Source organism: Stegodyphus dumicola, chromosome 2 (genome assembly GCF_044657685.1).
Source record: "Stegodyphus dumicola isolate Sdum_Otavi_A_Nest chromosome 2, ASM4465768v1".
In the NCBI taxonomy this organism is placed as follows: Eukaryota; Metazoa; Arthropoda; class Arachnida; order Araneae; family Eresidae; genus Stegodyphus; species Stegodyphus dumicola.
The window spans coordinates 229,793,622-230,068,973 of record NC_140769.1 but is presented as its reverse complement, the minus strand read 5'-3'; the positions used below and the strand labels follow the sequence as shown (position 1 = coordinate 230,068,973).

The 275,352-nt window shown below is 31.8% G+C and overlaps 2 protein-coding genes and 1 non-coding gene across 4 annotated transcripts; 2 read left to right on the top strand and 1 right to left on the bottom strand.

Moving 5' to 3' along the window:
- Positions 1-706: 706 nt before the first annotated feature.
- Positions 707-104,029, top strand: LOC118192788 (patatin-like phospholipase domain-containing protein 4). Of its 2 annotated transcripts, none has more exons than XM_085811873.1 (9): positions 707-911; positions 85,207-85,439; positions 88,384-88,449; positions 89,493-89,642; positions 92,693-92,810; positions 94,458-94,556; positions 96,331-96,466; positions 97,047-97,151; positions 99,391-104,029. In XM_085811873.1, the coding sequence occupies exons 2-9, from the start codon at positions 85,239-85,241 to the stop codon at positions 99,710-99,712; spliced, it is 1,197 nt and encodes a 398-aa protein (XP_085667999.1). In that variant the 5' UTR covers positions 707-911; positions 85,207-85,238; the 3' UTR covers positions 99,713-104,029. The 2 variants fall into 2 exon arrangements, with proteins under 2 accessions (XP_085667999.1, XP_085667998.1); XM_085811872.1 differs by lacking the exon at positions 707-911 and adding an exon at positions 3,304-3,631.
- A 14,573-nt stretch (positions 104,030-118,602) lies between these two features.
- On the top strand, positions 118,603-273,027 carry LOC118192785 (C2 domain-containing protein 5). Its single transcript, XM_035363801.2, has 31 exons — positions 118,603-119,779; positions 127,498-127,598; positions 127,683-127,769; positions 135,511-135,551; positions 148,555-148,685; positions 152,215-152,310; positions 155,937-156,092; positions 160,566-160,626; positions 163,155-163,280; positions 177,644-177,789; positions 185,250-185,332; positions 187,902-188,010; positions 195,887-196,001; positions 197,323-197,568; positions 207,256-207,360; positions 219,013-219,102; positions 219,226-219,283; positions 223,659-223,712; positions 225,774-225,848; positions 226,291-226,356; positions 227,025-227,120; positions 229,082-229,195; positions 239,452-239,574; positions 242,656-242,739; positions 245,384-245,473; positions 248,434-248,518; positions 252,227-252,292; positions 253,372-253,424; positions 253,634-253,759; positions 254,900-255,046; positions 256,418-273,027. Exons 2-31 carry the CDS (start codon positions 127,509-127,511, stop codon positions 256,538-256,540), a joined length of 3,042 nt encoding a protein of 1,013 aa, XP_035219692.1. The 5' UTR covers positions 118,603-119,779; positions 127,498-127,508; the 3' UTR covers positions 256,541-273,027.
- TRNAL-UAA (transfer RNA leucine (anticodon UAA)) lies at positions 119,234-119,317 on the bottom strand. Its single transcript has one exon. It is a non-coding gene; the product is annotated as a tRNA-Leu (tRNA).
- Positions 273,028-275,352: the final 2,325 nt, after the last annotated feature.

The following is a 275,352-nucleotide window of genomic DNA, read 5'->3' as shown; positions in this document are numbered from 1 at the left end:
TTCAAAGAAGCTTACGTTATGTGTTTATCACGCAAGGGAAATTTCTTCCTTAAGGTCAAATCATGATAAGTACACTCCCCAAGTAGCACGGCAACGTCGTGACAACGTTGCAAACTCGTCACACCCGCGCGCCTTCTCGCGTCTCTCAGATTTTCATACTCACTTTCTTAGTTAGTCAGCATGACGCGGCATCTAAGTTATGATAAAGAAATGGAAAGGTAGAAAAATATGCTAGAAACCATTTCAGCAGATGATGAATCGTTTAGCGAAGTGGAGGAAGAATTAATAGATGAAGATCATAATTCATCAACAGACATCATAATTCATCAACAGACAGTGTTACAGACACTGAATTAGATAGTGAATTAGAAAATCAATCAATATCAATTATGCACAACGATAATAAAATTGATGAAACCACTGGAGTACTAAAAAAGCCGGAGATTATTTCATTTTATAATCTAACCAAAGGAGCAGTAGATGTTGTAGATGAAATGGAATCAGTATATTCTACAGCTAGATTATCGAAACCGTGAACTATGGTAATTTTTTTCTCTATTTTAAATGTTGTAATAATTACTGCACGAATAATCTTACTTTCTACAAAAGAACCACCAACTCAGTTTAGAAACAGGCGTTCTTTTCTCAAATCATTAGGACTGAAGTTAGTAGAAGATTACTCAAATCAACGGCAGCAATAAATCATGCTCTCTTTGAAACTAAAAGGAAAAATAATTTCACCAGATTGCAGCATGAAACCACCATCTAAAAAGATGAAAAAATTTTTAAAGAAGATGCACTGAGTGCCCTAAAATCAAGGACAGAAAGACACGGTTTCTGTGCGAGAAATGTAATATCAGTATTTGTATGGAGCATATGTGTTAAAGCTGTCAGAGGTGTACAAAATAATTGTAAGTTAATACTTCATTTATTATATTCTTTAAAAATATCCTAAAGTTTGTTGTTTTTTTATGTAAATCCACATTTATACTTATATTAATATTATTAAAGCAATTTAAAACGTGTTAATTGCTTTCGGGTATGACATACCCAGCGACGTCTTTATTACGTCTTTGCAGATGAGGTTTATGTTGAATAGACATTGTTATTGCGTCTTTCTCAGGTTATATTTTGGTTGTGAAAGCATCGTATCACGACGTCTTAACGACGCCTAAATGTTCGCAGAATTCTACCTTTTTGCAACAGTTGTGAAAACGTCGTTATTATGTCCTCTGTTACATAATGAATTATGCAGAAAAATAAGCTTCATAATTAATTTATTTTTCTTCTTTTTTTAAAATTTTGTATTCCTTGTATTTTTCTAAAGTTTAAATATTTTATCATTTCCTGAAAACCAGAAGATAATACAATTTTTCTCTTTAGACTAAATAATTAATAATAGCCTTAATTTTTCAGTACTTTAAGCTATTTTATTTAATTTCTCTTTAAACTAAATATGCATAATTAATAATAGTCTTTTTATTTTCAGTATTTTAAACTATACTTTTTAAATAACTTAAATTCTAAGTGACGATTATTTAAGATTTCATCATTTTTTCCCTTAATCCTTTAAGCAAGGGCAGACAAGGCAGTACCAGTACAGTCCCTGTTGAGCCAAATCTTAGAGACAATGAAAATTGCCCCTGTCATAATAAATTAGGAAGCGTAAGGTAACATAATCAGTATTTTACCTGAACTCAAGTATAAATTTATTCCCGTTTCATAGTAAAAATTATAAACATTAACTTCTATACCTCCAAGCTATGCAAATGAAATACTGTATAAAGTAGTTAATAAATGTGACAAAAATATTTCATACAAAAATGTATCTAAATCTAATAACCAAAAAAAAATTCCCATATTTATATCTAAAATGAAATAATAACCTAACAAACAACATAAATGATAGCACTATTTAAGAAAAAACATGAACTAGTAGTGTTTGAAAGTATAAATAGCAGAAGGAATGTAATAGAACTAAAATTTCCAATTAATAAAAAATTATTTGTGTTTTTTAAATAGTAAGCAATTAAAAGTGCAGTAATTATGGATTGCAGTATTTACTAGTAATGCTGATGTTTCTTAACACCATTTCTTTCCATCACATATAAATGTATTTACTTATTTTTAGTTTCTACATTTTAGAATAGTGGTAGATTGCAATGATCATTTCATGCACTTTTTATAATCAATAACTTTCCTTTTGATACTGCACAGAAATAATTTAAATAATATTGTATACGATGGTAAGCTAAGTACGTTAAAGTAAGCTCTTCGTTAAATAGCACACGATGAAACTTTTTGTCCCTATTTGTTATGAATTTCTTTGTTTTCACAAGCACATAAAATATAAGCGAAGAAAATAGAATATACTTAAATTTAATAAAAACTAAAACCTAATTTCCAACATTCATTTATTGAAATAATCTAATAGACATACGTAACGGCAATATTTTAAAAAAGGCGAATTAACACAGTGTTTGGAAAAATAGATACCAAACGACAAGTAATAAAACTGCAATTTGCAATCAATAAAAAAACTGCGCCACTGCAGAGACATGAGGAATTTTTTTGGAAGCAGGAGACTTGAAAAATGAGCAATGCCATCGCTGGGACTACGGATCTTTCGGATACGCATCGAGCGTGCTGACCACTATACTACGAAGACATGCTAAGAAGGCGAGAGAAATACCTTACACTGTAATTTTATATCTAAAAATTTATTTATAGGTGTAAAATTTAAAATAATAATGCACAGAGCATAGCATAAACCTAATAAACCTTTTTTTTTTTTTTTCCCTTGCAAAATTTTTTTTCGCATTCTTACAGTACATTATAGGCAAAAATGTGAGGGGGGAAGCTCATGGAGAAAATAATTCTCTTAAAAGGGGTCGATGAAAGAAAAAGAATCCCTGGTCTAGAAGATCAATTACAGGGAGTTGCTGCCTAATTAGTTATTATTAGTTAAAAAGTTAGAGTAAAATACATTAAAAAATGATTTTCAAAAAGCAATAGCTATGTAGACGAACCTGTGCATAAGGAACAGGTAAGTTCTAACGAATTTTTATTTAGGCTCCAACTACGTGCTATAGAATTGGTGAATTTAAAGCATTTGTAACGGTAAATGACTGTTTAAGCGTCCATTTGACTACAAATGCTGATTTCTGTTACAAGCAGAAGTCAGGTTCACTATCAATAGAATTAAGTTCAGTTTATTACTACCCATGCGCAGAATTTCGTCATTCATGACGTCAAGTCTTTCATTTTTGGCGAAACTCCAGCTGATCGCGCGGTTTACTGCCTCGATGCGAAAGAACGGTAACCTCATTCTGAGCGCAACAAAGCATAGGTGTTCTGTCAGCTCAGAGCTTGTATCGCGTTTGTTGAGCTTAGTTCGGTGTACTTTTTTGTGTTATATCGGGAATCCGCTGTGAACGGTTTCCAACGATGTCCAAAGTGGATGTAGACCAAATGAATTTGTCTCTAAATGGCTGCGGCTATCTAGGAATTTACCACATTGGAGTATGCGGCTGCATCAAGAAATATTACCCTCAAGCTCTAAGAAAAAAAATATCTGGAGGTTCTGTTGGTGCCTTGGTTGCATGTGCTTTCATGTGTGATGTTCCTCTTGGTACGTAAATCAAAATTTTATATTTTATTCATATATATTTAAAATTTAATCTATGTAAACATATCTCATAACATAAATGAAGATTTTCTTTATAGTGGAATAATTTGAGTTATATGTTAATAATATTTGTACTATTATTTAAGCTAAAAATTGATCCAGTTTAGGGTGTTAGTAAATATCTAGTTATTGTACGAATTATTGAAAATTACTTTAAAGTAATTTGTAACCACTGAAGTATTATTTAACTAATCAAAACATATGCGTGATCGCAGTGCTGTCCTACGTCTGAAGTTCTTCAGATTTCAAAAATAAATTTTTATTTAATTTTTCTGTTTTTAATCGTGTTTGCAAAATTTACGAAATATTTACGGATTTTTGGACATATATTTTAAGATTACTGTAGCTTTGAAGTAAATACTGATTTGTATTTCCCGGTTAAAGGCGCATAGAGACGGTTATGAGAAGCAGTAATTTCTCAAATTGAATATTTTGCGCCCAGTTCTTAAAATGTTTCCGAAATAAGATCAAAAACTGAGAATTTGTGAGATTGGTTTAGCTTTTATCGAGATTGGAAAATATGTTACCGATATTTTTAAAAATGTAAGAACTATAATTTTGTACTTCGAAGTGAGTTTGTAAACATTGTAAAATGAATATCAATATGTTCTTAATTTCCATCCCCGTTCTAAGTGAAGCCATATGAAAAATTTGCTGTGTTTTGTAAACAGTTAAACATTTCATTTCCTTTCTTTTCAATCAATTTTCATAAATTAAAATTAATTTTCACTTGCAGTATTTATTTACATAAATTTATGTACGTACATAATTAAATATGGATATCTGTAATATCGCAAAAACATGTAATAAATTTTAAAAGAATGTAAGGAAGGAGAGAATAAGGAGTCGTGTTGCATTGTAGACCATATAATACTTGTATTAATTTATAGAGGTTGTCTCATCACGAGTCTACTATAATTACTGGACCTAGTAATGGCAATAATCTTTTAATTATAGTTGAGTATGGAATGCAATCTATATAAGAAACTAACTATCTCTGAGTATGCTAATATCTTGGAACGAAAAATATGCGATATTGTAGAATATTCAAAGTGAACAACTAGGTTCGTTGAAATATTCCACATAAAAGTCTAAACTTGGTAACAATGTCCAGTAAAGTTTTGGAAAGTAAAATCAGTTTCAGACGACAAGTCGACCCGTAAAAGTTTGAAACTGCAAAATGGAATAAAACAACTGTAATTACATTGAACTTCAGGTATTTGTAGACATTATGAAATGACCTTGAAATTATTATTATTATTATTATTTTTTTTTCGATTTTCTTTCATAAGAGTTTTCACACTGCTTATGGTTGACAATTTGTACGAAAATTATAATAATTATATATATAATAATCTTTTTTGTAGCCTGGAGAAGAACAAATAGATATTCCATTTCTAGCCACGTGCTTTTCAGGGGCGTAGCTAGAGGGGGGCAAGGGGGGCATCTGTTCTCGGGCGCAGAATCCAAGGGGCGCCGAACTGATGTTACGACATTTTAGAATTAAATTTTTTGCATCCTTGGCAAGCAGTAGGGGGCGCGAAATCTTCAGTTGTCTCTGGGCGCTGAAAACCCTAGCTACGACTCTGCTCTTCAATATTTGTTTCGTAGCACTTGATACAGTCAGCATGGAATATTCTGGCCGTCAAAGAACCAATATCACGAACTGATGTGACTGATTCGGTTCTTGATATATCGATTTCCTGTTTGATTCACGACAAACATCTGTTTCCTCTTTGATTTAGTCCTCCACGAAGGCATCCCTCCCTTTAAGCAGATAGCCCTCGTGTAATTAAATAAAAAAAATCCTCTTTGATTCACGACAAATACGTTTGCCCAGAGTAGTCATATCACTTGGAAGATCACCAATGATGTCAGTTTCTTTCGTTACTAACTATTCCTTTGTGGCTACTAGTTTTTTTTTTTACTGTATGGTTTATAAGATATTTCTCCCGCTTTCTTATCGTGCCTTCTTATCGTGCCTTCGTGGCGTAGTGGTCAGCACAATGAGCCGGTATTTCAGAGTTCCGTGGTTCGATTCCTGGCGAAGGTGTTGCTAATTTCTCATCTCTTCTGCTTCCGATTAACCTAATGTCTCCAAGTTAAAAAAAACTACAACAGTAGGACTGCATAATAATAAATGCTTCACATATTTGTCTTCCATTGCTATTCCGCGTAAAATTTTTGTAACAACGAAAATATTTTTAGCTCACCATCCATTCGTAATTTAAAAGCTGCTCAAAGGAGCTAACCACACTTGTGTTCCATTATAGTTTAATTTGTAATAGGATGTTAACAATGTTTCTTGATTTATTGAGATAAAAGAATTTAAAAAAAAGTGCGTAATCTCATACGACAAATGATATAATTTTGATATTAAAGTATATTAAATTTATCAAAAGAATTTTAATGTGGGATATTTAAAATGTTATAAGTTTTCATTTGTAAAAGATATTGAAATTCGTTGAGTCGATACTGAAATTTTGAAAGTTCGGCCTATGATTGGCACAATGAAAACGGTAGTTCGTGCCCTGCTACCTGCATGCGATATTTATAATTTCATCATGTATAACAGAATTTGAATTAGTTTTCTGTAGAAAATCTTTCACGGAAGCATTTCTTTTAAGGTAGATAGCCTTTGCTTGTTTTGCCAAAATCCATTTACCTACCAACTTTGCTGATTCAGTTAACTTTCTAATCTGATATTTAAAGTTTAGGCCATTATATTTGACTTCAGGATTAAAATTTAGTTTGTTTAGAAACAGAATTTGTGCGAGCAAATTTGCATCAGACTTCTGATTCTTCGTATCGCTATCTTGAGGTGCTCTGATCAAAATTAAATTTGTTTAACACTTTTTCATAAGGCATACGAAAGCTCTCTGGCTAAAGTAGAGGTCTCCATGAATACTTTTAAGCGAAATTGGCTCATATTCACATTACATGTGGAAAAAAACCAGAAAAATACTCAAGAAATTAAATCGCACAGTTTGATTAATGCAATATATTTTAAAATCATAGTTCCTTGTTAATTACTTACGAAATTGTAAGTGTCTTCAGAAATATTTGATATTTACATTATAATAAGTTTAAAAGAGGTAATCCCAATGTACTAAGTGTTTTCGTGATAAATAACCTTACTCTACCAAACCATTATGATAGATTTCAAGGCTTTCAAATATTCAGTGCTTACGTCGTTTTCACCGCACTATTTGGTAAATGGGTGTTCGCGCAATCCCTAATAAAGCGAGCTGTTTCGTGGTAGATAAAAGAAATCATAGGAAAATCTTTTTTTTTTTTTTTTCTCATTTTCGAAGATCAATAAATTCGAATTAGATTTTTGAAGATTCAGTCACTAATTACAAATTTTAAAATAATCATTTTAATAGAAGAAACTACAACAAATAGAAGATAGTCTTTCAACATGCATTTAATTAGTTTGCGTTTATTAAAGCGGCATGTACTTCTGTTTCGTTCCATTTTGTATCAGGATATTACCAATCTTTTTCTTGCTGTACTGCGATCTTGGGATGAGAGTCATGTTTTCTTGAAAGAATACTTTGTTATGTCATATCTCACTTGTCTGACAGTAACATCAGAACAAGCCCATGAAATACATCTGTACAGACATTACGTTATTTCGAAGCAAGAGAAAAGAAAAATGAGCAATGCCTTCGCCGGGACTCGAACCATGTACCTCTCGAATAAGCGCCTAGTGTACTGACCGCTACACCGCGAAGGCATGCTAAGAAGGCGGGAGGAATATCTTATACATCGTGACAAAGAGTGCAAGATTGCGCTTTCTTGAAGGAATTCTTCCTGAAAATGAGAATTTTGTGGATTTCTACTCCAACGTTGGAATTTCAAAATTGCCTTCCAGTGTTTCAGATATGTCAGGCATCCAAAGTATGAGGCCGTGGATAATGCTAAGCAGCTGACGCAAATCGTTTTTGTTCTGTGGTTTTCTGTGCTGTTTGCTGAAACGGATATAGTTGGAATTTCCATTGCTTGTCGTTAAGAAATTTGTTTTAACAGTGATAGTAAATGGTACTCAAACGTCATTATATTTCTTATTGTTAGACTCATGCTACTTTCATTTCAACACACCTAAATGATCACCATTCAGTTCTCTGTAAGTGAAACCAGAACCGTTTAGCAGAACTGAGTGACCATTTGAAGGGAAAGCGCTGTTTCGCATGAGATGATATTTAGAGCACTTATTTGCTTGCTCATCAAACTCGACTGTTTTGACCGAATTCAGCATCCTCGAGAAATGTGGCAGAAGGTTATAAATGCGGGGGGAAAGGGAGAGATTATATTAAAATGACGATATTCTTTTAATTTTTTGCGAATAAATGGTTTGTCATATGTTAAAATGCTTTTGTTCTCTGTTTTCTCAGGCATCGTATTTTGAAATCTTATTTGTATGCTGTGTTTGTGATACAAGGGGAGACCGAAAAGTAAGGTGATTGATGTCATAATAATAACTGTATTATATATTTACATATAAATGCACCACTGTCCTTCAAATTAGTTCCCGCCGTCTACAATACACTTCTGACAACGTTCATACAGGTTCTGGAAACTTTTGAAAAAGTCCTCATTTGAGACTGTGTTAAGTTCCTTGGTCCCTTTAGTGCCAATTTCAGTCGTGGAAAAAGGAAAATGTCTACTGACACAAGATCAAGAGAATAAGTAGTGTGAAATAACTCCGTAACCTTTCGCTGCGCGAGATCACCAATTTTCAAGCATTTCAGACATCCAAGTTGCTTTTACCACGGAACTTTTAACACAATCCCAAAGGAGGACTTTTTCAAACGTTTCCAGAACTCGTATGAACGTTGTCAGAAGTGTATTTATTGTAGACGGCGGGAACTACTTTGAAGGACAGTGATGCATTTATACGTAAATATATAATACAGTTATTATTATGATATCAGTCCTTTACTTTTTGGTCTCACCTTGTATATTATGCTGTTGATTGGAAATCTAGACTAAACCATGTAGCATCAGTATCTAAAACCTCCGGCTGTTCACCAGATAGATGTTATGATTCTTTTCTCATAATTGTTGATATCTTCAGTGCTTGTTGGTAACCGAAAATCCGGAATGCAGTTTGTGCGTAAAATTGTGTCCTGCTGAGAAATCTCAGCAATCTGCGCAGGTTTCTGGACTTAACTTCGCCGAGTGTCTTGACGTGAATTCATAAAGTACGAGGTATGTCCATAAGTAGTAGCCATTTGATAATAATAATTGAAAAAAAATTAATTCAATTTTTACCTTCGGCTATTACTTTACGTTAAGTGCCCGTGACTTTCAAGCACTCATCGGACGGCGAGATAGGTTATATACTCTAATACTATATGCAGGTTATATACTCTAATACTATATGGCAACTCGTTGTGAAATGCTACGGTTTGCTAGAATTCTTCTCAATAGAGCGTTTTCGGTTAGAAAACTGATCACTATGGCCCAGACTTCACTTTTAGTAATAACCATCTTTTTTAAAAATTGTAGTAGTTATGAAGTGGATCGCAGTCAGTTTGAATGAACTGGCAGTTGATGTGTATGACCAAGTTCCGGAAAACTTGTCTTCTGACGTTAAATAAACAATGCCATGAGTGCCTATGTGGAATATTAAACGAAGATATGCATTTAAAAAAAAAGTTTTTATAGAACTGGCTTTTTGTTTCTTTATATATTTGGAACGGTTTCATTTATCAAGGTAAAAAAATCATTTTCTTGTTGATATTTCGCTAATGAATCAGTATGTACATTGTTACACACAATATGCAAGCTTAAAAGTTTTTACCACAAGTATGCAAAATTTATCGAAAGTTTTGGGTGTTTTTGCTTCTCGAAAATAATTTATCAGTAAAACAACCTTAACTCTCCCACCATTCGTTTCAATTATATACGTATATTTCGAAAGGGAACTCGGAGTCTATTAATACCACATTATTCATTCCTTCCTTGAACATCACCAACATTTATTAAAAATTCGTTCATCCTTGGCATTTTAAGCTCTGCCGTCTTCCGATTACACTTACGCTCAATGAAGATATTATTAATTTTTTTCCCGTTATTATTTTCTACTAAATAATGATTCTCATCTCGTTAGCATGCAGTCCGAAATCCATCTTGTGGCTTTTGTGGTTTATATTTATGATAGCCTATTCTTTTGAAGAAGATTTGTTTCTTTTTCTTTTTGTTTGTTTGTTTAAAGAGCCGGTTCTCCAAAAAGCCTTCGGCCTTTGCTTTTTTTTTTTTTTTTACATGCAAAGGAGACATGTGCGGTTCGAACTTTGACCTGACCGTACTTGAACGTTTAAGGGTGGGTATGGGAGTTAGTTGAACTCTTATCCTCATCGTTATTTAGAGTTAGAACACATCGTGTAGTTGAAAAAGAAAACTCTTGTTGGTAGCTGCAAACTTTACATAACGATAGGTTTGTAGGTGTACTTTAAAACGTGCATTGCCATGATTGCTTTTAGTCAAATGTAATTTACTGATGCAAGTTTCTTAGAAATGCACTCAAACACGTTTATAAGGAAATTAGAGAAGCAGTGCCAAAACATTCGTTATACAAATCTCTAAAAAAATATAGCTTGATGCAGTAAAAAACTGCTGTTTGGACATCTCATATTACAATGTAATACCTCAAAGAAAAGTTTAGCTTTAAAACATTTAAAAAAAAAAAAAAAAAGCATTAAAATATCCTTGCTTGAAGATGCACGCTATCTTAATGTTAATGAGACGCTTTGAAATCGCTGAGTTTGTTAATTAAAAATCCGTTACAAAATATGAAATAGATAATAAAACAGATACCAAATTTTGGCTTCCAGAAGCCCATACTCGAGTGGAGGACTGCGTTATTCAAAATTGGATGTCTCTAGGTACTGCAGTTTTTTCACATTGCGAGAAATATACATGCACTCATGCAGATTCTTCATTATTTAACATCTTTAAATATAATGCAGTGCTCTAATATTTGGTAGCAAGAATTTGAAAAGTGATTCAGACTTTTAAACGCAAAATGCCGAAACGAAATTAATAGCCCTTCTGAGCTAACGCGCCTTTGGGCTAATAAATAAACAAAAAGAAAAACCAAAGTACAATATTTTCCTATTCTTCAATAAAAATGGTGTATATTATTGCCAGTTCGTAAAATTAAATTTTTACAATTACATAACATTAAAACTGAAAAATAATTTAAATTTTAAAATTTCTAGTGTTTGTTGTCGTATTTCTTTTATATCGACCATTTTCCATTAGGAAGCCCTGCCTCCGGGTATTTTGTCTTACGTCATAAAAAACAAGCAAGCAGTTAACAGAGGAGGAGTATTCTGTTGCAAATTTTGGTTAATTAAACGTATATATTGTAAAGTTATTCGGTTTTTTGAAGGAGGTGACGCGAAAAATGTGCAATGCCTTCGCCGGGACTCGAACTCTGAACCTCTCGAAATATGCCTCAAATTGTAATGGTGGCGGGTTATCGTCTACCGCGTTTTAGTTCGGGTACCACTGTGGAGTCATTAGTTTTTTTTTTTTTTTTTTTGAAGCAGGAGACGGGGAAAATGTTAAGTGCCCTCGCCGGGACTCGAACCCTGGACCTTTCGAGTACGCGTCGCATATGCTTTTAATTATACCACGAAGGTATGCGGAAAGAAGGGGGAGAAAACCTTATAATATAAATATAATACACACATGGCGAAAATAAAAGCAGAGATTCTGTACCGAATTACGCAATTTATGGCATCCGAAGCATCTTTCATTAATCAGCTATTACCGCATTACTTATATTACATATGTTAGGAATTAAAACATATCAAATTTTCTTAATGGGCATTATCAAAAATGAAATAATAAGTTTAATTATAAATTTTATTTTCGATTTTAAATCTTTCATATTTTTAAATAATGCAATTATAATTTGAAATATAACCAAACATCTTAAGTTACGCGGAATGGCAGCACCTATGCGCCAGTCCACTTGGAACAATTCATTTTTTATTACGGACGTCATTTTCCGGGAGGAACAATAAAAGTCACAGTAACGGTAACTTACAGCCATAAATTTGAAAAGATTTTGTAAATGACATTTCTGATATCAATAAAAGTTGCGGCACCAACCGACTTTTTGGAAGGTGAGGAGATATTAGTACATATTTCGCGAATATATTTATCTCATATTTTACCTAACATATAAAGCGGACTCTAGTATTTATTGATTTAATGATATAAAGTATTTTAGTTGCTCATTCAACATAAAGATTGTTTCAGAGTTGGCAGTAGTCTTATAACAGATGGCGAACGCAGAGAAGTTTTCGTCCTTGTTTGTAACTGTAATCCCCCATGTGTGACTGATCTGCCATGCCAGCTTCCCGTTACCATTTCTGAAACATAATACTTTTATGAACGATATTACTAAAAATAAAATAAATTCTCTAGATAAAGCTTTTTCCGGAGGTTTGACTGTTTACATATACTATGTCTCCCGGTGCACGTAACCTAAAGCGTGGATATATAAGGTATGGAAATTGTAAATATATCAAAATTCCTCATTGGTATTTTAGTTTGCTGAATCATGTTTATGATAATCCAGCATAAAACGTAGGAAACTATTTTTTCTACCATTGAATGCCGCCAGCTGTAGAATGTAAACTTTACCATCCTACCTAAAAATTGGGTATAGGTTAAAAAGAAAAACCCATTTTGTACTTTTTTCTGGAAAAATCCAGAAGTTGAACAAAAGTTGATTTCTGTTGGTTTTTAATCGTAATGGTGAGCATTAATAGATCTTTGTATATCCGCAATATTTGGTTCATTAACAAGCATTTACCCCCACAATAACCGCAGTTCCGGACATGGCCGGCGCTAGGCATTTTGCCGCCCGGTGCAATCTCTACAATTTCTAATTTCTGCTGTCCGGTGACTCCCTAAATTCTGAAAATATTTTCTGGCTCTGAATTATGTTGCTCACTGTCTCCCTTAAATTTAAACCAATCTTTCCATTCCTGATTTCTAAAAATTTTTCCGCCCTGTGGAGTCTCACAAGTTGCATCGTTTCTAACGCCGGCCTTGGTTCCGGAAGGCCCCGAAATTACCAAGGCCCCTGAAGATTAAATCATTTTCATACATTTACTGAAATATGCACAATACGTAACAAAAATTACATTGCGATTTTTTGGCAGAAAGGAAAAGTGACTGGCAACGGCCGAAGCCTACTATATATAATAAATATAAGTAAAAATTAATGAAAATAAATGAAATTTCTCACTGAAATAGTACTTTAAATTCTTGAAAGCAAAACTGTCGATCACCAGGTCATAACAAATGAGCTGATGGCAGTTCCCTGTTGGGTATATGTCCAGTGGCAACTGTCATTTTTTCTGTTATATGTTTTGTTCGGGAATGTGTTAATGCTTAATTGCTTTTCTTTTGAAGAGCAGGAGAGGTTTTGGGTTACTGTCAGTAGCCTTAAATCTCTTTCATATCAGAGGCCCACCAGCGGCCGAGCGGTAAAGTTGCCGAACACTGGTAGTTCGGTCCGAGGTTCGAATACTACGAACGGGCTGGCTGCATGAGCGTTTTCGTGGGTTTTCCCATGTGCAACGTGTACACAAGCCAGTTGCCTTAGACAGTCCTCCACAAAGGCATTACTCCCCTTAAGCAGATAGCCCTTGAGGCTTTGCCATAATCACATAAACTAAACCAAACTTTTCACATCGAAGTCGCCCAAAACGCTCGACCATTCAGACAGCGGCAGGTTGCCCAAACGCCTGAATCATTTTCTACCTGGTGCTTTCCTCCATTACGTTATAGTGCATGGCTCATTGCTTTCGAGAGTTGTTAAGTGACTTGCCAATCATTCTTTTGGAGACTAAAAGTATTTCTGTTATTTGAATGCACCTTTCTTTCCTTTGTGTTTAGCCTCAGTGTTTAGCTGTTGGTTGCAATCCTGTTCTAAGGGGAAACTGCACACAGCGCTGAAAGCGTATGAAAATCCCAAGAGGAAAGTAGTCGCTTCACTTAAGTAGATTATTGTTAGAGCATTCTACTTGGCATGGGGGCATGAATTCCTTTCGAACCAAAAAAAAAGTGTATATATGAGCAATTTCAGATTTTTGAGTGAAACACATTTTGGCCTCTACCCACGCGAAAGAGGTATGTGTGTGATTATGGCAAAGCCTCGAGGGCTATCTGCCTAAGGGGAGGGATGCCTTCGTAGAGGACTTTGTAAGGGAAACTGGCTCGTTTACACGTTATACATGAGAAAAACCACGAAAACGCCCATGCAGCTAGCCCGTTCGCGGGATTCGAACCTCGGATCGAACGACCAGCCTTCAGCGACTTTACCGCTCGGCCGCTGGCGGGCCCGCGAAAGAGTTAAATAAGAGAAAGCGTAGGGGAAAGCTATGGAGGATTGCTAATATACAAATATATTACTTAAGTGCTTACAATTTTAGTTTTCAAAAAGGTGGTAATAAATTATGTAATAATCTGAATATGCTATAGAAAATGTAATTTTAAAGGGGACTTCGATTGGGGGCACATATTACAACATGCCGGTGCCAAAAAATTACACAAACCATAAATAGCTAGCTTCAAGTGTTGCTATTCGGCTGTGTTCCAAATTTAATCAGTCTAAAGCTGCTTAACGAACCGAGTACGTTATAGGCAATAAATACACTTTCTAATAATCCTGTATTTAATTTTGTAATACCATATCTAACTGGCTTAACGTAAAACACATGTAATTTAGAATATAATCAATTGACATAATTTATCACTTGCAGCACTATTTTAATAAGAAAAATATTTCTGACGTCTTTTACACACACACACACACACACACACACACATATATATATATATAACTTAAGAAAGGGGAACAAACTAAAAAGGACCTGTGTGGTCAAAAATTTTGCGCATTGAGCTGCAAAATTAGAAAACAAGGTAAAAAGAAAACTCTTCATGCTATTGGTTTAAAGCAAATGTGATACTGTGGTTCCCGTGAATAATTTTAACACAAAGTTGTAAGTAAGTGTTGCCATACGAAAATTTCGAAATTTCACAATAATCATTTTCTCGAACGTATACCATCAAATAACAATATCTGAAATTGCATTTCGACTGGTTGAGCGAATAGGCTGCTAGGAGTTCATATATTGGTGCAGTTTTTTTTACGACTATCCTGTATGTATGGTACTTCTCAAGTGATAAAGCACTTTTATTTTTCAAGAAATATTGTCAAAAATTTAAGTGCAGTAAACTAAAATCATAAAACATGGCTTTTTTCTATTTTTTTTTTCAAAGTAAAATATTCATCTCAAAAAAATTATATTTTCTACTGAGCAATAAAATACGTTTCAAAAGTGATCGGATAGTTTATGCTCTAGCGGATAAAAATTTAAAAAGAAATATTAGAATCAGTGTTTTTGTAGAATTTAAAGTCATTACGAAGATTAAGTTTTGTGCTTATGAGTTCCTAACTTTTTTATTTTATGATATCGTCAAGTCTGTATATTATTACGCCACCAATTAACATAAAATTTCGATTTCAACAGGCGATGTTAAATTATCTTCTATCGGCAAATCGTATCTTATGCTAATATTTAGAATTTACATTTCTCATAGAATTTGAAAGGGAAAACTGAACTTTTTTGTTTTATCACTGAAGTAATGTTTTTTTCCCTTTGAATGATCAGATAACTACGTCCCACAAATACTGTAATATCTTAGACTTAGCAAACAGTCTTAGGCTACATAACTAATAAAATTTTACTGCAGGTTTGGGAACACCGAGTTTTCGATTATTTTAATGTTTTTGAAAATATTGTGTTGAATTCCAAAGGAATGCTTGGATGATCTCCAAATCCTCTTCCATTTTAAATTTTGTCGTGCTCTGAATAAAGGTTTCAAAATACAAATACCATTTCAGTAAATTTTCGAATTTCAAATTAAAAGCTGATTTTTTTAACGAATTAACTAATATTAATTTCTTAACGCAGCTAATGATAACAACTAAAGATACTTTGTTTAAGAATTCAGGCAGTAGATTTTTTTATTCATTGCCTTTTGCTTCGATGTAATATAATGTCATAAATTTACATGATGCATTTATTGCAAATGGTTTTGTATGCTATCTCAGCACCTTCCAGACTTTCGTCACTCGATTTTTTTTTATGCCGCGAAATAGAAGATATTAATTTTAGCTCAAAATTTTAATTTTTGAAAACATATTTAGCGTAAAAAAGAAGAGCAATAAAGCACATAACTTTCAAGGCTGTAATTTCAATTTTATTTTTTTAACACTTTTTATTTTATTGCTAAAAACTGAAACCGTCCAGTTACTTTTATGAGGCACTATAGAATCCCTCTACACAGAAAATTTTGTTTTCTATTTAATGATTTATTTTTTTTTAATTCCGCAATTAAAAAATGTTTAGGATCATTTAAATGTCAGAAATACCTTTGTCAAAGTTTTTCCAAAATTTTTGGACCGTTACTTTTACTAAAAATGCATATCGTGACATAGATAGTAAATGGTACGATTATGCTATCCGAACATTTATCGTTCATGCGACATGACAAGTATTGCCATTGAACGAGACATAAATATTTTACCTTCTATACTGCGTATTTATTACCAGTCGAGCGAAAAACGGCTTAACACTAGCATCTTTACTTGCAGTTATGTCGTAAATTACGGTGGTGGGGAACGGGGACGCTTGGTAGAAGGAGAGGTTTGGAATTTGTTTTATTATCTGTTTCATATTATGTAAAGCATTTATGAGTTTTTGATTAAAAAACTCAACGATTACAAAGCGAACAATGGCAACACTGTACGGGGGGGGGGAAATTATCTCCAGCGCGCGAGGCTGTGTATCGGAAATTCTAAAGATGTCCTCTTTTTAAATTATTTTGCGATATTGCTGTTAAATTAAATTTTATGGTTTAAGTGCAAAGAACATGATATTTAATAAATAAAGGGTGTAGAGACATTAGGTTATTTCGAAGCAGGAGTTATTTCGAAGCCCTCGCTGGCACTCGAACCTCTCGAATACGCGCTGAGTATGCTGACTATCATTGCCGTATTTAGACTTGATAAGGCCCTAAGCTATTTGAGATATGGGGCCTATTATAAGTCCATATATTATGTGTCAAAGCCAAATATGACTTTCGGATACCCAGAGGGTTTTCTTGGGGGCCCTAAGCTATAGCTTGTGTAGCTTATACATAAATACTGCACTGCTGACCATTACACCACGAAGGCATGCTAAGAAAGCGGGAGAAATACCTTATAAGATAACACGCAAAAAGTTAAAAAAACGCCCCTTTGGGTGTAATATAAAATCTGAATGCTGTCACATTTTTTTATTTATTTATTTATCTGTATTTATTCGCTGTTCAAGTAGAAAGTAAAAGAATTTAATTAGTAATGAAATTCACTTATAGAATTCATGTTACGTATTCATGTATGAAATTCACGTATAATACAGAATCAGCTCCTTATTCGGGACATTTTTAGGCTCGTATTGCACGTTCGTTATGTTGCATATTCTTTACACGAGGTGTTCGTTATGAGGTATACAACTTTATCAAACTTCATCTCTAACGGTTTGAGAGATGATAAAAACTGTCAAAATTGGCATTATTTAAATATGGCAAAGTCTACTAGGGCTCTATAACTGTGTGAAGGTACGTCTTCATAAAGCAGTTTTTGAAGGAAATAACTCCCATTACGTTACGCGTAAAAGAAGTTCGGTCAGCCCACGTTATCCGTTGAAAAAAAGTTCGTTCAACTGCTGACAACAGACAGTTATTTAAATAAGTAGTATTTAAAACTGCACTAACCACTTGAATCGTGGCATTTGGGAACCACATATCGAAGGCAACACTTGAATACGGGTGATCTCGGTAAGCAGCAGATGAAGTATTTGTAATGGCGGTTTGACCTCTCCAATAAAGGTAAAAAATATGAAAGGAATACATTTATCTCAAGAATAACAAACACATTTTATATTGTCAAGGTATTTGTAAAAAAGAAATTGCCATCCTTTACACGACTTTTATTGTTAACAACCTTCGTAAGTTCGAAACTAAGTTTATAAAAATTAAAATATATATATATACAATATAAAACAAAACCATTTATCTGGGACAAAATTTACAATCGGTCACCAGAATTTCTTATTGTGCTGTTCATTTGCAGTTACAGATAAAAGAATGGCCATGTTGACTAAAAGGGAAAAATTCACTTTTCTTTTAAATAAATAAAAGGCCTTGAACCGGCGAACTCAAAACACAAGTTATTCTTGACATTCGAATGAAGGATTATTAGTTCAAATCAAGGGTGCTCATCAGGTGACTTCGACGCCCCTGGTTGTCGGTCAAGCAAGCTATCTATAATTATGCATGCAGTGCTATAGGCTGGATTTTCTTCGGTGAAATTTTTCATTTCTCTAAAGGAAAATAAACGAACGGAATTTGTTCAAGGTAGTATTTCTTAATTTTTTTTTGTTTGCGTTTGTGAAGGGAGGCCTTGAAATTTGTTCCAGGAAACCCTCTCTTACTCATCATATACAATTAACCATGTATGTACGCTGAGGGAAAAAAAAAAAAAAAAGACAGTTCTACAACTCCCTTTCTACTGGGATGATCGACTGAATTCAACATGCGTTTTCCATGTTTCGAAAGCGTGACTTAGGATATATATTGGATTTATATATAGCATTTTTTAATATAGGTATTTTGACACAAATTGTTTCTGAAATGACATGCCAATTTTGTTCCATATTTCGATTCTACGACTCAAATTATGCTAAACTGCCAAGTTTTGTAAAAATCGCTCGAGTATTTTTTTAAAAATTAGCTCTCAAAATTTTAGCTCTTCAATGTTAATTGAATTGGATATATATTTATCAATATCTCTTTTTTTATGAAACTTACTTGATTCTTTCTTCCAGAATTCAAAATTTAGGCTTAATCCAAATATAATTCGCAAATTTTTTATTATTTATTTTAAAATATTTTTTATAAATTTTTCGAAAGAAAATTGTGTTATAACCTATAAAATTTTTAATATCAGCTTAAAGTAGATGTATTTCTACGCATATCTGCAAAACATTAGAATTTTCTTTTATTCAAGATATACGTGAATTTACATTTTGGCGTATTTTGAAAGTTTTAACGTATTTAATATTAAGCGTATTTAATACTAAGCGATAATAACGAAAATGTGGTTTACGCACTTTGTTAAAGTTATTTGAAATAATTAATGATGGATCTATTTTCCTCTCGTGCATCAATGAAAAAAAGGAAAGTAAGTAGGTTACTATAAATTAAGAATTCCGCCGAGTGGAATTCTTGGAGTATTTCTTGGAGTAAACTGAAAAAAAAATTCTACAAGATAAATTTTTAAATTTCTCCGTAAATTTCTCACCAAAAATTACGAAATTTAATATCCATGCATAATTTGAGCCTGCTTAGAATCGAAATATGGAAAAAAAATTGCATGTTTCTTAAGAAAAAGTCCGATTTTGTGTGAAAATACTTATGTTAGAATAATGCTATAAATAAATCTAATATATAACCTAAGTCGCGCTTTCGAGACATACAAAACGCAATTTGAATATCGTCAATCGGCCCAGTGGAACGAGAGATACAGAACTGTCTTTTTTTTTTTTTTTTTTCGCAGTGTATATATGATTAGTCCAGGGTTTCTTAAAGTTTTTAGTGTGGGGACCCCATAATATTTACGAAAATTTTGTGGGAGCCCATAAGCATTGCGCAACTGTTTGAAACTGTCAGTTTCTTCTCTTCTAATGTAATATCCGGTCGCGATCCCCTCTTAAAACTTTGGATTAGTCTATTCATCGCAACTTTTTAGGAAACTCTGAGAGGATTACCGTTGAATACTAGTGTTCTGAAGAACCCAAAATGTAGTAAATGAATGTTTTCTGAAAATTGTTGAAAATGGATCAGTAGTGCCACTAATTGGGTATTATTGCTACTTGAACAAAAGACAGATCTATGTCAGAATCGCTTAAAATGTATCAAGTATTTCGCTAAAATTAACTCTTTATTTGACATTGATCGCACCTAATTTTTATTACACTAGATTAGATTAATTAATTAGACATAAATTTTCAATTCCGGAAAAAAAACTTCACATTTAAATGTATTCTCAAATAATGCGATCATTCTTATTGCAAAAATTTCCTAACTCCAGGATATTTATCTTTTGACAAGTACGAAGAAAAGTTAACCAAATCTGTATCTTCAAACATTTGAATAGGATTTGCATCGCAGTGTAAATTACTTAGCTACAATTGTAGATTTTCCGGGCTTTTTTTACTCACGTTCGTTTTTAATGGTAAGGAAAATAATTCAGAATTGGACTATAAGTAATTAAAATCTTTCTTCAAATTCTTATCATAATAAAGCTAGTTGATTTATGGAAAATGTATTCAAGAGCCGCCAGTTTGATACCATTATAGTATATGACGTCATAAACATTCTTCTATTAACTATGTTAATGTATAATAATTAACGAATTGTTTTTGACTCTTCTTTTTAGAAAAGTGATTGATTTTCAGAAATAAATAGTATAAATGATCATATTATGTAGTTATTCATTATAATAAGGAATTCTTTTAATTAAACACTTTGTTAAATCCCGTGCTATTCTTAGCTTTTAAGCTTTATTTTGAAATTCTATAGGAGAAATAATTATTATGAATGACCTTGCCCTATTAACATTTCTTTTGCAGAACGAACATATTTTCTAGATTTAATGATTTTTTTAAATAGGTATTTTTTGAGTAATTTAGATGCATGTCTTCTACATATCTGTTTGTAACTAGTTTTCCGCCAAAAACGTTCTTAATAAAGTTAGATAAAACATGAAATTAGAATCTTTACTGTGAGTAGTTATCACCACCCGAAGCTATGATTTTTCTGCCAACGTTCTGATAGTTTTTCAAAGCATTTGGCTCAGAAACTTGGTGGCCGCGAATCCAAAAACAGATCAACTTCATTTCGAACATCCGCGCAGAATGCAAAATAGCACCAGCAAAATGTAGTTGCAGGTGTGAAAAAAGGTAGACGTCCGAAGGAGCGATGTCAGGGCTATATGGTGTGTGTGGCAAAAGATCCCATTCGAATCCATACAGAGTCCAGGCGATGAATGCAGACACATGTGGTCTTGCATTATCTTGATGGAACATTACATTATGCGCCGGAACTCATTTCGACGTTTTCCCTTGATAGCAGCGTGAACACGGACTAGCATCTCATTTACACCTTAGGCTGCGTTCAGACGACGGCGTAAAGGGCACAGAAGCGTAGTCATAAGGGCATAAAATACAGGAATTCCATTCACACTTGCGAGAACAGTGTGTAAGCCGTGGCCAATGAGAGAAGCTAAATTTGTGCATGCGTGGATGTGTCTGCAACTTTCCCGCGCTGTTCTGCTCGATTGATTTCCCGCGTTCGCTCTGCTTGTTTTGTGACAGCAAAATCTTCTGTAGAACGCCGCTTCGTTTAGCTTCGCTCTGATTGGTCGACGCTTATCCCAAACTCGGCGTAAATTTGAAAACTTTGAACCCTATGCCACGAGCCCTAAACCAGATTTTGTGACGTAGCACAGACTGGTTGGTTGCCTTGGCAACGAAGCTCGGCTTTAACCGCTTATGCCCTTTACACCCCCGTCTGAACAAAGCTTTACTGTCGAGGGTTTTACCTTTTCCCATATACTCTTTGCAGATAAATACCACGACAATCCCACCAGATACAAAGCATGATCTTTTTGTTATTCAAATTGAACTTTGCGATGCTGCCGACGTGTTCACTGGGCGCAGACCAACCTCCTTTTCGGCCTGTGTTGTTGAAGTAAATCCCTTTTCATCGCGAGTGACGATGCGGTCTAGAATTTTGTCTTTGCGCTGATATTCGAGCTGATTCGTGCAGGCCCGAACCCTTTGTTCTTATCTGCTTGAATCAGCTCATGCGGTACCCAGGGATTGAACTTGTACGTCAAGCTTATGCCATGCATAGCGCGACTAATGGACACGGCACTAACGTCTAACTTCTTAGCAAATTCTCGAGTGGTTGCATACTGATCTTCTTCCTTAACTTCTCGCAGGCGGGCCTCATCAACATCAGTTGGCCGGCCAGAGCGCTCTGCTTCTTGAATATCATAATCCTTGTTTTTGAACTTTCGGTACTAAATCTTCACAGTGTCATATGATAAATCTTTCGTATTGAAAGCTATACACATAATTTGGTGACATTCTGCAGCTGACTTTTTGCAAGAGAACTGAAAGTAAATGATGGTTCTAAACTGGTAGTGGGATAGTTCCATTTTGTACACTTTGTACTTAATGATAACGATGCTTTTTAACAAATTTCACAACACGGTGTTCTAAAGCAAATCTCTTTCTTTCAAAAGCCAAAAATCGGTTGAAAAAATATTAAATATTGTTGCGAAATGTAAAGGCGCTGTGAGATGGCTTCCCCGCAAAGCATTTTCAGGGTTGCCATGAAATGGCAAGATAAGGCAGGATTGCCACATTTGGCGAGAAATCTCCCATTTGGCGACAAAATTGGCGATATGCCAAGGACTGATGGAGAACCTTCTGGAACGAATTCTTATCGGTTTAACCCAGAATGTTCTCGAACACAAGCCGAAAGCTATATAAACCCTGCTGGTTCGAAGTCAGTCAGTGAGTGTGTATCTCGTCTAGCGACTCAATCCCTGCGGAGTCGATCGAGTTGACAGCCGGGCAGTGAGTGCCGAGTGCGTCATCGAGTGCACCGAAGGAGTCTGTTAGTGTATCGCGGTTAGTGCATCGTCGAGACAGCGTGTTGAGCTCCGGGAACGATTCAACCGAAGAGTCGGGAGCTGTGCTCGTGTGTCGTCGAGTGCATAGAGAGTTGTAGCGTGGAGAGTTTCGAGAGTACGTGGAGTTCCCAGAACGATCAAGCAGAGTCGGGAGTGTACTCCGGAAAGCAGAGTCGGGAGCTTTGCAGGAAGCTGTCTCCACCGTGATAGCCTGATAACCTGAAGGCTCTGTCGCTGATCCAGTCAGCATGTTTATAGTAGTTCATCGACGACTGTAAAACGTGTTTTGGAGCTGTCCTGACAATACTGGCTAATAAAGTGTGTTTCGATGCTTCATCAAGTCTCGTCGTTATTCACTCCAAATCTACAAACCCCGTACGAACGTGAAGGAAGAAAATAACGTAACAACTGGTGTCAGAAGAGAAAACCGTAACAATATTAAACGCACCAACGTGGACTGTTTGCGGAGACGATATTTGCAGTGGCGGGAAACTTTCGTTAAAATCCGATATTTCTTTCTTTTGTTTCACAATACAATAATGAGTATGATTAATTACATTTTGGTCTACGATTTTTAGATATTTCACTGTGTTGAGTAATAAGCACATAAAAATCAGTTCTTATATTTAATTTACTGGAAAAGTCATCCTATTCGGTTAGAGAAATTAACGAATTTTCGGTGGAAACAATGGTAAAACGTTTTTAAAAAATATATATTATGCAATTTATATTTCAAGTATTTATGATTTGAAATGATAGATCGTTGTAAAAATCCTTAATTTTCGTAAAACAAAAAACTGTAATCTGTGTGTCTCGATGTGCTTCCTTATTTGCGACTCCCATTAGTAAATAAAAACAGGTAAGTCTCATGAAACTTCCTCTTACATTTCAAACTCGCCAATTTTCTTAAGAGTATTTCCTTGATATTGGCCTTGAAATCATCAAGTATACGTTATTTTGATGATTATTATTTATGAATTTGATGCTTAAGATTTAATCTGATTTTCCTTGTATATGTCTTATCAAAATGACAGATAATGAAGCTGCTAAAAATAAAAAAGTTGTCAGATCTTCAGCGTTTTGTTTTTTCCCTGTTTTAGAATGGGGAATTCTTGCGTATTCTTGAGTTTAACGTAAGGAAAGTAAGAAATTTAATCTGTAATATGAGCGCATGATAAAATTCCAGCTAGTTAAACAATACATATTCACGTATTACGAATTATTTCATGCTTTCGTGGTGCAGTTCGTTAGCAACATTTAATCCGTGGTTCGAATCCGGCAAGCTGATTTTTTCTGGAGCCTAACAGTGTCTACAGCGTAACATGTTAGAAAAGCGTCCTTTAATTCCAACGAAGCTTCAGATATTTTCACAAATAATCGTTTGGATGTATCATAAATTTCAAGCATTTAATTCCTATTAATTTTATATTTAACACGTTATTTTAATGGTAAAAATTTTTTAATTGCTAAAAATGTTATTATTGCTTTTAAATCTCTGAGTTAGTTAACTAATAATAGATTTATTACGCTTTAAATATAAATTAAAGATTTTTTTATTTTTGTCGTTCGCTTTTTGATCAGCTCAAATCTGTCCATTCGGGCTGTCTTGTTAGTTGACAGAAACTTGTTTTCAGAGTAATGGATAATCGAATTTCCACAATAATTTCTTAGTGAATGTCATAGAATTACCTGAAAAGTAAAAAGCCGGAAGTGGAAAAACTGAAACAACAAGTTTTCTTTTGCTATTACGCGAAAGAGAAACGAATCCGAAATAAAAAAGAAACCCACAAATGAAACGGGGTCGTCAAGCAATGGGGTCAATCTTTCGCCTCATTTCGTCACGTGATCTTTGGCTTGTGGTGTGTGTCTCATGTAATCTTGCAAGTGAACAAGCAGATACTGAATTCAGTTGCATTGACGTCATCCAATAAAATCACGATCGACTATAATCTGTGGAAAACTTTCATAGGATGAAAATTATCTTTACCCCTCTCCTTTTTAATTATATATTATCGTAATACGCGTCTTGTCGTATTAAGCGTTTTCTTTAATGCCTTAGGTTAATTCCTTTTTTTTCCCCACAGAACTTTATATCCATCTATAACTGTAATTTAAACTCATTTGAAGTTTGAATACAACATTGAGAGCTGAGGTGGTTAAACATTGGAATGTGTGTGATTAATTGGAAGTCTATTATTTTGTTTTGAAAAATCTTGTTTCCTATTTGAATACTGTGAAGAGGTATCGTTCTTCTTTAGTAATTAGTTTAGTTTTCATAGTTCTGTCTAAAAAATATTAAACAATTTTTTTCTTAATTTTTGTGAATAGATTTATCACATTGTTAAACTTGGGTGACTAGGCTTTAAGTTCCTTTTGTTCTTCTAGGTGTGAGGGGCATTTAATTTCGTTTTAACGTTATTGAAAATTCTTTTCTAAATTTTGTTTTTTGTTATAACACATTTGTTTATATATATTTAATGTGTTACATTGTTGTTTCTAACACATGTCAAGATCGAAGGTAAAAATGAAGCTGTTGCCACTCTATACAATGTAACATCTTACACTTATTTTCCAAGATATAAAAGTATTGCTTATTATTTTAAAAAAGCAATGCTGTAATTCTTATTAATATTCTGCAGCAGACTTTATTATTACTTTTATACCATTAATATGATGATTAAAAGACATTTTTAATCCTGCACAATATGTACTTTACTCTGTAATATTCTTATTTATACATTCTCGTCAGCATCAAATATAAAACCTAATAGTAAATGCAAAATTCCGTAAGAGATATAATCCTTTTGATACATTTCTTTCCCTTTTGCTATTCATTTCTGTGTTTGACCGCCATTTTCAAAATGATACTGATATTATTTTAGTCATCATGTGAATTGGTAGTATGTTCGATATCGCAATGGATGCATTAGACTTCTTAGTGGAAGGTGGGTGATTTTAAGTCTCAGTTGTAAGCAGTGTATGATCCGGCACTCTTTAAACATGTAGCCATTTCCTATTTGCATCACAACTATAAATCGGTTTTCTTGTAGCCGAATGGTTAAAACGGCTGAATATTAAGTAGTATTTGTTTTTTGCGCAGCTATCAGCATAATTACATGATTGCCGCGTGCTTATTTTACTCCTTCTATTATCAAACCCATTTGTCAATTTTTCTATTATTAAAAAAATCCTACATGTAGTCAGTCCATCATTTCACCTAGGGAAAGTGACATTCGTGGACACTGCGATAATCAAGTTTCTGACCTTGTGTTCGCTTGCTTATGCTTTACGTTCACTACAGGCATCAACTTCTTAGAGTGTAAACCTGATCATTCTAACTTGCCATACGGCCATTCACGGTTGTAGAAAAAATTTAGGACGCTATTACGCCACTCAACCGAAGGCGAAAATAAGAGTCTGAGAGATCAGGCAATCAGAGCTTTAAGGTGGCGTACACTAACATAATAAAATTTCAAATTTTTAAGTCATTCGGGTATGAGTATTCAGGATATGAGTATCACATGACCGGTACTAGCCAATACAGTTGGATCCACAGTAGAAGCATGGTGAGTTCAATTATTTACACTTTGTACAAATAACACTAAAAGTCTTTGTCTGTCCAGGCACTAAGTCCATATTTTTAGTAGTAAACACAACCTTTTTGTTGAGACTTCAAGTCTTCTTATAGCTATATCTTTGTTGGTGGGGAGAGGCAAATGATCATCTTTCCACGGTAAGGCAACTTCGTAACGACCATCATCCTTAATTCTTAGAGTCTCTTGAAAATATTTCTTCGTGAGAAATTCCTTTTCTTTTCGTGATTTTACTTCAACGGGATCGGATATTCCTAAGATGTCTAAGGAAAAAAGGTCAGAAATTTTGGCATCTTTCACAAACATTGTTACAATCGTCATCGCCATATCTTCCCTTTCAGAATTCACTGGTGCTTTACCGATTAGTGTCCAGCCCAGGTAAGTTTCTATGGCTACAATACCGCTAGAAAGTACTCTTTTTCTGTCGTTGAAATGTCGACCAGCCATATCTGCACCAATTAAGAGATCAATAGGCCCTGATGAATCTTCAGTGTCATAAAATGGTATATTCATGGACTGGAGATTTTTAATTCATGGCCCATTTAAGGCAGAAGGCATCACAAATTGTATCTTGCTCATAAATATCAAAAGTACAAGTAAAATTATCATCTAAACTCTTTAGCTTAATTTTGTAGACATTATGCACATTTTCAGGAGTTCGTTTTCCTCCGAAAAGGGCGTGGCTCAAAATCTGTTGTCTGGAAGGTATCAGGCCTAGAGTAGAAATTAAGTCCTTCCTTAAATACGATTTTAGCGATCCTGTGTCATATAAAGCTCGAACACAAAGTATACAATTATTTCCAATTAATTTTACTTTCATGATTTGCAAAAGTACTTGTGGTGTGTTGCTAACACTAGAAAGATTTACATAACTTTCTTCCTCGCTAGTTTCTTTTTCATTTCTGTTTAAAATATTCTTCTTAACATTTGTCTTATTTTCAAGCAGTTCTAAACACATAATTACGCTGTGATTTTTATGGCAAATTGCACATTTAATAGAACTCCTGCATTTATTTGCACAGTGACCAGCCTTTAAACAGCGAAAGCAGTGTCCTTTATCCTTTAAGAGTTTTTGCCTCTCTGAAAATGGCATTTTTTTAGCCTTAAAACAATTAAATGAATCATGTTTTCCGCTGCAAAACGCGCACTTCTTAGCGGGAGAATCAGCATTCAACAAATTTGTTGCCGTTGATGGTCGATCGTGAACATTTTTCATAGATTTAACCCCACAGGTCACTTCGTTCTTCAAACCAAACCCAGCCATAGCTAATCTTATGCGTTCTTCGGATTCTACTTCTGATTTAAAAAATTGTAATAAACTGTCCAGTCTACATTTTGGGTTTGGACCAGGGTCAGCATTTGCACTTCTTTGATAGGCTCTTAAAAATTCCTCAGGCAAGCAAGATTAAACTAAAGGATAAAGTAATGCAGCACTTTTATCTGTAGTGACGCCAAGGGTTTCTAGAGCCCGAATTTGTTGTTCCAAATTATCATATAATGCACATAAGTTATTACAGGAATTACTAGAATTTGCATTTATCAGGACCAATTTCAACAATTCTCTCATAAACTTTCACTTTTAAGTCATTTTGACCAAAACGAGCCTTCAAACATTCTAGGACCTTGGGATAATTAGCCAGATGTAGGAGAAAACTTTCTATAACCCCCCTTGCACGTGAACCCTCAACAGTCGTTTGTAATAAATATTGAAATTTATCACTATCAGAAATCGTAGTATCTGTCATTTTTTTTTTAACTGGCTTAAAAAAAAAAAAAAAAAAAAACCGTTCCTTAATTTTACCATCAAATTTTCGTAATTCAAGCTTTGGAAGTTTAAATGTACATTTACATACATTCTCATTAACAGATTCATACAAAATTAAATTTGAAGTACTTACATTTTGTAGATTCTAAAGAATATCTTTCACTTTAGTTACGATTCTAACGGCCTTGTCACAATAATCTTCAATAACATCGAATTCTGCTTCAATTTCACTTCCGGACAGTGTGCTAAGATAACGTACGTGCGTATCTTCCAAACGTTGAACTTTCGAAACAAAAACATTAAGCTCCGACTGTAATTCAGAAGAATTTATCTCGCTTTTCTTTAAAATTTCTTCTGAAACATTGAAGGATTTTGTAAAAGCAACTCTATGAATCTTACTTTCAAATTTAATAGCTTCTTTAGCTTCCATTTTTATACTTTAGAATTCCAAACTAACGTCTCTTGGGTCCCGCCGAGGGTACCAACAAAATGTTCACTTACGCATCAAAATAAACTATTACGCTACCAGCGTATCGCGGACTCTAAGAGACTACTAAAAATATTCTAAAGTATTCATTTATTTAAAACATCACTCAGGTATATAACATGTCATTCTTCTTCAATAAGCCTAACTAACTGCAGAAACATATTTTCCTGCTAATTCAATAAATTGTTTTGTTGCCACTCCTAAGAAACTAACAATAATTATTAGTGGCCAAACGACATTAAATAAAAAATTACAGGAAAGTTAACTCTCCCCTTGTATTTGCTTTGATTCCTTCCTACTACATAGTTTTTTACTTCTTTGTACGAAGTAAAAAGGAAGTATTGTAATCGCGAAAAGTTTCAGGCAGCATATTTCAACGAAAATATCCATTTTGACCGCTATCGAATGCATTTTAACGATGTTTTTGCGTGATATCTGTACGTAAGGACAGAATAAAATACTCTTTTCCTTCAAAAAAATTATAAAACTGCTTTAAAATTAATTCTGAAGAGAATTTTTCGTGGCGTCTGTACGAACGTATGTACGTACGTAGGTACGTACGTATCTCGCATAACTCAAAAACGAGTAGCCTCAGAACGTTGAAATTTTGTATATAGAACTGCTATGACATGTAGATGTGCACCTCGTATTTTGGTTGCAATCGGCCGCACCAAACGTATATAAATATGGTGCTACTTTGGTAGACGGTTGCACGGATTTTTGGCGATTTACGTTGGCGCAATTGTTGGCGCGATTTCTACAAACGTCAGCCATCTTGAAAAACGCTGTTTTTACGCATAGTAAAGCATTCGAAACTTAAAAAAAAAAAAAAAAATACCTTTAGAAGTAATGGATTAATTTTTTGTTGAAAATGTCGTTTTTTAAGATGGCAGGCAAGTGTAAATAAATACATTTACTACGAGTATAAAATACTAAAAAAAGGTTAAATTATTACTTTCATATAGCACAGAAATAGAATAAAAATACCTCTATAAAAACATTGCGCCAACGTTTAATTGGATTAAAATATTACGTAAATTGAATATCGAATTAAAAACCATCATACCAACGTTTAAAAGAATTAAAATATTACTTAAATTAAATACTTTAAAATAAGTAAATAAGAACGCTTCGTACACTAGAGCTAAAATGACAGCAATTAGTTTATTGTCGGTAAAAAAGGAGGAATGTCTAATAATTTTCTTACCGTTACAGCGGTTATTTCTTCCAACATGACCACAATATCATATACGGCCGTCTCAGAATCGGCTTTTCTAACGATCTTCATCTGTGATCTACATTTTCGCACTTCATTGAAGAAGCAATTAGCGAGGTTTCCTCCAAAAATTTAAAATAAATTTCCTCTGACCCTTGTAAGAATTTATAAATAAATCTTTGATTAGGAAAGCCAGGCTAGCGAAAATAAGGTCTCAAAAGACAATTTTTTGATTCCGAAACCAAAAATTCTTGGTACTTATCAAAAACAACATTCATCTTTGAAGGAGACATTTTTGAAGAAATTCGAAGATATGAATTAAATTTTAAAATGGCGTGGTAATGCAAAAATTTTCAGCAACCTATCAGGGAGCTGATTACAGCTCATTAATGCACAAATATTCTATAACCAATCAGAGAGCTGTTTACATCATGTCTAGAATTAAAATTATTTAAATAATCATACATAATAAAATCATTTTAAAAAAGAAACGCAAAATTAAATTGTATTTTAATATTTAACAGCCATAAATAATGTTTAAAACATTAGATTAAATTTATAGATATTAAAACCAATTACTTTTAAAGTAAGGTGACGTCACTGATTACATCATCCACAGCATAAAATTTCATAAAATATGATAAAGAATAAAATTTTTATTTCAAATAAAAATGCAAAATTAAATTGATTTTTAATATTTAGAAGCCATAAATAATATTTAAAACACGGAATTTATGCATAATAACACGCATTATTTTTTAAATAAAATGTCAACAAAGTATCGGTTACCATAAATAACTTATCCAACAATGGGTTTACCATAAGTCGAATTACTCGCCAAAAGAAAAATTGCCAAAAACTCGCCAAAATCCGTGCAACCGTCTACCAAAGTAGCACCATAAATATATTTATATATATATCCACTCTGTTACCCGATAAATATATTTATATATATATCCACTCTGTTACCCGATAAATATATTTATATATATATCCACTCTGTTACCCGGCTCAGTGATCTCAGTTTCTTTACTCTTATATGTTGGTAAATTGTACATTTTTTGCTTTAAAAATGATTGAATTATGTTGTTTTTATCTTCCGGTTAAGGATTTTATGCCTTTAGTAAATCTGTGTGCAATATTTTTAGAATTATCAGCAATTTTAAAGTTGTTTAATTGCCGCTAAGCCTTTTTTAATGGCGGCCATTGATGTTTACATTTGAAACAGGAGACTAGTGGATTTGTTGCCAATCTAGAGAAACTTAGCTTCGCAACAACAAAGATAACGCATTCATTTATTATTGCCAATTAAATCATGCTTAATTTTTTCTGGAATTTTCTCGAGGAAATAAGCGTTTGAGATTTACTTCGTAATTTTTAATATAGATATTTTGAGTTTTTATGTATTTTTGCCTTCTCGCGAAGTGAGAACTGAATTAATTCAATGAGAAATACTCAATCGTCTGTGAAAAACTGTTTCTTTTTTGTTTTGTTTGCTTAATTTCTTTTATACATCATTCTAGCTTTATTATAGTATTTGAATAGAACATGTGGCAACGATAAGATAATTCTATTCTTTAAATGATATAAATTTTGTGCATTTTGAGTTATAATATGAACGAAATATATACGTTAATTGTTCTATAATTATTGGATTATATAACAGTTAACTTAGTTTCCGTTATATTATTATTATATAAGTTAACTGTTATATAATTATTAATACTGTTAAGTGAATCTAGCGCCAGAGTGTCGCTATGGTAAACAAATACTAGAGTAAATTTTAAAAAATGCATTTATTCTATTGTGGTTTATGCGCTGTCGGCGAAGTAGATTTAATTAATCCAATAAGTTTAAATGAAATGCAAGAAAAAATGCGTATAATTTAATATTCCAATACAAGGAAGTCGTGTGGTGTACACATCAGATTGTTTTATTAATAAACATTCAATTATCAGTTTATTAATGCTTTTTCTTAATTAATGATATCTTTATGCCGATCAATTGCTGTTGCATATTCGGCTGTTGATATCTTGATCACCAATGACCTTCTTTAAAATTTCATGGATCCTCAGGGGTTCAATATTGACCCCTCTGGGAGCATCTGTTCTAAAGAATATTTCTATAGTTGCCTAGCAAACTAACTTTTCTCCTTTTGTGGCACTTTTAACTGACGTCATACACCGGAAACTGAGCTGGGATTGTGTGATTTGTTTTTTTAAACATATCCCGAAATCAAAGAATATTTGCACGTTCTTTGTCTGAAATTTGCGTAAAAATAAGCATTGTATTGTATTATAGTGTGAAATAGTCATATTGGAGCAGCGTGTTTTAGGTCCTTTACGGAATCCTTCGATATTTAATTAAGTATTACGAAACACGCGTAGCTGTTTCGCAAAAGGACTTTCTGAAGAAAACCAACTAGTGTCAGATTACCAGTAATAAAAAGTCTAATACATTCTGTCTATTGCTAAATACTTGAATTGCCACGTCTCGGGGAACTTTAGCATAACAGCACGTCTACTATGTTTTAGGACTAAGTTCGTACAAAACAATTATTTTTACTTCTTGATCTTTAATATATTATTATTATAAGTTCTTAAAACACTAGGCCCGTTCATACAGTTGGCTTGATTCGTTCTTAAAACACTAGGCCCGTTCATACAGTTGGCTTGATTCGTTCTTAGAACTTAGCTTTTGGAATACTGTTTTAAGTCTCTGCTTATACTTTTCTGAATGCTTCTTAAATATTATTAAAATAATGTCTGTTGAGGTAACACTTCAATTTATGGAAGAGAAAGCAGTCTGCGGGCTCCGAATTCGGTGAAAAAAGGGAGGAATGAGAATTAGAACTTTACTTGCGAGAAATTTCTTGACGAGAATAGAAGTGTGCAATAGAGGAAAATTATTCGATGGCACTTTTTCGGACTTAACGCACTGTATCTTCAGAAATCTAACCATTATGTGTTTGTAAAATACGGAGTTTGCGCCTGTCGTGAAACAAATATTTTGTAAACTGTCCCTTTCCAGTTCCCACCCACCCCCAAATACACACATCGACATGTTCTTTAGTTTAAATTTTTGAAACCAAAGGAGCCTATGATTAAAACTTCTCACAGCATCAGGGATAAATAGAAGGCCTAGCTCATTTCTTTGTTCGACTCCTCGCCGACGCGAGCCTAATGGGGGGACGTAACAGGCAATAATCTGACGTCACTGTGATGCCACCTGTCCTGATTTCACGCGTTTAAAACAGTAGTTTCATTGAGCTGCGAGTCGATTTTCTAGAGGTTACATGTCCCAAATTAATTTTAATAATATATAAATCTGTTTGTTCTGTTCTAATAATGTATATATTTAAAATAATTTAGATATATGTAATTTTAGTCAGTTTTTATTTTAAATTCTATATTGTAAAGTATCGTACGTGCCGTAGCACTTACAGAAGTATGAAAGGATGAGATATTTTATTTCATGGGACCAAAGGATCCAAATGAGAGTTTGCTTTTGACGAAAGAATGGATACACAAATGTCAAAGAGAAGATTCTATAAATGTGAAGAGCGGAAAAGTCTTCAGCGAACATTTTCTATGCAGTGTTTATGAAGATGATATGAAAAATCGCTTGTTTGGATAGCCACAAAAAGAAACTGTTGAAATGGAATGCTGTGCCGAAAGTAAATTATGATGACAAAAATAAATCGAAATTGATGATGACAATAGTAAATCAAATTTTAATGATTTTGAAATAAAACTCACAAATGAAAATGTAGATCATCCTGAATGTTTAAGGATAAACAAGAATGCATTGATAATTTGAAGAACAAAATAATATCCTTAGGAAATTGTATTAAATTGTATTAAAGTATTGAAAAATAGAGAAAAGAAAAATTTTAGAATGTTTGTTCAGCGACAAAGAAGGTGGACGACATCTAGACAGAAATTGGTATCAGAAATTAAAATCTCAAATAGCGAAATTTGAGGGTGGGAGCACAAATCGGAGAATTTGGAAAAATGTCTAAAGCCTATTTTTATAAAGACTCAAATGATTGCATTACTGAAAAAGAAGAAAAAAAATCAGGTGGACTAGTGAAAATATTTCACGTTGCATTGTCATAAGAGCTCTGTCATCTTAAAGCTATGATTTTTGGAAAGAAAAAAAATTGGAATATCTTTAGCTAGTATTATCAAATTAAAGAAATGGTGTTTATTTTATTTTTTAGTGTTTTCTAAATTTTAGTGTAGTCCAAGAATTCAAAGTAATGTTCTTACTCTAAAGAAGGAAATAGGCGAACATTTGTATTCTGTAGAAAAAATATGCGTTCTCAGTTTCGACGAAATGCATATAGATTGAAAACTCTGCTATGACTCTAAACTGGACTAAGTTGGTTCTTTTCAAAATGTGCAATTTGTTTTAATCTGAGGTCTCATTTCGCGCTCTGCCTCAAATTACTAAGAAACCGCGTTTTAGATAGAGAATTTGTTTTAGAAGATGTAACTGTTTTAAATTTTGATATTATTAAAGAGGTTTTAAATACAGATTGAGAAGAAATCAAATTGTGTCACAAACTGAAACCAAATTATTTAATGGTCAAGGGAAACGAGAGACAAAAAGTCGCTCCAGAGAAAACATTATTTTCAAAAAGTACCGCAAAAGGTTTACTCTACCACACAGGAAATCAGAAAGCATCTGACTTCTATGAGTTAATCGATAATATCTTCGGTATTATGAATAGTACCAAAATAGCACCAACAAGAATAACAAGTATTTAACAAACTAATTTTGTTGATAACTAATTAACAGAAATGTTGCCATATATGTCATATATGTTTAAACCTACGTCAATGTAAAGTTGTTTTTTGAGTAAATTTAAATAGCTGCTATTATAGTTATCTTAGAAGCAGTATAAAAATTCTCTCAGTTAGCATGCAAATAAAGAAATGATTAGAAATAAACGTGCATTAAATAAAAAACCTGCAAATAAAAATAAAAAAACCACGGAACTTTATGTTAAAAGAGTAGCACATTTTAGCTATTATTTTTAAATTGAGTAAGCATTATTAAATTTTTTAATGGTTCAGTCTAAAATGCATAAAGCAGTAACATTGCCTCTTCCAAATTATAGCTATCTTTCACACACAGCTCATTTTAAACGCTGGTTCAAAAACGCTAATTTCCAAGCTGTGAATCATATTGGCGCGCTAAGTGTCATCATGGCTACGTCATCACTTCTCACTTTCTGCTTCAGGGGGAAAAGCTCTATGAGCTAGTCCTTCTCTTCTAAGTCCTGTCACAGCATTGCAGATGATTGCCATTTTGTCTCAGGGTCGTAAGATAAAATTTCTTCTCCAGTTTGAAGAATGTTGCTGTTCCCCCTTCCCATTTTTCTGCAAAAATTTAACGCTATTTTTTGTTGAGCCGAAATCTGTGACAGCAGATGTTCATTGAATCAAAACAGAACTGCATAGAAAGCTGTGTTTGGTGAGTTGATGATATTATAAAAAAAAAGCAAGCTTAGAGGCCGTTGTAATAAATGTTGCCTATTACCGTTTGGAAAGTTTGCTAAAATGTGTTTTAAAAGAATCCAGAATGTTGCAGAGACACCGCGCATGATTAGCCGTACATTTGCATAATCCTTATCTAGTAGAACGTTGTCTCAGAAAATTCCGATTAAAAAACTATATTCTGAAGTTAAAATAGTATATTATCATTGCGAATAAATTCCTCACTAAAGCGCTTCTTCGCGTGAGCTCGAATAAATAATAGATATAAATATTTTAGAAAAGTTACTTTCTGGTTAGCTATTTGTTTAATCAAATAAAGTCCCGGTCATTGACATCAGCATTTGCCTGTGCTTTATCTTTTATTTACAGCCACACACACAAAAAAAGAAGTTATGCAATCTCGTTTTATTGAACTTGGCACTGTAATCCCACTAAGGTCAACACCCAATCTTTGAAATGCTGTTTATCTTCAGTCTGGAAACGAAAAGCCATATCAGCTTTACTGATTCGATGTTCTCTATAAATCGATAAACCTCTAACGTCAAGGCATGCATTTTTTACTACACATTTTAGAACGCCATGACTAGAAATGACATTTCGCCATATTTGGCCGGGAGGGAGGAAAAGAACTTCAATTTAAGAATTTTAGATCCAATTGTAAATGCAATATTTATACATCAAATTTTTAATAACTAGTTAAATTCAGTTCTCACACTGCTGCTTTGTTTTAAAAAGGCTTGCTACATATTGAGAGACATATATCCGATCTTTCTTCTTCTGATGTATATCATTTTGTCTGTATTGATTGGTTCCCTAGCGCTATATGTAAGCATAAAGCTGTGTTTTAGTCCATTGTATTTTAATTATCTTAAGATGCATCTTAAGCTGAATTTAAATTACAAACCGTAATTTTTCCTTTTCAAGTCATAATTATCGTAAAGTAAACCGATGTTGACATGACATGTAAAGGTGTATAATTAAAAAATGAATGCAATACATACAAAATCTTAGTTTTAGCAAAAAAAAAAAAAAAAAAAAAAAAAAAAAAAATGTGTACCCTATATAAACAACAATCAAACTCAGCGAGAAAAAAGAAAGAAGGAATCGGCGGTACCTTTAACCATCATATAAACAAAAACAAAGGTCAAGTAGACTAGAAAACCTGGGATACGGTCTGGGATCTTCATATTCCTAGAGAAAGAGTGTCCCAAGATACGTTGCCAATAATGTGCCACGCTGCCATTCGCGGATGGTCTGCTAAAGAACATGTAAATTCTATATTCAGAAGCCTTACAAGATGATCTATTGGGTACTGTGAAAGACGGAACTGCGTGCCTTGCAAAATGGTGTTTGCTTAAGCCCTGTAAGACTTCAGATGTAACTTCCCTGTAAGATGAGTGGATTGAACGGATTGAGAAAGAATTCATGCTCATTACATAAACTCCATTATCACTACATCTAACTCTTCATAGTTCCCTTTGGGGCTTTTTAAAGCGTCACAGGAGATCACGAAACTGTACAACATACTGTACTGGTTGAATTGTAGAACAGAGCTTGTTGTCACTGAGTAGCATGGCACCAAGTATTCTCAAATAATGGTCTAAAATAAAAATACTAGCTGAAAATTTCCAACTATATCTCACTTTGAATTTTACAGCTAATCAATAATTTTGAATCCTCGTCTTCATCTGGAAGAATATATGTAGCTAGTAAACTGTGATGGATTGAAAATATGTTAATGTTTCTATTAAAGGAGTAAGTGAACATTCGTGTTTAGTATAATGGTCGCCAATTGTTTACGTGGATAAACTTCGATTTTGATATATGAGACTGTGTTTTATGTGCCCATTACGTAGAAGTAACGATTGTTTACATCTTGTCTATTTTTCTTTTGCGCACGTGGTCATGTCCATGCCGTCGACATAGAGGAACCGGCAGTTTCTTAAGGGCACACGTGCTTTTGAAAGATAGTTTCCTCTAATCACGTCTTTTTCCCAACCCAAAGAGAGGGTTCTAGGCGTTCGAGCGCTGGAGGCTATGCATGCATTTTGACATTTGGAATATTAGGTCAAGTCTTTGCATCAGAGGTGTTGGAGGTTGAAGGATGTCACTTGTGGTATCTTAGGAAATAATCGAAAACTTTTTTTTTTTTTTTTTTGAAATAGTATGTTTTGGGGGTTTATAAAGGCAAGATAGATATTTAGTTTTGCGAAATTTGTTGTAGTGAGTTTGATATATTTTATACTGGAATTTCCTTTATACTATTTTTGGGTGTAAGAGTTAAGTGGATAATGTTGTAATAATAAAACAAGAGAAGGAAGTTTGTTAAAGTACTCAGGGCAACCATTTTTTACAGGGTTTTATTTAGGTTAGTCTGTTTGCTTAGTCAGAATCTTGAAATTAATTTTTGACACATTTCTATATCTAATTTTTACGAAATAGGGCGTAAATATGTATTTTTCGATGACATGAAATACTTCATAGGTATTTTCCGAAATTCGATATGGATATTTTTATTTAATGATAAAATGGCTTTTTAAAGATTTTTCAAATATATCCGTACACAAAATCAAACTTTCATTGCAGAATTCCGACCTTTGCGCCATCAGATATATCGGTAAGCATTCTTCCAATGTTTATTTGAAATCTTTGACATTATTTATCCAGCTGTGATGCTTTTTCCAAAATTCAGTGGGCTACTAAAATTGGTCTCCTAGCAGTGATAGATTTTTAAATCAAAATTATCTGAAATTCAACTAAATTTAATGTAACCTTATACCATCAGATAGATAGGAAGACTTTGAAAGAAACGCAACATTGCGTATACTGTGTTACCATAAAAAATAATGGAACAGTTTCTTCATTCATAGGATATTCATTTCATTGGTTTTGCTATTCCCTCTTCTCCCCTTCTGTGGACTAAAACGTATAAAATAAAGTATAGTTACATGGCTTTAATTAAATTCCCTGAAAAATAATTTTTAGCTGTCATAATAGTTTTCGTCATATGTGACTAAAAATAAAACCTTGAGTTCCAAATCAACGTTAGAACTTGCATCGGTTAGTAGAAATTTTAGAAACAGCACACGTGCTAACTTAGAATGCAAGAATTATTACATTTAATTCATTTGAATTTCTGTTTGAAAGTTTTTATATAAAATCCGTTAGTGCTAGCAGACACACGATTTTATTTTAGTTACGTATGCTCAAGAATGGATAAAAAATTATTTTAGACAACCAAATTATTTTTGCCTCTTAATGTATTTAATTAAAGCCTGTAACTTAAGACACTTTTTACATACTTTGTTACTTTTCAAACATTTGATATGCTTTATGTTAATTATAAGGAAAGTCTTGCGGCGGACCACACAAATAAGAAAACTGTGCGTGCGGCCCCGCAGGTCACTGTTTCCTAAGCTTTTACGATGTGTCACACGACATGGTTCTGACATCGCAGACGCAACAAATCGTACCAATTGACGGTACAAGAGACATAACTTCACGACCAGTGTCAAGAGATTTTAGCGTTATGCACTGTGTCTGTCGTCAAACCCTTTTGATTTCAGGAGGGCTGACAAACCAATGATCTTGTTTTTCCTTTGATATCATTCCTGATATAACGAATCAGAGGATGTAAAATACTACCGAAAAATTAAGGAGGCGTGGCTAATTCAGTCTGAAGATTTTTTCCATCGGAAAAAGACCTCATATGGCCTCATGTGGAAGGCATCAACGATCTCTCCTCTGACCATTTGCCGATTATGGCGGAATTTAATATTGGTAGTTATAGTTCACCATAAAAAAAAAGCCTTTATTACGAACTGGTCTGGATGTTCCAAAGCTCCGAACAACACCCATTACACTCTCCCTACAATACATCCAAGGAATTAGCAAGGAACTTTTACTATGCTACTACAAAAAGGTATGTTTACCATCCACATGCTCCACCCAGGATGAGGCTTACACAGCCTAGGTGTCTGTAACCATAACACCAGCTAAAGAACAAGACCTCAGAATGCTCTTGATTTCTCAACTATAGAGAGCCTCGTTATCTGGATCCTCATGTCACGAGAACTATACTTCACTTCAATAACTGTTCCGCCATCTTCGACACAGTCTTAATAATCAGAACTTGTAATTTCAATACCTTTATCCATTGTTTCGCAGCCGCTGTATTGCGAAGTCACGAGATGTATGAGGAGAAAATTTCAGATTTATTTTACTAAACTATTAAAAAAAGATTGATAGTAGGTTGTCTGTTTTAGTTTAAAGAGCCGCAGGTTTTTAATGCGCAGGGTTACTAATAAAGTGTGAAGATGTTATAGAGCAAATAAAACAAACAAAAGATTTTACTCACGCATATATATATATATATATATATATTATTTTTTACATTTATTCATTCAAAGTGAGCCTATATAAAATTTGTCGATGATATGAGAAATAAGATACATAATTTGAGATGTCTGCAGTTATATTGCTAGTAAATGTTAAATCTATAAACGAACTACTAAGTGGTACTTGGATAGATACTTGTCACCGTATTGAGATTAAAATAATGTTTTATAAATAATAATATTAAAATAATGTTTTGTAAATATTTTATAATGATCTATTTTATAAAATCAAATGCCTTTTCATTTTGCATAAAATACAGGAAACGCTATTCGAACACACTGACTATCTACAGACTACCTTGCCACTCACACGCGGTTGCACATGCGCATGGAACTTTGATGTCACCAAAATTTTTTACTTTTGACGCATTACTATGCGTATACCCTTTGCCCAATTAAAAAAAAATGTGTGTGTTAATGTGCTCTTTCATCTATCTAATGATGCTTTTAGATTCATTGTAACTTTTGTAGTTTTGAAGATACATTCGGAGGAAAAAGCGTTCGCGGACCTCAAACAGTGTCTTAATTTTTGCCTTGCCATCAGACTGGAGGCCGCCCAGACGGTTAAGGAAGCCTACTGCAGTACCAAAGGGCCCGAATTCGAATCCGGAGAAGGCATGGATGTTTGTAAATGTATAGTGTCTTTGCGGCGTAGGGGCACTCAATATATAGCGAACCTAAAGCCCTCTCGTGTGGTTTTGTGGTAGGGAAAAGGGGTGAGACCCTTGGACCATCCTCCTCGGTGCTGTCCCTCAAAACTGGGGTGGAAATAGAAGTTCAACCTTCTTGAGGCTCTGGCAACCATTCTTTCATGAAATTACATGGACAAGACAACAACAACAAAACCATTATGGAGAAACGTAATCCTGCTTTAAAAAAAAAAAAAAAAAAAAAATCCACAAAAACCTACGTATTTACTGCTCAGACATTTACGTACGCTGCTTTGAAATAAGATACTGAAATGTCAACACTTGAAATACACTTAGTTTGCTTTTTTAAGACTGCCGATAAAGGAAAATGATTTCAGACTAGCAGCATTTATGCAATACCGCTGAGTAATTCACTTTACCTTTTTTGATCGAACCTGTCTCGACGACTGATCAATCGAATTTGTCATGTAAACAAAATTTTATCTAGATATTTCAGTATTATCACCTTGGCTGTGCGCTCTTTAGTATTCCATGATTGACTGTACAGTAAGACCCCGCTTAACGCTGTTTCGTTTAGCGCTGTTTCGGTTTAGCGCTCTTTTATTTCAACCCGGGGATTCCACGAAATCGCTCGCAACATTCGGGGATTCCCTGAAATATTATGCAGCGATAGGTTTCAAATACATATCCGAAAGAGTGTACTTGTATTTCTTGTTTGGTGCGGTATTGTACAGACATATTTTGAAGGGGTAAATGTGGAAGATGTCGAAGAAATAATTCAAGAAGCAGCGGCTAGTCTTTCTAATGATGAGCTCAATTAACTGAACAAGAAGAAAACAAAAATGTTGACAGCAGTGATTCAGAAGAAGAGCAAAAAGAACTTTCGATGGCGTTTGTAAAAATACCATAACTGAAATAATGGATCAATTCATTGAAAATGATCCGAATTTTGACAGGAGCTCAAAAGTAAGGCGTGGTGTTAGAGATGCTCTATCCGTTTATGAAGAACTTTTAAGAGAACAAACGCAAAAGAAAAAGGCAAACAAAATTAGATGCTTTTGTCACAAAAAGGCAGAACACTGAAAACGCGGAAGGCTAACTAAATATGACTGAGAATTTTATTTTATTTTTTTTTTAAGAATATTCGTTTTGTTATTTATATTTTGTTTTTATTTTTGCAAGAAATAATAATGTGGTATTAATTTGGGCTTTAAGAAATAAATGTTTGGTTTTATTTTTATTAAAAAAACATACTTTTTAAATTTAATACCTAACCAATTTCCTAGCCATCTTCCCCTAACCCCAATATTTACATGTAAAGATAGCCTCGTTTAGCGCTGTTTTGCATTACGCTCTACTTTGATGGAACGTATCCCCCGCGTTAAGCGGGGTCTTACTGTACTTGTGATGGTAAAAAAAATGTGTTCTTCGTTTTCTGAAAGCTTGGTTTCTTGCGGATTCTGAAAAAAATTATAATTTCTATATTTCCATTAATCGACATTTTCTGTAATAAAAATAATCGAATCTAAAGGAAGAGTGTTGTACCTTGAAAATAGTTTATATCTTCATAAATTCTTCCAAACAAGGGCTTGGTATTAATAAATAACGCATTATTACGGTAAATATCGATAAAATATTCAGAATAATAATAAATCGTGCCACACATTCGCTGACTAGTCAAACTCAAAAAAGATTTATTGTTGTAATTAATTTTGAAAAAGTCAGATTTTTTCCTCCATTCTCGTAGAATAGGAATTTAAAATCAATTGCCCTCAAAATCGATGTAATTTTATATAAAATCTACACCTGTCTAGTCTTTTTCTCGTGTAACATGTGTGTGCGCGTGCGCGCTCTAAATTTTATGTATATAAGTACGCATAAAATTTGTCACTTCCATATTTAATTCTGTGATAGTTTATTAACCCTATATGCACTCTGTTATATTCGTTACGAACCTTTAGATATCACAACAGCATAATATTGCTATGGCGATAATACGGAGGAATAATCCTGTTCCTCTATGCGCGCTGTCATATGCGTGTAATTAGTTTTCATTTTATTCATATCCTGGTGCAAGGTAACTGAAACCGTAGTCACTATGGTTAATAAAAAATTTCGTTAATAGAAATTAAATTTTAAAACATGTAAATTTTTCTTTGAATAGCATTTTCTGAAATTGTTTTCTTGAAATTTTAAAAATAAGTTCCCTAGTACAACTATTAATAGTTTAAAAAACTCATTTATTGCTACATAAAATTTGTTTCTTTCGGTTAACAAATAATCCACAGAAGATTTTATTTCGCCGCAAAAATATTAATGATAATAATATTAATAAAAACCGAGATAAACAAATTCCTTCAAAAGTTACGTAAATTGATAAATTTATTTAAACTTTTTCATGCATTTTTGTGCGTTTATTTATTTATTTTCGAAGAAGTATGTTTATATTATAGTCTGATAGGCTCGCAGGATGAGGCTAGTTTTTGATCAACAAAATATCTATATGAAATTCATCAGAATGTTGCTTTAAATAGTAAACAGCTTTGCTGAAGGTTTCAGCGTCTACTAGTAGCTGAGCTGTAAAACTGCTGAACTCTGGTAGTGCGACCCTGATCCATCTGGCGAGTGGGTTAGCTTCAAATAAATTTTAATGATTTTCCCTATATGTAACGTTAAATATACGTAAATTTCCTTGAAGAAATCTTCTACGACGGCATCCATTCCTTTCGGCAAAGAGCCCTCATCTGCTTTGTCTCATAATCAAAATAAACCAAGACTTCACCACGGTTAATTTTCAATTAAAAACTTTGATGCAAAATATTTTTGCTGCTATGCTAAATAGATTTATTAAGATCCTATTTTTTTAACCATTATTTCCTATTTATGTAAGAACTTAGCACAACCAGTCTGCTAAGTAAGATGCCGATACAATATTTTGAGGTTTCTTGAGATCTTTCGTTCATGGTCGTTGTCTTTTATGTGCATGAGCATTGATTTCAAATTTTCATTAATTTTTTAAGTTGTAATTAAAACAGGATTACATTTTAACCCATCGTTATGTATGCAATTTTGTTAATCAAAATTTCGCAAGAAATAATTTCAATTGTACTTTAATTACAATAAACCAGTAGTTAACTTAACTACTGGTAAAAAATCACATATATGAAATAATGGTACTTACAACCTTACTTTTAATGACATTTTGTAATTCAGCGTCGAAAATGTCATCAAGAATGACTAAAATCTTCGAAAACAGTTTTCCATTGCAGTCCAGTACAAGCAATGTAACAAGTCTTGCAAATACAAGCTTAGCCCAAACATAATGCTTATTATTCCTCTCACCAGCCACCGAGCGGTGAGTTTAATTTCACTAGACTTAGATTATAAACTGACTGACTGAATCGAGTCGGCAACGCTTGTATGTTTCGTAGTTCGGTGCGGGGTTCGAATTCTGGCGAATGGGTTGGCTGCGTGGACTTCTTCGTTATTTTCCCCATGTGTAACGTGTATACGAGTCAGTCCCCTTAGAGAGTCCTCCGCGAAGGCATCCCTTTCCTTGGGCAGGTAGCTCTCGAGTACTTTAGTAAAATGAACCAACCTTATTTATTATTCCTCAAGACAAGAAAATCTGTGATACAAAATTTAAATTCCATTTGAGAAGGAAGCAATTCTGCATGCCTGCTTGGAATGTCGATCTTGTAAAGCGATGAATTGTTCATTGTCTTTTGCGGACATTGTTTCTTGCTGAAAAAGATTTTACTGGACAGCTTAGGTTCGTGATGCTTTTGTGATTATTTGAGCATGACGAATGAACTTCTATATCAGCTGATCTCTATGAACTCAAAAGGAAAATTGAGATTCTCATTACCATTTCTTATAAAATTATACCGTCAACTTTGAAAAATATAGCAAGTCTTTAGAGTATAGTCCATGTCTGCGTTTAAATGTTGTTCTTAGATTCATAAGCGAATTAATTGTACTTAAAAGCTATCTAACTCAGGAAGAAAAATAATGATTTTTTGAATTTTGCTAAAGTCATTCAGTTCTTGTGAAAGACTACTCAAAATTGCAGCTTTGGTAATCTGTAGAGGTTTGATGGTAACTTTAATTATTAAAAAAGCTATTATTGATAGGAAAATTTCATCATCTCTGCCTGGTAATACATGATATATTTTTGAAAGGGTTGAAATTTTCTTATGCGACTATCACTGGGTTAGCTGTTATATACAAAGTGATATTTCAGCGATTTTAGAGCTAATACTTACAAAATTTCTATTTTTTTCTCGACTTGTAGAGATATCAAGATTTTTTCTGAGCGAGAACTGTGAAAAATTAAAATATGTCCTTGCTGGACAATAGATCTTCCAAAACTAACAACTGGACTTAACCATGAGAGCACGCGCTGGAATGCGAGTATTCCTTAATGTGTAAATGTGTGTAAGACTTACACACTTTTATCAAATTGCTTCGTTGAGAAATTATATCCATAAAATCTATTCTGGCTTTATAAGCAGTGCTTTATCCATCTGTTTAGAACTTAGTGTTTAAAGAGGGGAAGTGGGCCAGTTGCATGATTTTTCATAATTGTACGATGCGTAAAGCAAATACAAGCGAGTTTCTTCTAAAAAAAAAGAGACCATCTTAAAACAGTATGGTTGTCAGCCTTCGTTAATCGATCTCGAATGAGGTGTAGATGTTTGTGGTTTGTAGTATTTATAAGTGGTTATGAAGGCAATAGTGCTTTAAGGCAATAATCTTCGTTTACTTTATCATAATTAATGAATCACTCAATGAGGCTAAACTCATTTCCCGCAACTTTGTCATAATAGAAAAAAAGATTAATTTCTACTTTTTAAATGCGCACAATAAAACCATTCTGGTATTGCTTTAGCAGGTTTTTTTCTTGAAGTATTTATTCTTAATGTTTACTTTTCCCGTTATTTTGATAAGGAGCAATTTCATTGTGTTTGACTATGAATATAAATCTACTACTGTCATTGCTAGTTATTCCGTAACTCTAAGATCTCATTTTAAAAGAGATAAAAGTAATAGAGATATGTGATTATCATTTTGTAGTTCTTTCATGGATTGTTAAAAATATGCGTTGGATAATTCTTAAATACGCCTTGGCCAAATATGCTTTGGATATGTTCTGTATAATTCTTATGGGGTCAGCATTTTTAGATGATTTGAAGATGGTGAAGCCACATTTTGTTATAATTTCTGTTAAACTCAAAATTAAACAACATTTTAATTTTTTAGCGTATTATTTTGTTTAACCTCGCGTTCATATCTTGAGTCTACTTGGATATATTATTATATAAAATTCCTTTTAGCTTTTCTGTAACAGTCTGCAAAGCGTAAAATTCAAGCATGCCTAATACCGTAAACTCTCATCAAGATCACCTCTCTGAGATGACCATCTCTGAAAAAGACCCGTATTTTTGACAACAAAGTACAGGACATCGCTCTCTAAGACGACTACTTCCACTGAAGTGGTTTGAATCATCGGGTATTTGTCTTAGAGGGATTCATTGTATTTAAACATTCAAAACAGCTATATAATTTTCGGCTTAAGAAATTATTTTACTATAAACGGATCGGAACATGGTATCCCATCATGCTCCAATAACCACAGTCTATGACCATTTCTCGTTAAACGTGAGTTGTAAGAAAAGTCTTGATATTTTGACAAGTACAAAAATGATGCGATGCAATTGGATGAACCCGGAAACTTTAAGCAGCGAGAGCACATATTCGTACAGCGGCAATTACGTAGCACATAATTGCCCGTAGGAGGAAATGGTTATTCCTGTTTTGTGTTACATAGTCTGCGTTGTTTAGCTATTTTACCAGGGTAACATGATTGTACGCATTATGTATGGGTGTTTTTTCAGTGATGCGTAGATTCCTGTTATCTAATGCGTGGGAAATTTCGTCGTTAATTTCTTTTATTGTTGCAACGCATACTTATTGCTCATACGTTCTTATCAGTGAGATTTGTAATAAGACTGACTGTCCAATCAAAAATAATTTGTAAATTTGTAGTTAATGCATAGGTACCGTACCCACGCACAAAAGGGGGGGGACAATGAAGGGTAATATGATGTACTGTTCTTCTAAAAAATTTTTTGTTATGTTCCCCTTTCCCTTCACCTCGAGGAATCCTTTTCGATGTATTATTGTTTTCAATTTCGTTGAAAGTTATGTCTGACATCAATAGATTCTACTCATTGACCATGTAAGGTATTTCATTTATCTTCGATAAAAATAAACAACAGCTCGAAACTAATAGAACTGAGCGCTGACGGCAGCAGCAAGCATTGGTGATAATGCAAAATAAAATAAGGTAGAAAATACGTTCGAAATTCATCCCATATTAAGTTCGCAATAACCCCTTCCGCCCCCCCCCCAAAAGAAAACAGTGGCAAACTGCCAGAAATAAGAGGCCGAAAATGAAAATGAAATTTACATTGTTCGCTGCATCGTCATTAGGGGGTTGGTATAACAAAATAAATAAATAAGTAAAACAGCCTGTTTCTGAACCGACAAAGACTCTGATTAACGTTTAAAATTAAAAAATAGTCTGATTATTTGTTTCAAGTAAATGCAGTGACAACACATATTTTAAGCTACAGCGTACCGTAGTGATTTTATGTTCCCTTTTTTTTTTCTTTTCTTTTTTTTTTTTTTTTTTTTTTAATAGGAATGAAAAGTGATTGCATGGATGAATTTATTTATTATTGTTAAGATGTGGGTTTATATTAAAACTCTAAGTTTTCTTCAAATATTGTTGGACCATAGTAGACTATTCAATTTATAGTTATACTTTAATGAATCAATATGGTACATGCTTGATTTAAAATCAAAAATTAAGACTTCATCAAGATGGTTCTCGAAAGGTTCAATAAACTGATGCTCTCATCAAGATCTACAGGCGGGGAAGACTACGTTTTCATTCTTAACTACTGTCGACTTAAAAATCGTCAGACTTTTGTTTTTGTCTAGAAACTGTATTGTTTGAGAAAAGAATATTGTTAATTTTTCGAATATGTTCTCCAAACATGCATTGAGTGTTGTGTAATTTGAAGAAAAAGGCTAGAGGGCGCTGTTGCTCGCTTAGTTGTGAGAGAATAAAGTTTGTTCATGTTGAAGGCGGCGGCCTAAGAATACGCTCTGTATATAGTAATTAAAATATTGTTTAAAATGTAAAAGTGTTAAAATTAGTAAACCCACTGAACCACCATCATCTGATTTGGAGATGCACATAATTATTAGATGGTGCATCGGCCGGGAATTAAGGCTTTGTGAAGATTTTAGGTGTTCGATCCAAGTGTTTCGATTTCAATGGATATTTCATATTCAAGTGACAATGGAATTCCAAATAAAGGTAGGGAAATCTTAAATTAAATATTTAGTGATTATTTGTAGTACATTAGTAAGTATTTATTATTGCTGTCGTGGGTGTATTTAAATTAAATAAAATGGAAGAGAAGTTAGATAGATTGAAACGTAAACGTTCCACATTGAGATCGTCTGTTACTAGGTTAATTAAAGTGATTGAAGATAAATTAAAAATTGAAGGGGAGGAAAATTTGATTAAAGAATTACGAGAATTGTTTGAATTATTAACCGAAAAGAAAAATAATTTAAGAACGCTTGAGGATGAAATACAAGAGTTAATTGATGTTAACTTAATTGAAGAAGATTGTAGTATAAGCGAAGAATACAATGACAAATGTATAATTGCTTGTAGTCAAATTAAGCAGTTTCTAGGTGCGGTTACCGCAGTACCGCCAGCGAGGAATCCCCAAAGTTCTGATTTAAACCAGTCTAGTGGTAATGGAATTTTGCATGTAAGTTCCAGTTCTAGTGGGAGTAGTACGCTGAAATTACCAAAATTAATGATTGATAAATTTTGGGGAGACCCCAAACAATGGAATGAATTTTGGAATAGTTTCGAAAATTCGATACATAAAAACGAAACGCTTTCAAAAATACAAAAATTTGTATACTTAAAAACATTCTTAACGGGACAAGCTTCGAATGTTGTGTCAGGCTTTGAGTTAACAGAAAGTAATTATGATAGTTGTGTAGCATTACTAAAGGACAGATATGGTCGAAAAGACCTGATCATTAATTCATTCATGAATAAAATTCTCAATTTAGAAGCCGTTAAAAATTCTGCTAACGTAAAGGCTTTACGTAAATTATATGACGAATTAGAAGTTTCGATTCGTAATTTGGAAAGTTTAGAAGTAACTTCTGGCTCATATGGACATTTATTAATTCCAATATTATTAAAATTAATTCCGGACGATTTAGTTTTGGAATTTAATCGGCAAAGACGATCGAAAGATAAAGTTGAAGTTTCGGAATTAACACAATTTATTAAAACGGAAATAGAATGCAGGGAAGTTTCAAATCTAGTATTAAGCGAAAGGAAAAATCCTGTGCCTCCGCGAGTCTATCAATCAAAATATGAAACTAGAAAATATGTAAAAAATACACCCACGGCTGCATTTCATACTGCAGTTAACCGAAAATGCATCTTTTGTGATAATTTGCACGAGTCATTTAAATGCGAAGTGAATGTTTCTGATAAATTAAAGAAACTAAGATCCGAAAACCGCTGCTTTTCTTGTTTTAAAAAATTCCATACATCAGAAAGGTGCAGAAATAAAACTAAATGTAATAAATGTAGCGGTATGTATCACAATGAATCGATTTGTACTAATAAATCCCTTGTAAACAAAAATTCGGAACAAGGTTATTCCGAAAATGCAACTGAATCTCTGACTTTGAATTCTGAGGAAAGAAATAAAGTTCAAAACTTAAAATTGATTGCTTCTGTTCCTCAAGGTGATAATAATAATGACTGTAATGCCAGGGAAATATTATTACAAACTTGTACAGTTTATGCTTGTTCTAAGTATAAATCAAAATTAACTAGATTAATTCTTGATCAAGGCAGTCACAGATCCTTTATAACGAAAAAATTGGCCGACCATTTAAAACTTACTCCAATCCGTTATGAAAGACTTTCTGTTTATTCATTTGGTGCGACGAAGGCAATGAATCATTCCTATCCGGTTGTTGAAATCGAAATTCAGAATTGGAAACAAAATAATAAAATAAAAATTGAATGTTTGATCTCGGATGTTATTTCCTCGGCGTCCATCAGTGTGCCTAGTAAACAAATTACAGACTTCATGGAGCATATGGGGTTGCAGATCGCCGATTGCGCAAGAAAAAATAACATAGATGTTGAGATATTAATTGGAGGGGATGAATTCTGGAATGTAGTTTATTCTGAAAGAATTAAAATATCTGAAGGGTTGTAACGTAGTCAGTTCTGTGTTTGGTTGGGTTGCCATCGAGAAAAATAAAACAAACAAAAATTGTTCTGAAAATTTAGCGGTAATGACAAACACTGTTGTGTTGAAAGATTTAAAAGGTTTTTGGGAATCAGAACATATGGGAATTAATGATTCTGATGATTATTCCGATATTGACTGCGAAATAGTAGACCAGTTTGAAAGAAATTTGCAGTTTAAAAACGGAAGATATGAGGCAAATTTAATCTGGAAATATAGTCCGAATAATTTAGGAAATAATTTTGAGGTAGCTAAGAAACGATTCGCAAACCTTCACAATAAACTCAGTAAAACTCCGGAGATTTTTCAGGAATATAAAAATATAATTGAGAACCAGATATTAGAAGGAATTGTGGAGGAATGTCCAAATAATGATACAAATTTGGGATATTTTATGCCGCACCGAGCAGTGATACTACCTAGTGAAACTACTAAGGTAAGAATTGTGTACGATGCTAGCTCAAGGACAGAGGACACGAATTCGTTAAATGACTGCCTTGAATCGGGACCTAATCTAAATCTAAATATACTAGACATTATGTTAAATTTTCGTAAGTTTAAGATAGCGTTTTGTGGAGACGTTGAAAAAGCCTTTTTGATGATAGGAATTGCTGAAGGTGATAGAAAATTTCTAAAATTTCTTTGGTTTAATGAAAATAATGACTCCTTTAAGATTATGCAAATGTGTCGCGTAGCTTTCGGTTTGACTATATCTCCTTTCATTTTGGCCGCCACTATAAAATATCACATTCGAAAACATAAAGATAAAATGCCGGACAGTTTCCAAATGTTAAATTCTTCTGTCTATGTCGATGACCTATATTTTGGAGCAGGAACGGTTGAAGATGCATATCGGTTATCTGTAGATGCGGTTAATATATTTAAGGATGCTGGGATGAATTTCAGAAAATTAAGAACTAATTCTAAAGCATTAAAGGATTTATGGGTCGTAAATGGGATTAAGGAATCAGATAACAAATTAACTAGTGAATCGAATTTCTTAGGCATGATTTGGAATTCCATTGAAGACGATATAAAGTTAAATTTAAAAAAATTAATTGACTTTTCTACTGGAAACGATTTTGCTACAAAAAGGAAACTTTTGCAAAGCATCGCCCAAATATACGATCCATTTGGATTTATTGCACCCTTTGTTATTCGGGCAAAAATTATTATGCAAGAAATCTGGTGTTCCGGTTCTGACTGGGATGAGGTCCTTCCTGCAGAGATTAAGGACAAATTCAACATTTGGCGGGAGGAACTTTTACTTTTTCCTACTGAAAATTTTCCGAAACAAAAGAAATTACAACCAAATTCAGAATCGTTGGAGTTAAGGAAAAGTATTATTCTGACTGTACCTGTAATTAACAATGAATCCCCAATTTTGCATATAGAAAAATTCAATTCTTTAGGAAAATTACTTCGAATTACTGCCTATGTATTTAGATTTATTGGGAGGCTTCGGAAAAGGTCTACAGAGAATGGACCTTTAAGTGCTTTTGAGATTAAAGCAGCTGAACATTATTGGGTAAAAATTACGCAACGAGAATCGTATCAAGCGGAAATAATTAAGTTATCAAATAAAAAATCAATTCTCGGTTCTTCCATCTACTCCCTTAATCCAAGGCTTGATGAGGAGGGAATTCTTCAGTTGAAAGGTCGCATTCAATTTGCAGACTGTCACGAGAATTTAAACATCCTATTCTATTACCCTCAAAATGCAAGTTTACCGAGTTGATCATCACGGACTCGAATGAAAGGGTATTCCATGCTGGAGTTAATTCGACACTAACTCAGATCAGAGACAAATATTGGATCATTAAGGGAAGACAGCGTGTTAAGACTATCATCAGAAAATGTGTGATATGCAAACGATATAGTGCTCGTCCTGGGGTACAGGATATCGCTTCACTTCCTCCAGACAGAATTCAAGAGTCGCCTCCATTTGCTGTGACCGGGTTGGACTTCGCCGGTCAATTTTTTACGAAAGACAGGCAAGGTAAAGTTTACATGCTGTTGTTAACGTGTGCGGTCACTCGTGCCTTCTTATATATAGAGATAGTAACTGATCTCAGCACTGAAAGTTTTTTGCTAGCTTTCCGAAGATTTTTAGCTCGCCGAGGACTGTGTACCACCGTGTACTCCGATAATGCCAAGACTTTTAAAAGAGCTGATAAAGAACTAAAACATATTTTTAAAACTTTGAGTGATTCATCTGTGAAAGAATTATTTTCTGCTAGAGGCATAAATTGGAAATTTATTATTGAGAGGGGTCCATGGTGGGGAGGGTTTTGGGAGCGTATGGTACGAACCATAAAATCCAGCTTGCGAAAAATTATTGGTCGATCATCCCTTACTGTGAAAGAGCTTGAAACAGTGCTCATTGAAATCGAGGCAATGATTAATTGTAGACCAATTACCTACGTGTTTACCGATCCCAATGAACCTTCTCCACTAACACCCTCTCATTTTCTGGTTGGTAGACGATTGCTATCTCTGCCTGCTAATAAAATAACATCAAATAATTTGATTGGGTCAAGAAATTCAATTATTAAACGATATAAATACCATCAAGATATTTTAAATCATTTTTGGAAGCGTTGGAGATCAGAGTATCTTTTTAATCTGAGATCTGCCAATATTTGTCCTCCACACTCTAACGCATCTCAGTTTAAAATCAACGATATTGTCTTGATTCATGACGACAAACATCCCAGAAATCTTTGGACAATAGGTAAAATTTTGGAATTAATGCCAGGCAGAGATGGTAAAATAAGATCTTGCATAATTAAAACACCTACTGGTACCTTAAAAAGGCCTATGCAATTGTTATATAATATGGAACTTAACTAATGTTTGTATTTTGTATTTTTAGGTTTGATTCTCCTGACCTTGCTGATAGGTATCATTTAATGTTTTGTAAAATTTTTTGTGCTTATAATTATGTATGCATGTGTTATATTTAACCATTTCTCCAGGATTTATTGTCAAAATATTAATTGAATATTCTAGAATATATTATTGAAAGATGAACTCTCCACCGAGTTCAGGTGGGGAGTGTTGTGTAATTTGAAGAAAAAGGCTACAGGGCGCTGTTGCTCGCTTAGTTGTGAGAGAATAAAGTTTGTTCATGTTGAAGGCGGCGGCCTAAGAATACGCTCTGTATATAGTAATTAAAATATTGTTTAAAATGTAAAAGTGTTAAAATTAGTAAACCCACTGAACCACCATCATCTGATTTGGAGATGCACATAATTATTAGATTGAGCAGTATCAAATTTTCAGCTATGTATAGTTTTTATCACTTTTTAACGATACGAGAACTTATTTTAAAAGACGCTTCGATCGCATTTTCCATTGTCTGCGTCAGCTAATAATATTAGGATCTTTAGACATTAGACAGTTGCTGAAAAAGTTTATTGAATTTTCTTTATAACTGAAGTATTTGATTTCTAAATGCGGCAAGAGTAACGAAGGTTTCATGTTTCTGTCTGATAAATCTTTTCTGCTTATTACACAAAGAGGGTTGGGCGTGAATGAAAATCCATACTAAGCATTATCCGAACACGTTTTCTTTGATGCTAGACCGCTGTTAGAAATTTTCTTGATACACACCTGCTTATTTCTTACCGCAGTATCCCGACACTCAGCTAGTTCTTTGGAAAAGCGTAGCCCAGACGCCAATTTAGTAATATTATCCTTGGAAATTTTAGTGTTATGTGAAAATGTACCCTTCACCACTTTATACAATTTGGTCTTCCTTGCTAGCATAAACTTCTTTGCTAGCACAAACTGCTAAAAGAGTGAATTATCGCTTCATCTGAAGAAAAGTCTTAAGAAGGATTAACAAACCTTTTTATTAAATCAAAACTGGAGCATAAATTCATGTACTCAATACTTAAAAGTCAGCCAACCACCTGTGGCGAGGGAACTTAAAAGTAATAGTAAATTCAAATTTAAAACTAAGTTTAGTTGCCAAGGGCTATACAAATGAATTTTACGTGAATATGGCTCAATTTAAACGCCGGCAATTATAATGCAAAGACGAAGAATACAATCTTAACTGAGCTAGCTAACCTAGTAACATGGCCTCGAGAGGCAGAAACACGTTCTCTCTTACTATCTAACAACCTCAGATTAAGTACTCAATCTAATTTGCATTCTGGCAACGGAACGGGAGAGAAAAGTGATAGTTAAAATCTGAATATTAATAACTGGTTATATTAACATAATGAAACGAAACATTACAACTTATCCATTTTTATTTAAACAAACCTTATATTTAGTAACACTAAAAGAACGAAACTAATGTAAAATAACACTACACTCTCAAACAAATCTGATTGTTACTCGTACATAAACGAATCTGAATGTAATTTCACTGTGTGTAACGTAAATAAAGAAGCTATAGAGCTCATTCGATGATTCACTTAATGTTGAAAATATTATTCACCGCCAATCGTTTTTACAGATCCCGCTGTTATAAAGCAGGAAAAGGGTCAATTTAAATCGTGTGAGCAAGGCCTAATTTTGGTTAATAAAGGTCACACTGCAATTACCTTCCCTGTTTTAAATGACAAATTAAAGCTTTCTGAACATTCGTATTTTTATCAGTATTCATTATAACATTTTGTTAATTTCCCCTATTACTGTTAATTTTTTTCATGTATCCATGGCTATACCGTCGCATATCTCCAGGGATGCCGTACCACAGGTTGGAAACCTCTCTTCAGGACTCCTCTTAAATATCTGCATCAAGAATCTCTGAGTCCATAAATTCAATACATTTACGGTTTTTGCCTTTCTGTATTTTATTTACTTGTGTATTTGTACCCTTAAACACCAGATAATTTTAATGAAAATTTAATTTCTAAGATAGATTGTAAGATAATTTAATTTCTTTGCTGCTGTTACCTGTTCATCGATAAAACCTTTGTACTAGCTTACGCTATCCGTGGATACAAGCCAGTTGTTCCTTTTAAAATGCCCTTTATTTAAGTTTTCTTTCTTACATTAATGAATTAAATATATAAAACAAAGAGAACTTCATTTAAGCTACAGTTACCTCGACCAGTTAACTTTAAGCTACGGTAGTTCTAAGAATAAAAATAGGCTTTTTATTACTCTAAATTTTTTTTTTTTTCAAAGATTAATCATACGTTATCCATGAATAAGTTCTTATACTATTGCTTGAAGAAAAGAAGTCCTGTGATATTATAGGAAAAAGTCTCGGTTTCGATGCATTAAGTAGCTGAGGCTTTTAATAAAATTCAAGATTAACATTAATTCATGATTTCAATAAAGTGATCTCTGATGCTGCAAAGTAGAACGGTAAAACAAATTGGGGGGGAAAGAAAAAAAAAGCTAATTTTGGACTTTTTGAAACTATTTTTGTTGTTCAAAATTTGGAAATATAAGTTTTAAAGAATTATTACCTCCCCCCCCCCCATTCTTGTTCTTGTAGCCAAATGTTTAACGCGTCTAGTTAGAAGATTGCAAGTTATGTGTTCGAATCTTGGAGACAGTTGGATTTTCACGTTTTTCGCTCCAGAAAACTTAACTACAGTGGCACACAGATTCAAACGGTACAGATGATAATTCATCGTCATTTGGATTTGGTCGACTGGGACTCGTGCCTTTTCTCAGTCACTTTGTAAAACCGTTATCAGAAATGCTAAGTTAACCTGAACTAGGCGCCCAAAGAAATATTCCTAAGTTATGATCTTTAAGTGATAAATTGGTTGGAACGCGAAATTTTCACCCACGTTAGCGAAAGCGGCCTTTGTTTTCAGATTCCGTGTTGTGTTCATTCAGCGAATCATCGGAACATATTTCTGTAATTGTTTTGACATTTTTAACTTTGTAATTGTAATTGTGGAAGACATTAGAAAAGTGAAGACCATTAAACTGATCACTGTTATCTCGACGTTGGCGATTCTGGAAAATAGACATAGCCATACTGAAAATTTCTACTGTAATCCTTCAGATGCAGAACTTTCCATGTGGTTAGTTGACCTACGCGTAGGAAAGCCGCCAGTACAATTTTTTTCAGTCAATCGTACAATATTGCAACTACGCAGGCGAAACAGATCGCTGAAGTTGTTGCGGCTAGAAACCTACCATTTAAAGGAATGCTGAGAAAAATACGTTTTTCCGAAAAATTTCTCATTGCGTTGCGAATCACTAGATCTGATATCGCTATAAAGTGGGGGAGAATGTAAGGAATTTTTACATTTCCCTGTACGTGGTGTTGTGGCATAAATAATTAGTTCTTGCAGCTTGCTGTTGAAAGATCTGTGGTTCGAATCACGGCGAAAGCAAATTTGATTTTTATATTGCGTGCTCGTTTAATTCTCTGCGAGCAGAAGGAAAAAATAGCATTGCGAATGGTCGAAGGTTACAGAATGAAAGGCATTTGTAACGCAGTGGCATGAAAAGAACCAATAGAACAGCTTGAAGAATGTAAAGAAGATGACAAATTAGCAGCTGTGGTCACGGGGGAGAAATAGTGTAATGTGTAACCAAATTGTGGATTATGTTGTTGAAACAAAATACGTGTTATCGTAACTTTGCTCATGTTTGTCAGATTATTAGAAAGAATCTCAGCATTGCTCTTAATAAAAGAAATTACTGTAATTTTGATTAAACCCTTCTTTAAACAGTACACAATATGAAACACGAGAGGATTTAATTTTTTATGGTATCTGTGCATTGATTGCGGTTTTACTGGCTTATTTATGCAGATAATGGGGGAAGGCACTGTAGTTAAATGTTAGTATAACAAGTTTGATTTGTGTTGAAGTTAGAATTTAAAATAGAAAGGGTCTTAAGTAGACTTACAAATCGTTTTGTAATATTACTTCAGCTTTTAAGAGCTTCACAAAAAAGTTTACTCGGAACATTTTGTTCTGTTTTTCTAATTCCTCGCTTTTATGCTGCAACAATCTACAGTTCATCTTCGCGTCAGAACATTAATGCATGAACATTAATTAATTGTCTCTCTATTATTCAATATGCAGAAGTGTTGTTTCAATGGCATCGGCTTAATTAATCTGTTATGAGAAGTCTTGCGTTATGAGAAGTGTACTTAAGTAGATTCTCAACTCGGCGTTTATGTTTAATAAAATAATGCATTACATTTAACGCATTAACCTTAGATAACGCTGAACGTCGTTTAGTTCACATCCGTCTCTAACATAAATCTCTAATCACACAAGATTTTCAAACAGCCAACTTTTCGTGCAGCATTAAATAATCATAATAATAAATAAATACGAGTAAATAAGATGCAGATGTTCGCTTTTCAGCAAATTAGGTAACTTTGTTTTCCAACTACTTCAGATTTGGCAGAAGAATATAGCAATTTTTTCTCCAGTTATTCTGTTACCCTCTTTGCAGTCATCTTACTGTAAACTTAAAGGCCTAAGACAAGCAGAAAAATTTGCCTCATCCATGATTTCATTATCAGTTTGCAACTTGAGTTTTCTGGAAGGTATTTATTTATCAGTCATTTTTAGCAACTTAGTAGACATATTACAAAATTTTGAATTTCGAAATGGCATATTAGGTGCCTAACATGTCTAGATGATCAGGACGAGAAGTGCAATTGCAGCTATCCATATAGTCTCACATGATTAGCATGATAAACAAATTATACTGTAACGGACCAATAAATAAATATAAAACAAGCTCTTAGTAGTGGGGGGTGGAGTAAGGAGATGTTTGCAAAACCGGCTGCATCAGCTGCTGTGTGCTATTTGTTGTTGCTTAAAATTTTGATTGATAGGAAAACTAGATGTTGCGGCGGGAAATATTTTAATATTAGTCTGAGTGCGCGATTAAATGTTTTTCGAGTAGCCTCCAATAAAATAAATTCTGAATCTGAGTAATTTAAACGCGTTGCAATGTTATGGGAATCCCTTTTCCTCATATTGCTAATTAGTTAACCGTTTTAAATTTTGTTACACAGTGAAAAAAATGGGAAAAAAAATATGAATCTCTCTTACGTTTACAGTAGAGATAAATTTCCGCTAACAACACTGGAACAGATAAATAACATGATAAATATTGCCCGTTGTAGTTCTGCATAATAATGTTCCATGTCTTCTGAATTTTCTGAAATATAATTCAATCATTTTTTTATTTTTAAATACTGTATAATGTTGCGCGCCTCCAACTTGCACGCAACCTAGAGGTGACTGTGAAAACTTGTATAAAAGATAGAGCCTTGTGAAGGGTTTAAGTCCCTTTTTATTCAACGTAATAAATTACAATTGCGTGCTCTTGACGCTCACAGACTGTGCCAACTTGGCAGTCAAATAAAAATAATAACCTGAAAAGAAAGTAAAGACAAGATTCTAACTACGAGGCTCTCTAAAATAACTAACTCACCGCGTTCGTGCAGTAAGAATATCACTCACCGAACTTGTTTCCTTCTATTTAAATCATAATACTTCCGCTGATAATTTGAATGCTTGCGCGTTCTACTCAAATTTACATATTCTGGCATTGACAGTTCCAGGGGAAAGTAAGGCTTGACAGGAAAGATAGTTTAAACTTAAAATAAATGTTAGTTAAAATAAATATAAACCCTGCATTTGCCGCTGCCAGAATTTGGAAAACTTGGAAGCAGGTCCTACAAACGACCTGTTGTAAGTTTCTCTAATTCTGAACTAACTGGCGAGAACCTCGTTTACACAAAAAAAATCTTATGTAACAATTTGTATACTACAATTCTGTTGCTCGTTTTAACTCTCTCTTCTTACAGCAACTTTTCCTGGACTTCATCGATCAATCTTGGTCTTTCCTTCCAGCATCTGGAAGGAATAAGTATCAGTATCTTTCTACATACATTATAATTTACACTTTCTTGACACAATAAATTTTTTGTTTTTAACGATTCGTTTTTCTTACTTATTGCTTACTTCACATTCATTCAATTTTTCAAGCATTAATTTAACTTTACCCTGGCTCTCCACCGTGTGTGGTGTCAAACGGGAATATTCGTGTTTTAGTCTTACAACACTTCCCCTAACCACCATGATTTGTTAGAATTCAACAACCAAATAGACACACCTTACTCGACATTCTACAACTCAATGAGCTACTTTAATATTCTTAAAAATTCAAATGTAGGTGGAGAACCCTACAAACCACATTCATTCTAACTTCCCCCTCATTCATCTTTAAACATGCAGGCTTTCGCTCTAAAGCATGACTTTACAGTTTAATACTTAAATTTTGACTTCATTGCTTTTAAGCATTCACTTTTAGCATCTACAATTTTATGCTTCTAGACTAAATTCTACTTTTACATAATCTTCAAGGATTTACGTACATTTACAAAATTTTAATACATATGCTTTTTACAATTTACCATAAAATGAATAAGAGAAAATAAATTTTTACTTTACTCATTCTTCGCCAAGCTGGCGGCACTGAAAGTAAAATTCTTATTAATACAAGAATACGAAGTTATTTTTATCTTCAGCCAAATTTTGGCTTTAACATAACACAATTAGTCTTTCGACCAACAGAAAATGCTTGTTTTTAGCTTTTACACTTAAAGAAAATAATACTTTTGCCTTAGCTAAATAAAGTAAAACAAAACTAAGTCTCAACCGAGACATATTGACTTTCGTCAAAACATAGAACTTCGTACTTATGCATAACATTTCGGAACAAAAGAGAAAAAAAAAATTTATAGAAGGTTTTAACTTATCTTTGAGTTTTCGATGCTTGAAACTCCGTCATTCGTTTTTGGCAGAATTGGTCCCAAGTTAGAGGTTTCATGGATGTTAATCTTCTCCTTACTGCCCTCCGAGTGTCGTCCACCTGACTTTTTCTTTTGCGTCCTCTACATGCTGGCCTCTTGGCAGAGTAATCGTCTGGTTGTTGACCTTTCCGTTTCTCCCTGGGACGGCTGGTCTTGACGTCCTCCGGTCTGGAGTCCTTCTTGAATTTCTTCTGTTCCTCGTATTTTTGTGCCTCCTGTTGGCGTTTCAGTTTCTGGAACGGCGGCCTTGCTGGCCCCTGACTCTGTGGCCGTGTGCGCGTTCTCCTTGATGTGTAATTTCTCCTGCTATCCTTTGTAGGTGGTGTTTTTCTCTTTACCACGGTTTCTTTACCCGGTGCATCTGTATTTTTGTTTTTCTTAAACGCTGGAGTTTGAAAATTATTTTTTCTTTTTGATACCGACGTCCGGGTTGTAGAAGTGCTAGGTCTCTCTTCAGTTCTCTGTTTCTTGGGTGGTGGAATAGTTGTTGTAGTCTCTGATTCTTCTACTTCGTTTAGACTTGAGTCCTGCAAGAAACTTTTAAGGATTTCAAAATCATTTGGATTATAGTATTTTTTCACCTGGTCGGGACTTGCTTTACAGATTTCCCCTCTCTCCTTCTTAAAATATAATACTACCCCTTTGATTTCCTGAATTACATAGGGGCCTTCAAACTTTGGAGCTAGCTTTGCCATAAAATTGTCTGGGGCACTCGATAAAGAAAATTTCCGCTTCAATACTTTATCCCCAACTTTAAAATCTGCTTCACGGCGTTTTCTATCGTAATATAGTTTCTGCCTATTTCTTGCCGTATCCGAGGTTTTAAGCGCCTGATCAATCAACTTTTGCACATCTTTTTGTTTAAACTCCTGCTCTCTTTGTTGCACAAAGAATAATTTATCTAAAGGCGTAATTGACTTTCTGCCTAAAAATAATTCTGCTGGAGTTTTTCCCGTAGTATCATGATGTGCCGTTCTTAAAGCATAAGCTAATTCATTTATGTAGCCATCCCAGCGCTTGTGATGTGTGCTCACGTAACTGCGAATTATTTTTACTATATTTTTATTAACTCTTTCTGCTATGTTAGCCTGTGGTCTATACGGAACCATTTTGATATGGCGTATGCCAAGTCCATTGCATATGTTTTCAAATATTTGACTAATGAATTGTTTTCCGTTATCGCTAATGACTTTTATCGGTGCACCGTATTTTAAAATGTATCTGTGTAAGAATGCATCTGCGACTGTTTTGGCTGACGCGCGTTTAAGTGGAACAATTTCTATCCATTTTGAAAAATGATCTACTATTACTAAAAGAAAACGATTTTTATTTAACTCGCTCTGGGGGAAGGGACCAAGATCTATGCCTAAAATTTCATTCGGAAATGTAGCGCGAATGCTATTTAAGTACCCGGCCGGGCTGTAATTAATATCATTTATTAACTGACATTGATTGCAGGACCTGACATACGCCGTTACTATTTTGTATAATTGCGGGGAATATACCGCCTCGCGTACCCTTTTTATAGTCTTTCTGACCCCGAGGTGGCCCACTGTTTTTTCTTCGTGCAACTCCTTCGAAATGCTTAATCGAAGCGAGGCTGGGATGACTGGCTTATACTCAAGATTTTCGTTTGTTGTTTTCGTATAGAATAATAAATTATCTATTATTTCATGGTTTTTTTTGCTCTATTTCTTATCGCATCGATATCTGTGTGCTCAAAGCTTTCGGGGTCTTTCAAATAAGCATAGATATTTCCAAATTCAGGATCAGCTTTCAGTTCAGTAATAACCGTATCTCTAGAATCTAAAATTTTTGAAGTCAACACAGCGCATTTAAGTTCATTTCCTTCATCGTCCAGTTTTATACGAGAAAGTGCGTCAGCTACATTGTTTTCCTTACCCGGTTTATATTTTATTGTGATATTATATTCTTGGAGTTTTAAAGCCCATCTTATTAACCTGGGCGTTAGGTTTTTTCCCGAGTAAAGTCTACCAACAGCCACATGATCCGAAAAGACTTACTGGCGATTTGCCGAAATAAACTCGAAATTTGTGTACAGCCATTAATACGGCTAATGTTTCTCTTTCTGTAGCTGTATAATTCCTTTGTGTCTGATTCAATGTTTTACCAAAAAATGCCAGCGGATGGTTATTTTGCATAGGAACCGCACCCACCGCATAGTCTGACGCATCTGCTGCAATTTCTAGGTTTTCGACCCCCTCCGGGAATTTTAAAACAGGGGCATTAATAAGCGCTTCTTTTAATCTTTCAAAAGCTGTGTTAGCTTCCGCTGTCCACGTAAATTTACCCTTTTTCTTTTGATTACTAAGAGTGGTTCAACAATATTAGCGAAATCTTTTATGAAAGATCGATAGTAAGAACATAATCCAAGGAAAGAAGAAAGTTTCTTGGCGGTGTTGGGCGGTGGGAAATTCTTAATAGCTTTTATTTTTGAATCTTGCGTTTCTATACCCTTTTGTGAAATTTTATAACCGAGATATTTAAGTTCTTTAGTTGCGAACTTGCATTTTGAGGCGTTAATTGTAAGACCGGCCTCTTTTAATAATTTAAAAACTTGTTCGAGGTCATTAATGTGTTGTTCCAACGTACTACTCGTTATAATTATATCATCTAGATAAATTAAAGTTGACTTTCCTAGGACAGGCTTTAGAACAATGTACATAGCTCTCTGGAATGTTGATGGGGCCCCACACAACCCAAAAGGCATGCGTAAAAATGCATAAGTGCCCGATTTTGTTATAAATGCGGTTTTATGTATGTCTTCGAGTCTCATAGCTATTTGATAGTAGCCAGACGTTAAGTCCAAAGTAGACATATATCTTGTCGATTTGATCTGTCTAATGATCTCGTCTATAACCGGCAAAGTGTAAACTGGAAATTTGGTAATACTATTTAGTTTTCTGTAATCAATAGCAAACCTCCAAGCCCTTTTATCCGAAGGAGGAAACTCGTTCTTTTTCCTACATAGTACGACTGGACTGGCGTACTCACTATTTATGGGCGTTATTATTTTATTCTTTAACATCTCCTGAATATGTTCTTCGATGATTAGGTCTTTTTGTTTATCATAACGATACGGTTTAGTCCTACAAGGTTTTTCGGCATTTAATTGAATCTTGTGAGTTATTATTTGGCAGTTTCCTGGTTTTTCTGAAAACAAATGAGAAAAATTACTCACCACTTGCTGTATTGCTTTACTTTCATGGTCATTCAGATGGCTAAGGTCCAATTCAGGTGTCTCCACGGGTTCCACCACCCTCTGGTCCATCTCCAACACCACGGAACTATCTTGAAAATTTAATTTGGCCCTCGCGGCCCTTAAAAAGTCCATACCTAAAATAAGAGAGTGTTGCAGGTCTTTCACCGCAAAAATTAATACTTTGAGATTTTCCTCTTTTACCTGTAAGTTTAATGATAATTTCCCGATGCAGTGACATGTTTTTCCTTGCGCCGCTATAATTTCCGTATTTCTGGTTTTAAATAATCGTATCCTATAAAAATTCTTTTTGAAGAAATTTTCACTCATAAAATTTCCTTCTGCTCCTGTATCGATGAGGGCTTCTACTGGTACATCGCCAACCAGGACTTGTATAATTGGTAGCTGTGAGTTTTTTACGATGACCGTGTTTAAATGTCTATTTGAGGGTTTTTTTTAAAACTTCCGTGGTCTGGACCCTCCCTTTCACAGGCCCCTCTACTCGTTTAAAGCTTTCTTTTCAATCTGTGTCTTCTGGGTACGCGGATGTTTATTTTCAAATTTTCTTTTTGGGCCTTGACCTTCGAGTTTCGATGCGTTAGCTTGATAGTTCTTTCCCCCATAAGAGCGATTTCCATTTCTGGTTTCCTCCTTGCTTCGGGTACTTTGAGAATATGTTTCCCCTCTCGCTTTTTCCGCTATTCTGCGATTTTGAAACTTCACCGCCAATTCGAAAAGTTCCTGCAATGTGCTTGGGTTTCTAATTTCAAAATAGTCTTGGACAGCGGGTAACAACCTTGGTAATATTATTTCAATAATCTCCGCATCGGGTTTCTTTCCATACAGCATATCCGTTAGCTTGATTTTTCGTAGAATAAAGTCCGTCAATTCTGCTGTATCCCGTTGATAGAAACTATATAGCTCGGCTTCCAGCCGTGCGCGATCTTTCACTATGGGGAAGGCCTTTACTAACGATTTTTTGAAATTTTCAAATGTATACGTCGGGCTTCCAAATTCACCTAGTAGAAATTTGCCTATATTTTTCCACCATAGCGCGGCCTGTCCTCTTAGTGCTGATGTGGCGATGGCAACTTTTTGTCTTTCAGGCACAGGGTAGAGCTGAAAGTGGTTTTCTAGACCTTCTAAAAATACCGCCACCGAATTTTTTCCGTCGAAATGGACGTTTGGCTTGATTGATGCTCTCAAAGTCTGGACCAGGTATCCAAATCCTTCTAACTGAGTTGTCATTTCTTGGTGTTGTCCAGCGGCTTCCATCCAGTTTTCGGCCATTTCAGTTCGATAAGTGTTCGAGCGCCAATATAACGTTGCGCGCCTCCAACTTGCACGCAACCAAGAGGTGACTGTGAAAACTTGTATAAAAGATAGAGCCTTGTGAAGGGTTTAAGTCCCTTTTTATTCAACGTAATAAATTACAATTGCGTGCTCTTGACGCTCACAGACTGTGCCAACTTGGCAGTCAAATAAAAATAATAACCTGAAAAGAAAGTAAAGACAAGATTCTAACTACGAGGCTCTCTAAAATAACTAACTCACCGCGTTCGTGCAGTAAGAATATCACTCACCGAACTTGTTTCCTTCTATTTAAATCATAATACTTCCGCTGATAATTTGAATGCTTGCGCGTTCTACTCAAATTTACATATTCTGGCATTGACAGTTCCAGGGGAAAGTAAGGCTTGACAGGAAAGATAGTTTAAACTTAAAATAAATGTTAGTTAAAATAAATATAAACCCTGCATTTGCCGCTGCCAGAATTTGGAAAACTTGGAAGCAGGTCCTACAAACGACCTGTTGTAAGTTTCTCTAATTCTGAACTAACTGGCGAGAACCTCGTTTACACAAAAAAAATCTTATGTAACAATTTGTATACTACAATTCTGTTGCTCGTTTTAACTCTCTCTTCTTACAGCAACTTTTCCTGAACTTCATCGATCAATCTTGGTCTTTCCTTCCAGCATCTGGAAGGAATAAGTATCAGTATCTTTCTACATACATTATAATTTACACTTTCTTGACACAATAAATTTTTTGTTTTTAACGATTCGTTTTTCTTACTTATTGCTTACTTCACATTCATTCAATTTTTCAAGCATTAATTTAACTTTACCCTGGCTCTCCACCGTGTGTGGTGTCAAACGGGAATATTCGTGTTTTAGTCTTACAACACTTCCCCTAACCACCATGATTTGTTAGAATTCAACAACCAAATAGACACACCTTACTCGACATTCTACAACTCAATGAGCTACTTTAATATTCTTAAAAATTCAAATGTAGGTGGAGAACCCTACAAACCACATTCATTCTAACTTCCCCCTCATTCATCTTTAAACATGCAGGCTTTCGCTCTAAAGCATGACTTTACAGTTTAATACTTAAATTTTGACTTCATTGCTTTTAAGCATTCACTTTTAGCATCTACAATTTTATGCTTCTAGACTAAATTCTACTTTTACATAATCTTCAAGGATTTACGTACATTTACAAAATTTTAATACATATGCTTTTTACAATTTACCATAAAATGAATAAGAGAAAATAAATTTTTACTTTACTCATTCTTCGCCAAGCTGGCGGCACTGAAAGTAAAATTCTTATTAATACAAGAATACGAAGTTATTTTTATCTTCAGCCAAATTTTGGCTTTAACATAACACAATTAGTCTTTCGACCAACAGAAAATGCTTGTTTTTAGCTTTTACACTTAAAGAAAATAATACTTTTGCCTTAGCTAAATAAAGTAAAACAAAACTAAGTCTCAACCGAGACATATTGACTTTCGTCAAAACATAGAACTTCGTACTTATGCATAACATTTCGGAACAAAAGAGAAAAAAAAAATTTATAGAAGGTTTTAACTTATCTTTGAGTTTTCGATGCTTGAAACTCCGTCATTCGTTTTTGGCAGAATTGGTCCCAAGTTAGAGGTTTCATGGATGTTAATCTTCTCCTTACTGCCCTCCGAGTGTCGTCCACCTGACTTTTTCTTTTGCGTCCTCTACATGCTGGCCTCTTGGCAGAGTAATCGTCTGGTTGTTGACCTTTCCGTTTCTCCCTGGGACGGCTGGTCTTGACGTCCTCCGGTCTGGAGTCCTTCTTGAATTTCTTCTGTTCCTCGTATTTTTGTGCCTCCTGTTGGCGTTTCAGTTTCTGGAACGGCGGCCTTGCTGGCCCCTGACTCTGTGGCCGTGTGCGCGTTCTCCTTGATGTGTAATTTCTCCTGCTATCCTTTGTAGGTGGTGTTTTTCTCTTTACCACGGTTTCTTTACCCGGTGCATCTGTATTTTTGTTTTTCTTAAACGCTGGAGTTTGAAAATTATTTTTTCTTTTTGATACCGACGTCCGGGTTGTAGAAGTGCTAGGTCTCTCTTCAGTTCTCTGTTTCTTGGGTGGTGGAATAGTTGTTGTAGTCTCTGATTCTTCTACTTCGTTTAGACTTGAGTCCTGCAAGAAACTTTTAAGGATTTCAAAATCATTTGGATTATAGTATTTTTTCACCTGGTCGGGACTTGCTTTACAGATTTCCCCTCTCTCCTTCTTAAAATATAATACTACCCCTTTGATTTCCTGAATTACATAGGGGCCTTCAAACTTTGGAGCTAGCTTTGCCATAAAATTGTCTGGGGCACTCGATAAAGAAAATTTCCGCTTCAATACTTTATCCCCAACTTTAAAATCTGCTTCACGGCGTTTTCTATCGTAATATAGTTTCTGCCTATTTCTTGCCGTATCCGAGGTTTTAAGCGCCTGATCAATCAACTTTTGCACATCTTTTTGTTTAAACTCCTGCTCTCTTTGTTGCACAAAGAATAATTTATCTAAAGGCGTAATTGACTTTCTGCCTAAAAATAATTCTGCTGGAGTTTTTCCCGTAGTATCATGATGTGCCGTTCTTAAAGCATAAGCTAATTCATTTATGTAGCCATCCCAGCGCTTGTGATGTGTGCTCACGTAACTGCGAATTATTTTTACTATATTTTTATTAACTCTTTCTGCTATGTTAGCCTGTGGTCTATACGGAACCATTTTGATATGGCGTATGCCAAGTCCATTGCATATGTTTTCAAATATTTGACTAATGAATTGTTTTCCGTTATCGCTAATGACTTTTATCGGTGCACCGTATTTTAAAATGTATCTGTGTAAGAATGCATCTGCGACTGTTTTGGCTGACGCGCGTTTAAGTGGAACAATTTCTATCCATTTTGAAAAATGATCTACTATTACTAAAAGAAAACGATTTTTATTTAACTCGCTCTGGGGGAAGGGACCAAGATCTATGCCTAAAATTTCATTCGGAAATGTAGCGCGAATGCTATTTAAGTACCCGGCCGGGCTGTAATTAATATCATTTATTAACTGACATTGATTGCAGGACCTGACATACGCCGTTACTATTTTGTATAATTGCGGGGAATATACCGCCTCGCGTACCCTTTTTATAGTCTTTCTGACCCCGAGGTGGCCCACTGTTTTTTCTTCGTGCAACTCCTTCGAAATGCTTAATCGAAGCGAGGCTGGGATGACTGGCTTATACTCAAGATTTTCGTTTGTTGTTTTCGTATAGAATAATAAATTATCTATTATTTCATGGTTTTTTTTGCTCTATTTCTTATCGCATCGATATCTGTGTGCTCAAAGCTTTCGGGGTCTTTCAAATAAGCATAGATATTTCCAAATTCAGGATCAGCTTTCAGTTCAGTAATAACCGTATCTCTAGAATCTAAAATTTTTGAAGTCAACACAGCGCATTTAAGTTCATTTCCTTCATCGTCCAGTTTTATACGAGAAAGTGCGTCAGCTACATTGTTTTCCTTACCCGGTTTATATTTTATTGTGATATTATATTCTTGGAGTTTTAAAGCCCATCTTATTAACCTGGGCGTTAGGTTTTTTCCCGAGTAAAGTCTACCAACAGCCACATGATCCGAAAAGACTTACTGGCGATTTGCCGAAATAAACTCGAAATTTGTGTACAGCCATTAATACGGCTAATGTTTCTCTTTCTGTAGCTGTATAATTCCTTTGTGTCTGATTCAATGTTTTACCAAAAAATGCCAGCGGATGGTTATTTTGCATAGGAACCGCACCCACCGCATAGTCTGACGCATCTGCTGCAATTTCTAGGTTTTCGACCCCCTCCGGGAATTTTAAAACAGGGGCATTAATAAGCGCTTCTTTTAATCTTTCAAAAGCTGTGTTAGCTTCCGCTGTCCACGTAAATTTACCCTTTTTCTTTTGATTACTAAGAGTGGTTCAACAATATTAGCGAAATCTTTTATGAAAGATCGATAGTAAGAACATAATCCAAGGAAAGAAGAAAGTTTCTTGGCGGTGTTGGGCGGTGGGAAATTCTTAATAGCTTTTATTTTTGAATCTTGCGTTTCTATACCCTTTTGTGAAATTTTATAACCGAGATATTTAAGTTCTTTAGTTGCGAACTTGCATTTTGAGGCGTTAATTGTAAGACCGGCCTCTTTTAATAATTTAAAAACTTGTTCGAGGTCATTAATGTGTTGTTCCAACGTACTACTCGTTATAATTATATCATCTAGATAAATTAAAGTTGACTTTCCTAGGACAGGCTTTAGAACAATGTCCATAGCTCTCTGGAATGTTGATGGGGCCCCACACAACCCAAAAGGCATGCGTAAAAATGCATAAGTGCCCGATTTTGTTATAAATGCGGTTTTATGTATGTCTTCGGGTCTCATAGCTATTTGATAGTAGCCAGACGTTAAGTCCAAAGTAGACATATATCTTGTCGATTTGATCTGTCTAATGATCTCGTCTATAACCGGCAAAGTGTAAACTGGAAATTTGGTAATACTATTTAGTTTTCTGTAATCAATAGCAAACCTCCAAGTCCTTTTATCCGAAGGAGGAAACTCGTTCTTTTTCCTACATAGTACGACTGGACTGGCGTACTCACTATTTATGGGCGTTATTATTTTATTCTTTAACATCTCCTGAATATGTTCTTCGATGATTAGGTCTTTTTGTTTATCATAACGATACGGTTTAGTCCTACAAGGTTTTTCGGCATTTAATTGAATCTTGTGAGTTATTATTTGGCAGTTTCCTGGTTTTTCTGAAAACAAATGAGAAAAATTACTCACCACTTGCTGTATTGCTTTACTTTCATGGTCATTCAGATGGCTAAGGTCCAATTCAGGTGTCTCCACGGGTTCCACCACCCTCTGGTCCATCTCCAACACCACGGAACTATCTTGAAAATTTAATTTGGCCCTCGCGGCCCTTAAAAAGTCCATACCTAAAATAAGAGAGTGTTGCAGGTCTTTCACCACAAAAATTAATACTTTGAGATTTTCCTCTTTTACCTGTAAGTTTAATGATAATTTCCCGATGCAGTGACATGTTTTTCCTTGCGCCGCTATAATTTCCGTATTTCTGGTTTTAAATAATCGTATCCTATAAAAATTCTTTTTGAAGAAATTTTCACTCATAAAATTTCCTTCTGCTCCTGTATCGATGAGGGCTTCTACTGGTACATCGCCAACCAGGACTTGTATAATTGGTAGCTGTGAGTTTTTTACGATGACCGTGTTTAAATGTCTATTTGAGGGTTTTTTTTAAAACTTCCGTGGTCTGGACCCTCCCTTTCACAGGCCCCTCTACTCGTTTAAAGCTTTCTTTTCAATCTGTGTCTTCTGGGTACGCGGATGTTTATTTTCAAATTTTCTTTTTGGGCCTTGACCTTCGAGTTTCGATGCGTTAGCTTGATAGTTCTTTCCCCCATAAGAGCGATTTCCATTTCTGGTTTCCTCCTTGCTTCGGGTACTTTGAGAATATGTTTCCCCTCTCGCTTTTTCCGCTATTCTGCGATTTTGAAACTTCACCGCCAATTCGAAAAGTTCCTGCAATGTGCTTGGGTTTCTAATTTCAAAATAGTCTTGGACAGCGGGTAACAACCTTGGTAATATTATTTCAATAATCTCCGCATCGGGTTTCTTTCCATACAGCATATCCGTTAGCTTGATTTTTCGTAGAATAAAGTCCGTCAATTCTGCTGTATCCCGTTGATAGAAACTATATAGCTCGGCTTCCAGCCGTGCGCGATCTTTCACTATGGGGAAGGCCTTTACTAACGATTTTTTGAAATTTTCAAATGTATACGTCGGGCTTCCAAATTCACCTAGTAGAAATTTGCCTATATTTTTCCACCATAGCGCGGCCTGTCCTCTTAGTGCTGATGTGGCGATGGCAACTTTTTGTCTTTCAGGCACAGGGTAGAGCTGAAAGTGGTTTTCTAGACCTTCTAAAAATACCGCCACCGAATTTTTTCCGTCGAAATGGACGTTTGGCTTGATTGATGCTCTCAAAGTCTGGACCAGGTATCCAAATCCTTCTAACTGAGTTGTCATTTCTTGGTGTTGTCCAGCGGCTTCCATCCAGTTTTCGGCCATTTCAGTTCGATAAGTGTTCGAGCGCCAATATAACGTTGCGCGCCTCCAACTTGCACGCAACCAAGAGGTGACTGTGAAAACTTGTATAAAAGATAGAGCCTTGTGAAGGGTTTAAGTCCCTTTTTATTCAACGTAATAAATTACAATTGCGTGCTCTTGACGCTCACAGACTGTGCCAACTTGGCAGTCAAATAAAAATAATAACCTGAAAAGAAAGTAAAGACAAGATTCTAACTACGAGGCTCTCTAAAATAACTAACTCACCGCGTTCGTGCAGTAAGAATATCACTCACCGAACTTGTTTCCTTCTATTTAAATCATAATACTTCCGCTGATAATTTGAATGCTTGCGCGTTCTACTCAAATTTACATATTCTGGCATTGGCAGTTCCAGGAGAAAGTAAGGCTTGACAGGAAAGATAGTTTAAACTTAAAATAAATGTTAGTTAAAATAAATATAAACCCTACAACTGAAACTCACAATAGGTGATATATTATAAAATGAAAGGTAAGATTAGTTTGAAAGCTTCATTATTTCTTGTAAATTAATTATTTTCAACATTTTAACCGAATTTTTTTCGAAATGTTATGAAAGAAGTAATAAAAGATATGCTTTTAATTTTATACATCTAAACAAAAATACCCTTAACAGATTTATACGTGTTTCGGTTTCATTTTAACGGCGAAATGGGGTATTGTAATTTTCAAGTAGCGAAGCGATTAAAATGTTGTTTTGGTAATTTCGAAACATGCACCATTGCTGTCTTTTTTTTTTCCCCTTTCCTTTCATACTCTACTCGTCTGTATTCAGCCGTTCAGTCACACCCTTTATTTTCAGGCGTAATAATTCGTTTCGTTTAAGCATTTTTGACATGTTACAAGTTACTCATACAGTAAATTTCTTACAGTGATTTGTTTAAATTCAAAATTCCTGTTTCAGCCAGCAGAAAGATTGTAGTTTGTAAAGTCGATCTCTCACTTCGTGGTTATAGGCATAATCAATACTTTCTTTTCTGTGTTCTGCAACCTACAACGACTACTCCCTTTTTTCCATTGGAAGACTGATAATGAACGCGATTGCAAAGAAGCATCTCAGTTTTTGCCAAAGTTTTATCAGAGAGAAAAATAATAATACTGATGCTTTATTTTTTCCTCACAAAGTTCTCAAGTAGTCTAAAAAGGTATTTGCTTATGCATTGAAGAATTTATGTTGTTGTGCAGCCAGAAGATACTCCTTGTTCCGAGAAATGCTCTAGTTAACTATGTTATGTCAAAGACCTCAGAATTTTTGGAAGAAGCTAAAGAATCGAAAACTCTTACATAGGATGGTTATAGGGAGGTACTAATGATCTTCTGAAAGATATATGATAATCGTCTGATTCTGTGGAGATAGTCTCTCATGCGCAACTCCTGTCTTTCAGAAAGACTTTAAAATTGTTTTCTTACGGCTTTTGTTGTAGAGGTGTTATCTCTCAGTGTTATGACAAGCTATGATTTTGCAGAAATCTGCGCCAAACAAGGATGCCGCATGTAAATCTTTTTCTTTCGCTTGAAAGAATATAAATGCCGTTGGTTCTTTTCACTTATCAGGGCATTTTCTATTTTCTTCCGCCTTTGAATTCTGTGCATGTATACTATAAGACTTTTTTATAGTGTTAATATGTTGGTTGCTGTGCCAGAAGATTATGTAAATTTTTATTGTAGTATAGGAAAATTCATTCTCTAGTTATCGAAAAATAACACGTGACATTAGAGATTATGTGATTTTTTGTGACGTCAGTTGTACATGCGTCACATAATCTATTAAGTCATCACGCATTTAATCTCCGCAGGTTGGTAAGATACGGTTCTTGACTCGATTCTTGGTCGTTTTATTATGCATGTCAGTTTTGCCGAAAATCTTCAAACCATAATACTAATTTTCCATTCTTTAGCTATCCATTTTTTTTAAATTATTTCTCTGTTAATTTTAGATTGTTGTTTTTCAGTTAATTTGTCCATATCAATTGTTACATGCTTCGTCATATCTGGATTATTAATGCTGTTGTTCTAATTCTTTCGACTTCGTGGTTTGTTAAGTTTTAATCACATAATGTTTCGGCTACGCGGGACTGAACGTCGAAAGGGACAATTCTCAGAACCCGCATAATTCCAGGAAACCCTACGTATCTAGGTTACCATTTTCACTTCCTACAAAGACTTGAACGCCAAATAGTAATCGATTATCGCTCAGATTGGGATCACGTGATTTTTCAGAAGCTGAATTTTCGTCTGATGGTTGATTTTACCCGGGACAGAGGTTCAGCCGAGATATTTTCGGTGTGGTTTGAAAAAATCCCGTGTAGCCGCAACATCGTTTCCGTAGCTAGGTGAGACTTCGCTTCCAGCGGGGCTCTTTTTTCTAGGAATCCTCCCGCTTAAACCAGTGCTACCAGAATCTCGTTTCTCAGAAAAGTCCCGTCTAGCAGCAACTGTTGCTAAAAGTGATAACAGCTATACTGTTCGCGGTTTTTTATTATTATTATTATTATTATTATTAACTGCTCCTTGCTTTACTTTAATTGTTAATACTATTCAGTTCTGATTGTTGAACTTATTTCACTAAATGAAGTCATATATCTGTAATACAGTCTATGCATAATTTAGAATTAGACTGTGGTAGACTTATTCTAAATGTTAAGTCTCATGTATCTTAAATTGTAACACTGTAACTGTGCTTGTTGAGTCCTAAATTTAATCTCTATCTGAACACAGGACCATCAGTGATCTCACTTTGTCAATGATTAACACAGGACTGTGTAGCCTGTGAGGACTTTGCATCGCTGTAAATAGCCTTGTGAATTTCTTTCTCATCATGTGTTTGTAGCAGTCTGTTCTGTCGGCTCTCTTGCGGAGGGGGCGCAGCAGTATTATATCGCTTCTGCAAGGAGGACAATAATGCTGTGAGGCAAATTTTATAGCCGTAGACCAGCAGTCCTCTTTTGCGGCATAAAAGTCTGTTTCATTTATCAAGCCTACATTCTTTTACGTCTGACTTCAGCTTCGCATCGATCATCAAAATGTTAAACAAAGCAATCAATCCAAGTCACGAAAACATCAGCACAAAATACTGAAAATTGAATGCATACACTACGATCGCAAGCTTGCTAAAAAATGCGTACTTAAGCCTAAAAAAATTATTGTTTGTTATTATGAATTAATTTTAATAGATACATTATTTCCGCGCATACGCATTTTACGATGTGTTAAAAAAAATTAAAGAGCAAAATGCATCATAAGGAAATGATAGAGTAGCAAACGTAACGCAAAAACGCATAGACGTAAACAAATTTTTACTGAAAATCATCGGCAATTTTCATTACAGCAAATGTATTAAGTTACAGATCTTTGAAGACATCTTTGAAGATATTTGCTCAGAAGACTGGTGAATTTAACAGTTTGGCAAGCTTCTTCTAAACACCGCCCGAAGGGTCATTTTTCTTTTTTATTTCTGCATTTTGATTTTTTTAATGTATTATTACTAACCATTTTACTGACAGATCTTAGTTATGTTACTGTACTGTAAAAACATCCCTTATTCTTTTCTCAGCAGCAGGGACATCTCTTACTCACTTCTGTTTACTTACGAACAATTAATCAAAGAAAATGGTCCATGTTTAGCATGCATAAGTATTTACCTGAATGATATCTTTCCGAGAACGACAGTCATCCACCAAACCAGTTTCTTGGGTTTTTGCGCCCTTTGCTGTTTACTACAAATCAAGATTATTGAAGGTATATCGGACACATAGTATCTGTAACAGAAACATATCGAGCAAATACAGTTCTTCACTCATTTAATAGTTCATTCATTTCGTTATGTTATTATTCATCGCATGGCTATTCATAATATCATATAATTGCTATAAGAGATGTTTGGTAAATGTATGTTAGATGTTTACTTTAATTCTGCATAATGATAAAACACTCCTTATGCAGGCCGAAGTTTACGCTGCTGAGTTGAAGGAAGCAATAAACTCTTGCATAAAGGCCATCTTGTTCCGAGTTCAGTTGATGTACAGCAACATTTAATATGATCGTGGCTACGGGCAATTTATATGATAGTCGACTATTTATGTTTCAGATTTATTTGCACTCGATTCTTTCTTTAATTTTTTTTCTCATTTACAATCCGAAAGACTGCTCCTCATTGGAGCTGGAGAGCAGTAAACATTTTTAATATGCTGGGCCTTTTAAACGCATGCAGCGATGCTGTTACAGAGAAAAATGCTCCTGGCGTAGTCCCGAATTTAAGTGTACTCAACAAATGCTTCTTAGTGTGAGGTAAGATAATGGATTAGACAACTCAAATGACTAAATACGTTAGCCGTGATAGACAAAGCCAGGCAATTTCATTTATTTCATCCTATCAGCCGCGTATGGATTCATCCAATTATAAGACTATCTGCACTATCGAATTCAATTCTCAGTCATCCTAAAACAATTAACTCATTGTCTCCCGTTACGGAATGCAAGGATAGTGCATGTACAATTTTAAAGCGTAAGACGCCTCATTAACTCTTCGTTGAAAAAATTAAAAGAAATGTTTTCCTTCTGTATCCCCTCAAATTAATTTAACTTGAAGAGTTTTACATTAATATCTTCCTATATTTTTTAAAATATAAAAATTATCCAAATTTTTCGCTTTTCTTTTTAAATAAAAAAAAAGCATCTATTATTGCCAGTTCATGGTTTGTTTCTGCATTTCTTTACTGAATGTGAAATTGTATAAATAGGAAAACAGATGTTAAAAAAGTACAAAACGTTTGTCCATTTGAGAAGGAAGGGTTAAAAGTAAAAAAAAAAAAAAAAAAATTCAGTGTCTTCTGCTTTTATTTTATTTATTTATTTATTTATTTATTTATTTATTTATTTATTTTGTAATCGTTACTCGTAGACATATACTTCTAGTTACAAATGATTTAAATGACACAAATATTCATGTTTTCACTTTAAAAAAAATATCGGTCCTCCGGTTTTTGTACTTAAATTTAGGAAAATTTAATACATTTTATAAAAAGTAATAAAGAGAAAATGTTTGACTTCCATACGGCAAAAATTGACAGATGTGGTGTAGTGGCCGAAACCGCTACGCAAACCCTGGGTTGTGACACAGGGTTGGAATGAACTTCAAACTCAAGTTTTAGCAATAACATGAATTTAATAAGATGAAAACCTTAACAGTTGCATATCTTGACAATATGGGACTTGGATATCTTTAGTTCCGTAATTTCAGAATTTTGTTACAGGAAAAATGCTCTAACGCATTATACGCAAGGAATGATCGTTCTTAGCAGGCCAACCTGCCCATAGCTCTAAACAGGAAAGTTTTTATTCTCTCTGTAGAACGGTGCTTGAGACACCAGGGTGCCTGAGCCAAGGCTCTACCCCTTGTAGAGCAGTAGTATAGAATATTTCGAAAGTTAGTATAGAATAACCGAAAGATAAATCGAATAGGTGTATTCGTTTTTTTTCTCTTAAGAACATCTTAAGGCCTCGCTTGCTGTATCGTTATAAATGACCTGTTTTGTGCTATGGGAAGTCAAAATGTTCGTATACTTTCACTAATTCTATGGAGTGAACTCTGAAATTTAGTCTTTTCACTTTTTCGGGAAGATGAGATTTCAGATTGATAGAAAATATTAAATTAGCACGAAGAATTATATATTGTTGCGTGCGTACGGTTTCGGAATAGATTGAATGTACACAGGTACGATGATAGGTTGATAAAAATTATTCGTATCAAAAGAAACCCTTCAGAGATCTGCAACTTTCCACGGAAATAGTCGTACAACTCTTCACAATATCACAGAGACGATCAATAGTTAAACTTCATACTACTATGCACGTTAAACACAACGCAATGCAGAACGCATCTACAGAGCGAAGCTAAACCGGAAGTAGTACTCGGAACTCACTCTAAGCTAACAACTGCCAAGCTAACAACTGAGAGCAGATACTTTCTCTGGCCTTATATAGTTTTCACCCATTCGCTAAGATATTTTTAGTGCTTTCTGCTTCTCGAAATTACTGGAAGGCAATATCTGGGTCGAATTGCTGTTACAGCTAACATAGTGATCAGTTACATTTATTCAATTACGATGTCTATTACGGTGATACAGCGACCGATTGAAAATGTCGCCAAGTTTAGCGACTTTTAGTGATTTCTTGCCAAATTTGGCGACCAATTATTTTTTTAAACCGTTACCAGCTTGGCGATATCTTGCTAATTACCGAGATATCCATTTGCTCAATGTTAGACTTGCCCCTGTGTTCTTACTAGCATAGCATCATCTCTATCTATCCGGCATAGCATCCTCTCTATTTTCATGTTACATTATACTGAAAAATACAACAATTTCACATATAACTGCACTAAAATCATCTATCTATGTACAGAATTCGTAACAAATAAACAAACAAAATCTTCAAGCCAAAAATTTTTAAACTCTTACCTTTCCATCTAGGTAATCAATTGCTGTTCTTCCCTCAAACACAAATTTCCTATAAATTATAAGTCAATAACAACGGTCCTGTTTTCTTTTCTAGCTAGGCATTCATTACCTTTATGTGATATATCTTTTAAATATAGTCGCATTACTGACTGAGTCGCATTACAGAGTGTATCTGCAAATCGTGAAATTCAGTTATTGTAAATGCGAGGATATGAAAGTGATCCAAAAGTCTGAAATATATTAGATGAGAAATTTTCGATTCCTTCAGTTGAAAAGTCTAATCGAATTTGTGACAGGAATGCCTGAATTGAGTACTGCTGAGTTGCAGTTCCACATTAGAGTAATTTTGTTTGGAGCAGGCACCTAGGCTTCATGCCACGATTTAAGCCTAGGTGCCTGCCTCGAAGGCCTTTCTCGAAGGCCACGCTTAAATAGCCTCATCCTGAGTGTAACAACATGAAGAAAAATAAACATAGCATGTCTGATAGCGTAATAAAAATTCATAACAGGAGAAATTCATAAAGGATGTAATTCAGGAGGATGCTGAGGTTTGTGATCCAGAATAGATAAGCAATTGCGTACAACGATCTGAAAGCGATCAGTGGCGACACTTGTAGGGAATGAAACATTTTTACCTCCAGCGCGTGAGACTATATAGCGGAAATTTTAAAGATTCGCTGTTTTTAAATATTTAATGATTTTGCTGTTGAATTGAATTTTATGTGGCGTAAGTGCGAAGAACGTGATATTTAATTTATAAATTTAACCACAAAATGTTAATAATAAATAGACAAAAAGGTTTTCCAAGCCATGTTGCTCTGAAAACTGAATATTTATAAACTGATAAACTGACAAAAGATTGAAAAAATAGATAAGTATATGCCAAGTCTTAATACTGATCGAGAATTCTAATAATATGCTGCTTTGCTTCTTTTAAATTATATTGTAATTTATAAATTTAACCACAAAATGTTAATAATAAATAGACAAAAAGGTTTTCCAAGCCATGTTGCTCTGAAAACTGAATATTTATAAACTGATAAACTGACAAAAGATTGAAAAAATAGATAAGTATATGCCAAGTCTTAATACTGATCGAGAATTCTAATAATATGCTGCTTTGCTTCTTTTAAATTATATTGTAATTTATAAATTTAACCACAAAATGTTAATAATAAATAGACAAAAAGGTTTTCCAAGCCATGTTGCTCTGAAAACTGAATATTTATAAACTGATAAACTGACAAAAGATTGAAAAAATAGATAAGTATATGCCAAGTCTTAATACTGATCGAGAATTCTAATAATATGCTGCTTTGCTTCTTTTAAATTATATTGTAATTTATAAATTTAACCACAAAATGTTAATAATAAATAGACAAAAAGGTTTTCCAAGCCATGTTGCTCTGAAAACTGAATATTTATAAACTGATAAACTGACAAAAGATTGAAAAAATAGATAAGTATATGCCAAGTCTTAATACTGATCGAGAATTCTAATAATATGCTGCTTTGCTTCTTTTAAATTATATTGTAATTTATAAATTTAACCACAAAATGTTAATAATAAATAGACAAAAAGGTTTTCCAAGCCATGTTGCTCTGAAAACTGAATATTTATAAACTGATAAACTGACAAAAGATTGAAAAAATAGATAAGTATATGCCAAGTCTTAATACTGATCGAGAATTCTAATAATATGCTGCTTTGCTTCTTTTAAATTATATTGTAATTTATAAATTTAACCACAAAATGTTAATAATAAATAGACAAAAAGGTTTTCCAAGCCATGTTGCTCTGAAAACTGAATATTTATAAACTGATAAACTGACAAAAGATTGAAAAAATAGATAAGTATATGCCAAGTCTTAATACTGATCGAGAATTCTAATAATATGCTGCTTTGCTTCTTTTAAATTATATTGTAATTTATAAATTTAACCACAAAATGTTAATAATAAATAGACAAAAAGGTTTTCCAAGCCATGTTGCTCTGAAAACTGAATATTTATAAACTGATAAACTGACAAAAGATTGAAAAAATAGATAAGTATATGCCAAGTCTTAATACTGATCGAGAATTCTAATAATATGCTGCTTTGCTTCTTTTAAATTATATTGTAATTTATAAATTTAACCACAAAATGTTAATAATAAATAGACAAAAAGGTTTTCCAAGCCATGTTGCTCTGAAAACTGAATATTTATAAACTGATAAACTGACAAAAGATTGAAAAAATAGATAAGTATATGCCAAGTCTTAATACTGATCGAGAATTCTAATAATATGCTGCTTTGCTTCTTTTAAATTATATTGTAATTTATAAATTTAACCACAAAATGTTAATAATAAATAGACAAAAAGGTTTTCCAAGCCATGTTGCTCTGAAAACTGAATATTTATAAACTGATAAACTGACAAAAGATTGAAAAAATAGATAAGTATATGCCAAGTCTTAATACTGATCGAGAATTCTAATAATATGCTGCTTTGCTTCTTTTAAATTATATTGTAATTTATAAATTTAACCACAAAATGTTAATAATAAATAGACAAAAAGGTTTTCCAAGCCATGTTGCTCTGAAAACTGAATATTTATAAACTGATAAACTGACAAAAGATTGAAAAAATAGATAAGTATATGCCAAGTCTTAATACTGATCGAGAATTCTAATAATATGCTGCTTTGCTTCTTTTAAATTATATTGTAATTTTGCTGTTGAATTGTGTATGACGTAAGAATGACAAAAATTATGCTTATTAATAAAATTGGAAAAAAAATAGGTTAGCAGGCGGGAGCACAACAGCAAATTTGAAGACTTCGAGCTCAGCGAGAACGCAAAGAAACCTTAACAAAACCTTTTGGACTACCGTTAAAATCTAATTTTTTTTTTTTTTTTTTTCTTATGGGGAGGGGATTACTTACAAGAATATATTATTTTTGCTTTGCAAATTTCGTGCTCTGTAAAAATTAATGGCACTTTATTTGTGGTGAAAATCTTGTTGCAAGCCTCGTGGGGTAGTGATTCAGTGAAAAAATGCAAAGCTGTATCTTCATTTTGTGGGGATTAGTTGATACTTTGTCTAAGAAGGAACTTTCATAATGCAACACATTAATCGACCGCTTTCATTGCCTACGACTAAATTGTTTGTTAATCTGACTCTTAAGAAAATTCTTAAGCAGGATATGATTTAACGTGCTATGGATAAAAGTTGGAAGGATTCTGGGGGAAGAAACAACTTTCATTCCCAGTTTTCCAAGAAAGACAGCGGTAGCTCTATTTAGACGTCTGACCGGACATGACTATTTGCGAGACCACTTCTACAAAATTGGAGTGGTGGATTTCCCAAACTGCATTTTGTGTGACTCCAATCAGCCTATGATTTTTGAACATTTAAATAATTGTATTGCACTTTTTCGGTATGAGGACATTGTTAAAAAGTACTGGAGAGCTCATGAACTAATCTCTTAAGCGCTATGTTTCACATTTGTAAAATAAATAAATTTTGTGAAGATTCATTTTAAATGTAGTTTAGTTTTGCCGTAACTGTTTAATTTAAAATTTTGTCTGGTGTTAAACTGGAATCTGATTATGAAGATCTTAACGGAATTAAAAAAAATTATTTGACTTAATTAAAAAAAAAAAAAAAAACATAAATTCAACCCCCCCCCCTCCCGAGATGTTATAAAAATTTCAGATTGCAACTTTTACTGGGCTATGCAAAAAAAAAAAAAAAAAAAAAAAAAGATTATTAATGGTTTTTAGATCGTTAGCAGATTTTACCAGTTTATCCGAAATGATCGTGGTAGAAGCATTTTGATTCGAAAATTTCGACATTTGAGGTAGAAATAAATAGTTGTAACATTTTGAAGCAATAGCTCATATTATATTATTTTTACAATTCTTTGTCTCCTAACATTTTTATATCTATTTAATTTTAAAAAGTGAATCATTTCCTTTTGATTTTTGCGCACAATGGATTGATTCCCTTCGAAGAGGTGTGGAATTCTTAAGAACCGCTTCGCTGCCTAAATACACTTTAACGTGACTAGAATAGACTAGAAGAGAAACACGCTAATGTGACAATCAAAATCGTAAAAACAACCTTGTATTTAGCGTAGGTATAATGAAACACTCAATCGATTTCGAGGCAGCCAAAGGTCCCTCCTCATCAGGAGAAAGAAATACCTAGAAAGAAGAAAATAAAGGAGTCACAGAAACACGTGGTCCTTATCAGTACTGCACGTGGTTATAACTAGATTTTTAATCAGAGTTGCACTGGCCGCCTACTTTTACTGAGCCAGGCTATCTGATCGAGCATGAAAAATTAGCGAAGTTAAAATAGGGAGCGAGGGGCAAATGCACTTCAAATAATGGAAAACAACCACTGAACGGATTTTTATACCCTCTGGTAGTACCAGGGAGGTAGGAAAGGGAGGAGGGGCCATTCCGCGCTAGAAGTGAAGCACTGCTTTGAAGCTTGGGTCACCAGACGGGGTGTTATTTGTTTACATTCAGAAGCTCGCTTGACAAGATTCTGATAGTATTTCGACACACGACAGTTCCATAGAAATCGAAAAAGGGACACTCTCGCTTGAAAGAAACATTCATAGTGTGATGGATAATAGCAATTTGTATAGTCTTGTGACATTTACGCAAAAATCACATCTTGGTTATTTTTCGATAACTAACAACAGCGATTTTGATTATGAATTTGTTTTATAAAATTCTAAGCTGTTGCACTACAAAAATATAGATTTTAAGAAAATTGCTAAAAGAGATGTGCCAAAATTTATTTTCTAGAAGATTTAAAAAGTTTGAAACTTGATGGCTAAATGTAAATATAAAATTATGTATGTTAAAATATTTGTAATTAGGCACATAGGTCAGATTAAGTTTTTATTAAATAGAGTTACGCATGCAAGGGCTATCTGCCTAAAGAGAGAGATGCCATCGTGGAGGAATTTTGAAGAAAAACTGACCTTTGAGTGGGTATTAAAAATAATACTTATAATTTTCATTCAAATTATATTCATATATATTTTTTATGTAAAACTTTCGGGTGTATGCTAAATTAGTGTAAATTACTTTACACGAAAAATATAGTGAATGCACAGAAATTAAAGATTTGCACATGCCGGAAATGATAAATAGGAAATATGTATGGGTATTTATGCATGTGCTTGCAAAAAGCATGTATCTGCCTTTGACAAAATACTTAAATATTCATTAAATTATTTATAAATGTATTTGAAATGAAGAATTTATTCACTTATAAACAACTGTGAAAGTACTGTGAAGAAATCTAATGATTAAATGTATCTAATTTGTAATGATTATAAATGTTATCTAAATATATAATAACCTTAATATTGAATTGTAAACATAAATTGAAATCCTGTTGACAAATACGTTATAAAACTATTTAAGCAAGAATTGAAATGCTATGAGATGCGCACTTAAGAACGTAATAAAGAGTTTTGGAATATGTATTGTTGAAATGAAGGGTAAAAAAAAAAATCTGATAAGTATAATTAAAAGAATTATTCCCTTTACATTTTATAATAACTCAGTTACAAGTTTTAAATAATACTTTAAAAAAAACTTATTTTATTCCCTTTCAGAAATGTTCAGAGAAAGTCAAATACTATTTAATACCTATTTAGTGTCGTTATTAAGTGTCGTCAACATACCGAATCCAAAGACGAAAAGATAGTTTATCAAATAATTTCATCTCAAAATAGTGCATATAAATGTCAGCAAGTACCGGACTGAGAGGATTACACATAGCCAATCCTTCAACTTGACGAAAATATGCATTTTGGAAAACAAAGTGGGTTTGACTTAGAGAGTGAGAAAGTGGGTGACTTTAACGTGTATTTGGGCAGAGTTTTTATTTATAAATGTGTATTTTTTATTACTATTGGATTTGCTAGGTTATAGCAAAGCACGATAGGGCTATCTGCCTCAGAAGAAGGATAGCTCTGCGGATGATTCTCTAAAAAAAATTTTTCCACTTTTCTCTTGGGAAAGCACCAGGAAAAATACGCGCAGTCTGGTCAGCGAACAGCTAGCCAGCCCCAACTTTCCCTGAGCCTATATCTAAGTAACAATATTCAGCGTTCTTAACCGTTGGGCCTCTGGTGGATCAGAGTTAACTATTAAGTAGCAATAAATTGCCTAAATAAGTATTACGATTATATTTTAATATCTGGTTCGCAAGCTAAAAATATTTTAAGAAGTGGTTCTGCGATCTGAAGCGAACCGGTCGCATCCCACCCCTGCTTTCATGGTGATGTTACTGTTTTCAGTTTTGATATAAATACACTTATTGCCAATCGCTGACGAAAATATTTCATTTACCTTCATTTATAAAATTTGATTTATAAAGGTATGCTCGTTGTACACAACATTAATTTAATTTTTTTTTTTTTTTTTTTTTTTTTGTGTGTGTGTGTGTGTGTGTAACCTGGTTGTTTTAATTTTGGAATTTGGTGATATTTTACGCCTCAAAAGCAGTGATCGTGTTTGTTACGCACAATTTTTGTCCATATGCAAAGCAAAATGCAGTTTAGAATGATCGAAAATCTTCCCCTTTACATTTAAGTCGGAAATTAACGTTGGTGCTTTTAGCAACAGCAGATATTAATTTAATTTAAGAAATGAAGTGAAATACTTGTGACTTTTTGTATCGTTAAATGTCTTTCTATACTTTGATTTTAAAATATTTTAATATCGCAATTCCATCCTCCTCTCGGTCGTAAATTTAAAAGAAATAGCTTAAAGTAAATAAAATTTGACATTATTTTGTTCGTTGTGTATCCATCAGTGTGTCGGTTCGTATAACAGAAACCAAATTTTGAAGATGCATTGGACGAGAAACCGACTTTCAGAGAACCAGTCTGTTTACCTCATTAAGTTCCATTTGTCTTTTGTAAAGCTGTTAAGTTCTATGTTAAGATTTAAAAAAAAAAAAAAATCATTCTAGCTGACAGCTAAATAGTCACAGTTGCGGAATATTGGGTGTTCGAAGAAAAGCATGTGATGAATGTTTTAAAGCTAGGTAGATTACGTTTGTTTCTCAAACTTGTTTTGTAAAACAACCTAACATTAAAGTCATTTAATAGGAGATAATGCAGAACTCTCCCTCCTTTCCACAGTTATCTTGCTTTCACTTAGACCAGTTTATTTTGGAGTGCACACAGTGTAAATTCACCTCCAAATTGTCGGATCGTATTTTGATTGATGAGACATATCTAACGTGAGTAACCGTGGGCATATATTTTAAATAAGAGAGATTAGTAAGGCTTCATTTCATAGTGTAAATATCGCGCGAGACACTTTACGACTTCATTGCTAGGCAAAGATGCTATGTTAAATCACGATTCAAAGTGCGATAACTGTGGCTTAGAAGTTCAAAATCTCCAAGTTTATAGTTTTTGAATATCAATAATATGAACGTGTTCTACGAGTATTTGTGCCGTGAAGGATGCAAAAATAATTAAATAATTATTCTACTGCTAATTTCAGAAGATGTATTTGTCTATAGAGTGAAACACTAAACGCGATTGAATTTCTTTTTGTATCCAAACTGTCTTTATTGAAATACAGAAAATGGTTTTATCAATTAGCACCAGAGACTTTATGAAAAATATAATGCTGCATGTTTTGTGTGAAGATATTTCTTTAATGTATTTGATCATTATCATATGAGATTTCTAAATGAGCCACTGGAATATTTTAAATTAATGAGACTGGAAGAACAGTTTTGTTAACTTTACCCCCTTTCATTAGGGATCTTTATGTGACACTGAAGATGTGTTAGCGCTGGAAAAGCTAGAGGACACGATTCATCTTTTGTGAAAATAAAATATTTTAAATAAGTGGTGAGTGATTAAAATTGCGTATAAAATTATTCATATTTTTGGGCAGGGCAAAACCACGAGTAATTGTTGAAATTTCTTTATTCCAGGAGTAACTTATGAAGAGAAATACCAAAATTTCTCTTCGGAAATTACACATGTGATTTTAGTCACTAACTATTGTTGTTATTTCTCCTTATTTAATCTCTGCTATTGCAGTTACGCATTATTTTACTGTTTCCATTTTCGATGATAGAATTGAAAATTTTTATGTGTATAGGGTGGCGCACATTGTCTCTGCCGACTTTATGTAACAACAGAGAGGTAATAACTTTAATTGTATACATAGATATTTACTGCAGTGTATAATATGGAAAATATAGACACAAGAACCTTGTAAATAATGTTCTGTTTTTCTGCTTGGATGCACCGTTCGAAGCGATGTGAGAAGGCTTCAATAATAAGTCTGAATATGTTCTTTGGAATAGCATCGGAGTACAAACATACTTTTGCTACAGCAGCACCTTTTTTGGAACCAAACTGTAACTTTTAGCTGCTTTATTCAGAATTCTGCCTACCTTCAGTATTTCCCTGCAATATCCAGCTAGCGTCTGTGGAAGAGCTTATTCTAATGAAGGTTTCTATTACTGTAATCTAAAGCTGCACTAGCCAGCAGTCTATGGTATAACAATTGATTAACTTTTTTATAGTGGTGGTTGTACGATTTTGAAGTATGGTTAATGTAGGTATGCTACAAATGCACACCAGCTTCTGACTGGGCTATCAACCCAAGTTAGTAGATACAATAAGCACCATCCAATATTTTGAAACTGCATCCATTTTTTTACTTAAAGGTATGATGGTTTTTATTTCTTTCAGATGTCTCTACGAAATACATACTTGATGTTTCCATGAAGGTTCGAAATGGCATCCTGGGTCCGATGTCTCCAGATCTCGACATCATTCGCCTCTTGTATAACAAAATGGATGAAATGTTGCCTGATGATGCACACCTGCACTGTGATGGCACACTTTATGTGTCTGTGACTCAGTTTGACAACGGCAAGAACGTTCTTCTCAACAATTTCAAATCTAAACCGGAACTACTGCAGGTATGAAGAAATTGAAGTGAATTATTTATCATGCATTACTTGTTATTTATGAAAAATCTGCCTTATTGCCCACTGCCTTAATTAATTAGTATGTATAAAAATAATTAAGAGAATATATCAGCTCGTTCTACGCAAAAAAATACAGGGTTAGCCCAAATGATTCAGACACTTTCAAAATTTTCTAGAGACCAATTTACACAATTAGAAAAGAATGCCCTGAAATTTATATGAATCAGTTGCAAATGCTCTATGAATAAACATTTTATAATACAATATGCATCAATGCAATCATCAAGTTCTTTCCAAACATTCAGCTGTCACAGCAGTTGTTGTGAAGCATTGTTTGAGATCACCCAAAGTTGTAGGAGAGTAATAAAAATTCTGTCCTTGATGTATCTCAACAAGAAACAGTCACGTGATATTGCATCAGGACTCCTTGTGCCAACATACCAGGACCATGTTCTGCTCTGTTGAATGGCCAATCTGATGCTGATGCAGATCCTTTGTCATACTGATAACTGTACAACAATTTGTTCTTGTCATGATATATACAAAAAGCTTTTTTGTTTGATTAGTGGCCTTATTGCTTGACACTCATTAAAATGCTAACATTATGCTGTCAAACAGAGAAAGGAGGAGGTCATAAATATGAAGACTTCTTCTACAAAACAATAAATAATTTGTAATAAACACAAGCATTTTTTCCATTTATAAGCATTCTGTTTATCTATTTTAGGCTAATCTGTATATCTTCTAGCTTAGAATCTTAAGTGCACTTTTGGTTCCAGCTCATGATAAACACTTCAGTTAATCCAGATAAATTTTCATCTGTCAGATGCTAGCCACCATAAATGGCTCCACATAAACTTCACTTGCCCCTTCAAGAGCTGTCTGTAGTACCCTCTGTGTTATTATTCCAAAACTCATAGAACCAAACACCATTATTCTAAACATGAAGTAACTTAATCTTTTGTAATGGTTTTGGAAAAAGAAATTATTTCAGTAGATATTTGTTTTAGAGATCGAATCCTCTGTCATCTACCCAGGTTCAAAATTTTTGTCATCTTTATAACTAACTGAGGGATTGCAGTTGTTTAAATTATTATGTAGGAAGATATTGGTAATAATAATCAGACAACTGGAATTTAAAAATTGTATTTATGTCACCAGGATTTAACCTATGGCTTGCTGTTTATGATGATTTGTAGAAACTGGATTTAATGTGCAATTAAATTCCAGATTTGAAACTATGTGGGTAAATTTTCTTTAAATATGAAATTGTTAGCACTGAGATGTAGAACAATTAAAAGCAATAAATGTAACAGCTATTCTTAATAAAGAGTTTTCTTGTATCTTTTTACACCAAAATGTTAAAGCACTTTGATAATTTTGTTTTGTATTTCTCAATTTACATTTCAAAACCTACTTTTCATTAAGCAAATACGTTTCTCATAAATCCAGTTAATGATTTTCTGCAGTCTGGCTCATAAAAGAATGCATGTGCCTTTCCCCCTGCACATTATTATATATATTACTAGTGTTTTCTTAAGCGATGCATTTTCCTTCTTGACTATTTGTGTGAGATATGGCTTGAGAATTCTTGAGTAAATAATTTTTTACTGAAATCCCCCAGTTTGAAATTTTCAGGTATATTCTTTAAAGGAACATTTTTAAGAAGATGATTTATTTTCATTCTTGAAAAACAATCTGATGTGGACAGCACACGACTTCCTTGTATGGCCTATTAAATTATACACATTTTTTTGCTGCATTTCATTTAAACTTATTGCCTAGAAGGTCAGTAGAGATATATTTTTCATTCAGTTAATTCAGCTTTCACTTCGCGGCCAAGCAAAAATACATAAAAACTCAAAACATCTTCATTAAAAATTGTAAAATACAGAAAAACATAAAACAAAACATACAGTTAAGAAAACGATTCTAACAATTAAAATTATAGTTTCTATGAAAAAACAAGAGATTCGGCTAGCGATCATAAAGACGGATTTTTCGGTGCACAAAACTGAAAGTTTACTTTTGGTCCCACTTGGCAAAAAGACACTGGTGGTGCAGAAACTGATTGATTCACTGTTCTGCTGCGTTTCAAATGGCGGTTCGTTAGGCTTAACTCGCCACTTAAAACTTTTAAATTGTTGATAATTTTAGAACCGTTGCATGCAGATTAACTAAAACATAAAAAACTTAACTGGAACATAAGCACCACATTATTCAATCACTTTTAAAGCACATAATGCACAATTTACCAACATATAAGAATAAGAAACTAAGCACACCCAGCCACATAACAGAGTGGGAATATATATATATATACGATTAAAATCGCACATTAATTGTCACATTGGCATGTTTCTCTTCTATTCTATATATACGATTGTTGACCTGAAGGGAGATTGATTGCAATGAAAAAGGGAGGTGCACAACTACATGTTATAGCAGTTCCATATATAAAAAATTTCAACGTTCCATGGGATTGCAACGAAAAAGGGAGGTGCACAACTACATATTATAGCAGTCCCATATATAAAAAATTTCAACGTTCCATGGGTACTTGTTCTTGAGTTATGCAAGATGTATATGTATGTATGTATACATATATCACAAAAAAACTCTTTTGAATCCATTTAAAATCCATTTTGTAATTCTCTATGACGAAAACGGTACTTTATTATGTCCGTACGTACAAATTTCATGCAAAAACATTGTTCAAATTGTTTTGAAAGTGGTCAAAATGAATATTTTTTAAAAAAATGATAACTGAAATTTTTCGCGATTACAATATTTCATTTACTTTGTACAAGGAAATAAAAAAGGATTCATAGGTTCAGAAGGTTTTAAAATATTATTTTCTCATAAATATACCTTTACCATTGGTCAAATATATTAACTATATTTTCTGCTTTAATAATTTAATTTATTATTTTAGGCCTTGATGTGCAGTTGCTTTATTCCTGTGTACTGTGGATACGAACTTCCTCTTTACCGTGGTGTGGTATGTTTTTTTACTGTAATTTATGGTTAACTTATTTCAGAACTATTTATTACTGTTTAATGAGCCATAGCCAAAATCAATGGTAGCTTTCTGCAGCCAAATACAATCTCTGCAGTTTTTAAATTCTCTCCCTCAATACCTCCCTAAATTCCGAAAATTTTGCTGCGCCTGAATTCTGCCACCCAGTACGGCTGCACAGGTTGCATCAGCTCAGAAACTGGCTATGTCAGTAGGTATAGGTAGAGGTGAGCTGAACACAAGAATTTCACTTCTGGTCATGCAGATATAGTTCTGCCGTCCTAACTGTGCAATTTTGAGGGAAAGGACTCTAGAAGGGTGGTCTGAGTGTCTCCCTCCAACCAACCTCTGAAGAGGGCTTTCAGCTCCCATGTTTTTTGAATTCTTCCTTGCTGCACAGACATTATGCTTACAAACATCTATGCCTTCTCTGGGATTTGAACCCTGGCCTTTCAGTATGGCAGTCAGCATCACTAACTGTTATGCCATTTGGACAGCTGGCCATACCAATAGCATAATTCTCATCTGTGCAGACACTAGACCTTTTGCTACTCATTGTAATCTTTGCAGCTTTTAAATTTTGGCATTGAGTGCAGCCGCACCAGTTGCAAGTCCAGATGTTTCGGCATTATCCAGACTTATCATCTAGAAAAATACATCTGAAGAGTAAACTAGGAAAATATATCTTCCATGGTCAGATATTTGTGAGTTCTACATTTTTCATAGCTTTTTTGGCTATTCCTCAAGTTATACAGGATGGGATATGAGGATCTGACAGTTTTCATAACAATTTTACGAGGAAGTGGTGCAAAAATATGTAAGAGCATGGCCAGAAATAAGGAAAGGGTGTATTACAATTCATTGAGACATAGTTTTAAAAATTATTTAGAAATGATGCTTATTCATTTATTTATTATGTATTTCTGTTAATTCCTTATGTAAAATGTTTTAATTCTGTAGAATGTTTAATTGTAATAGATCAATATCTCATTACCAATGAATTCTGCTTTGTATCTATATTTTAGGCTTATGTGGATGCAGCATTAAGCAACAACTCTCCAAGGCTGGATAAACACACTGTCACGGTGGCTCCCTTTGTTGGAAATTCTAGTATTTGCCCAGAAAATGATGGAGTTGTTCCAAAGTCATTTACTCTCAGTAATACAAGCATTGGTGTAAGTTCCCCTTCATATTAAGCATCTTTTAAGCACCCTATGTGTCTAAAATTTCAGTCATTAAAAATGAAGTTAATATCAGTTATAAATTATTCATAATTATTTTTTAAATTCATACAGGAACCTTCCATTAACATGAACTTAAGACAAATACTTGGTTAGCATGAATAAAATTTTGGGCCTGGTAGTGATGTACCTGATAAGGAATTTTATTGATTAACACGAATTTCAGGTAGCGCGAATTATGAACTGTTTTTTAGTCCATTGTATCATTAATTTTTTTTATTTAATGCAAACTTTCAAGATCTTTTTTGTATTTTTTCCCTGTTGTTTCATTACTGAAAACCTTACAGTATTCTTTGACATATAGCCAGCACGAGTAATACTGCTTTGCAATCATGATCATTACAATGGTGAATGGAATATTTGCCATGAATGGAATATTCAATGAGGCATTCCAAACCCTGATGTTAGTTTTGAGGAATTTGTTAGTGCTGATGATGATGCTGGCATGTGTGCTTCAATGGAATCTGATGTACAAGCAGTTGTGTCTGAAGTGTAAGAAATGCTACCAGAAGAAAATGAGAAAGACAATATCATGCCACCCACCTACTAGGAAGTGTTATACTCACTCCCTGGACACTTTAGAATGATCTATTGCAATGTTGGAATTGACTGATATTTTTACAGAAACCATGGGCACAGTTGGCCATGAAGTTACCAGGCACTTTCATTCCCATCCACAACAGTGCAGTATACAGGAATGTTTCACCAGATAATTATCTGTAAATATACTATTTTTAAGTTACAGCACAATATTTAATGTAGTACAGTAGTGTTTTCTCTGACAACATATATGATATACTATAATACGTATGTACCTGTCTATTGTAAATGGTTAATGTGTAGAAAAAAACGTTTCCAAAAATAAAATCTGTGTCCTCTTTTATCACAGATTATTTATTTATTTATTTATTTATTTTAACACAAACTCTTCATATTTTGGTTTCTTGGGGTTCATGTTAACAAGAATTTACTGTATCATTGTCCTTTTTATACTGAAAAGCTTGCAGCAAAAGTCAAAGATGTTGATTTATGCCTTCTAACATTGTAATTAATAAAAGGCTCACTCAGAGATTTTTGAGATGGTACTAAATTTTAGGTGTGTTCAAAGTAGTTTCCTTCAACATCAATGCTTTTTAGGTAAATTTTCCAAAGGTTAAATATTTCAAATTATCCATTTCTTGGACTCGATGAATAATATCCTTTTATAGCTTCATCATTCTCATCTGTGCAATGAAAAAACAGCCACACATAAACATCTTTTTCTAAGATTATGAAATAGCCAAACATCGTACTTAACAAGAGCAGGGGAATAGGATGGATGTTCTATCACTTTGATGTGTTTTTGTTAAAGAAATTCGACTGTCAGTGTTGCTGAATAAAGTGGATTATCATGGGGGAAACGTAAGTCTCCGAATATTCACTTTTTGAAGAATTTCTGGAAGACAGTGGTGTACAATTACTCATTGCTGTCATCTGTCCATCTTAACTTGACAGATTTAACAAATTCTGTACTTATGAAGAAAACGGCATACATTACTTTTATTAGTGGTTCATTTTCTTTTCATGTTTTAAAAAAAAAAAAAAATATAAAATGAATCATGGAAAAAAAAATAACAACGTATATTACTTTTTATTGGTTTGGGGTCATCTTCAAAGACCCATATTTTATCTTTTTGATGTGCTGGAACATCAAAAAATTGTACGTATATTTCATCACAAGCTACAATATTAGGAATAATGTGGTGTCTTTCATTATCAAGTAAATTTAGGGTTCCTTTACTGATTCTGACTCACTTTGGTTTTTGATGTTCTGTTAATTTATAAGAAATATAACAACATCCAACTATATTTTTTCATATTCAGCTCTTTATGAATAATTTTATATGTGTTATGTATTTTATGCGTGCCAAAAGTTCCTTCTGTATCATTTGGTAGGTATGTCAGTAATTATCGCTGATTAACACTTTTCATATGGCTGATATACTTTCTAGGATTAAAGCTGGCAAAGAACTTCCCATGTACCCTTCATCCAGAAGAGAATTTTGACCTGTACAAAATTCTGTAAACCATCTATCTGAATGCAGTGGCGTAGGATGTAGCTTCATTTCCATGTGCTAATTGTAAATGTGGAAGGCATTCTTCTCAACCCCACTTTGAAATCATACTGTAGTATGAATCAATGATGTGTCAGCTCTTGTGTCTGTCTTGTGATGAACTCTTGTCTCAGCTCCATTTTCCTTTCTTTCAAAATTTATTTGCCCATAAATAAATTGCAATTATTGCCACAAATTATCGTCTTCAGAGTTTGGATCTGCATATCTAATATTGATAATATATATAATAATATATATAATTGTTTTTTAATGCATATTGTCTGTCCCTGTTACAAAATTTCTAGAGCTGCCTACCTAAATTATGGAATAGATTTCTTCTATTTTATTTAGACATTAGAAATGTCTCCAAGTTATTAAAATTGTCTCCAAGTTCCAAATTGAAAATGTCTCCATCATATTATAATAACTTGGAGATAACAATTTATACCATAAAATTAGGTTAACTGAGCATATACAAGTTCAAAACTGGTGACAGATATGATATAAATTTGTTTTTGGAAGCCCAACATTGTATACTTTGATACTATTGTTATTATTCTGGCATGCAGCAGAGAATTCCAACATCGTGTATGAATACTGTAGTTTCTCATTAAAGGCAGAAAAATTTACCCACATTGGTGAGGATGATATTCCCCTCAACAGATGGCACCACTACTAACATCTTAGCTGTTATCTCTCAGTATAATTCTTAGGTTTGAAAAGTTTTCAAAATTTTTGGTTCAAATAGATCATTTGAAGATTTAATTGTTGCTGCAAAGTTTCTGTACCTATCAATAATTATGATTTATTATATATATATATGTATGTGTGTGTGAGCATTAAAACATTTTAAGTGTACATTAGTACATAATATTTGCATTTGTCTTTCAGCTTACAACCCAAAACATGTACAGTCTGTTTCGAGTTCTTTTCCCTGGGTCTCCAGATATCCAGAAAGAATTTTGTCAGAAAGGTTATAATGATGCTTTACGGTTCCTTCGTGACAATGGTATGCCTTTCTTAAAATGTGTATTTAAACTGTGATATATAGTATTATTACTTTTTCATCTTACTCTCTCCATGCTCTTTTTCATTAAAGAATGTTTGATTTCAATTGTTTTTTTTTGGGGGGGGGTAACTATCTCTCTCTCTCTCTCTTTTTTTTTTAAATATTCAATGTTTACAGTATAGGTTGCGTTATAGATAAATCAACAAAATTTGATGTCCATGTCTATGTCTTATCCCTAAGTAAGAGGCAATCGACCATTAATGGTATTTACCAATATATGATACTTGACTTTTAAATGCTTGAAGAACAAGTAAGTTGTATTCAATAATATGGAAGTACTTGTACACATGCTGTGCTAGAACTCAGAGATTACTAGCCACGGAGGCTCCTGTGTTGCCGTCTGTAGAATAAGTAAACTTTGAATAAATGAGGTGCCATTTATAAGTAGGGATCAAAAGCATTTTAGTTGACTGGAGCTCTGATTGCGCCATCTCTTGCAGGATGTATTGTAAGGCATTTTTTAAATTTCATAAAAATTATTCTTGTGATAAGCAATAACTGGCAAGTAAAATGATGAAAAACACAATTTGCAGTACAATGAAACGTTTCACAAGAGTAACTATTTACACACAAAGTCTACCTGCTTTGGCAGGAACAAAGTCCATAGCGCTTTGTAATTTGATAAGTAAATCTATAAGTAAAGAAAATGAAGTAAAATCTTGGCTAAATAGGAAGAAAACGAAAATATATACATTACCACCCACTATTATGAACAAAATTTGAAATCAGACACTGAGAAATCTATTAAAATTTAATTTGAATTTAAAATTTTAAAAAAATTGGGAAAATTCGTAACAAGCTGCAGTTTATGAATAATTTTTAATTCTACAATGAACTTTATAAATGTTGCACATATTGTAACAGGTATACTGGGCCAACTGTAGAGCCGGTGTAACCAATGCGGCCTTACTGAGAAAGGGGCAAACTTCTATTTGAAATTGATGGCAAGACTTCAGGAGGAGTACAGATTGCAATGAAAGGCAGAAAGCGTAATGCCAGCCCTAAACAGTTTTTATGTCTTCAGAATTTTAAAACAAAGGAAATTTTGATTTTATTTTGAAATTTCCTGTTTTTAGATTTTAATTATTTTTAAAATTTTTATTTTAATTTTAAAAACTTTTAAATGTTTATTTTATTATTATTATTATTTTGCTTGTTTTCTTAGTGGATACTAAAAATAGCTTAATTGGATTTAATGCTTAAATTCAAGTAGTTAGTCATGGTTTATCAAGCGTGGTTTAGCAGTTAGTTTGTCATGGTTTATTTCTTAGATAAAATTTTAAGAGCGATGATTGGTTTTAACTTTATGTTAATGTTGTTTAAACCTTTTTAATTAATTAAACATTATTAATATATGCAGAAAAACAGGAAACATCTTAAGTGTAATATAACATGTACTTCATACATTTTTCATATTTCAGCTTTCAAGAACTCTAAATTTAGATATTGCCTTTTAAAATGTCAAATAGAATTATCCATTATCCAACCCTCGCCACAGAATTTTGGAAAAATATCTTAAAACTCTTAATTAAATAATAATTGCTGAAAAGCTCCTTTTTAACTGTACTTTTCAAATATTTTTTACAGCCTTGATTCCATGTCCTGATTGCTTATCATGTGATGAAAATTTAAGCCATGCAAAGTGCAAGTCTCCTGAAGTTCCTTTGCCATTAGAAATGGCAAATGGTAATTATTTTTTGTAGTATGTAGTCATGTCAGTTGTTATGTCACAGTTTTCAACTAATATGTGACATTTCTTTCTTTTTTCCCTAACCTTTTTGTGTAATTTAAATTTTATAAGGCTTTCAAGCAGTTTATTTCATAATTTCAGAGGCGTAGCTATGGTTTTCATCCCCCAGGGACAACTGAAGATTTTGTGCCCTCTTTTCCATGCCAAGAATGAAAAACATTCCATTCTAAAATTTAATAACATCAATTTGGTGCCCCCTGGATGCTGTGCCTGGGGACAGATGTCCCCTCTTGCCCCACCCTATTTACGCCATTGCATAATTTTATCATATCAAGGGTATAAAATAATGTATGTACACTACATTCACAGAACCCAGCCTTTATGCAGCCAAAACGCAGCCTTTATTTTTCAAACGTTGGTCATAAACATATACTTCCAGCTAAAAAAAATGTTTAAAATGATGCAAAGATTCATGCTTTGGCATTTTATAATTTAAGAATATCAAATTTATAAAAAGTACACAATCAAACAATTTGCATATTCTTATGTTTCTTGTACCATATATTTAGAAAACTTTTATACTCATCTTAAAAAATAAAACACAAAAAGTTTGAAAAATTGCATGAAATGTTTGATATTAAAATCGAGAATCATACTCAGGGATTGTACACAAGTTGAAGACCAAAATATTTGCATTTGTACTTAATTTAAAAAAAATATCAGTTAGAAAACAGTTTCTGATATTAAGAGATTATGTATGATGAGTATTTCAATGCAGGTTATTATGAAAAATATGGACCAATATAATTTTTTATTCAAAATTTAGATCCTATTTATAGAATCTTATATATAATTTGTACTCTCGAAAATACTGGCCGGCTTCAGTAAAGGTGCATAGCCAAATTGCAATCGTATTTGCATTAATTTAAAAGGAAAAATATTTATATTGTAATAATTTTTATGACTCAGATTATGAGTCTAAAGTAATAAAACTTAATAGAATGAGAATATTGATTATGTATTTTTAAATTTTGATAAATTATAAATTGCCTGTGTGAAAATTCTTTTAATGTACAAAATGTTATAAAATTTTAAATAAAATTACTTGAAAATTGTGAAAGAATATGATTAAATGGCATTAAGGGTGAAATCAACCTTTAAATATCGAATAATTTTTTTTATTAACTGACCCCTCATTGCAAATTCAAAAGGATGTCAGTTATAGCAAATTTTGAAATTAAATATCTCTGTCAGTTTTTGTCATATAAAACTCAAATTTTTTAGTTTTATTTTTTATAATGAGTACAAAATTTCCCTAAGTATATGAATAAGAAATGGAGTTAGACTTTTGTGAACACAATGTAAGTTATTTTCTTAAAATGAAATAGTATCTTTTCCAAAAGAAAGATGGAGTAATGGAACTCTGTTAGTTAAAAAACAGGTGCATTTTTCAGTGCACCTAGTGTGCTGGTAAAAATTAATCAACTACATATTATTACAAAATACAATGAAAGGATCAAGAGACAAGAATAAATCATTTTTATTATTTCCAAATAACATTTTTTTTTCTATTTTATATTTTCATATAGGAAAACAGAAAAATGATTATAAAATTTGAGTGTTTTTTGTACTTTTCTTTTATTATCTTGTTTCCATGCATGCCTTTTTGTTTCTTTCTTTACTCTGTAATACTTACAATTACTGACTGTTCATTCTGTAATACAGTTTATTTTATGTACTTTTATTTATTTATTTATTTATTTATTTTAGAAATTGATGAAGTTTTTGAAAAATTTAAACAAAACTTAGGTTACAAGCTCTTTCAGTATCGCTCCATGAAGGTGCTATATTATATGAATATGCCCAGTATCATAACTGCCAAAGTAGCTTATGCTATAATTTCAACGTGAGTATGCTTTTTGTATTACCTTCTCTTTCCAACAGTCTTAAAATGAATATTGATGTTCAGTTGAAGTTATCTGATATTAGAGTCTTCACACTTTAAATGTAATAAAAACTTCTATCCTGCCATATTTTAATTTTTGCATTCTGTCAGAAAATAACCAGTTGGAGAAATACAATTTCTACATTGCACACTGTGTATCTAAAACTGTTTAATTTTGTTGCCATTGATTCTTTTACAGTCAAGCTCTTGCTCAATTAAAAATCACATATTTTCAGTTTTCTACTATCATATATTAATTTAATTAACAATTGCTCATTATTTATAGGGGTTCTAATTTGATTGCATTTAATTTTAAAAGGTGTATAAGAAATTATCTATTTAGAGGAAGTATATCTGTATGCCTCAGCTCTTGAGATATGGTGTAAATTCTTACTATACTTTAAATTTTCCACATGTGATATTCTTTGTCATGTTATTTAAATTTTCTATACATTATATATATATATTAATTATTGAAAAATTGTGTTATTCTATGCGTTATATTGATTCTCTCAATATTTTATTTTAAATTATTTTCCAGCATTTTACAAAAAGTGCAGAGTAAAGCTGGTTCTTGTGTAGATGATATCTGGAGTCGCTTTTTGCAGAAACTGAAGGAGGGTCTTTATCGACAAAATGATATAAAGTATGTATACTCATTCTAGATTTAAAAAAAAATATTCTTCATTAATTCTCGTAACAAATGCTTAATAAGAAAAAAAAATCATTCCTTGGTTTTTCTTGTTTGTATTTAACTGTATTTTAGTATAAAAACATGAAGATTGATTTTTCTTGTCTTTCATCTTTTTTATAATGTATGCTGCACTTAAAAATGTAAGGAACAAAAATTTTTTTCTACTAGCATTCAAAACATAAATGGTGGTGTATTGAGGATATGACAAAGCACACTAGGGCTATCTGCCTAAGTATCTATCTAAGGGGAGGGAGGACTTTCTAAGGGAAACTGGTTCGTAAACACGTTACACATGGGAAAAACCATGAAAACGCTCATGCAGCTAGCCCGATCACGGGATTCGAACCTCGGACCGCACTACCAGTGTTCAGCGATTTTACCGCTCGGCCGCTCGTGGGCCAAAACATAAATGATAAGTATAATTAAGAAAGCTAATGCCACAAATTGAGAAAGCACTTACATACTTGGACATTTCCTCCCTAAGAAAATATGGCAATTCTTTTTATACTGGTTATAACAAGAAAAAGAATATGGCAAGTTTCTGCCTTGGTAAGAAACAAATAGTTCCCAATTTGTATATGTGCACATAGTTTATATTTCTCCAGCCAGTGAAAAATATATCTTTTAAAATAGAATAGTTTTTATTGCTAAATATTTAATATGCTCACTATTTTCAATCAGAAAAAGATGCTAAAGCCAGAAAATAGAATGCTTGCAGGGATCAATGACATGGTAAAGCAAAAAACATATCCCCAAACACCTCCCCAGTGCTTAAAGTGGTATGTAGCAGATTTCATATTCAGCCATTCATGTTGGCTTTGGTGCACTAAAACTTGTTTTTGTGCGGTCTTTTTTATGCGATTGTGCGGTCCCTATTCACTGCATAAAAAAGCTCTTTTTAATTGTGTTGTGAAAACCATTTTTTATAGTTACACTCAAACCTGTTTTTACTAAATAGTAATACTTCATTAAGTGTAGCAGGTCCGAATTAAGACCCTAAGCACTTAAAAGAGTCTGATACCCTCGCATATATTTACACCAGTTTTTTTCCTATTATTACACTCTTAATCTTATTTAACGGCACCATACATTCCGTTGTTAAATCAGCAATGAAAAATTTTTGCAGTGGCCTCTTTCCTTGAGTCCCTTAAGACCTTTTTGTGGTGGCCCTTTTCCTTCATGTCCTAAGCACATGATAATGTTGCTTAATAATTTATCCATCTCTAAACTGTACTTTAATCGATATCTTCAACACCACAAAAGGCACTTAATGGACTGAAATATGGTGATTGAGTTGGAGCTCGATTGCCAGATTTCAGTCTAGTTTAACATTTATGGGGCTCCCAAAGGAAACAGATATCTGCCCTCTTCCCTCCAAGATCACTGAATGAACCGTCTTCAACTAATTGTTTTCAACTAATTGTTTACTATTTTTGTGACAGCTTCCATCATTTGTTCACTTTCTCCTATAGCTGTTGTCTTTTGATGCTATCAATTGACAAGGGTAGGAAGTGTTGGTAGAAATAAGGTCTGTCACATAGAAGTTGAACATCATACTGCCAGGTCAAACATGCACTTTGGCCTGTCTCATCGGTATTCAGATGTTTCACCTGGTGCAAGCATCTAATTGATCACTAGGGACTGCCACAACTGACTAAAAGCGTTGGAAGACGGAGAAGGTATTAAATGTTGCATTCACTCCAAGGACAGATGTATTCCATATTTTAACCAATTATTTTTACAAAACACTTTTGTTATCTTTTCATTTGTCATACAAATTTTTCAAAAATGCAAAAAGTAGTAAGTTATTATACTATATAAATTTGTGCTTAATTTTATGTTCAAGTCTGGTTTTTCATAACTGTTGTGGCATAAAACTTATCTGTCCTATTGCTTTTGTACTGCAGTGAGTTTATCAGATCAGTTAATAAAAAATAATGTTTTGATAACCTACCAATTTTATATTATTTTACATGATATATTTTCTTAATTTAATGATTTGGAATAGAAACATTTTTATGGTAAGCTGTTCTTCAATGCTTCTTTAATGCATTTAAAATGCTGATAATAAGTCTATGTAATATGTTAGCATATATAATAATAGTATGTATAATATGTTAATTTGATAACATAATCTAGTTACTATGAAATTTCTCTTGCAACAAATTACATTTTTATCTGTGTCCTGCAGTTTGCCATCTGAAATTCAAGAGCCAGAAAAGCAAAAATCTTTGAGCTGTATCATGGAAAACATGCATGAAAATCTGCCTTCCGGTGATTGTCAATGTACAACTGATTTGAGAGATGATAAAACTTCTGATAGATCAGATTCATCCAAAGAGGATTTAACTGTGGAAGTTCAGATTCAGGTTCCTCAAAATGTCAAAAATGGTTACCCACATAAAGCATACCCAGTTCAGTCTCTTAACAATATATGCCAACTTGATTATCCTCTCTGTGAGAGTAAGAAAGACATTCAGATGCCTGAAATGATAAACACTCGTGTTTGTTGAACTGCCAAATAACAATTTATGTCTCGTTGCATATCAGTGCATTTGGATTTTGCACCATGTATGTGACTAACTATAATATAGTGTGTACAAAGTTATTATATGAAAACCATTTTTGATAGGTTTATATCTTTTTTAAAAATGCCATTAGTATTTCTTAAATATGTTAAAAAATGTTCAGATTCTTTACCAGTTACCCGTGTGGATAATATAAGTAACACATTTTGTTCTTACATGTGTGTGTGTGTAAATAATAATTTATCTTGACTTATCTATGTTGTTATAAATTATTAATCATAACTTAAATAATTTTTGATTTATTTAAAATATTTGCTTACTAAAGATATTGTGTTGAAATGATTTTACAATACAAATCTTTATAAAATGTAATTTAATAATTTATATAATTTCATACTTATTTAAAATATTTCATTGTTAGTTTTTTGCTTAAAATTGTAATTTATATTTATTTAGATTGCTTAATTACATTTTTATTAGTAGTTTTAAAGTAAATTTAATATTTCAAAATAGCTTAATAACTATATATTTATTATAATATGTCCGCCTCTGAATCTTTTGTCTTCATAGAAGAATTGGAAAAATGTTGTGCCATTAATTATATAACTGTCATAATCTGGTATAAACTACTATAATTTTGAAATAATTATTCCTGTTTATGCTGCTGTAGTTAATGTAATTTACTTTTATTTGTGCTGGTAAAGGGTTGGAGCATTTTACTTAAGTGTTTGTGAGAATCTATAGTAACTAAGTGATGATTTTTTGTTTTTTAAATCTCTAGTCCATAATGACAGGACATCTTTTCCATCTATTGAATCATTTTTATGAGCAGCAATATGTATATGTATGTTTTATTTTATACTAATGTATGTCCTATAAGTTGCCAGTGAAGAATATTAATTGTTTTGTAATGTGTTAATTGTTTTGTAAAGTTGTGGACTGGAATATAAATGTATTACTGTCATTAATTTTAGTACTAAAGTTGAGTAGAATTACAGTTCTAAAAAGGAACAAGTAGCAAGGATATATATTTGGAGGGGGGGAAAGGAAATCTTAATTTTTATTGACTTTTTCCCTCCTAAAAGGATTAAAATTAAGATTTCTATGACTATGAAATAGTATTGTTTAAAAAATGTTGAAAAACTTTATTGGACAAACATCATTTTACATTTATTGTGGACTATTTATCAATGGGACAAATTTGTATTACTTTTATTACAAAGAACATTGTTATTATTTGCAAATATTATGTGCAAATTTAACGAAACATAAAAATTTAACTGAAGCTACAAAAATATATTTAGACAAGATTTTTATCATTTTAGTTTTGTAAAGATGCATTTGTTATGCGTAGCAAATACAAATATGCAAAGTAAAAGTACATTCACTATTAAAATTTTATATAATATGCCATAAAATTTTGCTGTAGTTAATTAATGTATGCAAAACATGTTAAGGCAGAATTTTGATGCTATTGTTAAATGGAGGATAATCAGTTGAAATTAATGACAGAATTTGAGACAGAAAGTTTAGTATGCTTTTTAGTTTTCTATTTTTGTACTGCATTTTTGCTGCATGTGTTGAATTTTATTTTTGTAATGGCATCTCATATTTTCAGAATGATATGCATTTTATGTAAGTGTATGTATGTAACTAAATGTTTGATTTTAATTTCAAACTTCTAGTTATTAAAAATTGCATGATTGTTCGAAATATTGAACTGTTCTCTTTCTGTTGTTACATACTCGTTTTACATTAAGATGAGTAAGTATTTTTTAATAGAATAAGTAATAAATATTTATGAACAAATGGTCTGTTGCTTAATGTAGAAAGTTTTATCATACAGTTTGATTTTTAGCCTAAACAGCCATTAACCCAGAAAGACTGCTAGTCTCAAAAGGGTATTTTGTGTCAAATCACTAAAAGCAATGAATCACTTCAAATTGTTGCCACCAAATATCATAGTCTTGTATCATATTCAAAATGAAAAATCTTTGTGAATGTATGTATTTTTCTTGCATTGTGAAAAGAACAACGGTACCTAGAGCTATCAAATTTTAAATAACTTAGTCCTCCACCCAAACATGGGTACTTGGAAGCCTGAATTTTGAATCTGTTTATTATTTTTTCATATTTTCTAAGATTTTAACCAATTTTTGATTAAAAACTCAATAATTTCAAAGTGAGAAGTGGCAATACTGTGTGGAATAAGACATTTTTATCTCCATCACATGAGACTATCTCTTGGAAATTCATAATATATGCTGTTTTTGAATATTTTTATATTAAAGAGGCTTTAGCCCAAATGCTTTCAAAACGTGTATATGTGTGTAAATGGGGGAGAAGGGATAAAAGCCCTTTTGGGCATAATATAAAATCTAAAAGCTTTCAGATTTTTTAAAAATTTATTAATATTTAATTTTTTCCCCTGCAAATATATAAAATGTAAAAATACAGTAGAATTCTAATAATCTGGAAATCCATAGTGCCTTTAATCTATATGTAATTTTACATGTAAAAAAAGGAAAACGAAAATTAAATATGATGGCAAAATTACCAGCAACTTTTGTTTGAAGTTATTTAGGTTTTTTTGGATGCATAGTACTGATTGCTATTATTATTATTATTATTACATATGAATTGGATTGTGAAGCTTTGCAAATGTTTCATTTTAGATATATCTCTACTTTTGGGTGTATAGGCTAGTGTCTTTTAAAAACAGATTTGATTACATATGGTAAATATGTTATGTATATATAAATTATTTATTTGTTCCTTCTTTTTCAGATTCTTGCTTTAAACACATTTTAAGTACTGATTGGTTTGTTTACTACCCGTAAAAAAGAATCTGAACAAATTCTTTAGAATTTGTTGAATTTTTTTTTTTTTTTTTTTTTTTTTTTTTTTAATGCAAAACGGAAAGAAAATGAGGCTAAAGGATAGAGAATTTTTTTTAATAAATCCAAAATTATTTTCCTCTTACAATCTAATTACTTTCATTTTTTCTTTGAATTGTATCGCTGCAGCTCCATACATTAAGGGAAGGGAATATATGCTTTCTTTTCACTTTGTCTCATACCTGTAAAATAAAAATTTTTTTATTCATGGCTTTCTTTAAAAAATTGACACTGACAACTCTTCAATGAAAATGAAAGTTACTTCACAGATTTTGTAGTGGAAGCATGAGAATTTCTTTTGTTTATCAAAAATATAACTTCAGAGCTTCGCCTGAAATGTTAAGAGAAGAAAGTATTTTAGATTAGATAAATATCGAAGGTAAGGCTTCTGTTACATTACAACTGACTGGTGTAGAATTTATTTCAAGTTGATGAAAATTCAGATACTGTACCTGATAACGAGGAAGCAAAAATTTCTTGTAATGAGAATTTGACATTTGGCCAAGAGTACCTAAGCTTTTCCCAAAATTTTTGTTATACACCAGGAAAAAATGACAGTATAAAAATTAGGCAATGCAACAACCTTGTGTTTGGCATATATTTTAGTTAGGACTCGAGAGTCTTGATTAAAATCTATGCCAAACACAAAGTGTAATTTTATGTTTTACTTTGGCATGTTTCTCTTCTATCTTGATTTATGACAGCATATATACTTAAAACAAGTAATAAGGAAAAAAATACAGTCAATTCCTATTTAGGTCAACAAAGAAAAATTGTATTATGATTACTTTTTATTAACATTATTAAAATTTTTTGTTTCTAATTTATAACGCTGATGGCGATCTATAATTTCTCATTCTATCCATCTCTTGTAATGCTTCATTATACTAGTAAGGAACCTTTCCAGTGAGTTTCTAGGAGTCCAGTTCTTCAAATAATATTCCATCTAATGATTTTACAGGACTCAAAGCGACATATGCTTGACCTGCTGTTGTTTTACTTTCTCTAATCTTTGCTTGCATTGTGTTGTAGTTTCTTTTCGCATTCTCCGTTTGTGAAGCAAGGGACATTTTAAAGGGTTATATTTTAAACATATATTATTATCACGTTAACATAACATAGAAATACGGGGAGAATTTACACTGCATAATGGAACATTAAATCTGACTAAGGTAAAAATGCAAAGGCTGTAAGTTGCAAATATACATATTAAGCAAATGAATGTTTTGATTTAATACGTGGCATTTTGAAATTCTCTTTCATTACTAAAAATATTGTTAACTGTTTTTGTTTTTCAAACTTTCATCGCCCAGTATAAGGCAATAAGAACTGTTTCTATGATTTTTCATAGTATAAAAATTTACCTCTCAGGAGCCAGTTAATGTAATAAATGATTTATTCTTGATTAAGACTTAAATATTTTTAATTGTAATATCTGTGTGAAATATTCGTGATTCGCTTTAATGTCTGCAGACTTAAGAATGTTGGATTACTCAAAGACAAATCTAATTAAGACAGCAGTACATTGTCCGAAATGTTATCATCACGTGCAAGTGTGCAGAGAACTCGAAAAATGAAAGAGCAATACATAAGTTAAGAACATTAATTATTCTATTCATAAATATTGCTATATTAAAATAAGTCACAAGAGGTGTTCGAAGTTTTGGCCACCATCTACACAAACCTGACTTCGGCACCGCACTGAATCAGGCAGTCAGTTGGAAATCACGGACGTTTTGAAATATACCGGACGGTGTCAACAGCTATGCAGATTCGTGCAACAAGATCCTGCTCACTGTGCACATGTGTATCGTATCCTGGACTCTTCGTGTGGCCCCACGGAAAAAAAAAAAAAAAAATTCAGAGAGGCTAAGTCCAGTGCTCGTGTTTGGCTCAAACCAGTTTTATCCATATATTGAATTTAAGTGTTCCCAAACTCACGGCTGAAATAGACTGGAGCACCATCATAATCTCCACATCATGGTGCACCAACTACTGGGTCTTTTGGTCATTCCATAATTTGGGTAAGACTTTCTCAATAAAATCTTATAACAAGTCTAAGCGAGCAAGCAACACATATTTGCCTAATTAAGATACAATAACACGCAGAACAAATATTAATTAAGAAGTCATTATATTTTCAAATTTTCACAGGACTAGTTTCGATGGTTTTGCCGAATCATCATCCTCAGCTGCAAAAGCGCAAATGAACGAGATAAGATATAATGATTAGATAAGAAAGCCTGGACAGGAGATAAGCTACTGGCGCCATCTGTTGCTGAAACCAGAACTAAAACATAATTTCTTTAAAGGCCGAAGGCAAAGAGGGATTGGAATTAGGATCGTTAACTAGAACAGAAAGATTTTTTTGAATGTGAAATGCCACTAGAAAATTCAGTTCTCCATTGGAAGATGTTTCTTGAATAATTTTGGCAGCAGAAAAATTGAAAGTGTGATTTTCGGACCAACAATTTTGAGCAACAAAAGACTTCTGTGTTTCCTTTTTTCTAACATATACCCCAGGAATTCATATCCGGAATGAGGTCCTTGAGTATGGAACTGGGAATTTTATTGATGGGAGAATAAACAACCCGAAAGTTTAATTTTTGCAAAATACGTGCAACTTTATAGCTAATTGATGAAAAGAAGGGAATGACAGCAGAATTTTTATAATCTCCTAAAACAAGAGCGTGCCTTTTGGTGTGTTGAGATGATAATTTTTTAACTGCTTGATTAATAATGTCGGGTGAAAAGCCCCTGTCAATAGCTATTGCTTTTAAATAATTTAGTTCTTCATCAAGGGATAGTTTAGAGGAGCGAACTTGAAGAGCACGGAAAACATAGGAATAAAATGAAGCTAACTTTTGTTTAGTCGGATGATATGATTTGAAGTGTGGTGGAAGGTAAACCGATGAAGGTTTACGGTAAATCGTCACATCCAACTTCAGTACTACGAATACATCCATAAGTGCGAAATATGTGTATTGTAGCTACCATCCCTGATGAAATATACCTTGTCTGTGAATAAGGTAAAAATTAAAAAAAGAGAGTCCACTACACTTTTCTGCAGATCCCGTAGAGAAAAAGCAGCATCTGATGGGTAATCATTAGGCTGCAGTAGCTATACGCATAGCTCATGATATGAGTGCAGTTGGTTCGAGTTGGGTATATTTCAGAGAGTGTTTTGAGGAAGAGCGGAGCAAGTAAGGAATGCTGATGTACTGACATACTGCGCAGTGAAGCATCATCTCACCGATTTCAGGGGCCCGTGCCTTTCGTGCACGATTCATGGCACGTCTGTCGAAGGAACCCGTTTCACATAATATATGATACTGCTATGAAAATGTCCGGGGTTCGGAATACAACTCACCAGGTATCACTCCCAGTACAATCAGCTACTTCATGTGGTTAGACTGATATCTGCTAACTTCACTTTTGTGAACACTTCCATCATACTACCTCTGGAGCCGGTTGTCGAATGACTGTTTTCCTGTGTGTACGTTAATGTCTTATAGCATAAATAGGCCATAAGATATTGTTCGATAGGTAAGACAGCTGAAGACGTGTGATTTTAGGAAACATTACTGAGATATAAATTTATATATACGGTGTACTCTCGATTATCCGGGCTAATGCCGGTAACAAAAGGGCACAGATAATTCAAACTCTCAATTATTATGCATATTGTATATGTTTATTTCTTTAAAAAAATCAATAATTTTACTTTGTTTTTGAGAACTTTAAATATTTGTCAAATTTTACTGTGCATTTTTAAAAGTGCTATTTTACCACTGTATTCTGATCCTCTTTGACAAAAGAAATCCAACAGAGTTTCAACAAAAGTCATTGCTGTCTCGAAACTAATGTTATTATCAATATATTTTTCTCTTGTATTTTCAGTATCATTTTCTGCCTCTTCTGTTCTTGCGACATTTGGAACGATATCCGCATCACTCCAGCATTAAAAACCTCGGTCAGTCTAATCATCATTGAATCATTCCACGTTGTTTTCCCGATCGATTTTCGAAGAATTTTACGTTTTAAATTTCTTGGCATACAACTTCAATTATTGCCTCGACTTCTTCGCGATTAGAAAAATTTACGATTTCTATATTAGAAAGAACCTCTTTCCATGCGCGTGTTTATTTTTTACGTACTCTTACGCATAGCACTGAGAGTGCATGCGTGGGCATCCGCATCCGGATAATCGAGAATGCACGGTAATAGGAAATGAAATACCCGTTAATGTTTTACAGACAATTTTTTAGTAATTGTAATAATTAAAAGAATGCTTTATTATTTGCATTAAATAAATAGTCAAATTGTGAAGAAATTTAATTTGTTAAGTTATTAAAATGGTCTAAAAGTTTTAAAATTATAGAAAAGAAGTTTATTGAACTCTACGAGTAAATTAAGTAAGCATATATTAACACCTTAAAGAATTGTTATTGATTTCACTTCGCAGCAAAACTTTTTCCCGGATAGACAGGCATTGTTAAATTGCATATTCCAACAGTACGGAAGATCTTTCTTCATTATTAACAGTGCATTGCTCGAGTATAATTATTTAAAAATATTAATAAGTTGCTTAAAAGAATTACTCGCACTTTTGAATAGTATTTTGCAACCGCTACTATTCGCTTTAAGATGGTTAAGCTAATCTGTCCGTTGAAATTTCATTTTTGACAAGAGCTCCAGAGGACTGATTTAGTAAGGTAAGATCGGGACTTCTTGTTAGTTAGGAAGTTGATCCATTTTTACAAACCGCCATTCTGTAAATCGGCGATTCAACTCATTTCGCACAATTCGAAAAGTCGGGCGGTACTCCCATCTTGCCAAAAAATCTACTGTTCATCATCGTCCATTCATTTACTAAAATTCTTATTTATCATTAGGCCGTAATACACCAAAATTCGACAACAATTTGTAATTTACATAATCGTTAATATAAAACGTACCCTTACTCGAGAAGACGTTAAAAAAAATTCAAACTCATTTTGAGGTGTGTACAGAATATTAACAGCATTGGTACCTTTTATTTCTCCTCTTCTGGTTCGGTTTAATGCAACAATTGAGTTTTGTGGCAAAAAATACGTGCACATAATCATTCTGAATGACTAAAGTAAGTAAAATAACTTCTAATCCATTTCACATAATACATACTTCGTAGAGACCACATAAAATTCCATCATTCGTTCTCGGAGACTCTGTATTTTAAAGTATACAATAAATCGCGGCATACAAAAATTTATAATTTAATAAAAATTATAAAATTTTTGTATTTTATAATGGAAAAATTCGCCGATGGAAAAATCCCTTCCCGCCCCCCTCAAAAAAAAAAAAAAAAAAAAAAAAAAGGGAGGAAAGGAGTTCGACTAAAGAAGTACATAAAATGCTGAAATTACCATATAGTGACGCTAAGAAAAATGGCTTACAAGTGTGCGAGCGCCTGTTTGTGCGAAAAAAAGCGCGTTAAATGAGATGCAGCATCCAGTGATATGAATTACATTTGTTGACTTTGTGCAATCTGAGTTTCTATTTACCTAACAAACCAGCCTTAAAATGATCAATAAAGTAATTTCTGTCAAATAAAAATATGTTGTGTCCTCCTTTCTGTTATTCACCAGATCTGTACCACGTGACTTATTACAACACTTCTCCAGCATTTAAATGTCACCGATAGGAATGTTGCAAATCAATTTAAGAAACTGAAATTCCCTATGCTCGCTTCTCTCGGGACAAACGACATAAACGACGGAAGTCTTGCAGAACTGCTTCAGAAAGCGGCAAAAACGATGGGATACGTGTGTTCCAAGACCTCTTGAGAGACCTTTGAAGGCATGGCAGCGGTCAAGATACCCTCCCGATAGAGCACTCCTCAATCGCCAAGTCAGGGCCCTTACACGTAAACAAACAGACCACAACTGGGCCGTTTATCTGTCTTCACTCTCACCAGAAGATAATAACATGTGGAAAGCCACTAATAAGCTTATGAGATGCTACACCAACATTCCGCCCTTAAATGGCCCTCAAGGAATTGCCTACACCGAAACTGAGAAAGCTGAGTCACTTGCTGATCACTATGCTACTCAGTTATGCACAACAACATATCCCACCTAGAAACAGAAAACCTTGTCTCACTGACATTAACAAATTTCCTCTCAAAACCACACACAAACAACATTCCTCCTATCAGACCTTCAGAGGTCTATGATTATATCTGCAGACTCAAGACAAAAAAAAAAAAAAAGCCTGGCCTGGATTCAATCAGTAATAAAATGCTCAAGAGCATGGGAGTCCTCATGATTCTGAAGCTGACAAAGATCATTAATGACATGTTGCACCTCAGCCACTTCCCAACACCATGGAAAACGGTGGTGATCTCTCCAGTCTTACAGCCCAACAAGCCAGCCTCTGATCCTACTTCTTATCGAACGATCAGCCTTTTCTCTTCCACAAGCAAAGTTGCAGAATGCTTCATCCAGCAACGTTTACTGCAACACCTTAATAACAACAATCTCCTGATCGCTGAGCAACACGGATTCAAGAAAAAACACTCAACCAACCACCAACTTTACCGAGTGACTGAACTGATTTCCCAGGGCCTGCAAGAAAAATCTATCACAGGGGCCATCTTCTTAGATGTCGCAAAGGCCTTTGATAGAGTCTGGCTGGAGGGCCTTATGCACAAAATCATAAACCTGGGTTTCTCAGACTACATCACCTATTCTTATCTCATGGATCGACACTTTGTCGTTCGTGTTAACAACAAAACCTCCTCCCCCCGGTCCTTTAGGGCTGGTGTCCCACAAGGGTCAATTTTAGACCCGCTTTACTTCAATATTTACACGAACGACATTCCACATACCCATGACAGTACACTAGCAATGTATGCTGATGATACGGCAATTCTATCACAAAATGCATCTCACGGCTCAGTCATCCATACATTACAAAATCACATCCACACACTGGAGTCCTGGCTCTTGGCTTAAAAATAAAAATTAACGTCGAAAAATCTGATGCAATTCTCTTCACGAGGAAAAAAAAAATATTGACTATAGTTTCCAAGTTACCATGTATGGAAATCCTATCCCTTGAACCAAGCAGGCCCGTTCGTTATCTTGGCGTTACCCTTGATCAATGTCTCATCTGGACCCCACATATCACACAACTTTCGAGTGCGTAAACGTATACTCTTAATTGCTCGGAACAGCGTTCTCTCTACTGACAACAAGTTACTCATTTATAAAGCTTTGTTACGTTCCATCATCACTTATGCCTGCTCTGTCTGGGGATATGCAAGTGATAAAAATGTAAAAAAAACTGCAAACTCTCCAAAATATTGTATTAAGACAGGCGGCGGGTTGTCCGTGGTTCATAAGGAACTCGGCAATCCACCTCAAATTCAATATACCATATATTCATGAATACATGGCCACCCTGGCCCACAGATTCTTCAAAACATACCAGTGGTATCTAATCCCACTATTCCTATGCTCAATTACAATTTCAAAATAAGGGAGAAGAGAAAATGACCACTTACTGTCTTGAGGCATTTAAATTAAAAAATTTAATATATATGTTCGCGCTTGCGCATCTGAAATATAATCCACGCATGCGCATCCGTAATGTGATGATCAAGAGTTTGAGAATCGCCATCGGCGGTGTAAGAGAGCTGGTCACAGCTATGAGTAAATTGTAATTAATTATGAGAATTAATAAAGAATCGAACCAGCGAATTTTTTTAGTGTGTATTATTTGGGATGAGACCCAAACATATCTGGTCGTAGTCGACCGGAGCGTGAGTTTGTGCATGAATAAATAGTGTTTCGTTTTTGAGAATACAGGAGTGTTTGTGTTTGCCAGTATTCCGAGCTTGTTCTTTTCAACGAATATCGCTGATTTTGGATACGGATATTCATCAAAAGTGAATCACTACAGAGGTAAGTGATTCCTCTCTTGTTAATTCTGTACATTCTGTGCTTGTTCTGTTATAAATAACAATGTTATTTAAGGGTGCTAAAAAAGAAGATTTAAGGCTTATTGCCTTAGAAATAAATCTAAATGTTGACGAAAAAATGACTATAGCAGATTTGACTGATATTATTGAGAATAGTGAAATTTTTAAAACTAAACAAGATTAATAAAAGAGATAGCAAACTCTATTATCGAAAATAGAAAACAGGAAGAGCAAAAATTTGTCGAGTTAGAAAAAATAAAACTTGAGAGATTAAAGAATGAGTTAGAGTTGGCTAAGCTTAAAGCAGAAACTAAACTTAATGGTGTAAGCGAAACCGAAACAAAATCAGAGTCACTAGATCAATTAATAAAAAGTATCAGAACCTTAACTGTAAAAATTCCTATACGGCCTGAGAATTGGGGATTTTTCTTTTCGTCATTAGAACGAGCGTTTATTACAAAAAATGTTTCGGAGGACTATAAAGCAGAAATTCTGTTAAATCTGTTAGGAGTCAAAGCTTCGAATATAATAACCTATATAATAACCTATTTACATGATAAGAATATCGCGAATAATGAAAAAGTAAAAGAAGTAGTTCTGAAGGAGTTTCAGCCAACACCATATTCGTGTTTAGAAAACTTTACAAAAACTGTTAAACAACCACATGAAACTCATATGCAGTTTGCTTCACGCTTAGTAACTGCCTGGGATTATTATTTAAAATTAAGGAAAGTAACTGACTTCGAGACCCTCAAACAACTAATAGTTTCAGATAGGTTATACCAATCTTTAGATACGGGAACAGCTTCTCACATTGCAGTGAGGCAAGGTGATTCATGGTTTTCACCTAGTGAGTTAGGTAAAGAAATAGATTTATATTTCACGTCACGAGGAAAACCTCTTACTGAGAATTCTCATGTTAATCGTAAGTATAATAGCTCAAAAAGTGTAGCTAAAGTGTTTTTATCAGATGTTAAAACAGAGAACTGTATTTTATGCAACGAGAATCACGGATTGGCAAAATGCCCATCGTATTTAAAATTACCGGTACAAGAAAGAGTACAGGTTGTGAAATCTAATAAATTATGTTTTAACTGTTTACATATGCATTCAGTATCAAATTGCCCATCGAAATATTCTTGTTTTTGTCAAAAACGGCACCACAAAACTATTCACTTTCCGAAAGCAAATAATATCGTAAAGGAGAAAGAATGTTCTTCATCGGAACAAAATAAAAACAAAACAAATGTATCTGACTGCAACGTTCCCAAACGAGATGACTCATCGACCTTGAATGTTAATGCGCAGGAGTTCGTTCAAAAGGCATTTATTAGCAATTATTCGAATAAACAGAGTACAGTTCTGCTTTCAACAGTCGTATGTTTTCTAATTGATAACGAGGAAAAAAACATAGAGTGAAGTGTCTGCTGGACGGGGGCAGTATGTCGAACTTTTTGACACGGAATCTTACTGAGCATTTGCAGTTAGAGAAAGAAAAAACAAACATTTCCGTTTCGGGAATAAATGATGCTACTTTAACAATAAAGCATAAAATTAATGCTTCGATATGCAATAAAGAAGGAACTTTTATAAAGAATTTGGACTTTTTAGTAATTCCAAAAATAACTGCTGATTTAACACCTTCGCGCAAAATTAAAATTTCAGTGCAAGATCTTCCTAATTTAAAATTAGCAGATGAAGGATTTAATGTTCCGGAAAGGGTAGATATGTTGTTGGGAGCGGGAGTTTTTTATGAACTTTTGAAACCAAGTCAAATTCGAATGAATAATCCTGATCTTATTTTTCAAGATACAGTTTTTGGTTTTATCGTGTCTGGAAGTATTCCAACAGAGACTGAAAACAGGGTTCATTGTGGGTTGATAAAGGAAGAAGACAACTTAGATAAAACTCTTAGAAAATTTTGGGAATTAGAAAATATTGAAACTGATAAACCCAAAAACAAGGAATATTTAATTTGTGAGAAACATTTTGTAGAAAATTATACACGAGATAAAACCGGTAGGTGCGTTGTTAAAATGCCATTAAAGGAGGATCCGGACACTTTAGGAAGTTCTAAACAAATTGCAAGGAGTAAATTAAATTCCTTATGAAAACGCTTAGTAAAGAATCCCGAATATTTAAAATTATATTCAGAATTTTTAAAAGAATATCAACAGTTACAGTTAGGACATATGATTGAGGTGAGTGAAAGCGAGGAGGAACGAGGTTCATATTACATTCCTCATATTGGAGTATATAGGGAAGAAGAGAAAAGTAAGTCGACTCCCTTGAGGGTAGTATTTAACGCTTCTTCTTTGACAACAAAAGGAAACTCTCTAAATTCTATACAGTATAATGGAGGTGTGATACAAGATGATTTATTCTCAATTATGCTGAGATTCAGGAAATATATTTTTGCTTTCACTGATATACAAAAGATGTATCGAGCTATTTCTATCCATCCAGATCAGTGGAAGTTGCAAAGGATTTTATGGAAAGAAGGCATTGATAAGCCAAGCCAGTTAAAAACTTTGAGCTAACCACTGTTACGTATGGAACTGTGAGTGCACCATTTTTAGCAATGAGAACACTTGTACAGCTGTCAAAGGACGAAGGAGATAAATTTCCTTGATAGAAGACATGTACATGGACGATATTCTATCTGGAGCTGAGTCGCTAAGTTCTGCGTTAGAACTTCAAAATCAGTTAATAGGCATTTTGAAGAGTGGAGGTATGTTACTCCATAAGTGGTGTAGTAATGCTACTGAACTGTGTCAAATCCCTTTGGTAAATCAGAAGAATCTAAAGCATTGTGTATTTTATGGAAGTCAAAAGGAGATTGTTTAAGCTTCAACGTTAAAATCGAAGACAACGTAAAGGTTACGAAACGGCAAGTGTTATCCGTCATATCTCGCATCTTTGACCCATTAGGTATAGTTTCCCCAGTTATAATTGTAGCAAAAATATTTATGCAGAAATTATGGCTGTTAAAATTGAGCTGGAATGATGTTTTGCCAGAAAAGGAGGCTAAAGAATGGAAAGAATTCTCCAGTACTTTGCAGCTAATTAACAACATTGAAGTCCATAGATGTATTTTATTACCAGATAGAATCAAGATTGAATTACATGGTTTCTGTGATGCCTCAGAGGCCGCCTATGGAGCAGTTATCTACTGTAAAGCAACATCAGCAACAAACCATACATCAGAGAGGTTGGTATGCAGTAAATCGCGTGTCTCACCCCTAAAGAAGACTACAATCCCAAGACTTGAGCTTTGCGCAGCAGTGCTATTAGCTAAACTGATGCATCGAGTGAAGTCATCGTTAAAATTGGAGCTTACTGCTATCCACCTTTAGACCGATTCTATGATTGTGCTGTCATGGATCAACAAAGAGCCACATCTGCTCAAGACATTTGTCGCAAACCGGATTTTAAAGATACAGGATCTGACTGAAATAGCACAGTGGCATCATATCGCTTCTGAAGAAAACCCATTAGATCTCATATCTAGAGGTATGTCTGCCAAAAAACTGCAACTAAGTCAACTGTGGTGGAACGGGCCTGACTTCTTAATGAAGGATGAGTACCTTATAAAAGTTATACCTGAAGCAATTACTGAAAAAGACAGTAATGAACTTAAAAACTTTGCTGATTCTGAACTATCTACATGTTTAAATCTGAATGTGAATAACTTTGTTAATGATTTATTGAATTGCAGTAATAAGTATTTAAAATAAATTCGTATTATAAGTTTTTGTTTTAGGTTTTACAAGAATTGTAAGCAAGAACAAAAGAAGGTAGGTAATTTACAAGTGGGAGAATTGAGAGCAGCTGAAGAAACTTTAATAAAATTAGTACAAGGTGAGTATTTTATAAATGATCTTAAAAAATCAGTTATTGTTCCCAGAAATAGTTCTATTAAAAGTCTTAACCCTTTCATTGACAGTAATGGACTGTTAAGAGTTGGAGGTAGATTAAAAAATAGCAATTTAACTTATGAGAAAAAATTTCCTATTATTCTGCCTTCTAAACACAAATTAACAGAGTTAATTACTATCATTTAAAATATTTGCATGTGGGTCCTCAATCTTTGTTATATCATATAAGACAAAAAGTTTGGATTGTAAGTGGTAGAAATGTTTGTAGAGAAATTGTAAAAAATTGTATAATATGTTTTAAAGCTAATCCCATTGTAGCTCAGCAAATCATGGGTGATTTACCCAAGGAAAGAATCACAGCTAATCTTTCATTCAATTGTACTGGAGTTGACCTCTGTGGCCCATTCCTAATTAAGTACAAAAACCAGAGAAAAGGTATATATCAAAACGTTTATGTGTGTATATTCATTTGTATGGTTACTAAGGCCATTCATTTAGAGCTGATAACAGACCTAACATCTGAAGCATTAATAGCTACCTTGAAACGTTTCTTTGCACGAAGAGGTAAAAGTTTAACACTATTTAGTGATAACGCTACAAATTTTGTAGGTGCAAATGCAGAATTAAAGAGGTTAAACAAACTAGTGAACGAACAAGATGAGCTTTTAGCTGGTTATTTGAGTTCTGAGAATATTGAATGGAAATTTCTCCCTCCCAGAGCAACCCAATTTTGGAGGCCTTTGGGAGGCTGGAGTTAAATCTTTTAAATACCACTTCAAACGTGTCGTAGGTAATGCAAAATTGACATTTGAATAATTTTTAACAGTTATGATTCAGAATGAAGGAATTTTAAATTCCCGACCATTGACACCTTTGTCTTCGGACATTGATGATTTAGAGGTTCTAACACCTGGGCATTTTTTAATTGGTAGAGCAATTAATTCGATCCCTGAGCCAGATATCACGGAAGTTAACATTAACAGGTTAAAATTGTGGCAACAGATCACAAAATTAGTACAAATTATCTGGAAAAAAATGGAACTCCAATTATTTAAGTCATTTACAAAATCGATCTAAATGGCAAAGTTCTAAAAACAATATACAAGTTGGAGATATGGTCTTAATTAAATATAATTTGCCTTGTTGTAATTGGGCGGTTGGTCGTATAATAGAAGTATTTTATGGTAAAGATGGAAAGGTTCGCGTGTGTAATGTAAAAACTCAAACTGGAACTTTCAAGCGACCAATTACCAAATTATGTGTCTTACCAATACAAAAATGAGTATTGTCTTTATAGTTATTGTACAGTATTGAATGTGCTTCACATAAAATGTCATTATGTAACTGAAATGTTATATTGTATTGCTTTGAGTTGTATGCTAATGTATATGGTAAATGTCTAATTATAATAATGATTTTATGTAATAGTACTTATTCAAAATTGTTTATGATATACTTGTTTAATTTTTATGCTATATCTTAATTTCAATAGTTGAATGCTAAGCATTGCAACGCGTGGCGGCATGTTCGCGCTTGCGCATCAGTAATGTAATCCACGCATGCGCATCTGTAATGTGATGATCAGGAGTTTGAGAATCGCCATCGACGGTGTAAGAGGGCTGGTCACAGCTATGAGTAAATTGTAATTAATTATGAGGATTAATAAAGAATCGAACCAGCGAATTTATTTAGTGTGTGTTATTTGGGATGAGACCCAAACAATATATATATATATATATTTTAAATAAAAAAATTTAAAATATATATAAATAAAAAAATAAAAAAAAAATATTACTATTAACAATTTGTTATCCCATGCTTATTTATTAGTTGCAACATTGTACGTTTGATCTTATGTATGTTTACTTTATTCCTGCATATACTATGTCATACCCCTTCTTTCATTTGTTTACATGTACATAACTTAATTACATAGTGCTATATATTGTTGTCGTCATGCTGCCATTAGTATCAATATTATTTCTAAGTGTGTCACACCTATGGACTCTTGGACTCTCCTGCGATTCTGGTGTTTTTCTTTTAAACTCCGCACTGCCGATTCACTTCGCCTCTACGTCGTTCCATCTACAACTGTAGTGCCAGTCTCATCTCCATCTCGTTTACGTTCTTCTACCATGACATACTGTCAGATCTTAATATCTATTTTGACTACTTTATCTAATTGCTATGCCATGCACACTTTTCGGAACTCTACGAGTTCGAAAATCGGCTATTTTTCGATGAGGTTAGCGCTTCACGCGCAGGCACCTACTAGCAATGCACAAATTGCCTGAGCCGAGAGGAATTATTAACAATTTATCTTCCACTGGAAAAATAAATAAAATAATAAAACCTGAAAGCTTTCAGATTTTACATTACGCACAAAGAGCCTTTTTTAAATGTTTTGTGTGCTACATTTATTTATTAAATATTATGTTCTCCGCACTTATTAAACCATGAAATCCAATTCAACAGCAATGTCGCATGAGCATATCATTATTATTTCCGATACGCAGTCTCGCGTGCTGAAGATAATTTTTTTTTCCTCCGTACAGTATTGCCATTGCTCGCTTTGAAATCGTTCAGCTTGTTAATCAAAAATCCGTTAAAGTTTCAAAAATATGAAATAGATAATAAAACAAATTCCAAATTCCAAATTTAGGCTTCCAGATGGCCATATTCCAGTGGAGAACTACATTATTCAAAATTTGATGTCTCAAGGTACCGCTGTTTTCTCACAATGCGAGAAATATGTATGCAGTTATGCAGATTCTTCATTATTTAATTTCTTTAAATATAATGCAGGGTTGTAATATTTGGTGGCAGCAATTTGAAAAGTGAAACGCCATTGCTCGCTTTTGAAACCGCTCATTTAAAATCGTTGAGTTTGTTAACAGGCTTTGGCTCCGTCCGTGCGGGCATACACAGTCTTGCCCTAGCTTTCATCCAATTCAAATGTTCTTGTCATTTTCATCTAAAAACATACAAATTAACAACAGCAGCAACAACAAAATAATAACGATAATAAAAATAATTTGGAAGAAATTTGGAATTTATTCCTGTTTAAAGGAACATGATCTAATTGCATATTGGAAGGTTGTTCTATCAATGCCGTTTCTGAAGGATATATTGTAACTTATAATTATTAATCTTAAATTTGCTTAGGATGTTCTGAGAAATTAATTTTCCTTCTTTTTCAAAAAAGTAGCATGGAAAAGTTTCAGTTTATTATGGAATAAACTCATCTTTTATCCTTTAAGTGTTCAAAAATAAAATGAAACTGCGGTAAAATAAAAACGTACGAGCTCCTTGATACCTTTGGGTTAACCCTGCTCCAATGCATATAATTTTGTAGTGCTGCCATCTAGAGAACATCGTCGAATATAAAAAGTGAACTCTTAAACGTTTTTAAGGAAAAAAAAAAATAACGTCATGATGTTTATGAACAAGATTTTGTAACTTGTATTCAGCTTAAATGCATTAGATATTTTCTGAAATCTGATAATAATATGTAATTAAATTATATCTAGAATTTTGAATCAAGAAGTATTATTTTTTAAGCTCAAACTGTATGCGGTGCGAATGTACAATCTGAAAACAGCTCACAAACCGGTTTTTATATGCATAAATAAATATTTAATTAAAGAAAACATTTATTTTAAATACATTTTAAATTTTGCTTAATAAATATTTATCAAAATATGCTTAAACAATAATAACGCAAATGGAAAAAATTTAAATTCATATTTATTTTCTATCTGAAATCTTAAGTCTGGTACCTAAAAACGTTTTGTTGATTTCACACTCTGTAATTCAAATAAATATGCAGCTAAATATTGAATCTTCAGACTGGCATTTCTTTCAAATAATTCTAACATGTTTAATTAATCATCAAATAATTTGCTTTACTTTGAATTAATATTAAAAAACGTTCTAAATTTTCCGACAAAACTTTCCAACTGGCACAAAATTTGACAACCTAGTCTCTTAATGATTAAATTTTTCTTGACACATAAATTAAAATAAATATATTGTATTTGTATTAAATAATTATAAATATTTTGTATGTAAATGCAAAATTTGTTTGTATCAGGTAGATGTGTGGAGAAAAGAGCTAGAAACTATCTTCTTCACGAATTGTAGATGCTCACGGATCAATCTGGGTCTTTTTTAAGCTAATTAACACAGTCAATAAATCGAAAATTTCTCTAAACCGATATGAATGTTAAGTTTGAATTCTTGATAATCTGAATTTTCCATTACTATTGCGAAATTTTTTCCTACTTCATTTAGTTGTGGCCAATAAAATTTAGACTATCATTACTTATTAACGTTACGCACCTTATTTTTTTAGTTGCCTATCTGGTGTAGTAAGATAAAATATTTTCAGTTGCATGCTATCTAGTCGGCATATTTTGGACTTAACTATTCCACTTGTCAGGTGCGTAAGTAACAAAATGTCTTTCTGTCAGATGTGTCTTTTTATGTCAGTAAATTAGACAGTAAAAGTTACACACTGCTGTCTTCTATTTACAGGGGGTAAAACCTCTAAATCTTTTATTTAGAATTTTCACGCATTTTATTTCTAAACATAACTGAATAATGCATTGTAATGAAATGAAATTTATCGTTTGTTTCTAAACAGTCTATGCTAACTAGTGCTTAATATGGTTAATTATTCTTATTTTCTTATAATAATATGAATGACAACAATAAAATCCGAAAATATGTATATTTTTCATACAACGTCAAAAAAGTTCACAGTATTTGTCAGGAGTGGGGTTCGAACCCACGCTCTCTTACGAGAACCAGAGCTTAAATCTGGCGCCTTAGACCACTCGGCCATCCTGACCCAGAAAAATATTGTTAATAATAATCCAAAATCATATGCTTTCATTCTTTCATTTTGTGTGAAGAGATAAATTTTGTAAATATTATTTCTTAGTTGTTCTTAGCCAGGTATATTTGAATTAAAATGTCTTTATGACTTTTTGAATTTTTTTTTTTTCATTCGTCATCTAGATTTGATTAGCGTTTCGAGCGGCAAAAACTGGGGATACCCTGTTCATGATGTCGGAATGAAACTTGTAAACATAAAAACGTGTCTAAAAATAGTTTTGTTTTTTAAAATTAAATTATTATCCATTGTGTTTAAGCTATTTCCTTATTACTCTTAGTGTAAATGAATACTTATACATAAATAAATCTTAAAACTATGTTTGTTTGAAAAGCAAAAACTGATTTACTATAGTGTAAAAGTTTTATGGATGAATTGCGTGGTATCCAAGCGGCTCGGTTGATTTATTTATTAAAGGTATTCATGTATTAAACTAATTAGATTTATGTATTAAAGGATATTATATGAGTAATTAAAAATAGTAATTTTAAGATTTGTCTTTAATTTGAATATGAGCTATAATTTAATCTGTGCTCAGTTTGCATTCAATAATGCCGATCAAACAGGATTTGAAACGACGTCTTTAAATTTTTTAAATTTCAGCTTCGCTTAGTAATTTAATTAAAAATATAAAACGAAATTTAATCATTTCTAATTATATCTTTAATGCATGTAACAACATCAAGTTTTTTTTACCATGTTTTGTACAGTAAAGAACTTTATTGATTTATTTGTTTGTTGCTGTATTTTGAATACAGTATTATTCTTTGTGCAAATAAATTTTAGTCTGTGCTCTAAATTCTGTTTTAGTAGTCTGTTTTAGTAATCAAAAGGTATAAGAAAACTGAAATGTTTTTGTGACCTGAATTTTTATGTGGACCTGATATTACGATTATTCATCTATGTTATTAATATGCAACATTTATTATACGTATTTAGTCTTTTTGAGGACTATTATATTTCAATAACTGCAAGCAGTTTAAATAAATCATAACATAGTATTTTTTATGATACTGGCAAATATAGCTTACTAATATCTGAAACATGAAAAAAAAAAATAGTTTCTATGTAAGATGAATTAATGTGCTTCTATCATGACAATGTATTTCCTTATTTATAATGAAATATATAACTTATTCTTGTCTATTTGTCAGTTATTTTTGTAATTATGCTCTTAAAAATAGATAAGATTTATTAATGGATTTTATTACCCTGTTATAGCATTCTAGCTTTTGAATATGTTTTAGAAAATTGGCAACTTAATAAATTTTTGAAGTTATATATGCTATGGTGATATTTGAATAATTTTTGAAAAATTATTATCTGTATGGAATTATATCCCTCATTATACAGAAAAAATAATATTACTTCAGACTTTATTTTTTCTGACCAGTATTAAAAACAACCAATATTTCTCATTATTAGTAAATGCAGTGTTGGTATTGACAAAAATGGAATATTAGAATTATTTGAAACTTGAGGAGTAATCTAGGATACAAAAAATTAATTCTAAAGAATAATTCAATATTTCTTCTTATAATGTACTTTGATAAACCACCATCTAAATATTAAAGGTATAATTTCATAATATATATCTATCTATATATAAGCCCACCAGTTGCTGAATTAGTAAAATTGCTAAGCACTAGTAGTTTGACCCAGGTTGAATGGATTAATCCCACCAAACAGGCTGGCTGTAGGGGAATTTCCATAGTTTTCCCAGTGTGTAATGTGAATATGATCCAGTTTGTCTTGAAAGATTTTCCACTGGAGCATTTCTTCCCTAGCATGTTTTGCCACACTTAAAAAAATCCAAAATCTGATATATATTACAGATAAGCATTCTAATATTTTGGCTTTATATCCTGTTTTAGCCTGTTTTATTACACGTGTATCATATTATAAAATTTGTAAGTTAAAATATTAGTAGTAAAGAATAATAAATTTAACTCTATTTATAAAAGCTTCATATCAAATTTATTGAAAAGGCAAAAAATAACATGTTATTTGTATGTATTGACATTTTCCTTAGCCCATGTCACACTAATCTATTACCAACTTGGTGGAAAAGTCCCCTGAACTGATATAGTTTTATCTGAGCTCCATTCAAAAACCTGATAAAAAAAATAAAAAAACTGATAAATAATAAAAACTCCGTCAGCTAGCTGATGGAATTTTTATTATTTTCCTACTAAACAGGGGTGTCTATAAATTACAAACCTATGTGTCCTGTGAAAATCCTCTATAAAGGCACCACTTCTAAAACAGTTAGTATTTAAGTGCTCTGCAATCCTAAACAGCCACATCAAATTCTATTGACCGCTATTTTTAAATCTTCATTTTTCTGCAAAACAATATACATTAGTGCTTCGAATTTTGGTGCTTCTTTTGAATGTCTTGCTCTAACCCATAACAATATTAACAGAATCCTGCTTTTCAGAGTAGGCTGTGTAAATCCATTTTCATAGAAAGCTTTTCAAGTGGGATCTGTTCCATATTAATTGACTAGTTACTAAGTGGTGAATTTAAAAAAAGTATTATTGCTACATATTAACACTATGAAATATTTTGGTACTTGCTGATTATCCACACCCCCAGTTTCAATATTCAGTAGAATTCTCTTGTTTTTTGTGTATTTTTAAATACACAAGTGACAACAGTTAGCCTACATATATACATAGAACAGTCATGTGGATTTACTTGCTTTATATTTAATCCTCATTTTGCTGAACTGTGTGTGTGAACTATAAAAATGTAAATATCAGCTTTACAGATTTTTTTCTCTCATATAACTTTCTGTTTTCTTTTAAAATTATTATTATTTTATGCAGAGCAGCACCTGTAATCCCTAAAATTAATGACACAAGAGTTTTCCCATCAGTTCATAAAATCATCAAAAGTTGGCAACTTTTCATAGGTTGTGGATAATCAGAAACTATCAATATTTTTTTTGGAATCAATAATAATTCTAGCAGATTTTGAAGAAAATCATAATTCATCCAAAATTTGATTTTGTGAGCATCATAGACTAATCATGATATTATTTTCAAATATTAGCATAGTTTTGTTCCCTAAAAAGTATAGAGCTAGTTTATAGTTATTGAATAATGATGTCAGAGAATTACATCATACCTAATAGCTTTGGTGTAAAAGAAAGAAAAAAGAAAAGAAGGAACTGCTTCAAATATGCCATATGCAACTTGCTGCTTCAAATACTAAGCCATGTGCAATAATTGTTGCCCTAAGTGTCCTTTTCATTGATGATTTATCCTTAAAGAACTTTTAATAGTTGAGTGAACAACCACCAGCTGGCAGTTTTATAAAATAAATTTCTGAGATGGAAGGAATAGATTATAAAGCTTTATATTTATAGGTGGAAGGAAGAGATTATATTGCAGATCCTTTATGCATGATTGAAGTGTAATTACACAGATAACATATTTCTTCATGAAAAGTATCCATACCAATATTCATCATTTAAAAAAAAATATGTATTTATATAATGGTAAATATCACATTTCATTCTTGAAAAAACAGGCCACTTGAATGGGTAAAACCTAGTTCAACTCAGTTTTAAATTTCTGTAAGCAAAGACTGTGTGAGTGCTTATGGGTTCTGTCATGTAAGCCTATACTCATGTTACATATGAGTATAGGCTTTTCCTCCACAAAGACATACCTTCCCAGAAATCTTTGTCATCATCAATATGATACTGTTCTCAAATAAGTCATAAAATATGCTCTGTATAACTTCTGTGGACTTTGTAAAATTATTGAATGTATGGAAATACTGAACACCAGATTATGGCATTTCCAGATTGTTTATATTGCTTCTAAATATTTGCACTCTGCATTCATGCAGCAATTTTTTTTTTCCACCAGAACTGAAATATTTATTTTTTAATTGTTGAAAATGAAATTTTGTCTTGTTTTTTTAGTATATTCCTTATTCATTTTCTGCTGCGCACACTTTCTAGTAGCAACAGTCATGAAAAGGTTTTTCATTTTCTTTCCTTCTTTCTAAAGTAAAACTAAATTATCTAACAGTGGATTTTCACAGCCATTGTTTTGAAATCACAAAACTCTGGAATGGCTTATTTTAAAAGAAAAACTTCTTTCTCTGTTGCAGCTATTGGTACCAAAAGTGTCAAAACAATTTGTAGGAGGAAAGTTTTTTTTTTTTTTTTTTTTTTTTTTAAAGTCTTGAAGTGTCTTTTGCATTAAAGGATGTTGCAGGATTTTGTAGTTTTAAATTTTTTTATAGGCAAAGAAGTTACCGATGTATGCTCACTATGTCATGCTGCTCAAATTGTTGCTTCACAGAAGAAAGGATTTATCTGTAAGGATATTGAAGGGGGAGGGAGGAACTATTTTAGTAGATCTATTTTAGTTCTATTAGAATGGTCATATTCAAATATTAGTTTCTTTCATTGAATTCTGATGGTTAGGATCATAGATTCAACATCTAACATTCCAGCCAATTCCCAAGCTTTAATACCAGTCCATTATACCTATAATTAAGAGTCATTTCCCGTCTTTTAAGCAATGAATTGAATTTAAGTTTTCTCATTGAAAGTTATATTTTGAAAGATTGATCAAAAGCTTATGAATGTAGGCTGTTTGAAATCATAAGTACTTTAACAGATTCATATCTAATTTTCTAGCTGATAACAGAAAAAAAAAAAAAAAAAGTTTTAGCTTTTAAGACTTCAACCTAGGAATAAAAATCACCCACCGTTTTGTTGATTTGGATGAAAGAATATAAATCCATTATACATAGTTACCAACTCTTCTGATTTTTCCAGGAGATTCTTGCTTTTTCTCCTGGTTTTTTAATTCTTAGCCTTTTTTTAACAAAATGTTTTGCAGCAGTGAATGAAATTTATTGAATTATTGAAACTTAAATTAGGCAAATTCCGTCCCTCCGTCTCTAATGATTTTCAGAATAATTTTTTGGATTAAACTTTATTTCATCTGAATCTTTTTTCACATCTGAATCTTTTTTCATGACATTTTATTGGTCTTTGTTGTATCAGATTTTTCTTATAATATTCAAATTCTTATAATTCTTATAAATTCAGTTTGATCCGAATTGTGTTAATCTATTGTAAACATTTATAAATTGTTATATGAAGATTCAAGCAATTTTAACCAGTTAATATTTATATTTAATTCTGTTTACTTCAATAATTCAAAGATGTGAAACAAACTGCAGCTACTTTGGGATTTGCAAACAAGTAATAAGTTGTGGAAGATAAAAACCAAGTAGGATGCTGTGCAGAAGTAGAAAGGAAGAAACTCTTTTAATGCAGAATTAGTCAGTCTATTGTCAGACATAGGCTTAATGGGGAGAGTATACCAATTTATGTAGAGAACAATGTGCCATTGTCTGTACAATACATTGTAACTGATTTCTTATCATTTTAGGTACTTTCACATTATGCACCTGCCATGCTTTTTGGTACCTGTGAAAGAGAAGCTAAATCAAATTATAGCACTATCTGGGGACCAAACCATTTATGTGTGTTTAATTTAACACATTTAATTGTGTGTTTACAATTAAAAAACCCACCAAAATGTATGGCAGGTGCATAGCAGAAAAGTACCTTTTTTAAATCTAACCTAAAATATTTAAATTCTCTTAATTAAACTTAGATTGAATTATTTGGGAAAGATTCCTATTTTAGTTTGTTAGTTCATTTATAACCATTTTAGCCATTTTAATGTATTTTATCCATGAGATAACATCATATATTAGTTATCAGTGTGTGTATCTCTGTCCATTTATTTTGATGGTGGTGGTGTCATAATTACATAATTACACTCGTTATCATAAATTAAGGAAAAATCACAAAAATAGCGATAACTCGCTCAAAAATAAGCCAAACCGTGTAAAATTTGAATATGCTGCCAAGTAAGAGTAGCTGAGTAAAACTGCAATATGCAAATTAGTGGCACTGCACTCAGAATACGTCATCTGCGAGGGGCATAAAAGTCCATGTTTGAGAGCAAGCCCACATATTTTACTGTGATAGTGACATCAGAAATCTGAGATAGCCAATTCGTTACAATGACCTCCGGGCATCATTTGCCTGCAGAACTATGATGGAGAGCCATTGGGAGACTAGAGGCATAACAAAGTCAAACAGAGGTGGCCAGATGGCTAAATGTGAGTCCTTCTGTGGTTCATAGACTTTGGAGGCAATTTCAAACCACAGATTCGGCATCTAGGAGGTTCAGCCAACTGCTACGACGAGCGCCGATGACCGATATTTGACATTATGTGCACGAAAGAATAGAACTGCTACTCCGACTCTTCTTAGATCCTCCCTTGCTGCAGCCACCGGAAGGTTCATGTCAACGTCAATTATACATAGAAGCCTTCACGAAGGTGGTCTGTATGTGAGGTGACCACCCATTTGTATGCTGCTTACGTCACGCTATAGGAGGAACCGTTTGCAGTGGACACGACAACATGTCCACTGGACACCTGATCAATGGAGGGCTGTTCTCTTTACGGGTGAATCCAGGTTTAGTCAAGAAAGTGATAGTAAGCGTTATTTGATATGGAGAGAATCTGGAACCCGTTATCATCCGTCAAATGTCTGTGAAAGAGATGCATAAGGAAGAGGCAGTGTCTGTGTTTGGGGTGGTCTGTCTTTGGCTGGACGCACAGACCTCCATGTCGTTCCAAGGGGAACTTTGAATGCTGAAGTTTACAGAGATGACATCCTTGATGTTTATATGCACCCATATGCTGGGGCAATAGGGGATGCTTTCCTGTTACAGGACGACAACGCAAGACCACCCAGAGCTCGCATTGTAGATGATTATCTTCAACAGGAAACAATTATGCGCATGGAGTGTCCAGCTCGATCCCCGGACTTGAACCCTATCGAGCATGTTTGGGATGCTTTAGGGAGACGTCTAGCTGCTCTCAATCCACCCCCTCGGGCCCTTGTCGTGCTTGCAACTGCTTTGCAAGAGCAATGGCTCTCGCTTCCTATGGAATTGATAGACCGTATAATTGAAAGCATCACATATCTCTGTATGTGCTGTATTGCTTTTAGAGGCAATCGTATTCCATATTGAAGGTACTTTTCCTATAGCAAACTGACACCTTCGATTTGTTCATTTTATACATGTGCTAATTTCTATACTAATAGATTTACTGGTAATTTCCTTTTATGTTATTCGATACCTTATTATGTGTTGTATATTGTGGGTAAGTTTCATTAACCGCTTCCCTTACAAATTTTTTTGAAAAAAATTGCAAAAAATCATCACATTTTTTTATTTTATTATTAAATACAACAAAACAAAACAAAATATGTAAGTTGAATTTTTAATTTTTTGAAGGTGTAAAAGCATTTATTTTTAATATTAGTTTACTATCCCGAGTTATCTCGGGCAAACGAAAAAAAGTTAAATATTAATCTTTGTATGATAGTTTTTGAAACAAGGGACAGCACAGAGTGGTACCTGACGTTCTACACTTGTATCTGGTCTCTTTTCTTACTAGCTTATCGCTGGAATCTCTTTCACGGGAGCACAGAGTACACTGTCTCGGATTTGATTTTTTTTTTTTTGATTTTTTTCCCAACCTTTTCATAATTACTATCTGAAAAATAATTGCTTTCGCTATCTTCCATCATCGCCATTATTTTATTTTTTTCCAACGCATGCATCTTTCTTTATACATTACTAATTCACAAGCCAACGTATACTATACAATAGGGAAACATGCGACCAGTCCCTCCAAAAGAACTGCGTAACCAACAAAATTTGGCAAACTGCCAATCAAAGCTAAATATTTCCTTTCATTTCCTCCAGACCAAATAAAAACGTGATAAAAGAAATCACACTAACAAATTCTGCTTTGTCCGAGTTTTCTCGGGATAATAATTAACTGCAATATATATGAACCCGAAATAACTCGGTATAATCAGGCAATTAATTAAATTCTACATGTAACTTTTTCAGTAATCGTGATTTTTGTGATTTTTACTTAATTTATGATAACCAGTGTACTAGTTTGACATAGAATCAGAGATCACTAGTTTTCTGGTTTCATTTCATTAAAAAAAAAAAAAAAAAAAAAGTTTTAAATATTGAATTTTCAGATCTTTTTTTTAGGTTAGAAAACCATGCCTGGAAAAGTGAAGGTTCGCATCCTAGCTGGCAGAAACCTGCCTGTTATGGACAGAGCCAGTGATACATGTGATGCTTTTGTAGAAGTAAGAAATAAACTGTGATGTATTTTAATGAAATAAATTAGTTTAAATTTTTTGCAATAAATAAACATTTTTCTTTTTTTCCAGATTAAATTGAGTAACAATACATACAAGACGGAAGTTTTCAGACATTCACTTAATCCAGAATGGAATTCCGAGTGGTTCCGTTTTGAGGTGACTCTAATTTCTTTAATTTTGCATTTTTCCCATAAGCTTTAATGGGAGAAAGAACTATCTAAACTTTAGCTTTTCTTTTAACATTTGTCATTATTATTTGTGCAAGTGCTGCTGATTCTTGATTTAACCTTTTCTCAGTTTAACAAATTTTTTCTAGTTTTTCTTTTTCTTAAAAAATTTTTTTAAGGAATTTTTTCTGGAAGTGAGACAGTTTAGGTGCCATTTTTATATTACATATGAATCTTGTTTATATGTGTAACTGTATAATTGAATTACAGCTTCTGAGTATAGCAATAATTCAATCATTTAGAAACAAGCATTCTAAATGTTGAAAATATTAGATGAATAGTGAATGATCTGGAAATGAAACCTCCAACTTTGAACTTTTAAACTCAGTGTGGTGAGTAGTGAAGATACAATACAAATCAGATTGGATATGTTAAGTACAAATGTTTTGATATAATTAGCTTAGCTTAGATTTTTGAGATAATGAAATGCATAAATATTTTTATCATTATACAAAACTCCATTTCTGAGGGCCCACCTGTGGTCAAGTGACAAAGTCACTGAATACTGTTAGTTCAGTCCTGGGTATGAATCCTAGCAAATGGGCTGGCTGCATGGGCGCTTTCATGGTTTTCCCCATGTGTAACATGGGGAAAACCATGAAATGACATGTTTGACATATGATGATATGAGACATGTTTGACATATGATGATATGTCTCATAATGATATGAGACAGTTTTCCATAGAAACTCCTCCATGAAGGTATCCCTTCCCTGAGGCAGATAGCCCTCGGGAGTTTTTTTGTAATTGAATAAATCAAACCATTTTTGCAGGGCCTTATTATAATTCATTATTTTTCTGATGTTGATGAGACACTTTGCTTTTGTGTTATAGCATTAAAATTAAATTATTTTGTGATATGAAAATTAGAAGAATCTTATTGGCAAACTATATAAAAAAGGTAATACAAGATATCCAAAAACATTATATATTTTATAAAAATAACAGTCCATTAAAAATATTGACTTCGTAGTATCATTACTTGTTTATTTTTTCCAATAGTTTTTTTTTAAATTTAACTTTGAATTGGTAATATTTTTTATACTTTTCTGTTAAAAGCCATGCCACACATTTTTTATGCTCTACTGGTGAATTTTGGCTTGTTTCTTTGTGCCTTGCTCGATGCTAGATAAAATGAAATGATTGGGGAGAGCTCAAAACATCTTCTGTAATTTCATGACAAAATCCTTCAAAAACCAAATATGGGAGAAGAATATAACCTGGATAATTTTTTTCTTTTGTGAATAAGATTCTATAAATTTTCATATTTTTTTTTTTGTCTTTGACATTTCAAAAAGGGACATTTAAAAAATTTGTCTTTGATTTCAACATTAGCCAATTAGCTATATGAATAATACCAATTTTTACTGAATTTAGCATTAAAAAAATTACAAAGCAGACGGTTTACTGGGCTGAGTTTTAGCTTATTGTTACAGATTTGGTATTTAAACAGTTAATGTTAGTAGAATTATAAATACAATTGTTTTATTCCCCAGCACGTGACGAATATTAAAAGAAACCTAAGCTGGAAAATTAAAAGTACAAGAGCACGGGCATTTAACATTTAATAAGTAAATATCTCTTTTTGATTTCAAGAAATTGCTAGAGCAATCTCACACGTGAAATATAGTTAGTTGTTTTAAAAGTTTGTTTCAAAAACTGCTGTTGTTGACTATAGTGAATTGACGGGTTAGCTTTCTCTAGCTGTTTTGAATTAAGTTCTGTTGAACATTTGAGTAGTTAAAAGATAACTACTGTGAGATTTTGCACTATTGTATGAATATGTGAGGAAATTTAGCATTTTGTTTTATTTGTTGTGATAATAATAAATTTTGTTCATTTTTCATCGGACTTGTGCATTCAATTCATAATGAACCCGTACGTTATGCAACAATTTTTGGTATCAGCAGTGGGTTTGAATGCCAATAACAAAAGCGATGGAAGAACAACTAAGGCAGTTGATATGAGCATTGCCTCGTTTAAGGAAGAAATGAAAGCAAGACAGGAAGAGATGAAAGCGGGACAGGAAGAGATGAAATTTGGGCCAAGAATCAGTTAAAGAGGAGATAAAATAAAGAAAAGATTACCTGCATAATTGAAAACGAATTTGATTCTATGTAGGTCAGAATAGGCACTGCTAAAAATAAAGTTGGAGAAATTTAAGAAAGAGTTTCTTTTGTCAAAGAACAAAATACCAGAGAGAGTTTCTTCTGTGGAGCAACAAATCGAAGGCAAGTATATAAAGCACAATTTTCTATAGTGGCGGAAGCAAATGGATGGGATTCCCAAGCTAAGACCTGTCATCTCGTTCTTCTTTAAGAGCAGATGCAGCGGATATCCTTCAGACTCTTCCCGAAAACCAAAGGCTAGATTTCGAAGCTCTCTCCGGCGCATTGGAGCTGCGCTTTGGGGAGAAGTGTTTAAAAGACTACAGCAGGCTTCAATTAAACTTCCGTCAACAGAAGCCCACCAAAACATTTCGGGAGCTCGCGACGGATGTAGAAAGGTGGTCCCATCTCACCTTTTCGGACAAGGTCGGTGCCCGACAGAAACAAGGGAAATTCTGTGCCTGCAATATTTCATCAATGGCATCTGGGACCTTGAAATACAGAAAGCTCTGCGAATGGCATATGTGAAGGACATAAAAAACGCTCTGTTGTACGCCGTGAAATTTGAGGCAGCCCAGTGAGCAATTCGTAGAGATCGCTACCCAGACAGAGTTGTGTGAGTCCATGAGCCAGTGGATCAATTGATGGCTCGTTTAGATGATTTATCCACCAGACAAGTCGACGCTTTTTTATCCACCAGACAAGTCGACGCTTTATACAGAGTAGGAGTGAGAACAGACTGGCTTTAAGGTGTTGGAGATGTGGTGCTGAAGGCCACATACGACGCCACTGCAGAACACCCCAGGGCACGGAAAATAAAACGGAAGATTTGACAAGACCAGTGAATGCCTTGGCCAGAATATTGGTGAGATTAAACCGACCCTAAAGTACTGGAACTGCGGTGCTGAAGGCCACATATGAAGGAACTGCAGAATACCCCAGAGTACAGAAAATAAGATAGACGAATTGAAAGGACAATTAAATTTCATTGGACGAAAAATGAGTGACAAGAAACCAAAGTGCTGGAACTGTGGAGCTGAAGGCCACGTACGAAGGAATTTCAGAAAACCCCAGGGTATGGAAAATAAAACTATTTCCTAGCAACAACCCTTTATGAACATTATTACAGTCAAAAGTCGTTATATCGGACACCCATAAACCGGACCTCAAAGCTAAAAAATTTCTGCGCATGCGTCGCGTTCACGCATGCGCATAGGCGTTTATGCTTGCACGTAAGACCTTTACGGCTGCGAATATGCATGTGCGCATGCGCATAATACGTTTATGCATGCGTATTTAATGTATAACGGACGGTATAAGCTAAGCTAAAATTATCTAATTCAGTTAATGTTGCAGATTCCATTGTTCCTTAATCTTCGAATTGGATCCGGCTTATTATTTTTTGCAGACTGTTAGAGCAATTTTATAAAAGTAAGCTTGAACTTTCGATTATATCAAATAGAATTTCCGATATATATTTGCTAATATGTAAAGGATCTAAAGCGAAAGTATGTTTCGAAATCCGAAATCTGTTTATCAATTTCACGCTGCTCGGCGGGAAGAACGCAGCGGAGCGTTTTGAATTGGAAGTTGATCTGTCAGCACTATCCTTATCTTCAGGGCAGATGTTTTTATTTTATTTGGCTTATAATTTCTTACTAAATGTAGTATTTCATCTCGATGTACTCCGTCTTTGATATGATTTAAAACAAGTTCCACGTCATTATAATTCGCTTCCGATAGTGAAGAAAGTGACAGACGTTATTGAAAACTAAAAAATTTCGATTGACAAATTAGTCGGTATTCTTGACACAGCAATTATAAGGCTTAAACAGCAGAACTTTTTAACTAAACAAGAAATTATGTCTGTTTAGTAGAATTAAAGAGAAAATATTATCACATGAAACAAAGCAACTTAAACAACTTACATTGAAAGAAATGTTTAATAAAGTAAACAAATAAATATTAAGCTTTTTCTTTTTGTAAATTTTGATACCCTTTAGATCATAATTGTTCTTTATTTCATAAATTACGTTTCATATTTTTAATTTTGTAATTTCTGCATGCCATCCTACCAGATTTAAACTGATGATGTATAATCTGGAAAAATTGATAATCCGGAATCGCCAAAGTCCCAACGAGTCCGGATTAATGACTTTTGACCGTATATCTTATGTATATCTAAAAAGTCAAAAAATATGTAATGTAATTCTAAAAAATATTTAATGTTTTTAATTAGATATGTCGCCGATTAAATGCATTTTTTAAAGTCAATCAGATTAAAATGTTAATAATAATAATAATAATATTCTTAAGATACACATTTATTGCTTTCAAAGCAATTTAGTTTGGTAATTAATCACAGTCACATTATATACATAAAAGAATAATATGTTACGCTGCTGAATGGCAGAAATTCGAATGAAAAGTGAAACAACGCATTAATGTGAACGCATTAACTGGTTAGTACTGTTCCTTAGTGGCATGTCTTACTACCATCATATAATATGTTTAGCCATTTTTCTGACTTATCCCATATATAGAGTTTCAAAAAACGATAAAGTCTGCCTACCCAGTCTTTGTAGATGCTTCTGATATACTGAATACTGCAAAATTGTCCTCAAGATTCGTCATTTCACAAGGAATTCAAAATCGTTTTAAATTTTGTAGCAAAAGATCCCCCCAATGTACTAAACCTAAGGGAAACTTCAGAAATAGCTTCGAGGAATGCTGAAGACATAAAAATTTTGCCAGCTTTCCTACAGTCAAGTAACGACTATATATCAAAGGGAACAATGCGCAAGTTCAAGCGAGGGAAATATTTTCTTTGCCTTTTACTCTGTCAAACCCCTTCCTCTCTTTGCTTGACCACTTCTTTTTTTAGCTGTTTTGTTCCCGAAAAAATACCGTGGTGCACCTGGTTTCTTTCTGATTTTCGTTCCGTTTCTTATACAGAACTGTTTGTTTGCTCGCAGGGAACTGACGTTCCCTATCAACAAGAGGACGCGCTCATCTTCATCAGGTATTGTATGAAAACTGATTGTTAGTTAGCCTCAAGACAAACCTAGTTCCCATATGATGAATTTTTTAGTGAAGAATTTGTAAATTGGCAATTTTATGCGTTCTGTACAAAGGCCTCTTTCTTTGCACAGACATTTCTAATGACTTACTAATGATAGTAATAATGATTCAACGTAGCTCTTAACAAGTAAAAGCAATGTAAAGATAATTTCTGGCCAGTTTTTCGTCAACATGCATAGAAATGGTTGACCAAACCCTGAAGTAATATTAAATTGTAGTATATTTTGGGCAATGGTCACATCAGCTGGTCATCAGCTAGCTTGTTGATTAAAAGATATCACATTCCACAAATATCACATTTCAGTAGTTCTGTTAAAAATTTCTTAGAAATGTCAATGCGCAATCGAGGGAAAAAAGTGAATGTCAAATTATGCTCACTTCATAACTAATATATTTCAGTTCAGCCGTGAAATTATGAAATATGATTTATTGTTTAGAGAAATACTTTTCTGTTAGCTACTGTAACTATTATTATTAAGCCTACCTTAAAAGAGAAAAGTATTTTAATGAGAAAATATTCCAATTCTTTAAAAATTACAAATCTAAATGCCATAGTTTCCATATGTTGGTATTTGTAGATAAAATAGCCAATTGAAATCAGTGACAGAATTGTGAAAATAAGGAACAGAATTTATAAAAATGTATATTAAAAATGCAAAAATACTTTTCACGTTACTTTTATTCATATATCATCTATATTAGCCATAAAAAAGGTGCAACACAAATAAGGTATACTTTACTAATTACATCCTACAAGAAATTTAATTTTTAAAATTAAAGTTCAAATAACTAATATTATGCAAATATAATAAATACTACGCAAATTTCAGATTATTTTCCATTTTTATAATGCTTCAAATTAAATTTATTTATTGTCTTCAGTCTAAGAAACGTACTTACAAAATAAAGCTTGCTAGACATCTTTTTAATTGTGTAATTCTTCAGATGATTTTTGAAAACGACAGAAAAACAAAAAATAGCAAGTGGAAGAATATAGAGATTCTTGCATTGTTTAAATTAGGTAGTTGACCTTCAAGCTGTTCCATGTGAATGAAGAACCAAAAGTAAATATGATTATGTAACTGCAAGTGTATTTTTAGTATTTTTTGAAAGTTCAACTGGATCTTAGGCAGCAGTAAATTAACTTCGTACAATTTGGTGTTAAAAAAAAAAGGCTAATTGTATAATTTCAATTTCTTACGACTCAGTTTTTAATTACATAGAATACTTACCCATACAGCAAGTTACGTTAACAAGAAAATTACTTATATAGTAACAGAAGCTCAATGATATTAATGTGGTCACTAAGCAGTGGTATAAAGATAGAATAATAAAGAAGAAATAAGATAGCCGTTTCTTCAGCTCTTGGAAAATCTTAATTTCCTCCATTGATCTTCGCCTCCCTTCTTCAAAAATATTGTGTAGTAGGGAAACTTCGTTGTGTTAACAGTGGTTAAAAATACACTTATCAGGAAAGAAACCAAATCAAGCCTCTGATATTTAAATTCATGGTTTCTATTACTGTTTAGTAATTTTTTTTCAGATGTGTATTGCATGATAAATGCATGGGAAATCCCTTTTGTTACAGAGGGAATTTAAGAAAAATTAGCTTGAAAAATCTGTATTTATCACTCTTAAGTTTTAAAGCAATTTTAAATCTAAAATTTTATCAGAAAAAAATAAAAAAAAGAAGTGTTATTTTATCATCCTATCAAATGAAATCTCTGTATATTTTAAAAATTAAAAAAATTATTTTTTCCCCAAATAGTTAACATGTCTGCTAAAGCATTGCCTTAATGATCCTCTACATTTTTTCCCTAATCGAAAATTACTATAATTCATACCATTTCAGTTTTATAAGAATTCAGAATTAATTTTTAATTATTGATTTATTTCTCAAATATATAAAACCAACAGTTAACATGTACTAATTTAAGACAATTAAAGTCATCACCAGTTTTGCTAGATGTTTTTCAGTAAATATATTTTTATTGTCATATACAGGAATATGTAATATTTAGAACTATTCAAAGTTTTTAACTTCTTTTAAGATGTGGAAAAATGTATGATTTTGTATTTATGTGTAGCAAAAGTAAATTCTTTCATTATGTCAGTCTATGAGATTTTTTTTAACAGCAGTTGATATTAACTGATTTTATTCATTGATATAAATCAATAATTGGAATTTTATTTAAAAACTAAGGAACTGTCTTTTAGGCTGGCACTTTTGATTAAAAAAATATCTGCAAAAGAAAATTATGCTGGTACTGTTCTATTCTGAGGACTGGATTCAGAATTGTATGTATGTGTGTGCATGTATATATATATATAATATATATATATACACGAATAACATATGCACGTACATATTTATATACATGCATACGTGAATGCATACATCCATTCATTTTTTTTCTTCTGCTTTTTATTTTGCTGACTTTTAAATAAAATTTTGTCTGATAATACTAATTTTGAATTTAGGTTGATGATGAAGAACTGCAAGATGAACCTCTGCAAATCAGGTATATTTAATAAATCATTTATAAAATTACTTAATGCAATTTTAACATTCATGCAATTAACATTTACACGTTTGTAAAATTATTTTATGTATTTCAGCTGGAATTAAAGTTATTTCTGTTTGTGTGTTTCGGGGGGGGGAAGAAAGATGTAAATGTGTATATGTATGTTCAAATGTAACACAGAAGGTATGTAAGTATCTTTTGGTCCTTATGTTATCATTGCAGTTCTGGTATAACAAAAGCATTTTTATCCTGCAAGCCTGCAAAATTTTGCTTTGAGGTTTGTTTGCACACCAATCTGTAGTCCTGCTGCTATGTGTTTCGGTGATCATTTGAACAACATATAACTTAAGATTAGAGATATATGCACTGCCCTCCGAGTTAAAAAATGTTTTTGTGTTTGTCATAAAGCTTTAATACTTTTACAGATATTATTATAGTTGTTACGAAGCAGAGAATTTTAGTGTTTTAACTGTTTACTGTCTGACTTAACTAACTTAACTGGTGCTGGGCAAAAACTAACAAAAAGAAAGAATAATAATAAAATTCTCTACTAAACATAATCTGAAAACTGTGTAGAGTAGGAGAGGAACTGTGTAATTGATCTATCTCAAATAACATTTAAGTAAACTATTTCTTAGAATCACTTAATTCAATCAAATGCCAATTCACACTCATTAAATCTTAACCTGAAAGTTAAGGAGGAATAAGTCTTAGATGGTGCTCTGGTAAAAATAAAATACTATCTCTCTTACAAACTTTACTTAAATAACGTGCTCCGTCAACTCTTCATTAAATCTTTCAGCAAAAAGTTCCATTTCAATAATTAAAAAAAAAAAAAAAAAAAAAAAACTCACAAACACCAGAAAAGAAATATTCATAAAACAATCAGTTTCTCTAAAGAAAAGTCAATCAAGAGTTTAAATACAATTCTAGCACACACCCCAAAAATTACTAATTAACCAAAACGACATTCAATAAATTATAATATGTGGTTAGTACTAAATTAAGGGTGTATTATGATTACCCAATTAAAAGATATTAACAAAACCTCAAGTAAAAATCTCCAAGTTTCTTAAAGGCCTTATGGCTAAAACAAATGTAATGACATGACAAACCCAAGTAAGTTAACACATGCACGCACGCACGCACGCTCGCACCCTCCCCCCCAAAAAAACAACTTAAAATATAAATCAGATACATTTATTAATCTCTTGAATGTTCTAATTCAGTTAACTGGATAAATTGATCAGTATCCTACCTCATTATTCTTTACAAGTAAAAAAACATTTAAAATTCTTGGAAAAATATCATGAAGAAACGGCAATGCTATATTTTTGCGTAGTGCACTTTGTCTTAGCTCAAACTATAATTTTCATCAGCTAAAAGCTGACGGAAACACTGCCCCAGATTGCAGGCGCAAGCTGCCCGCAACAGGGTAAACGCCCCATGAACCTTTAACAAAACTTTATATCACTGCAGTTCCAAATCTGTCTTTAACACTTATGAGTTCCGAAGAAATCTCGGTTTATCCTCCCACTCAAGATTAGAGGCCAAAAAATTCCGCATAAAATTAAACTTCACCAACTCGAGAATTTCTCTTTTTATTTTTCTGAAAAAAGCTTAACCCCCTCAGAGAAATCAAAATAAAGACATTCGTCAAAGAAAACAGTTGACCAGCTGCACCCAGAAGTATGAGAAACACAATTCGACCCCCAGCGAAAACAAGCGGAAAAACTAAAGATAAGGATCGAACATTTCCTTACGAATGAATTTACAGACATTCTTTTCATCCAGAAGAAACAGATTCAACTTATCCGGAACTTGTCCGGAAGATTATTCAACTTGTAGGGTTTATATTTATTTTAACTAACATTTATTTTAAGTTTAAACTATCTTTCCTGTCAAGCCTTACTTTCCCCTGGAACTGCCAATGCCAGAATATGTAAATTTTAGTAGAATGCGCAAGGATTCAAATTATCAGCGGAAGTATTCTGATTTAAATAGAAAGGAAACGAGTTCGGTGTGTGATATTCTTACTTCACGAGCGCGGAGGTAGTTAGCGAGAAATTGAAGAACCCCGCGTTTCGGCCTATGTGCTTGGCAGGAAGTAGTGTTAATCGTTCAAGTGAGCTTCAAGTCTGCTGAATTAGCAGCGGTAGTGTAAAACGCGGTGAGTTAGTTATTTTTAGAGAGCCTCGTAGTTAGAGTCTTGTCTTTAGTTTCTTTTCAGGTTATTATTTTTATTTGACCGCCGAGTTAGCGCAGTCTGTGAGCGTCAAGAGCACGCAATTGTAATTTATTACATTGAATAAAAAGGGACTTAAACCCTTCACAAGACTCTGTCTTTTATCCAGTTTTCACAGTCACCTCGTGGTTGCGTGCAAGTTGGAGGCGCGCAACGCTACATTGGCGCGCGAACACTTATCGAACTGAAATGGCCAAAAATTGGATGGAAACCGCTGGACAGCTTCAAGAAATGACAAGCCAACTGGAAGGATTTGGATACCTGGTCCAGACTTTGAGAGCGTCAATCAAGCCAAACGTCCATTTCGACGGAAAAAATTCGGTGGCGGTATTTCTAGAAGGTCTAGAAAACCACTTTCAGATCTACCGTGTTCCTGAAAGACAAAAAGTTGCCATCGCCACATCAGCACTAAGAGGACAGGCTGCGCTATGGTGGAAAAATATAGGCAAATTTTTATTAGGGGAATTTGGAAGCCAGACATATACATTTGAAAATTTCAAAAAATCGTTAGTAAAGGCCTTCCCCATAGTGAAAGATCGCACACGGCTGGAAGCCGAACTATATAGTTTCTATCAACGGGATATAGCAGAATTGACGGACTTTATTCTACGAAAAATTAAGCTAACGGATATGCTGTATGGGAAGAAACCCGATGTGGAGATTATTGAAATAATCTTGCCAAGATTGTTACCCGCTGTTCAAGACTACTTTGAAATTAGAAACCCAAGCACATTGCAGGAACTCTTCGAATTGGCGGTGAAGTTTCAAAATCGCAGAATAGCGGAAAAAGCGAGAGGGGAAACATATTCTCAAAGTACCCGAAGGAAATCTTCAAATGAGGAAACCAGAAATGGAAATCGCTCTTATGGGGGAAAGAGCTATCAAGCTAACTCATCGAAACTCGAAGGTCAAGGCCCAAAAAGAAAATTTGAAAATAAACATCCGCGTACCCAGAAGGCACAGATTGAAAGGAAAGCTTTAAACGAGTAGAGGGGCCTGTGAAAGGGAGGGTCCAGACCCCGGAAGTTTAAAAAAAACCCTCAAATAGACATTTAAATACGGTCATCGTAAAAAACTCACAGCTACCAATTATACAAGTCCTGGTTGGCGATGTACCAGTAGAAGCCCTCATCGATACAGGAGCAGAAATAAATTTTATGAGTGAAAATTTCTTCAAAAAGAATTTTTATAGGGTACGATTATTTAAAACCAAAAATACGGAAATTATAGCGGCGCAAGGAAAAACATGTCACTGCATCGGGAAATTATCATTAAACTTACAGGTAAAAGAGGAAAGTCTCAATTTTTGTAGTGAAAAATCTGCAAAATTCTCTTATTTTAGGTATGGAGTTTTTAAGGGCCGCGAGGGCCAAATTAAATTTTCAAGATAGTTCCGTGGTGTTGGAGATGGACCAGAGGGTGGTGGAACCTGTGGAGACACCGCAAGTGGACCTTAGCCATCTGAATGACCATGAAAGGAAAGCAATACAGCAAGTGGTGAGTAATTTTTGGTGGTGAGCCGAAAAACCTTGTAGGACTAAACCTTATCGGTATGACAAACAAAAAGACGTAATCATCGAAGAACATATTCAGGAGATGTTAAAGAATAAAATAATAACGCCCATAAATAGTGAGTACGCGAGTCCAGTCGTACTATGTAGGAAAAAGAACGAGTTTCCTCCTTCGGATAAAAGGGCTTGGAGGTTTGCTATTGATTACAGAAAACTAAATAGTATTACCAAATTTCCAGTTTACCCTTTGCTGGTTATAGACGAGATCATTAGACAGATCAAATCGACAAGATATATGTCTACTTTGGACTTAACGTCTGGCTACTATCAAATAGCTATGAGACCCGAAGATATACATAAAACCGCGTTTATAACAAAATCGGGCACTTATGCATTTTTACGCATGCCTTTTGGGTTGTGTGGGGCCCCATCAACATTCCAGAGAGCTATGGACATTGTTCTAAAGCCTGTCCTAGGAAAATCAACTTTAATTTATCTAGATGATATAATTATAACGAGTAGTACGTTGGAACAACACATTAATGATCTAGAACAAGTTTTTAAATTATTAAAAGAGGCCGGTCTTACAATTAACGCCTCAAAATGCAAGTTCGCAACTAAAGAACTTAAATATCTCGGTTATAAAATTTCGCAAAAGTGTATAGAAACGCAAGATTCAAAAATAAAAGCTATTAAGAATTTCCCACCGCCCAACACCGCCAAGAAACTTTCTTCTTTCCTTGGGTTATGTTCTTACTATCGATCTTTCATAAAAGATTTCGCTAATATTGTTGAACCACTCTTAGTAATCAAAAGAAAAAGGGGTAAATTTACGTGGACAGCGGAAGCTAACACAGCATTTGAAAGATTAAAAGAAGCGCTAATTAATGCCCCTGTTTTAAAATTCCCGGAGGGGGACAAAAACCTGGAAATTGCAGCAGATGCGTCAGACTATGCGGTGGGTGCGGTTCTTATGCAAAATAACCATCCTCTGGCATTTTTTAGTAAAACATTGAATCAGACACAAAGGAATTATACAGCTACAGAAAGAGAAACATTAACCGTATTAATGGCTGTACACAAATTTCGAGTTTATTTCGGCAAATCGCCAGTAACAGTCTTTTCGGATCATGCGGCTGTTGGTAGACTTTACTTGGGGAAAAACCTAACGCCCAGGTTAATAAGATGGGCTTTAAAGTTCCAAGAATATAATATCACAATAAAATATAAACCGGGTAAGGAAAACAATGTAGCTGACGCACTTTCTCGTATAAAACTGGACGATGAAGGAAATGAACTTAAATGCGCTGTGTTGACTTCAAAAATTTTAGATTCTAGAGATACGATTATTACTGAACTGAAAGCTGATCCTGAATTTGGAAATATCTATGCTTATTTGAAAGACCCCGAAAGCTTCGAGCACACAGATATCGATGCGATAAGAAATAGAGCAAAAAACTATGAAATAATAGATAATTTATTATTCTATACGAAAACAACAAACGAAAATCTTGAGTATAAACCAGTCATCCCAGCCTCGCTTCGATTAAGCATTTTGAAGGAATTACACGAAGCAAAAACAGCGGGCCATTTAGGGGTCAGAAAGACTTTAAAAAGGGTACGCGAGGCGGTATATTTCCCGCAATTATACAAAATAGTAATGGCGTATGTCAGGTCCTGCAATCAATGTCAGTTAATAAATGATATTAATTACAGCCCGGCCGGGTACTTAAATAGCATTCGCGCTACATTTCCGAATGAAATTTTAGGCATAGATCTTCTTGGTCCCTTCCCCCAGAGCGAGTTAAATAAAAATCGTTTTCTTTTAGTAATAGTAGATCATTTTTCAAAATGGATAGAAATTGTTCCACTTAAACGCGCGTCAGCCAAAACAGTCGCAGATGCATTCTTACACAGATACATTTTAAAATACGGTGCACCGATAAAAGTCATTAGCGATAACGGAAAACAATTCATTAGTCAAATATTTGAAAACATATGCAATGGACTTGGCATACGCCATATCAAAATGGTTCCGTATAGACCACAGGCTAACATAGCAGAAAGAGTTAATAAAAACATAGTAAAAATAATTCGCAGTTACGTGAGCACACATCACAAGCGCTGGGATGGCTACATAAATGAATTAGCTTATGCTTTAAGAACGGCAAATCATGATACTACGGGAAAAACTCCAGCAGATGTCCAGAACAAAAAGATGTGCAAGAGCTGATTGATCAGGCGCTTAAAAGCTCGGATACGGCAAGAAATAGGCAGAAAATATATTATGATAGAAAACGCCGTGAAGTAGATTTTAAAGTTGGGGATAAAGTATTGAAGCGGAAATTTTCTTTATCGAGTGCCCCAGACAATTTTACGGCAAAGCTAGCTCCAAAGTTTGAAGGCCCCTATGTAATTCAGGAAATCAAAGGAGTAGTATTATATCTTAAGAACGAGAGAGGGGAAATCTGTAAAGCAAGTCCCGACCAGATGAAAAAATACTATAATCCAAATGATTTTGAAATCCTTAAAAGTTTCTTGCAGGACTCAAGTCTAAACGAAGTAGAAGGTCCAGAGATAACAACAACTATTCCACCACCCAAGAAACAGAGAACTGAAGAGAGACCTAGCTCTTCTACAACCCGGACGTCGGTAGCAAAAAGAAAAAATAACTTTCAAACTCCAGCGTTTAAGAAAAACAAAAATACAGATGAACCGGGTAAAGAAACCGTGGTAAAGAGAAAAACACCACCTACAAAGGATCGCAGGAGAAATTATACTTCAAGGAGAACGCGCACACGGCCACAGAGTCAGGGGCCAGCAAGGCCGCCGTTCCGGAAACTGAAACGGCAACATGAGGCACAAAAATACGACGAACAGAAGAAATTCAAGAAGGACTCCAGACCGGAGGACGTCAAGACCAGCCGTCCCAGGGAAAAACGGAAATGCCAACCACCAGACGATTACTCCGCCAAGAGGCCAGCATGTAGAGGACGCAAAAGAAAAAGTAATGTGGATGCTACTCGGAGGGCAGTAAGGAGAAGATTAACATCCATGAAACCTCTAACTTGGGACCAATATTGCCAAAAACGAATGACGGAGTTTCAAGCATGGAAAACTCAAAGATAAGTTAAAACCTTCTATAATTTTTTTTTTCTCTTTTGTTCCGAAATGTTATGCATAAGTACGAAGTTCTATGTTTTGACGAAAGTCAATATGTCTCGGTTGAGACTTAGTTTTGTTTTACTTTATTTAGCTAAGGCAAAAGTATTATTTTCTTTAAGTGTAAAAGCTAAAAACAAGCATTTTCTGTCGGTCGAAAGACTAATTCTGTTATGTTAAAGCCAAAATTTGGCCGAAGATAAAAATAACTTCGTATTCTTGTATTAATAAGAATTTTAGTTTCAGTGCCGCCAGCTTGGCGAAGAATGAGTAAAGTAAAAATTTATTTTCTCTTATTCATTTTATGGTAAATTGTAAAAATCATATGTATTAAAATTTTGTAAATGTACGTAAATACTTGAATGTTACGTAAAAGTAGAATTTAGTCTAGAAGCATAAAATTGTAGATGCTAAAAGTGAATGCTTAAAAGCAATGAAGTCAAAATTTAAGTATTAAATTGTAGATAAAGTCATGCTTTAGAGCGAAAGCCTGCATGTTTAAAGATGAATGAGGGGGAAGTTAGAATGAATGTGTTTTGTAGGGTTCTCCACCTACATTTGAATTTTTAAGAATATTAAAGTAGCTCATTGAGTTGTAGAATGTCGAGTAAGGTGTGTCTATTTGGTCGTTGAATTCTAACAAATCATGGTGGTTAGGGGAAGTGTTGTAAGACTAAAACACGAATATTCCCGTTTGACACCACACACGGTGGAGAGCCAGGGTAAAGTTAAATTAATGCTTGAAAAATTGAATGAATGTGAAGTAAGCAATAACTAAGAAAAACGAATCGTTTAAAAACAAAAATTTATTGTGTCAAGAAAGTGTAAATTATAATGTATGTAGAAAGATACTGATACTTATTCCTTCCAGATGCTGGAAGGAAAGACCAAGATTGATTGATGAAGTCCAGGAAAAGTTGCTGTAAGAAGAGAGAGTTAAAACGAGCAACAGAATTTTAGTATACAATTTGTTACATAAGATTTTTTTTTTGTGTGTAAACGAGGTTCTCCAGAGTTAGTTCAGAATTAGAGAAACTTACAACAGGTCGTTTGTAGGACCTGCTTCCAAGTTTTCCAAATTCTGGCAGCGGCAAATGTAGGGTTTATATTTATTTTAACTAACGTTTATTTTAAGTTTAAACTATCTTTCCTGTCAAGCCTTACTTTCCCCTGGAACTGCCAATGCCAGAATATGTAAATTTTAGTAGAACGCGCAAGGATTCAAATTATCAGCGGAAGTATTCTGATTTAAATAGAAAGGAAACGAGTTCGGTGTGTGATATTCTTACTTCACGAGCGCGGAGGTAGTTAGCGAGAAATTGAAGAACCCCGCGTTTCGGCCTATGTGGTTGGCGGGAAGTAATGTTAATCGTTCAAGTGAGCTTCAAGTCTGCTGAATTAGCAGCGGTAGTGTAAAACGCGGTGAGTTAGTTATTTTTAGAGAGCCTCGTAGTTAGAATCTTGTCTTTAGTTTCTTTTCAGGTTATTATTTTTATTTGACCGCCGAGTTGGCGCAGTCTGTGAGCGTCAAGAGCACGCAATTGTAATTTATTACGTTGAATAAAAAGGGACTTAAACCCTTCACAAGACTCTGTCTTTTATCCAGTTTTCACAGTCACCTCGTGGTTGCGTGCAAGTTGGAGGCGCGCAACGCTACAAACTTTTGCAGCACTCTCAAAAGAAAGTGAAAGTGAGAGCCAATTAAGATTTTCTTTTACTGCCCAGTAACAAACCCTCCCCCAGGGAACAACAATATTAACTGCCTTCTGACCCCCTGTTAATATAAAAGCCATTCTCAACATATGTCATTTCCATCCAAAGAAATGCTTCCTATTTTTGTTTGAAAATAACTAGTTAAAGATTAAAGTTACTAGTTAAAGATTTAAAGTTACTTGTAACGTAGTAAAATAACTAGTTAAAGATTTTAACACATACTATAATATATATTCCACTACGCTCTTTACAATTTCAAATTTAAATCAGATACAAATAGAAATACTTAGTTATTGATTACTTAAAAAACATGAACACACTTAAAAATTTGTGACACAAAATAGTTTAGTAAAACTGTGATATAATAAAATATAAAAATGTTATTTTAGTTGGGAAATTGAAAATAATTTTACTTATTACATACCAAGAAGGGCAGTGAAAGTATTTCTTTGTGTTTAAGTCCTGATTCTTCCATATTGAGCTTTAGTATGGCTTTTCATTATTAAGATATTTTAGCAAACAGTTTTCAGTAAGTACAAGTGTAATTTGTTTCCGTCTTTTAACTACATTTCCCCCCCTTTTTTCATGTTCAAAACATTGAAGTTTCACTTCTCTAGTATCCTAAGTATCTCTGGTATCTTAAGTTTATCCCAAACTTGATGGCATTTAGATCCAGATTCTGTGATAGCTATTGCAATTGAGTTTTATAAGTCTTTCTTTTATGCAAAATATTTTCAACATTTATTAGAAAATTGTACTGGTGGTATACATTATAGAAAAACTACTTCATAGCATATCAAGGCTTTTAGAATGATGTTTGTTATTGGAGAATGCTGTAGTAAGTATTCGGGTTCAAAATATAATTTATTTTGAAAAAAAAAAAAAAAAAAACTACAGTTCTGTATTACTTACAGAATTAATGAAGTTTTTCAGTTGGAGAATATGTGCTCATAATGCATCCATTCACTAGAAAGTCAAATGAGAAACTTTTTTTCATCTCTCTCAAATATTTGAATTTTGATTTCAATTATTCTGTAAAAAGAATTTTTTAAATCTAATTTTCATGTTTTTGGCCTATAATATTTTCCTTTCACATAAAAAAAAAAATTCAGAAATATTTTTGTGTATCTTACGTGCTATCAGATCAGGATTTTGCAGTCGTGTTGCTTTTATGAATGAATCAGTCAATGGTAGTGGATTGTTTTGCACCATACTGAGGTCTTAACTTTAACTCAAATTGTTTTGAAATAATTATGTTTGTGTATGGCTATTAAATATTTATGAAATAAGGCAACGTTTAACCTGACACTACTGTAGGTTTTGCAAATAAACTGTGTCAAAACAGACTTAGATTCTTTTTCCTTCAAGAAGTAAAACATGTTTTCCATTAGAAATTCTGTTTGAAGAAGAGAGACTATGTGCTTGTCTCTCTTAAAATCAGTGCATTTTTCTATGAAGTTGATTTTCGTCTAATTTTATGTTTGGTATTACCGTGCTTTTTTTTTCACGTAAGGTCAAACCTCATAAAAAGGTTATAGGTTATATGGTGATCCTCACTTGTAATATTGTATTTTTAAGTTCAAACTGTACTATTTTAATGCATATTACATGAAGTGTCACATCTGAAATATCAGCAACACACATAGGATCATTTCAGTTTACTTGACTGTTGAGAAATTAAGTATTTTGGAGAAATTTTCCAGAATGAAATCAATATTATTTTACTGTTAATTTTTTTTCTTTTACTCATTGTTCCTTTTATTTATACTATTATACTATCATCTAATACTTTTCATTTTTAAGAAAATTTTCCTGGGTAAAATCGGTGTTATCTTACTGTTAAATTGCTGCCTTTTTCAACTCATTGCTCCTTTTGTTTCTACCATTAACCTAGGTCCTTTGAGGACACAGAGCAAACAGAAACTAGCAGTTTTCTAACACATAAAGGAAAGGTATATAAGTCATAGTTTAAAAAAGAAATATTAGAATCCGTTGGCATTAACTGGATCAATTATTTAGAACCAACTGAACATTTCAAGTGGCTTAAAATAAATCATGTGACCTATATCAAATGAGTATGAACTTAAGCTGTTACTTACATTTTTCAACTTTTCAGAGGAAAATGATATTACTTTTTCTGAAAGTGAATGTGCAAGTGAGGTGAAAAATGTAGTGATTGCTTGAGAATGATTGCCACAACTGACAATCAAAATAAATTTAGTTGCCAGAGTGTCAAATGCACATTGTCAAAATGTCGAACAGTTGAGAAATGGATACTGTTAGTATACCAAAAGTAGCTATTCGTTTTTTGATGCTGCCATCCTTATTTTGTTAATAGTAAGGTGAATTGTCACTCACCTTCAGCTTGGCTAATAGCTCTAGATGAGTTAGATAGTCAGTTTCCCAATTTTAGGCACATGCATAGATTTATAGGGTCATTTTAAATTTGGTTTATACAGGAGTTTAAATTTGGATGGAAATTTTTTAGGCAAAATCTTACTTTGATAAGCCTATATTTGAAAATATACAGTACGGTAAAATTTCGACGATCTGGAGAGATTAGGATAAAAAAATAATTATAATCTGGTGAGATTATAATAATTTTTTTTTATGTAGTTGGAATTTTTAAGTATCTGCCAAAGATTCCAACTATATAAAAAAATACAGTTCAAAATACAGCCAAATGAATAAACGAAGAAACTTCTGGTCTAAAATTATAAAAACAGTCATCTTATTTTTTACCAACTTGAATGTCAAAAGCCTACTTTTAACATTGCATAAGATATTGAAAAAAATCTATTTCAGACAGAAAAACTGACATAATTTTTGTTTTTGTTTTAAACTTATGAAAGTAAAACATCATACCCAATTATAAAATCTTGTTAACCATGGAAGTTAATAGAGATTCCATCAAACTCGTGCCACTTATCCTGCAGAAGTTTGAAGGAATCGATTCTTCTTTATTTAGTTAAACCAAGATATACAAGTCATACTTAAATTACTTGTTACTAATTGTTCATGGTACTTCTGTGCTATCACAACCACTTAGGAGAATTTTCTAAATTTTCAGAATATGGAATCTGGCAACAATGCATTACATTCGTTATGCAACCATGATCATAACAGTTAGCAGTGTTGCCATTTTCATATTCATTCTTCTTGTATTTTAAGCTCAAACAGTTTTTATAGACTAATAGTGATATTTTTTGCCTTCAGCTTAATATCACTTGTCGAATTTGTCAACAATGGAAGAAATTTCGATAAAAGTTCAGAAAGAATCCAGTATTTTGCCACAAAATCATTAAAGAGAACAATGATTTGCATTTGGTAAATAGTTGGAGTGCAGTGCCAAGTTTCTACAATTCCCTGATGTTTTCAAAGCAAAAACTGACTGCTGTTTAGATGAGGAAAAGCCCCATTTAAAACACTCCATTAAAAAAATTAAAGGATTACCTGTATTTTTTAAATGTATCATATAACTCTTATTTAATAATATGAATTTCTACTTTAAAACTTTTAAAGTGCTTTCTCTTTTGATGTTGATAGTGTTTTCTGATTTACGCCAAATATTAATGAATTGGGAATGTTTAAAAAAAAAATCCTGGAGATTGCCAACTTGCAGCCAATAAGTAATTTTTACTTCTTCATCTGTAAAAAATGGCTAAATTGCACCAAGGTGGTTGTGTTAATATGCAAGTACTTCTTTTATGTTACATCACAACTGTTTATCCATTTTCAAATAAAGTCACTTATCATAGCCATTAATGCACTTTCTCCTTGATGTCAGGATAGTGTAATTTTGAAAGTCCTCCACTGCATGCTGTTTTTTTTTGGGGGGGGGGAGGATAGTCCTAAATTTCAATCATTTTTTTAAATGGAGGGAAAAAGCAGACAAATAGCAGTTAATTTATATCCTCTTTTGTAAAATCTAAACTGGCTTGTTAAAAATTATCCTAGTTTGTATAAAATTAAGACAAAGATCTTATGATTGTGTTGTGATGTCATGTTTATCAATTATTGGTACCAAATGGCCCTACTTCGTGACAGTTTTTGTGTGATTAAAATGGACTGCATTAAACTGGCAAGAGTAGTTTTTCACAATAGACAGACTAAATGCTTGAAGTGAACTTTGAAATCTCTCATATATTGTCATGCCATATGAACTTCCCACTTCTCTCTTAGTTGATTTCCAGTTAGTTGAACATTTATTGTACATATTACCATTTTCTTCAAAAATTTTTTTTATTTAAATGAAACTTCTATGCTGTATTGAACATAAATAAAATATGTATATAATTTTAAATGGAAGGTAACTATTTATTTAAAATTTTTAACACTAAATTCTATAAAATATTCTTTTCTTCCCCAGGGTTATGGATTATGACACATACAGTGCAAATGATGCTATTGGAAAAGTATACATTGATTTAAATCCTTTGCTTTGTAAAGAAGCTGGTTCTCTTCTGTCTGGGTGGTTTCCTATATATGACACAATGCATGGTAATTCTAATTTTTAAAGTAAAATTATATATTCATTTAATGAAAGTCATGTTTTGATATAATAGAAATTATGTATGCTTAAAGTATTTTCTTCTAGCATTTACCATACATTATGGCGTATACACACACTTTTATTACAAAAAATAAGATTGGAATTTACAGGTGGGTGTTATATGTTGGATATAAAAATTATACATTTAAAAATAAGGAAAAGAAGAGCATACAGATATTAGATTTTCTACGTACCTAAATTCTGTTTGTTTAAAAGAAATGACATAACTTATTAACTTGAAAATTTTCATTATCAGATAATTATTAATTATACGATAATTTCCTTTATGTAAAGCATATTAATTGTTGTGCTTTCATTCATTCAGATAAAATATCAGACTCTTAATCCCGCAAATTCATTCAGGTCAGCAGTGCATTCTTTCCCGAAATTATGTCTCTCTTTTCTCGAAACCCTAGGATAGCATTCTTTTGCACATCTGCATAGAATACCACCACCACCTCTGTATTTTAAAAAAATGTGCACTTGCTGCCTCTTTATATCATTTTAATGATATATAGAGAAAGAATGGACTTTTAAGGATTTGATGAAAAATATTATATTTAATTAGTTTAAATAGTATCTTTTAATTTAAATAAATTAGAATGAAAGGATTGATAATATTTTGTAAACAGCTTTCAAGGCACTTAATATGTGATCTGATTTCTATTTATAATGTTGATGGATAAAAAAAGTAAAATTTATTGGAATAGGATTTATAATTGTCTAACTCTGTTTCAAGAGACATATGTTTCAAGAACAGAATTTTCAGCAGCTAAAGGAAACTAAAAATACGTTATATCATCTAGTTTTGTATGTGTAAGAAAAACGTAATGTTCTTTTTTTATTATGCTCTATTGGAATGCAGAATTAAATGTATAAGGTAATGAGAAATACTAGCATGTCTTCTTAAGAAAAACCATGTATAAATTTTGCATTTAAAAATTTTTAAATGCAGTTTAAGTTCAATCTTGTTCCTTATGATTCCTAAGTTTTGTGATATGGACTTTTTTTTTTTTTAACAAAAGGTTTTATTTAGTGCAACTAAAAATATCATTTTTAAAAAATATCTAATTGTTAATCAATGTTGTTATATTAAAAATCTAGATATGCTGTTTTTCGTATTGTACAGAATTTTTAAAATGTTGCTTCATTTTATGAAGAGCAGAATTTTATGGCATCAAAAATTTGATTTTCATAATTATGTTTAAAACGAATTTAAAAGATTAGTACACATTTTATTTATAGAAGGTTATTAACATGATTTATATATTTTTGCATTATTGTTTAAATACTTTTGAAATAATATTCTGATTTTTTTTATTATTTTAACAAAGAAATTTTTGTTTGAAAATTTGAATTCTAAGAAAGAATTTCCTAATCATTTTAAGAATGAAGTGACATAAACTTTGAAGGCTCTCACTTTTTTTTGTATATAGTAGTAATTATTTTTTAATATAATGGAATGTAGTTAATTAAGTAATGGATGATAGAGCAGTTCAAAAAGGCCAATTGCCTCTATCCAAGGAACGGAGGCCTTTTATATTGTAACTGCCAATTTGGCATTCTTTTGGCCACTAGTGCAGAATAAATACACCAGTTCGCTCGATTGGATATGCCAATATGATTAATATGTTAGTATTTAGAGAAAGCTGTGTGGTCTTCAGGTTTTGTAAAGAATAAGTAAACTATAAACATCTAATAATAGTAAAAAGCATAATTTCAACAAAATATTTCAAATAACGTTTCCAATGATGAATTAATTACATTATGTATTTTGAAATTTCTTGTAATTTTGTAACATAATTTATAGATGTATTTAAAATTTTTATATTTGAATAGTTAAAAAAAAAAACCTTCCCTAAGCAGGTAAAATTATGAAGTTTGTTTAATCTGTAAAAGAAAATTTGGGTTTTATTTTGACAACAACAATTTTTACTGAAGATTTTCAAGCCAAGGATTGCAAAATATGATTCTGATACTCAAGTAAATATTCCAAGAACTCTGAACTTGTACTGTTATTTATTGAAAAAATTTGGACTTTTTTTACAGTATGTTTACAAAAAAATGAATTTGCAAAATTTCAGTAGCATTTTTAATTTACATTTCTTGTTAAAAGTGATATCTACAAGATTGTGTTATTTTAAAACATTTAGATCAAAATTTTATAATTATTTTTTTTTAAATTGCATTTCCTTTGTTTTGCCACTATTTTAATGCTTTCTTCTATAAAGGCTTTTCTGTCGCTAAGCCTTTTTCTCTTTGAAGGGGAGGGGATATATAAGATAAAAAAATGCAAATCAAAATTATAATTTAAAATGCCTCTTAATTGCTCATTTTTAATTTAAATACTTTGTCTCTAATAATAACTTTCTCTAAACTGTGTCATATCTGAAAACGTATTCCGCATTATGTCATCTTGAAACTTCTGCATTGCCTAAGTTTTAGCCAATCAGATTAACGAAAATTTTTACTATAAATATTGTTGCAGTTCTACCCCACCCTCTTTCTGTGCTTGTGCTTGTTGGCTGAAGGACATCTCTTGCTTTGCTGCTTTTGTTTAAAATGTAGTGCGCCGTCATCAAAATTGTGAGGTGCAGATTGCCCCCCCCCCCATTATGAAGTGCCACAAGTAATAAAGGTGTATTTGGAATATCAAGTGATTTTTTTGATTCTTCAAAAGTTCCCAACTGCCAAACTAAATTTTATCATCACATGTATATGTTTTAATACTGTACACACATGTATGTATATACATACATACATTTCTGAATCCAGTCCCGATAACAGAAGAGTACTGATTTTTCTAATGAATATAAGATTCTTTGTGTTTACCAGTATTTAAAAGTTCATTAAAACTGGTTGCAAATTTTTATTTTTATAAAAATCTCAATATTTATCAACTATACTGAGTCACATATTCTTAGTGATATTTTTGACATTAACATTTTGGAAATCTTTATCTGCTATTGCATCGAATATTATTTCCAGCAATCCATAAATAATATAAAGTTGTCAGTCCCATTTTCTGTAGTTTGTTAAAATTTTGTAGATGCTGTTGACAGTCCTTTGTTTGGTTAATTTCTAGCATAGTTTCTCTGTTTTCTTCTAGCATAGTTTTTTCCTTTTGTGCAATTGCATGCTATGGCAAAAATGTAAGCTTTATGAATATTATTTTCATGTTTTTTCTTTTGTATGGCATGCACTTTTGAAGTAAATTCACCTTTTCTGAATTACTTTGTTCTTTATGTTCACTTTTGGTACTTACTTGTAATGTTTTTTTAGCAACAAAAATATTATCTATTTGTATTTTGATTTTAATTTATTCATATTCTTGTTTTACAAATTTATTTCCCTATATATTATTTTTGATAATTAGAAAAATTAATTAAAATCATAAAAGTGATATTTTTATTCAACTACTAATTGGAATAAGTTCTTAAATTTAGCAAGATAATATTTTCTTTGTTTTTGTTGTAGGTATTCGAGGGGAAATCAACGTAATGGTTCGAGTCCATTTATTTAGCGATTCAAATAAATATCGGGAATCTTCTTGTGGAGTACAGTTCTTTTACAGTAAGTATTTAGATTTCGACCTTGCATCATAAAACTATGGTTTTTTTTATTATTATAAATTAATGAATTATAAATTAAGATGGTAGGTATAATTTAGTACTTGGCAGGTATCGGAAATTAGTGTTAAAAAGAGCATGTCATCTTTACAAGCAAAAATTCTTTTTTGAAAAAATTTTCTAATTTGTTAAATGTTTTTAAAAATCTTAGTTAATTACATGTATTGAATAAAATATTAACAATATTAATTATATAGTTTAACTGAAAATCATTGTTCAAGTTTATTTATCTATGAATCTTTGAGACATAATTCTTATCATCATTGTATATGCTATGATAAATTTGATTTATCATTGAAATTTGGGAGGAAAATAAATTCAATAATTTTAAATTTAACAAATTATTTCCCAATCTGTTTTGTCTTGGAAGATGTGTAACTATTGTTGACATTAGAGATATCTTCAGCGAAGTCTTTCCAAAATTTTTGGATCAATATTTTCACATATTTACTTTCATGGTTACCATATTTTCAGAGCAAAAATTATGATCATGCACATTCGTCACACACGAGATCCTGTCGCATAAAAAGTATATTTTGTATTGATGCATATGGATTGTATGCATAATACATGTCTTTTTTATTGATGCAATATTGTATTCTGTAATCTACCGGTGAGCCCCTATTAAAGAATTATATAAGAACATTCATGCTATTGTCTCTTATTCTTCTCTCAAATTTTTCTGTAAATGTCTATATTTAGTGCACTTTAAATAAAATTAATTAATTTCAGTGATTAGAAAGATTATCATGTGTATGGTGCACAAGCTTGTGTGTCAGATATATGATGATATATAAAAATAAATTATTTAGCAATGACAACAAAATAAACAAGATATTGAAAAGTAGACTGTGTACTTTTCTGCAGCAATTCACCTCTGTGATATGGATGGCTGAGATTCTTCTTATTCTATTCATCCATATTTTTCACTAACTAATAATTTACTCAGAAATTGTTTCATGAATTTTATATTCTTTATAAATTGTTAAATATTTGAAATTCACTTTCAAGTTCAAATTCTTTTAATGTTGACCTATGTGACTCCTCTTCAAAGGCAAAAATATTGTCGATGTTTAAAAAAAAAAAAAAAAAAAAAAAGTACTAGAGCTGATGCATTTAGTGGCAAAGCCGTTTAAGTAGTTATATAATCAATCCTGTTTAAAAGTCCTGGACACAGTTATAAATCCTGGACTGTCTAGGGTGATGCTTGGCATCTATCCGTATCCATGGCACATTGCATCCCCAAAAGCCATTTCTCATAGTGTTGCCATTCTGCAAAGCATAAGCTCTCAAATTAAATTTATGTATGATTGTTAACTATTTAAAAATAAAGGTACTTCTCAAACAATTTGAACCTTTAGTTTTTGTTAAATATACTTTCAGCAGAATTCGTTCTAAGTTTCTGTACTGTTATATTTCATTATATTGTATTGTATTGCACTACTATGTATTTATCATCTATGAGCTTTGGCAAGTGAGAAACATATAACATCTTATCATCCATATTGTCAGCCCATTAACAAATTCCAAATGTTACAATTTGGCATATCATAGAATCTTAAATTTATCTTCTAAATTTTTAAAAATTTAAAAATTTCCAAATTTTTAAAAATTTAAAAATTTCCAAATTTTTAATTTTTTTCCAATTTTTTTATTGTTTAACAAGCTGAGCAATTTAAAGCAATAATGTATTCTTAATGATTTAAATCCTCATTTTATTTTTTAATAATGCTCTCATTATTATAAAAAATTTGTGCACCAAGAAAGAATTGTCAGAATTAAATAAAATTTTATATGTGTAAGTGCAATGTTGATGCAAATGAATATAAAATGAAAGCAAAAAATAATTTATAACAGGAAAAACTACTATCATATGGAGGTTCTAGTATCCTGTTTCGTTGTGTGAATACAATATGCAATATGAACAAGCATCGAGGTGCTCAAATCTTGTATGGTGTCTTGCATCATTTCATCTCATAGTTGTGGTAACTTTAGTTTGATCAAATTCTTATGCTGCCCAACTTGCCATCCAAAGTACCTGACATATGCTGAATCAGTAACAAATATGGGGGTTGGCAGGCCAGGGAAGGGTGGTAATGTGATGGAGGCATTCATACGAAACTTTTGCTGTGTGTGTAACTAATTGAAAAATATCGTCTGGGAGCCCTTTCATGAGTAACAACACATGTGGTGAAGGCTATCACAGACCTATAGCTGGTTTGTCTTGGTATTGTGGACTAATGTTAGAAGTGATAGGTATCTTATGTAGAAGCATGAGTTATACTCAAAGTTCCAGCATCTCCATTGATTCAACTTAATACATCATAATCATTGTCATCACTTTAAGTCTTGGACTGTGCTTACTATTTTTTCATCTTAATAACACATGTAGAATATTTTCACCTTAAAAAAGTGAAGCTATTCTGTATGTGTTATTCCTGTTTATCTGGACTATATATTTATCATAACATTCTTCTCATAACCATCCATTTATCATAACATCTGGACTATCCATTTATCATAATATTATTATCATAACATTCATTTATCATAACATCTGGACTATCCATATCATAACTTTTATTTGTATGATTTGAGATTTACCAGCTTTTTAACTAGTGCTATAATTTATCTCCCTTTTTAAGTAAGGCTTGTTTTATGCCATTTTGGCTTATGAAAGACCTTCACAGGGGCACTCTGCTTTTTAAAAGTTTATGTATATGTGATGATTGAGAGGGGGTATGCTGAGAGAATTTAGTGGAGAAGACACTAGTTCACTTTTATTCATGGCTGAAATGTTGTTGAGAGATGTAGCTCGTACACAAATAAAATGCATCATGGAAAGATAGCTTAAAAATGTTTTATAGATGGAAAGAAGAAGTTGCAGACAAACATGCTGTGTTCATCATATAATTTATTAATTTCTTAGGGTATATCCTTGATTGATGCTACACTGGGGATGCTAAAACTCCACATAATTTAATATGCACAGTTTACATTTAGAAAATTACATTTAGGTAGTAGAAAAATAAGCTTAGTGAAGAGAAAAACAAGATAGTGGCTTTCCTAGGCATAAGCAAGCAGCAAAAAAGAGTGCACATAAGGCAGCTGAAGTACTTGGAAATTCTTTGCTGAAGTTTTGAGTAGTGATTGGGCAAGAGTTTTAGCAATGTAGAATACTGCAGGCATCAGTGCAAATGTGAAGGGAGTTGTAATTATATTTTAAATCAGAAATTGAAAGTTCTGTTGTGAAAAGTTTTTAGTGATCCATCTTTCATTTTATTTTATATGTGTGAATAAGATTAGGAAATTTTAATTCTTGTATAAACTATTGTACAGATTACAACAATTATTACCTTTAATTTGTCTTACATTTACATTGCATATATTTACATTATGCAGCAGTCTTTTTTTTTAAATAGATTAATTGAAGTTACTATGAAAATAAAGTAGTATATTCTTTGATACAGCATGAAAATCACTTTTGAAATGTCTCACATTAAATATGTTTTAAAAATTTTTCATCTGCATGTTGTCTATTCCCTTTCAACAATTAAATATATTTCCTAGGTTGCAGTATTCCTTGGGGCTTCAGAGCTCAAGCCATTCTTGGATTTGTTGAGGAACTTGTGGTAAATGATGATCCTGAGTATCAGTGGATTGATAAAATAAGAACTCCAAGAGCATCCAATGAAGCTAGGCAAACACTCTTTTCTAAGCTGTCAGGTGATATAAACTTTGAATTTTTTCCCCTGCATTACAAAGCCATTCTATAATCGTATGTTGTTCACAAAGTTTTCCAAATGATTATTGATGATGATAGAATACTAACATTTAAAAATTACTTTAAATTAAAGAGGCAGTAAAAGAAATTTATAAAGTGTTAAATTTTTGTTATACATAAACTTTCAGTTTTTTCATAATAATAAACATATGTTTATTATTTATTAATATGTATTATATATAAATATTATATATGTCTCTTATATATATGTAATGTAATTATTATGTGTTAATGTAATATGTATATTTTTTAACAATACAATTATTTCAGAGGAATGATAGTAGAGCAATATAAAGTAAGTTACACTGAGGAATAGTTGTCACATTTTTCATCATAACTCTTTTTTTTACTGCAAAGTTTGGCATATATTTATATTTTTGTATAAAACACAACATGGTTTACATACGCTTTTAAAGCTGATATGCTTACTCTACAGTAGAAGAGCTATAAATAAAATTCTATTACAGGGATATATTATATTTACTCACATATTTTGTTACCCTTTTCTTACTAATTTTATTGCTTGAAAACTAGGAGGGGAAAATTATGTGGTATATACTATTTCTAAAGAAGCAGCTTAAATAATAAACATAGCATGTTATAAAGCACACATAAAGACACAGTGATATTATGTATATACCGTATTTATGCGAATCTAATGCGCCATCGAATCTAATGTGCATCCCCATTTTAAAACTTTAAATAATAAAATATTGTTTGTCGGTGAATGTAATGCGCATCAATGATATGAGGAATTTATTGAATCTTATTTTATACAACAATGGATTTGTATATAAACTAACAATCAATGGTATGATAATTTTATTTAAATTTAGATACCATATTTTATACAACAATGGATTTATACATAAAGTAGCAGAACATAGAATTAACCTATTAGTGGGCTATTGTCATGTGAAACAATCGTTGTTAATTAGCACTACTGTATATACGGTACCTATCGTAAAATATGAACATGAAATAAATCGTAACATTTCTATCTAGCTAACAGTTTCTACAATCAGTGATTAATAGTAAACGTCTTTATTCACTAATGTTTTCATCACTGGAATCCTCGCAGCTCTCTTCGTCAGAAGCAGATTCATTTCTTCTTTCCTCATCGTTCCAGAGTACGTCATCGTCACTGCCATTCAATGAATTTGAAATGCAGCATTTCTTGAAAGATTTCACAATCATTGGTGCTTCGATGGTTTTCCAGGCAGCAGAAACCCAGTGTGCAACAATGTGCGGTGCAGCACTTAATTTTTCCTGTCGGGGTCAATACACGGTTTGGCTCACAAAACCATTTTTCGTACTCCGCCTGAACGTACCCCTTAAAAGGTTTATTTATACTAACGTCCAGGGGTTGTAACACAGACGTCATCCCTCCAGGAATGATAACAAGATCACTGGCTAGGCTGTGCATCTTTGTTTTTACGTCGTCGGTGAGATGACCATGAAATGCGTCCAGACAAAGCATTGATGGTGGATTAGAGTGCTCACCGGGACGGCGTTTCCATACATTTCGGAGTCAATCAAGCATTAATGATTCCGTCATCCACCCCTTCTCTTGGTTTCGAATCAGGACATCATCTGGGAACGGCTTTTCATTCTTAGGGGCTATAGAGCATGTTTTCCGTTTGAAGATTAAGAAAGAGGGAAGTTTGCACCCATCTGCTGTTATTGCCAGCATCACTGTTACGCGTTGTTTTTCACATCCCGAAGTCTTGATGATAACTTCCTTAGTCCCCTTCTCCGTAATGGTGTAGTTACGAGGCATATCAAACCAAATTGCCGTTTCGTCAGCGTTGCCAATTTGCCCCATTGAAAAATTCTTTTCCTTCCGAAGTGTGATGACATACCGCTGAAATGTTAGTAGTTTTCCCTCAAAATCTGCAGGAAGCTTTTGGCATATTGTTGTACGGCATCTTAGAGATAAACCCATCCGCTTAATAAACCGATCCACCCATCCACGGCTAGCCTTAAACTCTTGCTTCGGTATTCCAAGAACTTCAGCCTCCTCTTTTGCTTTATTTCTTATGGTGTCACTAGTCACTTCTTCTTCCTTTCACGTACAAATTCCAAAACTTTTCTTCAATTTTCTTCAAACTTCCTTTGCGAGGGCCAGTGAATTTCTTTCTACTAGCTTTAGTTGCAAACGGTGCCGATTTCTGTTGCTGCCACAAACGAACATTGCTCTCAGCTACGTTGAACTCCCTCCCTGCCTTTCTATTGCCATTTTTTTCAGCATAAAGAATTACTTTACGTTTGAAAGTAGCGTCATATGACATTCTTCTCTGTTTGCCCTCCATTTCATGACTACGTACTCTGCAGTTTGTATACTCTATGCAATAATGTGTCAATGATAAATGTAACGGTAAATGTAGTCGAGAAATTTGTTTGATGTCATCGGCGAACTTTGCACTCGAATCTAATGCGCACCCCAATTTTGAATACTACATTTGGCCAAAAACGATGCGCATTAGATTCGCGTAAATACGGTATGTATTTCAAAGGTCTAATCAGTTTCAGTAATATTCTTTTTACTTGCCCAAAATTATTTCCTATTCTGTGGGTACATTTTACATTGTTACGAAAATCGGAAGCTTCTAAATATCTGCGTGTAAATACTGTGTACTTCAGCTGGATTAATAATGCCAGTGAAAAACATAGTTTTTCTTAGCTTTGTACTTATTAAAAAAACAAAAACTTCAGTAACAATGATTTCTCATCATGTATAATTTTTAGCAGATATGCTTTGGGCTTTGGCTGTATAGAATGAAAACGGTTCTGTAGTGACTTTCAGAATCAGGAAGATACATTATAAACAGTGACATAAAAACATGTTTTAAATTACTAAATATGAGGTAAAGAAATTATGAGAATCTTCAAGAAATTTTTTGTAATGCAAGATATTTATATAAAATGATCATGAAATATGGCTGCATATATATTTTATTCTCTTAAATATTAATATTACTAGGGGTAGGAGGATACTGAAAATATTTTTATATGGTTTTTATTAGGGAAAAATTCCTATTTATAAAATTTACATTATACAATGATGGATTAAATGCAAAAGTTTTCATAAATTTTCATACAGAATTGAAAGAGTTATGCATGAAAAACATTTTAATAAGACCTGCCTTAAATTTAATGATAAGGAGCCCCTACTGAATTGTTAGTTCTCAAACTAAGAAACTTTTTTTGAAGGGGGAGGAAGTAGTTGCTCATAAAATTTAGTTGAAAAATTGTAAGTTTATGTTGTTAGCTTGACATTTAAACATGATGCACGTCAAGAAAGTGTGCCTCAGATATCTCCATGGTTTCTGCATGTTAAGTAGTAGTGCATTCTTGCATTTAAATTATTAAGCTGAATTAACCTGAACATTTTGCTGATGGGTATGATTACAAAAGAGTCTTGCACTATGAAGTATATGTTTAGGACTAATTATTAAAAAAATAAAGTATGCAGCCACTCTTTTTAAATATTCTGCATAATGTTCTGACATTTTTTTCACTTTGAAGTAAGTTTCTTCTTTCATAAATAATATGTATGCATTTGTTCAAATATTGATATCCCAGATTTCTTGTGTTGACTTCCAGGTTAGAAATGCATGCATCCCGAAATATTAAATGCATGTGCTGTCACAAATATAAAGCTTGTAAATTTGCAGGAAACCTATAACACAACACATGAGAAAAATCTATAAAATTCTTTTCATGCATTTGATTTTAAGTATGAGAATATGGAGAGTTTGGAACTTTCATCTGAATTTCAATTTTTAATGAAATAGGGATAATAAATAATTAAAATACACATAATAATATTTTGCTTTTCTGTCAAATATATTATTTTAAATCTATATATTCAGTCTAGTGGTATTAGAAGCTAAATTTATCTATAAATTGTCGGAGTATTTTCTGTATTTCTATGTTTTTATCGTTTCTCTAGTTATTTATTTCTTATCTAACATCATTTCTACATTTTACAATACTTTTATTTTTTTGTAGTAGTTACATAAAATTAATGTAAATATAGTTTATAAAATCAAGAAGATTAAGTAGAAAATAAAATTAAAAAATAAGAAATCGCTCAAAAAACAGTCTATAACTAGGCAGAAGTCAGAAGAAATTGCCTTTTTTATATTTCTGTACACAGACTGTATTATAAAATACTACACAAAATTGTAATTTGAAATTTATTTCATATGTACTATTTCACACAGACTATATTATAAAATACTACACAAAATTGTAATTTGAAATTTATTTCATATGTACTATTTCTATTGTTCTGTGTATGATTCCATTTGCTTCTATACTTTGATTTTTTTGTTTCCTTTTTTTAGTTATTATTCTTTTATAATTTTATGGATTATGTTATTATATTATTGCTTATTGAAATGAAATAGGTGAAGTGCAAAGAAAAATTGGATTAAAAGCTTTGGAGTTGGGAGGCAATGCTGTTATAGGGTTTGTATATTATCTGTTGTGCAAATTATTTATTTAATCTTTGTCTTATCATGATTTTCCTGTTTTTATGTTAATATATGCTTTTTGATTTTGAATATGCTTTGATACGTGTAAGAGAAATATGCAAATTCAAGATGAAAGTAAAGCAAGATTAAAATTTGGATTGGCATTAATTTTAGATCAATGTTTATATATATTTTGAGGCAAATTGGCACTAATAATTATTATGTATTGATAGGTATTAATAATTAGTAGTATTACTAATATTATTATGACCTCAGTCAGCTCTTTTCTTAAAAGGAAACAGTTAGATATTTCTACATGACAAGTGTTTACTTAAATCTAAAAAATGACTTTATCTTCTAAATGTGAAAAAAGATAAATGAAATGAAAAATATAGCCATTGCGCCATCTGTTAAGTAAATCTAAATTAAAATTGGAAGAATTGGTTATTCTCAGATAAAGCATTGACATGATTGATATAAACACTCTTAAATAAAACTGTAATGGTTACATCAATCGAATAAAGTTTTAAAGAGCATGTAAGGAAGTTAATTCACCTTCTGAAATGTATTTTGAATATTTTTAGCAGAAGATTTAATTTGTTTGAAAATTTCTTTTTTGGTTTCAGATTTGTGTTTGTTAATATAAAATTTTAAAACTTCCTTAGTTGAAATTATATATAGTAAATTGCTTTGCCAAGGGAAGTTTTAAATTTTGCAGGAATTGCAGTCTAGTGTGACATTTTTAAAAACTGCATTACAGTTTTATTATTTAAAGCAAAGTTGAACTAGTTAGCAGTTTTATAACTGATAGAAGAGGGAAAGAAATGATAGAGGATTAATGGAAAAATTTTGTTCTTGTTGGTAAGAGCAACATATTCGAAAACTTTATTAATAACAAAAGTAGAGAATCTTTCTGAATAACAATGGCTGCCGAATAATTGAATTTCTTAGTAAAAATAGGTGATTAAGAACAAAGAGAGAGAACGGAAGATTAAGAAAGATTCCAACTTTGGGTTTGTCAGCACGATAAAATCTAGTATGAAGAAGACAGTCTGGGAAAGATTTTTAGTGAACTACAGTTTTGAATTTAAAGTCTTTGTTTGCTATTAAAATGTTGAGAAAAAGAAATGAATTTACAGATTGATTGGCAGATAGTTGAGTTCATAATTAAAAAGATATATGTTACATCACCATTCCTAGTATCAAATAGTTGAAAGAAGCATCGTCAGTAGAGTTAAACAACAGCAACAACAACAAAAAAACAAAAAAAGTGTGAAAGCTTTCAGATTTTATATTATGTTGCACCCAAAGGGGTGTTTTTTTTTACAGCAGATTGAAAACGAAATTTGAAAAGTGATACAGATATTCAAAGTCATTCGATTCAAAATACCGTTAGACATTGCAAAGCTACCAACATAATACCAGTAATAAATGTAAAGAAAACTCGGGCATAAAATATCCATGCTTTGCTTGAAAACGCACATGATGTTAATAGATTGTTTCAAATCGTTGAGTTTGTTAATAAAAAATTTGTTAAGTTTTGCTAAATAGGAAATAGATAATAAAACATATTCCAAAGTTGGGCTTCCAGATGCCTATATTCAAGTGTAGGATTACATTATTCAAAATTTGATGTCTGGGTATTGTTTTTTTTTTCCACAATGTGAGAAACATAAATACATTTATGCAGATTCTTTACTATTTAATTCTTTAAATATAATGCAGGGCTCTAATAGTTGGTGGCAACAATTTGAAAAGGGATTCAGACTTTCATAGTGAACCAATCCAAAATGCCAAAATGAAATTAATAGCCCTTCTGGGTTAATGCTCATTTAGACTAAAAAGGTTTTGTAATAAATTTGGTTTTAATTTAATACCACATGAAAACATTGAACTAAGAGGATTTCTCATAATGAATTCAATGCAGTGACTATATTATTATTTTGCATCCAGTATGAGGGAGTTAAGTGAGATGGAAATTAAGAAAGTTTAATAAGTGAATTTGTGCTGGTGCTCAGTGCAAAAACAAATCGTTAGTTAACCATTGAAATTTTGAGTGTTTAAAGCTTTAATTTCCTACCTTTGCAGAAGCTAAACTCCTACAAAGAATCTTTCAGGATTTTTTTTTATAGAGTCATATTTAGGAAATATATGAAAGCCATTCCATGTAGCCATTATATAGAAGAACATAAGGTATAAATAATCTGACTTCTAATAGGAAACATTGTTTTAAAGTTTTAATTTTCAAAATTTTTATCATAAAAATTATTGAAAATTGGTCTAAAGAGCAATCTTAATTTGTCATAAGTTTTAATAAAATTCTATTGATTTAAAAAGTTATTAGACCTAAGCCCATGTTCTTCTTAGGAGGAAAAAAATGCCATAAAGAATAATTTATGCCAGAAGTTCAAAAAAAAAAAAATTGTTATTACTTATTTATGTTTTGATACCTTCTTAATATGAAAATTTGCAGTAAAATAATTTAGTTATGAAATTTTTATTATCTTTGTCATATTTTTACAGCTATCATCAATGTTTTGACTTGGAAGGTGAGTCCGGTATTGTTGTTCGGGGCATCGGAACTGCTGTGATTTTGACTAAATCAGTTGAAGATAATGCTCCCTCATCTCCAGCTGAAGCTTCGAGAGAGTGAGTATGTTATTAACTCTCAAATAAATTATTTCTCTTTCTTAGATTTGTCTATTTTGCGATATAAGCATTGACTGTCACAGATCTTTAAAAAACAAAAATAAGAATGTAAATCAGAATTTAAATTTTGCTTTAAAATATTATTTCTTAATATAATGAGTTAGATTACAGAAGAAACTTAGTTATAAGGAATTTAATTTGCTTAGATTGATATCAGAACCATGTAAATTTTCAATATGGCAGAACTGTAAAAGACTTCTTTCATTTTGTTGGCATAGGCGTCATCTGCTTGTGTAACAATTGAGTGATGTTTTTTGTTTGTTTTGTTGTAAAATTTATTTAGTAGTTACAGTAATGTTTGTTTATAAACTAAATTAAACTATATTTGGCATAGTTGGCTGTGCTGGAACTATGCAATTATCAAAAAAGAAATCACACAAGATTTATCTCAAATGTAAAACAAAATTGATCCATTAATGCAAAAGAATAAGAGTTTAAAAAAACTGAACCTTAAACGGTATATTGATGATACATTTGGTTGCTTGATTTGGGATTTGCATCTATTTTATATTGAGAACAGCATAGGTCCAGTTTTTTATGGTCTAGATTTATAAAGGAGTTTTAGAATTTAATTGATAAATACTTATTCCCTTATTTTTTATATGAGCAGCATTTTTATTTTTTCTATTATATATGAGTTTTGATGCTATTTAATGAATCACCATAGCAAGTTTATTGAAGTAATAGATCATTAAGATACTAGACTTACTAACATAATTTTTTGTCTTTAATCATGATAAAGGTAGAATTTGTTTATTTTTAGGTAAACTAGATATGCTATGCAAAAAAATAATTCTTTGTTTATATGATTATATTCTAAATCATATTGCCATTTAGAATAATCATATATGCTAGTTGTTTATGTTATATCATATCTAACTACCAGAAAGCAAAACAGAAGATATTTGAGAATTTTTTTATATTTAAATTCATGTAAAATTCTGAATACTGTGTATATTTATTTTACTCATCCTAATATTTGTTTGTAATAGAAAGATTTAGATGTATTTTTTAAAAATAATCAATGATGCAAAATGCAAGTCTTCTGAGTAGATGATTTAATCTTATCAAATTAATGAATGGGAAGAAAATATAATAAACTTATTGTTGATTTATAGGCTTCTATTAAGATCTACAAACTTTCTCTGCCTTCCTATGGAATCAGCATATTTATTTATGCAGGTACATAAAATAAATAAAGAAAGGGAGAAAACTACATTAGGGTTAATGAAGATTATAAAACAACATCCTACCAATCTTCATTTTCAAAAGTGGGATGCTAGAGATGAAAATAAAGTTTTATTTCGGGCAAAGGTTCAAAAGTTGCAACTAGAATCATCACTTTCATCTCTACTTCATTTAAACATATTACTGCTATCATTAGTAATATATTTTTCTATTCCAACATAATTGTGTTTCTGGATTTTTTTTTTTTCAGTAATCTTTTATGTTTTGTTATGACTAGAAATAATTTATATTTACTTTAATAACTGTATTATTTTTTATCATCCTTATGCAATGAAGTGAAATAAATAAATATTTGTTAATAAACTCAGTTATTATATAAAATCACATTTTAGGATAAATGGATACTATTTTCAAAGTAGGGTTTTTATTTAATTCTTGCTAAAATGCTTAATTGTTTCCAATTTGATCTTTAACAATGTAATTTAATTTGTACAATGTTTTTAATATATCATAATTTATAATAAGTAAAATATAAATAACTTTAACATCATGTTATTCCAACATCTCTAGCTGTCAGCATTTGGGAGTGTTATGTAATGAGTAGCTAAGATATAATATATTTAATTAATAAATTATGTAAATTATACTGTGTTCGTTCTACTGTGCTGCATTTAAATAAAAAAGTTATTGTGTAAGGTAAGTATGTTTTCAATTTCATTGCTGACTGCTTGTCTTCTGCATCTGAAAGTCTTAACTTCAGTATTTTTGATTATATTAAGCTTGCAGAGCCTGTTAAATGTAGATTACATTTATGCATGGTTGATGATTGCAGATGGAATTTTGATTAGAAAGAATAGTTTTTGACACAGCTACCGTATTTTTTAAAGCTTTGTAAATAAGTGATGCAAAATTTGAAGTTGTATGTTTAAGCACTAAAATTATCTAATGTTTAAAATTAACATTAATTTAATTAGAAAATTTTCTGTGAGATCTCATTTTTAAAAAAAAGTTTCTCTTATATGATTTTAAATTAAAATCCTTATTGTTTTGTTTCAGAATAAATAGAATGCTGACAAATTATGAAAGCATAGCTTTGCTGCTTTTGAATTATCAAATTTATTTATTTATTTTTGTGCCAATGGAAATAGTATTTATTTAATTATATTTCACAGTTAATAATTGAGGATTTCCAATTGCTTGATTTGCTTTTTACAGAGCTTTAAAAAGATATTTTAGTGTAACATTAGTAGATTGCCTAAAGTGAATGGTTAAATTTCTTATGCATTATCTATATTTATTCTTGAAAAACATAATATAATAAATTTTTTATGCATTTTATACAATTATTCTAAGATTGTATCAACATCCTGCATGCTTTTCATACTTTAAAATGTTGATTACATTTAGTAGAATCATTAGCAAATTTTTATACATCACTGATAAAGAAATAGAATATTGACATTTAATATTTTTAAAATAGATATTTGAAATTACTTTCTAATTTGCCTAATTGGTCAACATGTTGGTGGAAATTTTTTTTTTTTTTTTTAAATGCAAAAACAGTACTTATATTATTTGGTCAATTTACCCTATATACTCTGTCTGTTGTAATATTTATTGCACTATTGGTGAAGGCTTATGTATTTGAATTTCTTTTTTTAGGGGGGGGAGAAGGGAAAATCTGTATTGATTTGAATTGAGATCATTGTTATTATTGTGCTATAAAAGTTTAACTAGTCAGACTTGTGTTGTTATAAATAGCACCTTGTCTAAATTGTCTTAAGTGCATTTTAACCCTTTGAGGGGTGGTATATAAAATAATTTAAATTGAGGTAAAATTTTGCATGAACTGTAACTTATGAACCCTAAGGACACAAAATTGAGACTTAAAAAAATCTAGAGCGAAATCCTAAATTTTGAGAGCCGGTATATATTTTATACCGGCGCCCCGCTAAGACATTTTTTTTTTGAAGTAGCTGCCAATTGTTAATTTTTGATTTTAAAATTAATTTTGCATACTTTTGATGTGCATCTGTAGAGATGAGTGCTTGAATATGGTTATGTAAGTCTAAAGACAAAAGCTTTTAAAATTTCGGTAGAAATTTAAAATTAAAAAAAAAAAAAAAAATGTTATTATGCACTTTGATGATGCAACCCAGCTGAACATACTTATATAAAAAAAGGGTAAAAAGCTTTTGAACTTAATTTAAGTTTAATATTATTATTTTATAAAATAAATTAGCAAATATAACACTGCATGCGTAAATCGTATCTTGCTGTAACCGAACTAGTGTAGTATTACAAGAAGATATAACAGCTCAAAAATAAAAAAATTGAAAAATGAAACAGTATGACTCAGATGAGAAAGTATGTTGCATTTTTGAAGTCATATTTTATGCTTTAGATAATATGTAAAAAAACCACGGTTCATGCTATACCATAGAATGATACCATGATACCATAGAATCGTCCCCCCGCCCCACACACACACTTTAGATCATCGAGGACCATAAGGGTCCTTTTTTTATTTTTTGTAAATATAGGTTGTAATATATCTTTTTGTTCAGGAAGAAACACCGTTAAACAACTTTATTATTTTATACACCTCAAAGCTCTTATTTTGATTTTCAACTCCTTTGGCTTCCTAGGGGCTCCTTTTCAACTTTTGGATAAATTCTAGTTTGCATCTCAAACATGCCTTTGAAATATTTTCCCTCATTTTTTTTTTTTTGAAATATTTTCCCAATTTGTTTCAAAAACAACCTATTTGTAACCTAACCCTAAATTTCTCTTTTTTCCCTAGTCTTTCATCTGAAATTAACAAAGACGATAAGAATAAAGGTGTGCTTTCAAATCAGCAGTTTTTGTGATTACGCTAAGAGATAAGCCTTAAGTGCACTTCGTTTTGGATGAAATCAAGTTACAGTGGTGCAAATTTTATAGAGCTGGGTGCAGGAAGGACGGATTGACCGATAACACCCCATTTCCCATATTTTTAAGTGAGCATCCTCTTTGTGTTATCTTATGCCACACAAAGGTAAGAAGGCGTGACTCCGTAATGACAAATCAGTTGTCAATCACCTCCTTTCATTTTTATTGGATTCTAGAATTTTGGAAAATACGAAGCAACAGGTGTCTTTTGGGGGCTAGCATGCCACATTTAACTCCTACAAGTGTAGAATTTTGACCGCAGATGGCAATTTTGAAATCGATGAGTCTTTCTCTTGGGAAAGGATGAAGTGCTGAAGTTAAAATTTTAACTAAATAGAGACGAATGAAACTCGAGCTGAATAAAAAAAAGAATGAAAAGAAACAAATATACTTATATTCAGTCCTAGTGCAGGGTCAGTAAACTCCCCATCCCTTCATGAACATAATACTGAATCCTAAGCAACTTGTAAGTTAATTATAAACAAATTATTACATGATAAATTATTATAATTTAAAGAAATGCTGTCATTTCATGGAGTAGAGAAGGAGAAGCCTGATGCTGCCATCTGTTAGCAAGGTACCCTCAATATACTGGTATTAAAAACGTATACAGTCAATTCCAGTTAATAGGATCACCATCAGGAAGCGATCGTTTTGGTCCTAATAACCGGCTGGTCCAATTATACAAACACATCCTATGTTGTAAGACGGGACGTGCTATATGTAGCAAATAGTAAATGTACATGTAAATCATGTACTAAAATGTAATTATGACCTTTATTGTGCAGTACACACGTATGACGAACATACATGTACTAATAAGAACTGCAATCAAACTTTTTTCATTGAGGAAATTAATTTAGAAACAAATTCTAAGAAGCAATCTCTACGGTACTCAACATGCGAAGCACAATAAAAGCAATTTCTTACCAAGTTCCAGTCAACATTTGAAGAACTTATCCAATGTGATCTGATGCGTTCTCTTGATGGATTTCATGTGAATGAAATCGCCACAAACATCTAACGCAGCTATGGGACTGCCTTCATTTCCCTCCATGAAATACTGACACAAAGTTTCAATGCATTTCCTTGCATCCTGTGTTGTCACTTGCACCAGCTTATTAACGGCATCATCATCATCAATTTCTTGGTCTTCCGATGCTGTCGTGTGTTTTGCTGCAACTCGAGCAACGATTGCAGCGTTGTAATCTTCATTTTCATCGTCGCATTGAAGCTCATTATCAATGGATACAAATTCTTTGCAATTTTGTACCTGTTGAAGTTCTATATGTAAATAATCATTTTCACTTTCAATGAACATGTCCACATCCATCTCCAAAACCAAGGGCTTAAAGCCACAGTGAGAGAAACAGTTCTGAATTGTCTCAGTGCTCACTTTTTGCCAACTGTCGGCTTCAAATGTAACTGCTTGTAAGATGTTGACCTTCGCACTGACTTTGCTGAAGTTGTGGTCCTGGGAGGTAGAATTTCAGTTGGATGTTCATCAAGCAATCTAAATGAGGATGTGCTGCACAATTATCAAGAAGAAGAAGCACTTTTCTTGACTGGCATTGAAGCTCTCTGTCCCAATCCTTCAGCCATTCTTTAAAAAGTTCAGAGGTCATCCACGCATTTCTGTTCGCATGATACACAACTAGTAAACTCTCCATCCTAAGTCCTTTAAATCAGCGAGGCTTAGTGCTTTTTCCTATACTAACAGCTTCCTCTTGTCCATTCCTGACATGTTTGAGCAGCACAAAACAGTTACGTGATCCATCGCTTTTTTGGAGCCAGAGAGTGCAACATGTTTGTAAATTAATGAGCCGTCCGTTGTAGCACAATAATACAGCCCAATCTCATCAGCATTGTAGATATCATCTGCTGAAAAATTTTCAAGAAGCTCAGGCAGTTTTGTTGATTTCCATTCTTCAGGGCACTGTGGGTAAAGCGATGGTATTTCATTCAGAAAAATTGGCGATAAATATGTTCCTGATAGTATTTGGAGTTAATCTTGACATTTTTTTGCACTCTCTTTAACTTGCCATTATAAGAAAACCCAGCAACCATCATGAATCCCTTAGAAAAACTTTCTTTCAATTCTTTGAACCATGTACTTAAATTTTTTTCTGCCCTTTTATGATAATAAATGGCTCTTTTTTTGTCACAATCATTTAAATACACCCATGCTTCATCTGTTGTGACAATAGTTTTCCATTTTTCTGTGGATAAGTGTTTCTCATATAGAATTCTGCAGCGTGTCCTGCGTTGAACGATATGCTTTGGAAGAAGACGATGCACATTGCGTTTTTTCACTTTCTTAAGATTTAAATCAACGATTATCATTTTGTTTACAGTGGACACCGAGCATTTTAATGATTTTGCAACTGTCCTTTGACAAGGAGGATTTTCTTTTAACATTAAACAACGTACCTTTGCAATAGTGCAATAGTTGAAGATGTCCGTTTTTTCCTTGGATACTTGTTTGGAATTTTTGTTCCACTTGAGACTCCAATTTAATGTTTTCTTCCTTTCTTGTTGACGATATTACCTATCGATGCTTTAGATATCACAAAACCATGACTCTCACATCGTTTTTGGATAACGGAGTATGCATATTTTTCTTCGGAAAGAGCGTAAATGTAGCCTTCGAACCACTACTTTATTAAATTCGCCGTTTTGAATAAAAACGAAACTTTCAAGCCACAGACGATAATTTTGACTTTTAAAAACATAGTAAATTGCAATTACTTTTGCAGCAAACGATTTTTTATTACCGCTTACGAAAATCGTCTAAAAAATATGAGAACAGCCTCTGTATTTATATATATATATATTACTTTAAAATGCATGCCTATATCATAAGCAATAATATATAGTGTTATGGACATTTTTTTAATACACAAAGATCCCAAAACCATTTTTGCTCAAAATGCTGCTGAAAAATTAATTAAAATATATATATATATATAAGTAAATAATTTTTTTAAAAAAGTAATACATTTTTAACCAACTTTACAAAGACAGGAGAGAAATTAAATTTAAAATTTGTGCTATTTGTAAATGAACAATTTTTTTAATTAGAAGAAATTTAAAAAAAGTAAAAATACATAATACCAAAAAAAAAAAAAAAAAAAAAGGAATGCAATTAAAATCTGATTCAATTTTATCAAGAGGAGGTAGATCAGATTTCAATTGAACTCCATTTTTTAGTAAACCATTATATATAATTTATATTTTGTTCATCCAGAATTATCTGTTGAACCATTTTGAATTATTTAATTATCATAGTTCATCCAAAAATTCTGAATGCCTCTTCTATGTAGCTGATCCTCTATGAAGGAAAACTTCATATGAAATAATGTAAGAATACTACAAAAATACAAATTTAAATAAAATAAATTCATGTTCCCTAATAAAACTGTAGTAATATATACAGTTTACTAATACTAAAATTCATATTTAAACATAATAATTTACAAAAATAATAATTTACAAAAATCTAGAGAAAAAGCTTGCATCTTTTATACTAATGAGAATTATTAACCGAGAACAGGTATTTTATAAGAGCAAAAAAAGTGGGTACTTATCTTTGGTAGAAAACAGAAAAAATAGAAGTGAATAGAGATGGTTGCCTGTTTGGCACTATTGGCAATGCAAAATGTCAGGTGTAAGTCTTAAATCTCCCAAAAGGTGAATTCATAGTAAAATTTTTTAAAAATAAAAATTGGAAAGCATTAAAGTAATTCAAGCAAAGAAAGAAATAAAATACATTCAAAATTTATTACTTTTTTAGTCTTTCTCTCTCTCTCTCTATATATATATATGTATATATATATATTGATTCCTTGACAGGTATATTAATTCCTTGTCAGAGAGAGGCATGCATTTGAGTTCTTTGGCTCTTCAGATGATCTGGTGATAGAAAAGAGATAAAGAATAAATTTAATGGATTCATTTGGATTAAAAAAACTATAATTAAATCTTAGACAATTCTTCATATATTGTTTTGGCTGATCAACCAACAAGTATCTTCTTAGCTTTCACTTAAATGTATATTCATTTATATAGCTGCAAATCTTTTGATTTTTTCCCAATTTTCTGGTCTTCTGATAGATCACAGAATCTCCTGATTTTTAATTTTTAGTCTTTACTGAAGAAAATGTTTACCAGCAATAAGTGAAGTTTATTAAATTAATGGAACTTAAATTGTGATCATTCCATCCCCCATCCTTTTATGATATTTAGCATAACTTTTCATACTAAATTTATTTCATGTGAATTGTTTTAATCTATTGTACACAAATGTGGAACTCAATATGAAGACTTAATCAATATTTAATAATTTAATGTATGTATTTGATTATGTTTTAATGAGTATATGTACATGACCAAGTTTAATATAAGTGCATGACCAAGCAATAATATTTATATTAATTATTTTTTTTTTACTCCCTATGCAGGTTTCTCGATATAGAAGTGAAAAAAAAAATAGCTGAAGAGTTATAAAATTTAAAATTTCTAATTAAATATTGATATATTTTACATCAGAATCATAATATAAATAATTTAGCAGCCTAAATGATGCTTTATAAAGTGAATTTAAGTGTTATTGAGTTTTTTTTTTAAATTACGTCACGTGCAACTTAAAAACCTTCAAGAAATTCTCTGTTTTATGCAAGAGAAATGCATATTATATAAAAATGTATATTACCTGATATTTTAATTAATTAATGCAAAAACAATTAGTGTTAGATAAATTCAAAATTGTGATGTTCATATAATTTTAATGTAGAATGCAATTTTTTGTAAAGTGGCTGTAGTAAATGGTTATTATATTTTTATTTCTGAGGTAATTAAAATCGTATATTATCAAGAATCTTTCTCTCAAAATTTTAGATGTTAAAAAAAAATTAATCTTAGAGTATGAGATAAAGCATTTTAAGGGATGCTAATTAATAAGTAATGCTAAATAATTTCATTTTTTATAGACAAACACTGATTTTTATGCGATTTTCACTGTTTCATTCAAATTAAAGAATAAAATTTTTATACCCATAGTTAAGTATCACTGTTCACATCAATTTTTAAATTATTCTATTCTGTGGTTTTTCAGGATGTATTTTAATGTCATGATTATTTAAATACTACTTTTTTATCAGCTTATTCATTGCAAAACACCAACGTCATATTTCGTATAGGTCTGATTTCCAAGGTTTAGATTTAGTTACTTTTTTATTTTAAGTTGTTGTAATTGTTAAAAAGCTTTAAATACCAATTTTTCCATTTTGTTTTAATACTACCTGACTATAAGAAATTTTCCATTTCCCTGTGATTAAGAACAACTGAAGATCTTTTGTTATTTGAGCATGCAAATCATCCTAATCTAAATTATGTTAGTTTCAATTTGTTTGCTAAATGGCTAAAAAAAAACAAAAAAAGCTATTTTTTCTGTTTAATGAAGTTCATTCGGGGATATCTTTTAATGCAGAATATTTAATATCTTGTGAAAACTGGCATTAAAAAATTTTCCTCTTTTTTTAATAGAAAATGTATGAATGCATAAAATTTAGCCATGAATCTTCAAATAACATTATTATCCTTGCATTTACCATTTCATGCTAAATAACATATTTTAAGCAAGTCAAGAATAGCAGCAATAATTTTTTATATATACTTTTACAATTTCAACTTTTAGACTTAGAACTGACTTATCCTTTGCTTTTAATATCATACTGATGTGTAGATATTGTATTATGATATGTCATATTCGTCCAAATATAAGCCCACATTTTGTCCAAATTTCAGTTGTGAAAAATAAGGCTGCAACTTATATTCATGATCTTACAAAAATTATTACATTTCATCATATTGTATGCAGTTAAAAAATGTGCTCATTTTGAAACAAAGTCAATCTTTCGAATATTAGGGTGTGACTTATATGCATAATATTTCTTAGTGGCCTATATTTGGGCCAATACTATGTTTATGTTACATAGTGGGTTCAAGGAATTCTATACCTTTTGTTTGTTACATTGTCGTATTTGATGATCTGAAAATATTTTAAATACAGCCACTTCCAAAGTATTGTTCTTCCACAGTAACACCTTTTGCCTGAGCTTTTGGTATGCTTTTTTTTTTTTTTTTTTTTTTTTGCTGATTTTTTCCATAGTATACTTCATCCCTTTTTTTTGGGGGGGGGGTCGCATTTTAACTTTCATGCACTAGGCATCTTTAATAAGTAGTAATAATAAATTGTTAAATTATTAATAAAATAATGAAATAATACTTAGCTCCTTTACTGCTGTCATTTATCTCCTGACACTTTGCAAAGCAGCTTATATAATGGGTTACCGGTAAAGAATTTCAGAATCATCTGTTAATCAATCACATTAACAATTAATGAAATGTTTAACTACTGGAGTATTACTAAAGTGGCTGAGTTTAAAACATTTTGATATAATCAAATTAGTTTGGGTATCACTTTTAATCCCAAAAGACGTTGAACCTACTACTTAGTATACAGTTGTGACAGTATCGAATGAAAATAATCTGATATAGTAATGTAAATTTCTGTAACTTATGTCATTGTCTAAGTTTATTAATACATTTCAAACTAGTTTGTATCAAAGTGCTATGTTAGATTCATATTTTTATTATCATGAATTTCCTGCTCTTGTAATGTCAGTTACAATATAAGCATTTAATTTAAAAAAATTCCCATAATAAAATATTTAGTTTGCTTTACTTCGTATGTTTTTGCATTATATTTTATTGTTTCCTAGCTGAAAGCACTATAATGTCTTAACTTGAGTCTTGCTGCTTGCAAATTTTATTTAACATTAATTGCAAGAAATTTTGTTGAACCAGTTTTTGATAGCACTTTCTGTAATGTATATTTATTAAAATAATAGTATATTATTGGTGCTTGCCTTTTCTGAAGAATTGATGAGAATGCTTTAAAAAAATCTTTGCATGAATTTTAATCCAAAATATTAGTTGCACATGGCAATTTTTGGCTTTCTTCAGTTATAATGAATTTTGCTTTAAGGAGAGAGATGGGAAATTTGATTTTTCTGCCTTTTTCTTTTATCTCCTCTTTTTTGAATTTCCTTTTTTTGAGATGTGCAAAATTTTTTATTCCATTTACACGCTTTCTTTGAGCATAGTTTTACATCTTGTACATATACCCTGCAAGTTGTGGCGTAAATAAAAATGGTGACAAACTTTAGGTTTAAAATCATATTCACTATAGTCTCAATACTTTGAATACGTAATAAGATCCTGATATGACAAATAATTTCTGTGAAAAGAAAGTCTGTTAAATGCACTATATTTTTTCTGCTTGCAATAATTTTAACAGACTTTTTATATGATGAGCTGAGATATTGTTTCTATGTTTTGTGCTTAATGATATCGCCAGGCTGAAATGAAGCAAGCAGAATTGTAGAAATTTTATTTTATATATCATACTTAACCAAAAGTAGCTCTTTGATTTATCAAATATAGTTTGCATTAAAAAAAGCAGACATATTATTTTTTTAAATAATTTTTGAATCAAATATTGTATTATAGCACACTTTTTTGACAGTGAGTAATTAAATACACTATGTTTATAATCATTTTAAAATAGTAACTCTGTGCTGATAATCAAGGTAATAATGAAGACAAATAATTTCATTTCTATGGCACCAATATCATGCTTCTTTTATTATAAATAATGGCAGTGTGTCAGCATAAGAGACCAGGTGGCAACACACTGAATTAACAGTATACCTTCAGTCAAAGTAAATGGCATTACAAATATATATAATTTTCATTTTAATAATCTAATAAATATCAAACTATAATCTAATACATGTGTAATGAATTTCACAGTATGATCTTGTACATATATAATGAATTAGTTAAACATTTCAGGCTAGGTGTGACTTATGCTACTTTATTAATTTGTTGTAAGAAACAATGGTAAATTATTAATTTATTTAAAAATAATTTTCATATCCCCATTGAAATTTCTCTGTAGGGTACTTTGTCCTGTCTTACTTATTTTTCTTTCCAGAGGATATCGCGTAGGAAAAATCATTAGTTCTTTTTTCAGATTACTGTGTCTCGCTTGAATTAAAAATTAAAAAAAAAGTGATAAAGACTGTTATGTCTTCTTTTAATTATAATTTACTTTTTTTAAAATCAGTTGACAGTTATAACGAGGAAAAAATAAACATTTTCTATATAGGAAAGATAGTTCAAAGTTTTGTAAAATTTTATGAATAAAAGAATAAAATCTATATGTCGCAAAAATGCATTTTATTGAATATAGAGTTAGGTATATAAGTATTAATGTCTATAATTAACTCCATTAATGAAAAAGTGGAAAGTTTTTGAAACATTTCTTTCCATTCAAAGCTCTTTTGATTCTTTAAAAGTAAAATAAATAAGTCTTTTGATTCTTAAAAGTGAAAAAATTATAGCTTGCTTAGAATACTTTCTGTTTCTGGAACATTTCTAAATTTGAAACATCACCTCCAACTGACATTATGTTGGATATCATGTGTTTTAAATTATGGATAGTTTAACATCCTAATTTTGTATCTGTTTTTCTATTAAACTAGATAACATCACTAGCCAATACAAGCATTTATTCCATATTTCATTTAGAAACTTTGCCACATTCCTTCATTTGAGAAATAGTACTTTTATAATAATGTTCTTGAAAATCAAGTCATTTTTAAAATTAGATATTTGAACTGAACAATGACATATGAATATAAAATATCACAATAAACTCATTTTACTTTCAATGAAAAGAAATTAATTTTTTATTCAAGAAAAAGAGAAATTTTATTGTTTCTTTGAAGATAGTATGGGCTGATAAATTTCATTTTACAATAAGAATATTATTTTATACAATATAAAACAGTAAAATTAAAAACATGGAGCTTGTTATAGAATCTAACCTACATTAGTACTAAATGGAACATATTCTATTTTAATATAGTTGATTACTGAGATGCAGAAGAGATTATTAGTTGCAACAGAGATGTTGTTTTGAATGGTTTTTAACACATATTTTTGTCCCTACTGTTTTTAATCATTGAGCTTAAAATTATTCAACTGTTAATAATTAGGATTAGCTGTTTTAGTGAATCATATTTTTCTATGTTGTATAGCAATAAGAGCAACAGGCATGATTTCAAACTTCAGAATCACACAAGATAACATACATAAGATCTTATATTAATTAACATGAGAAACATACTTTGAGCTTTTATTTTTATTAACATCACTGCAATATTAAGAAGCTTTTGAAACACATGAAAAAGGCCAAATAAATTTACTGTAATTGCTATACTCATTAGGATATTATAGAAGAGTTATATTTTAGATTTATAAAAAGGGCATTAAAAGGTAATGTTTATGCATTACAAGCATATATTGAAAATATACATACATTGTAAATGACATGCATAGTAATATATTTCAAAAAAGTTATATGTAATAAACCACTGCACAAAATGTACCTAAATTATCAAATTTGTAAATAAATAAATAAAAAGCAATGTTTACAGGCACATATTGAATATATTTTTAAACCTAAAGAAATTAATTTATAGAAATGTAAGAATAGAAGCTGCTTATATGCTTACTACATTATACTGGTTCCCCTCTCCAAATTTTCCTCTAATTCTAGTGCTTACCTTTTTCTATTGCTAGTTTTTAAAAATCTCAACTTTCATCTCCACATTTCCTTCCAATGTTCTATCACCAAATAGGCAATCTCCATCCAGAGTTGCTTTACACAGGGTATCTTCTAGTGCTTCAGTAACCTCTATTCAAGTTTATGAATCTCGAGGCTCTCGCTTATTCCCCATCCTTGGTTCTCCTCGAGCTCGATCCCGATCTCCATCTCCTATCAAAATTGGATTGTCACCAAGTCTATTTAAGAAAGTACGTTCAAACTCTACTGTTTCACCCAAGAAAATTGCTAAAGCAGGATCAGAACTTTTTTCACCTGTGTATGAGTCAGAGTGTGCCGTTTGCAAAGACACCTCTCATCAAAAAGAAAAGGCACACCAATCATTTCGAAGCAGCATACCTGCTCAGTTGAAGCGATTTGCTTCTTTCAAGTCTGGCCACGTAAATATCTCTCAATTGAAGCGCATCTGCTCTGATTCCCTCTACCCCAGGTCTCCATTGCTGGAAGAGCAAGTTGCAAGTTCAGTTCCTGGTCCCAGTTCGCCTACTGAAAAGGTAGCTCATTCTCCAGCAAAAGGAGCCATCTCCTCTGCACACAGAAGGTCTTCAGATTCTGATCTCAGTACGACTCCAAAGGGTATGTAGTATTTGTTAACTCGTGGTTGAGGTTTTTGTTATGATTTCTTTTCTTTTTAATACTGGCATTTTGATGCTGCGTTATTTTCATAAATTTTTGTAGCTAACATTGGTAATTTTTGCATGAAAATGTGTATTGCATTACAATTCTCTGAGAAAAGTTTTGATGTAACTTAATAGAGAAATTATGAAGTTTAGGGCAGGTCATGGAAACATAGGACTTTAAGACTAAAATCAGCACTGGAAAATGCGACAAAAATATTTATTTTTCTGAACAATGTGTTATGCTAAACTATTTAATATAACAATGCCATTTCTTTCTTCAGCTACTTATTTTTTTAACCATATGTTTTTTAACTTTTTTAATCAGAATATGAAGAATGGTTTTTTTCAGTAGTACAGATTAGCAATACTGTAAATCTCAATATGCTATGTGTCCAGCCAAATTATGCAATATTACATATTACCAGAGACTCCATGATTCTGTGTCACTAAATATTTCTTAACCCTCTCGCTGCGCATCCTGCGCTTTCCACAGGCAACGTAAAAGTAGCAAAATTTGCGCAACCTGCGATTTCCATGGAGATGAATTTTTGTCAACTATTTAACTCTGCAACTCGCTCTTTCTCTGTTCAAGGTTTCCTTTTGGCTTTTCTGTGATGTTTAATTGTTTATTTATATGTATACTAACAGATGGCGTTAGTTGTCCACATTTCTGCCAAATATATACAGTGTCAAAAGTCGTTAATCCGGACTCGTCGGGACTTCGGCGATTCCGGATTATCGATTTTTACGGATTATAGATCATCATTTTAAAACTGGTAAGATGGCATGCAGAAATTATAAATTTAAAAATAGGAAACTGTAATTTATGAAATAAAGAACAATTATGATCTAAAGGTTATCAAAATTTACAAAAAAAAAAAAAAAGCTTAATATTTATTTGTTTACTTTACTTTCTTCGCTATCAGAAGCGAATTATAATGACGAGGAATTTGATTTAAATCATATCAAAGACGGAGTACATCGAGATGAAATACTACATTTAGTAAGGAATTATAAGCCAAATAAAATAAAAACATCTGCCCTAAAGATAAGGATAGTGCTGACAGATCAACTTCCAATTCATTGCGTGCCGCGGCGTCCCACCGCCGCAGAGTAGCGTGAAATTGATAAACAGATTTCGGAATAGTTAGATAAACAAAGGATATGCCTTTATCCATTTTTTGCAGCAATTCCACTTTTTGTTTAATGGACTTCGAAACATACTTTCGCTTTGTAGATCCCTTACGTATTAGTAAATATATATCGGAAATTCTATTTGACATAATCGAAAGTTCAAGCTTACTTTTATAAAATTGCTCTAACAGTCTGCAAAAAATAATAAGCCGGATCCAATTTGAAGATTAAGGAACAACGCAATCTGCAACATTAACTGAATTAGATAATTTTAGCTTAGCTTATAATGTCCTTTATACATTAAACGCGCATGCATAAACTTATTTTGGGCATGCGCACACGCATATTCGCAGCCAAAAAGGTCGTACGCGCATGCGTCAATTCGACGCATGCGCAGAAAGTTAGTAGCTTTGAGGTCCGGATTATAGATCATTCCAGATTATGGGTGTCCGAATAAACGACCTTTGACTCTACAAGAATATGTAATGTAGCATTTTGCGCGCACTTTTCAGAGTTCAAAGATGTCTGGCAGGAATCTTTTCGCGAGTGATATAATCTATGTTCCTGATGATATTTCTGACACTGATAGTAGTTCTGACTCTGATTTTAAATATATTGAAGATAGTTATAGCGAAACTGATGAGAATTTCTCAGATTCCTCTGCAGATAGTGATGAATCTGAAAATTCAGTTTCTATTCAAAACGTTCGACAGTGGTGCAAAATTGATATGCAAAATATTACATTATGCAAATATTTCATTAGCATATATGTTTTACCTGTGTATTTTATAAAATAAATCATAATTTAACAAATATTAATTTTCAATATTTTCTTTTTATATCATTAGTCTTCAATTTCAGTATTCTGACAACCTTTTTCTATGATCTAATTCTATATTGAAAAAAAAAAACTCTTTTACAAAAAATGTTTGTATGTTTTAACTCCAAAATATATGTAGATTTGAAATCTGTAATAAAAAAATATACACAATTTTTGAACCTAATTTGATCAAAAACGTACGCAGCGAGAGGCTTAATTGTGTGATTTCTAAAGGAAGAAATGTTCTGTGGCCGTCATGTTCTTCAGACTTACCAGTATGTGACTGCATTTTGTGAAGCTATCAGAAATCTCAGTTATAATTTAATAAATATAAGTTTGTCATTGACAGACTCATTGTAACATTACAGAAAACAAATGTAGCTGTGCCTATGACCATGCTCCAAAACACAGAGAACATTTGAAGAATGTGTTGTTAAAATGAGCTAAAGAGAGGAATGATGCTGTCATAAATAACATTCCAATTCTTGTAAAATAAATATTTGAGTTACATAGTAAAATGTTAGTCTAAATCTCAAAACTGGCAATTAAATCCCTTATTCACTCCTCAGAAGTTTCCCTCCCCTACACAAAATTTGGATATTTATATATTAATTAAAAGAGAATTAAATACAAGATTTATTTTTTTTAAAAAAGGGAAGATGAAGAAAGCTGCTGTATAAAATGTTAGATATTCTTACTCAAATCCAATTGTGATTAAGATTGTAATTGAAAATGTAAATCATACTGGCTATTACAATCCTTGTTCTCAAGATAAATGAAATGGCATAGCTAAGAAGCATTGTATTTTAAGTTGGAGAATGTGAATGTTTTTTCCTTGTTCTGCAGAAAAAAAAAAATATAGCTATTAATGTTAAGCAAAGTTAGAGAATTTACATATTTTTATACATTTGGTCAGTTTTTAAAATTTGATTTATGATATTTGATGAATATATATATATATCATATCAATTTTCATATCAAAATTGAAAGCAATTTTGTATGACAGTGACTAGCTCATAAATATAAAAATTTGTTTATACTACAAGAAAACAAAATCACTAAGAATAAAAGGAGACTGAATAGATTTTACTTAGAAGAGTCCCCTGATGACAGAGAAATAAAAAGATTTATATTTTTGTTAGTGCTAAAAATATATCAGTGATTAAAGAAAATTCTGGTTTCAAAGGATTATTATAGAAAACTAGCAACTGTAAAAGATGATATGTGTTAGCTAACTATTTTAGGTATAGATTGGAGTACCACAGTTGCAGTTTTTATGTTCTTGCTGCGGGCAATAAAATTAGTGGACTTTAGTGTGATATTATATTTTGTAGAATTAATTGCATTATGTGTCCTCCTAAGTGTCTGAAAGTGCAACATCAGACACTTACAAGGAATAAATCATTTTAATAAAATAAAATATGAGAAACAAATCATTTTAGTGAGATCCTGCAAAAATTATTTATAGAGCCATTAAAATCTTAACATGTTTATAAGATACAATATGGAAAAAGAAAGAGAGATTCTGTTTGCAGTGGGGCGTCAAATAATGAATGTCTTATGTCAGATGATCCAAAAGGTACACACATCAAACTTTAAAAAACTGCGGAAGTTCCAAAATGGATATTAATGGTTCATATTAATTGCCTCAATGATGATATCTTGTAATATTACAAATAATATATTTCTTGAAATTTCAGTTGCAGTGTATGCTATTAGCTTTAAAATCCATATAATTGGTTCATACATACAAAATGAAGGAAGTCAAGAATAAAATGTTGCAACCACTAATAAAGAATATGAGAAAGATGTCATCACATTCAAATCTGTGCACTGCAAAGTAATGTTTAATCGTAAAAATTTGTTCTTCTTGGGGAAAACTATCTCCATCTTTCACCAAGTTTTACTTGGTGAAAGATGGAGATAGTTTTCCCCAAAGTGCAAAGTATAAACTTTCAAAGTGCAAAGTATACACTGGAACTGAAATTTTAAGTGATATATTACTTGTATTGAGTAGCATCCACTGATGCAAAGTTTGATGTGCATGACTTTTGGAACACTCTGTGTAATCAGTATCCCTCACATAACAAAGTAGAGCATGGCTGAAAAATAACCCAAGTAATGAATTCCGTCCTATATTACAAAATATGTGCGAATATCTTCATAGTGTTGCATGCTATGAGTTCTAAATAACTAAGCCAGATCATTAGGAAAACTTTGAATTTTATTGATGTAAACTATAACTTCTTCATTAAGGTAAAGAATCACTCCTTGAGAATCAGTATCTCAAGGAGGAAAATAGATTTAAGCAAAATCCTTTATGTGAGGAATATTACATATTGCTAAAATTGCCTACAAAGCAAAGTTTAAAGCAGTAATTGCTGGGCAAAAAAGCTCAACATATCAAGAATTCCACTACAACACATGCCAAGAGTCTGAATCCATCTGACTAACAGCCTCCCATTTATAACTTTCCTCAAAGGGATATTGATAGAAGTTTCAAGAAAAATCACTTCTAGGTCTTTGCAGTTTCATATTTTGGAAAATTCAAAAATATCAACATGTTAATGACAAAAAGCCAGATGTTGCCAAGGGCCCAGTAATGTTTCTGTCCAAGAGGTCTCTAAACTCCAATGTCCTTTAACTCAAAATAAAAATCCATAACACAGTGCAGGAAATCAATGCATACAAACACGTTAAGTGGACAGAATTCTAGATTAAACAAAGTTAAGCATAGATTAAGTCATCATAAAAATGCATTAAATAAATAAGTAAATGAAAACAACATATAGCATTAAATATATATGTAATAATATGTTAAATATATAAGATAAAAATATGTAAATTAAAAGATAATTTAAATTAGCAATGGTTCCTTAATCCATTTTAATATCAGTACTTCTCCTCTCTATTCTAAAAATATAAAAAACTTTTTCTGATTTGTTTAATTTCTAGATTAATTCATATCCTATGACTTTTACATAACGATGATGTAGCTAATTTGGAACTTAAAATTTCGTGAATCAAACCTTTTTTTGTAATAAGCTGCTATATTGGATAACTATATACTTTCCTTCTATTTCTGTTGCCTCTAGGATGCTGCAGTGCTACTTTATTCTTACCACAATAGAATCAAAAATGTAAATGCGTTGAATCTGGTATGATTAGAGTGTGCCAAGCGAATTGTGGCCACAAATGTCAATTGAAATAAAAATAAATATTTTATCTGCCTTGGCTGCCAAGTTTGTTGTTCATTGTGGATCAACATTTATGCTATCAACTTTTCTACAATATTTCATATTGTGTAAACATGAACTTGAAAGTTAAAAGAAAAGAAGATACTATCATGGAGAAATTTTTTTAAATTGAGTTTAAAAAGAAAATGAAGTGAAACTATTAAATTTTTACGACAAAGTAAGATGCAAATTGAAAGAAATCTTAGAAATATTTAAAACTTAAAACTATGCAAGTGAATTATTCATATTTTAATGCTTCAGATTGACTTATCTATAAGTATATTCTGAACATTTTTAATGCTGTTACACAATTTTTGATCAAATTCAGAAATTAATTAAAATTATTCCCATAATAAATATGTATATATAAACTAAATTGAAGCAAATAAACTAAAATGTATAACATAGAGCAGTTTTTTTCTTTTTCTTTTCCTTTTTTAACCTTCTGTTTAGGTAGTACCAAAATGCAGAAAATATGTATGTGCATTAACAATAATAGGGAATATAGAAGCTGGCTAGTAATAATACCTCTTAGTAATACATTATCACTCTAAAAAGGCAAGTGCTCCTAAATAGGCATGATGGACACTCAGAAGTTTCTTCTGATGAAGAACAAGAGAAAACAAAGGATTCAAGCCTACAATCAGTCATCAAGGACCTTCTGAAGAAGTGGATAAACATCCAGGCAGTATACAAACAGTAACATCTCAATCAAGTGGATGTGAATATAATAACGTACTTGTTTACAGGTTGCAAGCTTAGTTACAATGCAATGCGATTGTCTGTTGATTGATGCGATTGTCTATTGAATGTCTATTGATTATATTATTCTAGAACACCCTGAAAATGAGAGAGGAACTAACCATTTTAGACAAATTCTTAAAATCTGAAGAAGGCCAAAGACAGCCGAGATTTCCATCTCTGCTCCAGTGGAAAATTGTGGAGATTCAGATTAAATTGAACTAAAACCTATGATATTATATTCATATACAACGTACATAAATATTTTGAAGTCTATTCAACTTTGCTAGTGCTTCAATATTTTTTAAACATTTTTAATAGTTTTACAGTTTTTGACCAGATTAAGAAATTAATTAAAATTATTCCCATAATAATTTATGGTATACAGCATCCCACATAGCAAATGTCAACCTTCAGTGGATCATACTTGTTATGTGAGGTATCGCTATATAAACAACTTTTCAGATTAAGTTAATTTATTTAACTGGTGCAAATTTATATATTATACTAAACTAAGAAAAATAATCACACCAATTTGAACTGCAGTATAACAGAATTCAGGTTTAGCTTGGTTTTATTTTACAGAAATAATATTTTAAGGAAATCTGATGCAAATCTCTTTTAATCAAGTGCAAAAATATTTTGCCTACGTGTGTGTTATTCAAAGTCCTAATGCTCATCACTCGTTTCTTTGCTTTATGATTTAGTTCAAATAGTATTTCTGTTTTATTAAAAATATGAGGTACATGTGTATTTTCCTGTCACCTCTGAAAATTGGTGAATATTCTTTGAAATGTACAGTCTTTCTGGTGAAATTTTGAAGGAATAGATGATACTTTGTTTATTTAGATAATCAAAGTGTACGAATTACTCATACAGCATATCTATAAATAAATAAATAAAAAGAGCTCAAGCTTTGATAATGTTACTAACAAAACTTGCAGCAGTTATTCTGCCAACTAAAAATTCCTAATAGTTTTTAAAAAAAGCAAGCAAATAGTTATCTTCATTATGAATGTGGTGCTGCCTGAATTCCCTTAAATAAGAATCTAAATTATGTCTTGTTGTAGTTTTATGGTATTTTTATTGTGCCATTTTCCTGAATTAACTTTTGATGTTTTGGTACAGTAGCAGAATCCCATAACTTTGGAAATATTCCATTGCTAATGGTTTTAGAGAAGACAGGCTCGAAATTTTAATGTTTCTTAGAGTATAGGGAGAAAACAGAGAAACAGCAGTAAATTTATATCCTTCTTCACAGAAACAAAACTGACTTATCAAAAATTAATTCGGCTTGCATAAAACCAAACTGAAGATCTTATGAGTGTGTTGTGACATCATGCTTTTCCATTATCAGTGCTAAGTTGCTTTGTTTGGTGACAGTTTTTGTTTATCAAAGTGATCAGCAGAAAAATATGTAAATACCAAATTAATAGTATAGAAATGTTCCACCATATAAAATCAGTCTTGATATCTTCAATATAGGAAGCAGTATTGGTGACAATGGTAGTGGTGGAATGAGATCTGTTAAAAGACCTGCTGTTGCACAGGAGAGTCTGAGTATGCTGGTATGAATTTCTTTGGATTATATTTATATTTAGTATTTATGCTTTTATTAGTTTTTGCAGTTATTTAACTAAAAATTTGTGTTCTTATTTTGTATGATAGGTCTTTTATCAATTATTCATTAAAACTTCTGTTATAAAATTAATATAAATTTAAAAAAAAAAAATAAGTATATTCAAAAACGGTTTATTTTTCACATATTTTTTCATAATTATTTATTTATATTAAATTGATAAATATCATTAAAATGAAGATTCTTGTTGTAAGAATGCCTTTCACATTTGTTATTAAAATGCTACAGTATTTTCTTTTCCCCTTATTTTATTGGATTTGGTAGTTAAATTAATAGGTTGACTTTCAGATTTTCACTTTTTGTGTTTCCATAATTCAGTTAGCCACCAGCGGTTGAGGGTTAAAGTTGCTGAACATCGGTAGTTCAGTATGGGGCTCGAATCCCGAACAGGATGGCTGCATGAGTGTTTTCATGGTTTTCTCCATATGTAATGTATGTATGAGCCAGTTTTCCTTAGAAAGTCTGTCCACGATGGCATTCCTCCCGTTAGGCAGACAGCCCTCGTATGCTTTGCCATAATTAAATATTCCACCACCACCACACTACCGTAATTCAGTTAATGGTATGACTTTCAAGTTTGCCCAAATATAAAATAAGTTGGTAAATGTTAGCTAATAATTAGAAATCTCTTTATTTTCTCCTCTAATAAGCAAAGCCAATGTCTATCTTTTATAAGGGTCAAATTATTATCTTGGTGAACTGGAAAAGGTCATCTTTTTGCATCCATCTGATTAAATATGTAATATATTTTATACGTTAGTAACATTGTTTTGAAAAATTATTGAGAAGAGTATTTTGTATATTAATGTATATTAATGTTATTAATGTTTGTATATTAATGTTAATTAAAAATGAACAATTTACTATTAAAATATGAAATAATTAAAATCAATTTAATTTTAATTATTTCATATTTTAATAGTGAAATTGTTCATTTTTAATTATTTCCACAGATTATTCATATGTTAGGTAAAATTCTTCATAGCTTAAAAAAAGATAAAGGGAAAATATACCCAATATTTTTTATAAAAATTTTTATTTATTGTTAACTGCATTTGTTCAATTTCATACTAAAGGTAAAAATAGGTAATGCATATCCAAAAGTTACTTTTATTTATATATTTGACATTTTGTTTTCTTCTACCTATAGTCAGCCAAGTGCTGTTGCATTTATCTATGAGATAAATATTTTAATTCTTATTGATAATATCGAAATAGTCTATTGATTATATTATAAGAGGAGAAATAAAATGTATTATATACATTTTTCAGGAAATCTTTGAAAAGTTACAAAAAACAAGGAAAAGGGTAGAAGTATAAACCATGTTCCCTGCTCAGATAACCTGTAAACAAAGGAAAGTAAAAGAATTTTGTTGAAAATTCAGCATTCTAAGCTTAGATATCTTCAGATAGTTTTTCAGGGTGAATTTCTAGCTCTTCTAATTTAAATGTTTGTAGTATTTGGAAAAAGACTTCTCTGAGCAGCAATTTTGTAATAAAAGGTTGTAACAGAAAGAATGCAACAGTTGCATGAAAATTAAAATGTTTTCATATGCAGACTGTTTGATATAAATACAGAAAATATGTTAGGATATATTCACTATGCATATATACAATAGTGTTATAAAATTTTGTGGTTTAAAATCTTTAATGTAAGACAAATTTTTTTTCCAAAAAAAGTAAGAAGAATAAAGCTAATCCAATATATTAAGCAATGCATTTTCCTTGATAATGAAGATGTACTTAGGCTAATGTGGAAAAATGCAAGTTCTTTTAACCTTGAAGCAGATACCAAAGGTACTTGTAAATTGGATTGGTTTTGCTTTACGATTAAATCACAAGGCATCACAAAATTCAGTGTTAGTTTGAATTTGATTTCAAGAGGAAATGTTTGTGCTTTTTTTAAGTTGGATTGATGGCAATTTCCTCTTTTGATCATAATATTGCAACATAATTTACTTCCCCTTTTTTTGGGGGGGGTAAGCTATACTGTTGTATAAGTTTGGCATCTATTGACTGATCCAATAATTTTCAACTTTTTCTGACCCATTATTCTTTTCTCACCTTATGTCCTTCATTTTTTATTTGAATGGTTCAGTTGAAATAATATTAAAATAAGAACTTTTATTGTATGATAAAAGTACATATAAAAAACTTTAACTTGACAATGTCATTGAACTTTAAGCCCTTTTTGCTGATATTATTTCTATCGTGCAGTTCTTCTTAACATATTAGCAAACTCTCAAAATTAACTTATGTTTGCCATTATTTGTAGTTTTTTGTTTAAAAATAATACATGTAAACACATATGTAAAAATTATACATATAATATTTAATATTCACAATTTGTGAAATTGATTATAGAATTAATTTACATAAATTTCAATATTATATTAATATATAGAACTTTTTTCTTTCACCATCTGAAAGTTCACAGCCTCATCTTTTTTATATTTTAAAAGGTAATTATGAATTGTAACTAATCTTGTATCTTTCAGGAATATCCATTCATAACAATGAGACAGTTCCCTGCTGAATTCATTCAACATGTTGGAGGGGTAGTATCAGCCCGCTCAGTTAAACTTCTGGTTCAAATAAACAATCCTGGTAAGTCTGTAATGTTAATTTTAATAATTTTATTATTGTGTTCTCTTTCTATGTCATTTCTTTAAGAAGTATAGCTTTAACTCATTAACCACTAAAACTACAAGGAATTATTTTTTTTTCTCATGAAAATAAGAACAAATATTAAATTAAGCATTTATAACATAAATTTACATTGAAAATAAAAAAAAAATTGCTCTTACCTGTGGAAAAAGCGAGTGTTGCGTTCGCGCAACGGCAGCGGAATAAGACTACGGATGTTTAGTGAATAGGATTGTACTTGTGCAATGTTTACTTTGAGTGGAGCACTAGATTACCTTTTAGCTGTATAACGTTTTAAATCTACAAATCACTTTACTTGTAATATATTTAATATTAAAATATACATTATATTTTTTTTTTACAAATACAGATTATTTCAATTGAAAGATTCAAGCGGGAAAATCTTCAATAAAATCATGATGTAAATAAATCTATAAACATGTTGTATCTATGGCACTCTTTACTATGAAGTCTTTTGTTATCATCAGACTTCACGATAAAATGTCTACCATCTCCATGCAGTGGTTTTTGAATGCTGAATTTACTAGGTCTTCCTGTTGCTGATCTATTTCTGGCTAATTCTACATTGTCAATAGGAGTTTGCAAAAGGAATAATGCAGTCTCGCACCTGAAATCTAAAAGAGACGACTTATTTCCAGTAGTAGAAAGTCGTGATATTTAGATATGGTCTCACCTTATATAATTTATCAGTATTGTCAGTTTGACTATTGTCAGCTAAATGCAAATTCTGCTTCATATGCAAACGTGATATGATTCCTGTACTGCAAACGTGATATCGATTTTCGTACAATAGGAACAGAAATGTCCTTATCAAGAGACCAATATATTTCTTCTTGAGGTAAAGAAAGATATCCCATAAGCTATAATATTCCAATAAATCTTCCCATATAGGCTTCAGATGCAATAAAATTCTGGGAGATTTTGTTGAGCATCTATATTTGTTTGTTCAACGAGAAGAGAGTAAATGTCTAAACCAAAAAGAAAATCGAAAATCTCTCCACTAGTTTTACCTTGTATTTTGTCTTTTGTAGTTTCTCTTCTATCTCTCTTCCTGAAACATAACTGACTTTTCCTTTTTTATCCATTTCAAGTTTTCAGTTTTCTGCTTTTTAAACTTTTTCATATGACTACCACTGCTTTTAGAAGGCTGAAACGTATTTCTTACGTGAATTTCAACTTCCCCAGCAATATTATTTGGTAAAATATCATTGTCATTGTTTAAAGCATTGTCATTCCCTTCTTCTTCATCACTAGCTTCTGCAATTTCTGGGGGAACAACAACAATATCAGTTTCATTCTGGTCATTATTAACATTATCATAATCTGTTTCTTCATCAAAAAATCTTTAAAGAGCTTCTTCTAATGTAAGATACCTCGTTATAGACATTTTTAAAGCAACCAGAACATCGAAAGGAATGAGTAAAAAAAAAAAAAGAGACTACCCGTTTCCTGCTGACGTTGCATCAGCGCAACACCTGTTTTCCATTCCTTCCCAACACAAATATAAACATCTGATTGATGTAATGTTCTGATAAACGGTGACTTTGACTAAAAATAGACCACTTATAAAGACGGCGATTCTTTCGTTAAATGTTTTCGGTAAAAATACCTGGTCGAAAATTTTGCTTAAAGTATGAGATTAATTATTATAAATAAAATGATTGTTGAAAGCAAATATTTTTTACAGAAATAATCTTCATAATATTCCCTACACAAAATCATCTGCTGATATAAAATATCTTAGGTACTAATTCTGAAGTCAAACAACAAAAATCAGCGTTATACCTACAAAATTTTCACAGGACTAGTTTCGATGGTTTTACCGAACCATCATCTTCAGCTGCAAAACCGCAAATGAACAAGATAGGAAATAATGATTAGATAAGATAAGAAAGCCTGGACAAGAATAAGCAAGTGGCGCCATCTGTTGGCGAAACCAGAACTAAAACATAATTTCTCTAAAAGCCGAAGGCAAATTTGGATTGGAATTAGGATCGTTAACTAGAACAGAAAGATTTTTATGAATGTGAAATGCCTCTAGAAAATCCAGTTCTCCAATGGAAGATGTTTTTTGAATAATTTTGGCAGCAGAAAAATTGAAAGTGTGATTTTCGGACCAACAATGTTGAGCAACAGAAGACCTCTGTGTTTCCTTTTTTCTAACATATGCCTCATGTTCTTTGACGCGAAATTTTAAGGCTCTCTTAGTTTGGCCAATGTAAATTAAACCACACTGGCAAGGAATCCTATAAATACCCCAGGAATTCATATCCGGAATGGGGTCCTTGAGTATAGAAGTTGGAATTTTATTGATGGGAGAAAAAACAACCCGAAAGTTAAATTTCTGCAAAATATGTGCAACTTTATAGCTAATTGATGGAAAGAAGGGAATGACAACAGAATTTTTATAATGTCCTAAAATAAGAGTGTGGCTTTTAGTGTGTTGAGTTGAGAATTTTTTAACTGCTTGATTAATAATGTTGGGTAAAAAGCCCCTGTCAATGGCTATTGCTTTTAAATAATTTAGTTCTTCATCAAGGGCTAGTTTGGAGGAGCAAACTTAAAGAGCACGGAAAACATAGGAATAAAATGAAGCTAACTTTTGTTTAGTCGGATGACATGATTTAAAGTGTGGTGGAAGGCAAACCGATGAAGGTTTACGGTAAACTCATCGGTTTGCCTTCCACCACACTTTAAATCATGTCATCCGACTAAACAAAAGTTAGCTTCATTTTATTCCTATGTTTTCCGTGCTCTTCAAGTTTGCTCCTCCAAACTAGCCCTTGATGAAGAACTAAATTATTTAAAAGCAATAGCTATTGACAGGGGCTTTTTACCCAACATTATTAATCAAGCAGTTAAAAAATTCTCATCTCAACACACTAAAAGCCACACTCTTATTTTAGGAGATTATAAAAATTCTGTTGTCATTCCCTTCTTTCCATCAATTAGCTATAAAGTTGCACATATTTTGCAGAAATTTAACTTTTGGGTTGTTTTTTCTCCCATCAATAAAATTCCAACTTCTATACTCAAGGACCCCATTCCGGATATGAATTCCTGGGGTATTTATAGGATTCCTTGCCAGTGTGGTTTAATTTACATTGGCCAAACTAAGAGAGCCTTAAAATTTCGCGTCAAAGAACATGAGGCATATGTTAGAAAAAAGGAAACACAGAGGTCTTCTGTTGCTCAACATTGTTGGTCCGAAAATCACACTTTCAATTTTTCTGCTGCCAAAATTATTCAAAAAACATCTTCCATTGGAGAACTGGATTTTCTAGAGGCATTTCACATTCATAAAAATCTTTCTGTTCTAGTTAACGATCCTAATTCCAATCCAAATTTGCCTTCGGCTTTTAGAGAAATTATGTTTTAGTTCTGGTTTCGCCAACAGATGGCGCCACTTGCTTATTCTTGTCCAGGCTTTCTTATCTTATCTAATCATTATTTCCTATCTTGTTCATTTGCGGTTTTGCAGCTGAAGATGATGGTTCGGTAAAACCATCGAAACTAGTCCTGTGAAAATTTTGTAGGTATAACGCTGATTTTTGTTGTTTGACTTCTGAATTAGTATTTATTCGGCGTGTTATTGTGTCTTAATTATATCTTAGGTAGTTATATTTATATACGCATTTATTTTGACCATTGTGTCAATGCAACACCAGCGGCTAATGGATTAACGGATTTCTGTGTGCTTTGGCTGTATTTTCTATTAATTTAGGCCAGCCTGGATGATATTATTGCTAATTGAGGCTGAACAGGACATGCCATGGAGCTAATTTTGAATTCCAGATAAGATAAGCTATGGGCATTTGTGATTGTAATATCTTCATAAAATGGTCCACTTAAAAGTTTTTTAACTGCATACCTTTTGAGAAGTTGATGATAAAGGGTACATTCCTTGAGATTCCTATTCCCTTAAGCGCTACTGCTAAAATGCCTTAAGCACTACTGCTAAAAATTGTGCCCCTTAAGTGCAGTACCCTTAAGCGCAGAGTACATCCTTTAAGCGCTACTACTAAAAATTGGGATGGAGCTTAGGCAATTAGCCTTCATGTGCTTTGCATAAACTAAACAATTATATCCCAGGAAGTTAACTTGATTTAATAAATCTGAAACTGATAACTGTTTTAGAGAAGTAAAGAGATTTTGAAGTTGCTAAGTGTATTCAACTGTATGACCCAATTTCACACTCTTTTTTTGGGGGGGCGATACTGCTTCATCAAGAGATATAGATAGTTTTATCAGCATGCTAAATAATAACACTTTTTTCAAGATATACTTAATGTTTTTTTAAATAATATGATATTAAGAAAAAATATGTTTAACTCTTTTAATTTTTTTGCTTAGTGCTCCTATCTTTTATTTATGTAATTATGAAAAGAAGTATTTATTTAAAATTATGGCTGTTTTAGTAGATATCATTATTTTTCTTCTTCAAATAACATGGATTTTTGACTTTGTTACTCTTTTTGAACCATGAAAACGTTCCTAAAATAAAAAAATTCATTAATGGAGGGGCCTTTAATAATCGTATTTATTTTAGGACAAATGCAACAGACTGTAAAAATATGTGGTTTGGATCTTCATAAAAATGCAAACCCATTATAAGAGTCAACAACAGATTGAATTTTTAATTGCAAAACCATAAAATGAAATTCTTTTACAAGTATTGTAATTAATTATGCCATTTCTCCCATTCATAGTCGCAGGTGTTTTTATGGTTTTCCCCATGTGTAATATGAATATAACGTAATATTCTTTAAATATTAATTCATAAATGTGTGCACTTACACAAGGCAGATAGCCTTTGAATGCTTTCCCATATTCAGTTAAATAAATTATTTTTCCTGATATTCCTTTGGTGTCACATCCAGCTACTAATTAGAAGATATGTGGTTTAATCCATGGATTCACAGAAGATTCATGGAAAAAATACAGTTGATTATCTCATTTTCCATTTAAAAAAACCTGTAGTCTCTACAGTGGTGCCTGAAATTATATATTAAAACTGTGATATTCGTTCTGTGTATGACCTGTGCTCACAGTACCAGTGATTAGTAATTCCATGAAGAAACTCTATGAAGAAATGATTCCTCTCTAAATATCTAATAATATGTACACTGTAGTCAAATATTAAGTTACATTACTTACTCTTTGTATATTTCCCTTTCTGATACAGTCAAAAGTCGTTAATTCGGACACCCATAATTCGGAAAGATCTATAATCCGGACATCAAAACTAAAAACTTTCTGCGCATGCGCCACGTTGACACATGCGCAGAGGCGTTCACGCGTGCGCGTAAGACCTTGACTACTGCGCATATGCGTGTGCGCAAGTGCAGAATACGTTTTCGCGTGCGCATTTTATGTATAATGGACGTATAAGCTAAAATTATCTAATTATCTATTTCAGTTAATGTTGATGATTGCGTTGTTCCTTAATTTTCGAATTGCATCCGGCTTATTATTTTTGCAGACTGTAAGAGCAATTTTATAAAAGTAAGCTTAAACTTTCGATTATATCAAATAGAATTTCCGATATATATTTGTTAATATGTAAAGGATCTAAAGCGAAAGTATGTTTTGAAATCCGAAATATGTTTATCAATTTCACGCTGCTCGGCGGCGGGCGCCTAATGAATTGGAAGTTGATTTGTCAGCACTATCCTTATCTTCAGCGCAGATGTTTTTATTTTATTTGGCTTATAATTCCTTACCAAATGTAGTATTTCATCTCGATATGCTCGTCTTTGATATGATTTAAAACAAGTTCCTCGTCATTATAATTCGCTTCCGATAGCGAAGAAAAGTGACAGAGATTATTGAAAACAAAAAACAAGAAATTATGTCTGTTTAATAGAATTAAAGAGAAGGTATTATCACATGAAACGAAGCAAAACTTAAACAACTTACATTGAAAGAAATGTTTAATAAAGTAAACAAATAAATATTAAGCTTTTTCTTTTTGCAAATTTTGATACCCTTTAGATCATAATTGTTCTTTATTTCATAAATTTCGGTTTCATATTTTTAATTTTAGAATTTCTGCATGCCATCTTACGAGATTTAAACTGATGATCTATAATCCGGAAAAATCGATAATCCGGAATCGCTGAAGTCCCGACGAGTCCGAATTAACGACTTTTGACTGTATTTTATTTTTTTTTTTTTTGAAGAGACTTATAATCTAATTTTCTACTACTGAAAATGTAATTATGGGTGTCTCTTTTAAGCTCTTGTTTTACTCAGATTATTAGCAATACTTGGGCTCCAAAAAAAAAAAGGCCATGATTGTTAAAATTCTACTGTCATTTAATCATGCAATGAGCTTATAATTATGTAACTGACAAACTTCAACATTGGTTTCATTATTATGGCATGTATATTTGTCATTGCATCAGTCTTAAGCTACATTGCTTTCTGTAAGTTATTAAACAGAAAAATTATAGAGAGAAACTTCATTTAAATATCAGTTACATATATTTATATCTGTAAAATATTGTCATGGAATCTAGTTTATCTTAATAGTAGATCTTTTTTCATACTTGAAATTTCCATGTGAGAATTTCAGAATTAGCTTCAGATTTCTGTGAACCACTAAGCAGCTTATATTCAGTCAATAATATACTTCACTAATTTCTAATTTATCAGTAACTCACCTGTATTCATCTTTTAAATTATGTATCACTGCTATGTACACATTATTATTGTAATTTAAAAATTTTATACTAAAATGACTTTTCAGACTTGAGCTAAAAAAATAATTCTCAAAAGGTCAGCTCTTTGGAGCAATCATACATGCAGCAATAAAAAATATTGCTCGCTTAGTATATGGCATACTGAATCCAGCCTTCTGTTATACAGTGTATACAAGTTATATGAGTATTCAATTTAAGTTATTACTTTTACTGTCCTTCTGGATTTAGTGAAAGGACACTCTTCTATTTAGTGAAATGTACTTAGAAATATATTATTTTAGACTAATTCTTTTATTTATTCCTCGTATACCTATTGTGGAAGTCATTTTTATTAATTTTCTTGATATTTTATCAACTAATAGCAGATATAGAAAATATGCACTTGCATCAGTTGTAATGTTATATGTATTTATGTAAGAAGAGAGGTTAATTTTTTAAATTAGTTAATTTTGTAGTGCAGTTTTAGCTCTGAAATTACTTTTCCTCCGTATATTTTGAATGGCAGTGAATAATGAGTATTTTCTATCATTACCATCTACAATTCAACCCATATTTGCAATATCTAAACATTTTAAGAATTCATATACATATCTGCAAATTTCTATTAAAATAACGTTTTTGAATTTAAGAAAGACTTGATTTTTTGCATTACTCTGAAACAAGGTAAAACATTTTATAGACAATAATTGATCTTTTCAGTTTGTGAGTAAGTAATTACTGCGTGAAAACTGTTTTCAAAACATAAGTATGTTGCAAACATGAAATCTAAACTGTATACACTTTATCAACGATAGTTAAATTAATAATCATGCATATATATTTAAGTACTTTTCTCTTTACGTTTCACAGATGTAAGCATGCTAGTTGAAATGTCCCAAAATAGCAATAGTGCCATGAAAGTAATTGAGTAATGTTTGAATTCTTTTATCTTTCCCCCCCCCCCCGTAACTTTTAAAATAAAAGTAAATTTTTTTCAACATTTCTATTATGATTTATATTTTAACAGTCATGTTTGTTTCATGTTTTGTATAAAAATGTTCAGCTATAATCATGCTGTATTTTTATTTTATAAAAGGTAACTAATTTTAAATAATTTGTGTTGTTTTGTGTAGATGAGCCTGAAACTAGAGATGCATGGTGGACAGAACTCAGGAAGGAAATAAGATCTCACATAAGAGCGCTTGGATGCAATGTTGTCCTTGGTTACATGGAAACTACTAACATTAGGTGAAATAACTTATTTTATATGATATTCTGCTGAAATTAAAATATTTTTTTAATAATCAAAGATGTGCCCTATCTGAAATGTAATTTTAATTAATGTACTTAACTGTTGCATGAGTATGTTTGTAAAAATTAATATTACTAAAGTATCTTTGAAGGTTAAAAAAATTTTTTTCCCCATAAGCTGGGAGAAAATTCATAAAGATAAATTTTTATTCAGTTTGTAGTTCATAAATATAGAAATGTATGATTTCGTGTTGATCTTTTGTGTAAGCAAAGTTAGATTTGTAGAATTCAAAATATTTACAATTGTTACTTAGTTCCCATGTGGTATGTATGCACTAGCAAATATTTCTAGTTATATATATATATATATAATTAACTTGCTTATTTTTCACTGCAAAGATATTAGTCTGGGATACCTATATTAAGTTGGAATCTAAAGGATCGAATTACAATTTCCCCATTATTCTCACTTCCTAAAATGATTTTTTATGGAATGTTTATTTCAACAGTTAACATCTATAATTCAGGTAGCTCACATTTCATTGTGATTTACTATCAGGTCATTCAATTAGGGGAGTATAGGTATGCATCAATGAATAAGAGTTTATCAAATATGGCATAAAAAAGACATGTAAACTGGAAATGCCTTTGTTTAGAGAATAAAGCCATTAAAGTTTTAGGAAAGATAAGGATCTCAAGCTCCTCATTTTAGGCAGACTTCACAATAGTATTGAGAATGATGTCTATGGTGCACAGACAGATGAAATATTCTGTCACATCATCTTTATAATCTAGAATTAGTCTCCAGTGTTTCTCAAAATCATCAGAATAATTCAAAAGTGGATAAGCACCCAACAAACACCTTTCAAAACCGTGAGGTTCCTCCCCCTCCATTTGCTTAACTTTGCTCGTTAAGCATTGGTTATAAAGACCAAACCAATCAGTCATTTAGCTGTCTCTTCTTTGAGAATGTTATCCTTGATTTACAAGGGGATAGATTAAAATTATATTCGCAAAAAAAGGGGCAAATAACTTTATTACAACTTAGAGAGTTACAAATATCTGTGTCATCATCAGTATTCAAACTAGAACCAATGATATGGCAGCCAGAGCCTCTAACAGCCATGCATTTAATATATGTACTTTTAATGTTTGTCCCACTTGCAAATTTATTTTTCCTTCACTTTAGTTTGGCTTCAAGGGTGTTTTAAGTTACAATCAAGTATACAAATATTGTTTGCATAGTGAATAGTAGTATTATGATGCTTTATGATTATTGGACTAAATTTTAACTTTTACTCTTTTATTTGCTTTACAGTGATGATATTTGTGTACTGTCTGCTTCAGGGACTGCTGCTGTTTTGAGTACTTCTGACTCAGAATCTGCCAATATAAACAACACACCAGTTCTAGCCATGAGTCTCCAACCACGTCCTAGTTTAGTTACAACATCTGTAACTTCAGATTATGATAAAACTAAAGATACAGTGAAAGAGAAGGAAAAACCTTTAAAGATTGATGTGAATCTAGCAAATCAAGTGAAGCAGACTCATTTGCATGACTGGTATTGTTTCACTTTGATTTTATGAATACCTTGAAAAACAAATTGTTTTTGCAATTAAAATTCATTGTCATGGCAAAATAGAAATTATTGTCAGACTGTTCATTTACAAGAAATATTTATTTTGAGTCTAGTGTGCAATTGGCTCAGTCGAAAAAACTGCAAAGTTATATCTTATATAACCACAATTTTTTCTTTATTAAATAAGTGCCAAAGTTTGTATGTGGCATCCATTTAGGATTGTACAGTACCATTGCAAGATTTTTTTCCCCTATGCAGTTTGGTATTGTTAATTTGAATAACTTGTTTAATGTATGTAATTTTATGTTCTGTATATTAAATTTCTTGCAATTGATTCTCAAATTCGTCTATCTGAATGCATTAGCTTAAAATTGCTTTAGATGTTAAACTAGAATCTGAATAAAAATCAAATAGAAGTTTTCTAAATTTTTAATGACAAATTATTATTTGAGATGTTGGACTGAAATCAGACTTTTCAATTTCCACTTCCCTTCTCTAGAAGATTTAAGCCCATATAAATTTAAAATTTCATGTATTTTTAAGCATTTCATTCAACCCAACCTCATAATATGAAAACATATCATATTGTATTCATTTTTAGCCCAAAGGGCATTAGTCCAGAAGGTGTCTTAATTTCGTTTTGGCATTTTGCATTGATTCATTATAAATGGCGAATCACTTTTAAAATTGTTGCCACCAAATATTAGAGCCCTGTATTATATTTAAAGAAATTAAATAATGAAGAATCATCTGCATAAATGTATGTATGTTTCTCGCATTGTGATAAAACAACGGTACCTAGAGCCATCAAATTTTGAATAACGTACATCTCTACCTGAATATGGGCATTGTGGTGATCCACGGTTTGAAAATGGTTTCTGAATCAGAAAAGATTCGTGCACTAACCTAGTGCTTCGCATTAGAGAGTAAAGAACATCTATGATATAAAAATATACTTTTATTTACACAGCAAAAACGCGCAGCAACATTATTAACGAAAGCTCATTCTCCTAATAACATACTTCTTTTTACACTCCACTTGCGCATGCGCATTGGCAATTACCAAAGGAGCTTGGCAGATACTGCCATCTGTTGGATAAACTATTCGCTACATATTCCTCCCACCTGAATTTACTGGGAGGTAAATTCACACATATGTTAAGTATAATATATGCATAATAGTACAGTATACAATATTGAAGTATAAAATTATGCCTACCAAGATGTTCTAATTAAATTGAAATACAAATTTACCTGGAGATGCAGCATTCCATAATTTTCTAGACATATTAACAGATAATACTAAACCTAGAAAAATAAAAATAAATCAAATTATTACAAAGTATTCAAACAAGTACAAAACATTTCACAGACGTATCACTGGTTTCACAGTTCTACCACTGCTGGTAGTCATAGGAATATTTTCAGTCATATCCTTTTGGACTGGGTTATCCAGCTCAAGTCTGTACAGTCTTTGCACTGGTCTCAGAAACTCAGAAGTCTCTGTTTTTATGACAGCAAGTCTTATTTGTCCATCACGACCAGGTAGCAGCTTTATGACACGCACCAGGTTCCAAAAGGCACGTTTTTTGTTGTTATCTTCAAGTAGAACAATTTCACCCACCTGGAGAGGTTTAGCTATAGAGTTTTTAATGGACTGCTGACGTAACTGTCCTAGATATTCCACACGGAATCTTGCTCTAAGTTGTTCTCTCACCTTTTGTAGATACTTAGCTCGTTTACTCAGTTTTTCCTTATCCACTGTATCGATATCAGGTACTCCTGATTTGGAAATCTCCCGCAGGAACATTTCTGGAGTTAATGGGGATGAATCTTCAACGTCTTCCGACACGTAGGTAAGTGGCCTAGTATTGATTACTCTCTCACAGTCGCATAGTACTGTAAGCAACTCCTCCTAATCCAGGGCAGCACGACCTAGAACTTTTCTCAGAATCTGTTTCACCATTTGAACTAAACGTTCCCACCAACCGCCCCACCAAGGTGCGGAAGGAGGAATAAATTTCCACTGAATTCTTTGCTCAGCGGCTTTTGATCGCAGACTCTCCCAATCAATTGTATGCAGAAGGCTCTCCGCTCCTTTAAAATTACTGCCATTGTCTGAGTATATTATAGATGGTCTTCCGCGACGAGAAATGAAACGTCTCAATGACTGGAAAAAAGCTTCAGTTGTCAAGGATGTTACTGACTCCAGATGAATGGCCCTATAGACCGCACATGTGTAAAGAACAATATAAGCTTTTCGACCATCCTTAAGGTAGAGGGGTCCTGCCAGATCGACACCCACTATCTCAAAAACATTTGCATCACGTACTCTATCTTTCGGCAAAATTCCTGGAGTTACATCACAACTTTTGGATTTAAATCTTTGACATTTAACACATTTTCTAATGCAGTTTCGTACTGTCTTACGAGTTTTGAGGATCCAATACTTTTCCCGCAAATGAGACATCACCATAGAAGTACCAGCATGCAGCAGCTCATTATGTGCATTCATTATTAGTAAGTTTACTACTGCATGATCAGATGGCAAAATGACAGGAAACTTAAAGTCATCAGTATCGTCGCGATAAGAAATATTGGTTTTAGCTCTGATCAAACCATCACGATCAACTATAGGTCTGAGGTCTTTAATTTTATCATCGTTCACACTCTTAAATGATTCTCTTTGAACAAATAACATAAGAGTTATGTCAGCTCTTTCAATTTCCGAAACTGACAAAATTTTGGAGGTTTCGTTTGTAATTCTTCGTAATTAAAGTAAAACCTAAGAATCCAACCTAACATGCGTACAATTTTCTTTATGGATGAAAAGTACCTGTAATACCAATTGTCAGGTTTTAGAATCTTTGTTAAGAGTTGTCAATACTGATTTACGCCTTTCTGAATTTATGATCTCTTCGTCCGGCAAATCGGTGCCTCTTGACCATGACGATTCTGGTTCTAACAGCCATGATGGGCCCTCCCACCATTTCGACAGCAAAAGCTGTTTAACTGAACAGCCTCTAGAAGGGAGATCGGCGGCATTCAGCTCCAAAGGGATGTAATGCCAATCTTCTATTTTTGTAAGTGTTCTGATTTCTTGGACACGATTCCAAACGAAAGTTCCCCACCGTACGTCTCGCTGGATCCAGCACAAAGCGGTTGTTGAGTCAGTCCAGAAGAATGTTCTTAAATTTGCCATGTTCAAATCTGAAAAGACCATACGTTCCAAGCGTGCTCCGATTAAGCAGGATAATAATTCCAAACGAGGAATGGATATACTCTTTAAAGGCTTAACTCTAGTGCGTGCTTGCACAAAATTTAAATAAACCTTATTTTCGGTCTTCACTCTTAAGAAAATACAGGTAGCATAGGAATGCTTGCTGGTATCGCTGAAAACATGAAGACTTACATCTTCGTTAACCGATCTGTCAATATTAAGCCATCTAGGAATTTTGACATCAGACAGCAGTTTCATTTCCTTTACCCATTGTATGGACTTCTTTTCTAAATGTTCTGGCAATTTTTGATCCCAATTTAATCGTAATTTCCAACACTCTTGCAATATCACCTTTGGGAACAGGGTAACGGGAGAAAGGAAGCCTACTGGGTCAAATAACTTATGCGCGCAAGAAAGGAGTGTTCGTTTACTCGCGACAATCTCCTCTTTCTTTAGTGACTCAATTTTACAAGAAAGAGTATCATCCTTCAAATCCCAATTTAACCCTAGAACGCAAACGAATGTATCTAATTTAGAGTTGGGAATTATTTCGGTTTCACAATTCGACTGCCATCCTCTAAGATTAAACTTTCCCAGTGACAATAACATTCTCGATTCTAGTACAAATCTATTCAATTCTTCAACATTCTTAAAACTAGTCAGGCAATTATCAACATAGAAGGACTCCTTCAAAATGTTGGCTGTAACTGCAAACTGATCAGGGGCACGATTTAAATGATAGTTCAACGTAGCGGCTAACAAAAATGGACTACAGTTAAGCCCAAAAACCACGCGACAATGTCTGTAAATTTTAGTATTCTCTTCTTCTGCACCTTTCCAAAAGAAATGCAAATAATCTCTATCCTTCTCTCTTATACCAATCTGCAAGAAAGCTTTCTCAATGTCTGAAATTACTGCAAGAGGATATTTCCGAAAACGATTCAACAATGTTGGAATTATTTCTATTAGGTTGGGACCTTTCTCAAGACAATCATTTAAGGAAAGTTCTCCTTTGGCGTGTGCCGAAGCATCAAAAACTGGCCTTACTTGCGTAGTTTCACTAGATTCTTTAAAAACCGGCCTATGAGGCAAATAGTGCTCTCTATCTACTTCGCCTTCATTTACCTCTTCAATAATTCGTTCCTTCAACCAAGTTTTAAATACTTCCTGATAAACTTTAATTTGATTCGAATCTAATAATTTCCTTCGCGTATTAGTCAGGCGTTTTTCTGCCAACGTTTTATTATTAGACAAGCGAGAGGGGTCCAGTACCCAAGGTAATGCAGTTTCATATCTCCCGTCTGAATCCAAATTCAAATTTTCCTCAAAATATTGCATGGTCTCCTCATGAATTTCAGCTTTCTTTTTAGACTCAACTGGGTCATTTATACCAATAACGTCTAACTTCCACAAGTTTTCTGCTGATCTTTCGTTTAGCAATAAAGAAACACATGCAAGAGAATCATTTATACCCGAAGATTCCTTCGCTGGAGTTTTACCCATTAAAATCCATCCCAAACTTGTTTCCATCGCGACCGGACCACTTTGTAAACATTTAATATTTCCGGTGAATAATTTTCCAGCAATATCAGAACCTATCAACAATTTAATGTCACTTTCGTTTTCGAGAGCATTACCCTCTACATCTGACACTTGAATATTTAATTTACGAAGTTCTTTCAACCAAGGACCTTTAGGTATTTTCTTTACATCAGAACAGATAACATATTCACTTAAACAATGCACACTACATACATATTTATTATCAAGGCTACTCAAATTAACTATATATTTAGAATGCAATTTTTCTTTTGTTTCTACACCTCCGAATAATTTATGAACTAATTTCACTTCACCAACACTGTTACATTTCAAAGAATCTGTAATATCTTTCGTTAAATAACTTCTCTCGCAACCCGTATCTATAATCCCTCTGACTATCCTTTCCCTGTTGCCATTTTTTACCCTTACGATTAATGTTTGTAGTAACACATCGGAGCTCGCGGATCTGCTAGCCAAAACATTGACCTCATTTTTCGCCACAGGCTCTACTTGTTTAGTCTCTTTCAATTGAGAAGGAACTTGTTGACACATTACTGCCAAATGCCTTTTCTGGCAAATTAAACACTTAATCTTGGACTTACAGTTACGAGAAATATGGTTTTTCTTCAAGCATAATAGACATAAACCCTTCTTAAATATTAAATCTTTTTTATCCTGATATGTAAGCGTACTAGCTTTAAAACATTTTTCTGTTAAATGTGGCTTATCACAAAATAAACACGATTCCTCAACTTTCTTAATAGGAGCATTTTCTTTAAATTTGTCTCCTGTATACAAATCATTACAAGTAGGAATATTAGACTCATCATTAATGTAACTTTTAGATTTTCTACTTTTATCAAAAGAAAAACGCGCTAATTTAATTCTCTCTTCAGATTTTTCAAAAACAGAAGAATAGATTCAAGATCGCTCTTACCTTGTTGTGACGAGCTCTCCCGTTCCCTCTCCCACACGCGTAAGATGTCAGGGGCCAGGCAAGATTCAACTAACGGAAAAATAACACTAGCGTATTTATCTTCAGTCACACCGAGAGATTCCAGAGCACGCAGTTTTGTTTCTAAACTGTCGTACAACGATGATAGCGCAAAGTCCTTTTTGGTTGCATTATTATTTATCAACACAAGATTCAATAAATCCCGAACGTACACTTGTATAAGAATATCTTCACGTCCAAAACGATTCTTTAAATGTTCGATGACTTTCGGATAATTTTCTTTAGTTGTCGGGAAACTCTGCACTATTTCCCGTGCTTTCGATTTGGCAGCAGTAGCCTGGATCAGATATACGAATTTCAAATGATCATCTAGCACTGGATCTTCGTGTATCTTACTAAAGGTATTCCAGAAATTCAACCATTGTCGTGGATCACCTGTAAATTCAATCAAATTTATTTTCGGAAGCTTCAAATTCGTTGCCGTTGTTCTTGAATCAACAGTTCTGGTTTCATTTACCGATGCATGAGTCAGCAAATTTTTCTCTAGTTTCACAGTGATTTGCTTCACTTTCATCCTGGCTGCTATTAATTTCTCCTTGTAAGTCTCACATGACTCAAATTCTTTAGTATATTCTTCTTGCGAGACTTCTTTCGATTTTGATAGGAGATCCAATATTTCTTCATCCAACTGTTGTAGTCGAATTCCTTTATCTTCCAGGATTTCCAGGGACGATAATAGAACATCACTGTTCAATTCTGACTCATTCAAATGTCCATGTAGGCTATTATATGCTTTCGTGAAGGCTGCACGCAGTGGTATTCTTCTTACTTTCAAGGCTTCCATTTCTGCTGTTAAACCATCAAAAGTGTCCTTTACCCAACTAATGCGTCCTGTTAGACGGACGCCACTTTTTATTGTGGTGATCCACGGTTTGAAAATGGTTTCTGAATCAGAAAAGATTCGTGCACTAACCTAGTGCTTCGCATTAGAGAGTAAAGAACATCTATGATATAAAAATATACTTTTATTTACACAGCGAAAACGCGCAGCAACATTATTAACGAAAGCTCATTCTCCTAATAACATACTTCTTTTTACACTCCACTTGCGCATGCGCATTGGCAATTACCAAAGGAGCTTGGCAGATACTGCCATCTGTTGGATAAACTATTCGCTACAGGCATCTGGAGGCCCAAATTTGGAATTTGTTTTATTATCTATTTCATATTTTGTAGAGCATTTATGAGTTTTTGATTAAGAAACTCGGCAATTTTGAAATGAGCAATGGCAACACTGTAAGGGGGGAAAACATTTTTATCTCCAGCGCGTAAGACTGTGTATCAGAAATTCTAAAGATACGCTGTTTTAAATATTTTGTGATATTGCTGTTGAATTGAATTTTACGGTTTAAGTGCGAAAAACATGATAATTAATAAATAAAAGTAACACACAAAACATTAAAAAAGGCCCCCTTTGGGCATAAATTTAGGCTGAGTAAAGTCAGTAATAAGTAAAATGCCCCTTTGGGCATTTGTGAAATTTTGTCGTGGACTTAATGAAGGGATGAGAATTTCTTTCAGGGAAAAAAAAAAAAAAAAATCCAAATATCGCCACCAGAGGTCATTTAATATATTATACATTTAGACACACCTTTAAAATAGTTTCACAATTTTACAAATTTTGTTGCAAGAAAACATGTTCCACATAAAGGTTGTTCTTTTCCAACTGCCATCTGAAATCGCAAAATGGCATGTTCCACAGTTGGCTGAAGTGTATTCTGAGAAATGTTCAGCACATGACGTGAAATGCTGGCTTTAAGATCAGGTAAAGTTCTTGGACTTTCATGACTTACCAGATGTTGTAAGTGACCCCAAAGCCAAAAATCACATTGGACTAAAGTCTGTGGATCGGGGTGGCCACATATTATGAAAGTACCAGCTAATGACACGTTGTTCTGTAAAATGACATTTAAGAACATTCATAACACACTGTGCAATGTGTGGAGGAGCTCGTGCAAGGCACAACATGCTTACAGAGACAGGACAATTTCATTCTCTTGCAGTGATGCATATCCTTGCCCAGTGATCGAGCATGTAACTGAACCTGTGGAATTAAACTCCTCGAAGAAGTACAGGATAAATGATGCAGAAAATTCATAACTTACCATCACCTTTGGTGAATGCAGTGGAACCTCTAAGACATTGTGTGGATTTTCTGATTCCCTAATTCTACAGTTGTGAGTACTCTCTGCACTGTCCGAATGAAAATGTGTTTCATCTGTTTGGAGGATATTCCACAGCCATTCTGAATTGACCTCAAAGCGATCAAGAAACTGAAGTGAGAACTGGAGTCGAGCATCAAAATCATGTAGAACCAGCTGCTGCACTAGTGAAAGTTTGTAAGAGTAATATCGGAGGATATTCTGCAAGCTCTTATGGACATTTAAACGTAGTCTATCCAGTGCCTCTTCTATATGCCGGACACTGGTGCTAATGTGAAAGTTTGAAGCTGTGTTCTCTAGGACCTGATATGCAACTTCCTGTACTGCATCTGCAGAAAAAGGTTTACCTCTTCCAGGATGAACAGAAAAGGATCCTGTTTCTTCAAATTTTGTTACCATTTTCCAAATGTTTTTAACATTCATTGGCTCTTTTAGAATCCCCTTCAAAGTCTGAAATTTCCATAGAGCAATACTGTGGAATTATTGTTTTGATAAAACAATTTTACCAACAAAAAGCGGTCTCTTAAACTTATCATCATTGTGAACAACAGCACATTGAAAAAAGTCTCTGCGAATGTTTCTAGGTTTTATAACAGCTGCTGCATGACATCGATAAAGATTTGCATTTTTACTGCAGGTTTTCAAAGTAAACTGCCATCTGGTGACGCTATTTGTAACTTTTTTTTTTTTAAATCTGAAAGGAATTCTCATTCCTTCTTGAAATCCACCTCAAAATTTCACAATTTCCTTATCACTAGTTTCGTGTGATGTGGAACTGTAGAAGCTTTGAAATAGAGTTCTTTAATCATGGGCACCCTGTATATAGATATACATATCGATCTCTCTCTCTCTATATATATATGTATATATGAAAAATGATGCCAGAAATGAAGTTTATAACTGTACATAAAGTAACCTAATGCTAAAGAATGTGATTAAAGATAAATTAGTGAAATTATATTATTCAAGTGAAGGCATTACTGTAATTGATACTGCAACTGATTTACTACATTTTTTGTCTCTGTATTCAATCACTGCATATTTCTTTATTTACTAGTATTCAAATGTTGTGAGTAGAGCTTTAAAGCCTTTTATTTTAAATTTCCTACATGGTATTTTAGATTAATCAATTCAGTATTTAATTATTGTGCCTTTAGTTATATAAAAAAGTATATGGCTCATTTTTGTTATAATTTGTGACTAATTTTGCTTAATATATGTGAGCTGATTCACTCTACATAGTATAATTTCTCACTATTTTTAGAAAAAATTTTTCTTAACATTATTTATAATATATGTATGTATATGTTGTTCTAAATGAAGTTTTAGAAGAAAATATGTAAAATTTGATTTATAGCTATATTACATCTGTTATTAAGAGGTAAAACTCATTTTCTGCATCAAAATTTGCTAACTTATATTTATCATAAAGATTCTGATATAAGATATTTGAACTTTTGAATTATTAACTATCAAATTATTAACTATTTTAATATTTGTTAAGATAATGTCATATATTTGAATATTTGTAAAGATTAGACAAAAAATTATGATAATTAAGCAATTTTAAAGAAGTCTCAATCACCTGTCATACTGGGGAGGAAAAATGAAAAATAGCCAATTTGTAGAGTGTTACAACTATTACAATCAGCAAATTAGTACTATAGTCATTTTAGACAATTACAAGGAGTATCTATTTTTTGTTATTACATTATGTATTTCTTTTACAGGGCAGATGATACAAGTAAATCTTCTGGTTGTAGAATCTGTCACATTCCTTATTCTGAGTCTAGCATTCCCTTTCCTACTAATTTAGTTCGTTGCAATGTGTGCAGGTATATGCAATTTTGAACTATATGCATTTTATGATTTACATTGCCTTTTTAAAGAAAGACATATATATAATATTACATAAATGTTTTTATAATAAAAATATCCCGATTGTTATTTCATATGAAAGGAAAGTGTCTTTGTATAGGAGGCATTCAAAATTTTTGGATGAACTGTAATAACTAAATAATTTAAAATGGTTCATTCATCAGCTAATTTTGGATGACAGAAACACAACAGTTTTCCTAGGAAGTGGAGTTCATTTGAGATCTAATCTACCTCCTCTTGATTAATGTTGAATTATATTTTGATTGTATTTTTCCTTTTCTGTTTTTTTTTTTTTTTTTTTTTTTTTTTTTTTGTATTTCTATTGCTTTTGGGATTTCTTCTGGTTTAAAAGACTGCAAGGGGTTTTTTACATTTTCTATTGAAAGATTTTAAGAATGTGCTGGTTTTAAATTTCATTTCTTTCATGTATTTATGGTATTAGTTCGAAATTTATTACTTTTTGTCTGTAAATGTCTCAGTACAATATTTCAGAACTTCTAGGAGGATTAGAATACACCCCAATGACTCATAATCATACAGCAATGCAGGGTCTGAAATGCTTTTCTGACATAGTAGATGGTGTTGCAGAAAAGTTCTGAGAGTTCTTGCAGGGAATCGTCATTTCGCACAGGATGCAGAGTAATTAAATTGACACAAGAGTTAGCCAATATGCATTTAGTATATGGGGTTGCAGATTGTAGTGAGCGAGGCGCACGGCACTTGTATGAGGAACAGTATCCTATGATGCATACACCCAGCCATAATTTCTTTGCAAGGCTGCACCGGAGGTTAGCTGAAACAGGTTCCTTTCAAAAAGCTGCCGAATCAGGCACAATCAGCATGGACTCTGGACATCAAAGAGAATGACATCAGGTACAGGGGACTCCAAATTTGAGTACACAATGTAGTTGTGTATAGTGCATGCAGTTGTGGTTTCCCGTTCCAGAATCTGAAGGATTCTCAGAGAAAATGAAATGCATCTATATGGCGTGTGGCATATCCAGGCACTTCAGCTGGGCGATTATGCACCTCATATTACTTTTGCACAATGGTATCTTGAAAAGTGTAATACAGATCCCTGTTTCTGTGCTAATGTGTTGTTCACTGATGAGGAATCCTTCACAAGGGAAGGAATACTCAACTCACATAATACCCATCTGTAGGTAGTAGAGAACCCTCATGCAACACGATGTTGTGCAGCACAAAATCATTTTTCAGTTATTGTTTGGGCTGGCATTATGGGAAATCACCTCATCGAAGCTTACCTGTTGTTGTTTCATCTAACTGGTAGTAACTACTTGATCTTCCTGCAACATGACATGCCATAACTATTTAATGATGAAATGATTTCTGCATCGTCAGACATGCCATAACTCTATAATTGTAGATTTCTGCATTGATGCAATAGACAATGTTGTTCCAAAATGATGTGGCCCCTTCCCATCTCACCCATAAGGTTAGTATTCACCTAGACATCAAATTTGGCTAACAGTGGATCAGAAGTGGTGGTCCAGTGCATTGGCCTGTTCTAGACCTATCATGTCTTGATTTCTTTTATGGGGTCATATGAAGACACTGGTTTATGACAACCCAATTGGCAATGCTGGCTGCATGAATCACAGTAGCTGCCAGAGAAATTCAAGATATGCCTGGAATATTCCAGAATCCCATGCACCCATGTATCATAGATGTGAGGTGTGCACTGAGGTCAGTGGATAAAACTTCAAACAATATCTTTGACTCATGCTGCTTTCATTCATCTAAACTTATTATTATAACAAATATTAACTTACCTGCCATTTTTCAATTTCTGATGTTTCTGTTTACACCAACACGTCAGAAAAGCATTTCTGAGCCTGCATTGCTATATGATTCCCAATCACCAGGGTGCTCCTTCCTCCTGTTAGAAGTTCTGAAACACAGTACTGAGACACATTATATATATATAGTATTTAACAAGCAGTCACTATTATAATAGTGACTGTTTGTTAAAATGTGGGAAATGGAATTGGAATTGTTTGTTACTTATAAAGTTGTATTGAAAGAACTGTGCAATGAAGGAAATCAGATATTTACATAGTACAAAGAAATTATGTTTCTCTTTAAATGTCAAACTGAAAAGTGTATCTATGTATTTCAATCAATAAAAATCTGTAACTGGAACATAAAAATCAAAGTGAAAAAGTGCAGTGCATAAAAAAGTAAATAAATGTAAATTCCAATTATTTATACTAATTATTTTACAGATCAACTTAAAGCATACACAATCTAAAAACAGTCCTGTAAAACTGTAGTTAATAATATATGCATAATATGAAAACTGAATTCTTTGAGAGAGGTTTTAATTTAGCAACATAGAACATGCTATTAAAAATAAGAAACAATTTCAAAATTTGCATTAAAAAAAAAAAAAAAAAAAAAAAAAAAAAAAACTTTCAGAACTTTCATGTTGACTTTTTTCGGACAATGTGCAAACACACAGAAATAATGTCAGTAAATTTGCACTTAATTTATTTACCCTTATACAGTCTAAGAATTTGTCTACAAATTCCAACATTTCATCTTGGCTATCCTTAAAATTTCCATTTAATGTTCATTTTCCTCTTTATGCTCTTCTGAGGGGTTCTCTTCATTCAGTTTTAACTTTAGAATAACCTGATTAGACCAAAATCCTATTGCCTTCATTATTGGCAACCACAATTCAGCATACTTTCAAAATTTTAAACATAAAAAATGTTTCAAAAGGTTCATTGATGTTATCTTTTCATTAGCAAAACTTTTGTATTTCACAATATTAGGAATTAGTTTTTTCCCAGTAGGCTGGGAATGAGCATTAATAATTTCACGTCAAGGTCTTGCAGTAGTATCTGTTTCATTAAAAATTGTGAGCTTTATAATTTTTTTTTTTTTTTAAGTAAGAAATCCTTGGTTGTAAACATTTGCACAATTCTAACGGAGCCAAAATTTGTGCTTCAGACTACTTATATCATTAGTATATATATCCATACTTTCCAACACTTATTTAATTTGAATATTCTTCCTCCATCATTCTTACTCTTTTTTCTGTTCCTTTTTCTAAATTTTATTAAATTTTAAAATTCTTTTTATGCTAATTGATTATTTTGTTGCTTGATGCATTATTATAGAATATGATGTTTACAGTGGTTATAAGTAATACAGTACAAAGTCCATAATCAGGACATCCATTATCCGGAATGATCTATAATCTGGATCTCAAAGCCACAAACTTTTTTTTTTTTTTGGTATGCTTTACGCATGCGCGTTTAATGTATAACGGACGGTATAAGCTAGGCTAAAATTATTGTTACTGATTCTAAGGCATTTCAATTAATGTTGCAGATTGCTCTGTTCCTTAATGTTCTAATTGGATCCAGCTTATTATTTTTTGAAGACTGTTAGAGCAATTTTATAAAAAATTAAGCTTGAACTTTCAATTATGTCAAAAAGAGTTTCCAATTCTGGAACTGCCAAAGGATCTACAAAGCAAAAGCATGTTTCAATGTCCATCAAACAAAAAATGGAATTGCTGCAAAAAATGGATAAAGGCGTATCTGCCTCAAAATTATGCGAGGAGTATGATGTTGGAAAGTCAACTGTACAGTCAAAAGTCTTTAATCCGGACTCGTCGTGACTTTGCCGATTCCGGATTATAAATCATCAGTTTAAATCTGGTAAGATTGCAAGCAGAAATTATAAAATTAAAAATATGAAACCGTAATTTATGAAATAAAGAGCAATATGATCTAAAGGGTATCAAAATTTACAAAAAAAAAAGCTTAATATTTATTTGTTTACTTTATTAAACATTTCTTTCAACGCGCGCATGCGTTAAGCATACATTACGCATAGTCGAAATTGGAAAATTGCAACCAGAAAACTATATGATGTGTATTCGTGATATTTATAATGACGAGGAATTTGATTTAAATCATATCAAAGACAGAGTACATCGAGATGAAATACTACATTTAGTAAGGAATTATAAGCCGAATAAAATAAAAACATCTGCCCTGAAGGTAAGGATAGTGCTGAAAGATCAACTTCCAGTTCATTGTGTGCTGCGACTCCCCCCTCCTACCCCGCAGAGCAGTGTGAAATTGATAAACAGATTTCGGAATGGTTAGAGAAACAAAGGATATGCCTTTATCCATTTTTTGCAGCAATTCCACTTTTTGTTTGATAGGCATCGAAACATGCTTTTGCTTTGTAGATCCTTTGGTAGCTCCAGAATCGGAAATTCTTTTTGACATAATCGAAAGCTCAAGCTTACTTTTATAAAACTGTTCTAACAGTCTGAAAAAATAATAAGCCGGATTCAATTAGAAGATTAAGTAACAATGCAATCTGCAACATTAACTGAAGTAGATAATTTTTAGCTTATACTGTCTGTTACACATTAAACGCACATGCGTAAATGTATTGTGCACATGCGTAAACGCATATGCACATGAGTAAAGGTATTATGCACATGTGTTAACGCATTATGCATTTACGCATGCGCAAAAAGTTTGAGGTGCAGATTATAGATCATTCTGGATTATGGACGTCTGGATTAAAGACTTTTGACTGTATACGATATAAGCAAAAAGAAAAAGGAACTTTTTGAATTTTTTGTGGATTCCGACACCCCACTTACAATAAATAACAGAAAAAGGTTCCTTATACTAAAAGTGACGATCATGACAAAGGGATGATTGAATAGGTCAGACAGCGTCACAGCGAGGTCATGCCATTGACAGGTCCTATGCTGATGGCTCAAGCCAAAATATTTTATGAAGAAATGAACTTAAACACTGAGTGCACATATTCGACAGGTTGGTTAACCAAATTTAAAAATCACCATGGTATAAGACAATTAAAAATTTCAGGTGAAAAAGATTCAGCTGATACTGAAGCTGCTGAACAATTTGCAGATGAATTCATTGAACTCATTACTAGTGAACAATTATCTCCAGAACAACCGTGAAATACCTTGGCAACCTCTACAGAAAAGGCTCCAACTGGTGCCAAAGATTTCAAAGCGAGACTAACAGTTTTAACGTGCGCAAATGCTGCAGGAATGCACAAGTGGAAACTTTTCGTAATCGGAAAACATGCACGACCTCGAGCGTTTAAAGGAGTAGTGATTTTGCCCGTTATATATGGCGCAAATAAAAGAGCATGGATGACACAAGCATTGACAAATGATTGGTTTGAAAATCATTTTATACCCGAGGCTCAGTGACATTTGAATTCTGTTGGTTTACCTAATGACTCAAAAATAGTCCTGATTGTTGACAACTGTTTGGCACATACTTTACTTAAAGTTTTAGTGAAAGTTAATATATCCATATTATTCTTCCCTCCAAATTGTACGTCTGTCATTCAGCCCATGGATATGGGAATAGTGCATGTGCTGAAATCTAAATATAAAGTAGCATTTTTAAAATCTATGTTAAATTTCTTGAACAATGGCAAAACTATTCAATACTTTTTGAAATTTTTAAGCATAAAATCTGCTGTGTGGAGCGTCGCAAGATCGTGGAAGGATGTGCCTCCAGATACGTTAAAAAATGCTTGGCATAATTTATGGCCAGCTACCATATTTCATGGTGAGGACGATGAAGATGATAGCTGCGAATTTGAAGGTTTTCAGACATCGCAAACTAAAGGTGAAATTTTCCAGTTATTGGATTTTGTAAAGAAATGTGGAGAAGCGGTAATAAATGAAGATGATACAATAGGAGTTTTTCATTTCGACGACTGCCCCAATCATCAATCAATTAACGGATGGCGAAATTAGAAGTATGGTTCTAGATCCAGAAAAACCGCTTCCAATAGTGAAGAAAGTGACAGAGAGGTTATTGAAAACGAAAAAATTTCGATTGACAAGTTAGTCAGTATTCTCGACACAGCAATTACAGGACTTGAACAGTGGAACTTTGTAACTGACCAAGAAATTATGTCTCTTTATAGAATTAAAGAGAAAGTATTAGCACAAAAAAACGAAGCAACTTAAACAACTTACATTGAAAGAAATGTTTAACAAAGTAAACAGATAAATATTAAGTTTTTTTTTTTTTTTTTTTTTTTTTTAATTTTGATACCCTTTAGGTCATAATTGCTCTTTATTTCATAAATTAGAGTTTCATATTTTTAATTGTATAATTTCTGCATGCCATTGTACTAGTTTACCTTAATTTACCAGATTTAAATTGCTGATCTATAATACGGAAAAACCCCTAATCTGGATCACCGAAGTCCCGACGAGTCTGGATTATGGACTTTGTACTGTAATTGCACAATATATAAAATTGCCACACACTAAAATTGCATTATAATAGAGAAGACTACATTTATAACAAAGGAACATTTGATTAATGATATTTACTTTAATGGCAGTATATTCTCACGTTCCAAAAAATACAGGGTGTCTGGGAAAGAAGTTATGAAAAAGAATGAGACATATATCTAAAATCAATATATTTGTCACATTGTTGGTTATATTGCTGGAAATGACTCAAAATATTTTGTTTACCAGAAAAACTGGCATGAAACAGACTTGACCTGTTTAGATATGCATGCTTAGATTACAGAAATTATAAGATTAGGTTACATCAGTGAAACTTTTAAGCTTGTGGAATGAGATAACTTATTGCCTATACAGAACCAGAGCTACAAATGATGAAATGATGCTTAGTACACTGTGAGTGTACTAAAAGTTTTTTAACTTTTGAACTGTAAAACTGCAATGCTATAAACCAGCGTTTCTCAACCTTTTGACTAACGTGTACCATCTAAACAAAAATTGAAAATCTTGAGTACCACCTCTACATTTTACAATGATTATTTACCAGTTTTTCAATAGAAATATTGAAAATATATATATTGCCATTTGCACAACCTATTGGCTATTTATATTAAATATGCACTCATAAAAAATATTAGATTAAAAATTAATTCCCATTTTAATTAGCAAAATTTACATTATGCTACTATAATTCTAAAATTTAATGTGAAATTGGGGCCTGTTTGAGAGAGATCAGGTTTTTTTTTATGTCTGGTCTTATTTCACTTAGTTTTAACCATAAATTAGGATTCACTTTTAATTTTGCTCTGTGTTATTTTTCAAATATAATGTGAAAGAAAATCCTTTTTTTCACAAATAGGTTGTGCAAAAACGCAATAAAAGTGTAATAGCTTTATTTGAAATGTCTTTAAATTCTTTTTTTCAGCTCATCCAAAAGTTAATAAGTGTGTTATTTTTGAAATCTTCTGTTAGAGTTTGATCACAGAAAATTTCTATCAATTGTTCTTTTTCTTCATGTGATAAAATTTTAGGTACATTTGAATAAAATGGATTTCTAAACCAATTTTCTTTTTCATAATCATCGGGAAAGTTCATGTTAAAATTATTTACTAATTTAAAACAATGATTTTTAATGTTGGATGCTATTTCTTCTTTTATTTTCAAATTATTTTCGGTTAGATCACTTTCTAAAAGTGGTAAAAAGCTTAAAATATTATTATCCATTTCTTTGATTATTAGCTTGATTTTTTTTATCATTGCATTTATTTAATCTCTAAAAGTAAACAAATTAACTCTTTATCCTTGTAATCCTAAATTTAATTCGTTTAACTTTCCAAAAAATATCAGCTAAATATGCTAAATTCATCACAATTCACTAAATAAACAATTTTGCAATTCAAATTTTGAATCACAGAGGAAAATTTGAATTTATGATCAAGTTCAAAAAGACAATTTAAAACTTTGCCTCTAGATAACTTTGGAATGTAACAAAAGTGTTTCGTATTCATTGCTCCATAAAAAATCATAAATATTTTTGAATTTAAAGCTTGGCTTTTAATAAAATTAACAGTTTTCACAGCTTGATTCAAAATGATTTTCAAGTTTTCAGAGATTGTTTTGGCTACTAAAGCTTCATGATGAATGTAGCAAGGTGTAAATTTAGTTTCAGGTGCAACTTTCTTTATTTGAGGAATAACACTGTAATGTTTTTCTGTTAAAGCCCAAGCTCCATAGTTGCATACGGCGATGCACTTATTTCAAGGAATATCATTCTCAGACATAAAATTGTCAATTACTTTGAAAATTTCATTTGCAGTTGCTCTCTCATAAAGAGATTCATAAAATTAATACTCTTCAGCAATTCTTTTATCATCTTCGAAATGTATATAAACTAATAATTAAACATTAAAAATGGACGTAAACTAATTGAACATTGAGTTTGTTATATGCGTACTTTCATCCAACTGCAATGCAAAATACTCACTGTGTTTTATTTTTTTAATGAGTATCTCTTTCATGGAATTTGCCATTTCATGAATTCATTAACTTACCATATCATTCGATAATACAATATTATTAAGTTCATCAGCCACTTTTTCACTAAATATGTTAAAACAATATCTTAATTTGCTTTTAATATAAAGGTTTTCTCCAATAGTGTGAGCCTGCTCAGTCTTTGCAATTCATAGGTTTACTAGGTAACTACTAGCTTAAAAAGCTTTTTCATTTGAAGTAATAAAACTCTCATTACTTGTTTACTAATTTCCTCTTAAAATGTTCTTCAGATTTATCTTTTAAATTGGCAAGCTTACAGACAGCAAATCGAAGTAAAAAAAAAAAAAAAAAAAAAAAAAATCTTATTGAAAACAGAGCAATGTGATACCGGAAATGGTAGCAGAATAAAGTGTAGACATGGCTAATAAAACGATCAACTCTAAAAGAGTTAATGAGATACTATTATCTTTTTTACAGGAACTTATTTTTATTTCCTATTAAATATAACATCCATTTCTATTACTCCTTTTAAAAACATAATTTACGACAAATGTTATGTCTATAGCTAAAAGGATATTTGTGAAAAATGGATTATTTTGCTAAAGTCTATAAGTGGCTGGACCTTGAACAAAAGCTCAGATGGCATAAATTTACGAGTGTTAGAGAAAAAACTTAAACAGGATGTTGGGGTATTTAATTTTTGAATTTAATAATTAAAAATACTTTGTTTCTTTGCGTACCACCTATTCACTTGAAGTAACAAAACCTTTCATTATTTGTTTACTATTTTTGAACTCATAATTTCCTCTTAAAATATTCTTCAAATTTATCCTTTAAATTGGCATGCTTAGATTCAAGATGTCTTCTAACAAACGATGTTTTTGTACTTTGATTGGATAATAGTTCACTGCAAACAACACATTGAGATTGAGCATCCATTTCATATCCATATCCAAATGATAAGTAACTTTCATTATATTTTCTATGAACAATTTTTCGTTTCTTCTCAATATTCTGAGTGCTAGTAGATTGTCCTGAATCCATCACCCGTGAATCATAGCTTTTCCACTTATTCAATCCTAGCCATTTTTCCATTTAAAAAATCTAGATTTGTTTTATTATTTTTTCACAAATATTTAAATACACAATATAGTACGGATTCTTCAAAAACAAAGGATGATATTCTCAAATCGCGTTGAAAAGTAAGAAATACAAATCAACAAGAAGACAAAATATCTGCTGTTAGAGACAGCAAATCGATGTAAAAATAGGATTCTAATTGAAAACAGAGCAATATGAGCCCAGAAATGGTGGTGACAGAAAGTGTAAACTTGTTAATATGTCGATCAACTCTAAAAGAATTTATGAGGTACTATTATCTTTTTATAAGGCCCGGTGGTGCAGTGGCTAGCGCATTGCACAGCAGCACCAAAGGTCTGAGGTTCGATTCCCGGGCTGGGCAAGGTCGACTCAGCCTTTCATCCTTTGATTTCCATCACTTGGGTCGATAAAATGAGTACCAAGTTCGCGTGGAGACTAAACACTGGGGGTCCTGCGACAAGCTGACCACTTGTTCAGGGCATATGCTTGCACAACCCAGGGCCCCCTGCGACAAGCTGACCACTTGTTCAGGGCATGTGCTTGCGCACCCCGGGGCCCACAGTCAAGAAAGCAGATTTCCGGCACTGCAGGTCTTGGCCCATTAGGGCTGTTATGCCACTGAGTCTAGTTTTAGTTTTTTTAATCTTTTTATAGGAACTTAGTTTTATTTCCTATTAAATACAACATCCATTTATATAACTCCTTTTAAAAACATCATTTATAACAAATTTTTTTATGTCTATGGCTAAAAGAATATTTGTGAAAGTAAAAACTGGTTATTTTGCTAAAGTATACGAGCTGCTATTAGCCTTGAACAAAGCTCTTATAGCATAAATTTATGAGTGTTAGAGAAAAAACTTAAATGTGATGTCGGAGTATTTAATTTTTGAGTTTAATAGTTAAAAATACTTTGTTTCTTTATTTCCTTGTACGAAGTAAAAAGGAAGTATTGTAATCACGATTGTGCATTTTTTGCTTTAAAAATGATTGAATTATGTTGTTCTTATCTTCTGGTTTAGATGTTTATGCCTTTCGTAAATCTGGAAGCAATATTTGTACAATTATCAACAATTTAAAAGCTGTTTAAGTGCGGTTAAGCATAATCTTTAAATAACATGGCAGACATATTTGTTTACATTTGAAACAGCAGAATAGTAGATTTTTTGCCAATCTAGAGAGACTAAGCTTCACAACAACAAAGATAATGCCTTCATTTATTATTGCGTTATTTTTATTTTTTATTTATTTATTTATTTATTTTATTTTATTTTATTTTATTTTTTGCTTAATTTCTTTTATACATCGTTCTAGCTTTATTATAGTATTTGAATAGAACATGCGGCAATGATTAGATAATTCTTCAAGTGATATAAATTTTGTGCATTCTGAGTTATAATATGAACGAAATATAATGCTGTTAAGTGAACCTAGTGCCAGAGTGTTGCTATGGTAAACAAATATAGTGAATTTTAAAGAGTGCATTTATTCTATTGTGGTTTATACACTGTTGATGAAGTAGATTTAATTCAATCCAATAAGTTTAAATGAAATGCAAGAAAAAATGCGTATAATTTAATATTCCGTACAAGGAAGTCATATGGTGTACACATCAGATTTTTCTCTTACGTACCACTGGATGCTGCTATAAACACCTTAATTTCAGGTGTATATGTTGTCGTTCTTCATTACTTCTTTCTTGGACACTGTACCTATGGAAGCTATATTTGTCTTAAATCCACTGTCCAAGCTATATTTATCTTAAGTCCATTTAAAAACCTTACAGTAATTTATTATTTTAGTTTTCACATTCAAGCAAGAAATATTTACTTAGCTTTACCTTAAATTATGATATTTAGATAATCAGAATAAATTATATGTAATAATTTTTCAATTTGAACATATTTTCTTTCTATCAAGCTTATGTATGTAAGAAACTTTTTTTTTTTTTTTTTTTTTGTCTGATAAAGTTCTTTTAGAAATTAATGGTCGTCTTTATGTATGAGACTGTTTTGTATTTTGCCTAATTCTGGTATACATAGAATCAGAATTGAAAATATATAGCATTTTAAATGCTATTCTTTTCTTATATTTTTGTCATACTTAATTCTATTTCATCATGTATTGTAAGAATAATTTTTTAATAAAATATGAATTATTTAGGAAAATTTTTATTTAATAAAATGATATATCATTTCAATTACAGGAAAGCTAAAGTTCCAGATGTATTATTTATGACTATTGAGCCTCCACCGAATATAGTTGTAAATGGCAAAAGTTGTCTGCTCCAAGCTAGGTGATTATTTAAAATGCTTTTTGTAAATTTATGATTAAAATTAACTCATCTTCAGAAATGTTTTTACATTAACTGCAATTATGTAATAATTATATTTAGTGTTAATTTTTAACCTTGTTTCAGAGTATGCAAAAGCAAAAAAGATGGCAAAGGAGAACAAAATGCAAAAGAAATAAGTGATGTAAGGCTTGTGTTTTATGTTGATTTCTCTTATTACAATTTTGAGTTTTATAATAGTAATATGTATAATATTTTTATAAGGTCCTGAATATTCTGAATTCAAGTCTAAATAGAGGTCCAGGAAAGTTATAAATCAGAGCAATGTTTAGAGAGGTCATAATTTTTTTTTAGCAGTTATTGAGGAAATTCTGATGTTACTATAAAATAAGACTGTTGTAGAAGGAGAAAGGGCTTGATATACTATTTTTAACAGATAAAGATATATCTTGCTTCCTCTTACAATAAAAAAAAAAAAAAAAAAAAAAAAAAAATGTTGCCTTCAAAACTGTTGACCATTTCAAAATTTGAGAAGAATCACGAAATTCCAATGAATGCAGTCTAACTGGAAGAGAAACATGCTTTTGTAGAATTTGAAATTAAGGAAAAAGTCTGTCTTAGTTTGGCATAGATTCTGAATGAAATTATATCAATTTTATGGATGATGAGATGTCGGTCTCTTTTCTTCAGGAACAAGCATTTTATACTCTCGAGAAGGAGTAACCTCTGTTTTATCACCCTTGAAATCGATACCAATCTAGGGATGCTTTTTTTTTTTTTTTTTTTTTTTTTTTTAAGCTAATTTTAAAAAGAAGGAAAGAAGGACTGTCTAGGACTTTCTTAGAAATATCCCATTATTTAGATGATGCAGATTTAAAAAAAAAAATGTTTTTTTTTTTTTTTTTAATCTGTATTTGAAGTTTTTCACACAGAAAGAAAGAAAACAGAATGGGATTTGGGAATCATGATGGCTAACTGATATCCTGAGATAAATACAAATAGTATGAATGAAATAAATTTATTAAAATTTTACAAAACCAAGTTTATTATATCACCTGCTATAAGGATCACACAATATTACGGAGAAATTAAAACTTGCTGATTAATAAAAGTATATGTTTTTTTAAATATTATTTAGAATATTATTTTGCAGCTTTTGTTATGGACAAAATGAACCAATACTATTTTTGCAATACTTGGCAACTTTTTGATTGGCTTTTCTCCTGTGTATATTAAACTTTTAACCAGATAAAAATAAAGTCAGCTGCCTAAAAATATCATGCCTCCATTATTTTCTGTATAGCATTTCCAAATAAATAATACCCTAAGTACTTAAGATATTTCCTTGATCCATGATTTTCTTTGATAAGCTTGTATTATGGATATATTATGTATTTGGTAACCGCATTCTTTATCATTTTCAACGTAGGAACATTTTTATATTTCATGAATCATTTAAGTTTCTAACATATAAAAGTTAATAAGTACATTAAGTTGCTAACATATGTGTATGTAAGATAAAAAATACGTAAATCAAAATTATAATTTAAACTAATGGTAACCCCATAATTCCCCTTCTGTATTCTAAAAATCATACTAACTTTTCTGGATTGCATAATTTTTAGATTAATCCATCATGCATGGCTTGTGTAACGTTGATGACGTAACTAATTTAGAATCTAAACTCACAATTCCGAAAACTGAAACCTTTCTAATCTAAACCAAAACCTTCTCTTGGTGGGCCTCCATATTGGGTAATTGCGTACTTTTTAGCTTCAGCTGTTCTGCATTCGAGATGCTGCTTTGCTCCGTTTGCTTTGTGGTGCTACTAACTCTGCCATTATATAAAATGTGATACCCTATAAAAAATTGTAGGGTGCTTATTGCACCCATGATGATGTGTGATGAAAAAGTAATGATTAGTTTGTATCCACCAATAAAAATTATATTCAATTTGGCCATGTCCATCTACAAGTCTTTTCTTTGAGTGTCATCTTTCTAACTATGCAGTAAAGTCTCTCCAATATATCTCTCATATAACACAAAGAACCATCATCAGTTTGTAGCAGCTTACTTCAAGTCATCTTTTTAGAGATAAAATTATTACAAAAAAAATTAAGTAAAATACATGCAGAATTTTTTTAAATTTATTTTTCTAAATTCCTTCATAATGTACATAATTTTTTTTTTACCTTTATCTATTTTTAATGAAAATATCATTGAGTCTCAATTATTTAACAGTAGAAGGATTTAATAGTGGTCTTATTCTGAAAATGTCAGAATGAACAGGTGATAGGTTATTAAAATAAAGCTGCTGAATTAAAATGGGGGAGATGGAAAAGTAAGAAAATATTTTATGATCATTTTGGTACAATACAGACATAATTGCTGTACACTGAAGTGAGTATGAAATTATGTCTTGTCATAGACAATAATGAAATTATTTTAATATAAAATAGCAATATTATGAGTCTAAGTTCACTGCATTAAAATTAAGAATAATATAATAATAATAATAAATAAATAGCAATAAAATAATAATAATATTAAAGAAATACAGTGTAGTAGAAGCAATGATAATGTGTACTGCATAGATTCAAAAAGTTGCTTCGTAAAAAGACTAGTTAATATCACATTAAGAATAAAAGTTATTGATCTGGTTAGGGTTGCTGTTTCACAATTTCTGAGTCACTTGAAAGCAATAGGAGCAACATATCTTGTAAAACAGTGTGATAATAATAACATAAATATTTTTAATATAATAGAAATTTTTGTGTGAGTTAAGTTTTTATAATCAGGTAAAATGAAATATAGGATAATTAAAAATCAGAGGAGTATTATTATACTGAATCTAAAACTTTCAATTAATGAAGAAATTAATTAGAGTGATTGAGTAACTGCTTTTTATTTTATAAATTATTAGAAAAATTTTATTTGCTCCTCTTTCCCTGAGATATTTAAAACTAATAACTGTATTCAACAGTAATTCTAAGGCAATTTATATACTATACAAATAACAATTTATATACTTTTTTTTCTCCAGTCTGTTTTTGTATTTTGTTTCTACATAGGGTGAAAATGATTTTGTTTTTCAAATAAACTGTAGTGAAGAGTATTAAATCTTTATGGCGTTGCTAGAAATTTCAGATTATTTTGCATAAATCTGTAATGAAAAATCAAGTTCTTGTTAGTATTTAATTTTGCAGTTTCAAATCTTCTGAGATATTGATTTATTACTCTTTTCATCATAGGGAAGTAATCTTGATTTATTGCAATTATGAAGGGAATTTTTAATCCAGCCATATGTCTCAGTTTTTTCTAAATTATTTTCTGTTAGGTTTGGTTCTATTTGGTTTTTCAGAACATTAAACATTACATGCCAATCTCTTTGACATATCGTGACCAAATATCTAATTTTAAAAGTTTGATTTAGTTTATTTGATTACTGCAAAGCACCTTATAGCTTTCTGCTTAAGATGCGTTTGTGGAGGACTTTCTGAGGGAAATTGGCTTATATCCACATTACACATAGATAAAACTATGAAAATGCCTATGCAGCCAGCTTCTGTGTAGCACCCGTTTGCTTGTAATCAAACCCAGGTCAAACTAACAGTGTTTAGTGACTTTACCACTCACCTCTGGTGGGTAATTTTAAAAGTAAAGCAATAATTTGTTCATTAATTTTATACATATTATTGCATTTGTTCATTAATTTTATACATATTATTGCATAGATTTATGATAATTAATACATAAAGTGATTATTTCCGGTAGCCAATTAAAATTATTACTATAACGTATTATCTCATACACACAGTATGCTTTGAGATAATATTTAACTCATCTAAACTTATAAGAAATTATTGTTCTATTACTTAAAAGGAATAAGATCAGTTCTATTTTTTACATTCAAAGCAGTTAAAATTCAAGTTATTTTTTACTTTAATAATACATATTACAGAATTCTTGCAAGTGTGCTGTCAGGCATATTGAAATAAATTTATATATATTATATGCAGAAAAATATTTAACAGTTATTAACTTTCAACATTTGCATAATTAAAATTTCTTGAACTGAATGATTATCAATATTGAATATGTTTTCATTTAAAAGATTTTTAGAATATTTATAATACCATAAGATAGATTAGTGCTTATGACACAGACTGTGTATTTTGGAGATGGGCATGAAAAAAAATCTTTTTGAATAAAGCTGTTATTTCAGTGTACTTATTTAAAAAATGTGCAATAATTGCTTGGTTTGAAACTTTTGTTGATTAAAATGGTCATGAAAATATTGATAGTGTAGGTTATATAAAATTTTGCTGTTTGGTCTTGTTTGAAGTTGATGTAAAATTACTTAAATTGTAAAATTTTCTTATATTTTCTCTCAATTTTGCCTTTCTGTTTTTAGATAATTTTATGATGCCAAAACTGTGGATTTATATAATAGGGCAAACTTTTCATGCATATTCTTTTATAAAAGTTATGAATTAAATTTCTCTTTTATATAAAAATTTGTATCATTATATATTAATGAGCATTCTTAACTTTTTCAGAGTTTACCCTTTTTAGAGTATGAATTACATCGCCAGCTACTCAACAAACTGAAGGTAATGTATCATCATTATAAAATGTTCATTGTGTATAAATGTGTGAAACAAATGTATCCATACCAGTAAATTTTAATTTTTCTTTTAATTGTGTATCTGGTGTGTTGTATAAAATGAATTTATGACAGTTCACATACATGAAGGTTTTGATTTTAATTCGGAATAAATGTAAGGATTTTTCATTACTGTATACTGGATGTAATTCTTTTATTAATGCATATATGTTGATACAGTGTTTATATCTCTAGTAAAAAATTTAATCTTAGTTTGTTTTGAACGTATGTTTAAAAGTAATGTACTTCTGTTCTAGTTTTTACGATTTTGTTGATGTAACATTTCAGTATCTTAGTTATATTACTATAATTTATTATTGCATATTCTGAAAAATCTAAATGTATGATAATCTAAAGTTTTTTTATTATTTTTTGAATAGTTATGTTGGATAGTCATTACTGAGAGATATTAAGATATCTTTAAATCACTAAATTGTAGATCAAATTTGTATTACAACATTTCAGTTATAATACAATAATATTGGCATTTCAGTACTAAAGAATAGCAAAACAGATTGATTATCTATTATCAAATATTACTTAGAATATGTTTATATCATATGAAACATGATAGTTTAAAAAAGATTTTGAAGTAATTGAAAGTAATTAAATTGATTTTAGACTGAGAAATGAATAGCTTTTTTGTTGTAAAATGTGAATATATAATTTAAAAAAAAAAAAAAATTTTATATGTCAGCATTTATTTTTAATGCATTTATTTTATTCTTGATTCTTAGTACATTTAAAATATACAGAGGTGTTTTGCACAACCTTTTATTTGAAATGTGAAATATCATCTGCTACTTTTAAATTTATTCTAAATGTAATATTCACCAACTTTTGCCGAGGCATGTTGCTTAACACAGAGCTATTTTTAGAACCCTGTATGAAAACTATTTAGCAGTAGATAAATGGAAATACATTGCAACCTTGATCGAGCATGTGTTTACCTAAATGACTGCAATAAAAAGAGAGGCCTATTTGTTATAGAAAATAAAGAGAAAAAAATACAAAAACCTGGTTTCATCAATACAAAGAAGCTTCCTGTAAGGGGTTTATGATTGTCACAAGATTCTTTACAGTGTGAAATTAAAAATAAGAAACGGGAAAAAACTGTTAAATCAAGTTTATGTTCTATCAAGAGAAAGTTTAATATCTGATATTTACAGAAGGAATTCTGTTTCTTTATCCCAGTGGCTTTCAAAGAGTATCAGAACTTTATCAGGAAAAAGCAACAAGTCATACTTTGAAAAGTACTAGTGCTTTCCTTGAAAATATAAGGAGAATGATACAGATATTGCATCTGTACCTTTTCAACATATTTCTGTGAAGGCCGCTGATATTTCATCTATGGACTATCGTGCATTTGGTCTCTCGAAAAGAGCTCTTTCTAAGTGCAAACTCCTGACGATTAATAGACTCTGGAAAGTAATGAAAAAGGAATGAAAATCAATACCTCTGGAAATTTTATGGACTTTACTTTATCATGATAAAACATGATGCAAATTTATAGTCCAGAAAAAAAAAAGAGTATATCAGATAAAAAATTTTAAAAATACTCTTCATATTTTAAACATTAATTAAACGGCCCCAAAATCATTCTAAAAGTGTGAAAACACCTTTGTATTTTCTCTAATTTATTTAGTTTATTATTAGGGCTGAGTTACTTTATCTATATACTAAGTTACAATTTTAAAAGATTGGTACTCATTATCTCATGAGTATAATATTTTATGAACAAAAAATAACAGAGTAAGACTGAGGATAGATAAAAATATGTATAATAAATTAATGAAGAATCACAGTTTTTAAAAATGGCTGTGCTATTGGTGGAGTAGATATAGCAAGTAAACATTATGTGTAGTAAAAATTTATAAGTTATATAATGAATCATAAAATGGTGTGTTTTAAAATGTGTGTTTATTTTGCACTTGCTTATTACAAGTAAAAATTTTAATTATGATGATAATGTTTTTTTTTTTTTTTTTTTTCTATTTATTCCATTTAGGTTAAATGCATGAATGCAATATTTGGCCTTAAGGTTCAAGTTTCTATTGGAGACAAATTAATCATTGGCATAGCAGTAATTACAATTTATTTAATTTATCATGATTAAACTAAAATGCTAGTTAAGGAAAATTTAATTCTTAAAATTTCAGCAAAATCATTATTTTCATGATCATTTTAATAATGTAATTTTTATGAAAATAAATGTTGTGTGTTATTTTAATAACTTACATTTTAATTATATATTAATTTTAAATATTATAACACATTCATTTCTTTTCATATTTATTTGTAAGATCTCTAATTTTGAGCATTAAAATGCAGTTAAATGTGGAGAAAAGAAGAACATCTATGTATTTTTTTCATTATTATTTATTAAATGCACTTGAAAAAAAACTTTTATAATTTGAAATAAAAATTTAGATTTTTTAATTATTTTATTGTATATCATTTATGAAGTTTAATACATATAAATCTCAGTAGTGTGCAAGAGTGTGATTTTCCCCACTTTTTTCCAGACAGGTACAGGTGCTTACTTGTCAGCTTTACCTCCTCCAAGCATTCCAAAGTTAGCATGCGGAAAGGTAAAGGAAATTTATGTATTCTTCCTACTGATAATAGCAATTTAAGAATACACTTTGGAAACGAGTAAAATTATATTTTGCACAGTTATTTTATTTCTTTGTTTAAATATTCATTTTAGTGATTTTATTTATTAATCATATTAAAATTAAATATTTAAGGAAGCCAAATGTAATTTTGAACTCAAAATTTTTCAGCTATGCAGTTATTAAGATTATAATTATAATCAGTGAGGTTTTATTCCACTAATCATGTTTTATTTAATTTTGTGATGTATTTATGTAGGATATACAGTAATTATTTAAGATTAATGTGCATTGAGGTCATTTACTGGTTTTTTGTTGCATATACAAGAAATAAAAGTGAACTTTAAAATGTTCAGTAGAGAGTGGAAATAAATATCATTGTGCCAAAGGTACATTCAGAAAAAGATATCAGCTTACAAATGTACAAAAAAATGAAAAAAGGAGATTCATGTGTGTGAAAGAAAATACATTTTAATGCTGTAGCGGACCATTAAGTGTACTATATGATATCTGAGAAATGTTTGGCAGTTTCATATTAAAAATTTATTTTAATTCATTTTAAAAATGTATGCATAAAATCAATGCAGTTGTCACTGAAAGAAACTGCTGTATACCTATTTTTATTTTCTCAATGTATATTACAGAGTGCTGATGATAAAAGGATGTCTGAAATTCAGAAACAAATTCAAGACGCTATGGCCAAAAATAAAGAATACTTTGGTATTAAAATACCGTCCACTGTAAGTAAAAATTATTTAATCCATTTTTATGGAACAATAGAAGAAATTTATTTTCTTTGTAATTTTAGCTAATTTGCAAATTTGTAATTTAACTAATTTTTATATTTTAGAAGTTGAACATAAAATAAAAATTAATGGGATGCTTTATTCAGTTATGTAATCTCAGTTAAAACTCTGTTTTCTATTTATATCTTATGCCATTTAAGCAGTTAAACAGTGGCAGATTTTTAATATGTGAAAGAAATTAAAATTAATAAAAATAATTTATAATTTTATATCTAGTTATTATATAAAATGTTGAAGTATACTAAACAGAATTGAATTTTTTTGGACTCTTTTTTAATATTCTTCCCCATGTAGGTTTTATGTACAATATATCATAATGTTTTAGCATCATATCAGTAAATTCTGGGAAATAAATTTGGTCTTAAATATTAACCACTTCCCTTACAAATTTTTTTGAAAAAAATTGCAAAAAATCATCACATTTTTTAAATTTATTATTAAATACAATGAAATGAAGCAAATCAAAATATGTAGGTTTTAAGTTGAATTTTTAATTTTTTTTAAAGTGTAAAAGTATTTAGTTTTAATATTAGTTTACTATTCCGAGTTATCTCAGGCAAACGAAAAAAGTTAAATATATTAGTCTTTGTATGATAGTTTTTGAAACAAGGGACAACACAAAGTGATACCTGACATTCTACACTGGTTTCTGGTCTCTTTTCTTACTGGCTTACCGCTGGAATCTCTTTCAGGAGCACAAAGTCTCTCTCAAAGGAATCTCTTTCAGGAGCACTGTCTCTTTGGATTTGATTTTTTTAAAAATTTTTTCCTCCACCTCTTCATAATCACTATCTGAAAAATCATCGCTTTCGCTATCTTGCATCATTGCCATTGTTTTATTTTTTTCAACGCGTGTATCCTTCTTTATACATTACTAATCCACAAGCCGACATATGCTATACAATAGCAAAACACGTGACCAGCCCCTCCAAAAGAACTGAGCAACCAACAAAATTTGGCAAACTGCCAATCAAAGCTGAATATTTCCTTTCATTTTCTCCAGGCCGAGTAAAACGGTAATAAAACAAATCGTACTAACAAATTCTGCTTCGCCCAAGTTTTCACGGGATAATAATTAAGTGCAATATATATGAACCCGAGATAACTCGGGATAATCAGGCAAGTGGTTAATAAGTTAACGTATGTTTTATCTAATTTTTATTATTTATCATTCTGTGAATCTCAATTCTTATTCAACTTTAAAAAAAAAAAAAAAAAAAAAATATCATATGATTACTTGAGCTGATATCAAATTGGCAAGAGGTGCATAACAAAAAGGTAATCCATATGTGCCTTTATTGAGGCAGTTTACAATTATATTTTAAAAATTAAATTATTATAAAGTAAACAAAATATGCAAATCACATAAATATCATCATACTTTCTAGATTTCTAGTGTCTTACTTCTCACCTGCATTTCTAAAATTATTTTTTCTTTTATCTGTTTACCTGGAAATCTCAGTTTTCCTAATTCTGATTTTTTATATTACCATGAAAGTAATTGTTTTATCAATAACATTGAGGGCTAGTGAACTCTAAACCCCTTTTTATATAAACTTAATGGAATTTATTAAATAATTTTTAGACTCTTTTTAAAATTTTACTTATTGTATTATGTACTTCAGCTTTCAATAGCTTAACTTTGTTTCTTAAGTTAACATGGAGGAAATCATTTGTGGTGTTGTTAGTTTGTATTTATTGGTTATTATTATGCTTGTGATGTGTAATTCTTAGTTTTTCTTTCAGTTTTAACATCTTATTTAGTATTTTTTTTTTAGTTGAATGAATAAATGAGTATAAGTAATTTGCCTTTTGCAAGAAATACTATTATTATAGATTTGTTCAGATTTCATTGCTGTAATTTTTCTTTTATTAAACCATTTTTAAAAATTGAGGATACCCATGAATCTCAATCACTTGGAAAGAATGATGAAGGTAATAGCAGTGGTGATGAAGATTTGCCTGACCTGGATCTATCAGCTGGTAACAAAGATGCTTGCATTTTAGAAGTTAGTATTTTTCATAATAAATTGTTGATTTTAATTAGATGTAATTTCACTTCAAATATTGGGTCATATAAAAAGTCTCTACGGGTTTTTGCAACTAGATGGTGTTGAAGCCTATATATCCAGCAGCACTCATCCGATTCTCTCAAACGAACATGTACTTAAAAGGTGCCATTCAGTTTCCATTTTTTGTGAAGATAGTTTTCTAATTCGTTGCTCATGTAAAAAGTATTGATTTGAAAATGAGTGAATTGTCTGAAGAAATATGCTATGTGAAGCTTTTTTACTGTAAAAAAGGTAAAAATGCTGCAAAACATGCCAAAAAATTTATGAAGTGTACTGTGAGAATGCTGTGAACAAAGGACACAGGTATGGTTTGCTCGATTTTTTTCTGGAAATTCTGATGTCAAAGAATTCAGAATTGTCAATTGAGCTGCTGCAATCTGACAAAACCATCAATTCGGCCCTGTACTGTACACAGCTTGACCATTTGAATGAAGTAATCCAGAAAGAGCAACCAGAATTGGCCAACAGAAGGGGAGTTGTGTTCCATTGTGACAATATGCGGCCACACTCATCTTTGATGACTTGGAACTTGGTTGGGGAGTTTTGATGCATGCACCGTATGACTGCCATTTGTTTCAGTCTGTGCAAATCTCTCTTAATTGTAAAAAACTGGCCGACAGAAGCGCCACTGAAAATCACATGCTCAATTTTTTCAACGATAAATACAGAAGTTCTACACTGATGGAATTATGAAGCTACCTGAAAAATGTCAAAAGGTCATAGATAATAATGGTCAATATGTGCTTGATTAAAATTGATATTCAATAAAGAATTTTTTTTTAAAAAAATGTAAAAACTACAGAGACGTTTTATATGGCCCAGTATAAAATTAAATTAGTTAGAAATATTTGACATGAAGACTGAAGTGTTATGAAATGTTATAAAATGTTAGTTTATGTTCAAAAACTGAAAATTTTGGTTTGGTGCTTTGGTGAATCAATTTTATTGCTCTTTCCCCCCTATTTTGACATTTGTAAATCTGAACTACTTATTTTATTGATATTTTAAAAGGCTGTAGTTTTATACACTAATAGGCAAACATTAAGGATAAAATGAAGAAATTAACAGAATAGTTGAACAAGGGAGCAGAACCAATTAAAAGATGAGTCAGAAGATTGCTTAGGATATGGTATAATAGGGCTTACACAAATGTAAAGCATGATATACTGTGACCATACAAGAAGGATTTAGTGGAAGCAAAAGCAACTGTACACTGGGAATTATGAATTTTCAGTGATCAGTTTCAGTGACATCAAGTTGCTGTCACTGTTGTGTGCAATGGACAGTTCACAATAATATTTAATGACTTCATCCATGGTCAAATCATTGAGAACCTGGAAGGAAGTTTAAATATTACTCTTGAGAATGAAGCATTTGAGATTGCTCACAGTATCATGTCATGAGCTTGGGCATTGTTTTAAATAATAGAAACTGTTGTCTGAATCTTTAGTTGTGGTTGTTCATGATGAACCAGGGTGATGGTGAATCAGTAATTTGTTTTACAGGTGAGGAGAGGTCCCTGGCAGGTAATGTGCGAAATTGCAAGATGCATGTTTGCCTAAAATCTCATTTCGCTATGGCAAGGAAACTGTATATATCTAATTTGTTTGCTTGGCAACCACTATGGTGTTTGGCACTGATGTGTATCCATAAGAGACTGCATTTTCTGTGATGTCAGGAATACATGGACGAAGGAATTCAGCAATGGAGTTGAGTTCTGTGTACAAAGAGCCGATTTAGTCCTAGTGTTTCAAGGCATCCTGGAGACAGCAGGAGACATAAATTCAGCTGTCCAGCATCTTAGAAAGACATTTGATTGAAGATGTTGGATTTCTCATTTTAGAATGCGTGATATTTAGTACTTGGGCAGCGATCCGCATGTTTAAAAATGGTTCAGTCATAAAGTATTTCTTCCGCCTTTGTGGTATAGCAGTTCTGCACGCTGGGCCGGTATTCCAGAGGTCTGTGGTTTGATTCCCGGCAAAGGCGATTGCTCATTTTTCATCTTGCCTGCTTCCAAAAAGTACCTAATGTCTCTACACAGTCATTGGTGAAATGTGTAACTTTACTTCAATACTTTGGGATTTAAATTTCTTTCATGAATGACAACATTACATCTCATTGTATAACAGGTGTCACTGAACTTTTAGAGAATTCAGGTATTTTCCACACAGTCTATGAACCAACCCAAAGCCTAATGAAATATAAATGGAATGTTATTCTCAGGAGACACGTAGCAGCATGTCATCAGTTGCCATATTATTTACATACTTCATATAGTTAAGTTTTTTTTTTGTTGTTGTTTAAAATATTTTTATTTTGTGTATTAATTTTTTTCCAGTATTTACTTACATGTTAGTGACTTCTGACATTATACATTTGACAACTAAACATTTTACTTAAAACTCGTTTTTAGTGTGATAAATTTCAAAGCAGAGATCTGCATCTAGTCCTTTGTTAAATTCTTGCATTCAAAATACAGTCAAAAGTCGTTAATTCGGACACCCATAATCCGGAATGATCTATAATCCGGACCTCAAAGCTACAAACTTTTTGACGCATGCGCGTAAGACCTTTACCGCTGTGAATTTGCGTGTGCGCGTGCGCAAAATACGTTTATGAATGCGCGTTTAATGTATAACGGACGGGATAAGCTAAGCTAAAATTATTTAATTATCTATTTCAGTTAATGTTGCAGATAGCGTTGTTCCTTAATCTTCGAATTGGATCCGGATTATTATTTTTTGCAGACTGTTAGAGCAATTTTATAAAAGTAAGCTTGAACTTTCGATTTTGTCAAATAGAATTTCCGATATATATTTACTAATATGTAAAGGATATACAAAGCGAAAGTATCTTTCGGAGTCCATTAAACAAAAAGTGGAATTGCTGCAAAAAATGGATAAAGGCATATCCTTTGTTTATCTAAACTTTAACGTTTGTTTATCTAAACTTTGTTTATCTTTAACGGGGCAGCGTGCAATGAATTGGAAGTTGATCTGTCAGCACTATCCTTATCTTAAGGGCAGATGTTTTATTTTATTTGGCTTATAATTGCTTACTCAATGTAGTATTTCATCTCGATGTACTCAGTCTTTGATATGATTTAAATCAAATGCCTCGTCATTATAATTTGCTTTCGATAGCGAAGAAATTGACAGAGGTTATTGAAAACGAAAAAATTTCGATTGACAAATTAGTCGGTATTCTCGACACAGCAATTATAGGACTTTAACAGCGGAACTTTGTAACTGAACAAGAAATTATGTCTGTTTATAGAATTAAAGAGAATGTATTATTACATAAAAAACAAAGCAACTTAAACGACTTACATTGAAAGAAATGTTTAATAAAGTAAACAAATAAATATTAAGCTTTTTTTTTTTGTAAATTTTGATACCCTTTAGATCATAATTGTTCTTTACTTCGTAAATTACGGTTTCATATTCTTAATTTTATTATTTCTGCATGCCATTTTACCAGATTTAAACTGATGATCTATAATCCAGATTATCGACTTTTGACTGTAGTTCATTTGCCTTTTTGGAGGAGGATTTTTGCAGGAGTATGAACAAACAAAACATTGCTGTCACACTTTCTTACGAGTTTTATTTGAATAAAGCACTTCCTGTCTATTTTTGAAAGCAGTTAAGTGTAGGCAGCATCTCACCAATTTTCATTTTGGGTGGCAGAAAATTTTCACTCATTCTTTTCCTACTTCTCATTACAGTTCCACAAGTATTTGTTCCAAGTTCTAAAGAGTTCATCTACCAGTGTTGGAAACATTAAAAAAAAAAAAAAAAAAAAAAAAATATGTAAATAGTATACCTTTCACCAAAAAGTTCTTCAAGTAGAGATTTAACAAGTCTTTCCTCATATAATTCTGAAGTTTCAACTCTGTTTCTTTCTCTATATAAACGATAAAGTTAGATATAACTTTATTTAGATTCACATCATTTGTTAATTTTTGATGCTTTGACATTGTAATGTGCAAAATAGGAACATTTCACATACATAAAGCATAATTCTTGATTAGAAATTCAAACAATTAGAAATCCAGACACACACCCAGTGCTCTGCCAGGAAAATAATAATAATAATAATAATAATAATAATCTACCATAACATGTATCAATAAATACCATGTGCACAATAAAAGAAGCATCTTATGTTGTGTGGGGGGGGAATTCCCCATAATGTTCATCAATAAATATCACATGGTCATTTAAAGAGCCACGAGAAAATCTTCAAGTCAAACTGCAAATATGGCTTTTGCTTTATATTTATAAACTAAAAATCTATGTGCTTGTCAGTCATCTTTGTCTCATTTCAAGTACAAAGTCAAATCTACATGTATCTCAAACCATATAAAGATATAATGCCACCTTGGTGGCCAAAATATTAGTTTCTAATACATTACAAAAGTTTGAATGCATGGCACACGGGAGCGAATGACGAAACGCTTTGTCACAGTGGTGGGCTAGCCAGAAAATGAGTGTGTTTGATTCTAACATTATGTCAGTTTTTGCAAAAAGATTAGCACTATAACTGCAATAGACAATGATGCCTGAAAAATTTGTTGATGCCCTAATACTGAGCATGAACAGTCATTATCACAATCAGGGATAATCATATTTGTTACTGAAGATTAATTTTCTTTTTCTATCATCTCTTGCATGGATGTTTATATCTTCTGTTTGACTGTGCTTAGAACTCGCTTTTAAGTAAGTCTTTCATATCTTTGGATTCTTTTCTCATTCAGTGATCTTTCCTATAATCTTATGCAACATTACGTGTCAAAATCTGCACTGTTTTTGATTTTTGCATGCTGTGTGTTTTGAATGGTTTTAATTATATTTTAACTGAATGCAGGGTATTTGTACATAATGTATAGTAATGATATAGAAAAAAAATTCAACTGAATTTTTTTATTAAACAAACAAAAAATTCATTCCTTTATTTTTTAAGTGCTTATGCAAATAAAAGCCTCTTTTATAGATTTAAGAGAAAAACAGTTTCAGAAATCGTTAGATATGATCCTAGATTATATTTTAGCTTAGAAATGCATTTTGTATTGCCAGGATATATAAATAATGCACTATATATTCCTGTAAGTACACGTGAGAACTAAATAATATGTCTTTTCTGTGTGTAGGTCCTAAAAGAAAGTATATGCATTTCTTTTTTTACTTCTGAATCACCAGTCCCAATATATAAACACATTAATCTATTTATAGTATGCAAAGTCAAATAACAGGGTACTGCAGCACCATTTTGGGAAAAATTGGGAAAATTATCAAATTTAGTTCTGCCCCCCCCCCCTAAAAAAAAAAAAAAAGACTACAGGAAAAATCATTAGTTACAAAATTGTGCAGCAGCATATGATTGCAATTAATAGACAGCTGGAAATTGAGTAATGCCCAGTAATTGCCAGAATATAAATTTGGTTACATTATGTGTTTTCTTGGTGCAAGTGTTTTTATAAGCGAATTGCTAGCACATTTAATGGTATTTGTACAAATGTGATGAATACCATGTTTGTTCAAAAATGCATACTTAAATTAAGGTATCAATCATGTGCCGTACTTGTTGCCTCCATGTTCAGGCCTCTTCCAATTCAATGCCTCCAATGTCCTCTGTCTCAAACATAGACTTACCAAATTAGGGGTGTAATGCTGCAATGCTGTCTCTTTGAGGCAATACACTTTTTTGAAATTGGTTTTGTAAATGATATATACAACATGTGAAAAATGCTTGAACATAGCACATAGAAGCATTTGTGTCAGTACATTTAAATATATTCACCATGTTATCATGTTGCAATGCTGATTGGTTAAATAGCACACCGTCCAAAAATTCGAGATAATTTGCATATCCCGTCCAAAAGACCAGATCAACAAAAGTGGAGACTTCCTTCATTTATGTAGTAAAAAATGCAAAATTATATTGCCATTTCTGATTATGAAAATTTTTATGCTTTTCTATGTATTAGGCATATAATCACGTGTTTTTCATTCTGAGCAGTGGCAGCTAGTGGCTAAAATTAGTGGGGGTGCTGTTCAAAAAAAAAAAAAAAAAAAAAAAAAAAAAAAAAAAAAAATTAACCTTTGTTTTAAAATTGTGTAAAAGGAAACAAACATGTATAAAACGAAAATTTATTTTGAAATTTCATGAAATCTTACAAGAAAAAAATTAACATTTCTTAATTACTTTAACCAAAATTGTTACAGTTCAATTTTTGTCTATTCATTTAAAAATGAAATTCATTTTTCTTGTTTTAATTTGTGCAGAAAGATCAATAATTTTCTCTTTGATCTCTGGATGACAACTGAGGAAATTTTTCTTTATTTAAAGCAATGCAAGTGCATTTAGTCTTTCCGAATTCCTAGTGCTTCTTAGAAAGGTTTTCATTCTTTTCAATGTTGAAAAGCAGCGTTCTGCCTCTGGTGGTCATGGGAACTCTCAAGAGAATTTTATCAGTTTCGTAATTTCACTAAGAACATAATCTAGATTATTTTTGAAGATAAATTTCAGTAGCTCAATTAATTTGCAGTATTTATGGGTATCAGACCTACAATAGAATACTTTTAGTTGAGTTTCAAGCTTTTCATTGTCAATCATTGGATATGCTTCAGTGGTCAGTACTATTTCTTCTGTAGAATGTTAAACAATTTAACAGCTACTAAGTGTTTAGTGGAAGAATATCTGTGCATTATATCAATACATTGTATAAAGTCACATATTTCCTTAGCTTCTGCCATCAGTGTCTTTGAAAATTCTCGCAGTACTTTGAGTTTCTCAATTCTAAAATAGCAGTTTTGAAATTTGTTATATATTCATTAACTTTAAACACAGTAATTTCTCTGGATTGCATTTAATTGTATATTATTTCAAAGTGATGCATCTGATAAAAAAGCTCTAACCAAAACTTGAAATTACCATCATTTAGATATTTTAAAATTCCTGTTGCTTTTGCAATAGTTTAATCTGCATTTAATGTTGACTGAATTTCAGTGAGGCAAATTTTTAAAAGCTGCAAATTTTCATGAACTATCTTTATGGTCCATATGATGAAGTTCCACTTTGTGAAGAAATACCACACGGAGTAAAAGAAATCACATTTTCAACAACATGCCAGAATTTCGGCACTGCATGGGCAACAGTGCTCTTCTCTCTAACCGGCTCGCGTGCTGTTTTCTGTGTGCGCATGCGCAGAACAGCCAACCACCACATCACTGGAACTGTGAAGCGCACTGTTCCAAACGAAGACTTTTGGACCTTTTTCACAAAGTAGGTGATGGCTACTGACATTAAGCTTAAGGATTATGTATTGTAAAAGTATAAATAAAGAATTAAAGACTAAAGGGCACACTATATTAAATATTAAAAATAATAATAAGTGGAAATAGGGAGTGCTGCAGTTCCACAATCTCAGGTGTATTTTTATGTATTAATTTATTTATGTATGATATCAAGACTTTGCTTGGAGATGCAAAGGCCAAGAGCATAAAGAAAAATAGGTTCAGACTTACCATTGGTGGGCATAGCCTACATTATGTCTCAAATGATGATGGGAAAAGATTGTTTTTTTTTTTTTTTTTTTTCCTTCTATGAAATATGATATGTGATGGCCAGTATTTGCTTTCCACATGAAAGTATTCAAAAAATGACCTGGAGATTTCCAGATTGTGATACTTTCAATCAGATTGACCATGTCTTAATTGATAACAGACATGCATTAGACATACTGGATATCAGGTCATATAGTGGAGCGAATTTTGACTATTACTTGGTAATGAAGAAAATCAGAGCAAGAATCGCTAATACTTATAAAAAGCAAGAGATGAAATAAGAGAAGTTTAATTATCTGCTGCTAAATGAGAGGCATAAAGCAGAGATACCGAAATAAATCAGAAACTCAATTTAAAAGCCTGAAATTAAAGGAGTTGGAGGGTATAAATGGGAATTGGAATCTTTTAAGGATGACTCTCATTGAAACTGGCAACAGAGTTTTAGAAAAAGCAAAAAAGGAAATGAGTGATGACTGATTTAACAAAGAATGTAGGACTGCCACTGACCTTTAAAAAAAGGCATATAGAATATGTTTCAAAGAATGCATACTAGTTCAGAAGTCAAACAACAAAAATCAGCGTTATATTTTCAAAATTTTCACAGGACTAGTTTCGATGGTTTTACCAAACCACCATCCTCAGCTGCAAAACCGCAAATGAACAAGATAGAAAATAGTGTTTAGATAAGATAAGAAAGCCTGAGCAAGAATAAGCAAGTGGCTCCATCTGTTGGTGAAACCAGAACTAAAACATAATTTCTTTAAAGGCCAAAGGCAAAGATGGATTGGAATTAGGATCGTTAACTAGAACAGAAAGATTTTTTTTTTGAATGTGAAATGCCTGTAGAAAACCCAGTTCCCCAATGGAAGATGTTTTTTGAATAATTTTGGCAGCAGAAAAATTGAAAGTGTGATTTTCGGACCAGCAATGTTGAGCAACAGAAGACTTCTGTGTTTCCTTTTTTCTAACATATGCCTCATATTCCTGGACGTGAAATTTTAAGGCTCTCTTAGTTTGGCCAATGTAAATTAAACCACACTGGCAAGGAATCCTATAAATACCCCAAGAATTATTATCCGGAATGGAGTCCTTGAGTATGGAACTCGGAATTTTATTGATAGGAGAATAAACAACCTTCTGTACACATCTGTTAGTATTTATTCGGCATGTTATTGTGTCTTAATTAAAGCATACTAGATTAGCTGTTGGCAAATGTAAATTTGCTAGAAAAAATGAAAAAACAATCCACCATGCTAAAAAAAGGGAACTTTCATGAAAATATTCAAAGAGAATGTTCTTATGTTGAATATCTTAGAGAGTAGGGGAAGACAGAGCTTTCTTTCACGAAATCAATCATGGACGGAGAAGTTTTAAACATAGATTAACACTTCGTAGAGGTAAAGATGGTTCTATCATGAGTGAGAAGAATGACATTCTACAGAGATGGAGAGAGTATTTGGATGAGCTGAATTGTAAAAAGGAGATAACTTCTGAAATACTTAATCTCTGCTGCAAATAGATGTTTTCATGGCTGAAAGAGCTAGTATTTAAAAATCTAGCTTTCTCAAGCTAAGAACTAAGTTACTTCTTTACAAGAGTCGTATAAGATCTGTTTTGACTTATGTGGCAGAAACTTTAGCCCTGACTTTATGTGATGAGGAAGCTTTGGGGATTTTTGAGAGAAGGATATTACATTGCATACTTGTAGGGTATATGTGAATGGATCGTGGAGAAGATCTACTTTAGAGCTGTGCAAGATCTATAGACAACCTGATATAGTAAAATTCTTAGACTTAGACATTCAGATATACCGCATTATTGCTTGACACAACATTGCCGGTTCATGAGATCAAGCCCTGGGGCACATGACGTAGTAAGATCTGGATGAGGATAACATCTCTGAAGAGAAAATGGAGGAAAGGAAAAGAAGAGAGTACTAAGAGAAAAAAGGCTGAAGGTATCTGGCAGGTAATAAAACTTGACAAGAATGGATAAAAATCCAAAAGGATCCAATGACAATTCTTCAAAATGATTTCAATTTTATTGAATTTTGCTTTAATATATTAAATACATTTTTTAATTTATATATTTTAATGTGTTAATGTAGTATGATTTTTTTATTCCTTCAGCATAATGGTTATAAAAGTGTTTAGCTGTTTGGCCTTGCGTAACAAATTAAAACCAGAAACCAGCATCTTTTTGAAGAAATATAGTGAAAATAACATATGTACTTCTTAGTAAAAAAAGGGGGGGAGTTCAATGAAATAATTAACCTAAATAAGGAAAAATTTGAAGCTATTATATTTAGTCTTAAAATTTTTGTTTATTTATGCATTATTACTTTGAATTTCATCATTTTTATTAGTATATTGTACATATTATTTTTATGCATATTATTAGTTGTTTTTCTCAGATATATGCTTATAGAACCTTCTATTTTTTTTTAATTGTTGTATACTAATGATTTTACTTAATGTTTAGCTTTCAAGTGAGAGAACTTTATTGCAGTTGTGGAATTTTATTTTGTGGGAAATTTAAAAGTCCTCAGTTATTTTTCAAAATTCCAGTGATGTGAATTTCTTGCTTTGTATAGTAAAATCTTTTTCTTTTTTTAAATTTTAGGTTGATGATGCAGAAGATGTTGACATAATTGCTCAGTTAATTGATCCTAAAGTACCTCCAGGATTTGATTTATGCAACACAGAAACATTACCTGGAGTGGATAATTTTATTTGCAATCTTCAGGTGAGACTGTTGTTTTAAGAAAATAGTTTGTCTTAAATGATCTGAAACTGGACAAATGTGATGAACTGGTTTTATAGTATACTTTAGCACAGCGGTTTTCAACCTTTTGACTATCGTGTATCACTTAAACAAAAATTGAAAACCTTTAGTACCACCACTCTTGAACAAAACTCAGATCGCATAAGTTTACGAGTGTTAGAGAAAAAACTCAGTCAGGATGTTGAGGTTTTAATTTTTGAATTTAATAATTAAAAATACTTTGCTTACCACCTACTTTTCTCTTGCATACCACCGGTTGAGAACCCCTGCTCTAGCATTTTCTCCTTTCCAAAAGAAAAAAGAGATATAAAAGAGCAGCTTGAAGATTACTTAAATTTGATATGCAACTTAATTAGATTGCTTAAATTTGATATACGTAAAATAATCTTAATCTTCCCTACTGAAATTCTGCTTAAGTTGATACAATATTTCTTTTATTTTGGTATATGAGACAATGTGCTATGATTATTTTGAAGCATATTGTAATCAGTGTACTGAAAACTATAATTAAAATGCCTGTTTTTATAAACTTAAAGTAGATTTAAATTATGTTTACAGTAATTTGAATTGCTTCTGCATTAAATCAAATTCTTTCTTTTCTTTGTTTATGGTTTTATTAAATAAATATGTACAGTTTGAATGAATCTCTAACTTCTTTGAAGAATCATTGTTCACCTATTGATCTTTTTTTTTTCTTTTTCTTTTTTTTTTTTTTTTTTTTTTTTTTTTGTTTGTTTTTGTGAGGGGGGGGATTAGTTTTACAGATAGTACAGCATTGCATTAATAACATTTCAGGAGGAATGAGAGCTATTTTTAGGAGATAATATGAATTGAAGTTAGATCAATCACACCAAGTTCTTTCAAGAAGAGGCAACTTTATCTAAAGGATAAATCTTTGAAAATTATATTTAATTATTAAATCTAATAAAATAGATTATGTTTAGTGTTTATGCATGTTTTCTCTTTAAAAATATTTAATAACTAAATGCTTATGGAGAAAATTCTGAGTTCAAAGTCTGTTAAGATTGTTAAGGATAGTATTTCTTTACTTTACAAAAGGCCATTTTTTCAAAAATCATTAAATAGCAAAATGAATTATTTGATTATTATAGAACTATCTTAAAAACTGATCTTTTCAGAGTTCAGAATAAGTTAAAGTAGTATTTCTATGCTTTAAAAAGTGCCATTTTTTTTAAAATCATTAAAAAGCAGAATGAATTGTTTGAGTATTTATCAAACTATCTTAAAAATTATGACTGATTTGACTAAGTAGCGTCTATATTAGAGTCTACCACTTTCTTTCCCTTAGGCATCCTTATGGGGAGTAATTTTTTTTTTTAACTACTGAAAAAGAGGGATCTGTATTGAATCACCCTGGAAATAGTTTTAAATCCTGATATAAAAATTTTAAACTCTTTAATATGTACAGTAATGTTATTAAAAATCTGTTTTAGCATAATTTTACTGTAAATTGTTTTACTGTTCAGTGCATAGCAGATTATTAATTTTGACTTACAAAATATTACAAATGTATTGTTTAATTTTACTATTCACTTATCAATAGCACCACATATTATCTCAGGGTACTTTAAGTATTAGGTTTATAATTTAATATATGTGTATCTCTGAATAATATCTGGTTGTAGTAAAAGTTTTCTGCTAAAAAACATTCTTTATAAAGTTAGGAAAAAAAACATGAAAGCAGTACTTTTAGTGCGGGTAATCACCACTCAAATCTACGATTTTCTGCCATCGTTTTGGTAGTTTTTCAAAGCCTTCTGCCCAGACACATGGTGGCTATGAGTCAACAGATCAACCTCACTTCGGACATCCTGTGCAGAATGGAAGATAGCATTAGTAAGATGTAGCTGCAGGTAGGAAAAAAGATAGAAGCCCGAAAGACCGATGTCTGGGCTATGTGGTGGGTGTGGCAAAAGATCTCATTTGAGTCCGTACAGAGTCCAGCCGATGAATGTAGACACATGTGGTCTTGCCTTATCTTGATGGAACATTACTATTTTTGTTCCAGTTCAACGTTTTTCTTGATAGAAGTATCAGCACAAACTAGCAGCTCACTGTACGCCCTACTGTTGAGGGTTTTACATTTTTCCAGATTCTCTTTGTAGATAATACCATGGCAATCCCACTGGATACAAAGCATTATCTTTTTGTTAGTCAAATTGTGCTTTCTGAACCTGTAGACGAGCCCACGATATGCAGACCAACCCCCTTTTCAGCCTGTGTTGTTGAAGTAAATCCACTTTTCATCACAAGTGACAATCTGGTCCAGAATTTTGTCCTTGCGGTGATATTCGAGCAGATTAGTGCAGGTCTGAACACGTCTGTCCTTATCTGCTTGAGTCAGCTCATGTGGTACCCAGAGATTGTACATCAAGTTTATGGGATGCATAGCGCAGCTAATGGACGTGGCACTAATGTCTAATTCCTTAGCAAGCTCTCTAATGGTTGCATATTGATATTCTTTCATAACTTTTTGCTGGTGGCCCTCATCAACATCAGTAGGTCGTCCAGAGCACTCTACTCCTTGAATGTTATAGTCCTCATTTTTTAACTTCAATACCAAGCCTTTGCAGTGTCATATGATGCAACATTAGTGCCTAAAGCTATACACATGATTTGGTGACATTTCATAGCTGTCTTTTTGCAACAGAACTTGAAGTAAATGATGCTTCTAATCTGGTAGTGTGATAGTTCCATTTCAGACACTTTATGCTTAATGATATTTTTACAAATTTCATGACACAGCAAGTCTCTTTCTTTCAAATGCCAAAAACTGTCTGACAAAATGTGATTAAACATGCCAACACAAACTATTTGCACAGACCATATTTGCAATGGCAGGGAAACTTTCTTTAAAACTCAATAATAAAATTAAAGTGAATGAGTTATTTCATGCAATATATTTTATGCATATTTTAATTTTTCTTTTTTCTTTGCTATTGTTTGGGTTTTTCTAATGCATTATCATCTAATATAATCTTATATTAATGTATCCTAATTATTTTTTAAATTATTCAACAGATGTTTACTCGCATTTATCGCACAAAGTTTTGTAACGCGGCAAATGGTACTCAAGTTTCAAAGACCTTTGAAGCTGTCATAAAGGTAAAAAATAAAAGGTTTTGAGTATTTTCTGTTTTGTGTTAAATTATGCATCAATAAGTAGGTAACTAACAGCTATAATCAATCTACTTTTGTTGGGATATTAGTAATACGCATTAGTGTGTTTGGTAACTGATTTTTTGAATTTTCATTTTTAGTGTTCTGCATTAGATGACACATAATTTATCTCTTTTTTGTCATATTTTTATGTGAAAAAAATTACATTTTGCATTTAACCGTGGCCATCAAGAATCAAGACCGTCCAGCTCTCTCGTGACGTCACCATGAAGAGTGAAAAATCTCTCTCGTTTAATTTAAAGAAATTTTAAAATTTGCAAGGTAGTTAGAAAAGGTTCCCACATCTCATTACTGAAGTGCATGTGATAGAACCTATTTCATATCAGGGAAGTGCAATGATAGTATAGGGTATTGCACATCCCTTAAAAAAGCACTTCATTCTCCCAGTATATTTTATCTTTTTTAATTGTTTATTATACTGCATCCATCTGAAACACCGTATACTCTATAAGCTCTTCAAAAATTTAGCATTTTGCTAATGTATGAAGTTTAATATAAAAAATGTAATAGCAAATTTTTAAAAAATGAATTCTAAGTTTTATAAGCAACTGGTGTAACAATATTTTTTTCAAGTTTTATTTATACATTTTTTAAAAATATAATATTAATTACAATTTTCACAGTAAATTTGAAAATATGACAAAAAGTTGAAAGGGTAATGTATCCCTTTAAATTATTATAAACACATAAATTTGAATTTTTAAATGAGAATCATTATTACTTTTAAATCTTTAAATCTATAATGACAAGTTTATTAAAAATAAAACTGAAATAAATGCAAATTACAAATGCTATTTTAAGTTCCAGTTCTCTCTATTTTCTTGATTATTAATTTATAGTTGAGCACTGAATTTACTACTGAACATTTAATGCTATGTGATTAATATACAATCATAATGCACAAGCCTTTCTGCAATACATGAAACAAAATTTACTATACTGTTATGTTATTTTCTTCCTTCACGTTCGTACGGGGTTCGTAGATTTGGAGTGAATAACGACGACACTTGATTAAGTATCGAAACACATTTTATTTAGCCAATATTAATCAGGACAGCTCCAATAACACTTACTTTTTACAGTCATCAAAGATCTACTATAAACACGCTGGAACAATCAACGATACAGCCTTCACACTGTCAGGCAATAACGGTGGAGATAGCTTCACTGCAAAGCACCAGAGTACAGCTTCCGACTCTGTTGGTCGCTCTCGGAACTCCACGTACTCTCAAGACTCTCCACGCGATGCACTCGACGATACACTAGAGTATAGCTTTCGACTCAGCACAGTCTAAGACAAAACTCGACGATGCACTAAAAGACTCTCTCAATGCACTGGACGGCCAACTCGGCTGTAGACTTCGAGACACTCGCTCAGTGACTAACTATCAGCTTGCTAGACGAGACACACACTCTCGATGAGAGATACACACTTCCTGACTGCAGACCAGCACAGTTTATATAGCTTTCTGCTTGTGTTCAGAAACATTCTGGACTAAACCAGTAAGAATTTGTTCCAGAAGGTTCTCCAACCATCCATGGTATATTGCCAATTTTGTCACCAAATGGGTGATTTCTCGCCAAATGTGGCAACCCTGGCTTCACTTGCCATTTTATGGCAACCCTAAAACTGCTTTGTGGGGAAGCCATTTTACCGCGCCTTTACATTTCGTAACAATACATTAAATAATAGTAGTATTATCCACTTAATTAATTTATTGTTTACTTTTACTTTTTACACTAGTTATTGTTTACTTTTATATTTTATACTAGTTTTTGAGTGGAAATCATTTTGGCTTTAAGAGCAGACATATTAAACATATTGAATATTTAATCTATTTAATTTTCTATCAATGAAATCATAGTAATGAAATCTCACTCTGCTGTTTTTAGTCAGAAGGAAGTCCTTTCGTTTTATTGCATGTATCCACTTTTCTTTCAGATCTGCATCATTAGAAAAGCGAAAGTATGTATGTTTAGGTCCATATTTGTACATCCATTATTTCTGAATATATGTAACACATTGTACTGTTTCTGGAACAGCCTACAGATTGCCAAAAAATTCAAATTTAATGTATCCCAACTGCAGAAAAATCATGGTATATACCAAGATTTTAGTTCAATCATTGCAGTTATACCACTTTCCTTGCAGCAGTGGTGACTAACAATAACCTTTAACCCAATCCTGCCCTCACCCCCAAAGAAGGTATGTCACCCTTGTGCTGAAGTCACATGTTCTACGTCACTAAGCTGTAAGGCCTTGTTCTTGAGGGCCACATTTTAACCCCTTGAGTGGCATGACCAGCTTTAGCCTGTCATCACTTAGTATATATTAGCTTATAATTTAAAATATGTTGCTTTTTAAAATTCGTTAATGATGTAAATATCTTAATGAACGGAAGTTTATGAAAAGAGACTAAAATAAGTAATTCTACAAATTTAGCTAATAAATGCTGTTTAAAATACAATCATTTATGAGCATATCCAAAAAGTCGTGCCACTCGGAGGGTAACAAGTGTGGCATAAAAGCATTAAAGTATTTTTTAATTATAAAACTGTTATATTTCAGAGTTTATTTGTCAAATTAAGAAGGCTAGTACCTTGTTGTCTTACAAATCTAACATTTCAAGTGGATCTTGTTGAACAAGATGAACTGCAGGTAACTCATTTTTGCTTCAAAGGAAAAAAATAACTCTCTTGCTATTGTGTACTTTAATGCCCTCTCCCAGTTTAGTTTCACTGAATACCAGAACTGGTTTTATTCTTGGAGATTATTAATTTTGTAGGGAAATTTAAAATGCACTAGTGAGGTAAAATAATTAGAATTCAAAAACATGTATAGTCAAAAGTCGTTAATTCGGACACCCATAATCCGGAATGATCTATAATCCGGACCTCAAAGCTAAAAACTTTCTGCACATGCGCACAGGCGTTTTACGCGTGCGCGTAAGACCTTGACTACTGCGCATATGCGTGTGCGCAAGTGCAGAATACGTTTTCGCCTGCACGTTTAATGTATAACGGGCAGTGTAAGCTAAAATTATCTAATTATCTATTTCAGTTAATGTTAATGATTACGTTGTTCCTTAATCTTCGAATTGGATTTCGCTTATTATTTTTTGCAGACTGTAAGAGCAATTTTATAAAAGTAAACTTGAACTTTCGATTATGTCAAATAGAATTTCCGATGCTGGAACTTCCAAAGGATCTGCAAAACGAAAGTATGTTTCGATGTCCAACAAACAAAAAGTGGAATTGCTGCAAAAAATGGATAAAGACATGAAGAATGTGACAGAGAGGTTAATGAAAACGAAAAAATTTCGATTGACGAGTTAGTCGGTATTCTCGGCACAGCAATTAACGGGACTTTAACAGCGGAACTTTGTAACTGAACAAGAAATTATGTCTTTTTATGGAATTAAAGAGAAAGTATTATCACATAAAATGAAGCAACTTAAACAACTTACATTGAGAGAAATGTTAATAAAGTAAACAAATAAATATTAAGCTTTTTTTTTTTTTTTTTTTTTTTTTTGTAAATTTTGATACCCTTTAGATGATTTTGCTCTTTATTTCATAAATTACGGTTTCATATTTTTAATTTTAGAATTTCTGCATGCCATCTTACGAGATTTAAACTAATGATCTATAATCCGGAATCGCCGAAGTCCCGACGAGTCCGGATTAACGACTTTTGACTGTATTAATTTTATTAAAGCAGATGTGGCAAAATACTTATACTTGTATTTCTTAGCAATTTCCTGTTCCTATTTTTTATTTTCTGTGACGAACAGGAAAGGTGCTCATTAACCATGTAAAAGAATAAAGATCCCCAAAGTGTCTATTTGAAGTATGGTAATTTGTTTTATCTTTTCAGGGTAAAATTCTATTTAATTATTGATTGATAAAATTTTAATTGTTTCTTTTGATTATATGCAATTGCCTAGAACTTTGTTGCTCAAAAACTGTTGCTGTTGATTTTTTACTATATAATTGAGATTAAGTTCAAATTTGCTGTTGACATTTTTTTAAGAATCTTATGTAAAGTGCTAAGCATTATATTATTTAACACATTCTTTGAAAACACTGTTGCCATATGTGTAACCTTACTTTTGTTAAAAAAGAAAACTAACATTTTCCTAGAATTGATTGTTGAAATTTGTTTTCTTTCATGGAGAAAACAAATTAGTCTATTATGTCATTAGTCAGTATATTTCTGAGTTCACATTTTTTTTTATACTTAATAGTAGTACAGTTACTATAACTGTAATGTGCAGCAAGAAATGAGAATACATGTGCACTCATTGTTTCATAAATTTCATCCCTCTTGTTTAAGTTATACTAAAAATCTGTATTTTTCTATGCTAAAATAGGAAATCTCTATCTTATATTATTCAAAGACTGCTGTTAATCAAAATTGTTATCATCAAATCAAATGATGTTAATAAAAAAAAATCATTAAAATGAAATGATGTTAATCATTTTTGAAAACTGGACCACCAGAAATTGTTTCTTGTTTATTTGATTTGCCTTTTGATTATTATTTACTGCCAGAGCTGCTGACAAGAAATAGATCTGTATATCTTTTCAAAGCTACTATAAATTTCTTGTTTCATAAAATTTAAACTTAAAAATTGATTTTTTTTTTATCCTTTTGAATTTGATCACCTTCAAAATAACTTTTTTTAAAAATCTATGCCAAACTATTTTTTCTTTTTACTTAATTTTGCATTTAACATTACATTGGTGTGTTTCTCTTCCAATTTAAAATTAAATTTTAATATTAAAAATGCCAGAGCTCTGAGGAAAGCTATCAAAAACTGTGATGGAAATAAAATAATGAATCAAAGAATATAATTTAAATTAAAGTAATGAGAGATTATTTAAGTAATAACAAATCCATGACAAATATTAAATGAAATTATAGAAGAATGCAATATGAATAAATTAATAATAGTAAGACATAGTGCATGGGATGAAAGTAAAGTAAATATTTCAAGGAGCATTTTAGTTTCATTAAAACTATCGAATATATTTTTTAAATATTTTGTGAAAAACTATTGGTGAAGAATAAAATTCACCATGAAGGAATTTACTATAGAATCATGTACTAAAATTGATGCATACAAATGTTGATAGATACGAAACTTGGTGGCTTAAATTTGAATTGAACAACCTAAATCAGAAATTGTTTCTTTTCCTATAATCCTGGTAGGTGCTGATTTATATCTCAGATATTTCTTGCATTATATATGCTCAAGTTTTTTGATAATATTAACTTCTCTGGAAAGGTTTTAATTCTTAGTAGATAAAATTATATAGTTAGTATCAACATTAGATTTACTGAATGTTAAAAAAATTTGTAGGAATAAAAATATTTCCTGCTGATATTATGATTGAATTTGATGATAGGGTCAGATCTTATCTTAACTAGAGTTTCTGATGCATTCTAAAATATTGAAAAGTATGGGCACTGATTTCTGGCTGAATTGAAACATTGATGAAAGTAATAAAGAAGTAGGGTGGAATTTGTCTCTGCCATGGCTGTTAAAATAATTCAGCTTGGCTATGATGTAAGGAGAATAATGATTTTTAAAGTTTTTCTTCTCATATATTCAGGTTACTGTTCTGGGCATAGCTGTGGGACTTGGAGACTCAAATTTACTTACAACTGTCAATAGTATATGCAAGCAAAAGAAGCATAGTGAGTATTTTCAGATATTGTAGTATATCTCATTACTGTTAGATTTATCCCTTCTCCCTTTTTGGGTAAAATCATGTTTATAACCTAAAATTGTTTCAAACAAAATGTTTTCATTTTAATTGGGTTTTCTTTATTTTGAATAATTTTTTTTTTTTTTTTAAACCATTGAGTAACGTTCTAATGGTTTTAAATGTTGCCTTGTAGTTAATAAATGCAGTTTAATTAATGATTGGTTTGCTTTAAAATTGTTTGTAAAACTTGGGTGCTTGTTATCATATTCTATGTGCAGAAAATGAACACACAGAATACACAACTTCGGCATTCTTGTGATATATTTTTGGTGGGGGGGGGAAGTATTAAGATTTTCAGACTCTGTCTATAAAGATGTTTGTTCATGGTCAAATCTAGGAGGGTATATTCATTAACTGCAGTTGTTGCAGTTGCTTTACAAACAAGAAAGCGAAATGAAAAGAGCAATTTTGTGAAAACTTTTTCATATTAAAACAGCATAAAGTGGAAAACTAATCACCACTAATTTATTTGGGAACATTTTTTAGCATTCCCCAGTCTTAAATAAAATATTATCCAATCATATCAAATTATGCATGGAGCCTAAAATAGGACTAAAATATAAGACTGATAAAGTAAATACCCTGTCAATAAAAATGTAAAATAAAAATAATCACTTTTGTTGGTTATCTGGTATTCATCATTATATTACGAACAATCTATTTGCTCTTTTGGATAATTCTGGTTTATTGATTTCTGGCTGGTATTGTTAGGTAGTTGCACTGAAAAATGTGTCAAACAAATCATTACTCTCTGCTGCTTGACTGTGCCTCCATGTGAACTCTTATAAATAAGAAGACAAGTATCATGGCAAATTTATCATGTTGCTCCTTATTTCCCTATTTTGTTGATCCCTACATGCATTTCATTGTTTGTGTATGGACACCACGCTAAAGTTTGAAATAAAAATATTTAAAAATTGAAGAAGTTATTTTCAGCCAATTTTAGTCTCATTTTCCCCAAAAAAGAGAGAGCATTAACCCGGGAGAAGTCGCACGGGGCACAGAGACACCCCATATGTCGAAAATCAACAATCCTGACTGGAAATATTTCATGTTAATGAATTATCTTTTTAGTATCATCCTGTCTGACATTCCCCTTGGAATGTGTATTGTTATTTTTGCTTGTTTTTCTTTTCTGCAAGAGAGGCAATCATTTCTTGGAATCCTTGAGGGAATGGGGTGACTTAGTCACCCCGTGCGACTGTTACTGCTTCCAAATTTTTCATTATTAGCAGTTTAGCTTTGTGCTCTCGAGTGTTCCCGTTGTTGGTCTGTTGGATTATTTGATAAATAATGGCTTACAAATGTAAATTTACCGAATATGAAAAAGAGATGGAACGTTTGAAAACTGTATTAGATGAAGTTGAGTCTTCTGAAGAAGAAATTGATCAAGATAGTGAAAATTAATCTGATGAAAAAATATACTCTCACAACAGCGAAAGTGAATTTGAGCAGACTGATGAAGACAACGGAAATCCTGATTTAGTAAAAAGTATTTTTATTAGCAAAAATAAAACAGTTTGGCAGAAAGGAAAACCAAATCAAAAAGTGAAAACGTCTTCTCAAAATATAATAACTTATTTATCAGGATTAAAAGGAACTACACGTAATATAATAGAGCCTCTAGAAAGTTGGGAATTGTTTTTCAATACTAAAGTGATATGATTCATTGTAGAGTGTACAAATATTTATATTGAAAAAATATCGGTAAATTACACCAGAGATTGAGATGCCAAAATGACAAATGATGTGAAAATTAGAGCACTTTTTGGGCTTTTATATCTGTGTGGCTTGCATAAATCATCACATACAAATACGCAAGATTTGTAGGCTACTGATGGATCAGGCATCGAAATTTTACGGAAGACAATGTCATATAAAAGATTTAATTTTCTTCTCAAGTGTTTATAGTTAGACAACGTGACCAATCGTGAAGTTCGCAAAAAATTGGACAAACTGGCAGCTGTGAGAGAATTTTTTGCCGATTTAAATGAAAATTGCCAAAAGATATACATTATTGGTGAATATGTTATTATCGATGAAAAATTAGAGAAATTTTGAGGGCAGTGTTCCTTTCGTCAATATTTACCCAGCAAACCAGCGAAATATGGAATAAAAATATTTGCCTTAGTAGATTCAAGACCATTTTACAGCTATAACATGGAGATATATGCAAGACAACAGCTGGAAGGTCCCTTTTGAGTTGAAAATTCACTATTTGAAATTACAAAATGCCTGTGCACCCCTTTGTTTGGATCAGATAGAAACGTAACAATGGATAATTGGTATGCAAGTTATCCTCTAGCAAAAGAACTTTTGTAGGAACCCTGAAGAGAAACAAGGCTGAAATTCCCACCGAGTTCGTCCAAACAAAAACTAGGAAAGTTTATTCTTCTATATTTGAGTTCCAAGAGAACGCGACACTAGTATCGTATGTGCCTAAAAAATCAAAATGTGTAGTTTTGTTATCTACAATGCATCGCGATGATGCCATTGATGAAAGTGATGATACCAAGAAACCAGAAATAGTTCACTTTTATAATGCAACAAAAGGTGGTATAGACAAAGTTTCTGAAATTTTATCATTATATTTGACAGCTTGAAAAATCAACAGATGGCCGATGGTTGTTTTTTATTGTATGTTGAACGTCGCTGCAATAAATACCCGAGTTGCATTTTTGTCAACAAAGACCCCTCCCTTACAATATCAAAATAGGAGGAAATTCCTATCTCTTATACAGCCCCACATAGAGATAAGAAAAAATATGCCAATGCTTCCTGAAGTGCTTCGTGAAAGCATCAATAATGCGACTTCTAGTGGATCAGAAGAACATCCATCAAAGAAAGCAAAACTCGACAAAGGCTGATGTGCTATGTGTCCAAGGTCCAAAGACAATAAAACTACAATTTCTTGCAAACTATGTGATAATTTTTCATGTAAAATTCATTCTTCCTATGTTTGCCAGATGTGTATGTCAGCTTCTGATCCCTGATTAGGTATGTAATTATTTTGAATGGAATTTTTTCTTAAATATTGAAATAAGTTTTCTTAAGTAAAAAAGTATAGTTTCTCAATGAAATATTGTAATTATTGTTTATAATCAAATGGTTTCTATAAAATTTATAACACATTTTCCTAATGAAACTGATTGGGGTAACCCAGTCACCCTGTGCGATCTCCAATGTCAGTGTTGGGTGCACGCCTTCTACTGGTTTCATAAGAAAGAAAAAGAAGTAAAAATCTCATCTTTGTTGAAGACTCTGGAAGAAATTCTAGGGTTGCCAGATTCAGAGTCACAGGTGGGGTTTTTGGCAGGTACTGGGTAAACATGTACCAAATTAACGTATGGAGGTTAGTTTAATGTTACAAAATTGGGAAGGTACCAAGTTGAAAGTACTTGTTAATTTCTGGTGCAAATCAGTCTCTGCTTTCATATGTTACTGCTTTCATTTGTTATTTTAAATGATAGTTGAAGAAATTTAACAAGAATTAACAATACAAGTGTCAAAAGTCTTATAAAGAAATTAAGTTTTTATATGCTACATTAGCAATTTTAATATTCTTGAAATATAAACAATTGCAACTATAACTTTTAATAACCAATCTCGCATATTTCATGCAAGTCACTGCTTTTAGGTGCCGATTCAGAAATGATGTTTCCCATGGACGAAGATAAAACTGCAGAAGGTTCCCTTTCTTCAGGTATTGTAAAATTTGACCTTCCAAATTTTATTTCACATTTTTCACTGTCATATTTAATTGGGATAAGATATTAGCTTTCATTCTAACCTTTGCTGAAAGATGGATTTTTGATGAATGTGTGATTACTCAAATGCACATAATCACTTTTATTTTAGAAACATAAATCATGATTTTAATTAGTAGGGAGAAGTTTTGCTCTCCAATTTGAAAATTAATTAAATTAATTAAAATTAATAATTTCAAGAAAAATTAAATAACTTCAAATTGTTGTGATTTGGGGTAGAATAGTATTAATGAGCAAAAAGTAAAATTATATATCATTATGATTTATATATTTTCTGACAGTCATTTAAATAAATCAAAACTGTTTCACAAAAAAATTAAAGTTGTGTCTTTCTTTAATAAATATTGCCTTTTATATCATAGGAGTGTAATTAATTTGATAACATGATAATTTTTTTTAAGTAGCTTTTAAGAAAACTGAGTATTAGTTTACTACTTTGCAGTATTAAAATTAATTTCATGGTTTAAAATTTTAGCAAACCTTTTCTGTTGTAAATTTTGTACATTTGATTGCTTTGTTGAAATACCATTTATTTAGCAGTACACATTCACTTAGTTATTCACATGTTAGTAGTCACCCAAATCACACCTGGGAATGAATGTTAAAAGTTAATGTGAATGGTATGCCATCTATACATAAATTCAAAATCTGAAAATGAAAGAATATAAAATTATTCCCTGTATTTTCTATCACAGCCTTATTTCAGCATCGAAATGTTGACAAATGCAGTACCTTCTTATGGTTCAATGTATAAAAGTTTTATATTGATGGCATTCAAATTTGAGAAGTGATCTGTACTATATTCATGACAGAACTTTTATGAATTATGAGTTATGTAATATTACATTTACAGGTTTGCTCAAGAGAGCGGCAGATCCTGATTAATTCTTCTTTCATGTATATAAGAAACATATTGAGAAAATTATATTTTAAAATTTGATTTTACTCAATCTATCCTACTTGTAATAAGCTATAATGTAAATGTTTTCATAAAGACATTTCATAAATTTTGTAGGTCACTACAGAAAATCCTCCCTACATGCAAGTGATAGGAGCTACTGCTATCATGTATGTATATAAATGTGTAGTTTTAACAAAAATTCTTCACTTTTACAGTTTAAATAATTTTTATGATTTCATTATTTTTAAAATCAAAGACAATTTGTTATATGCTTCTTGGCTTTCGTGTAATTTTCTAGTTGTGTAGCATTCTTAATTTCAGAGAATTTGTTAATGCATCAAACAAATTTTAAAGCTTCGTTTTATTTTGCTTTAAGCTGTCTTTAGGGGAGCATAATGGAGTTGACATTACTCCATTGAGTTACATACCTGGAAAAAAAATTGAACAGTATCTAGGAGACCTTGATTTTTTCTTCATCCGTGAGAGCAGCAGTATTAGAGAAGTAAGAATACTTTAAAACTTAGTAATAAGTTTAGTTTACTTTAAGAAAAATTCAGAATTGCAGTAAACCCTCACTGACACGAATCTCAAGGGACCGAAAATTCAAGATTTCATGTTAAAAAAAATTCATGTTAATTGGGGGTTAAACAGTTATTTTTGGAATAATTTTTCCTACATGTTAACCATTTACAGTATATAGCTGCATAATATTGCAATATTTTATGTATGTTGTCATAGAAATGACTATAGTACTACATCAATTATTCTACTGCAACATAAAAAAGTGCAATCACAAACTTCAGGGCAAACAGTGCTCATGGCTTCCATAAAAATAGCAGTCAATATGAATGTTGTAGCAAAGCCATATACAGTGTAACATTTCCTGGGGGCGCAGAATGATATTGTCCTCTTCATTTTCTTCTGATGACATTTGCATCTGAGACACAACTGCTTGTATATCAGATTCCACTGGAGCAAACATAGCAACATCATCATCTGCATGAGCCAACTCCTGATTTATTGTTGATTCAATGATCGTGATTATTGGGCAGTGTTACTCATGCTGGCTATGTTTTAAAGACTACAGGGCATTTTCTAAGGTTTCTAATCAAGCAGGACTGAACATTTCAGAATGCAATCCTAGCAAAGAAACAGCAGAAAAAAATATGAAAAACTTTTAAAGTTCCTGTTAAATGATAAAATCTAATGACTAAAAATGGTTTGTAAATCATGCTAATTGATAAAACTTCCCATAAGATTTTACACTTCACTACCGGGACTAAAGTATTGTTTATGTTAAGCGAGTTTATGTAAAAAGGTTTTATTGTAGTATTATTTAAAAAATTCATAGTAAATATGATGCTTAAAAATTAGCATACAGGATAAAACTTATGAACATCTTTTAGTCTGATAGAAAAGCTATTCTTAACAGTTTTTATCCCAATACAGTTTGTGCTTGGAGGACTGTCTCTCCCTTTTTTACAGAATTTAGAGCTCATCATTAATTGCTAAATAAATGCAATATATATAAAACAATAAAGATGTTTTGAAATTTTATGTCAAAATATGTACTTATTTGTCAGCTAACTTAAATATGCATTGAGTATATATTTTGATTATATGTAAGTATTTTGTTTTTCAGAGTGGTGGTCTTAATGGTTTTATTCAAAGTTTTGTTGCTGAAACCCTAGCTATTGTGAGAGCTCATGTATCAGCACTGGGTGGAAATGCAATGGTTGGGTTCCATATAACTCAGTGTATTTTATTGCATAACCCTCATAAAAATCAGGTTAGTAATTCTGCTGCTTGTACCAATTTTTGATTTAAAAAAAAAAAAAAAAATGTGTTAAACTGTATTTTTTCCTAGAAATAATATATACTATATTATATTTAATTCAATATCCAAAGTATTAGGAATTTTTTTCAGTGAAGCTCTCCAGGCAAGTAGTAAATTCACTAAAAGCTGTTAGTTTGACGCAAATTCAAATCCTAACAAACAAGCTAGCTGCATGGGAGTTTTTGTGTTATCCCATATGCATAACATGAGTATGAGTCAGTTTCCTTTAAAAAATCCTTCAAAGGCAAACATCCCTTAAATGTTATGCCACAATCCAATCTAACCCAACTGTTTTTAGTCTATTTTCTCACTTTTATTAAAAAATGGAGGGGAGGAAATAACAGAAGTAGCATGGTGTACCTTGAGATGATAAAATTACATAAATTACATTTACAAGTTTTATACATATGTTTTGTCTGAAATAAAATATCTGTGTTGCTATCAGTCATTTTCTTAATTTTTGTAGTTGTGTCCGAATTTTTTTTCCTTTGAAAATCTTTTGAATAACAGAATGAAACTTTATTGAAACTTACAACTATTAGTAACTAATTACATAGTGCCCGTTTTGTTATTTTTCTTATTGTGGATATTATTCGAAGTTCAGATTTTGAGTGTGAAGGTGTAGTTGCCCCTCACTCTCTATTTTTAACTTCGTTAATTTTCTTGTCTTTTGTTACATGTTTGATCAGATAGCCTGGCTCAGTAAAAGTAGGCGGCCAATGTAACTCTAATTAAAAATCCGGTTATAGCCACGTGCAGTGCTGATAAGGACCATGTGTTTCTGAGACCCCTTCCCCCTTTATTTTTCTTCTTTCTAGGTATTTCTTTCTCCTGATGAGGAGGGACCTTTAGCTGTCCTTGAAATCGATTGAGTGTTTCAATATACTTACGCTAAATACAAGGTTGTTTTTACGATTTTGACTATTTACACTATTTGTATAATTAATAGATGTCTCTAATACCATGCAATTATATAGCATTGATGCCGCCCCCCCAAAAAAACTGCTAATTCTATGCAGAATTCCCTCCCCTATCTTGAAGTAGAGGGACCTGTGTTTGACTGCCCTGGAAATCAATAGAGTTTTATTCAAAATCTATCCAAAGATTGCTGTTTTGTCCAGTTTTAAAAAATATGCTTTAGTCAAGGGTGGTTATAAACTAAACCATATGAATTAAACTAAAAAGTTCCAGTCTTTAGTGTTTTCCTTAAATTTATAGTTAAATAACTAGTTAAAAAATTATTATTATAAAAAATTATTGCAAGCAAAATACAACATTTAGTGATCATTCTTTAATCTACTATAATTTTAATTTATTCTTTAGGGCCAGTGTTTGGTGAATGTTGCCGGTGATGCTGTTTCAGTTCATATACCAGTTACACAGTATGCAGATTTAGATGATTCAAAAGTAGCACATTTTGAAGTACAAGATTCATATGGTCCTTAAAAAATAATTAATAAATTGTATTATACAAAGTATGATTTTCATCATAATACCAGTAAGATATGTTGCTATTTTTTTCTATAAATTTGTAGGTATTGTGAAATTTTCAAGTGGGATATCAAAAGTACAAAAACTAAGAGTTTTAATTATCCCAAGGAACTGTATATTATTAGAAAGTATTTTATATATATATAGCTTAAAGCAAGTAATATTTAATCTTTTTAAACATAGAATTCATCATAACATAGAAAAAACATAGAATTCATCTTGTTTAAACATAGAGGCTGTTTCAAGCCGTGTTCAATGATTTTATTTTTAATTTTCATGAAGTTTTGTCTGAATTTCTTAATTTATTGTAATTTAGGAATATAATTATGGAAGTACTTAATTTTTGTTGACTAATATTACATGAACATTTCATAAATGTAATTTTTTCTTATATGACATATATTGTACTGGAAAATCTAAAGTTCAAATTTTGTTTGACTTAAATATTAAAAAGCAGTCATATTAGAATGGATTGGTTTTCTCAAATTCAAAATGTACTTAAAATTTTTATTAATAGAAAGAAATTTTTATGTGAAAGAAATCATGTACAAATATAGCATATATAGAAAATAGTATATATATTCTTGCCTTAGAAATAAACAGGGATAATAGTCTTCCCTTGAAAATTATTTCTTATTTATATTTTTTAAATAAAAGATTGATGTGTAGAGGGTCCTTCCTCCCCCCAAGATTGTTTTTTTTTTTTATATATAATAAAATTTGTAGCATTATATAAGAATACAAAGCATAAAAACTATCAGAGTATTTCACTTTATAATGGCTAAATTCATGGGGGAGGGGTTTGAGTGGCACATGTAAAATACTGGAGTTATTTATAAAATATTTATTACATTTCATTTTTACTGTATTTATTTACATTACATTTTTAATAGTTTTTTGTACTATATTATTGTCAATACTGAAAGCTATTTTATTTTTATGCCAACTAAAATTAATACACAGAATGTTTACTGAATTGAAATCACGTGACTTTGGCTGGTCCATTCTTTGCTTTGGTTTGGCATCAAATCTAAAAGCTGAAAACTTCTTTTTAGGGATCTTCGAGCGTGCATTTTTCAAAATAATCAATCTACTATACCATGACACATGTACAGCTATCAGCTTGATGCAATAAAAATTTCAGTTCATCAGACCAACATAACATTCTTCAATGACCAAACATATGTTTTCTTGCCTACACTTTGTAGGCAAGAAAACATATGATTTATTTATAAACTATTGATCTGATAATTATTAAGTAATGACAGGTTTCTAGTAAGATATGTTCTGCAATACTTTATCTCTGTGTAAATATTTGTTGCCTTGATGCTAGACTCAAAGAAAACCAAAGGGATGGATGTTATGCATTCTGGAGTTTCAGTTTTTTAATAATCATTCGTAAATCAGTCTGTATAAATTCTCTCATTCTAATGGTTTTTTTTTTTTTTTGTTTGTTTGTTTGTTTGTTGTTTTTTTGTTTTTTTGTAAAGACTTTGCATTATTCTGTCGTGTTCCATCTGCATGACTAAATTTTGACTGTCGCAACAACATTCTGTGAATACTTTGATCTACTGCAGATAGCAAGCTGAATTTGTGCATCTGAAGCACAAGCACTTTTTGGGAAGGGCATTTAATACTAATGATTGACCATTTTAAAAATTATATAAATTTATTTTCTATCTGGAGTACACGTATTCCGTCTGCATACTGAAAACTCCCACCATACCAAAATAGTTTGGTTAATATGATGCCCGCCGTTCTACTGGGCCAATTGATAAAATTCAAATTGCGTTTTTCATGTCTCGAAAGCGTGACTTACGATATATATTAGATTTATATATAACATCATTCTAACATAGGTATTTTGATACAAATTGGACTTTTTCTGAAATGACATGCCAATTTTTTCCATGTTTCGATTCTACAATTCAAATTATGCCTAAATATTAAATTTTGTAAAATTTTGTTTAAAATTTATGGAGAAATTAAAAAATTTATTTTGGCATATTTTTTCCAGTTTTCGCCAAGAATAATTTACTTGGCGAACTTCTTAACCTAGCAACCTATTTTCCCCCTCTTTTTTTTCCCTACCCCATTGTAAATGAGCGGGGGGGGGAAATGAGTGTTTGGCATTATTATTGCTAAAAAAAAAAAAAAAAAAAATGCCAAATTTCAAAATGCTCCAATATGTAAGAAAATTTTGAATAAAAAACTCTCATTTTTTGCAGGTGTGCCTAGAAATACATATATTTTTATCATATTAAAATATGATAAAAATTTTGTAGGTTATAATACAAATTTTTTTTCAAAAAATTTATAAAAATACAATTTTTAAAATAAATCATAAAAAATGGGTGAATTTTATTTGGAATAAACCTAAATTTTGATCAATGAAAGAATGAATCAAATAAGTCTAATGAAAAAAAGAGATATTATTAAATACATACCAAATTGAATTAACATTGAGGAGCTAAAATTTTTAGACCTAATTTTTAAAAAAATACTCGTGCGATTTTTACAAAACTTGGCAGTTTGGCATAATTTGAGTCCTAGAATGGAAATATGGAAAAAAGTTGGCATGTCATTTCAGAAAAAGTCTGATTTTGTGACAAAATGCCTATATTTGAACAATGCTATATATATATAATACATATCCTAAGTCGTGCTTTCGAGACATGAAATATGCAGTTTGAAGTTGGTCAATGGGAGATATAGAACTGTCCCCCCCCTTTTTTTGCGCAGTGTACATTTTAAAATAATGTTAATATTAAGATCATAATTATGCTTGAATAGGAGATATAAAAGAATTTTGGATGGCCTAATCATAACCTAAAATTAAATATATCACATAAAAATACCATATTTACTTGTATGTTTCTTCCTCCTTTTTTTTTAGGCAGATAGCCCTAGTGTGCTTTGCCATAATTAAAAACACACCAAACACCTCTAGTTTTTTAGCATATGATTCAGAAACTTTTAATTTATGATAACAATGTAAAATATATACACAAATAGGAAATCATTTTGTATAAGCAAAAAGAATATTATTGAAACTTAAAAGTCCTTTAAATTAATATAATAATATTAATACATCTTTTAGTGTGCTTTCTAATGTGTTATGTTTATTATTTATAAGCCATGTGCTTAAAAATGGTACACTTTTGTCTGTTTTTTCTGTCTTGGTTTTCAAGTGTTAAAATTAGTAGGAAAAGAGGTGAAAAGATATGCAAGTAAATATATTATATAAAGCAACTGTCATGATACTTGACTGCTTGGACTAATTTCTTTGTTTTGAAAGTCAGTTCACAATGCAGAGGGAAGCTCCAAGTATGTCACTGTACTTCAAACTTGCTAATGATAATAATTTAAATCGTGATTATAAAATAGTAATAATCTTTTTTGTGATAGTCAATGGTAAATTATACTGAGTATTTTTGCCTTCTTTTTTTGTGTGTATGAAAGTTTTATAACTAGAAATATAGTTAATATGAAAGCCTAAAAAAAACTTTCATTTGCTAAATAAGACAGTGATATTACTTTTTTGGTTTCCAAAATATTAATTTAAATATTGCAATTACAGCCAAAAGTCGTTAATCCGGACTCGTTGGGACTTCGGCGATTCCGGATTATCAATCATCAGTTTAAATCTGGTAAGATGGCATGCAGAAATTACAAAATTAAAAATATGAAACCGTAATTTATGAAATAAAGAACAATTATGATCTAAAGGGTATCAAAATTTACAAAAAGAAAAAGCTTAATATTTATTTGTTTACTTTATTAAACATTTCCTTCAATGTAAGTTGCTTCGTTTCATGTGATAATACTTTCTCTTTAATTCTATTAAACAGACATAATTTCTTGTTTAGTTACAAAGTTCCGCTGTTCAAGTCCTATAATTGCTGTGTTGAGAATACCGACTAATTTGTCAATCGAAATGTTTTCGTTTTCAATAACCTCTGGGTCACTTTCTTCACTATCGGAAGCGAATTATAATGACGAGGAACTTGATTTAAATCATATCAAAGACAGAGTACATCGAGATGAAATACTACACTTAGTACGGAATTATAAACCAAATAAAATAAAAACATCTGCCCTGAAGATAAGGACAGTGCTGACAGATCAACTTCCAATCCGTGGCGTGAAATTGATAAACAGATTTCGGATTTCAAAACATACTTTCGCTTTGTAGATACAAATTACATATTGGTAAATATATATCGGAAATTCTATTTGACATAATCTTTCTAATCTATCATAATCTAATAATGACGTTTCTGCCCCCCCCCCCTCTGCCGCAGAGCAGCGTGAAATTGATAAACAGATTTCGGATTTCGAAACATACTTTCGCTTTGTAGTAAATATATATCGGAAATTCTATTTGACATAATCGAAAGCTCAAGCTTACTTTTATAAAATTGCTCTAACAGTCTGCAAAAAATAATAAGCCGGATCCAATTCGAAGATTAACTCCGTTACACATTAAACGCGCATGCGCACAAACATATTCGCAGCCGTAAGGGTCTTACGCGCTCTCGTAAACGCCTGTGCACGTGCGTGAACGCGACGCATGTGCAGAAAGTTTGTAGCTTTGAGGTCCGGATTATGGGTGTCCGAATTAACGACTTTTGACTGTATTAAGTTTTCAGTGTTCTGTGAGTTTTTTGGTGAAACTAGGGATAAAATAATTTACCTATTTACTGATATGAAAATGCAAAAATTGGGAAAATACTTTCATTCCAAAACCTTTTAGAGTTTGAAGGAGTATTCCTTTTCAATATATGTATATAAATATGGATGTGTATATGTATAAAGGATAAGCTGTGTTCCATTTTTTTAATTCCTTGGTAATTTGTTCTTTAAGTTAATAATTCATTTATTTATTAATAATATATTTGTAATGAGTCAGTAATTAGCTTATCCATACATTTTAATAAATATTTCAATTGTTGTTAAATTCAAAACTATTTCAGGTACCTTTCTGATAAGCAAAAGTATAAGAGATTGATCTTTATGCACGTGTATCAAAGATAGTTCAGATTTATTAGATCTAAATTGAAAACCTAAAATTCTGTAAAAAAATATTTTTGAGAAAAGTGATATTTGTTGTTCGTATATTCATATTGTGATATATATGAAGGAAATTGAGAAAAGAACTTTATAAGATTTATTTGTGTGTGTAAATAACTTGTTTTGTTTGCTGTCAAAATGTATATGTTACTCTTAATGTTAACTGAAAATCATGTCTGAAAATAATGGAAACTCTTTCCATGATTTTAAATTGTATATATGCCAAAAGAAACATTTGTTTAAGCCAAGCTTTGTTTTCACATTATAAAATATTACCATCCTATTCAAAATTAATGATTTCTCATTCTAATTTTTTTTTTTTTTTTTAATCTATAAATTTCATGAACATCTGGCTAAATTCTTGGCTGTGCGCCTGCATTTTTTTATAATAATCCATTTATATTTCATATTATAAATAGTTTATTAAATGAGTTAAGAAGACTGCTTCATTAGAAGGTATGTATGTTAACTAGAAATAATGTGATAACAAAAGTGAGAGTGATTTACTTGACATTATTTATTTTTTATGAAATATGATAATGTATCATTTATTTTACAGATCATTTTTTTCTGTATTCATATATTATTTTAGCCTATCATTTTCTTCAATGTCATATTCTTGGGAGAAACATTAATTAATGTCTTTACTGGAATTTATTGCTCTAAATATATTTTTAAAATCTATAACTTCCACACCATAATAAATTCTATTATAATATGATGAATTTTTTAAATTCTATTATAATATGATGAATAATATATACCAGCGATTCTCAACCGGTGGTATGCAAAGAAACAAAGTATTGTTAACTATGAAATTCAAAAATTAAATCCCCCAGAATCCTGTTTAAGTATTTTTCTGAATTTTGGCTCATAAATTTTAGCAAAATAATCCATTTTTATTTTCACAAGTATTCTTTTAGCCATAGACATAACAAAATTTGTCATAAATAATGTTTTTAAAAGGAGTAATAGAAATGGATATCATATTTAACAGGAAATAAGAATTAAGTTGATATAAAAAGATAATAGTATTTCATTAATTCTTTTAAAGCTGACCAATTTATTAGCATGTCTACACGTTATGTCGCTACTATTTCCGGGCTCATATTGCTTTATTTTCAATTAGAATATTTTTTTACATTGATTTACAGATGTTTTATCTTCTTGTTGATTTGTAGTCCTCACTTTTGTACGTGATTTGAGAATATCGTCGCTTGTTTTTAAGGAACTCATAATATATTGTGCATTTAAATATATGTGAAAAAATAATAAAGCAAATCTAGATTTTCAAAATGAAAAAAATGGGTCAAATTGACTTGGTGGAAAAGTGATGATTCACAGGTCATGAATCCAGGACAATCTACTAGCACTAAGAATATTGAAAAGCAAAGAAAAATTGTTTATATAAAATATAATGAAAGTTATTTATCATTTGGGTTTACTTGGAATGGAGATGAAATGGACCCTCAACCTCAATGTGTTGTTTGCAGTGTTGTGGTGAAACAAAGTATGAAACCATCATTTCTTAAAAAATGGTTTCATATCTAAGTATCTTGAATCTAAGCATGCCAGTTTAAAAGATAAATCTGCATAATATTTTAAGAGGAAATTATCGGAGTTCAAAAATAGTTAACAAAAAGCTTTGGAAGCTAGTTATTTAATGAGCCTAAGAATTGCCAAGACTGGCAGGCTCACTCTATTGGACAAAACCTTTTATTACTAGCAGCTAAAGATATCATTTTAACACCATTCAACGAAAAAGCATCTGATGAATTTAATAATATTCAGTTATCAAATGATACAGAGAGTAACAGAGTGCAGAAAACGAGTACACCCCCCCCCATCCCAGGTTCCTCTGGGAACTGCCATGCGGGGTTAATCATCCAAGTTTCTGAGGCCTCTTGAACAGCGGCGGTTGACAAATTCATGAAATGGCAAATTCAATAAAAGAGACACTAAATTCAAAGAATAAAATGCAATGAGTAATTTGCGTTGCAGTTGGATGAAGGTACTGATGTAACGAACTTTGTTTAATTATTAGTTTTCATACATTTTGAAGATAAACGAATCCAGGCTTCATTGCCAAAGAGTATTTTGTGAACCTCTTCATGATAGAGCAACTGCAAATGAAATTTTCAAAGTAGTTGACAATTTTATGTCTGAGAATGAAATTCCTTGGAACAAGTGCATTGCCTTGTTCAGAGATGGAGCACGGACTTTAATAGGAAAACATTCCGGTGTAATTTCTCAAATAAAGAAAGTCGCACCTGAAACTAAATTTACACACTGCTTTATTCATCGTGAAGCTTTAGCAGCCAAAAAAACCCCCCAAAACCTGAAAATCATTTTAATCAAGCTGTGAAAATTGTTAATTTTATTAAAAGTTATAATTTGTTTAATTGTAATACTATTAATGTTCTGCTTTAAATTCAAGAGTATTTGTGATTTTATGGCAAGAGATAGTGAACATAAAACATTTTCATTCCAAAGGTGGTTATCCACAGGCAGTTATGAATCGTCTTTTTGATTTCGTGATTTGAATTTCTTATAGAAGAAATTAAAATTTTACTCTGTGAATTAAAATTTGAATTGCAAAAAGTTTTATTTAGAGAATTATGTGTGGTGCATTTAGCATATTTAGCCGATAATTTTGGAAAGTTAAATGAATTAAATTTCCAAGAAAAGGATTACACAGAAAAAGTGTTAATTTTGTTTTCCGTTAGAGATAAAATAAACGCAATGATAAAAATATCTTCAACTAATAATCAAGAAATTGGATAATAATATTTTAACCTTTTGACCTTTTTAAGAAAGTTTTCTAACTAAACATATTTTGAAAACAAAAGAAGAATTAGCATCTGACATTAAAAATCATTGTTTTCATTGGTAAATGATTTCAACATACATTTTCCCAAAGATTATGAAAAAGAAAATTGGATTAAAAATCCATTTTGTTCAAATGTAGCTGAAATTTTATGTTATGAAGAAAACGAACAATTGATTTGACTGCTTGTTATCCTTTGGCGGAACAAAAAAATAAATAAATAAATAATAATAATAATAAATAAAAATAAAGGCATTTCTAATAAAATTGTTAAATTTTTATTGCCTTTTCACACAACCTATTTGTGAGAACAAGGATTTTTTTCCATGTTATATTTGAAAAATAAATACAGAAAAAAATTGAAAGTGGGTTCTAGTTTAGGGTTAAAATAAAGTGAAATAAGATCAGAGATAAAGAAATTGATCTCTCTTAAACAGGCCCAATTTTCACACTAGATTTTAGAATTAAAATATTATAACTGAAATTTTGATAATTGAAATGGTAACCAATTTTTAATCTGATTATTTTTATGTGTGCATATTTAATACAAATAGGCAATAGTTTGTACAGTGGCAAAATATACTTTTTAAATATTTCTACAGAGAAATAATCATTGTAAAATGTAGGGGTGGTACTAAAGTGCTTCAGATTTTGTTTAGATGGTACGCTTTAATCAAAATGTTGAGAACTGTTGGTTAGATGGTATGTGTAAGTCAAAAGTTGAGAACCGCTGATGTATACTATACATCAGTAGTATATTCATGATTTTGTGAGGCATTATAGTTTTGTTTAGTATAAATAAAGCATATAACACCATATACATTGAGTCCACAAAAGTCCTTACCTGACCTTTATTTTCACAATTGCTGGTTGTAGATATATTTCCAATACAAAAATGTTTTAAATTAAAGATAATATTAATAAGGATATAATAAAGATTTTAAAAAATTTTAATTAAAAAAATATATAAAATACGAAATCTAACTTTTTATATGCCCCCCAATTTATGTACTTATCTTTAGAAAAATGTAATACTCATTATTAAGAATTTTTTTCAAGTTATTTTCCACTTGCATTCACAGATTGATTAATAAATGAATTAGAAGTAAGAATAATTTGAATTAATTTTTTTTTCCTTAAATGCCTTTCAGTGACTAGTCTGTAATGTTCTTTAATATATAATTTTGTTATTATTGGTATGCCAAAAGAGTTTTCACACAATTTATTTATTAGTTTTGAAATTTTAGACACATGTTACTAGTATTCTCATACAGTTTTTTTTATTTTAAAATCTTAATCTTAGACTTGTGAAAATAATTCATTAAATTAGAAATATATTTAATTAGAAATAGTTATATATTTTAGTATAATTTATGAATTTTCAGTATGGGAATACTAAAGCCTGTCAGCGTTTCCAAGAACGAAAGTTCTGCATGATTCTGTGAATAAGATAACTTGTTTAAAAAAATTATATTGATCAGTACTTCTGATAATATGCATAACAATGTGCACCACTTAATCTGTTAACAATAATCTTTTTCTAACCTAGTAATTGTAAGTACAAATGTGCACACTTCAAATTGTGTATGGCCCCTGAACATGATATCCAACTTTAAAACTAAATACCTCAGTCAATTTCTGTGAATGTGAGTCACATTTTTTTTATATTGTGCTCCTTATAGTATAGTAAGTCTAGGAAGTGAGGGAATGTATAAAAAGTTAGATTTTATAATTTTTACAAATTCGATTTGTTTTATATAAAAATGCAATAGCATGAATATTTGCATCATTTAAAACAATTTTGTAAGTAGAAGAATGTACCTACGACCAGCAGTTTAAGGGGTGTTGGAACCCAAAAATCTTCAAAAATTGTGATTTCGGATTTTTGCATTTTCAAATTCTCTACACTTTTATCTTTCTAAAAATACTACTCTTTAATCTCTATGAAAATTAGAACTGTAAGAAATCTAGTTTTAATTTATCGTTTGAATGCTTTGATCAATGAGGATTTTTACATAAAAACGCGTTTTTCTCCAAATGTGATTTTTTTATACTCGATGTCTTTTCTCAGTAACTACTCCTCACAGGTATCTAAAATTTTTATGTCTTATTTATTAGGTTTCCTAATATTTACTGAAATGAGCTTTTTGTGATAAACTAAGAAAAACAATTTAAAAAAAAATTATGTGAGAAAAGTGCTAAATTTTACTATGCCTAACAAAATATTCTGTAAATTACTCTAAAATTCAAAATGTTTCAAAAGCTCATCTCAGTATAATCAGATAGGTATACTTTAATTACCCAAAAAATTTCAAGAGTGTATCTACAGCAGATTTTGAGAAAAGGTAAATCGAAAATTGCCAATTTAACATTGTCGATATAGGGGTTGCTGATACCCCTTAAAAAGTAAAGTCTGGGTAAAGACTTTCATGGACATGGAGTATATATAGCATCTAAATATAAGTGCTTGCATAATTTAAAAATGTACTTATAAATTTATTAATTATTTATGTGATTTCATTCTGATGATTAAGGCATTTTTAATTATACAATTTCCATGTTAAGAAATTTCGATGTACGAGTTACGAGTTATTATTTCAGTAATTTTTATTAAAATGCAAAAAGTTTTTTTAATTTTTTCAGTAATGTATTCGTAAGTACTATAAATTCAACATAAGAATTTTAAATTGCAGCTTTAATGATGCATTTCTTAATGATTTATTATGATGCATTCTTCGTCTTCTAGCTAGGCTAATTGCCCCCCTCAAAAAAAAAAGGATATGGAAAATTAGAAATTAGTAAATTTTTAAATGATTTTCTGCTGAAAATTCAAGAAATGAATATATATATATAATCTTTTTACCTTCTGAATATATTCTATATGTTATTTGCTGTATTATAGATATCACTGATTTCATCTAATATGAATATTAGACAGTCAGTACTTACAGAAAAAACATAACAAATTCTAATTTTTATTATGAAGATGGATTGAATATTAGATTATTTCTGCATTATATTCATGAAATGCAATAATGCAGAAATGATCTTATATTCATAAAATGCTGTTTCAGTTCAAAGTTATTGATAGGAATTTTTTAAATGCTACTAAAACACAATTATCATGTTTTGTTCATATTTTCTACTCATTACAAATGAATCTCTTGCAAAAGTTGATTTAAATTATATTAGGTAATGTTAACACTATGGCATAAATATAACAAAAAGCAGAATCTTCACTGCTAGGTTACAAGACTTGGTATTCCATCAAATATGGTACAGTCAAAAGTCATTAATCTGGACTCATTGGGACTTCGGCGATTCCGGATTATTGATTTTTCCGGATTATAGATCATCAGTTTAAATCTGGTCAGATGGCATGCAGAAATTATAAAATTAAAAATATGAAACCATAATTTATGAATTAAAGAACAATTATGATCTAAAGGGTATCAAAATTTACAAAGAAAAAAAAAAGGCTTAATATTTATTTGTTTACTTTATTAAACATTTCTTTCAATGTAAGTTGTTTAAGTTGCTTCATTTTATGTGATAATACTTTCTCTTTAATTCTATAAACAGACATAATTTCTTGTTCAGTTACAAACTTCCGCTGTTCAAGTCCCATAATTGCTGTGTCGAGAATACCGACTAATTTGTCAATCAAAATTTTTTCGTTTTCAATAACCTTTGTGCCACTTTCTTCACTATCGGAAGCGAATTATAATGATGAAGAATTTGATTTAAATCATATCACAGACGGAGTACATCGAGATGTAGTAAGGAATTATAAGCCAAATAAAATAAAAACATCTGCCCTGAAGATAAGAATAGTGCTGACAGATCAACTTCCAATTCATTGTGCGCCGCGGCGTTTCCCCCCCCCCCTCTGCAGAGCAGCGTGAAATTGATAAACATATTTCGGAATGGTTAGAGAAACAAAATATGCCTTTATCCATTTTTTGCAGCAATTCCACTTTTATTTTTAATAGACTTCGAAACATACTTTTGCTTTGTAGATCCTTTACATATTAGTAAATATATATCGGAAATTCTATTTGACATAATCGAAAGTTCAAGCTTACTTTTATAAAATTGCTCTAACAGTCTGCAAAAAATAATAAGCCGGATCCAATCCAATTTGAAGATTAAGGAACAACGCAATCTGCAACATTAACTGAATTAGATAATTTTAGCTTAGCTTATACCGTCCGTTATATATTAAAAGCGCATGCGTAAACGTATTATGCGCACATGCATATTCGCAGCCGTAAAGGTCTTGACGCATGCGCAAAAAGTTTGTAACTTTGAGGTCCGGATTATGGGTGTCCGAATTAACAACTTTTGACTGTATAAGACATTTGGCTGGAAAGTTCCTAACTTTCAAGTTTATGCCATGACTAATATGAAGAAGTTAAACTATGCAGTTATTTAAGATGCCTGATGACATTTTCAACTTTCACAAAGCACTTTTGTTTGGAAGACATGTCAGAAAAAGTGCATTATTTGCTAAGCAGTTTGAAAGTAATTTATATTTCATTCCTGGTATTTAAAATATGGAACTGTCTAATGTTTTCATGTGATAACAATGCAATTTTTCCAAAATAGATAAATAAAATTGCTAGTGAACAAGTTTCTAGTAGCATAACTTAAACTTGACATTGGGAATACTGAAATCTCAGAGACCAATTTTAGTTATTTATGATGACATAGTAATATATGAGATATAATAGCAAAAAGATGTGAAAATTCAGTTGCATGTATTTATTATAGTATTTGATGGTGTGTGAAATGTGTCCATACCTGTGTCATAATATCTTTTAATTTCTGATACTGAATATCATTTATATAAATAATAAATTTTGGCACTGTATGAACAATACTAGTACTAATCAGTATTTTATAAAAATTTGTTAATATAAATGCACAACTTTCAGTATTTTAAAAAATTGTGAAAAAAATCATTCATTTAGTATTAAATAAAAATGTTATGCGATTCTAGTCAAAAGATGTGTTTGTCCTCAGGTTTCATAAAGGAATAAATGGTAATCTCATTTTAAGTATTTTTGTTTCCCTGTCAAAATGTATTCATAGAGTATTCTAGTAAATAAATTAGTAACAATTTTATGGCCTTGATGAGTAGGAACTAATCTGTTTCTGAAGTGGTAGCAAGTAAAACATACAGAAAAGATACAGGAAAAAGGTTCTGGAAAGCACAAATACTTCTAATGCTAATAACAGAAAAAAAAACAAAAACAAATTTCCAGAAAATAAGAGAGCTAAATGAATTGAAACTATTTTTGAAAAAAAATATAAGAATTAAAATAATCACCCATTTACCTGCCAATGACCTATTTGAGAATGATTATAAAAATTATTGAAATAAATTATTTTTCATATTTTATATAATAACTTATTTTATTTTTATTACCATTTACATGAAAGTGATTTTACAAATGATGTTTTATTATTTATGGAAGTTTCTTGATGCTAAAATCAAAGAAATTTAAAAATAATTAAATTGAAAAAAATTGAATGTGCAACTCATTAACCACTTGCGCTACGACTAAACTTCACGGTTGCAGTGCCATGCGCTACAATATAACAAGCGGTAAAGTGTCTCATTTACGCCGCTCCGCGTCTGAAATCCAGAACTGTAACTCGAGAAATAAACAATCACGTTGTTAGCCGACGTGTGCACTACGTTATTTTGTTATTTTCATTTTTGCGATAAATGCCTATCGACGTGGTGTTCACGTCGCTCGCGGTTTGAGACAAAAGCATCTCGACGTGCGTGGCACGTCTTTTTAGCGCAAGTGGTTAATGTCATTCTAGGTATCAGATGTATGGAATTTTTATAGTGTAATTATATTTTCATCTAATTAGCTGTTACTTTAAAATTGAAGATGTAGAAAAAATCGAAACTGCAAATTTAATTGCTACTGATTTGGGCAAATAACTGGCATTCAGATTGGGATGATTTTTATGGGTATGGAAAATTTGAAGAATATTAAGTTTGCACGTTGAATACTATATTACCCCAAATATAAGATAGCATACCTATCCTCAGATTGCTTTATGAAAACAATACCTATCATGGATAATATTAAAAAGTAAAGCAAGTTAAATTAAAAATTATATTTATCATTTAACTTTTTGTCAAAAAGAAAACATTTTTTTTCAAGTTTTCCATCAAAATATGGTATTTCATTTAACTATCAGTTTTGTAAAACATCTTGTTATATAGGAGACTATCTCATATGAAAGTTCTTTTTATTATAGTTTATGTTTAAAATCGTAGGTGTTCTTTTATGCCAAGTTGTCTCACATTCTGGCTGATATGGTATTATTAATATTGGTTAGTGTAAAATTATGGTTGTGAGTCAAATAGTGCTGAACAAAGATAATTTTTAAGTTTCCACTCCCCTTTTTTTATCCAGAAGTAACTTTTATGCTCCTTAGTGTGAAATTTTAAAAATACTAGTTTTGACAGGGTTTAGAATAAGATCTCTTTCATTTACAACATTAGTTTAGATTTCATCACCTTTCAGAAGAATATTTGTCATTTTACCATAAGTTTGTCTGAAAGTTAATAGCATCCAAATGCTTGCTCTCATGAGTTGTACATTCCCGAAGCCTCATTTAGAAGTTTTCAAATGCATGCTTAAGTGCTGCCTCAGTTATTGCCACGTTTATTTCTTCCCAAAGAAAATCACAAGGGAACAGATCAAATAAGTGAGCCAACCATGCAGTGTTATTATGCGAAATGAGACATCCTAGAAAATTCTTCATATAATTGTCCTAGATTTATTGAACATATGATGTAACTCTATTTTGTCTGAACGACAAAAAATAAATAAATAAATAGCTAAAGTCATTGATTTTCAGCTATAGTCATATTATATTTTTACATATTATTGATGTTTCTCTCACATAAAAGGAAAGAAAACTCAAAACGGCTTGGTGTCCAAATGTTCATAGCACATAAGCACCTTTATCAAGATGCTCATAATTCCAGCCATGAATACAGACACCAATTAAAATTGAGGAGATCATTCAGCCATACTTTGTATGATAAAATAATCTACATTGGTAAGAAAAGTTATTAACTCTCCAAAGATTTCCAATTGAAAAAATAATAAACTTTATAATTAGGTACAAATAAAGCTGATAAAAAGGAAATAACAATAGTTATGGCATCTTGTATGATGAATGAATATTTTTTGCTTGGTCAATGATAGGCTTTGATAGGCTTTTGTCAATAACAACCTTTCAAACTCATTGATTGAATTCCTAATGAACAGCAGACTGTTGAAAATGACTGTTCTAGATGTACTTCAGTTAGTATAGTTCATTGGTAAGACTGGTATGTGTTTCAAATTAGTTGTACTTTGTCTGGCCCAGTTAGTGTCGTGGCTTCACATAGAATCGTTGGAGTTATAATCCAGTTAACAGTATTTAATATGAAGTTCCAATAAGTGGCTGAAGCACCAGAGGTGGTAAGATGTTTTACTTTAAGTATCATTATCTATAAGAAGTAATGTTTCAAGTTTATTTTTACATTTTTGTGCTTTATCTTATGGTAAGGATTAAGGAAAGATAACTCACTTTAACAGACAGAGATAACTTCTAAGGATAAGCAATTAGTTATAAATACTTGTATATGCTGTTAGATATCCTAAGTCATTATAGATTTACACAGTCATAATTTATTATTATTAAAAAATATCTCTTAAAAAAGCACTATTCAAACCATAATCTAAGAACATTTTACACTTTAAATTACATATAATTTATGATACTGATTCCAAAATGGTTATATAATATTATGATAATTATACGTAAAATGCTACAAAATATGTATGTTTCGTAGCAACAACATACAAAAAAAATATTTATGCATCTTTTTAATTAAAAAATTTTCAAGATATTTAAACTAATTTACATCAGTTTTCTTCCCTTTAATATCTTTTTTGTTTCAGTAAATAAATCAATGTTCCCACTAGTCTCTGCTTCATCCTCTAATTTGTTAATGTTTATAATAATATCCCTTTCCAGAGTAATTTTTTTTCTCTCAATAAGTTTCCTCTAAATTTTGAAATTTCAGATTTAATTAAAGATTTCTGTTATTCTAAAGAACTTCAAGTATATAGAATGTATAGAAGATGCTGATTAGAAGTTACCGAAGCAATGAACAACAAAATTTAAAACTTGTAAATTTTTTAGAATTTAGGACAGACACAAGGCAGCAGAATTATAGGCCCATAGAGATTGCACCACGTGGCAAAATGTCCTGCGTATGGTGGAGTGAGATATATGAACCTTAAATTGCCAGTTTTCAACTTCTTTACTAATAGAAAATACCTTTCTTACAGATGCCTGTCTATATGACAGGATTAGAACTATTTTTGCAATTTTCCATGTTTAAGTTGTAGAGCAGGGATGTCAAACTCATAGGTACACTTGGGCCAAACAAACAAGGTTTAACTTTAGGCGGGCCGCAAAAAAAAAAAAAAAAAAAAAAAAAAAAAAATCATAGAAACGTAATTTCGAATAATACAATAATAAACATATATATATATATTTATATAGAAAAGAACAAAAAAAAATTTAATGTTTACGTCCTGATACTTGACATCTCTTCTCTGCTATTATCTTTCCTATTTCGGGAGAAATTTTGTTTGCAGTGATAACTTTCAACACTGACCCAAGGTGAGCATCATTAATACGGTTTCTAATAGGAGACTTATTACCTTTCATGACTGAAAATAACTGCTCGCACCGATAAGTGCTACCAAACATGGAAATAATTTCATATGCGAATTTTCGAGTATTTTCAAACCTGGCTGGTAAATATTTGTAAAATTCAGGCACGCCCACTTCAATGAATTTTGCTTTCAAATTTGAGTTGCATTGAATCTCGATCACCTCCATTTGCATATGGCTGGGTACTGAGTCAATACTTATTGAAAAAATTGAAGAAAACAAAAAAAATTTGTCTTCAAGGGAACTAAAATCATTAAACCTCGTTTCAAATTCAGTTGTTAAATTTGCAATTTTTTCTGCGTATTTTTGATATGAACAAGTATCATCTAAACTTGATTTGTTCATGTTGCACGTCGGGAAGTGTGTCAGATCTTCATTTTTAAGTCGTTTTTCCCAAAGAACTAGTTGACATTTGAATGCTTTAATTATGTCAAACATGTTCGTAATGATATGATCTTTTCCTTGTAACGATAAATTTAAATCGGTTAAGTGTTTGGTTATATCAACCAAGAAAGATAAATCTTGTATCCATATTGGATCGTAAAAGAAACTTACGTCTTGATTTTTCGTTTTTAAAAACTGACATATTTCTTCTTTCAAATCCCAGAATTGTTTGAGAATCTTGGAGCAAGATAACCAACGTACCTCGGTATAGTAGGACAAACCCGAATATTCACTATCTAACTCACTTAAGAAAGCAGTGAATTGACGCTGATTTAAACCTTAATTGAATCTTGATCTTGATGAAGATCTTATAAAATTTATAACTTTTTTTATATATGACAAAACATTCTCCATATTTATTACTTTTGTCCATAGAACTTCTTAATGTATAATACAATGCTTATGATAAATGTTTGAACTGTGAATTCTTAGTAATGCTACGAAGCCCTTTTTTTTCCCGGTCATTGATGGAGCGCCATCTGTAGCTACAGAATTTAATTTTGCCAAAGGTAGATTGTATTTCTGCAGAAGTCCAAAAACACAAGTAAATATATCTTCTCCTAATGACGTTTAATATTATATAACTTTGGTACATTAATAGTATTATTACATGTCAAGCAGATTATTTTATCTTTTATTTCACAGCAAAAATATTCTAATTCCCATTTTACTTGGAATATTCTATGTTCGTCAGCGATTTTTTGTTTAATTTTACTACCACTTGGTTTTGATATAGACATACTGAATACAAAGGGCTGGAATAAACACGGTTAACGTTAAAAAGTTAACAAAAATTTATTCTTTCCACAAGAGATAAATCAAAATGCTGAAATATTTCTTCAAAAATATTCTAACAATATCACAAAATGTCAAACGTTAAGCAAAAATCAATTCAAAACAGAGAAACTAATTCTATCTCACAGCGAAATCGCCACAAATCAATCACAGCATTAAGTAAGCAAACAGTTCGCTATAACTACAGCTACTACTGAGATGAGTTGTTTGTTCTCGGCTTTTATAAGCTTTATAATTAATTTCTCGAATATACTGGAAACATCTATAAATATCTGGATTTTTGTGGATGGCAACAGCAATTACGAGATATTTATTTATTAGGTATTAAATGCATGCGCTGTTTTATTTTTAACCTTCCAACGCAGCTGTCTTTTCAAAAATCATCTGCGTTGCTAAGGCAACATGAAGCAAATCTAATTACAGTTCTAAATAAAAAAAATTAAATAATATATATTGGCCGGGCCGCAAAAATATTTGGTGTGGGCCGCGAGTTTGACATCCTTGTTGTAGAGTCATTGCAGCAGGAGATATGAAAAATACACAGTGCCTTCGCCAGGATTCGAACTTGGGCCTCTCGAATATGCACCAAGTGTGCTACTGTTTCACCGTGAAGGCATGCTGAAAGGAGGGAGAAAATACCCTATATACTCGCCCTTTTAAAGGGTGACTAAGAATTAGGGAACCAAATGCCAAATCCTGGTGGTGACGAATTATTGTCTACCACCTTTTGGTTTGGGTGTCACTGTAGTCATTAGGATTTTTGGAGGAGACATGAAAAATGTGCAATGCCGTTACCGGGACTCGAACCTGGACCTCTTGAATATGCGCCTAGTGTGCTACCGTTACACTACGAAGGCATGCT

Bases quoted from the DNA above. Each gene is read 5' to 3' on its own strand.
- LOC118192785 (XM_035363801.2), top strand. From the start codon at position 127,509: ATGCCTGGAAAAGTGAAGGTTCGCATCCTAGCTGGCAGAAACCTGCCT. The intron at 160,627-163,154 runs GTTTGTATATTA...ATATTTTTACAG, and splicing joins GGAGGCAATGCTGTTATAGG to CTATCATCAATGTTTTGACT. The intron at 239,575-242,655 runs GTGAGACTGTTG...ATTATTCAACAG, and splicing joins ATTTTATTTGCAATCTTCAG to ATGTTTACTCGCATTTATCG.
- LOC118192788 (XM_085811872.1), top strand. From the start codon at position 3,448: ATGTCCAAAGTGGATGTAGACCAAATGAATTTGTCTCTAAATGGCTGC. The intron at 88,450-89,492 runs GTATGTTTTTTT...TCTATATTTTAG, and splicing joins TTCCTCTTTACCGTGGTGTG to GCTTATGTGGATGCAGCATT. The intron at 94,557-96,330 runs GTAATTATTTTT...TATTTATTTTAG, and splicing joins GCCATTAGAAATGGCAAATG to AAATTGATGAAGTTTTTGAA.